Below are 285103 nucleotides of genomic sequence, written 5' to 3'. Positions count from 1 at the left end.
TACTTGATTAACTCAATGAATTTAGTGTTCATACATCATTTTGCATGTCAAATGTCATACACACACAAATGCAAAGAGAAAGTTCAAAGATTACAAATCAAAAAAAAGAAGACGACAACAACAACAACGAAATGGTACGTACCTATAACGGGGATCAAAAGGGGCAACAATGAAGCGGCTAAGGGCATTACCGCGATTGCTACGTGCACCAAGAGAAGGAAGAATGCCATTTGAATAATGGCTCGTACCATCAATTGAAGTTTGAGCAACATCATCACTTAGTTTATCTGCACATACTGAACTCTTCCAAAAATTGTTCATTTTCTATATATTTACTTAAAATTCTCTCCTTTTTCCTCTGTATTTTTTCCAAAATGTCTTTCTCCCATTGTTCATTTATATGTCTAGTGGTTTTCTATATTAATACAGCTAATTTTTTATTTAATTTGTAAGATAACTAACTCATCAGATCATCTTAGCTTTAACAATAAAAAAGGGGAGGTTTTTCTGATAAACTATTGTAAATGATTGAGTTGACTTCTCCCGGACAGATAGGTGTTAACTGCTGCTAAGTCAAGTGCATTGAAATTATTAGTTTCTCCGTCCTTTATTTGCCCCATTATGTTTTAGTGAGCCGAATTTTAAAAAAAAATTTAAACACAAATAGGATTAGATAATATAGTCATGTGAGATTTTGTTTGATTTAATTTGTTTCAGCGTCTACATATATGTTTTAAATCGTGTCCTGGAGACCATTAAAAGCCGAAAAGGGAAAACTTATAAGAACGTAATTGTACTAAAGGAGTATCTAAAATAAGTAACAAGTTGGGGTATGTTGATAGTTAGTAGAGCAAATCTTATTTTATCATTCTGTTAAACAAAGAATGTAAATTAAGTAATAAACTTGTAATTGAGTTATCAATTTTTCCTTATTATAATTTTTTTTTTTTTTTTTAAAAAAAAGGTTAGCAATTTTGACAATTAGCATGAGACCCACATATAATGATAAGTTGTAGACTTCGGAAAAATGTTTGCCACTTGATTTGTCTTTTTTTTTTTTTTTTTTTTTTTTATTATTGATAGTGTGATAAGCTTATTGGATTATTGGATCATGTGAGTTGATACTATTTGTCTCATATTGTATAAATAGCTTGTGATCAACTTAATTGAACTCGTCTTGAGTTGCTTTGACGAGTACTCCATAACTCTAATAATTCAATTTGATAAATTCTTTTTTTTTTTTTTTTGAAAAATAAATAACCTTGTGAAAGGTGACACTTAATAGAAATAAGAATTGATAAAAATTTGATAATTTTTAATTTATTGTGAAAAATAAATTATACGTATTATATTTCAAGTGAAAGTTAAGCTCAATATATAGGCCGAAATGTATTGACAACAAAAGTAGCGATGGAGGACAAGGCCATGGAAAAAGTTTTCATTGACAAATAAACACTCAACCCGCAACCAACTCGTTCAATTAGTAGTTTTTTAGTACCCATAAAACAATTTATTTGTAGTTTTTTAGTACCCATAAAACAATTTATTTATATATTTTTTCCACGCAATGTACAAACTTGTCTTAACTTCAACAAGAGGTTAAGAGCATTTGACTAATTAATACACTAATTAGTGTCCATGGGAGCAAATTATAAGTATTCTTGTCTTACGTTAATTTTCGGGTTTGGCATAGTACAATAATAAAACCTTAAAAATTAAAATTAGGATGATTAATTAGGAGCATAATTATTAGATTATGGAAGATATGTGTGCTAATAATAAAATTTCAAAGAGCATTAACTATGTCCAATAGTTTATAGCTACGTGCCAATCTAATGAAGATGGTAGCACTGATTCAAAGATTTTACGAATTCGTCAATGCTTCGAAATAGATCCTGTGTGCTATGTTGAAAAAGTGTAGTTTAGTGCTACCCACTTTTTCCCCTTAAAATTAAATAATTAATCTAATCTATTATTCACGATTTTGTACATATTCTTTTTTTTTTTTTTTTTTTTTTTAAAAAAAAAAAAAAAAACGTATTCTAAATTGTTTTAATAAAATAAGAAGTAAATTTGACTAAATAATTCACTATTATATTTGGAAATTGAAATCAATCTTCCAAGAAGTCCAAGATTGACTACCTGCTATAAATAATAATATCTTGATTTTCTTTCTATTATGTGAGATATATCAAATTTATTTGGTCCAAATAAAAAATAAAATAAAATAAAAAGTGGAGGTAATACTTTTTTTTTTTCCCCAAACATTTCTAATTTGATTTTTGCTAATGTATCATTTCATTCATTAATATCTTTGTTTACAATATATATTTTTAAAAAATTATGAGTATTATTATAAAAGTGTAAATAATTGTGATGAATCTAATAATTCCATTGTGTAAAATTAAGAATTTTATGGGAGCTGAAAAGAGAGATTTAAAGAGAATGGGAAAATATATAGCTAACGAAAGAGGAGCGGACTTGAGTTTATTCTAGTTAAAAATTAAAAGACACTGTTAAATTGCTACTTGTATATTGTAGGTGGAAAAATCTCTCTACTTTGTTTGTGCTAAAATTTAAGAATCGAGTCAAGGTTTCAATTTGTCTGCTGCAGTTGTAGCTTTGTCTTCTTACGGTTTGACCTTTGAATTGCAAATTGTCTCTTCTTTAAAGAGCTATTACTACGTTTGCGTGTAATTGATGAGACAATGCCTAGTTACTCTCACTTTGTATCTTTGGTGATGCATGGGTGGCATTTATCCATACACTCCCTCCATTAGACATTGCCTCACTTTTAGTCGTAGGTGAGAGTGAGGGATAGCTCAAGTGGTTAGAGCTTCCCTCCCGATTCTAGGAGATTCTGGAATCGATTCTCACCCTTGCCCTTGTGGCTCTCTAAACACCAAAAAAAAACTTTTAGTCGTAGGTCAAAATTAAAGCACACCCCTTATTCATATAATTACTTCTTCTACATATTATTATAATTATTTTCCTAACAAAATATTGAGTTAAAGTATAAAGATAATATATATATATATATATAAGTACGCATTTGAAAATTAAAAATTGAGAAAGTTTAATAAGATCATCTATGACTATATAGAATTTTCTAGCGAGTGTCTATGGCACACGTTAATAACAATCAAAATTATGTCTTGATATATAATTCAATATGCCGGTCAAATGGATGCATAAAGAAAAAGTGGAGGGAGCGAGTAATTTTAAATCAAGTAAGTTTATAATTTCCCTACAAAGTTCACCATTTCAACATTTACTCCCCTTTTCTGTACAGACACACCTTAGACAAACCATTATTTACTATTAAAATGTTAAAATACTATATTCCATAAGCATTGGAATGTCAACATATTCTTGAAGGCATGAAAATTATATCATTTGGGCTAAAAAGTCAAAAAAATTCGTGTTTACATTTTTATAAAACAGTCAAATAGAAACGAATTGAGTATAATTGTGATGAAAAAAATATAAGTAAAAAACCAAATGATGTGAAAATATTATTATTTGTTATCATCAAAGAATTGGAAAAACTATGTATTGTCTATATTACTATATAGCACACCAAATTATGATACACTCCATTTAATTTTTGAAAGGAACAGAGTTGAAGTTGTTGGCCTTTATTTATCAAATACCTTCATTATTGTCGACCTAATTGAGTGCAAGTTGCCAATTTATTGTACATGCATACGAGAACGACTGTGATTTTCGACATCATATTGGTTGACTTTTATTTTGATAAAATTGGATACATGCATCGATCATGCATGGCTTTATTCATTAGAGGGACTACTCTTTATGCCAAAAAAGTTTTAGATCAGATAATAATCCATGCACAATTATTTTAGAATGAAAGGAAATAAAAATAGCTAGGCTTCTTATTATGGGTAAAAATAATCATATAACTCCATATTAAAAATGTAACCATGAAAAGGATATGCCCAAAATTAAATTATTAACGACCGTTTTGTTCACCTTATTTCACTTATTTTTGATAGATAATTCATACAAATTCGGTTAAGTTAAGATAAGTTTAGATAATATAAGTTTATTTCAGGAAAAATAAGTTCTGATAAAATGAAGTTTTTTTTTTTTTATTATTTTTTTTTTTTTATTTTTTTTTTTTTTGAAACATGATAAAATAAAGGTTACCCATGTTCAAATTACAACTAAAATAAGGGCCTGTTCACATTTACTGAATTGAGCTGAACTGAGCCGAACTGAACTGAACTGAACTGATTGGAGCTGAACTGAACTGATTAGAGCTGAACTGAACTGAATTGAGCTGAAATAAATATTTTATGAGAGAGGGAAATTAAGAGCTGAACTGAACTGAACTAATTGGAGCTGAACTGAACTGAACTGAACTAATTGGAGCTTAACTGAACTGAAATTAAGTAAATGTGAACAGACCCTAAGTTCAGATAAGTTCAATTAATTTCAAATAAATTCAAATAAGTTCATATCGTTAAGTTTAGTTAATTAGTTCAGATAAAGGGCTTTCTCCTTTGTTTATTATCTATGATGAGATTAGGTACGATAGAGCTTGGTTTGATAGTTGTATTATTACTCATGTTAAGCGGTCTTGTAATACGGTTGCTCACCTAGTTGCTAGAGGAGATACCGGTGATTGTTTGGAGTATGTACGACTTGACTCTTTCCCCCAAAGTGTTTTGACTTTGGTGGGATTAGATTTCACTTAATAAAATTGCTCTATCGTTTTCCTTCAAAAAAAAATTAGTTCAGATAAATTCGTATAAGTAAAAATCAGGAAAATAAAACACACCCTTAGAATATAAATTTTAGAAAAATAATAGCAAAAGTACCACGTGTCCACATCAAAGAAGAAAAAGAGAAAGTTTACTTGAAAGGGAAAATTTTATGGAGTAATAATAATTTAAAATTCTATTTTAGAAATGTTTGTATTGCTTTGGAAAGGTAGAGTGAGATGCAAGGAATTGAATATTTCATATTCACCGCCCTAAATAGTAAATATAACGACCACATGCAACTTCATGGCACAATTTCCTTTGCTTATGTAACTTGCACCAAAATTCTTGCAAATACGTACCAACAATTCCAAGAAGGGCAATATGGCATCACCAACAATTCAACAAATCAACAATAATAATTGAACTTGTTCAAGTAATTAAATAAGGAGCTTCGTAGAGTATTATTTTTCGTTCAAAAAATAAAATAAAAGGGGAATCATTATTTTATTTTACCTTTGTAATTTTTTTAAAAAAAAAAATTAACAAACATCTGCTAATTGGATTTTCTTTCAAAAAAAAAAAAAAACTACTAATTGGATTTTTTTTTTATTTTTTATTTTATATATATATATATATATATATATATTTATTTATTTAAAAGGGATTAGATTTACAAATAGTATTTAGTATATTTTGCAAGAACGTATATAATCCAGCCATGCAATTGAATATGCATATAAAGCATCTAAACACTGCATGCTTTTTACAATTGTATATCCATATATGTATTTATCAAATATATTACATGATTGCTAATAACATTTTAAATAACTTTTATGTATTTATCAAATATATTACATGATTGCTAATAACATTTTAAATAACTTTTACTAATATAACATATACTTCGTATTATCATATGCTATTTTAAATTAAAATAAATTTAAAAAGTCGTAATTAACTACTTCGTATAAAATATATTTTAAAAATTATTAAAGAAACAATGTATTAGGACTAGTTAATGATGTACGGAGCTGATGGAGGTACATTGATAGATAATGACCATAAGAAGTATATGGACTACCGGTACAAATAAATTTGACATATAATACAAAAAAAAAAAAAAAAAATTTCCTTTTTCACGACAATTACTTAAAAAAAGAAAAGGATTTGATGACAATGCAATTTTTTTTTTTTTTTTTTTTTTTTGGGTTAATATATTTTAAATTAGTAATCTAGTTTGCATATGTTGGCCAGAAATTCTCCATTAAAGTTGACTAATAAGAGATTAACTGTCAACCTGATAATGATCTTATAATATAATAATAGTGATGATATATATTTAGGGCGGCAATTTATAAAATATAGAAGGATTATGATTTAGCCATTACTAGTAGGATTTGGACATGTGAATTTATATGACCTCTCATTTCGAGAAAGATCAATATCAACTATCAATTTTTATTTAATTTTTATGTTTTCTTTTCTTTCTTTTTAATTTATAATTTTCCCTTTATTTATAATAAATATAAGGACATTAATAAGCTTATTGATGTGAAGGAAGCCGTTGACATTTCCTTATAAACGTAGGGCAATAATAAGGCCATCCCATCCACATGACCAAACATACTATTCTCTAATTATGAGCTCATTTCTAGAGTGGATAATATATCCTATAATTTATATATTGTCATTTTCTTACCAAATTAAGTTGTTTTAGGCTATATCTAGTACAATGCATTATTTGTTTGCTTAAGACGTGGATCTGGCCGTACGTGTTATAATGTTATATTCAATTTTAAAGTTGAAATAACAAATCTGTGTTTTTTACTTAGTTTGACAAGCTACTTCTTATATTATTATTTGTTAATTGATTGTATGATGTAATAAATTTTTGTTAGGCTTACAAGTGATTCAATATTTTTGACATTCTTCTAGGGTAACTGAAATTCATCAATTTTAGTATTACGTAGAGATATAATGAATGATCTTAATCCGAATTTCTTTTGTTAATAAACCTATTGTTCCAAATCAAACGAGAGGATTTTGGGATGGTTAAGATGGATCGGATTGACTTTAATAAACAAGGTTTAATTTCTTGTTGATCTCAAGTATCAATAGTAATGGTTTTATGGAAATGTAGAGCAATACAACGTTGTGACAGACCAAAAGATCATTCTTAAAAATCTTGAAACCTAGATACAACTTATATAGTTATATGGATAAAGTTGTCTAGCTACATGCCTTCTTGATAGTAATCATCAAGTTGCCGAAAGTTCTAATGATGACTCGAATACCATCTTTCATTTTGGTAAAATCTTTGTATTCAAGATTTCTTTTTGGGTTAATGTAGTGTAACATTTTTGCATGAATTTGTTATTTTCTTGTACATGGTATATATAATAATTTCTTATAATAGTATTCATTAATTATCCAATTTAAGTGCTCTTCTTTTTCTGTATTTAATATGTATTGTTGTAATTTGCATTCTGTACTTGTATTTCTTTCTTGATGCAATATTTTTCTATACGGATTTATGGAATTCTATGATGATGTTGCTTAAATTAAATCTAATGTTCTAGTTTTACAAAATTTATTTCAGGAAATCACCTATTGGATTTGGAGTGAGTGAAGTGACTGAAAATGGAGTTGATTTTACAGCTCAGATCGTCGATACTGAACATATTGGTTATCTCTCTCTTGGTTTCATTAACACTGCTCCGGTTATATCATAATTACGAAGAATTTGAAGACTGAGGGCCTAGGATATGAAGTACGTATTTCAAGATTATTGATATTGAAGAGGATATGGAAGAAGAAAAAAATAAAGGAATGTTTTTGTGAAGATTAATGTTTTTGAAGAAGTATTAAAAAAGAAAATTTAAGTTGAAGGAAAATTTAATAGAAAAACCAAGATTGCAATACTTTTAGAGTTTGCTATTTACAAGAGCATTAGCGAAGATGGTTGGTGATAAGGGCACCAACAAAACAGAAAATCTTGCGTGGACCTGGTTCACAATAATATTATTGTGGACCTAAGGTTTATACACACGTAACTGGCATTATATTCAACATAGTGACCCCTAATTTTAGTATAGTAACCTTATTTTTAACATAATAACCTTTTTTGAAACTTGTGTGACCATTAATATTATCATGAACTTAAAGTACGAAATTATGTTGAATAGTGACCTAATTTTAACATAGTGATCTTTATTATTCATATTGACCATTATATTAAAAATTTCATTAAAAAAATAACCTCTTTTATCTTTTAATGTCACACTAACTTTTATTTCAACATAATAACCTTTATTTTAATATAGTGACCTTTTTTTATTAACAAAACGATCATATTGTCTCTAATGTTAGTGGTTCACAATAAATTAGTGTGAACCAGGTCTATTTAAGAATTTGTAAAACAAAAATTTGAAGACCCAAATATTTTTGGAGAAGATTGGTGACATGAGCACCAACATAGTAAAATGGTTGGTAACATGAGAACCAACTAGAAAGATGAGAAAGTTATAATTAGGGGGAGCAAGTTGGTAACACGGGTACCAACACAAACCAAAACATTGAAAATCAACTAAATGTGATGAAGAGACAAAATCAGGATCATTGGTAGCATGGGTACCAACAGAAAAATCGATGATTGGTGACATGAGCACCAACATGTATAACAAGAAAACCTTTTTTTTTTTTTTTTGACAAAAGAACTTACAAAAAAAAAACAAACAACAAACATACTAAAAACGGAAACAAAGTAAATCACGACGACGCGCCATCCCTGCCAAACAGTGAGCTTGAGCAACCGCAGATCTTGGAACTTTCTGAACATGACACACAGCCAAAGCCCCAATAATTTCCAGAAGCTCTTGTTGAATCCAACAGACAGAAATATCCTTGGGAACCAAAGACCGAAGCGAATCCACCACCAAAGAACAATCAGTAAGAATCTGTAAAGAGGAATACCAACGCTGCCTGGCATGGCGTAAAGCAAACAGACAGGCTATCATTTCAGACTGGAACGCAGAATTAGAGCTACAAGCCTGCGCCCCACCCCCGAGTTGAACATTAGAAGCCACATCCAAGAATACCCATCCAATACCCGCATTATGACTGCCAGAATTCCAGGCCCCATCAAAAGTAAGACTAACTGTACTAACATCCAAAGCATTCCCTTTAAGAACTGCAGAAGTCATAGCATAAGAAAATCCAGGAGGAAACGCAGGCGTAATATCATATCTGAACAATCTAGCTGCTGAACACCTGTCCACCCAACTAGAAGCTAGATCCATAATGGAATCAGGAGAATAAACCGCAGAACGAAACCTCAAAGAGTTTCGAGTAAGAATCTGTAAAGAGGAATACCAACGCTGCCTGGCATGGCGTAAAGCAAACAGACAGGCTATCATTTCAGACTGGAACGCAGAATTAGAGCTACAAGCCAGAAGCTAGATCCATAATGGAATCAGGAGAATAAACCGCAGAACGAAACCTCAAAGAGTTTCGAGTAAGCCAGAGGGCCCATAACAGACTTAGAAAACGGTCTAGCATCAACCAGTCCTTATCATAAAGAACCTCAGGAAACCACTGTTCAAAAGACTGATCCTGGGACATATTCAAGGCTGAACCACAAGGTCGGTCTTCCCATAAACTCCAAGTAAACGGGCAGTCTCGGAAAAGGTGAGAAAGAGTCTCCACATCCTGATGACAGAACCCACATCTAGAATCCACAGGCAAAACCTTCCTAGCAAGTAACGAAGCAGAAGGCAACGCATTATGGATAATTTTCCAAGCAAACATTTTCCACTTCAGAAGTAAAGGCGAAGCCCAGAAATGCCTCCACCAACTTGAGTCAAGAACCAAAGGTGACCGCTGGTCACCATTCTCATAACACAAGGAGCACACATACGCAGTCTTTGTGGAGAACCTCCCATCCCTGGTAAATTTCCAGTAAACAAAATCATCGATTCTTTCCTTGGGCCGTTCAAGGCCCAAAATAAGGCCAGCCGTACTAGGAGGAAATAACTGATGAATCATACTCGTATTCCATGCGTTTGAACGCACATTAATTAGATCAGAAACAAAGGATGGGGCACCCACCCTGCTCACAGAATCCTTAAACTGAACCTGAACCCGAACCCCAGGTACCCAATTATCATCAAGAATCCGAATGTTGGTACCAGCCCCCACTTTCCACATCAAACCATGACGAAGGGTCTGAAAACCCTGTAACACACTACGGCAACCCCAAGACGGCTTGACCGTCTTAGCAGTACCATGGGAAGCCAGCAAAGACGGATACTTTACTCGGTACACCCTAGAAACAAGAAGCTGAGAGTTATGCATAAGCCGCCAAGACTGCTTAGCTAGGAGAGCAGCATTAAAGCAACTAAATTTCCGAATACCCAACCCTCCCAGCCCTCGAGGCAAATAAAGAGCAGATGAAGGAGATAACGCTACTCCTTTAGAGGAAAGAGAAGAGCGCCACCAAAAACGAGCTAGGAGATTATCAAGCCGATTACAAACCGTAGTAGGCACTTTAAACACCGAGAGAATATGATTGAAGGAAGCGATACATGTAGAATTGATAATAACCAACTTGGCAGCTGCTGAAAGTCGCAAAGAAGCAAAGGATGAAAGACGTTGAACAAGTTTATCAACCATAGGCTGGAAAACCTGACACTTCCTCCTGCCCATATCAACAGGCATACCCAAATAAGAACCTAATGAACTCCGAGAATCCATACGCAATGCAGAAGCCAAATAATCCCTATAATCCGATGGAGTATTAGAACTAAACTTCACAAACGATTTTTGGAGATTAACCATTTGGCCCGAGATAGAGCAAAACTTATTAATGACAACCATCAAGTTGTCGCAAGCAGAAGGCGAAACTCGGAAGAAAAGCAAGGCATCATCAGCAAAGAAGAGATGGGAAACAGGCGGGGCCTTATGAGAAACCTGAAGACCTCGAACTAACCCAGAAGCCTCAGCACGACGAATCATTAAAGAAAAAACCTCCATGCAAAGGACAAAAAGATACGGGGAAAGAGGGTCCCCTTGTCTAAGCCCGCAACGAGGAAATAAAGTCTTGGACGGACAACCATTAACCAAGACCTGGTAGGAAACTGTTGTAACACACTGCTGAATTATATGAACCTAGTATGGAGGAAAACTAAAAGCTCTTAAAACTTGCCACAAGAAATCCCAATTAACCCTATCATAAGCCTTATTCATGTCCAATTTAAGGGCCGCTGAGCAAAGTTTAGAAGTCGAAGAATTCATATAGGAAAGAAGCTCATGAGCTAGCAGACTGTTGTCCGACATTAACCTACCAGGAACAAACGCACTCTGACATCCTGAAATCAAAGATGACAAAAATCTCCGCAGTCGATTCGTTAAACATTTAGCAATACATTTATAAAGGACATTGCAGAGACCAATAGGACGAAACTGAGAAGGCTCCTCTGGGTGGTCCACCTTAGGCAGTAAAATTAAAAAGGTACGCGCGGTTCCATTCCTTAAGAAGATAACCATGGGCAAAGAAGAACTGAATGGCCTCCGTCACCGAGGCACCAACCACTGACCAATTGGTCTTAAAGAAAGCTGTCGTATACCCATCCGGACCTGGAGACTTGTCATCACCAATATTGAACATAGCATCTTTGATATCTTTGTCTGAAAATGGTAACATAAGCTCTTGGCAAGCAGAGGAAGAAAGTGTGGGAAGCTGTAAATCTTCCCAGTCCAGGACCGGAATTCCAGTGGAAGGGGCATGACACTGGTAAAGGTTCGAGAAATGCTCAGTAAACATTTGCGAAATCCTAGCCGGATCTAAAACCCAATTGCCTAAAACATCTTTCAAGCTAATTATCTTATTGCGCTGTTTACGAGCCTGCACCGAAGCAAACAAAAACCGAGTTGGAGCCTCACCTAATGCATCCCATTTAACCTTAGCCCGTTGTTTCCAATAAAGAAATTCAACTTGGGCTTGATCTAGAACCTCCTTCCTACTTGAAATAAATCTCATACGATCTGACTCAGTAGCCAAATTACTGGATAAAGAGCAAATGGATGTCTCTATCTTTTTCCAGTCTATACCCCAAAATTTCTTATGAGCAACACACCAAGACAATAACAAACGACGAATATAATCCAATTGACGACAAACCGAAAACATCTTAGACCCCTGGGCATTAGCTTGCCAATTGGTACCAATAAGTAAGGAAACTTCTCGAAATAACAAACACCAATTCTCAATCCTATAAGGACGTTTCCTATTTGAAGAAACCAGACTGTCACGTAAAATAATCGCCCCATGATCAGAAAATAATATAGGTTGATGGATAAGCTCAGTCTCAGGAAAGGACTCTAACCATTTCCTAGAAGCATAAGCCTTGTCAAGACGCTCGAAAATCGGGTTGTCTAATTGGCCATTAGTCCAAGTATAAAGAGGTCCCGAAAAAGGAACATCCATTAATTCTTCATTTAATTTCCAATTCACAAAGTCCTGACGACCAGAAATATTAAAAGCCCCACCAACTTTGTCTGTCAAGTATTCAACTTGGTTAAAGTCTCCTATTAGAACGACATTGTCAACTGTCCTAAGAATAGTAGAAACCTCATCCCAAACAGTACTACGAGCAGAAATGTGAGGTGATCCGTACACAAAAACTACATTCTTTAATACATGACCAGGAACATGGATTTCACAAAAGATGACATTAGGTGAAACTGAAATAGGAACTACCTTAAGGGGTACAAACCAAAAAACAACTAAACCCCCACTAAGCCCATTATCATCCATACCACAAAACCCAGTAAAAGCTAAAGAGGACAACTTTTGTACAGCAACAGTAACAGTAGATATGGTTTCAACTAAAAACATAATATCAATATCATAAGAGCGGACTAAAGATGCAATATACGGAACCTTAGGGGAGTCCGCTGCTTCAAGACCCCTACAGTTCCAGGATGCCACATTCATGGAAACCTTGGTGGCCCAGACTGGGGAGCCACCGAACCCTCAGAAAGTAAATCTAGACCACTACCCAAATGATGGTGACAAAAAGACCCTCTACATTTTTTAAAAGGGTTAAGACACTGCAAATAAGGAGATATATTACCTTCATCACCTAAACGTGATTGAGAAAACTTCTCCGCTGAAGCAGACCTTTTACAAGGACAAATGATCTTAACCCCAGACCTTAACTTATCATAAATCTTTATTACATTAAGATTCAGTGATCTTTTACCCTTACCACCACCATGACTAGAATGCCCCGACTGCAAAGAGCTCTCTAATTTATGAGAATTACTATTCCCCTTACTGCTAACATTATCTGAAGCCGGTGACGAAACCGAATAAACTGGCGACCAGTCCATCGACACTACATCAGAAAAAGTGGTTGACTCGGCTAAGGAATTCTCTAGGCATAAAGCTGAACTATGATCCAATTGAGAGGGTTGACAAGAAAAAGGCCCAATATTACCCAAGTTGTTAGAAAAATAATCTGAATACTCCATGTCACCCAGTCTAAGGTCCAATTGTGAAGAGTTCAATGAACTAGTGGCCTCCAAATGAAATGATGAGCTAATAGAAGGACTTGGGCCCATAGCCTCATTCCTCGAGCTCCCTATCTTTTTACAAACATCAAATGGATCGCCAAGCAAAGAGCCACGAAAGGTGTCACCTTCCTGATCTTGGGTCAAAATGCTCTCATTATTGGGTCGGCCCATCCCATGTTGATTAAAAGAAATATGATTGGATGGGTTGATATGTGAAGAGATAAAACTAGAGTTTAAAGCTCTAAGTTGAGAAGTTGGGCCTAACTGATCTTGGTTATCATGAATCAACAAATGTGAGTTATCCAAATTCACTTCATGATAAGGTTGGCCCACTTTATTTGCAGAAGAGGACAACGAATGCCGCCAAGGTTCACCTCCTGTTTTGTGATTTCCTTTAGCAAGTTGAACATCACATGTCCAAGGTGGGTCCCACCCATCCATATCCCACCATTCATTCTTATCTCTAGCTTCATGAAGGATACGTGGATTTTGCCTAGCTTCAAGATTAGGAACCTCTAGTATTGCCTTAATGGAGTAATTAATGCCTAAATCATATTCTAAAACTGCATCTGCAGAACTGTCATACTCCGAAGGATGAGAAATAGCCGAAAAATCGGAAGTTACATCCAACCAAAGCTCCATAGTCCAAAAGTCATGAGGGGGAGAAAGACCACGTAAAGCATTTGAATATAAAATTGGGTCGGTAGGACCATAACGCACGCAGCCACCGTTTTCGTGTATCCTACGAAACCGATCATCCAAGCAGGCATTTATGGATGTTTGAGATTTAGTACACGTTGTTCGGCCATGTCCAATAAAACCACAATTTTTACATAATCTAAAAATACCCTCATAAGTAAAACGTACCCAAGTTACTCTATTATCAGTAGTTGGAAAATAACAACCCGGAATCAAAGGCAAAGACAAATCAACTTGAATTTTAACTCGAGGACTAGGAATAGGGAACTGACCATTAGCATTTTCCACCATCGTAATAGCACCGACCCTAGAAAGCACTGCAGAAGCGGTTTTTGGGGTCGAGTAACCGATAGGTAGCCCTTCCACACGGACCCATAAGTCAGCTAGATGCATATTTATATTCTCAGGAACCGAATAACTTCTTAAACGATGAAGGACAACAATACTTCCCTTCATATAAATCCACCTCTTCGATTCTAGCTCCTCCGCATCGTCTTCTGAACCACAGCAAAAAACCATATCCCTACCATAAGGGAAAATTTGAACTGGTGTGCGGAGATGCCAGAACCTCTGCACTAAACGTTGAACTAAGGTCAGAGAAAAAACGCGAACATCCCAAAAGCGACCAATAACGACACAGTTCCAGTCTATTAAAGGGTTATCCTCAAGTGGAGGTGGGTTAGGAAACGGCTCACCCATCCCGTGAGGATTGGAAAAGGTATTGGTATCTAAATGAAAAGACATGGAAGAAGGATAGAGATTCACTGTAGCTTAATTGAGTAAAGAAGCTATGAACTAAACGTAAATTACGAAGGATTTGAGACTTTCTCTCACTAAAAACTTTCTCTCACTAGAGATTTATTTTAGATATTTTAATTAACAAGAAAACTTTAAAAAATCAAGTTTGGAGATCATTGATGAAATAGGCATCAACGGATTTTTTACAACAAAAATTTTTCAAAATTAAAGGGGAGTGTTAAAAGTTAATCTAGAAAAATCTAGATGTGTAGGAAAAATTTAGAGATTAGTTTAGAAAAATCTAGAATAAGGTAGAAAAATCAAGAGAAGTTTTCTATCTTGAAAAATATCAAAGATATTTAATGTAGAAAAGTCATAAACATGTAATATGAGATAAATGTAGAAAAATCTAGAAACTGGAAAAACACTAATATAAATATGTTACCAATTCTTTGCTGGAGCAATATAATACTATAAAGGAGATAATGTAGAGTACTTATCTTTGATTTTAGTTTCCTGACATCTTATAAATATGTTACTATAAATTAAAGTGAGATAATGTAGAATATTTATCTCTAATTTTAGTTTCCTGACATCTTATAAATATGTTACTATAAAGTGAGATAAGGTAGAGCACTTATCTCTGATTTTAGTACTTATCTTTTGCTGGAGTTTCCGATAGTACAATAATAGAAGTTAACAAATCATAGTTGAAGAACTTGTATATAATGAATGTAAATGTAGATAATATAATTTCAAACAAGTTTATGTAGTACTAGAAAAGGACTTGATTTTACGGCTTGGATCGTCAATACTCAGCATACTGGTTATCTCTCTCTTGGTTCTATCAAAACTGCTCCAATTATATCAGCTTCATATTTTCGGCAGCATGTATATGCATTAACGGAGAAATATGATTATTGGCAATGGGGCCAGATTTTCCTAAACTGTTTTGAAAATTCATAAAAATAGAGAAAAAGACAAGAATCATATTGAGAAAACCCGTGGTTTGGTTTGATAAACCTAAGGACATTTCTTCTAATTTAATACCAGTCTTTCCCTTTAATTTTTTCTCAATTAGGCACCCTTTACTGCATTTTGGGATGAAAAACATTGTTTTGAAATAAGGGAACCCAGAAGACTTAAGCTGTCCCTTGAAATGATGTTGTTCTAAATGATGCTGTTTTAGAGGTCAACCAAAATTGGTTGAAGATTTCGATTTTAAATCTGAATGGAGAGAAAGTATGATTTTCGTCTTTCAGTGGAAAAGGATTGAAGTTTATTCACTATAACTAGAACATAAATATTGAAATGCAGGTGAAATTCTATGATTTGTGTAGTGTGTTTAAACACCCACATTATAGAAATAAAGATGTTGTAATCGTTTAAGTAGGCAGTTATCAAATAGTGTTTGATTTTGGAGGTGAATACACTTTCTTTGTAAACCATGTCCCATGGTTTTTTGGCAACATACTAGCAGGACCTTCATCCTATGGAAACCCAAGGATATTATTCTATTTCACAATATCTCAAATAACGACCTTTAAACAAGCTCTTGAGGCTTTGTATGAGCCAGAATTCAACCATACAGAAAAGGGGATGTTTCAAGTAACAAATGATGGAATGAAGTTTCTGGTTCGCAATGCAGTTAATAAACTGGTGGGATGCTTCTACCTCAACTCTACTGCATTGAACGAATTCAGATTCAACAGTGACAGTGAGCAAAAACTCTTGTGGGTCGATTTAAAAAGCATTTCCCATATAATTACTATTGTAGAAAGGTCCAATGAAAAGTTGATTAGCATCTTTCACATTGATGGATCTAAGAAACTCACATCACTTTTGGTAAGATCGATCATTATACAGCATTCAAAGATTGTATTTTAGTTTATCTAGTGAAACTTCTAAGCATGAATTTGTAGATTGTAGGATAATTTCTTATGGTAAATATCGTCTTTAGTGTTCCACTTTCCCTCAGTTTAGCCATGTATGTTGTAATTTACATTCTATACTGGTATCTGCTTCTTGGTGCAAAATTTTTTGATACAAGTTTTGCTTAATATAGCTTTGTTTTATTACAGGAAATGAACCAGTTAATGACTTTCAAGTAGATATGAAGGTGTTTACTACTAAAAAAAGAGATTTCCTGACATCATAAGTTTATCCGAGACTGTTATTTCTTTCTGAGAAGGATACTATATCTACTTGAATCAGAACCAAGTAGCTTAGGGCTTGTTTGGCATCATTTTTGGTTTTCAGTTTTCTGTTTTTTTTTTAAAACCAAAAACCAAAAACAGGAAACAAGAAAAAGGTGTTTCCACTTTTCTTTTGCCAGTTTTCAAAATTATCATGATTTTAATAAGTCTATATATTTTTTGATTCATTATGTGACATATATAATACACTTTTAAAAAACAAAAAACTAAAAAACAGAAAGCCACAGCGATGCCAAACGAACCCTTAGGTTCTTGTTCATCTCTTATCCTTCTTAAGACGCAGTGGCGGATCCAGAAATGTGGTAATGGGGGTACGAAGTCCGGTTCGTTAAAAAATACGAAGCTTGACAAACAAAAGTTTAATTTATTTATAATGGTTTCCACCATCTTATTAGTCATTGGATATATCCCTTACTCCTTAAATATTGTCCATAATTGAACCAAACAATTAAAAGTGAGTACAAAGTAGTATAATTAAAGGCCATACAATTACACTTTTATAAAACTCTTAAATTTTAATTTTAAGTCAACGATCGTATAAATAAACTAAAAAAATATTTGTAGTAACTTAAAGTATAACTAATTAAATTATAATTACTGTAATTCCTTGTCACAATAATGTACGAGTACTCAAATTGAGGCGTACTACTTATTAATCAATAGCAACAAAAATATGGAAGTTTTATTCGAAGGAAAAAAAAAAAAAAGTATATTCCATTTAGCGCTTATAATGCACAAATTTTTATTTAATATAATGAGAAATTATTTGACCATCATAGAATATTAATTATATATTTGAACATAGTAAGATAATAGGAGTATTAAAAATAATTGATGTATTCATAGTGTTATATGTTAAAGTATGAAACATCATACTTTATAATAGTTTGAACTATTAAAATGAAGGCAAGAGGTTTTCGAAAAAAAAATTTTAAAAAAAAATGAAGGGTAAGAAAAAATTACTACGGTCATAGTTCAAACTATTTTCAATTAGATAACAAAAAATAAAAAAGGAAAGGAATAAAAAAAAAAAAAAAAGTACCGCAAAGCAGCTTATTCGAATTGCTGTTTTTGGTAAAGTAACAAACAAAAGAGAACTGTTTTCTAAAGTAGAAAACTAGGCGGTCTCTTCTCATAAACAACGCGCCAGCTTCTTTGTTTGTTTGACAGTACCTAAGAGACCTGTTTTTACAGAAAACGGGTCTCTTTGATATACATTTTTTTTTTTTTTTTTTTTGAGAATGGGGGTACAGGTTGTAACTCTATGTAACCCCCTGGATCCGCCACTGTTAAGACGAATATCTAAATGACTAATATATGCTATTATAACTTAATTAACTTGCTCTTCCTTGTATGTTTCATGTAACCAGTTTCAGTCTACGTATCAGCGAAACTTATGACAGTGTCTATAGGAAACCTACAGCCATGGGTATTCAGGCTAGATCATGAGGTAAAATTATACTACCTCCGTTTCGCATTATCTGCAACAAAGGGGTATTATTTGTGAGATATAAAATATTCCTTTGTTGCAGATAATGCGAAACGGAGGTAGTATGTAAATTTCAAATGAACTTAATTAGTTCATTACACAGGTGGTACAGTCCAATAATAAAATTGTTTTACATGTTTTCTTGCCAGATTCTGGGAGGTCATCACCTTTTTTTCCACTTGCCAGAGTTACAGATGGTTAAGAAAGTTATAGAAATAACACCTCTGCTTCTGATAAGTTTTCTGACTGAGCCGGTTGATATGGTGATGATACGATTTCCGTTGCAAGAACTTGGAGAGTTGAGGCTCATAAGCACAGCAACCATCCTATCCATCGACTCAAATAGGATCTTATGGCATTGACTCATAAAAAAAGTTGGTGTTTATATATATGAACCAGTTTTTTTATTCAGAATCATGGTTAGCATGGTTAAGTACATATTAAGTTGTATTGTTGTTAGCAAATTCAGTAACATAGTGTTCTGATATGAGATTTTTAGTGAGCTATCTGAAACTGTGTAAATTACGTGTAATTGCTTTATTGTTTACAAAACTACTTGTGTTCTGTAGAAACTTTGCTTAAACATCTTATAACAGTCTAAATCTGAAAACCAAATTATCAGCTTCGACTCAGTGACTCAGTTATGCACTTATATGAGTGATGATTAGCATGCTGAGGTTCAAAAAATATGCATGTTGCCATGAATAAATTCTGAAACCAATAATACTCTGATGCACAGATCAGTGACCACATTGATCTTTCACCTTATATTACTTGAAGCACAAAAGAAATAGGCAATTGAATTTTCTAATCGTTTCATCATATAGCTGCTATAAGTTGTGAGGATTTACATTGATAACAAATACAATCTCACTGTTTCTGTCACTCTAGAAATTTTGAGGATAAACTTAGAAATGGAAGTGACAGACTACGTTCACCCTGCTATACACAAATACATACACACTGACACACAAATTCTAATAACAATAGTACAATACAATCTAGTTGTTTCCATCACTTCATCCATCCACATAGTAGGCATCAGTCATTCCACTTAAATCGGCCAAAAGATATGTTTCTCAGTTTCAAAACACAGTGAAGTGGTAACTAACCAAAGAGCTTTCCACTGCTTTCCTGAAACAAGTATGCCGAATCCAGTGGACAAAAGAGCGATGATAGAGAGGGCATTTTCCCATGCTTCAAATACTTTTACAACACCACTACACTCCTTGCAATGGATCACATGTCAGAAATACCTGTTACCCCAATTCGGAACATACATTGTCCCAAGCCCACCTTTAGCAGGAGACTGAGCTGAGAGCCCGGCAACTAGGCCTGCTGGGGCATGCTCAACAACTGCTGGAGCTTCAGGGGTGACATAGAACTGTGGCCAGTAATGGTAAGGCATACCATGTCCGGCTTTATCCATCCTCCATCCACTTCTTGTATTCTGCAACCCAAGTGTCAGACGACTTCAGATTCAAGTAGAATTTCTCTGTGGGGACTTTCTCTGTGATCAAAACCTCATTTTGAGACGAAAGGAAGCTCATGTCTTGCTTCATATACCTTGCTAGCATTTTGGTGGAAATACCATGTGGGAAAATTATACTTATATTGTTAATTGATTGTATGATATAATTAATTTTTTTAAGGCTTACAAGTGAGTCAATTTTTTCGACATAAGGTAAACCCAAATTCAATTTTACTTTATATGTAATTTTAATGGGTGATCTTAATGCAAATTCCAGAATTCCTAATGTTAATAAACTATTGATCCAACTCAAAAGCGAGGATTTGGGATGGTTAAGATGGATTGACTTTAAAAAACAAGGTTTAATTTCTTAATGATCTTAAGTATCAATAGTAATGGTTTTATGGAAAAGTAAAGCTATACAACATACTTATAGACCAAAAGATCGATCTTAAATCTAGAATCCTAGAAACAACTTATATGCATGAAGTTGTCTAGCTACATGCCTTCTTGATAGAGCTAGCTTGAGTTGAGAAACTTGAGATATCAAGCATGAATTTCTAAGATTAGGAAAATAATAGTATATAAAGGGTTCGAATTTACTCACCCAAAGAGCTTAATTATAGCTAATAGTTAGTGATCAAACTTTTCGAGTACGAAATGGCTAATGCCCAAAGCAAGACAAGTATGAAGTGGCTAAAGCCCGAATCAAGACCTATAAATTCTAGTTATGAATCTTATAATCCTAGCTAGACTCATTTTCTCTAGCCAATTAGCCATAAAGCCAAGAGCTTTTCTGAGGAGCAAGTTGGCCACTAAGGTTCATGTCAGGAACTAATTAACATGTCAAATGGTTCAAATCAAGAGAAGTTGTTGGTCTCAATATTACTCACCAAAACAAACCTCCCCTATTTGGTGATGCTTAAATTTAACCATTCATATCTTTCATTCTCCGTAGCTATTTTGATAGTAGACATTAATGAGACTTTAACAAACCCCCACATGAATATGCTTTTTTTTAATTTATATACAATGCAAGATGGTCAGAGGACAGTACGTAAATAGTGCAAAAGTCAAACAAGAAAAAAAAAAAAAAAAAGTAGAAGTCCGGTATTGTACGCCTGTGTTTGGACCAAACAATAGAATGCATACTTGAGGAGTATTATTGTCTTTGAATCACATTGCTCTTGTTATCACATACAAGAGAAACCTGATCGCCGGCTCTAATAAGTTCAATCTTATCAATTTCGGCTCCTTGTATTGATAATAGTTTAGTGCAATAGCATCCAAATTTTTGGCTACCAATTTCGAGTAGTTCCTCAATTGTGTCGGGCAACATGACGAGCTTCACAACCTCACTTTTTTCTGGGCATCTAAGTGTTATTCTAGCAGGTTGCTTTCCAGTCCTAACGGATTTGTCAACAAGAGCAGATGTTTCACCTGAAAAACAAGAGTTTTGTAATTTGGAACTCATATAAAACCAAGTATACATGCTACTTTTTGAAAAGGGTTAGGTTCATTATTATTGTAAGACACATTTGTATTGGTACCAAATGTACTACAATACCCGGCTGGGGGCTTTAAGGCCTACAATACCATGTTGGTATGGTTCAGGCCGACATAAGGCCTACACCTTTCTGTAATAACAATCAAAGGAGAGTAACTAACAAGCATCCATGATAGCGGTCTAATATACAGTCTAACTCTTATTGGTGGTGATTGAAAATATACTTACAAAAACACTCATTATATTCTGCATATATTCTCTACCATGCGGCCTCAGGATTGGTTCTTTCCCGTACCATTCTAAATTATCAATAAGTAGATAGGAATATGAACCTTCAACCTAGCTCATCTACATACAATCTACGCTATCATAAAGGCTATGTCCAAAAAGTCCATGCAATTCATGTTTGAGAAATGGAGTAGAGATAAATATAGCAAGAAAAGATTATGCACCAATAATACTCACCTCTAGCAGAAGTAGATACAACTCCGAGCAGTTCGTTATGAAGTACATTACCACGATCTCTAGGGTGCTTGTGAACGTTAGACATCTCATGCGCACTAGGAATTGGAGTAGCATCAAATAATGCTTTAATTTCTTTGTTCCCAAAAAGATCTACCATTATTCTTGATGTCAGCCCATTTCCATCATCTTTGTCAATGTCAGCCCCTCGCTCCAACAAGAACCTAACAATAGCAGGGTTTCCTCTGGAAACTGCAGCATGAAGTGGTGTAGTTCCGTTTACAGGCAGCGTTACATTTCCACCATACCGCACAATATCTTGTAGTAGCATTAGATTGTTTTGTTTGATAGCATCGAAAGCATATCGAGGTGCATCACAAGAAGCTAGAGTAGCGCCATGGTCTAAGAGTAACTTGATCAAGGACTCTGGATGCTTCTCCATTATTGCATACCATAATGGAACGTTCCCTTTCGAGTCTATGCAAATACAATACAAACAACAACAATCAGAGCCATAATCTCAAAGATGAGGCTGGCTACATATGTAAATACAATCATAAATTACAAATAATCTACAATTGAAAGATCTCTAAATGAAGACAACTAAAATTTGTCTTCATATAATGTAACACTCTTTCATTGGTGTCAAGTTTGACTCATCAATACCTTGATAACATTTTTTTTTTATAAAAGAAGCGTGTACTTGGAAAATTTCTGGATCTGTTACTGCACGTAAGTTTAGTGCATAATATAACATGAATGTTGTAATAGCACCTAAAACAGCTTTGTAATTAATAACAAAATACCTTTAATGTTTGGATCTGCTCCGAAAGCCAATAGGATAGCAACACAATTTTCATTTCCATTTGCAACTGCAATGTGCTGGAGAAGGAACAACAGAAAAGGAATGCAGAAAAGATTGAATGTCAACATTCTACTTTCACAACCAATTCAATATCCAAAGATATATATAGGAAATAATTTCAAAGAGTATAAAAGAGGTCAAGTTCTTGATAACGGGTAGCATTATGTACATACTAGAGCAATGCGGTCTTCTGTGCCTCTTTCATTTGGATTGAAGCCTCGTTCTAACAGAAGTTGCAACAACCGCTTGTTTCCTGTTGCAGTTGCAAACAATAAACCAAGAGGCCAATCGACTTGACTTTGAGCTAACATTCTTTCAATGTCAATATGTAGAGATTGCATCACTGGATGATCCTGTATATTCAAATGCTGTGCCAACAAGAAAATTGGAGTTAGTACTCTTACGCATGCATGCTAAAGTACCAGTAATATGTTATGAAACATGCAAGAGAAAGATTAATGAAAAACTAAGCAAGAATACAAATTTTACTTGGTTCACCAAAGATGAGTTAAAACGTCTACATGACTGTGAGATAAGAGTTTTATCGATCATATTACATATTACAAAGCAATGTAAAACCTACCTACCTACCTATTGGAGTTTATGTAGTACTACCTTACAAAAAAAAAAAAGAGAAGCAAACCCATGGGAGTCTTCAAACTTTTTGATGGGGACTAATTAATTCAAGGCATATTCTAACACAGTATTTGCTAATTACACAGTGTAATATACGAATAATATAAAACCCATGTCATGATGATTATCTTGTTTTGTAATGTAATCAACATATAAAACCCATAACCCCATAATTCTGTACAAACCTCTAGGAAATTATTCATGATAATTTGTCCATCTCCGGCATTTTCTTGAACAAGATTCATAAGGACAGTACGATTTAAACGCAGCAGTTGGCACAGTCTCTTGGTGCGAACAGTAAAGGGTTGTGATCTGAAACAAATAACACCTAGCTCTCCACATACATCTCCTGATTTAAGCTCTTTAACAACCTGTCGATTATATAAAATGAGGGCTTAAAAATATATTGAATTCGCAAATCAAACCCATTTATATGTACAAAAAAATCTTGCCTCGTAGACTCCTTGACTGCAAACAATTAAATTCTGCAAGGAATACAAGCAAGTTAAAAGCCAAAAATAATGTACGTGTTTAAATGTTATATGTTCTTTGAGGTAAAAATATGCAAGAATAACAATAACAATAATATGGGTAGTTCTCACCATTGCACCAGCGACTACCACATAAAGATCTGTAGGTGATTCATCCTGCAAAATTACATCTTCATTGGGAGGGAAGTACTCCACTTTCACCTCCGAAACCTTGTATTATGAGATGGCATTATTATAATACAATTCTAATCTATGTCAGTAAAGAGGCAACAACAAAACAAGAAGACAAGGTGCATGTTGGAGGAATGGCTGATCAATCTTGTTCTTGATGCGCAGATGATTAAAGCTTGTCATTTGTCCATCTAGCTAACTCCTTATAACCCTTCTGGAAGATGGCCTCTTAGGCTCTATTTTATTCAGCTAATTTTGTGTGATTTTATCTTCAGTACTCAAACTATTCTGAACTTATACAATTTGAACTTATTGGAGCAGAAGTAAATAGTAAGTGTGTCTGAATTTGTTTTTGTTGCATCATATGGAGTAAATTTTTATGTCCAAACTCATCTGAATTTACTTTTTTTTTCTCCTTAACCTCAATATTGACTTATTTAGACTTATTTGTATGATAAAACAAGAAAAAATATTAACTACATGGTGGTTTAGGTAACAACGTTACATGCAATTTGTCTTATAACTTCTCATCACCACTCTATATTTCCTCTTGATAAATGGTAACACATGACATTAGATGATTATAAATGATTAAAATGTTTCAAGATAAATCTGCATTAGCATAGACATCAGCATGAAGTTTCTTAATAAAATTACTTATAATCTCATTAGCATTGCCTACCAAACAAGCCATGAGAGATTAAAAGTGATGATCCAGGAAACATACCAGTTGGCAAAATACGTCATTTGATATCCCGCGAAACAAGTATACCTTATCAAGTAGTGAGTAGAAGAGAAACTGTGAAATACTTGATCTAATTGCCTTAGGAAAGCATTCAAGAACCTCTTGTTTTTGTAGCCCTTCTGAATCAACTCTGTATTTCAAGCACAAGTGACTAACTATTTGAGCTTGGAGGCAAACGGGAAGCCTATTCCTTTTAGCAAATTTCGAAGCAGCTTGAAGTTTGTTCCTCTGGCATTCAAGAACCCCATACATATGTAAGTCATGAATATCATTTTAACTCTAGCTATTTTGTTTAAATATAAGAATTCAATTGTTTGAACAAACTAGGATATAATAAATCAGTTAAGACCAGGAAACTTTTGCTAAAAAAAAGTGACCTCGATGTAAGCTAGATAAAATAGAAGAGGCAGTGGCCAAAGGTGTAAACATTGCAGGGTAAAAAGATTTTGAAGACAGGGATAGTTTGTCAAACATAGAACAATAAAGCAAAGTGAGTAGAACAAAAAATTAAAATGTATACTTACGAAGTTCATGTTTGCGCTGATCTGTTGACTGACTAAGCTTGTCATAATTGCTACCCAATATATAAACAATCCAACACTAAATATCATGTAGAAGATGACAAAGATCTTCTCCCTTGTATTCACAGGATGAATATCACCATAGCCAACTTTTGTTACTGTACTCATTGACCAGTATATGGATACCACATACATATGCCACACATTCTCAGTCTCGAAATTCTTCATTGAAAGAGCAATCCAAGTCTTTGTCGGGTCATGGTAGGTGGTAGCCAGGACGTAATAAAAACATGCAGCACAATGTACCACAAAAATTGTCACCTACAAAAATGATAACATAAAATCTTGTTTAGGTTGGGTCGCTATTTGTTATAACAGATGGTGGAGAGGCAAGGGGGAGAAATCCATCAACAAAGCCACCTAAAGTAAGGTTTTATACTACTATAAACTATCTATCTATTGGAGGACTAGAGGAGTAGCCTACTTGAGTTATAAAGTGAAAGGTTTTTACTTATCTTTCAGCATGGGACACCTAATACTGACTTCAATTAACCGTGTTTATATTAAATGATTTAGAGAATATTGGCAATGAAAACTTCCAATACCACTTACGAAGATCGCTTTGCAGATTCGAATGAAACTGTAATTAAACATTCGGTCTTTCTCCAACCTGTAAATGAACAAACTAAGTTAAATGCTACCTCTGTTTTTCTTTTGTGTGCAACATAAACTTTTGCACACTTCAAGGAGGAGTGAGCACAAGTGTTTATTGTCCACACTTCAGTCAATAATTAGCCTTAGTTGAAAAAAAGGTTACCTGGAAAATATTTTACTAACTTTACTAAGACGCCAAAGACGAAGCATATTGTTAAGTCCATAGGCATGGACATTGTCCGGAAGTATCGTTACCACAAGTTCTGAAGGGATTATCGATATAAAATCGAAAATAAACCAGGTTCTTATGTATCGCCAAGCAATCTTCTTTCGCTCATTCACTGTAATATAAGAGTTTTTATCGATGTAGGCGACAGAGTTCAAAAAGATATCAATGGCAAAAAATCCATTTACAATGTTATCGGTGATAGCAAGGCCTCTAATTGATGGTTTTTCTAAGAAACCAAACTCGAACAGAGATGCCCATGCTGTGTACAAAACCAATATTGCCAAAAACATTTCCCATTCTCTACATGCATAAGAAAATGGGTGTTAGATCATGCAGTTTCCAATATATGTAGTTGCCAAACTAATTTAAAGAAGAAATGTACACAATTGCTAATGGTCTCTTGTCTCAGGAAAGACCAAAAGCAACTACCTATTCCCAATTTCATGGGAAGAACCACAAGCCAGAACCATAAGATAATACATAAAATATAATAATAATAATCAAGGCTTATAAAAGAAGCCATTGGACACGAAGCCTTGAAGAAGCAAGGATCAGCAAGTGTACACCTTTGATCAACGAATACACCAAAGATAAACCGCGAACCAAAGGAGACAAGGATAATGAACTTTGAAGAGTGACAATTGTTAGATTTCGGGAAAACTCCTTAGATTGGAGTGTGTACTATTGATCAATATATATAGTGTTACAATGCTAGTCCTAATCTTGTTAGTAAACTTAGTATGATAAAAATACAAACAATATTAAAAATATATACAATATATCCTAGCTCTGCGACAAATATTATCGTAATCCTATAATATCTATCAACAACAACAAGAAATAAAAGGTGGAGCAACCCGGAACACACTTCAAACAGCATGAAACCTACTTAAGTTGCTCTCTATTTTCAGTAAATTGCTAAAGAATAAAAAATTAAAAAAAAAAAAAACCCAACCCTTACCCCCAATCTACTATTAAGCTACAATTAAGCTTAATTGAGACTAACATCACAAAACAGTCAAACAAAACTTCAATAAGAACAATTACTTCAACAACTTGAACAAAAAGGGGATAAAACTTAAGAGATAAAATATGAATTAATGAACAAATTAAAAAATAGCTCAAAAACAACAGTAAACAAGAAGACAGGACACAAAAAAAAAAATAATAAATAAATAAATAAATAAATAAAATAAAATAAAAAAAATCCTGACAAGTGACATGTAAACAAGAAAATTTGCATAATTACTCAATCACACTTAAAAGGCAAATTCAAGCATACAAAGTAGATAAATCCAAAAATCCAACAAATTAACAGTAGGTAAATCAATAACTCAAAGTAAACCCATTAATGTAAGCCCGTTAATTACACCTAATTTCAAGAAGAAAAGGGAAATTTACAAATTTAATTAATTAATTTCTATAAGAATGAAATATTGACAAAGAAAGACAATAATCAACAACACTCTTGCTTAAATTGCAAGAACAGATTTTTTGAATTTGAGAAGATTGAATATCTTAAATACCCAAAAAAAATGAGTAAAGAAATATACCTTAGAAACGCCATTGAAGAATTGAAGGAAATAAGAAGAAGTAGGCATGGTGAAGTGGCGGAGAAAGGAGTGTAGGAGGAAAACCCCCTCAATTGAGATCATTTTTTTTCTTTTTTTATCTATTTTTTCTCTACTAAAGAGCGGGTCTTTCTCTCTCTAGAGTAACGACTATACTATGGACTTGTGGACTCTGGAGTAGATCGGGGTAAATACAAGTTAATCTCTCATATACACAAAATTTGTTTATAAATCAACAACTTTTTTTAATAAAAGCGAGTCTCATAGTGATTATGACTGGATAAAATTTTTGATTTATTTACTAAAATGTCACGTGATAAACAAATTATGGATTACTCCCTCCTATATATAGAGAAAGACTCTCGTGAGAACTCCTCTTATATGTGAGAATTTTTCTTATGTGAGAACACTCTATATGTTCTAAATTTTAAAGTTGTTGTTCTAAACTTTTCCTTATGTTCTAAATTAAATCAAATGTTCTAATTTAGTACTCACATGTTCTAAAACATAAATAGTTAAGATTGATGTCATAAATTTTAAATAACTTGTTCTAAAATTTTAACTTATGTGTTTAAAATTTTCAAACGTGTGTTCCAAGATTTTTAATTATATGTTCTAGAATTCAAAGCGTATATTCTATTTTTTTTTTTACTTGTATGTTCTAAATTTTTTACTCACACTTTCGATATTCTATATTAGTTTGTTCTAAATTTTTATTTACATGTTCATAATCTTAAATCAGATGTTCTAAATTTTACTCATATGTTTAAAATTTCATAAAACAGATTTTATAAATTTTTAATCACTTGTTCTAATTATTAAACCAGATGTTCCAAACATATTACTCACACAGATGTTCTAAATTATTACTCATATGTTTAAAATTTTAATTTGAATCACATGTCCTAAATTTTAACTCGTAAGTTCTAAATTTTTACACACATGTTCTAAATTTTAGATCAGTTCTCATATAAGTATGAATTCTCACATATGGACCAATTCTTACCGGATCCCTCCTCTATATATATGGAGAGGCTCATGTGAGAACACCTCTCTTATGTGAGAAAACTTTATATGTGAGAACACAAAACACCTCTCTTATGTGAGAAAACTTTATATATGAAAACATATCTATGTTCTAATATGTTAAGGTAGATGTTCTGAAAATAAATTAAACCCATCATCTTCAACCTCAACATTCTCTCTCCTCCCCTCATAAACACTATCCAATCTCTAGTTCCTCTATCACCATCACCGCTTGTTTCATAGTCTTTATGCCGTCACCTTCACCAACATCACTCTTTCTCTTCTCCCTGGCATCATGGCCAACACTCTCTCTCCTCTCCACGACGACCACCATCACCACATGCTCAAGAATTTTATGTGTTTTGTATTAACTTTTGAACAGTTGTAGTCAATAATTCAAGTTGTGAAGCTTAATCAAAGGTAAATTAAGCTTAATAACAGTTTAATATGTGAAATCAAAATGTTTTCATCCAAATCAATCAAATTGGGCAAATTATAGTGTTTGAAATTTCAAGGAATTTTAATTGAATATAAGAAACTAAACAACAATTCATATGTTTTTGTTACCTTGGAAATCAAGAATAAACTGATTTCAAATCAATTCATTGCAAAAATCAAATATGTTCTAAAAAATTTAAGTATGTTCTTAAAATTGTTACATATGTTCTTAAATATGTTGCATATATATATATTCTAAAACATATTGCATATATGTTCAGATTTGTTTTTGAGTTCAAGGTCTTAAAATTTGAGTATCATGTTCCAATTAAAACTATATTTTGAAAAGCTAAGTTTATTCTTCTAAGAACTATTATATATGATAAGAATCATTGAGTCTAAGTTCTAAATTTCTAGGCATTTTGTTCTAAACGCTATGCTATAAAAGTTAAGTATGATGTTCTAAAAGATGTTGCATATGTTCTAAAAAGTTCTTCTAATGTTCTAAATTTTAAAGTGTTCTCATATAAGTAGAGCATTTTCTAAATTTTTACTCACATGTTCTAATTCTTAAATCAGATGTTCTAAATTATATCTCACATAGATGTTCAAAATTATTACTCATATATTCTAAATTTTAATTTGAGACACATGTTCTAAATTTTTACTCGTATGTTCTAAATTTAAAATCAGTTCTCATATAAGTATGAATTCTCACATATGGGCCTATTCTCACCGGATCCCTCCCATATATATATATATATATATATATATATATATATATATATATATATATATTATATAGATTTAGGGTCAAATGAGAAGTTTCTTAAAATGAGAAGGATAAGAAGGATTTTTTGTGCATAATTTTTATACTGAATGTGCATATTTTTTGAACTAAATGTGCAAAAAAAAAAAATTTGAACCAAATTGATGTGCATAAATTTTTAACATAATGTGCACATTTTCTAATTTTCTGGAAAATTCAAAATTTTATTATTTCAAAAATCTATTTTGCACATTTAGTGAAAAAAATATGCACATTTAGTGAAAAACTTATGCACATTTCATCCTTTTCATTCTTCTCATTTTAAGAATCTTCTCATTGGATCGCAACCCATATTATATACTTCTTCCGTTCTTTTTTACTTGACCCGCTTTGACTTTTACACTATTCACCACCCTTCCTTTGACCGTCTTTTGTGAATAATATATAAGAAAAAACATATTCATGTGGGATCTTTTTGAATTCGTCTTACTAAATACTATCATAATATATAAATTTTATAATTTTTATTTATGGGGAATTCAAGTTATTGATCGTTAAAGTTTTGCATTGGCAAGCGTGATAAAAGAAACAGGTCAAGTACAAAAAACAGAGGAAGTATAAAAAAGAAAAAGGAAACTTGTCATCCTTTGCAAAACTTTACACTTCTTAATTATGTCGCACACTAATCCAATTTTGTACAAGATAGGTTCACAAACTATCAGTCTTTCACACCAAGACATACAAAGAGAATACAAGCCATCTAAGCTTGAAGAAATTCTGAGAATGTACAAGAGTAATTTCTCCTTCAAAAAGATGTACATAACATGCATGTACGTATGATATATGTGAGCAGTTTCTTAACTACTAATTTAAGCTCATTTTGAACTCAATCAACAAAGACGAATAGAAGACTTAATTGAGCCTGGACTGATGGCTTGTGCTAGCTTACATTAGTCATGTCGTCGCATATTAGATTAAGATGATCACCATCTCTAATGAGTTCGATTTCATCAATCTCAGCTCCGAGTGCAGAGACTATTTTAGTGCAGTGGCATCCGAATTTTGTGCTACCAATTTCAAGTAGTTCTTGAATTGTTTCGGGCAGCCTAACGAGCTTTGTAGTCTCACTCTTACCCGGGCATTTGAGTATCACTCTGGCAGACGGATTTCTCAACGTCGTAGTGCTTGTAAAATTGTTTATACTAGTAGATGTTTCACCTGCAACATATAGGAAATTTGTGACTAAAGTGTGGCAAAAATCAATATGAATTCGTTTCGTGTCATATTCTAGTGTTGAGTCACTTAGGTAGGGAAAGTTTGTTTAATTGAAATCCAATTAGGTCACTTTTGAGTCTACTGGATTAATATACTCGTATATTAACTAGTCATTACTCTCTTCTTCTCATAATAATTGACACGTTGTTGTTACGGAGTAAAGGCTAGGAAAACATGTGATATGAAATGTTTGTGCATACTCATGCTCACCTCTAGTAGCAGCTGAGACAACTCCGAATAGCGAATTTTGAAAGACATTAGGCCGACCTCTCGGGTGAGTGTGAGTTTCCGGCATCTCATCATGAACACTAGGAACCAAATTAACCTTCTCCAATAATGTGCCAGTACTTGGAAACTTCACTAGGGAAGTAGTAGAACCGACGTTTTTATCAATGATCACTTCATGATCTGATTTAAGGCTGACCCTCTTTTTAGTAGTAGTACCAAATAATGCTTTAATCTCTGCATTTCCATGAAGATCAGCCAAAATCCTTGGTGTCACCCCATCTTTATCATGCTTGTCAATGTCCGCGCCATGCTCCAAAAGGAACCTTACAATAGCCACGTTTCCATTAGTAACTGCGGCATGAAGTGGTGTAGTCCCATCGCTCTTAGGCAACGTTACATCTCCATCATGTCGCACAATGTTTTTTAGTAGCTCTAGGTCGTCTTGCTCTACAGCATAGCAAGCATAATGAGGCACATCACCGGATGCTAGAGTTGCGCCGTGGTCAACTAGTAACTTGATCAAGGATTCAGGGTGCTTCCCCATTATTGCATCCCATAATGGAACATATCCTTCTGAGTCTGTATATATGAAACAATAAGTTAATCAACAATCACTCATCAAGTCATCAGAAAAACCCGTGACCTTTTTGTCATGCTGGCTCTTGATACCATGCTAAATAAGTAATTCAACTAAAAGTTTAAGTTGATGCGTGATTGATGCCTAGAAATAAGTTTTTATACTGTTATCATATAGCACATTGATTTCAAAATATACCTCGGATATTTGGATCAGCCCCATATGCTAGGAGGTGAGTCACACAATTTTCGTTTCCATTGGCAGCTGCAATATGCTGGAGAGGCAATTCATAGAATCACAACTAATGTATAAAAATACTAATGGAATGTGTTTGGTAACTCGTCGTAGACTCAGAGTAATATCTACATACCAGAGCAGTGCGGTCTTTAAGGCCTCGTTCATTTGGATTGGAGCCTTGTTTTAACAAACGTTGCAGCAATGGTTCTTCTCCTCTTCCAGCAGCAAAACATAAATCAAGAGGCAGATCTGTTTGACCTTGAGCTACCATTTTCTCGACGTCATTGACAACAGATTGCATTAATTCATCATCCTGTGCAGTTGTTTTCAAACGCTGTGACAGTAACAAAAACAATGTTAGCAGTTAAAGAATGCAGGGATAAGTATCTGCAAGATCGACGATAAATAAGATTAACATCAGCACTAGACCAATTTGAGCATAAATCTTGTACTCGTAGTATTGCACAACAAATCATGGCAACTACAGAGTTACAGCTTTAGTACTTAGTTCAAAAGTCACAACTTTTAACGTGTGTGAATAAATTAGTGTGAGATGATCTCGCCTAAAACTGGCTCCAACAATGTTAGTCTAATCATTGATTTATCAGCACAAACCTCTAGGAGATTACTCATAATAATTGCTCCATCTCCAACATTTGCCTGGATAAGATTCAGAAGCGATGTACGATTCAAACGCAGCAGCTGACACAGTCTCTTGGTACGGACAGTAAAGAGCTGCGGTCTGTAACAAAGAACACCAATCTCGCCACACACCTCTCCAGATCTAACCTCTCTAACAACCTGTTAAAAGAAAACTTCCAACTATGAACTTTGAAAAATGATTTTCAAGTAATATATTTGCAATTATATCTTCAGCAAAGTCTTACCTCTTCATATCCATTTTTGTTGATAATCAACTCCTGCAAGGAATAAGCGCGTAAATCAGATGCCAAACTTAATCTTGTTTCGGTAAGCTATCAATATGTTATAATGATTGAACAAGGAAAAAAATAAATAAGGGCTTCGTCTCACCATTGAACCAGTGACTAGCACATATAGATCTGTAGGTGCTTCATTTTGTAAAATCACATCCTCCTTGGGTGGGAAGTACTCTGCTTTCATCTCCGAAACCTAACAACACCGAAAATAATGTCATAAGGAATTAAAAAGAATACAAGGACTTAGTACACAATGTGTCAAATGTCGTCAACAAGATAACAACAACAACATCGAAGCCTTAATAAGTTATGATTCAAGAGACTTACCAGCTGAAAAAGCAAGTCATTGGACACTTCGCGAAATAGGTACACCTTATCAAGCAGTGAGTAGAAGAGGTAATGTGAAATACTTGATTTGATTGCCTTAGGAAGAGATTCAAGAACCTCTTGTTGTTGTAACCCTTCTGAATCCGCTCTGTACTTCAAACACAAGTGACTAACCATTTGATCTTGGAGACGAACCGGAATCTTATTTCTTTGTCCAAAACTAGAAGCTGCTTGAAGTTTATCCCTCTGTTGTTGGACAAAAATTATACACATTTAGTCCTACTGATTGAATACACAGTAAAATATTACTCGGACTCTTCATTTTACTTCATCTGCCCAACTCATATCTGTGACACGGGTATGAGCAATTGACAGTTGACACTATACCAAATCAAATTAATAAATAAATTAGCCGAGTCTGACACTAGAATACGTGCCTAAAAAATAAATTAGCAGACTTACAAAGTTCCTGGTACGGCTAGTTCGATGAACGACTAAGTTAGTCATATTTCCTATCAAATATGCAGTAAGTCCAAGATTGAAGAGCATGTAGAATATGACAAAGATCATCTCCCTTAAATTCACAGGATGTAAATCACCATAGCCGACTGTTGTGACAGTGGTTATCGAAAAGTAAATCGATGTTACATACAATAACCATAGATTCTCAGTCTCAAAGTTCTCTACTGTAAGACCAATCCAAGTCTTTTTCGGGTCAGGGTAACTGGCAGCTAGGAGATAGTAAAAGCAGGCCGCCGAATGAACCGTGAAAAGAGTTGTCTACAATGAAGCAAGTATCATCATACAAATTTAGATACACAATTTCAATCCGAACAAAAAATAATAAGGCATTTTTTAGTTCTTATACTCACACAAATTAGCTTGCAGCTTCGAATGAAAAAATAGTTGATTTTTGGATCTTTCTCTAATCTGTGAATGAATGATCAAAAGAATTTTCAATTAGATTACTATCTTGCAGCATGTATACTTGTTTCACGACGTCTTTGGTAGGCAGTAATAAATAGCAGTAACGAAAATGAATTTGTGTGAATTACATAGATATAAATTCTCTAATACCACGTTAAAAAATCAACTCATCCAAATATTAAAATTTGTGGTTGAAGTCCGTGATTGATAAGTCCGTGATTGATTTATTTACTGTATAACATCTACTAAATGAGTCGTAAGTGTAATACACAAAAGTTACCTGGAGATCATTTTACTGACTCTACGAAGACGCCAAAGACGTAGCATACTAAACAATCCATAGACTCGAACGTTGTGAGGGAGAACTTTTAGAACAAGTTCAGAAGGAATCGTCGATATAGTATCGAAAACAAACCATGTTCTAAGGTACCTCCAAGCAATCTTCTTTTTGTCATCGACTAGAAGGTATGTTTTCTTATCGAGGTACGCGACGAAGAAGGACAAAAATATATCCACAGCAAAAAATGCATTGACAATGTTATCAGCTATAGCAATGGCCTTAATTGATGGCTTTTGTAGAAAGCCGAATTCGAATGGAGATGCCCATGCCGTATAGAAAACCAACAATACCAGAAACATTTCCCATGATCTGTGTACATAAAATTGTTGAGATTAATATAAATAATTGATGTTAAGAGTATTTGATTTCCCCCAATATAACATAATAATGCTTATTTTGTTGTGTGCATACATGTTGAGCTTCGAGTTTGTTGACTACTCTTGTTCGAACCTGACTCGAATTGACCTGACCCTTAGCTCGCTTAAATGGTTAACTTTTAAGGATTTTAGCTAGCAACTTAAGTTACATTATACTACTCCTTCCACTTCATAATGATTGATTGATTGTCTAGTTGACTTTTCTTTAAATTTTATTGAAAACAAAGTCAATTAAATCTTCTTCTGAAAAATGGATTTGCATCATACCAGGTAGAAATAATACAATCTCAATAATCTACCTCTAAAAATCCTCATCATTAATGTGTTAACTAACAAATACCACGTATAATATAAACATACTTGTATAACTTTTAAATACTCGTATATTTCTCCTAGGAAAATACGTATAACAACCAAGACGATGAAGCCAATTAAAGTCAAAGTCAAAGTCTACAAACATAGGAAAAAGGCTCAATTCGAAAATTCCATAAAATGCATTTTAGTCATTTGTAATTTGTAATATCCTTGTGACTCATTCGAACCAAAAAATTCAAAATAAAACATACATGGAAGAAATGTCACCTGTAACGGGGATCCCTGGGGGCGATGATGAAGCGACGGAGGGCGATGCCTCGGTTGCTTTGAGCACCCAAAGAGGGCAAGATGCCATTGGTGAGACTAAACTGAGTGGTTGTACCACCTGTAGAAGATCGGTCTGCCTCGTTCAAATTTTTCCCACACACTGAACTCTTTACCCAACTATTCATTATTCTTAAAACAAAAATAAAAATACAATTATTTCCCTCCTTTTTTCTGCCACATCTTTTATCACAAACTATAATTTTATTTTCTTTATATTCGTATCTTTTTATGTGAACTTGAAAGGGACTAAAATGATTATTGAAAGAGTCAACTTGTATAGTTGTACACTTGTACTTCGTTTTATTTAGAAAGATTAAAAAGATGCCTTTAACATTTTTTTTTTTTCTAAAAAAAAAAAAAAAATCTCTATGTAATGTTGATTTTGATGGGTTATAGTTGACTTAATTTGATCTGTTAATTATTTACTAAACTCTTTTGGGGACGGCTTATTTCGCGTCAATTACGTGTGTGTAATTAGGATGAATGATCTAAGGGTTAGTAAGTTCCATACAAAATGTAGAAGTTTAATTTATATTCTTATACTTAACTAAGTTTAATCGAAAATTTTATAGTGGTTGTTTGAAATATGACTATCATAATGTTTTAATGATTAGGTAGTCTATAATTGACTTTTTTTTTTTCTCAAAGTATAAAGAATATATTCTTTTATTTTTGGTATAAAATAGTATCATCAACATTTTTTTTATTTTTTTTATTTTTCCCGTCAAAAAAAAAAAAAACTTTTTTTTTATTTATCCAATAATTTTAAGTTTCATTTATTTAATTTTTAATTAAATTTTAAAATTTTTCGACAAATAATTTATTTTATGTTGGATTAAAATTTTCAAAAATTACAATTGCATTTTAGATATAAAAATGACTAATTGTGTTCATATTATAATGTAAAAAAAAATCGATCAAATTATTTTATCATTAAAATATTATGATAGTCATATTTCAAACACACAAGACATTGATTCTGTTAAAACCAGCACTAAATTAAAAAGTATTGGGTCCTTAGCTCTAACCGATTACGTGACCGATACTTGAATACTTAACTAAGGACCCCTACGGCCCTACCCTCTTTCACGTTACTCCATAAATGGTTTTCCCATTCTTATAACCACCATTTATACTCACTCACCAAACATAATTGAGTAAAGATTACCATGTACATTGTACAATGTGTTGACAGACGTCACAGACATAAATCACAAATGGTGGAGATGTAAAGGAAATCATAAGTTGCCTTTCCAAAAAAAAAAAAAAAAAAAAAAAAAAAAAAAAAAAAAAAAAAAAAAAAAGAAAGAAAGAAATTAAAGAAAAAAAAGGAAATCATAAGTTTGTGTCTCCCCATCTAAAAATGCTTGAAAATAGGGGATTTCGTTACCTATTTTCTCTACTTTTAAGCTTTGACCTATATAACTGAGCTGACTAGTAAAAATTGTTACGAGTACTAATTTTGGAATATAAATTTAACAATGTAAATTTCTTAGGATGAATTAGGACGGTCAACATTTTACCAAAAATAGGGGTCGACAAAGTATTTTCTCGGTCATTGTCTTTGCTTGTGTTTATGGGGCAGCGACCCCAACCTAAGTATGAGTTGATGGCTATATTAGTACTGTACTATTTAGTAGGATTAAGTCGTAAATATGGCCTCCCAGATTGAGGAGGGCCAAATTAGACTGTTATTGAGTATTTTTGAAATATTTTAACTTAGAATTATATGATAAACATTTGGTCAATGTTAGCACTTTAGCATAAGAAATCCAAACAATTTTTTGGTGCAATGCTGTGATCTATACCTGCGAGTTATACCAGTACACTACGTCGTGTTTCAACTTTAAGGTGGTGTTAAATTCGTTTTAATGTGTGATATCAAATTAAAATACAATATTACAAAACTTGCATTAAATCACGTTAGATCTGCTTCTACAAGTACTAATCATATATTACATAAAGAGAATTAAATTTATTAATTGTTAAAATTCTACATTGACAACTGTGATAAATAAAATAGGTCAAATTAAAAAAGAAACGGAGAAAGTAAATTATTAAGTCTCTAACGCTGCTTCATAATCAGTACATGTTTCATTTACAATACACCTGTAAATGATACTTTAATATCTAACTACTTTCCTAAAGCTAAGTCCACAACTTTATCTAACACTACGTAGTAAAATCTTGACTATACAAAATGCCAACTTACATGAAAAGCTCTTCCTAAACTTGCCAATAAAACACTTTATACAACATACTTATACATCATAAACAATCACAAATTGTTTATGTGATCTTATAACCTCATAATTAATTTTACATTCCCTCATAAAATTCTTCACTATACATGTAAGTATGGATCATTTAGAGATTGAATCGTATTAACGAGCCAAAAACGCACAATTAAAATTGGATCACCAATCCCTATTTTGGTGATAATATACATGAATCCTACAAAACTTGTACCAAATTTTGGTGATTAATTAACATACATTATCATTGCTAGCTTTCAGGCACATTGATTTCTTCACATACGAGGCAAAGTTGATCACCATCTCTAATTAGCTCAATCTCGTCGATTTCAGCTCCGTCTAAAGTTGTTACTTTAGTACAATGCCGTCCAAATTTTTTGATGCCAAAATCAAGAAGTTCTTGGATGGTCTCAGGCAAAATAACAAGCTTGGTTGCGTCGCCTGTTCCAGGGCACCGGAGTATCACTCTAGCCGGTTGGCTTCCAGAGAACGGGGTGTTTACGTAATTACCCCCATCATTTTGTGATTCAACTGAAAATACAAAGCATTTCATAAAAATTTAAATATCATGTATAATTCACGTCTTATATAAAAATGAGCTTATTCCTGGACTTTAACTAAAAGCTTACTCGGGTTGGATTTTATATTACCTCTAGAGGCAGCAGACATGAACCCAAACAAGGAATTTCGAAACGAGTTAACCCTACGACGAGGCTGCTTGTCAGCCCAAGTCACTTCTCGTGTACGTGGAGTGACATCCATTGACAAATCAGTACTATTAATCTTCTTCAAAGTAGGACTTGCTTCCTTCTCAGACCCCTTAACATTAGATTGTACACTACTCTCTTCTTTGGAACAAACTACCGCCTTTATATCATCATTCTTAGCATGATTAGCCAAATCCCTTGGTGTCGTACCCTGAAGGTCCTGCTTGTCCATATCCGCCCCGTGTTTTAAAAGAAACTTGACCATTGTAGAGTTTCCATGATGAACCGCGGCATGAAGTGCAGTGCAACCATTGCTCAAAGGCAAGGTTACGTCTCCACCATATCGAACAACATCCTTTAGTAGCTCAAAATTGTCTTGCTCTACTGCATAGTAGGCATATTGAGCCGCATCCCCTGATGCTAGTGTAGCACCCTGGTCTACTAGAAGCTTGATCAAGGCCTCTTGTCTCCCTACTATTGCATCCCATAGTGGAACATTCCCTTCTCTATCTGTATAGCGAAAACTATGTAAATGGCGTGGCTTTTATAATTAAGCATAATAAACACAAATAAAGTATACTGGTATTAAACCCACAAATGCTGATTTATTTACGAAAATATCATACTGACTGAGATTTTTTGTTGATTTATTTACAATAATGCCACTAGATAAACGATTTTTGTTTATCATGATAGTAAACTGGGGCTAGCAAGTTGTTAACCTACCTTGAAGGTTTGGATTGGCTCCATATGCAAGAAGGACAAGGGCACAATTTTCGCTTCCATTAGCAGCTGCAGTGTGCTGGTTATATGCATTATTAACAGAAGAGAGGCAACAACCAGAGTTAAGTAACAACATGATATGTATTTCTTAAAATGCAGTCTTGGAGACGAGTAAATTCTACATACCAGAGCAGTACGCCCATTCGGATCTGCCTCATTTGGATCAGACCCTCGTCTTAGCAAATGTTGCAACAATGGTTCATCGTCTCTTGCAGCTGCAAAAGATAAACTGAGTGGCAAATCCATTCGGCCTTGAGCTAGCATGTTCTCTATATCTTTGAGAACAGATTGCATCAGGGGATCTTCCTGCGCTTTTAAATGCTGCACCAGCCATCGAATAGGAATGTCAAGATCAGTAACTATAATATGTTTTCATTTATACTATTAATCAACCATTGAATTGAAAGCAGCTAAATATAAGTACAAGCATACAAACCGCTAGTAGATTGTTCATGATAATTGCCCCATCCCCAACATTTGCCTGAACAAGATTCAGAAGAGCAGTACGATTCAGACGCAACAGCTGACACAATCTCTTGGTACGAACAGTAAAGAGCTGTGGCCTATAACAAAGAACACCTATCTCCCCGCATACACCTCCTGAGAGAACCTCGTGACCAACAGACTGCACGATATATCTTTTATCAGAAAAGTAGCCCTATCAGCTCGAAAAAAAAATGTTACAGAAAGAAAGGTCTACACATGCCTGGTGAATTCCATTTTTTTCGACGATAGATTCCTGCAAGGGTTGCTTAAATCAGAGGCCAGAGATATATGTAAAACTAGTAATATGAACGACAGTGTGTGTCCCTTACTGTGTTCGAAAGTATTGGGATGATGAATGCGTCTGTTTAATTCTATGTATAGGTTCGGAGAGAAACTTTACTCACCATGGCACCAGAGACAAGTACATATAGATCAGTAGGTGCTTCATTCTGCAAGATCACGTCTTCTTTGGGAGGGTAGTACTCGGCTTTCATCTCTGAAACCTTAAATAGATGAAATAAAATCATCATTCAACCAAATGTATTTAAGAAATAAGCAGAAGATTGAGATTTATACGCTTTACTCGAATAAAAAGCACATAGTTTACAGTCCAAACATTCCAGTAAACTTTCATTTTATAGTTTTCATGAAATTGGAGACATACCAGCTGGAAAACCAAGTCATCTGATACTCCGCGAAACAGATAAACTTGATAAAGCAGCGAATAGAAGAGATGATGTGAAATACTTGACTTGATTGCCTTTGGAAGGGAATCAAGAATCTCTTGCTGTTGCAAACCTTCTGAATCAGTTCTGTGTTTCAAACACAAATGAGCAACCATTTGGTCTTGTAAGCGAACAGGAAGCCTATTCCTCAGTGCAAAACTCGAAGCAGCTTGAATTGTGTCCCTCTAACTCAAACAAAAACCCGAAAAACATATGACAAGTTAGCATCAGAACAAACTACAGATAAAAATTGACAGTCCTTGAATATTCTGTTTTTTAATTCAATGAGTTTTTGCAGCATTTGTGTCCCTCTAACTCATACAAAAACCGGAAAACAAATGACAAGTTAGCATCAGAACAAACTACAAATTGACAGTCCTTGAATATTCTGTTTCTGCAATCAATGATTTTTTGCTGCATTCTTTAGTTGAATTTAAGCATTTGATAGGGCAGTTAAGATAATTGCATTCAATTTTGCAACAATTTGTTTTTTAATTCATACAAAGTAGTGTCATATTTGAACAACAAACAAAGGGAATGTTTTAAGGAAAAATATTGAAAACAGCAAAAAGGAAACAAAAACAGAAGTAATGCAAGGACTACCATACAATACATAGTATGTGTACTGTAATAAAGAGGAAGAGCAACGAGCATACTCACGAATTTTCTAGTTCGACTAGTCCCATGAACAACTAAGTTTGTCATATTTCCTATCAAATACGCGGTCAGTCCAAGATTGAAGAGCATATAAAAAATATCAAACACCATCTCCCATGTATTCACAGGATGCAAGTCACCATAACCAGTTGTTGTGAGTGTTGTGATTGACCAGTAGATTGATGTCACGTAACGCAACCACAGATCTGCGTTGTGGAAGTTGTCCATTTCAAGGCCAATCCATGTTTTTTTGGGGTCAGGATAATGAGCTGCTATGTAATAATAGAAGCAGGCAGCACAATGAACCGCGAAAAGAGTCACCTATAGACACATACAGCAGTAAGCTAAATGAGAAAAATTCCCCGGTACTAGAGAATTCTTCTCCTAACAAAAATCAATGTAGAGTTTCTGAAATGTACTCACAGAAACTAGCTTCAAACATCGAATCCAAAAATAGTTATAATTTTTATCCTTCTCTAATCTGTCAAAAAATGAAGCAAAAATGTTTCAAATTTTCTAACACATTCAAATGTTCACCATCATATATATTGTCAAATAAAGCATTAGTTTCCGCTTTATAACAAGGCTAAGAAGATTACTTGGAGAACATCTTACTAACTCTGCGAAGCCTCCAAAGGCGTAGCATGTTGAATAGTCCATAGGCCTGGACACTGTCAGGGAGAATCTTCTCCACAACTTCGGAAGGGACTGTTGACACGAAATCAAACACGAACCAGGATTTCACATATCTCCAAGCAATCATCTTATGATCATCAATAATGTTGAAAGTTTGTGGATCTTGATATGCAACAAAGAAGGTCAAAATAATATCAATAGCAAAAAAACCATTCACAATATTATCTGCAATAGCAAGGCCTTCTATTGGTCTTTGTAGGAATCCGAATTCGTATGGAGACACCCATGATGTATACACCACCAAACATACCAGAAATGACTCCCAAACTCTGCATAAAAACACAATTCAATAATAAATAAATTAGAGTCCAATAATATGCAAACTCAACAAACTAATACATAAAAATTGTAAGAGTCTAATTAGAATCAACATCATTCTAGTATTAATCCTGAACACAACATTACAACCCTGTAATAAAAATGATCAAATTAGATCAACCAAAATATTTACCTTCAAAATAACAAGAAGCCCATTATGAATTTTCAATTAATCAAACAAATGCTCAATCATTTTAACATTCTCGATTTTCTTGCAACATATCCAATTAATCAAACAAAAACCCAATCATTCATACATCATTACAAAAAATGATTATATCACCAATAGAACGAGGTCAGCTACATGAACCAACAATTTATGTCGTGTCAAGTCGTTAACAAACATTCTCTTATACCATAAGGGTTAATCATTCAAACATGCCAATCTCCATGCAATCAAAACAAAAACAAAAACAACAAAAATTTCCAAGAACAAAAAGAACACCACCATACCTATATTGGTAAAGAAAAGGGGAGATAATGTAGGCTCGAAGCGCAATACGACGATGGCTACGAGCACCAAGCGAAGGAAGAACACCATTAGAGAGACTATATGTGCTACTTCCATCAATGGAGGTTAACTCAACACTTTCATCTATGCCTTTCTTTTCTCTTTCTCCTCCTCCACCCCCACATATAAATGTTGAACTTAACCAATTTTTCATCATTTTTTTTTCTTGTAATATTTTTCTTCTCACAATATTTATGATTTTATTTCTCTAATTCTCTTTCTTTTTCTTTTTTTTTTTTTTTTTTTTTTCTGTCAAACCTTAGATCCCCTGTTTCTGTTTTCCCTCCATCTTACACGCTTAGTCTCTCTTTAAGAGAAACTATTTTGTGGCAAGATTACGGGAAATAAAATCTTGGTTTATGTTACCGACTTATCAATTCTAATTTTAAATTTACGATTTAAGTTTAATTTGTATATTGTTGTTACAATAATCCTCGAATTTTTCTTGGTTTATATAGCTAATTAAAACCGACCCTTTATTCTTTGATTAATGTTTTGAAAATGTTGATGCTATTCTCGATATTTCACGACATGATGAAAATTGGACCAAAAAATAAAAGGAGAAATAATGTGTAGTTGGAATCTTTGATTTTTTTTTAAAGGGTGGACGATGATTTCCGTGAGTCTATTCTAATTCTATGTATGTGATGATTCTTGCTTGTTTGATTTTGATGGTTGTGATATTTTTGGTTATTTGTTAATTTAATGTTATCACCTGATTTTAGTGATTTGTTAGCTACTACGTACGAATTTTGTAAAGTTGGCCAATGATTATGGCAAAAAGTAAGGGCACACGGGTGATCAATGGTCAAAACTCAAAAGCAATGGGAAAGTTACCAATTTAGTTTTTGATGCTTTGGAAAGAAATTAGCTATGCCATTCTAACGTAAAGACACTATTTTGGTGAACCGTGAGGTCCACTTTGCCGAGCCAACTCTATATTTCGTGGTTGTATTTTGGCTCACCTTGTTATTATGAAAATAATTCACATACAATGATACAAATTTGAATCAATTATCTTCTTATATAAAAGAAATATATATATAAAAAAAAAATTAAGAGTATAATTGTTCAAATACTAATCATAACAGTTATTTCAAACTTTTTAAAAGGCGAAAATTAATTTTTATGCTTCAATCAGTCAATTCACATATCGGGTGCATTATATTGAACGTTTGTAACCAATAATAAGTAAGAAGGAATAATATAGCTTTGAGACAAAGTTGGAAAACTTTTTATTTGGCTTGTTGGACAAAAAAAGTTGATCTTTTTTACTAGTAGATAAAGTTTGGACAACTTTTGAAACATTGGGGTATGGCCAACTCACAAAAACTATCACTAAACTGAGCATATAACATAAGACTAGAGGTGGTATGCACAATGCAAGGCAACAAATTTCAATCGTCAACTTCAACATCTGCCACTTGTTAGTTGTCCGTTGTCTAAACGAACAATTGTTTGAATCGACCTTACTCAGTTATATGGATGTTGAATAGCCGGTCATTTAATAGAATATAAAAGAGCAAAATGAGTGATCCTATGATGATAAAATAGTTTAATTTAAAAATTTACTCTGTATTCATTGGTAAGATATCGGATAAATTTATAATTCGGCTATGGGCATGTAGTGATAAAGGCGATATAGATTATTTTTAAAAGTAAGGTATATAAATCATTAGGAAAAATAGGCATTTACTACCGGCGAAAGTACCTTGCGTTACATTTGCTACCCGTTTAATTTTTTTTTTTATTTTGCTACCACCTAAAATCAAATAGTTAAAATTTCACTACCACTTAACGAAAACCGTTAAGGTTCTGTTAAGTTTATCCAAAAAAAAAAAAATTAACCCAGCCATCCCTGCCACCCCCTCCCCTCCCTGCCACCCCTTCCCCCTCCCCCCTGCCGGCGGTTGGTGCTCAGATCTTCGGCCGGCGCCGACGGAATCCACCCCCTCCCTTTCCCCCACCTTACGCAGCCCCCCTTCACTTTCCCCCACCCTTACGCAGCCCCGACCCCCACCCCGAACCAACCACCCCCCCTTCCCCTTCCCCCCCACCGGAATCCGCCCCCAGCCAGTTCCCCCACCGAAATCGACCCCCCTCCCCTTCCTCCCTACCCTTTTCGACCTTCCCCTAACCCTAAATCACCACCCCAGAACCACCATAATCGAAACCCTAAATTCGTTTGGGTAGTTTTGGGGTGGTGGTTTAGTGTTAGGGGAGTCCGAAAAGGGTAGGGGGAAGGGGAGGAGGGTCTATTTCGGTGGGGGAATAGGCTGGGGGGCGGATTCTGCTGGGGGGAGGGGTGGTTTTGGTTCCGGCAGGGGTCGGAGCTGCGTAGGAGGTGGGGGGCTGCGTAGGGTGGAAAGGGAGAGGGGTGGGTTCGCCGCGCCGGCGTCGGCATGCAGGGGGGAGGGGTGGCAGTGAGGGGGAGGGGTGGTTGAAACGGTGGCTAAACCCAACTAACGGAAATGGTAACGGTGTAAGCAATTGGTAGTGAAATAAATAATTTAAAGATTTGGGTGGTAGCAAAATAAAAAAAAAAAATATTAAACGGGTATCAAATGTAACGCAAGGTACTTTCGCCGGTAGCAAATGTCAATTTTTCCAAATCATTACTAACTTAAACAAATGTTAAGAAAACATCTCATCTTTGTGCATTTTGAAAAGAAATTATTTTGCCTTAGCAAACTAAAGTTGGAAACTTTAAATGCATGTGACTTTAGTGAGTTTGTAATAGTGGTTTAAGACTTAAGTAAAGTTGGGATGCTCTTAAAATCTTAAATATTATTCTCTCTTTGACTAGAAGAAGGAACATGTTAGGGCATTCTAAAAGTAGAAGAAATATGTTGGGCCAGAAATTACCCTAAAGTCACAAAATAGTAGATGCAAACCATGAGCCCATGAGGCAATCATATTTGATAACAACATGGAACATTATTAACAATGGATTCTTTTTTTTTTAAAATATTTTTTTACTCTATAAAGTATTTTATATTTAACTGTTTTGTAAGAAAATAATTGTTCAAACATAAATACTCTAGGCCTTGTTCTCTTTAAATTATTTTCAGTTCAGTTCAGTTCAATTCAGCTCTAATAAGTTCAATTCAGTTCAGTTCTTAATTTCCTTCTCTCATAGAATATTCCGTTCAGTTCAGTTCAGCTTCAATAAGTTCAATTCAGTTCAGTTTAGTTCAGTCAATCAGAACAGACCCTTATAAAGCTAAAAGAGAATACACATTCGTGCCTACATTTTAAAGACTTGTTATGGTAGTCATTACGGAATACTTCATTATCTGAACTTATTTTTCCTGAAATAAATACAAATAAAAAAATAAGGTGAACAAATTTAAACCGATTTAAAAATTGATTAATTTCCGTATTATTCTAAGACCGTCTCATACGAGATTTTTGCTTCATTGTCTTCATCCTTTTTTCCTAGGGCTTAACCTTGTACCATCATATGGACCAAGCCCAACCACTGCAACAACAACAACAAAAACAAAAAGGGCCGTATTTAACTTAGCCAGAAAAATCTGATAATTTCCAGAAACTCCTGTCAAATTAGGGAAGAACATCGAACCAGAAGAACAAGAAAAATCCCTCATTTTTAGAGAGAGAAAGAGAGGTAATTAGCTTAGCAAACCTACAAAAATGGCGATTGCTACTGGTTCATCTTCATTGTTGAAGGCTCTTCTCAATCCTAAGAAGAATGTCTTGGCTGCTATGCACAAGAGTTCCGTCGACCACCGTCTTCGCAAATATGGTTTGATTTTTCTTTCTCTCTCCTCTTTTTTTGGCTGATTTTGACCTAATTTTGTGATTGATTTTGTGTTTTTTGATTTGATTGATTATAGGCTTGAGATTTGATGATTGTTATGATCCAATGGAAGATCATGACATTAAAGAAGCCCTAGATCGGCTTCCTCGTGAGATTGTTGATGCTCGTAATCAGCGTCTTTTGCGTGCTATGGACCTTTCTATGAAGCACGAGTACCTTCCTGAAGATCTTCAGGTTTTTTCTCTTGCTTTTTTGATGATCTGATTTGTATTTTGTGATTTTTGGCTTCAAATGCGTTTTGATTTAGGGTTATTGCTTTGATTAATGCGGAAACAAGTATATTTTGGATTAGTAATTACTTCTATTGACGGTTTTATGGATTGGTGAATTGCATTGTTAGCTAATTCTGCAGATTGTGAAGTTGATTTCGCAAATGAAATGATTTTGTTGTTATAGAATGAGAAATTCGAATCAATATTTGCGTGGAAGTATATAGCGATAATTACATTGCAATTTAGTTATTGTTATAATTTACTTGCTAGTTGCTACTTGTGTTTCATTTGGAAGATATATTACTGAAAAGTTGTGAATACTTGTTAATTGTAAATGTGGAAATAGATAAAGCAACATTTTTTTGGGGGGTTCTAGACTTCACCGATTGGTTCATACTGAATAATCATTCTTCTTGTATGTAAGCTGATTATACTTTGTCTGTTAAAGTGTCCTACAAACAACTAAAAAGTTAGTATTGCCAATGGCTTCAATTGGTTGTTGATAGGAACAGGAACTATAGTTTGTATTTTGGACATAAAATAGCAGGTCCCTGTTAGTTCATAATTATTACTGCCTATTGATAATTAAAGGATATATTCTGGCTGTTGTATCAAGAATTTATTTTGCAAGTTGGAATGCGGTATTTAGGATATGCTAACCATCTAAGACCCCTTGGTGACTGCATGTTAGGATTAGAAGTTGAGAGCTTTGGTGCAATTGGGAGAGATGGGGATAGAACTCATAGGAGGTTAAAGCTCAAGTATGCTAATAATTCATGTATGCTTGTCGTGGGATTTGGAAAGTCTGATATAATTATGGCCTTGTGGCGTTCTTTATGGAATGAAGGGAGTAGTTGATAATGAACTTGATTGACCAATGAGCTGATAAAAAAAATGTAGGCTGTCATTTTATTCCTTCTTTAACTTAATATCTTGAGATAAATGAGGAATTGTTTTTCTCCTTAATCAGTAGTATATCTATGTTGGATGAATAAGATTCATGAGTCACGTCTTAGGCGTTGACACCTAGGCTGAATGTTACTTACTGAGATTAAGTTATTTCGTTGTTGGTTATTTTTGGAGTCTTTCAGCAATTTGGTAAGTAAGACAGTTAGACAACTATTTTTAGTTAAATAGATGGTTTCCAAGCTGGAAAATTCCTCACTCAGATCATTTATTGTTTCTGACATGCTCATTTTGGGTTGGTGCTTTTATCGTCTCCAAGCCAATGAGAATAATAAGGGCTTCTTTCTGTGTTCTAACTTACCTAATGATGAGTGGTTTGAGGATTAATTTTGGATAGTGTGTATATTTGAGTTGGCGATGTCAAATTGGCAGACTAGCTGTGGAACTTTTTTTTAACCGAGATTACCTCTCCATACTTTGTACTTGGGATCTTCCATGCAATTTTCCTGATACGACAAAGCTTTTGGGGTACCTGTAGTTTGTAATTTTTGGCGAAGGCTGGCAAGATTTTTAAAGAGATGGGTGACTTTGTTGAAGTGCATTGTATTATTTGTATACAACCTCCTGTGTTATCTATGTCTAGAATACATCCCTATTAGTCTTTTAAATAAGATGGAAAAGAGTGAGGGAGTTTATCTTGGGAAACAATGGGCTTGATGAGGGGGTTTCATTTGGTGATTTTACTTACACTTGACATAAGGGCTATATCTCTTATAATGAAGCTCTCAAACGAAAATTTGTTTCGAAGATTTGCTGATGATGAATGTGCTCTTTGACAAAAAGTCATTGAGGCCAAACTTGATTACATAGGAGGTGGAATTGAAGGAGCACTCACACTCTCATGATGGTGTTGTCTGGAGTATTATAAATCTTTGGGGAAGTTGGGTTATTATAGTGGTTTATTGGTGCGCTTTTGGCATAGTGCTTGTGGTGAATGACACTTAATATTCCTATCCCTAACCTTCTGAAATCTGAAGGGTGCCCTTGCTTAAATCAAGTTTCAATGGGTGAGGGTTGTATCGTGTTGTGGCTCCCACTGAAAATTCACATTTGCCTATATCTTGGTTTTAAAAAGCGCGCCTCGGGCCCAGGCTCTGGGAAATGGGCTTTAGCTAGTCGAGGCTCAGACACCTACGGAAGGCGCGCACCTCGTGCGCCTCAAAGCGCCATGGGTAAGGTGCGCTTTTGCGCCTCAAGGAAAATAACTAAGGTTTAAGTTATAATTTGAAGAATGGTGGACATTTTTTTCAAATTCAGACTACCTTAGATTTGCATGTATCATTATTTATTTTATTATGAATCTTTTTAATTGGTATCAAGTTCAATCAAAGTAAAATCTAATTTGAAATAAATATATAAATACATGCGCCTTGCATACAAAAGGCGCGCGCCTTCGCCTTGCGCCAGGCTGCAAGGACCATTTGCGCCTTTTAAAACTAAGCCCTATATGGTGGTCTATGTGGAAGAAATTGAATCGGAATTTTTTTTTTTATAAGAGCATAGGTTAGGGAGAGGAAATTTAAGTTTAAAAAATTTTTTTAAAAAAAAAAAAAAAAAAAAAGATGCTGCAAACATGTAAGCTGATATCTTTAGCTGTATGGTGGTGTATTTGGAAGAAATTGATCAGTGAGTTTTTTGAGAGAATAGGTTTGAGTTCATTACATGAGAATCTTTCAAGTTAAGGTGAAGTGGTTCAATATTAATATAATTTGTCACTCAATGATTCAATTGATGAATTTGTGTTATTATGTAGATTGAGGCTTGAATTTTTGTGTATAGGTTTGGTCTGTGAGGTTATTTAGAGTGATTCTTTAATCCTATTCCTCCATCAAGAATATATATATATATATATATATATATATATATATATATATATATATATACATATACGTATACATATATATATACATATATATATATATATGTATATATATATATATAGCATACCAATGAAATTGAGAGATGGTGATTGTTGAATTAATTTGTATGCAGCTATCTTCATTCAGACATTATGATATGTATATGTATATACATATATATACATATACATATTTTTTAAAATACTTTTTTCTTCAGTCTATAGTCCTAGAGATTATTAGTCAAATACTTGTCTTCTTTAATAGATTTGTGTGATGTGCTTCATTTTAGTATCTTCAAAAAATTGCATTATGAATATGATGAGTGGAAACATAGCTGGTGTTATGAAGGTAACCATCAGGATGTAAGATCATTCTACAAGGTAGTCTTTTGAGATAATTGCCCTTTAATTTTGATTGCTGTTTAAATAGAGTTAGCCAGTTAGGTTCATTTTCATAATGTAGTTTTTTTTTTGCTCTCGTTTAAAACTTGCAGAAACTTAACATATATAGATGCATATATATTAGCAGGTTGTCATACATGTTCCAAACATTGTCATATACTCTTTAAATAGAGGACCTCCAATAATGGGAAAAATTATAGTGGGGGTGGGGGGTGTTGGACATGATGGTTTTGGCCATGAGAAGAAAAGCCATAGGGGATAGAGTTGTGATCAATGTTTAGTTTGAAAGATAAACTGCTCCTCTTAAGACTTTGAATTGCTGTGGAAGGCATTTGATAATTATTTATTTGGAGGGGAGGGGTAATTTGTAGAGAATATTGGTTCCGTGCTTTATCACTGCTTCTTGTGACTTGGACCTAGGAAGTCCATGCAATATTTCTTGTTCCTTCCAAATTCTATCAAGGCAATATCTTTCAGGTATTAGGACTCTACTCAGTATTATATGTGAATGAGTGAAGACAGAATATTTATGCTGGTTCATGAGCAAGCTAAAGTTAATTTTTGGTTATCAAAATGTTCTTTTTCACGCAGTATCTGTTATAAACTGACATAACTTGACAGATTTCGTGAGTTGATATGGTGTGGTACAATGGTGATCATGATTGTTAAACTGGAAATGTGTATAAGAAAACAATAAACACAAGCATTTGAGAGGCTTGAACTTTCCTAGCAAAAAAAAAAACTTATAGAGAACTCTCATCAACTTTTATCTAGTGATCTCTCTCTTAATCTTCTGTTATTTATAGAGCAAGCTCACTGCTTGTTTTCTCTCCAATCCAATCCTAACAAACTCAATATGCACTACCTTTAAAACCCCTCCCCTTTGATCGGTTCATTGCAGTATTTGAGTTTTTAGCTGGGCTTTGTGATAGAAGTTTGCTAATGTTTTCAACATTTTAATTTATTGATGTGTTTGGAAATTTTTAATCCTAGTAATCCTGAATTGGGTGTTTGAAAGTGCTAGCTGGGCATAGTAATAATTTTCTGTATAAGCGTGCATCTCTTTCTTTGTGTCAGATTCCCGAGTAAAATATATTTTTGGGCTTCATTTGATCTTATTACATTACATGTGTGTGCTTTGTAGGCAATGCAAACACCCTTCAGGAGTTACCTTCAAGATATGTTGGCTCTTGTAAGTATTTTTTTTTTTTTTATTTAAAAAAAAAAAAAAAAAAAATTCACATTATTGCCATGTTATCTGGGTTAATATATTACTAGTTGTTTGCTTTCCCTTTGTTATGATGTAATGTTATGTATTAAACCTGCCAGTGGGGATCCCAATCTCTCAAGTTCATGATGATGTTGAGTGAACATAGGTTGACAGGATTATTTACCTCTACTGTTGAAGAAAGCTACAGAAGCTTGTTTTACCTAATGTTGATGATAAGTTTCACAAATAAATGTTAAAATGTGATTTTGCCACCACTTGAATTTGTTTAATGGCAAGAAGGTTTTACAAGGATGTGCATATGTGATTAGTTTGAGTAATACATGCAATATAAAGCTCAAATGATGGAGGTATACTAGTACCTAGCAAGTTTGTAGGTTGAATGGACTTAAGTCAGGTGCTCTGATAGCCAAATGGCATTATATGTGTTCGATCTTTGTGATTGGGAACTTGTATCCTGAATCTTAGTGTCATTGATGGTACAATATATACAAGTACCTGGATTGCATTCCCTCAAAAAAAAAAAGTACCTGGATTGCATCTACCTTTCTTTCTCTTCATCTTCATCTCTAGTTAAATGCTTTCTGAATTTTCTGTATCTTCAATTGTGGTAATTGCTCATCTGTTTGCAAGAATGAAATTGTCCATTTATAATCATTAGATCAGAATTTTTGCTGTCAAACTTACTACTCTAGTTGACTTTTGGCAATCGACGGAGTGCTACAATAGGGAGATTAGATCATTGTCTTTCCCTTTGCTGTATATACTTTATGGCATAAAGAGTTGTTTGACAATGTTGTTGGTGGTGGTTGCAGGTGAAGCGTGAGAGAGAAGAACGTGAAGCTTTGGGAGCTTTGCCTCTGTACCAGCGATCAATTCCATAAGCATGTCACTGCCTGTTGCAGCTGTGGCTGACTTTTGAACTGTACTTCATATGGGGTTTTTGAGGGTAATATTTTTAATTTTATTTTTTAAAAAAGGGCATTCAGTGTTTCAGTGAGAGACTTTTGCCTGTTTCTCTCCTTGTGAACAATTCATCTTGCTTAAAACTTGCTCATTTAGAAGGTATTATTTTGGATTAAATGATACTTCAAATGCTAAATAATATACGGAGTACTCAAATCATGCTTCAAAACTTGGGAGTTCAGTCTATGAGTTTATTTTGATGTCCTCATTTATGAACTTCATCATCAAAGCTAGTATGTTGCTTTTTTGTAGTATGATGTTCTGATGTTTTCATGATTGTGTTGCTTTGTTTTACCGTTTCTTATATGGCCTTCAAAATAAACGTAGAAATGCGGTTGGTTGTAATCACAATTCTAAAATTTCTAATCCATTCTGAATTGAAAAGTTGTACCCAGAACTTCATTTAAAACCTGTTTTAAAATGGATCTGGAATACATAGTTTACATCAAGTGCGAATAGCAAATGTGAGGTGGAGATGCATACCTAAGGATCTCGTTTGATTAACTACGTGAAAAAAAAAGACCTAACATTACAACAAATCATAGTGAATTGGGCGAAATGGTGCTAAATCCTATATAGAGTGCATAATTCCTCCTAAAAAGCAAATGCCGATGAAGAGAAACTAGTCTCTTATTGTTGGAAGCAGAATTGGGCGACGCCATTGTCAAAAGCGATCCAAACTTGTCATTGACGGATTGTGTCGTGAGTCTCGTGGCCTTGTTGGTGTCATATGTTCATAATCTCTTGTCAAACATCTCCCTAATGGCAGCTCTTGCTATATTGTGTTTCATTAATTTGTGACTGTTTTATATAGTAAATTGTGTCACTTTGAGAGTCATTGTGAGACCGACTTATCCAATAATGTTATTGTTCTCCGTATCTTAAATAATAGTCTTTACTCCTTAAACATAATCAACAACGCCAACATGAATTGGTGTATCTATCTATGTAATGACAAATCTAAGATATTTCAACTCTAGGGAGAGATTACTAAAAATTTGACACAAAATAAAATTTAAAAAAAATACACTTGAATTAGATGAGTTCTTAACATTATCAAATAATGTAATCAATTTCAACAAACTTAACAACTTGGGGAATGGGGTTTTGAGTTTTTAACGCTTTGTTTTCTTCCCCAATCTTCTCACGTATTAGTCCAATTCTTTCTTTCTTTTTTTATTTCTACTGTATATGTCCTAATCTGGTTCCGCCATTGTATCTATGAAATCCGCGTTTTAATTGGTAAAATTTGCAACCTAACCTTAAAAAACGAATGCCGTAATATCGTGTGAATATCCACTAAACAAATGACAACCCCCCCCCCCCCCCCCCCAAAAAAAAAAAAAAAAAAAGACTAAAACGAAAGTAAGAAGCATATAAAAAAGTCACAACTCTGATTAAAAAATATATGACCGTTAACAAAATCTATCTGTTAACCACCTTCACCAATTCGCAATTCAAAAATCAGGTAATCTCCCCTGAACAAGATATCAATCCCTTAAGCATGACACTGCCTGTTGACTGCTGTAGAACAACATAATTAGTGATGACATTTTAAATCTAATAGTAAGTCGAACCCCCATCGAACAACATCATAATCAACCCCATGTTCATTATTAGAAGCTTTGTCCCTAACTATGAGGTATTGATAGGGCGGGTCACTCTTTAATGTAAATTCATCGGGAACCTGTATGCATCCTCGGCTCAACAAAGGACAGTCCTTGATCTCAACAGAAAAAAGGTTTGGGAGGTTATGGCATGATATGGATTTCAAATTTGGAAAACCGTGGATGATTAACATCATCAAGGAAGAGGGGAGAAGAAGATTCAAACTTGGGATTGACTCTACTGAATCAATGGCGCGTCCCACGTTTTTGAGTCGAAGACTATTAAGAGAGGTAAGGAGGTGAAGTCCCCACTCTTCAGGCGGTTGCTCTATATTGACATCTTTTATCACTAGCTTGACAAGAGTTAGGGGTAAACCACTAATTGTGCTTAGAGATGAACACCTTTCAATGTGAAGAACTTGAAGACAAGTGATTCGGTGGGTTAACCTGGATAGCTGCTGCAAAGAGTTGTCGTCATAAATTGTAATATGCCTCACACTTGATGGACAACCATATTCCAAGAACATAGTCAATTCTTCGCAGTTTCCTAACACGACTTTAGTAAGCTTGTCCAAGTCACCATAGACATCATGGCTCCAGGTCTGAATCCTTGGACAGTTCACCAATTCTAAGCATTTCTCTGAAAGATATTGCACCCTGTCATCTGAAGAATTGGAGTTTATAACCTGAAGAACTCTGACTCCTGGTACACAAAAGCCCTGAATCCCTGTAAATTGTGAAACATTTGTGAGCATTATGCTATCAGAACAGCATATGACATTCGCGCTACTAGACAACACTTCACATCCATTTATCTTCAATTCCTGGAGCAAAGGCAAGCTTGGAAGTGAGATTCTCAGCTTATGGCAGTGATCAACCTTCACTGTTTTTAGGGATGGAAGACAGGAAGGAAAATCACCCTGCAACAACGGACACTGTGATATTTCAAGCATTTCAAGGTGGGAAAATGCCATGCTATTGTCAACTGATGGAGGCGACCACTCCTCCCAAGACTCCATATGATCAAAATGTAATGTTTTTAATGCAGGAAACGGATTTGAACAACCAATACCATAAAATTCAGGACCTACAGTTTTAATGCCATCCATCCGTTTTACCCAAAGCTCCTTCAATGAGGGAAGACTCCCTAGTGGTGGTAAGCAATCACATATTTTACAGCCCTTCAGTCGTATGACAACCATCTGAGTGAAAGAGGGATTTCCCAACCAAGCAGGGAACGCCAAGGCCTTGTACCCTTTCAACTGTAATTCTTTGATGGATTTGTGAGGTTGCAATTGGTCAATTACATCTCTTTCAATGTTCTGATCAACCTCATTAGTAGAAGTTCCCCAAAACATTCTCAACACTTCAAGGCTCGATTTCTCATACAGCTTGGCTTCTTCTGCATCTTTACTCCGGACCACATTTTGGAGGCCAAAGATATCCAGTGAGCCACAGAGACTTTTCAGGTTCTTCAACTCACTGATCCTGAACCCTGATGTTGGTGTCAAGCAGAATCTTTTCAACGTCCGCAGGTGTGTTAATCTCCCAATTCCCAGGGGCATTTCCATCAAAGCACTATCTTGATCTATGTCCAGGTGACGAAGATCAGTTAGGTTTGCCATGTCAGTGACTAACTTCCTGAGAGATTTACAGCCTCTCAATAGCAGTGTTTGGAGATTGCAAAGTTTGCTGGTTGATTCCGGCAACTGCTTCAGTTCTGTATTGAATGAGAGGTCAAGAAACCGTAAGAGCTTCAGATCACCAATACAATTTGGCAACTCTGTGATTCCCATGTGAGCCATAGACAGCAAGCGTAAGTAATGAAATCGTTGGAAGCTGGAATCTGACATTTGTACTGTAGGAACATTAAACTGACTGCCAAAATAAGCAAATGTTCGCAATTGGCCAATTTTCTCTTGAGTCCAGGGTTGTTCTTTCATGGCTTCTTTAGTGCAGGAGAAATAACGAGTCCTCGAAGAAATATTTTTTATATCCATTGCAGAACCAACATCACCTACAGCCCATTGAGCCAAGTCATGGATGAGGTCATGCATAATGAAATACTCATTATACAAATATGGACCTGGTTCCAATAGTGATCTTGATACCAAATCAAGGAAATAATTATGACCTTTGTCCTCCATGCTTTCCTCCTCGTCCTCTTGCAGAAAACCTTCAGCCATCCACATCAAAACAACATCCTTCTCTCTGTATTCATGACCTTTAGGAAATATCGAGCAGTAAGCAAATATGCGTTTCAAATGCTGCGGGAGATGATGATAACTCAGCCTTAGAGATGGCAAAACACCACTTTCTTCACTCCATATGTTGCTCTTTAATATCTTTGACCACTTACTCTCATCTTCTTTTTTCAGAAGACCTCCTAGAGCTTTAGCAGCCAAAGGCAACCCTTTGAACAACTTCACAACTTCATCCCGCATCTCAATCAGATTTTTATCTACAAGTGCATGCTGCTGAAACAGAAGCCAACAATCATTGTCTGACAGACCCTTTAAGTAAAGGATTTGGCCTTGAGTTGGTCTTTTAAGCATGTTCTTTGCTACCCTCTCTAATCTTGTTGTGACTAAGACTCTGCTTCCCTTTGCCGCTGTTTGAAATGGGGTCTGAAATTGGTCCCAAGGATCATATTCATCACTCCATACATCATCAAGAACAATCAAGAATCTTTGATCTGCTAGCAGATTCTTCAACTTTTCATGTGCTTCATTAAGATCACTGAAATTATGTGTAGCAGAACTAGTTGAATTGATAACTGTCGTCGTTATCTGTTTGACATCAAACACATCTGATACGCATACCCATGCTCTAAAATCGAAATGATCCCTAACCTGCTCATTGTTATAAACACATTGAGCAAGGGTGGTCTTTCCTATGCCTCCTTTTCCTACAACAGGAACTACAATGTAGTTCTCCCAACATGGGTTATCCTCTAATAACCGGTGGATTATCTCATTTTTCTCATCATTTCTTCCATACACAACTGGCTCGCGTACTAAAGATGATGAGCCTGTTGGTCTCTGCTCTCGCTGCTCTTCTCTTGACTGTGTCTGGGGTGACAGACCTAAAGTCCCCGCCTGGGTCAGAATATCTTGCAAGCGACTGCTGATCTGTTCAATGGTATCTGAATAATTTGCACTCTTTGATTTTGATGCTTCGGAAGAACACGAAAGAAAGCTCGGTACCTAACATAGGAAATTAGTTTCGCCTCAACTTAATACAATATGATTATTGTGTAAATCAAACATGTTTTGCCTCATTAATACAGACATGTTTCTACATTAGTCATCTTTAAAATAAGACACGGAAGTATTAAAATCTGCATTTTGGTTCAAGATCTGTTAGATGCGATTCTGAACTCTATATTATTACAGTATAGACTAGACGATTTGATAAAATTGATGTGTATAGATAGTAGTACTAGTACCTTACGGAATGGTGAACAACCAAACCTGGAGTCATGTTCCTGTAACGCATAATTCCCTAACTCGTGAATTCGAGCTTCAGTGACAAACTCATCTAAGACGTCTTCCAAGTCGTAAGCCAAGTCTTGTAGTTCCTGAAGCCAAAGTTTGACAGCATTGCTGCGGAATTGCTTTTGCTCAGCATCAGTTAGCACTGCTTCTATCAATCTCAGATTTTTCTGCCACCTTTCAACGCTTTTGCGTTGTCTTCGCTTCTTTTTCTTCAGGTAAAGGCTTATTCCAGCAGAAGCCAGCTTCTCAAAGAGTACCTGTAGAAACGCTGAGAGAAATACCTCTGCGATTGCCATTTTCACTCAATAATCTCTGATAGACTTACTAATAAATTAGGAGATATATCAGCACAATAATAAGACTATAACTTGTAGGGTGAGTGGATGGATTGGGAAAATAAAAAAATTAATCCATTGATCAGAAGTAAACAGTCAGTCAAACTAAAGTTAATAAAATATTGTGGCACATTCAAATACGACGGAATAGTATTAATAATTAATAATAATAGGATAATTTAAATAATTTGGTCTCTAAAACAAGCCCAAGTTTTAGTCTTACCTACCCAAATACCCAATATCTTTCTCCCCTTTAATTCCGTTGTTAGCAACTAGTCTGTTTCACAAATAGCTTTGGACATAACTCTAATTAGGCCCCGTTCTCTTCACCTTAATTTAGCTGAACTGAAATTATTATTACTGAAATTAAATTATTTTTGATGAAATTAAATTATTTTTACTGAATTTAAATTAATTATAATTCTTCTTTAAGAAAACTGAATTTAATTGAACTGAAATTATTTTTACTTAATATTATCTTTGTAAGGGGAAGAAACAGGGCCTTAGTCTAATATGAAATTATATCACTAATTAGTTTTGTGCATCGTGCGATGCCCGGGTTGTTTATTAAATTTTGAGATAAATTTTTAATCAATATGTCAAATTTCAAAATATATAATTGATGTGCTTTTGTAACGATTTAAACTATGTAGTAGACATGTAAATGACTAATAATAAAATTGGAATTTTTGTAGAGTTATAATCTTATTTTTTTTAATATAATTATAATTCATTATATATTTATATACATACATATCAAATATAGATATTTTATCGAAAATAAAACTCTCAACTAACAATTTTATTCTATAAATATATCCAAATTTGATTGAAAATAGAATTCTAAACTAGAGTTTTTTTTTTTTTTTTTTTTAGGGTAATATGTTTTTTTTTAAGGGCATTCGGTGTTTCAGTGAGAGATTTTGCCTGTTTCTCTCCTTGTGAACAATCCATCTTGCTTTAAAATTTGCTCATTTAGAAGGCATTCTTTTGGATTAAATGATACTTCAAATGCCAAATAATATACGGAGTACTCAAATTATGCTTCAAAACTCAGTTCAGTCTATGTTGAGTTTCTTTTGATATCCTTGTTTGTGAACCTCATCATTAAAGGCAAAGCTTGTATGTTGTCCTTTATAGTATGATGTTTTGATGTAGTGATATTTATATAATTAATTAAGTTCATGCTATGTTTTACAGTTACTTATGTGCCCTTCACAATAAAAACATAGAAATACAGGTGATTGTGGTTACAACTCCAATCTATTCTGAATTGTATAAAAGTTATAAAAACTTTATAACTTCAATTAGATGAATTATTTAACATTTTCTAATTTAAGTCAATGATCATATTATAAAATTAAAATCATCAAATAATGTGTCAATTTCAATTAACTTAACAATCGTTATACAACAGATTAACAATCCTAACAATTTGGAAAATGAAGTTTTGAGTATTTGATGTTTTGTTTTCCTCACTGATTCTCTAATGCATGGGTGCAATTCTTATTTATTTATTTTTTTTTTTATAAGTGGGTGATTATTGTTCAATTGTTCATGTTTCCCTCTACTTCATAGTTCATAGTAAGATTTGCCACTCTAACTTTGACAACAAATGCCACTATACCATTTGAATATTTCTCTATTAAACAAATTTCATGTTACTAACCAAAAAAAAAAAAAGAATTTTTCTAAACTATGTTTTTAAAAAATTGTTGAGTTTCTGAGTTATGTCTATGTTTCTTTTTTTAAAAGAAATAGTTGGATCGCCGCGTGCTACGCACACGTCAATCAACTTTAAATGTAAATATCAAATCAATTTAAAATTAATAGAATGACTAATTATTAGAATATAATACTACATACCTCCGTTAATTATTATGTGCAACTTTGGGGTAATAGTTGTAAGATATAAAATATTTCAAATTTGCACATAATAATTAACGGAGGGAGTAACATTTTACAAAGACAAATTAGAGTTTTGTTAATGACGGTAAAACTAATAATTTTTTAATTGGAAGGGATGCAAACACAAGCTTGTAAGTGAATTTTCCATAAAATAAATGTAGTCCTTACTATTAACATCTTACTTGCAAGCAATTACGTAGTACATAAGAATATTACACTCACGTTTATTTTGTAAATCACAACATTTACAAAACATACTTTTGCACTCATTCTTTTAACCGTCTTTTGTAATCTATACACTAAAAGTAAAACATTGAAATCATGTGGGATCTTGTTCGATTTTCCCGGAACATATATTCATAATATCAAATTTTTTAATTTAGATTTTATTGAAAATATTTTAGGCAATTCAATTAACTTAAATTAAATAAGAGGTTCTTTCTTTCAAAAAAAAATTAAATAAGAGGTAAGTGGGGGTGGTTAGAGTATTAAAAAATCAATCAATAACTACATACTGTCTAGCCAACACAGATTTGACGCAAAGATAAAAGCTGGTATATACATTGGTTTACTTGATAATAATTATGGAGAAAGAGTATTTTTTGCAATGTATACCAAAGTAATAATTACAAATGAAATATAATACCCTCTCCAATGGTGAGACTCAAGTGAGTATTTTTAGGAAAGAGAGAGTATATTTTGCAATGTATACCAATAAGTTGGTATCTAAACTTAGCAACTTCAAAGTTGCTAAGTTTAGATGGAGTTGCTAAGTTTAGATACTCAACTTTGAGTCTCATTTGACAAAAAGTATGGGCCCTTGTCAATATTCTAATATATTTTGTAATTTATGTAAGTTTTATCTTTTTTTTTTAATTATTTTTTAATCTTACAATAACTGATAGACCATAAATTAAAAGTGACATTTGTATATTTTGAGAGAGTATCACCATTGGAAAATTAGACTTAACATGAGTTGCTAAATTAAGTAGTGGGTATGATCTCACCATTGGAGGTAAAAAACAACTCATTTTGTATTTCAGTACACAAAGTTGAGTCTCACCATTGGAGATGGTCTAACAGATGAAATCTTTTTGTTGATGGAGTTGCTAAGTATAGATACTCAACTTTGAGTCTCATTTGACAAAAAGTGTGGGCCCCTTGTCAATATTCTTTTTTATATATATATATATATAAATTTATTTAAGTTTTACCTTTTTTTTTTTTTTTTTTTAATTTTTCAATATTTGATATTAAAAAAGAAATGGATTTGGTGAGCCATAAACTAAAAGTGACATTTGTATATTTTAGAGAGTCTCACGATTGGAAAATTAAGGTTCACATGAGTTGCTAAATTGAGAAGTGAGTATGGTATCACCATTGTAGGTAAAAACCAACTCATTTTGTATTTCACTACACCATTGGAGATGGTCTTATTAAAAAAGAATGGAGAAAGTGGTATATACTCCCTCCGTTTTTTTTATATGCATCACTTTGACAATTGCACTATTCACATATCATGGTTGACTTGATTTTTTCACCTCATAAAAATGAATAAATGCTACGGAGTATTATATTACATATCATTAGATTCGTCATAATGTCTAGTATCATAATATAATTTTGTTACAACTTCTACTAATACACAATTAAAGATATTTATGGTCAAAGTAGCGTCTCGGCAAATGTGCCGATCAAACTGATGCATATAAAAAAAAAAACATAGGGAGTATCCTTTATAAAAAAAAATACAATAAAAAATAAATAGTATAAAAAAAAAAAAAAAAAAAAAAAAAAAAAAAGTAAACCGAGACATGCAGCAAGCTAGCAATACTAAAAAACAAAAAATAGTTGCTTTTCCCACCCAGCATTATCTAATTATCTTATTTGCAATTAGAAAGATAAGTCTCAAAAAAAAAAAAAAAAAGAGGACATGAAGGGTATTATTGAATTTGTTACTACTGTACAATTGCCCTTTTTGCCGAAACCAACAATTCTCTTTTTAGAACCTTTCAAAAAAAAAAAAAAAAACAATTCTCTTTTTAGAATGTTATAGAAATATAAGTTGCGTGCTCCAACTTAAGGCATGTAATGAATCGCGCCATCTGACTTTTTATTAAACTACAAGCTGCGCCCTTTAGGTCCAGCCCGTCCAGCTCTAAGTAAAATATCATGGCCGTTTGATCGAATCTGATCTAACTGTATATAAGAAGGCTTTAGTAATGGCAATTCGTAATTTCTGTAAATGATACATCATTAGTTCATTACATCCCTTCTTCCTCTTTTCAGCCTTTCCTACACCACTTCTTCTCTCTCTGAAATTCCCAGATTAATTTTGACAGAATTCATCATAAAATATATGTAAGTTTATCGATTTATCGTCAAATTCTCGTGCTATTCGATTTTTTCATTGTATGATGTTCAATTTTGCGTTATTCTCGATTTCTTGTTTGTTTATTTATGAATTTTGTGTTTTTGTTCGCTTATTTGGATGAAATTTTGCTGAATGTCTGTATTTTTTACTGATACAATCCGTTTGATCTTGTATATTTTTTGTAGAATTTGGTTGTATTTCACCAATTTTCGTTTGGATTTCACTTGAATCAGTTATTGCAAAATCTAGGGCTTTTTTTTGCCAAAATTTGTAATTAAATTGTTGTATGGCTTCTGTTTTAGGAGAGAGAAAATTAATTAGAACATAAGCAGAAGTATGGTGGCTTTAACATAAATAAGTACAACATAAGCAGAATTAATTGGAACATAAGCATAAATAGTTTGAATATAAAGCGAAAATAATTAGAACATAAGGAGATATGATTATTAGAAGATTATTAGAACATACGAAGTATGTTGTGGGAACCAATTTGTTTTGGAATTAAAATGTGGTTATTCAGGCATATGCTCAATGATTGCTGTTGTATCTGCACATCTTGTAGTTACCATTGATGCAGATGCTAGTACACTAGACTTATTGACGCGAAATGTCTTAATCCTAATGTACGTATATTATGTCCCAGTCCTAATGTGTATACTAAAGCTATTTAAACACAATGCATTCATCCAAGATTATTAAATGAATAAATGATTTGATGATTGACATTGTAACTTAGGCCAACTTATTACGAGTACTTGTTTGAGCCTAAATATTCTTTCATTACTTGTTTTATTGTTTGTGCTTATTAGTGAATGAGGAAGTGGCTCACTAAGTTGTAAAACAAACCATTTTTGATTTCTGACAGTTGAACAATGTCCTCCCTGCAAGCAGCAAGCTCATCCTCTATAGACCCAGGTCTTTCTTTCTGAGCAACTTTGAATATTCCTGCATGAGATCAATACAATAGGTAAGCTAGGTAAGCTACAATCGATTCCTTTCACGCGTCTTCCTCTATATGTACTCAGTACTCCTCAGTAAATAAAGAGTATTACTAGTAATTGTTTTAAAGTTGCCGGCCATACTTCAGAAAGTGCAGAGAGTTATCAAAGGTATATTTGGATGATATCCAACTGAGTTCTTTTTCTTTGTTACTCATTCAGATTATTTTAATTGTTTTTTTTTTTTTTTTGCTTTTATTCTAGTTTATCCGGTATGATCTAAAGTTTTCTTACTATGTATTAAAGTTTACCTTATACAGAGTAGTCCGTATGTTCGAAGGTTTACTCTACACGTTCTATTATGGTTTCTCATTTTGTTATAAAGTTTGTTCTAAATTTTATTATTTATGCTATATAGTAATTCACCGTGTACTAAAGCAACTATGTTATAAGCAAATTTAGAAATTAAAGTAATTTACTATGTTCTAAAGTTAATCTTTAATGTAAGTTTACTTTATCCATTTCATATTTTGATTCTTATAAGCATCAATGAAATACTATTAGATCTTTTGTTAATAACCTTCTTGTATTTTATCGTAGCTTTGTTTGACTTATATGACATATTGGCATACTCTATTTTTATTTATTTTAATATTAGCCCTCAATAAAGTGATAGTAAAATGATGTATTATAAGTTTTAGTATGTGTTAGGGTCTATGGTTTCAGTAGCAAATTAAATAATGTTTCATACTCTATATATTATAGCCTAACTAGCTCAATCGAGAGAGCATTGTGTAAATGCACAAAACATGTGGGTTCAAATCCCATGTAGACTCATTTGTGTAATGTCTGTGGAAACAAGAATTTGTATAAGATTTAAATTGTAACAAAGTATCCATATCATTAATCATTTCAAGCCAATTTTTGCTTGTATAATTTAGTGCTAAGTTGCTTCACTTTTTTTATTTACTTATTTTTTATAATATAAGAAAAAAAAAATTGAACATAGGTTGGGAAAAAAATCAGAACATAAGGAAAAAAAAAAAATTAGTGAGCATAGGGAAAAAATTTAGAAAATTAGAACATTGGAAAAAAATAAGAATAAAAAACAAATTAAAATTTAGGCAATAAAAATTTAGAATATAGGTTGAAAAAATTTAGAACATAGGGAAAAAAAATTTTAACATTAGAAAAGAAATTTAGAACATAAGAAAAAAAAAATGAGAACATAGATAGAAAATATTTTTTTTGAGGGAAGGTAGAAAATATTTAGAACATAGGAAAAAAGATTTAGAGCATATGTAGAAATTTAGAACAAAAGGGGAAAAGGAAAAACCTTAGTACATAGGGAAAAAAATTCATAACATAAAAAAAAAAAATAATAATAAAAATAAAAAAATAAAAATAGAGCATAAGCATATAAAATTTAGAACTTACACACAAAATTTAGAACATAGGAAAATTATTTTGAACATAAAGTGTTGTGGCAGAAGAAATTGTTCTGAATAATAGTCCAATACACCATTGGGGGAGAAAATGGTAGTAGTACTACACAATACAATTAAAAAAGTCTCACATTACAAATTACAACATTAGTCAAAAGTCTCATTCAAAAAAAAAAAAAAATCAATATAATAACATCTTTAGTATGAAAACATTAGCCAAATACATGTCTATGCCTTCAAGCCTTCACAAATCATCGATCAGTAGCTTTTGGATTTGGTAAATATATACTATATATATTTTCATATTTTTTTAAAATAGGGCAATAATGTATAATAGTAGTTGGATGGGAAGATTGGGTAACGGGTTAGATGAAGCTCCACCCGAATTCCACCCGATCCACCCGTCATCCATTTACAATCTGCATTTGATCAGGTTTATTTCGAGTAAAATTGCCAGCTCTATTTAGGGGAGAGAAGAGAGGGAGAGGCAGGGTTATTTTGGTTTTACCAAAAATTATTATTATTTTTTATTACTCCATTGTATTTAAAGTGTCTTATTATTATATTATTATTACTCCATCCTATTTAAATGTGCCATTATATTTTATTAACCTTAGTTTGACTGATTGTTTAATTCTTGTCCTTAAGCCTCTGATAATTTTATTAAGCCTGTGATTATTAATGTTACTTTATTAGCTTTTGATCAATAGATTATTATTTATCTTTAAAAAAATATTCCCCATCATTGAGCCATCCACTAGCCCAAAAATATTGTTTATTGTCAAGTAAAGTTATAGACTATAGTGTCATTACTGTTCTGCTACATCTCCTACTCCTAATTTATCAGTAAATCTATCAGAGAACTTGAGTGAAAATGGCCATCGGTGAGATATTTCTATCAGCATTTCTTCAGGTACTCTTTGAGAAGCTGGTGTCTACTGGGATAGCCCTTTATCTGAATAAAAAGAAGCGAAGACAACGCAAAAGCATCGAAAGGTGGCAGAAAAATCTGAGATTGATAGAAGCATTACTAAGTGATGCTGAGGAAAAGCAATTCCACAGCAATGCTGTGAAGCTTTGGCTTCAGGATCTCCAAGACTTGGCTTATGACTTGGAAGACGTCTTAGATGAGTTTGTCACTGAAGCTCGAATTCACGAGTTGGGGAATGATGCGTTACAGGAACATGACTCGAGATTTGGTTGTTCACCATTCCGTAAGGTACCTTGTACTAGCATCATTTTTATCTCAGTATGCTTTACACAATTACTAAATCGTCTAGTTTATATACTGAAAAACATTCAGAGTTAACTAAAAGATCTTGAACCAAATTGATTTTAATACTCCGTGTCTTATGGTACTAAATACTCCTGTATAGATGCAAAACATATTTGATTTACAGAATAGATGTAATTAACTGCACAATAATCATATATTCTATTACCTTAATTGTTACGTAATAAACTAAATTTACCAAATACCAACTAGATTTGTTTTGGGAAAAGATATATTTATTTCTATCTTTTATGCTTTCTTAATTAGATGAGGTTTGTAATTAGGAAATTGATAGATTTTAGGTATATAATCAATTTTGGATCATTTAACCTTGTGCAGCAACTAAAATATTCTAATTGATATGGGTTTCCAGCGGTTAGCCTATATGACTTAGGGCCTGTTCACATTTACTTAATTTCATTTCAGTACAGGTCCAATCAGTTCAGTTTAGTTCTGTTCAGCTCCAATCAGTTCATTTCAGCTCCTAATTTCCCTCTCTCATAAAATATTCATTTCAGCTCAGCTCAGTTGAGTTCAGCTCCAATCAGTTCACTTCAGTTCAATTTAGCTCTAATTAGTTCAGTTCAGTAAATGTGAACAGACCCTTACTAGAAAGTAATGATGGTTTTATTGAAGTGGGAAAATCATTAATAAGGTGAAATTTATAATGGTTTGTTATTAACAGGGTTATTGTTTATTGGAAAATTTAACCTAGCACCACAAATTTCACTTAATTAACCTCTAATCTCTTCTAATTACTCTCTAATTTTTAATTTGGGTTTTTTATACTATAAATGTTTTTTTTTTCGCAAAATAGTGCATTTAAAAGGTTTTTTATACAAATTTTCCCTGTTAATTTTGTAGTAACTTAATAAAACAATACTTTTGTTGAGGGGAGAAATCTAGATTTTGTCTTGTTTCTTTTATTATCGTGTTTTACTATTTTTTTTATTTTGTGTTTAAGGGTTAATTCTCAAATCGTTCCATAACTAACCTCCGTTTCAACATTAATTAACTTTTTCGTCCATGTCAGGTTCAGGTACTAAGCTTTCTGGCCTGTTCTTCTGAAGCTTCAAAATCAAACAGTGCAAATTATTCAGATACCATTGAACAGATTAGCAGTCGCTTGCAAGATATTCTGACCCAAGCGGGGGCTTTAGGTCTGTCACCCCAGACACAGTCAAGAGAAGAGCAGCGAGAGCAGAGATCAACAGGCTCATCATCTTTAGTACGCGAGCCACAAGTGTATGGAAGAGGTGGTGAGAAAGATGAGATAATCCGACGGTTATTAGAGGATGACCCAAGTTGGGAGAACTATCTTGTAGTTCCTGTTGTAGGAAAAGGAGGCATAGGAAAGACCACCCTTGCTCAATGTGTTTACAACGATGAGCAGGTTAAAGGTCACTTCAATTTTAGAGCATGGGTGTCCGTATCTGATGTGTTTGACGTCAAACAAATAACGACAACAATCATCAATTCAGCTACTCATGCTACACATAATTTCAGTGATCTTAATGAGGCACATGAAAAGTTGAAGAAACTGCTAGCAGATGAAAGATTCTTGATTGTTCTTGATGATGTTTGGAGTGATAAATATGATCCTTGGGACCAACTTCAGACCCCATTTCAAACAGCGACAAAGGGAAGCAGAGTCTTAGTCACAACAAGATTAGAGAGGGTAGCAAAAAACATGCTTAAAAGACCAACTCAAAGCCCAATCATTTACTTAAAGGGTCTGTCAGACCATGATTGTTGGCTTCTGTTTCAGCAGCATGCACTTGTAGATGACAACCTGATTGATATGCGGGATGAAATTGTGAAGTTGTTCAAAGGATTGCCTTTGGCTGCTAAAGCTCTAGGAGGTCTTCTAAGAAAAGAAGATAAGAGCAAGTGGTCAAAGATATTAAAGAGCAACATATGGAGTGAGGAAAGTGGTGTTTTGCCATCTCTAAGGTTGAGTTATCATCATCTCCCGCAGCATTTAAAACGTATATTTGCTTATTGCTCGATTTTCCCTAAAGATCATAGATACGTAGAGGAGGATGTTGTTTTGATGTGGATGGCTGAAGGTTTGCTGCAAGGGGATGAGGAGGAAAGCATGGAAGACAAAGGTCATAGTTATTTCCTTGATTTGGTATCAAGATCATTAATGGAACCAGGTCCATATTTTCTCAAAAAGTATTTCATTATGCATGACCTCATCCATGACTTGGCTCAATGGGCTGTAGGTGATGTTGGTTCTACAATGGATATCAAAAATATTTCTTCAAGAACTCGTTATTTTTCCTGCACTAAAGAAGTCATAGAAGACCAACCCTGGACTCAAGAGAAAATTGGCCAATTGCGAACATTTGCTTATTTTGGCAGTCAGGTTCCTACAATACATATGTCAGATTCCAGCTTACAAAGATTTCATCACTTACGCTTGCTGTCTATGGCTCACATGGGGATCAAAGAGTTGCCAAATTGTATTGGTAATCTGAAGCTCTTACGATTTCTTGACCTCTCATTCAATACTGAACTGGAGGAGTTACCAGAAACAATCAGCAAACTGTGCAATCTCCAGACACTGCTATTGAGAGGCTGTGAATCTCTCAGGAAGTTAGTCACTAACATGGCACACCTAGCTGATCTTCGTCACCTGGACATTGATGAAGATAGTGCTTTGATGGAAATGCCCCTGGGGATTGGGAGATTAACAAACCTGCGGACATTGAAAAGATTCCTCTTGACACCAACGTATGGGTTCAGGATCAGCGAGTTGAAGAACTTGAAAAGTCTCAGGGGCTCACTGGATATCTTTGGCCTCCAAAATGTGGTCAGGAGTAAAGATGCAGAAGAAGCCAAGCTGTATGAAAAATCAAACCTTGAGGTGTTGAGATTGTTTTGGGGAACTTCTACTTATGAAGTTGGTCAGAACATTGAAAGAGACGTACTTGACCAATTGCAACCTCAGAAATCCATCAAAGAATTACAGTTGAAAGGATACAAGGCCTTGGTGTTCCCTGCTTGGTTGGGGAGTCCCTCTTTCCCTCAGATGGTTGTCATACGACTGGAGGATTGTAAAATATGTGATGACTTACCACCACTAGGGAGTCTTCCCTCACTGAAGGAGCTTTGGGTAAAAGGGATGGATGGCGTTAAAACTGTAGGTCCTGAATTTTATGGTATTGGTTGTTCAAATCCGTTTCCTGCATTAAAAACTTTACATTTTGATCATATGGAGTCTTGGGAGGAGTGGTCGCATCCATCAGTTGACAATAGCAAGGCATTTTCCCATCTTGAAAAGCTTGAAATATTATGGTGTCCATTGTTGCGGGGTGATTTTCCTTCCACTCTTCCATCCCTAAAAAAACTGAAGGTTGATAACTGCCGTAAGCTGAGAATCTCACTTCCAAGCTTGCCTTTGCTCCAGGAATTGGAGATAAATGGATGTGAAGAGTTATCTAGTAGTGGAAATGTCGTATGCTGTTCAAACAGAATACTGCTCACAAATGTTTTTCAATTTACAGGGATTCAGGGCTTTTGTGTACCAGGAGTCAAATCTCTAGAGGTTATAGGCTCCAAATCTCCAGGTGGCAGGTGGCGATTTTTATCACGGAAACACTTAGGATTGGTTAAGTATCCAGCCTTGAGCCATTATGTCTATGGGGATTTAGACAACTTTTCTTTTGTCGAGTTAAGAAACTGCAAAGAACTGGATATGTTCTTGGAACATAATCCATCGAGTGTAAGACGTCTTAAAATTTACGATGACAACTCTTTGAAGCAGCTATCCAGATTAACCAACCGAAGCACTTGTCTTCAAGAGCTTCATATTGAAAGATGTTCATCTCTGAGCACTATTGGTTTTTTGCCCCTAACTCTTGTCGAGCTAGTGATCAAAGATGTCAATATAAAGCAGCCGGCTGAAGAGTGGGGACTTCACCTCCTTGCTTCTCTTAGAGATCTTCAACTCGTGAACATGGGAAGCTGCATAGATTCAGTAGAGTCGGTCCCAGGTTTGAATTTTCTTCTCCCCTCTTCCTTGGAGGACTTAATCATCCACGGCTTTCCAAATTTGAAATCTTTGTCATGCCATTGCCTCCCCAAAATTAAATTCTTGAAGATTGAGGATTGTCCTCTGTTGAGCAAGGGATGCATACAGGTTCCTGATGAATTTAAAGTACAGAATTACCCACGTCATCAATACCTCATGGTCAACGTCAACAGTCCGTTCGATTTGGGTTGATTTCATAGCGTTTAACTTCCAGTTAATGTTGTAGTTGTGAAAAGAAATTTGGTAGGTTTTATTGGCACAGGGTAATGAATCTTGTCCTTGATAAACCTTAAAACGTATCAAGATTTTGCAAATGTATATTCACTAGCTTCAACAGAGTATGCATTTAACCTGAAATGTTTCTCAGAGAAACTCTACACCTATAATAACTTGGAAAATAACATTTGCCATTAATGGCTATAATAAAATTAGCTTATACTCTGCATTAAGCTGTGACTTTATATAGTATCATTTTATTACTTGAGTATATTGATACCAACAAACTAAAAAGTCTGGTTGATACTAATGAAAAAGTATTTTGGTAAAGAATGGTGCTATCTAAACATAATTTAGTACCAACAGATATTGTTATAGTCAATTAATCCTTGGTATTGTGCTTCATTGCTCTTAATATTTCTAGACTTTACTTCACTATTATATACTTCTTACTATGATTAATATATATATTTGGAAACCTTTCATAATATTCATAATATTCATTTTTCATTTTTCATTATAAGCATGTCCTTATTTGCCCCATTTCCTTATTTGGAAACCTTTCATAATATTCATTTTTCTCAACTAGTGGAAAATTTTTCACAAAATCATGCCAAGTGTCCCTTCGGTGATTACTTTAGTATATAGTATAGAAGATAGATAGAGATAGATATTTGACCATGGTTAATTATACAAGAGTATTATGTACACCTAGGGTTATTTGCTCATTCAATCAACAAATAATTAAAAAAAATTACTCGTATTTGCTCATTTGTTGATTACAAACCCCAAGGGGGTGTTTGGAAAGTGGGATTATGAGGTGGGATTATGATTATTTAATCCCAACCTCCATGATCCCAGGTTTGTTTCTGGATTTAATCGTCAACCATAGTTATAGAAATTCGAGGTCGCCATAACCTAATTGAAGAGCTTCAATTGATGATATTCCAACCCTTCAAAATGCAGAAATTAAGGTTTTCCGGCATGAAACTTGGATCAATTCAACTCCTTAACAAGATTTCTACAGGAATTGCTCAAACATTATCAATTTCTTCGCGTTCAACTTCCGGCCGATTCAATTACTTCAAGAGGTTTCGCGAGCTTCAAGATCACCGCTAGTCTGTCATCTAATGTACTCTGTTCCAGTAAACTTCGCTTTTCTCCCGGAAATTCAAACAGGAAAACTGGAATTTGAACCCCTACGGCCGGTAAATCTCTTAAATTTCCCCTTTTTTTTTCTTCTAATTTTTAATATAAGTTTCATTTTATTATTTTATCAATTTGCTAAAAAATTTTAGATGTTAATTGTTGTTTCCAATTTCAATTTGATTTTTGATTTGAGTTCAATTTGATTTTTTCCTGGAATTTAGGTGTTTGTAGTTCCTTTAATTTAACAGTTTTATGACCTTTTTCTGGGATTTTCGTTTTATGAATTCAATTCTATTTTCCATGCTCATTACTCATTAAAAGCTCCGATGAAGGAGATTGTTCCCAAATTTGAATACTGCTCGATTTTGTTGCTGAAAATTCCCTAGTCTATCATATTCTCTTCAAAATTTAATCTTTTTTCTCCTTTAATATTTTTCAAGTGCTCAATTCACCTATTTCCTTTTTGGACATTTTTTGAAAGGGGCTTTTTTTTTTTTTTTTTTTTTTTTTTTTCCTTCTGTTTTGGGGTGTTAGTTATATTAGTATGAAGTATATTAGTGCTCTCTTTAATATAGCAAATTGGGTATCTGGATTTGATTATCTGATTGTGAGTCCACTGAAAACTTTAAAACAACTGAATTAGGCTAATACTGAGACACTTAAAAAGCTGCAAACAAGGTATGCAAGAAACTGATAGAATTAGGTGGTTGAATTAGTAGCATTAGTGAAATTTGGAAATCTCATTGGCTTTCTTGAGAAATTGAAGATAGACAGATGTAAGGATAATTCCTTACATCTCTCTTATCTCCTTAAGTGCTGAAAACACAATAAAAGATTAGATTAGTAAACAAACACATAGATTAGAAAGAAAATATTTGGAGCTCACTCGAACTCCTATGATCACAATTCGAATCTGATTGCCCCATGAGCAATGCAAAGTGATCAATATATGAATCAATATAATATAACATGAGGCCATGGAGATCTCATAACACAATAAAAAGGAAAAAAATGAGTCAAACCATGCCCCTGTATTCTTTGTAAGGCAGATGTGGGCTATCTTGAACCTTTTAGCTTTATCAAACCCTTTATAGTCAATTATCTTCTCTACTTGCCTCTTCCCCTCAACTAAGTCTTCTGGTCTTCAAGGCCAGTAAAATCATTAAGCTTGATACGACTATCAATCGCTTTTAGAGTGCTTTGATTTAACCTCTTCGTCATTGGAAGATTCATCATCAATATTCATTCCTTTTTTTAGTTATTAGTTAAGAGAGAGCTTAAACCTAGCCTTGGTCTGTCATTTACTTGTTCTGTTCTCTAATCAAGTAAACATTGCATCCATAAGTTTTTTTTTTTACCAATTCCTCTTCCATAGTGATCACGTACAAGTGATAGAATAAACGCACAAGGTAACAATAGCAGCAAGAAAGACGAGGGAAATGAAGAGTGCAGTTATATTTTTAAAGCACCCTCAATGTACCTAAATCAAACCCGGAATTCACAGTGAAAATTGTGGCATAGCCCTATTAAAAGCGCACCCAAACAGCCAAAATACACAAATTCGAACCCAGTCTGAACTAAACAGCCTAGTTTGATAGCAGATAACTCCAAAAATTTTGAAATTATACAGGCAGATAGTAGACATAAAAACACCAAAAATTAATTAACTTAATTTAACATTAAGAACCAAAGTTAATCAAACCAATCGATCCAAATTAACCAATTCAACACTTGGAAACCACATAAAAATAATCCCCAAATTACCGCTCATAATGCTAAAATTCATCAAGTTCATTACTAAGTTCATTACACTAATTCCATTAATTTAACACTAATAAACCAACAGCAATCCTAATTCATTACTCTACCACTCAAATTTGACATAATCTTCACCCATTATTAAAATATCTCCAATTGACTGACACTCATAAACCGAAACTATGTCAAACCCATTAATCCAAATTCAAAGCCATTATGCAAAAAAAGCGGTTAACACAACAAATGGGCCCTCAATTGTTGATTTTTTCACCTTTTGAGTACTCAATTTTTTTTCACCATTTGGGTATCGTGGCCTAATTTCCGGCCAAAAAGATTAAATTAGCCCAAATAATTGAGTACCCTTGGTGAAACATTGAGTGCCTTGGGTTAACTTGTGGGGCCCACCAAAAATATTGGCAGCAGACTTGGGAACTATGGATGGTTTTGGATACACCATAATGTCTGACTAGCAAAAGAGCCTATTAAAAGCTGTATCATTACTCTAACCTAGGCTGAAACCAGATGTTGTGCAAGACATGTTTACTGCAACTTCTGTATTTGTGGGTGGATTACTATATAGAAGAGGGTTTTGGAAGATTGCAAAGAGCACAATAGAAAATGAGTTTGAGGCAAACATGGAGCTATTCTCTGAGATCAATGTGAAGGCTGTCGAAGACTTGAGGAAAAGGAATTATGTGAAGTGGATGAGAGCATTCTACACCCCACAATCACAGTGTCACAGCATAGACAATAATATGAATGAGGTGTTTAATGCATATATTTTGTCATAAAGACATAAATCAGTGATTACTATGCTTGAAGATATAAGACAGGGTTTGATGGAGAGGATGCACAAAAAGAGGGAATTCATACATAACAAAGACATAACAATCTGCCCTAGAATTCAAATTAAGCTTGAGAAGGTCAAAATTGATGTAAGGGGTTGGCATATTGGGATATACCTTACTCCTATAGGGTTATGGAAGGGGGAACTCAAACAAGGTATGTGGTGAGCTTCTAGAAAGGACATGTAGTTGCAACGTTTGGTACCTAAGTGGTATTCCTTGTCACAATGTTGTCACATCTATTTGGAAAGCTATGGAGCAATATGAGCGTTATGTTTCCCACTGGTTCACCCATGATACTTACCTAAAGGCTTACTAATGCCTATTAGAGCCCCTGAATGCACCACATGAATGGCCTCAAAACCACTAAGAGAAGGCCTTCTATGGGAGAAATTGAGGGCATCAGGCTGGGGTTCACAAATGCAGCAAAGCTGGGCATAAAAAAAGGTTAAGTCTTGGCGCATAGCGCCTATTGATTTCAGCGCATATAGGATGACAAATTTGCAATTAAAAGTATTATTTAGATAACTTATACTTTAGTGGTACATTATATATACATAAAGGTACATTATAATGTACCAGTACCATTAAAGAATCAACTTTTTCCAGAAGTTGAAACTTATAGGATGGTAAAAAGTACCACTACACTCGTAATAGTCTACAAAACGTACTATTAAGACAAATTATACTTTAGTGGTACATTATACATGCATAATGGTACATTATAATGTACCACTAGAGAGTTGGCTTTTTCTAGAAGCAAAAATTGAATCAGCGGAAATTTCTTCCTTACCCTCCTATTTACATAACTCGCTCATAGGTGCTATGCGCCCAGACTCACTCATAAAAAAAAAAGCATGTATTAGGCCACTAAAGCAGCCTAACCACATGAGGCACATTGTCCCGACACAAACTCAACAAAGTGTACAGGGGAGTTCCTCAATACCAAGGCAGCATGTCCTAACCAAAGAATCACAAGCTTATGTGCCTATGCATAGCATGGGTATAGGTGTATATTTGCTTTTTTATTCGGTCAAATTAATTAATTTATTACATATTCAATGCAGCACCAAACACAAGCTAAAAGGAACCCTAATTTTGCAACAACCACTACAAGTGAATCAATTACAAGACTATGAAGATACACCCCACACACTCGAGCTAATAACAATATTAATTAGTAAAATGATTACAAAGCTTTGATATTGAATCTTTTTCTTCAACTTCAGCATGTCCCGTTTCATTTTCAATTTGTTGCTAATCATCACCACCATTTCACTCCTCAATTCTATTGGATGAGGCATGTCAACCCATTCAAAATAATTGCTTCCATTGAAGCATATGTAATTCTCACATATTTTGAACCTCGTGAATGGGTGCTTGATAGTTCTTGAAACTCTTATGCAGCTGTCTTTTGTTACGGTGGCAAAATCCATAATTCCAATTTTACTTTGCAATTTGCAAGTCTGAAGAAGTTGGCTGAGTTTTCTGAATTTGCATATATTCAACAAAGAAGGGATGAAGTTAGATGAAGCCAAAGAAGGGATGAAGTTAGACTGAGCCAAAGAAGGGATGAAGCAGCTCTGCAGTGTTTTTTTTTTTTTTTTGGCAAATTGTGGACTAAATTTGCCTCACAGTCTTGGTTTTGGTTTCTGGTTTGCAAGGATAAGTTAATGGCTTTTTTGGCTGCTGTACAATCGTTTTAAAAGCCTTTAACTGCTAGTTTTTGTCTTGAAAACAATTTTATTTAATCAATGTATTTTTTATAATTAAATTTAGTTAGTATTTAATTACTACCTCCGTCCCCTTTTGATAGTCCCTTATGGGCATTTTTCACGGGAATTAATAAACACAAATAAGAATAATTAAGGTACATTAAAAAAGTAAATTGACATTGGGTATGTAAAAAAGTAGAGAGAGAAAATAATAAAAGTACATGAGGAAACAAAATTACATGGGAAATATAAATTTGCACAAGTATTTTTGCAAATTTGAGGGAAGTTTGGTACTCCCTCCGTCCCAAAAAGAACGACCCATTTGGCCAAAACTTTGTCCCAAAAAGAATGATCCATTTGCATTGAAACATCCACCAATTTGCTACAATATTTGTGCAAAATTAGCTTCCCCATATAAAAATTTGATTTTCATGTTATTTTATTACTTTCTCTCTCTTTTTTTTTACAAACCCCATATAAATTTATCTTTCCAATATACTTTTACTTCTTTTTACTTAACTTTCTTAATACCCGCGTAATCAACTCAAATGGATCGTTCTTTTTGGGACGGAGGGAGTAAAAAATTAATATTTATGATTGTTGGAAAAAGCAAATGGGGTGAACATTTTGGGACTAAAATTTTCCCATAAGGGACTATCAAAAGTGGAAAGAGGGAGGATATGTGCTTAAAGGTGAGTTAGTTGGCCGGATTTTGGGTTAGAGTACCCAAATAGTGAAAAAAATAAATTGAGTACTCAAAAGGTGAAAAATGTGAGAATTGAGATAACTCACAAGTTATCTTTTGATTGTGATGTTAACTCAGAAGAAGCCGTGTTGATATATTCACTCTGCTCTTGAATTCCAACTCGTCCCCTTTCTGTCTTTTGCTTGTCCTCACTCTCCACCTTAAAATCAAAAAAAAAAAAAAAAAAGTAATTGGGAGTGAAATACTGAAATAGTACCCATTAACCCATAATTAATGAGCTTTTCAAAACCCTCAGCAATTGGACGTATTTCTCTATTCTAGTAATCAAAATCAAAAACCAAATTTAAACAGTAGATAAATTTTAAACTAAACAAAACCCAAAAGATCAAATTAAAAACAAAAATACCTCAAAAGCTGTTTCAAAGGAGGAGAGAGTAAAATCAGGAAAAAGAGACAAAAAGAAAGGGGCAGAAGAGTCTTCACACTGTACGTTACAGTAAAACTCAACTTTAGATTTAGGAAAGTAAAAGCTAGTGTCATTATTTTGCTGAACTGCTGATATAATATACATCTCCTACTCCTAATTTATCAGTAATTCGATCAGTGAGATTTGAGTGAAAATGGCAATTGGTGAGATATTTCTCTCAGCGTTTATTCAGGTACTCTTTGAGAAGCTGGCTTCTGCTGGGATAAGCCTTTATCTGAAGAAAAAGAAACGAAAACAAAGCAAAAGCATCGAAAGGTGGCAGAAAAATCTGAGATTGATAGAAGCTGTTTTAAGTGATGCTGAACAAAAGCAACTCAACAGCAATGCTGTTAAAGTTTGGCTTCAGGATCTCCAAGACTTGGCTTTCGACTTGGAAGATGTCTTAGATGAGCTTGTCACTGAAGCCCGAATTCACGAGTTGGCCGATGATGCGTTACAGGAACATGACTCGAGTTTGTCACTGAAGTTCTGTAAGGTACCTTGTACAATCCACATCTTTTTCTATCTTGTCTAGTTAATATTGGAAAAAATTCAGAGTTCAGAGTCACAACTAACAGATCTTGAACAAAAATGCAAATTTTAATACTTCCGTGTCTTGTTTTCGTTGGTACTAAATCCTCTTGTATAGATGCAAAACACATTTGATTTACAGAATATATGTAACTAGATAATGACCAAGCCATGCTTTTTTTTTTTTTTTTTTTAATTTTAAATGGCAGCCATGCTTGGGTTTTGAAACTAATACAGTACAAAGTAGTAATTGTTTCTTTTAAAATCATTATCATTCAATAAATTAATAAATGAATATGTAGATTAATTTATATCAAATGTGTAGAAAAATGTGCATAACAATAGATAGTTAGATAGTAATGCTCATAGGAAAATTGATAATTATGTAAATTTCTTTAAAAAAAAATAGTAATGAGTAAAATTCTGCTTTAGTATAAAGTAATAGATTAACTACACAATAATAATCATATACTTTATTACCTTAATTAACTTTTTCGCGGAACTAATTTCCTATGTCAGGTTCAGGTACCAAGCTTTCTAGCCAGTTCTTCTAAAGCTTCAAAATTAAAGAGTACAAATTATTCAGATACCATTGAACAGATTAGCAGTCGCTTGCAAGATATTCTGACCCAGTCAGGGACTTTAGGTCTCTCACCCCAGACACAGTCGAGAGAAGAGCAGCAAGGGCAGAGATCAACAGACTCATCATCTTTAGTACACAAGCCACAAGTGTATGGAAGAGATGATGAGAAAGATGAGATAATCCGGCGGTTATTAGAGGATGACCCATGTTGGGAGAACTACGTTGTAGTTCCTGTTGTAGGAAAAGGAGGCATTGGAAAGACAACCCTTGCTCAATTTGTTTACGACGATGAGCAGGTTAAGAATCACTTCAATTGTAAAGCATGGGTGTGCGTATCAGATGTGTTTGACGTCAAAAAAATAACGACAACAATTATCAAATCAGCTAGTCCTGCTACACATGATATCAGTGATCTTAATATGGCACATGAAAAGTTGAAGAAACTGCTGGCAGATAAAAGATTCTTGATTGTTCTTGATGATGTTTGGAGTGATGAATATGATCCTTGGGACAAACTTCAGACCCCATTTCTAACAGCGGCAAAGGGAAGCAGAGTCTTAGTCACAACAAGATTAGAGAGGGTAGCAAAGAACATGCTTAAAAGACCAACTCAAAGCCCAATCATTTACTTAAAGGGTCTGTCAGACAATGATTGTTGGCTTCTGTTTCAGCAGCATGCACTTGTAGATGACAACCTAATTGAGATGCGGGATGAAATTGTGAAGTTGTTCAAAGGATTGCCTTTGGCTGCTAAAGCTCTAGGAGGTCTTCTAAGAAAAGAAGATAAGAGCAAGTGGTCAAAGATATTAAAGGGCAACATATGGAGCGAGGAAAGTGGTGTTTTGCCATCTCTAAGGTTGAGTTATCATCATCTCCCGCAGCATTTAAAACGCATATTTGCTTATTGCTCGATATTTCCTAAAGATCATAGATACGTAGTAGAGGATGTTGTTTTGATGTGGATGGCTGAAGGTTTGCTGCAAGAGGATGAGGAGGAAAGCATGGAAGACAAAGGTCATAGTTATTTCCTTGATTTGGTATCAAGATCATTAATGGAACCAGGTCCATATATTCTCAAAAAGTATTTCATTATGCATGACCTCATCCATGACTTGGCTCAATGGGCTGTAGGTGATGTTGGTTCTAAAATGGTTGTCAAAAATATTTCTTCAAGAACTCGTTATTTCTCCTGCACTAAAGAAGTCATTAAAGAAGTCATGGAAGACCAACCCTGGACTCAAGAGAAAATGGGCCAGTTGCGAACATTTGCTTATTTTGGCAGTCGATTTGATATTCCTACAATACAAATGCCAGATTCCAACTTCCAACGATTTCATTACTTACGCTTGCTGTCTATGGCTGGCATGGGAATCACAGAGTTGCCAAATTGTATTGGTGATCTGAAGCTCTTACGATTTCTTGACCTCTCATTCAATGCAGAACTGATGGAGTTGCCGGAATCAACCAGCAAACTTTGCAATCTCCAGACATTGCTATTGAGAGGCTGTAGATCTCTCAGGAAGTTGGTCACTAACATGGCACAACTAACTGATCTTCGTCACCTGGACATTGATGAATATAGTGATTTGATGGAAACGCCCCTTGGGATTGGGAGATTAACAAAGCTGCGGACGTTCAATAGATTCTGCTTGACACCAACGTCTGGGTTCAGGATACGTGAGTTGAAGAACTTGAAAAGTCTCAGTGGCTCACTGGATATCTTTGGCCTCGAAAATGTGGTCAGGAGTAAAGATGCACAAGAAGCCAAGCTGGATGAAAAATCGAGCCTTGAAGTGTTAAGATTGTTTTGGGGAACTTCTACTTATGAAGTTGGTCAGAACATTGAAAGAGACGTACTTGACCAATTGCAACCTCAGAAATCCATCAAAGAATTACAGTTAAAAGGGTACAAGGCCTTGGTGTTCCCTGCTTGGTTGGGGAATCCCTCTTTCACTCAGATGGTTGTCATACGACTGGAGGACTGTAAAATATGTGATGACTTACCACCACTAGGGAGTCTTCCCTCACTGAAGGAGCTTTGGGTAAAAGGGTTGGATGGCATTAAAACTGTAGGTCCTGAATTTTATGGTATTGGTTGTTCAAATCCGTTTCCTGCATTAAAAACTTTACATTTTGATCTTATGGAGTCTTGGGAGGAGTGGTTGCATCCTTTAGTTGACAATAGCAAGGCATTTTCCCATCTTGAAAAGCTTGAAATATTATGGTGTCCATTGTTGCGGGGTGATTTTCCTTCCACTCTTCCATCCCTAAAAAAACTGGAGGTTCATAACTGCCGTATGCTGAGAATCTCACTTCCAAGCTTGCCTTTGCTCCAGGAATTGGAGATAAATGGATGTGAAGAGTTATCTAGTAATGGAAATGTCGTATGCTGTGCAAACGGGATAGCGCTCACAAGTGTTTCACGATTTACAGGGATTCAGGGCTTTTGGGTACCAGGAGTTAACCGTCTTGAGGTTATAAACACCAGTGACGAATGGCACTGTTATTCAGATAAACGCTTAAGATTGGTGGACTGTCCAACCTTGAGTCACTATGTCTATGGGGATTTAGACAAGCTCACTTCTGTGGAGTTAGGAAACTGCAAAGAACTGGCTATGTTCTTGGAACATAGTTGTCCATCGTGTGTAAGGCATCTTAAAATTTACGATGACAACTCTTTGAAGCAGCTATCCAGGTTAACCAACCGAATCACTTGTCTTCAAGTGCTTCATGTTGTAAGGTGTTCATCTCTGAGCACTGTAGGTTGTTTGCCCCTAACTCTTGTCAAGCTAGTGATCAAAGATGTCAATATAGAGCAGCCGGCTGAAGAGTTGGGACTTCACCTTCTTACTTCTCTTAGACATCTTCAACTTGTGAACATGGGAAGCGGCATAGATTCAGTAGAGTCGGTCCCAGGTTTGAATTTTCTTCTCCCCTCGTCCTTGAAAATCCTAATCATCCATGGCTTTCCAAATTTGAAATCTTTGTCATGCCATAGCCTCCCCAACTTTTCTTCTATTGAGATTAAGAATTGTCCTCTGTTGAGCCAAGGAAGCATACAGGTTCCTGATGGATTTTCAATAATAAAGAGTTACCAAGGAAGTATACTTTATCAATACCTCATACTCAAGTACAACAGGTCTGTTGTGAATTATGAATTAGTTCGATTTTTATCTACAGATTCGGTATGGTTATATTAGCAGTTGCTATAGGTATTTGGGTAGAATTTATGGAGTTAAACTTTGGTTGGTTTTATTGGAACAAGGTTATGAATCTTGTCTCCTTGATAAACCTTAAAACGTATCAAGATTTTGCAAATGTGTATTCACTAGTCTCACTAGCTTCAACAGTGTATGCAATTAACCTGAAATGTTTCTCAGAGAAACTATATACCTATAATAACTTGGAAAATAACATTTGCCTTTAATGCCAATGGCTATAATAAAATTAGCTTATACTCTGCATTAAGCTGTGTTTATATAGTATCATTTTATTACTATTGATACCAACAAACCAAAAATTCTTATTGATACTAATGAAGAAGTATTTTGATAACTATCTTAACACAATTTAGTATTAACAGAGATTGTTAGTCATTAATTCCTTGGTATTTCTAGACTTTGACTTTAACACTATTATATACTCCTTGCTAGTTCTTACTAAATTATTTCTATATAAAATTATAGGAAGTAAATTACCCCCTTCAATCCAAATAAGTCTTGTTTTGGTCGTAATTGTTTCTTTCTACTTGTACCTTTTCTCCAAAGGTGGTGCACATTCATTTCCTCCACCTATATTATCTTGAAATTTGCAACAATATGGTTTGTGGCCATTAATATGGGGTAATAGGATTAGAGCATCCACAATAGATAGTAAGCTATTGTAGTTTTGGCTATAACCACATTATTATTTTTAATTTCGGCTATAAACTTCATCATCCCTCAATTATAACTTCGAATAATACGAGGTGGCGAGGTGCAACATACTTTACCTAAGGCTCGTGATTTTTTGTTGAATCAAAACTTTAACTATAAATCTCAGGTTAAATGGATTAGAGATGGTGATAGAAATACCACTTACTGCCTTCGTTACATATTTGTGCAACTTTTGGGTATTATTTGTGAGATGTAAAATATACAAAGTTGTACATAATATGTAACAAAAGTAGTACTTTGTTTTAAGTACAAATAGCAAAGCATTGGAGAAACAAATTTTCAGCAATTAAGTGTCAGGTTAATGGAGAATGGTTGCATAGCAAGGATGAGGTCCAAGCAAACACTGTTAATAACTTGTTCAACAGTGAAGAGGTGCAAGATTATGATGAGCTCCCAAGTGATATTTTTCTGGAATTCACTTAATTGGATTTGGCATAATTTATCTTGTCGACCTTTCACGGTTTCACAAGATATGAAATTGAGTTGGTGGTTAAGAATATAAATAATACAAAATATTCTTGTCAAAAAAAAATAATAATAATACAAAATATTGAATAGGTGAATCTATTTAACATTTTCTCGTAAAAACAATGATAAAATCATACGATTAAAATATGTAAAAGTGGCAATTTCAATTTCTACAAACTTAACAATCATTGTACAATTAACAATCCTAACAATTTGGGAAATGGGGTTTCGAGTTTATTCTCTCACGCATTCGTGCAATTCTTTATTTCTTTTAAAAATGGGAAATTGATGTTCATGTTTCCCTATTTTCGCCAATGTACCTTTCATGTCCTGTATTTTAGTTGATAAGATTTGCAACCCTATCTTTAAAACCAAATGCCTCGTTATCATGTGAATTCAACAAATTTCATGTTACACACAAAAAAAAAAAAAAAAAAAAAAAAAAAAAAGGAAACATATAAGAAAGGAAAAGCTTATATTCTTTATTTCTTTTATAAGTGAATATATGTGCACATGTCCCTATCTGGCTCCGCCACTGGATATTCTAAATCTATGTTTTATTTGGTAAGTTTTCAATCTTAAACTTAAAAAACAAATGCCACAAATATCATGTGAATATCCATTATACAATTTTCATGTTACAAAAAAAAAAAAAAAAAATTGATTAAAATGAAACATATTAGAAAGTAAAAGACTATGTGCTCCATATCATATCATTCAGCATTCACATAGCGGGAAAAAATATGACCGTTGTCGCAACTCTCATAAAAATATGACCGTTAACAAATTCTATCCGTTAAACCACCTTACCTCATTTCAAATATCTGGTAATCTCCCCTGTTCATCTTACTTTCCATTCTCTTCTCTCTTCTACTTTCTCTTTCTCAATCTAAATTATTTCCCATTTTGTAATTAACTTCCTTTTTTCTTCTAAATTTATCTGAAATTCATCAACAATTTGTTCCAATTTTCACTTCCATTTTCGGCAACATTTACGGTATAGTATAATACTCCCTCCGATCCTTTTTGTTCTTCGAACCCGAGTAATAAAATGGGAGAATCAAATGACACCCACATAGTAGAAATCCCAGTAAACCAAGATCAAAACCTGAAAACAGCAATAATGATTCAACAACACCCAATGATGGAAATCTCAAAAAGTCCAGGCCATTTACTCCTCCTTAAACTCTGGCAAAGAGAAGAACACCTCTTCGCTCGTCGAATCGATGTTAACGAATCCAAATTAGACAATCTCCGCCGTGAGATCTTCCACCTTTGTCTCTCCTTTCTTGTTTTCCATGCCTTTGTGACAACCCTCCTCTTCATCTCCTCCTGCTCATCATCGTCTATCCAAGGGGCTCATTCGGGTTTAACCCGGTGTCAGAAATGGTGGGTGCCGTCCTTTCTCGGGGCGGCAACCTCGGTGGCAATAGCGGTGTTGGTTCAGGTGAAATTGTGGAGGTATTGGAAGGTGACTGAGAGGCTGAGGAGGGAAAAAACCGATAGCCGGGCGCTCGGCCGGGCGGTTCAAGAGCTGAGGATGAAAGGGGCTAGCTTTGATTTGGCTAAGGAGATGAGTTTTTGTAACATCAACTATAAGATTAAGAAAAGCTCAAGTGTTGAGATTAAATGGAAGCCTAAGATTTGGTGTTCTAATAATTTGGTTACTTTTTGCTTAATTGTATTTGCAGGTCTTGCATTTCCTGCTCCTAAATTGTTTCTTTGCATAATTTGATGGGGTTTTTTAAGAGCTAATTACAACAATTGGTATGTAATTAATTAATTAATTAACAAAATATTTATAATCTTGATTTTTTTTTTTTCTTCGTTTTTTTTTTTTTTTAGATTTTGATTTTTGTTTCTGAATTCTTGATTTTGATATTTTTCTTTCAGGGAAATGTTGGACTAACTTGGAAAAAAATTGAGATTGAGGGATGAAGCAATGTGGTCCGGTTGAATTTTTTTATTTTTTTATTTTTTTTTAGTGAAAAAGATTGAATTTGATGATTTTGTACAAACAAAGCAAGTGACCACTGCTTGTGTGCTTGAGAGATTAATTTATCAATTTTTTGATTCATATAATTTGATACTGTAGAAAATAATGAGGAACATACATCAATGAACATTTGATTCTTAATTTCATGGTGAATTTGTCTTTATTTGTATTGTTACTCTTATTTTTTGGTGGTAAAGTCCAAAGTGTTAAGTCACTCAATTTTTATATAAGTAGTAACTGTTATACACTTATACATATAAAATGAGTCGTCATTTTATTAAACGACATAAAAAATACTTCGTATTAAAACAATTTGAATTCTTCCATTACCGTTTATACAAGTACATTTTCCATAACATGGAAAAAGTAAGCCACTATTACATTTCATTGTTCAATCAATTTTACCAAATAAGAACTATCCTTATTTTTTTTATTCAAGATTAATCAAAAACTTGTATACTACCTATGAAAACCATTTCATAAACTTGAAATGGTTTGACATCAAGGGGGAAATTAAAGATGTGCATAATATGCTAAAACAAAACATTCTTTATTAGATGAAACTCATATAAAACTTCTTTCATCTAAAAGTGTCAAAATCTTACTAAAAACCCAACTCAAATGATTTAATTAATAGATTTTTACATGATGGAACAAGAAGCATTAGGGTTATCATCACTAAATATTTGAGTGTATTTCTCATGAGGACCATCATTATTATTACCAGCATATGCTTGAGGTGCATTCTTAACATAGCCAGAAGGTGCTTTCTTGTCATAAGCTTGAGCTGCATAAGGGTATGCTACCATAGTGTAAGGAACATATGGCCAAAACTCGGCTCGCTTTCCTGTTCTCTTCACTTTGTTTAACACCCTATTCGGCTCTACGTTTCCCGTTACTGTTACTTTACTTAGCTTCCGGTTCACATCCACGGATTTCACTCCTATGTATATAATATAAGCATACGCGGACATATTAGTAAATTTGATATTTTGGCAATGTAAAGTATAACAAAGCTCTCTAAAAGCACTTTAAATATTCGATGTCATAGCTTAGAATGCACAAAGGAAATGATACAATCAATTAAGCCAACTACACTCTTCAACACGCATATTTATTATTAATAGTAAATTGGTCAAAAGTGTACAACTGTAGTCCTTAACACGTTCATTACATGTTTTAGGATTTATACATACTACATGCTTAAAATCAAGATATTTATAACTTTCTAATAAAAAGTCTCAAAAATTACTTTTTAATTTAGCAACTCTTAAGACAAATTATGACAAATTTTCTGATATATTTTGATACATGAGAGAATTAATGCATGCAAGTGACCAAATAAGTGAAATTAGGGAATGCTTAAGTGTATGTACATTTGTAGTTTTATAAAAAAAAAAATATATAAATTCACAAACCAAATAAAAAATAAAATTAGGACATATCAAATGTATTTACCTTTGATATGAATGACAGAGTTTCTGACTCTTCTTTCACAACCATCACAGTCCATTTTCACCTTGATCTCAACAGTCTGTTGTCACATAAATGGAGACTACACTTAGTTTGTACAATTTTCGCGGTTCTTAAACACCAAAATAATTACTTCAAACCAAGTAAAGAAATAAAAGAATAGAGCAGGGACTAAAAGAAAAACATGAACAAGAGATCATAAAATTATGAACATTGTACAAAAAAAAATGAGAAAGGTCACCTGCATTGGCTTACGTTTCTTATGCCTAGGGATCGAAGCATCGAAAAAGTCCAAGATATGATTTAAGAAACCCATGTCTTTCCTTCAATCTGTCGCGCTTCTCTTACTGATGTCAATGCAGATACAGAGAAAAATATTCAGAGAACTAGCTAGTAGTTTGCAAGTTGATGTAATTCTGTTTATTTGACTTGTTTTTTTGGATGTGAACTAAGTAGCAGCCTAGCATAATAAGCCCTTAAAAAAGCTAATTTATGGGTGGGCTAAAGATGGTAGAAAAAAGCAAGTTGTGGTCTCAAAAGAATTATTCTTCTTTTTAGAAAGTAAAGCTAAGCAACCATGTATGGAGGGTTTGGAATAAGTTGATATCCATGGTCCCATTATAAAATCTTATGGTAAGTTGCATAATTCGACGACTATTATTATAGAACACAAGTATAATTGTAGTATTTTTGACAGCTAAAATCTATCATATACATGTGTATGATTCAACTAACTAATATGCCAATGAAAATGTCAAAAAGTATTGAGAATGTTACAAAAGTTAAGGGATGTAGTCATAACAGATCAGAACAGAATCTGATGAAGAGACTGGAAAACGCTTACTTATTTTGTTCTTAGTCAGAACACATACTCATAAGAGATCAGAATCTATGAAGAGATGGTTGTCGCGATCAGCTCAAGTTACTTGCTTCTGTCATTCTGATCTCAAGCTGACTAATAATGATACTAGTATGTAACTATGTAGTCTATATCCCCTGCTAGATTTTTGTTATGTATGCCTCCAATTTATTGGGTTTCGTCGAAGCTTCAAAGAATAAGGCATCCTTATGATCATTGGCAGCTTTGATCATCTACCCTTAGCTATGTTTGAGGCAGTGCTTGAAGGCGTTGAAGCTAAGGATTCAATAATGAGCATAAATCAATAACTATATGCTAAAAGACACACCAGCAATGACACGTGTCATCTCCTAGTGTGTCCTTAGATAATTTTTTAAAAAAAAAATAAAAAAAAACTATTAACTTAGGAAACAAATCACTTACAAAATTATTATTATTTTTTATACATATTCCATATTAATACATAGTAATCATTAAATTTAAAATAAATAGATTTCATAAATCTTTCTTATAAAAAATGGACAACTATAAATCAAAAAATCAAATTCTTAAAATAATTTGTCACCTAAAAAAATTATTGCTCAGATTTTTTGCCTACTTTTAATTTGTTTTAAAATTGTATATTAGAAGCTATCAAGAAATAATATCAATATCAATTAACCTATACTAAAAGCGAACCTAAAATGACACGTGTCACAATGTCATTAACGATTTTCCCGCCCATTTTACTTTTCGTTTTTACGAAGATTCTTTAAGGAAATCATTTTATAATAATGAAAAATATCTTTCTTCCAGTTGAAATTCTTAACAATAATAACTCTCCATATAAACCCAACTAATATATTTTTATATATGTACTTTTGAATTAATATTATGAGTTTAATTTTTTTTAAAAATTCAATACAATAATAACTCTTTAAATAATTAATAACAACCGTGCATTGCACGGGATTTAAACTAGTTACCTATACTAAAGGCGAAACCAGAAATGACACTTGTCATAACCTGGTTAAAAAATTTCCCTCCAAAAGGTTTTTTTTTTTTTAAGCTTCTTAGAGAAGTATTTAATTTAATACTTACTTTACAATAATATTTCTTTTCTATTTGGCAAGTATATTCATTTTTACACATTCAACAAAGATTTATATATTTATTTATTTTATGACGGGAACAAAGTCATATAATACAATAATGTAATATTATCTATAACTTTGTAATGTAATCCATGGTTATTTTTATTAGTCGTGCATGCATTTCTTCCTCTGTTTTCTTTAAAGATTCAAAAAAATTGTAATTATAGAACTTTCATCCTATTTTGCAATTTGATATTATTTTTTATAGTAAAATAACTGTATTAAACTAATGATAAATATTGAAATTACCGTGCATGGCACGGGATCTAACCTAGTGAGCCTATATATTACAGCTAATAATCAATAGCATATGTAACCAAATTGCTAAAGGATTCATGGAAATTTTGTTAGTAGTAAACTTGAAACCTCGAGAAAAATTAGAGGAACTAAACGGAGCTGAACTGAAGTGATGAAATTCTGTAAATAAGTCCAAACGAACAGGGCTTAAGTTAACCAACTACACACACGCACGAATGTAGTTACGTACATGTAACCAAATTTATGGGCAAGATAAGGTTTTGAACTTTTTTTTCTCATACCAATTCATCACTTTTATTTATACCAATACATGTTCAACTTTAAAAAAGGTTTTTTCATGTGGAAAAACGTAACATTTTGATGGTCTTACCATAATAGGAAGCATCGTGGATAAAAGAGTTTCCTCCAAAACTCCAAAAGGCTACATTATTTGATTGGACAAAAGACATATTCAACTTTAATTAAAGGATTTCCATTTGGAAAATCGCAATTGAATACGTAGTACTTCGTATTAATTTCTCTTTGTTCTACTCTCTTAATTACCTTAATTTCTTTGACTAATATTAAGATCCGATAAGTTAAATAATTTAGTGTTTTAAGTAAAGTTTGAGATTGGCCCAATACGTTATAATAATAAGTAAAATCATTTGGTAATTGGTATTAATGAGTTCAAAAGAGTTGAAGAGAAAACAGTATAAGTTAACAAGAAAATTGGAAACAAGGGAAGGGAATGAAGAGAGAAAGTGGTGAAATATAGAATTTAGTTATCGACTTATCGTTATCATGTGGGGTCTAATTATATAAATTACTCGTATAATGTTATGTAGGAAATTCTATTTTCTTTTTAAGAATCTTTTTATCTCTACTTTTTTTTATTGAGTTAGGTTCCACGCTCATCCACCTATTTTTCCACTCTATTTTTCACTTACATAAAACAATGTGCGTATAAATGGATATGGGCAAGTAAATCGCAAAGTACTAATGCATTGAAGAACTTATCGCATACTATACAATTTGATGAGAACTACTGTACTATTGTACTAGTTGATCACATGCATTAATGGTTTACTTAGCTAAGAAGCCTAAGATTTGATAGATGGAGGTACTTTGGAACATTATCATGTGTTCGGCGTTAAATTGCCACAAAAACTTTTCATGATCTTTTAATGTGGATAATACTATTATTAGTATGATCTCTTAATATAATACTTGTAATCATAAATGTGAGCATGTGAGTATGTCCATATCCATCAACTAATGAATGCTCATGGAAAATTATATGCACACTTTTTCTAATCTTCAACTGCCAAAGTTTTACATACATAGTTGTACATAGATACGTATAGACGTACTTGTACTCATACACGTAACAAGCTCATATGACATGCTGTGCACATTGGTTGTTCCATGTAAAGACTCTAGTTAATTCTTCTTCATCGTTGTTATGGGACATTTTGTACAACTGTTGACCGACATTGACATTCAAGACCAAGATATACAAGACCATGTCAAGATAGTTAGTAGTGGTCCCTAAAGTCAAGGAGAAATAATAGGTCAACAAGAATAATTCTTCAATGTTGTTATTACGTATCTACAATCTAAGCAAGTCCAAGTTCATTGGAGACCAAGTAAAAGGGATAACCGCTACTCCCACTATTTGAGGATGTGGTTGAGGAAATCATGCAACAACCACCCAAAGTATCTCACAACCACGGTGCTGCTACATTGAAGCTCTATAAATAGGAAAGCCCTCTTCCCATGAAGAAGACACATCCTACGTACATAACCTCCTGCTAAACATACTACTCCTTTATTCCCATGCAATTTCTCCAACCTCCATCCACATGGACCTTCCACTAAAAGTGTCATTGCTCAACTACTATATTTTAATCCCAATACCACTCTCCTAAAAGACCACTACTGCAATGCATTTCCACAATACTACTTAGCCTATTACGCCATATACACCCTGCCGTACTACATACAAAGTCCATACTCCCTGTTTACTTGTAATTAGCTCCGTATATTTCTATAATTATCGTATACATTGTAATTGTAATGTTTGGCTTCATGCCATATTATAGTGGATTGGTGGCCTCATTGCCACCCGCGGTTTTTACCCACCTTCATTGGGGTTTTCCGCGTCACCATATCGTGCCTCCCCTCTCTTTCTTTATTTCTTCCGTCATTTATTTTCCGCATCCAACATTTCTTATTTTAATTTAGTTGATCCGTAGCCCGTATCCCACATCAAATCCTACTTGACGAAATTTTGCATAAACAATCGTGCGTATTTTAAGGTAAGAAGTCTTATTAAGTGGATCAAGTCTTATCAAATGGGTCAAGTCTTACTCATATTGGAACGTACAATATATTCGATAGATTCAAATCACAATCATTAGTCTTATTGAGTCATTGCCGATATCTTCAATTATTAAAAAGAATAATCTTGTAATCAATTTACAATATGTACTCTGTATGCTGAATAGGTGCCAATTCTAAAAAAAAATAAAAAAAAAAAAAGGTGTCAATTCAGGATAATGGTTGGCTTCAAATAAGGTCTAGTTGGATCTGCTCATCTCAAATATGAATCTTGCTACATTATTATAAGGATTTTTTGACTTTTACCACCAAAAAAAATCAAAAAAAATGTTTTTTACCACCAAAATTTCTAAAACTTTTATTTTACCACCAAATAAAAAATTAAAAGTTGTTTTTTACCACCTGTCGTCAAAAACCTAACGGAATTTTTTAAATTCTTCGATTTTCGTGTCAAACACACGCTCTTTAGGGGTTTTGGGGGGCACTTTGGCCCTTTCTCCCTAATTTGAGGTCAGAATTGACAAAAAATGATCGGAAATGCCTCGTTTTGCGTGTTTTAAAAAACCTCGATTTGCGTAAACACGTAAAACGAGGCATTTCCGATCATTTTTTGTCAATTTTGACCTCAAATTGGATCCATAAGACCAAAGTGCCCCCCTAAACCTATGAAAAACATATTTTGCGCACGAAATTCGAAGGAAATTTTTTTAAGCCGTTAGATTTAACGGTTTTCTTGACGTTTGGTGGTAAAAAACAATTTTTAGAAATTTTTTTGGTGGTAAAATAAAAGTTTTAAAAGTTTTGATGGTAAAAAACAATTTTTTGATTTTTTTGTGGTAAAAGTCAAAATTTCCTTATTATAATCTCCATGCATATCAAATTTTGAATCAGGTCACTTCAAATTAGATCTGAATATTTCGAATTGGGTTAGTGCTTGACACCTCTAGGATTATAACCTATTCCATATGAGCTTGAACAATTTGGAAGAATCTAAGGTACTACCACAAGAGGTAGTGGTTCATCACATTGTTGAGGTACTAATTATCACATGAAAGTGCTCCCCTAACCCCCAAATAAATGGTATGTGCTAGTTAAAGCTCGACCACCATCTACTTGATTGCTTGAATATAATAATTTATGACACTAGACATATCAAATCAATGGTGAAACTATCTATTAATTATCTGAAAGTAGGGTTAACCTAAATATTGGAACATCTTCTAATTCACTTTTCTAACAAAATGTATTGTACCAAAACAGTTCAATGAGAAATTTGGGACATTATCATCTAACAAAATGTATTCCCTCCCATCACAAGACAAAAAATAGAACACGATTTACCTAATCCTATTATTACCAATTGATTTTAGTATGGAACCTCATTAGGTCTTATTTGTGGACCGAGCCTCTTTACTTGTATTGCTCAGGTCCGTTACATATTATCTTAAAATCTAACATGACTTCATCACAAACAAAAAAAATAGAGCATGGTTACCATGGTCTAGACTTAATCATCACTAGTTTAATCATTTTAAAACAAAATTAGACTTAGAAGAAGAAAACGAAGAAGAACAATTACTAGGATTGGGTTTATGGCGTTTACGGTTTACCATTGGGCCTTAATGCTCGGTAACTCACAGAGAGATTGGTGGGCCTTGGCTACATTTTTACAATAGAAACTACTGAGTATTTTCATTTTTAAGTTGGTTCACTCCTTAATACAGTACTTCGGTACTTCCTTTGAATTTTATTCACTTCATTTTAACCATTTTTTTAGCTATACGTGATAAAAATAAATGCACATAGTAGATGTGGTGTATCTTGTCAGATTGATCTCGATATATAAAAAAAATAAAAAATAAAAAAGAGTATAATTTTTACAATTACATAATTAAAGATATTAATAAACACAAGTTGACAAAAACTTGAAGCCTGAACACTAAATGAAATGAGTTAAAAAAAAAAAAAAAAAATCAACAATTTACTTTGCTAAAATCATTTGAAAAAATAAAGATTAATCAATGTCAATATTTTCATCAGGCATTCTATATAATCAAGTAGCTATTAACTACTAGTGCAAAATAATTACCAAAACTGTTATACAAATAACTAATACAAACAACAAGTCTAATCAGCTCGCTATTGTATTAGATAAATGAATTAACGTTCGTATTAATATCTAATCTCTAATTATCAAATATGGTCATAATCTTACAAGCCACTAGGTGGTTTGCTACCATATCATGAGACATCTTTATTCGACCAAGGCCTCACCCAAAAATGATATAGGAAGATAAAACAAAAGCCATTCAATAATATGCAAAAAGAAATCCCTAAAGTTTTTTTTAAAAAAAATTGGAAAGTAATTAATAATTTTTACACGTGTATGGCCATCATAGGTACAACACCTAGGTTAAATATAATTGGACCCACTAATTTTGTAATGCTATGTGGATTGAAAACCAGAAGGCCCAAGTTAAAGACAATTAATAACTGACGTCATGATTAATTTGGCTTGATTAGCGAAAAGCCGACTCTCAGTAGTTTGTGCATAATCTCTCGGCCCAATGTCTATTTGCTAAGTGCAAACTTAGCATGTGGTTGCTTCTTTATCCTATAATCCTATGTCATCTATTTGAACTACCTTCCTATAATCCATTATCTATGCAAGAATTAGATTAGTTAACGTTAATGGTACGCTCTATTCATCTGATTATAATTTATTCTTTAATGGTATGCTCTATTCATCTGATTATAATTTATTCTTGGTGGTAATTGAGTTATTTGGATTATGTTCATTTCAACTTGCTTCATACATTATTGTGATTAGCCATTTCGTTTGATTTCAAATTGATTCAAATTTGTAAGACGCAATTTCAAATTGACTTGAATATTAGGTTATGTATGAAGCTTTTCTAGTAAATGATACATATTATACATTAGTAGTTCAGAATCTAGTCTACATAGTGTGAAGAATAAAGAAAAAAAAAAATTATTACATGCACTTTAGTGTACTTATAATAAAGAAGATCTGTTGTCAATTAATCTATCTTACATATTTCAAACCTTTAAATAGTAAAAATATTAGGGTCTATTCTCTTTAACCTATTTTCAGTTCAGTTTTGTTCTGTAAATCAAAACAGTCTCTTAATAGAGGTTCCGAGAAAGAAACAAAGGGAGCCATGATATACGGCCTTAAGATGAGAGCATGCATCCACAATTCCACATGCACTTCCTTAGAAATGGATGAGGCTGAAGTTTAAAATTGGCCCACCCTCAGATTTTACTCATTTATCATACATACCCTCAATTAGTATCATACACAAGTTAACAAGTTTCTAAAGGAGTTAATATTTATATTTTCTGATTAATGAAAGCCCAACCAAAAGTTATTAAAAAAATGGACTCAATTCTCAGTATCACTTGTGATATATTATTTTCTGTCGGTCTATTTCTTTGGCCCACAAATCTTCATGACACGTTCGATGTTCCCCCTCTCTTTAAGATTGTTTGATGAATTTTTTTCCTAAGATTTTCATCTCATAGTAATAGCTTTTGTCACTTCTATTTATGTCCATTTCTATTTCATTCTAGGTTAGAAATTAAGAAGTTTAACACATTACATTGGCATAAATTTACTATTACATACATATAGTCTCACAAGTTTGATAAAATAATAATAATAATTATTATAATAACATTTGTCAAAGTACTCCATTTGGCTTTAAAAAATTAGCAAAAATCATTTATTCAATTACTATCTAAGATATTTAATTAAAATAGGAGAGTGTGTTTATCTTAACTTGTTACCCTGAATTGAATATTATAAAATGAGTTTATCTTGACAATAAGAGTCTGTTCTCTTCAACTTATTTTCAATTCAATTCAGTTTAGTTCTAATAAGTTCATTTCAATTCTTATCTTAATTTCCTTCTCTCATTAAATATTTAATTCATTTCAGTTCAATTCAGTTCAGCTCCAATAAATTTAGTTCAATCGATCAGTATAGGCCCTTAGTATCTTAAAATAAATTTAACATAAATCAAACAAGTTAAAAAGCGAGAACACGATTATATAGTTCTAAACATGAAACATAACACATGTGTATTATATGTGTGAATGTGTCTACCATGTGCTATGCACTTCTTAACATAAAATTTTCTCAAAAACTTTTGCCTCTTGAGAGATTTTTATAATTGTTTGGCAGTCGATGCAAAACCAAAAATACAAGTTTTTATTTTACTTTAAGGTACTCCTTCGAATGTATTGATTCGTACGATTGTCTTTTGTTTTGCAATGGCCAATGGACCAATCTCCTTCCTGCGATTCCTATTTCTGCAATGTTTATAATTTTCTCTTTTCTTTTTTAATTTCTATTTTCCTTATGCCAAGTAGTAAACGCATTAAAAAAATTCAAACTAGTACTGGTAATTGTGAGCTTTATGTAACGTTATAAATTAATAGCATAACAGTAATTTAAACAAGCAAAAGAATTACTGACACAGTGACACTGTATAAAGTGTAAAAAAGTGTAGTGACAAGGACAAGACAGTAATTGACAACTTAAGTAGCGACACCCAATTAATTTCTTACATTATTATAGGATTCATAAAATCAACTAAAGTAGATTTGATTAGTGACTAATCCTATATGATCAAGTTTTAGTCAATGACATCGACTCGCATATTGGACTTATACTTTGCAGTTTTTTTTTTTTTTTTTTTTAAAAAATTTTTTAAGGTATGAAAAATAAACATTATAAAACCCTCCTCACACGACTACACGAGGGGAAAACTTGATGTATCGGAAGAAAGAATAGAAAATAAACTAGAGTTATTATTACAAACATCAATATCCACATTAGGTATCCAATTTGCTGCACGATTTGTCTCTCGATACACGTGTTGGATACTTGAATTACGAAACTGAGAAAGGAGAGAATGAGTGTCTTAGATAATATGCGCGATATGCCAATGTAGGGCCTGTTCTCATTGACAAAATTCAGCTGAACAGAATTGAACTTATTAGAGCTGAACTAAACTGAACTGAACTGAATTTATTAGAGATGAATTGAACTGAACTGAACTATGAATATTTTACAAGAGAAGAAAATTAGAAGCTGAACTGAACTGAAAATAAACGTATGAGAATAGGCCCGTAATGCCCAAATGTCTTTTATTGAGTTGATAACTAAGGGCTTGTTCACTTCAGCTTAATTTCAGTTCAATTCAGTTCAGCTCCAATCAGTTCAGTTTAGTTCAGCTCCTAATTTCCTTCTCTCATAAAATATTCATTTGAGTTCAATTCGGTTCTGCTCCAATCAGTTCAGTTCAGCTCAATCCAGTAAATGTAAACAGGTCCTAATAGGCTATCACCTTCAATATCAATGTTCTGAATGCCACATTGAAGAGCTCGTTGGACTATTTTGTGAATAGATGTAGCTTTCGCTATAAATGGCGTTGCCGAGATTGAACATATATGCTTTAATAAGATTATTGAATTTTAATAATATTATAAACTCAAACAAATTTTTATACTTGTAAATAGAATGAAATAAGTTCGAATAAATTCAATCGAAAATCAAACGATTAAAACCGCAACCTCAAACCATATACTTGTACTATAGCTCTTATTTTAAATGATGCAAAAAGACAAGAAAGCCCTCCTTAGAAAAGCACACTATCCCTAACCAAAACCCGAGAATTGTAAGTAAAGCTTAGCCTTTTGCATAAACTTTCAAAAAAAAAGGTTGATGTTATGATGCAAGAAAGCATGTGAGCTTTGGGAACATCTGTTTCTTTACATACGGAGTACTCGTAACATACGAAAGAATAAAAGATGCCCATATATTGCCCAAAAACAAGGCTATTTATCAAAAGTCTTAAATTAAATGAAATTCGAAGTGGACAATATCTTCATTCTTCATTTTCATCAACTTCGGTAGAAAACAACAACATTAATCAATGTTTTAATATTATATTAAGGATCTTGCTAACGAGCGCCCCGTGGTGTTAGATAAGGAATAATTATATTGGTTGAAATAGTATTAAGTTAGGAATGCATGACAAAATCAAACGTCGTTCGATGTAATTAATATTAGTTTTACTCTAATATTTCCACTTTTAACTTTCTTATCTAACGCCCCGGGGCGCTTATTAGCTTTTGCGTTATATTAATTTGTTTTTAATATACGAATTTGTGACACTTCAAAGCACCTCAACATTGCTTAATTTTACACCAACATAATAACATTGTCATTTTCTATTTTCAACAACATGAATACAAGACTATCATCATGGATTTCCACCTCCTTCTCTTAAAAATTGTCTCATCCATTAACTATACGCGATTAATTAATAGCGGTATAAAATGAGTAAGTAGATTTGTAATTAACATGTTATGCGAGATTGAATATATAGAGTGTAGAGATCATGTTGATTGACTACATAATAAATGAGAAAAACCCTAAGTCGTCAAAATAGAGGAAAAAAATCATGGAAGCAAATTGAAGAGATTATCTTCGCAGGTGGCTAATTGTCACGAGATAAGCGCGGTCTGTGACATCTGAATCCCCAATGCTTAAGCCAACCTTTCTCATATGCATAACAAGTATTACACACAGTTGAGTGAGGAAACCAACACGCGATGACAATACTAATCTACCAAGATACAAGTATCAATTGAAATAACATATATGGAGAGTTGCTGTTGTGTCAAAACATTGAGGAAAATGTTAGCACTTGATATGAATATATATAATACTCATTACATTTATTCTGTTCACCTTATTTTTCATTATTTTTAATCTAATAAATAACTAAAATATATTTAAATAAGTAACAACCATGTAAATAAAACACATTTTCATTAGAACTAGCGAAAAATACTTTTGTGTGCTTAAAACCAAAACAATTAAATTTATGTTATTAGTACCATAATGTCAAATAATTGAATAATTTGATCGACAATGTTATGAACATCATCTTACCCTTCAAATCACTACTGATAAAATCTCATAATAATAATAACAAAATAATTTTTATCAAAAAAAAAAAAAAAAAAAACATAATAGTAATAATAATAATAATAATAATAATAATAATAATTTAAATTTTAAAAAAATTTAATAAATAGTAAGTCCAAAAAAGCACCATGGAAACCCCACATCCCCTGCCTCCACATTCCACGTGAAGATCGTCAGACATAAACATAATGGCAATTTCTGTTAATTTGGACCATTTCTAAGGGCCTCTTTGGGCATATCCATGCATATAAGCACACCTCTTCTCACTTCTTCTTTGCCACTCTCTCTCCATTTTCATTCCCTGTTTTCTCTCTCTAAAACTACCTTCACATTTCATTTTCTCTCTCCTAATTTGGAGATTATTAAGTGGCAATTTCAGTATGGTTAATCTTATTTTCCTGTCGGTGCTTTTAGCTCTTGCCACGTGCCCCTTTGTCTCTGCCTTTACTGATGGTAAAATCTCTCATTTTATCTTATCCATTTAAATTATTGTATGTTGTTTGCAATTGGTAGCTTCTATAAATTTCATTGGAGTTTTGTTGTTACATAATTCACCACACTAATATGGAGAACAATTCATTTATAAGGTCGTGTTTTCTTCACCTGATAAGTTTAACAGTGTGCTCATACTATTACAAGGAAGCATAATTAAGAATATACGAGTACATGTTTTAAGTTTTTAAGGTTTTGTTTTCTTCAACTTATATTATTGCGGTAAAGTATAATTAAGTGAATTACACTATCCAAAGGTTGTTATCAAACTAATGTCAGAATTATGAAGGTTAGTTAGGTACTCATTTATTTCTCTATGTAACAGAGATTCTAATAATATCTAAGGGCCTGTTTATATTTACTTAATTTCAGTTCAGTTCAGCTCTAATCAGTTCAGTTCAGTTCCAATCAGTTCAGTTCAGTTCAGATCTTAATTTCCTTCTCTCATAAAATATTCATTTCAGCTCAATTCAGTTCAGTTCAGCTCAGCTCCAATCAGTTCAGTTCAATTCAGCTCAGTTCAGTAAACGTGAACAGGCCCTAAGGCTTGCCTTCTAAATATAATGGCTATGTTATAATAATGGTGTTAGTGAATCCTCGCCAATTTGAACTACAAGTCATTTTCAATATTTAAAAGTACTACTATGTGCTTTTATTATTGAGTACTCAATTTTACCAAATTTGTTCCAACACTTCAATGCTCAATTACCTTGTACTAATGAGTATCTTACTCCTTACAACAATTCTTGACCCGTGAAATAAACACCCTTATAATCTTACGTACTCATCTTATTCGAATATATATTGTCACGAAACTAATTCTAATCATGTTGCTATGAAACCGATTCAAATCATACCTATCATTACGATAGCATGACTATTAATTTCGAATCGAGGAAATAATTATTTTTAATTTTTATTTTTTCTGTTACTATAAGGTTTCATTTATTCTTGCACATACTAGTATGAAACACACACATAAAAGGCAAAATGGGACTACATTGATGTTGAGTGTGGACAATCATTAGAGTTGGGTATTAATACCACTAGCCATGTCGCAAATGTAACGTGGTGGCCCTAGTAAGGTAATTCTAAGATAGATTAATCAAAATATAACGATGTTGATGTATAGCAATTAGCAAATATACTCCTCGATCGTGTATATATTATCTGTCTACATAACTAATTTATCTTATTTATATAATCCGTTACTCAATGTTAAAGAGGTGTAGTTTAGTTAGTTACTTAAATTTCGTGACCTTATCCTCGAGTTTGGGGTGTACTCTCTTGAAATAGCTAAAGTTATGTGTATGTTAAGGTTTGGATTTTGTTTAGAATAATTTAAAATTTGAATTTTAACGTCTATATAAACACAATGAATACATGCTTAACATTGAGGTCATATATACTATTCATTACCCCACAATAAAAATCATGTACATAAGCCAAAGACTAGAATATAATGAGATCGACAAAAGAGAAATTACAAAATAAAACTAAAATTTTGTAGAAGAAGAACATAAAGGCCGACAAATATTTGTCATTATTCTCAAAGTAAAAAACAAAATCTAAAGTATATCTTGATCTTCTAACAGCCGAAATCTAGCATATTAAAATTATTAAAATATCTTGTACAAAAAAAAAGAAAAAAAATAATATCTTCATATTCTAACTGCAAAATACAGTATGGAGTATGTATACTTATCCTATACTCATACTGTCATACATATCCTTTTGTTTTTATGTGTCCAAATTGTAAACATTGAACATCATTTTTGCATAATTGTTGTATTAAATTATTATGATGTTAGATCTTATTATATTTGGCTAATTTAAATTGAAAGCCATAATTATATAATGCATCACTACTTTGGTTTGCAATGTTCTTTCATTTTATACCACAACATAGACCTACACATTGTTGTGCTCCCTTGTCACTCTAGTCGGGAACTCATAATTAATTGTCACATTGTCCGTTCATAAGGATATACAATTATTACTTTACTATAAAAAAATTCATTTTACTGCCATATTTTTGTTAACTACATCAGATACGTGACAATTATTTCCGAACATTCTAAGAATAGTATGTATACGAGCAGAGTATAACATAGTCACTCTAATATGATTTCAGGATTACTACCAAATGGTGACTTTGAAAAAGGCCCTAAGCGATCGGACATGAAGGGCACGGTGGTAGTCAACAGGCATTCCATACCAAACTGGGAAATCTCCGGTTTCGTCGAGTACATAAAATCCGGCCAAAAACAAGGGGACATGTTGCTAGTAGTCCCGGAGGGAGCCTACGCCGTGAGGCTCGGAAACGAGGCCTCGATTAAGCAAAGGGTGAGTGTAACAAAGGGTATGAACTATGCCATAACATTTTGTGCAGCAAGAACTTGTGCACAAGAAGAGCAACTCAACATATCAGTGTCCCCTGAATTTGGGGTACTTCCTATGCAAACTTTGTATAGTAGTAGTGGTTGGGATTGCTATGCTTGGGGTTTTGTAGCACTTTCGAACCTTGCTGAGCTTGTTATCCATAACCCTGGTGTTGAGGAAGATCCTGCTTGTGGTCCTCTTATCGACTCCGTTGCTATGCGAGTTCTTTACCCTCCTAAGAGGACTAGCTGTAAGTTTTCTTGTCGTTACTACTTTGCTCGAAAGATTTCCTATACAACGGTTGCATCATATAATTTGCATTAGTGACACAATTTACTCACGATTCTTGACCTATGTTACTCTGATATGGGTTAGACACCTGGACACTTTAGTTTGGGCTGAGCTGATAACTATTTTTCATAAATTGACCAATTTGGAAGCTTAGGCATGAGTGCATGACTCTTGTCGAACATGAGTACTTGAGTCCACAAGTAAAATAGTTTATGACAAATTTATTTACTACCTCCGTTTCGCATTATCTGCAACAATTTCCAAAAACGGATGCTACACATTATGTGCAACAAACTATAACTTTCCTTTTAAAGTAAATTTTTTTGTATGAAATTACTATATTACCCTTACTAAAAATTTCCTAATCAAAATTAAAGACTAAAATCAGACTTGTTAAGTTACTAACACAAATTAATTAGCCTTAAACTAAATCAAATTAAATCAACCTTAGCTTCCAAATCCCAACCACTACCACCAATCAATTACCAATTCAACCCAACTTTTTCCAGAATTAAAACTTCCACCGTGACTCCTTGTTCATATTTCTCACTCCTCCCTCAAACTTTACCAACCACCACCACCACCAACACTCACCTCTAACCTCCGACCATCACTACCGAATTCCCCCGACTATCACCACCAAACTCCTCTCTTTCTCTTCTTTCACAATCGAGTGATAATATGACGACCCGCAACTCCGCAAGTATGACCACCATTAAAGGTTGAGGATTTAATGGTCAAATTTGACCATGAAAACTCTAGATCTAGAGTGTTCATGGTCAAATTTGGCCAAATAAAGCCTTAGATGGTGTATAAAAGGTTATATACAGTCGTTTTTAGTTTTTTGCTTATATTTTTGGGGTTGTTGGTTGTTTGTTTGTCGGATTAGGGGTGTGATTCATGGTGGTGGATTTTTCTGATTTGATGGGAGATGGTTTTGGGCTGGGCATGTACAGTAGTTTTGAGAGTGTGGGTGAGGTTTTCGGGGAGGGTTGATATGATTTTAGATGGTTGAATGTTGTTTCACGGTGGTTCACATTGTTGAGGCGGGGGTCAGTAAGGGTGGAGGTGGTGTCGAGGGTAGCGTCGTTAAGTTCAGGGCGCCGGCAGAGGGTGGATATTGGTGGTGGTTGCATGCGGTGGATGTTGGTGGTATTAGGGTGGTGTCGTGAAAAGGGTGGATGTTGGTGGTGAACTGGTGGTTACTTCGGTGGAGCTCCGTTTTTATTAGCTGTCTTCACTTTCTCTCTCCTGACCTTAATTACATGTATTTCTTTTCTTAAACAAGCATTAGCAAATTTTGTCTTGAGAATTGTGCAACCCAAGTTTGTTGCAGATAATGCGAAACGGAGGTAGTATTTGTTTTGGTAGATAACTACTTTGATAAAAAAAAATGTGATTTAGTAAGCAAATTATGTGTAGTACATTATCTCAAGTAAGTTAAAAAAATTGAAATTAAGCGGTGCTTCTTCTGACAATGAGAAGGAATTATCATTTGTTGGTGATTGAAATGAGAGCTAGTTGGATGATATAAGACAAACTTTCCTTGTTATTTCTCATGACATTGATTATTTCTGCTATTCAATCATATGGAATATTTATTAGGTCTAGATATTATTCATTTGTGTAATTGTGTATGGAAAGGCCACGTACAATATATGATACCATTCTACTACCACGTCCTTGTTAGTTAAGATTACACTATTTACGTGATTATTAATTTTAGACAGAGGTACCAAGTATTTTATTCGCTTGAAAGGTTAAATGAATAATTTTTTCATTTTATTGCACACAATTGTTGAAGAATAATGCTATAGAAAACCTACACTATATATTGTCATGGGATGAAAATCATAAAATTAATATGACTATATGAGGCTTTGATTAGAGTAGACACCTATGTTGATATACCACATGGTTGTGCCTAGTATTGTACCTAACTAATTTGTAAAAAGCCGATATATTAATGAGCTTCATTATTCTTCATAAGATTCAATGTTCACACATGGTGATTGGGACATATATATATATTTGTAACATGTCATGGTTTTTAATTTGTCATTGATTAATCAATACACCACATGACCCTCCATTTAGCTATGTTGGTTGTTACATATATAGTGTAAAATGTCTACATCATTATGAAAAATTACAAAGTTAGAGTAGATTTGTCGATGCTAAATTACAATTGTATATCACATCTCAATTAATTGACTACTCCGTGTATGGAATTTCCTTGTTTAGTTTGTACTCTTTGAAATTATTCCGTATATTATGTTATGTCGAAATCTAGTCTAATTACGACTTGACTAGTCGAACCATTTTTGGTATAGCATGGCTTGATATACCATGTCCACATATTTGGCTTTATTGCGAATTTTTTTTAAGGAAAGTCGAATGTGTTGGACCAAAGCGGTTTCATTTTAGATTTTTAGACCCAACCTGGTCCATGATTAGTTCTATGTTTACATATGTATCACCGATGTGAATTTTTAGCCATGTTGATCTCTTTTTTTAAAATTTCTAACTTTATCAATAACAAATGCAGTGAACCTAATGAAGAATGGTAACTTTGAAGAAGGTCCATACATCTTCCGCAACACAACATGGGGAACCCTAATCCCACCAAACATCGAAGATGCACATTCACCACTCCCTGGTTGGATGGTCGAGTCCTTGAAGGCGGTCAAGTACGTAGACTCGAATCACTTCTTCGTTCCCTCTGGTCGACGAGCAATAGAGCTAGTCGCAGGGAAAGAAAGTGCCATTGCACAAGTTGTACGTACCATCCCTGGTAAACGTTACACTCTAAGTTTCTCCGTAGGTGATGCCAATGATGCTTGCGCCGGCCCCATGGTCGTCGAGGCCTTTGCAGGCAAAGACACCATAAAAGTCCCTTACCAATCTAAGGGAAAAGGAGGGTTTAAACGAGCCGTGCTTCGCTTTGTTGCTACTCAAGCTAGGACTCGAATCATGTTCTATAGTACCTTCTACTCGATGAGAAGCGACGATTTCTCTTCACTTTGCGGCCCTGTGATTGATGATGTTCGACTCCTTAGCATTCGCGGTAGGCCATGAAGGTTGAAGAGTTAACAAGAAAATTACTACTAAAGAAAATATGAAGAATTGTTAATTTGATTGGAAAAAAGAGTGGTAAAACTTAGGTTTTTTCTCTTGTATGCGGAGGTAATTATATGTATAATGCAAAGCAATGTATTTTTGTGTTGCGGAGAAGCATTTAGCAGAGATAATATTATCTTATGCATGTTTTAAGTTTATATAGGGAAGTATTTTCGAAATAAGGAGATAATCTAAGTATACTAATGTAAAATACTTGTATGTTGGTGATGAAATTTGGGGTTTCTTGTATGTTTATTTGGATCTTGTAATGCCAATTTTAATTATTAATGAAAAGCATATGTATTTAGCTTGAATTATCTAAATATTTTTTTATCATAAATTCATAATTGATTGATCTCACATTTCTAGTAATGTTTTTAGTTTTTTACTTCAGTTTATTTTTCTTTTTTTCATGCAAACACTTTGTTAGAACTTTGAGACTAATAAAACAATTAGACGTTTAAACTTTAAACAGTTAGACTTTTAGAGCCTTAGAAGTGATAAAAAAAATTGGGCCATACCTGAAAACAAAATCTTGTGCCCAAACTTGCTAAATAGTGTCTGCTAATTGGGCCAAAGATTTCGAGCTAAGCTCATGTTTTGAGCTAAAAATACATTTTTAAGGTTGCCCAAACTTATAAAATTTTTGGACCAACCTGATTAGACCATCAGGCCAGACTATTGTTATTTGTTAATCATCTCTATTCTATTAGAGCACTCACATCAATGAGCAAAAAATGAGTTGTTCATTCTCTCTCTAGCCACTTTCTCTCTCTTCCAAGTCATGAGCATTTTTGTGATCATATTTTTATCCAGTAATGATCAAAAAAAATTTCTTCCTCATTCTCTCTCTACTACATCTTCTCTCTTACTTTTACTAATATCCTCTTATATTTCTCTCTACTATATTATTTTTAATTCTTTTTTGTTTACTTGCCTTGTGGACCCCACATGGTTACTATTCATCTTTAAAAATGCTCATCCTATGAGCAATTTTCATTTTGCTCATGAGCATTTTTGCTTTTGCTCATTGATGGAAGTCATTTTTGTTTTTATTTCACCAAAAGTTTTGCTCATTAGCATTTTTTTGCTCATTGTTGGGAATGCTCTTAACTATTACTAAAACAAGACATGCTGACATCATTAGAGGACACATGTCAATTTCTTATTAAAAATTTTCCCGTCTAAACTAGTTTTGACATTATCCTTTTTCAAATACAAAATTGACAACTATTTAAACAAATAATAGCTACCTAATCCGTACAACGCACGGGACTAAACTAGTAACAATATAAATCAAATAATTGTGTGATACAGCTAGTGTTTTTTAAACTACTACGTATATTTGGAGGTTTCACACCTACTCGCAATATATTTTAAGAGCTCGGTAGCATGGTGTGTACTGTGTAGTATGATCTCAAATTCTCAATTCATAAAGTTTGAGCATACATATATATTTTTAATATGTATGTAAACATTTGTGAAAAAGCTGAAAACAAACCTTTATTAAGGGTATTGGTATTACTTTGAGATTATGCTCGGGGGAGCTTGTATGTAGATTGATGTTAAGCCTTGTTATTTTAAGCTGAAATGATTTGAAATAAATAACGAGTTGAGTTGAACTAAAGTATTAAACTGAGATGAGTTAAAGTTGGATGAATGGATAATGAATTGAACTAAGTTGAAATGTTGTGAGGATTATCCAATTTGACACAAGTCCATCAAAGAAAGGAATAAAGCAAGTCGTGACAAGGTTGCTTAAATTTTATTCAACATCTTTTCTCCTTTTGGCTAAAAATCTACTCCGTAGTTTCCTACTAGGCACACCTTCGATAACAATGGGAATATCAATTTAATTTATTGCATAATTGTAATGATCAAATTTCCATATAAAATAGTTTAATTGATAAAGAAGTTAGTGTTTAATATTCAAAGGTTATTGAAGTAAAGCCTTGTAATTTTTTTTATTATTTTTTTAATATTATTATTATTTTTTTTTTAGAAAAGTCTAATAATTTTAAATTGAAACAAATCTAATAAAAGATCATAGATTACTTGTTTCCTTCATTATAAATCAAGATAGTTTGTCAAATGACAACATATTAACTATTAAAAAGTCAACATGGTATAACATTTGTAGAACGATAAATTAAGGGCATGTAGTTCAGTTTAGTTCAATTCAGCTCATAATTTCCTTCTCTTATAAAATATTCATTTCAGTTCAGTTCAGTTCAGCTGAGTTCAGTCAATGAGAACATGCCCTAATATCAATAAGAAGGTTACAAGACTTGCAACTTGTTATCACACTTCGATCTATTCCAAATTTGCGAAAACTAGAATTCATGGCTCACAAGCATGTCTCTCATGCCATACCAAGCTCGCAAACAGTCTTGTGTCGAATCAAGCCCAACTCAACACTAGATACCAAAATCTTCTACTTCGTATAACCTCAAATACAAGCCCCAAAATTAAACGCTCAATTGTGCATATTAAAGAAGTGGGCTGGACCAAATACTACGAGTAGTTCATGTGATAATCCATATCCACTATCCAGCCAGGCTGCATGTTATTCTGGAGAATTCTAGAACCAAAACCAATCACCAATTTCTTTTTTTTTTTTTTTTTGTGAAACCCCAATCACCAAATTCCTCAAACAAAACTCACGTATCACACACACGTGTCACACCGATTCAAAATAAATTTTTTAAAAAAAAAGAAAAGAAAAAAAAAAGAAAGATCTAAACGGAACAAAATTCCCCTAAATCCAACGGTGGAGAATATCGCGTTGGGCAAACGCCACCCCCTTCTTTTCCTCTTCAAAAATTCAAATTCTAATTTTACAATTCCATAAACCCTTCATATATAACCCCCCTTCTCTAACCCTAGTAGTCTTCCATCCCCCCTTATTTCTCCTTCCTCTCTTTCTTTCTCTCTCTACTTTCTCTCTCCTCTCATTTTCCAGCTCAATTCGTATAAATGGTCAGTCTTTTTTATTTTAATTTATTTTTGAATTTTTGATTTCATGTTATTGTAATTTCATTATAATCGTACCAATTTAAATTTTTTGATTTTGATTTTTGGTTTTGATTTTGATTTTGATTTTGATTTGGGTTTAGGCTTTGCCGAATCAGCAAACTGTTGATTACCCAAGCTTCAAGCTTGTTCTCGTTGGTGACGGTGGTACAGGTAATTTTATTTAGATTTTAACAAAATATATTAATTACTGGGAATTTAGGGATTGATTGATGCAGAAATTGATGATTTTTTTTTTATTTAGTTTTGAATTTTTTGGGTGTGATTTGGGTTAGATCTATGTGGGTATTTTTTCCGGGTTAAATTTTCGAATTGGGTATTTTTGGGTTGGTTTTTTTTTATTTGTTGCTAGTGTGAAAACGAAATTTGGAGAATTTGTTGATTTGGGATGTGATTGGATGTGCAGGAAAGACTACATTTGTTAAAAGGCATCTTTCTGGTGAATTTGAGAAGAAATATGAACGTAAGTTTTGTTAATTGTTGAATATTATTGCTAATTATATGATTAGAGAGGTGAATAATTTGATGATTGAAGGTATTTTGATTGTACAGCTACTATTGGTGTCGAAGTTCATCCATTGGATTTCCACACTAACTGTGGCCAAATCAGATTTTACTGCTGGGATACCGCTGGTCAAGAGAAGTTTGGTGGTCTCAGAGATGGATACTAGTGAGTGATCTTTATGATTAATATTGAATTGTTGAATTATCGGTGTTTCATTATGTATGATTTCTCGTGATTTCGATGAAATCGTATTCAAATTGTGATGGATACTTTATGACTAATCGTTATAATTGCCTTTGAAATGATCAATTACTTGTGTTTCCAATTGTATTTCCATCTCATGTTTCGTTGCAATGTCTTCAAATTGCAGTCCGAAGATTGAAAATTTGATGTGAATTATAGGAAGTCTCTTATTAGTCGCTTAATGTTCGAGTTATATGTGTGAATACTGGTTGTGTGTTTGATAACCATTAGCTTGAATGTTGTTTACTTTGCGTGATAATGATAGCATGATGGAATTTTGATTGAATTTTAAGTCATTTGCTAGGTTTATAATCGGTAGATAGTACCTAAATGTTTTTGCTTTCTTTGTGTCATTGAGATTGTTAATTAGTTGCAGCTGTTGTTGAGTTGGTCATTAGGAATGTTGTCTTGTTTGTAGAATGTTAATGCTCATTTTTTTTTGCAACTAATTCCAATTTGGGTTCATGAAAAAGACTATTGCTTTTGATATTTTTTTATGATTACTTGTTCATAGGTTTGTAATTATCATTGTTTTTGTTTTACAGCATTCATGGTCAATGTGCCATTATCATGTTTGATGTGACTGCTCGATTGACTTACAAGAATGTTCCAACCTGGCATCGGGACCTTTGCAGGTGATTTACATTAATTTGGTTGTTTTGTGTGAGTGTCTAATCTTCTTATGTGATCATGTATCTAATTTCAAATTGTCTGCTTCTCATCAGGGTGTGTGAGAACATCCCAATCGTGCTATGTGGAAACAAGGTTGATGTCAAGAACAGGCAAGTGAAGGCTAAGCAGGTTACTTTCCACAGGAAGAAGAACTTGCAGTACTACGAGATTTCAGCCAAGAGCAATTACAACTTCGAGAAGCCCTTCCTCTACCTTGCCAGGAAGCTTGCTGGGTAAGGTTTACGTTTGCAAATTTAAGTGAACAATAGGTATGTCATGTAAAACTATGATGGATTGTTATTGATAATGTTTTTGATGCAGGGATGCCAACTTGCATTTCGTCGAGGCAGTAGCTTTGGCTCCTCCTGAGGTGGAGATTGATTTGGCCGAACAGCAGAGGTATTAATCAGTTCTATGAATTTGTTGGGCTTGGTTGCGAATTTCTGCATGATATTCTTCAATTAGTGAATGTCAAGAGATTCTTGTGGCTGTCAGATTAGCTTTTATCTAGACTATTAACATATTGTCATATCTGTGTTCTTATAGGCATGAGCAAGAGCTTGCTGTTGCAGCTGCACAACCCCTCCCAGATGATGATGATGACGCATTCGAGTAAATTGGAAGATCATCTTTTTTTCGGTCTCCTTGTGTGTTGAATTTTCTGCCGTCCCTAAATTGTATCACTAAAGATGAATTTTCTTCTTTAAGGGTTTTGGATAGGTAGTAGTAGAAGAGAGTTTGGGACAGTTGATAATGTTTTGTTACCTTATATTGGCTGGCGAGATCTACATTGTATTAGAAAGGTCAGATGCTCGATGTAGAGCGTGACTTCGATGAGACTTGCTTTGTATGAATGTTGGAAGTATTGGATCCCAATTTTATCATTTGCGTTGTGATTCTCTTTAGTTCTATGCACCATGTTAAGTTGATCTTGATCTAATTTTTATGATGATCTTGCAAAAGTTGAGTGCCTATTGTTCAAATATATGCATGAAAAATAGATTGTTATAATAGGGTATTGTTGTGCTTTAACTCTTGCTTATAGAAAGATGTACTTAACTACTTATGCTGCATTACAGTTTATACTAAGTACATAGATTTGCATCATACTCGTCTATACATATATTCGTACTGGATTTTGTGATTGGCATCAGTTAAACATAAGAATGGTTTTTGATATAATCTATCCATTTAACAGTTATTGTTTGTGAATTTGTAAAATTGTAAACTAAAGAACACAAATGATGTGTTAACTGGATTACTTGCACACCATTTTTCATGGACACAATGACCATTTTGTTGATGATTGGCAAGACTTACAAATTGCAACTAGCACACCTTTTTTCATGGACCATGGTATTGAGACAAAGGAGTGTAAATTTTGACAAGATGGTTAACAATAAAAGGAATTTGAGTAAAAATTGGACATACTACTAAAAATTGGGACAAATTAAGGCACCGTTCAATTCACTTTATTTTTGCTGAACTGAAATTATTTTTACTAAATTGAAATTATTTTTACTAATTTGCTTTTATATTTCTTCTTTAAAGTTACTGATTTTACTAAACTGAATTTATTTTTATTAAAATTTTTTTTCTAGTGTGAAATGAACGAGGTTTAATGGTACATGCCGTACATCTTAATGTGTAACAATTATTCATTTAATTCCATACTACTCGTAATTAATATGATAAAAGTTAATCTATCAAAGTCTATTAAATATTTCCACCAATAATAAGCTACCAATATTTAAATTATAATAAGTAATTCCAATAGTTATAAGCTACATTAACTTTATGATTAATGATTTGAAGTTAGTCTTACTGATTAAACAAAGAAAATTATGGATTACGTATTTATCCATCTTAAAATATCTTTATACTTTGTAGATAAACGAAGTATTAAATAAGGAGTACGAGTATATTTTTTTTTATACTCGAAATCTTTAATAATGTTGTACTTTGTATATATATTAAGGTAAAACTCAATTTTGATTTTCGAAAAAATTACTACTCAAATAGGTAACTAACGCGGAATAAAAGTTACTTTTATTTTCCCATCTGTAAAAAAAAAAATAATAAAGTAAATTTTAAGCTCGAGGAGGGAGTTAGTAACATCAAATATGAGATATAGTTACTATTCTGAACTAATTAAAAATAAAAATTACTCCAAAATTACTAAATTAGCTAGAAAAATTAAGAAGATAGATTTTTAACCTTGAATACAATCCTACTCTGTTCATGACTCATTAGAGTTTCCAATTGCGTGTTCAGTTGAAGAACAACCTTGCTAAAGATTTTGCCTCAAGCTAACCAGATTTTTCGATTTTCTCAAATTAATTACGTTTTTCTCAAGTTATTTCTCCTATTAATCCCCAAAAATTAATTTTAAAAAAAAAAAAAACCCTAATATTTGTGCTAGTAATTAATCAATCGATCAATTATTTTTGCAATCAATCAGCTTGTTGCGCACAGAAATTCGGCGTTCTTCCGATTGACGAAGTAAGATATTGTGTTCATTTGCTTCTCAATTTTTGATTCTGTTGCTATTTTTTTTAGGTTTTAGTGATTGATTTTCTTCCGATTGTATTAAATAATTAATTTCTGGAATTGTTTTTTCTGTTTTTTGTTAATTGATCGCTACTTGAGTAGTAACCCTAAGGTTTAAAGAATCAATTCGTTGATTTTTTTTAAAAAGCTATATTTTTACTTGCATTTTACTTTAGTTTTGATGATAAATGTTATTGTATGGAATAATGTGTGATCATGATCTTGTATTGATTTTTAGTTTAAATTCTTTTGAGGTTGTTGAAATTTTGTTAAAGAAGGAAATTATTGATGTATTTATTTTCAAAAAAGGATATTATTAGGTAACTTCAATGAATAAAATGCTTTTTATATGAAATTTTATGTAGTGTTGTGATTCTGTTTAGTATTCTTTGATTTGATGAGTAATTATTATTCATATTTTCTGATCTTAATTTGTGTTGTTGGTTCAGAATTCAGATGTTAATCAGTGATAAGTCGAATATGAGGTTTGATAGAGGAAGTATGGTGGAGGTCTTTTCTAAGAAGAAGGATCTTTCAGGAGGTTGGCGGTGTGCACAGATTGTGGAGGATAATGGAGATGGTTATACGGTGAGATATTATCGCGGTGCTGGAATAGCTAAAGATGGTGTAGACAAAGTATCCTCGGAAGCAGTCAGGCCTCGTCCACCACCTGCGACGGGGTCTAGAGTTTGGGCTGTTGGTGATGTTGTGGAAGTGTTGGATGATGGTTACTGGAGAGTCAGTATCATTGAAGAGGTTTTGGAAAGTGATGATTCGTATGGTATCCAGGTGATCGGATCTGTGGATGAGTTTAGAGTGAGGAAATCTGGTGTTAGAGCACGGCAACAATGGAAAAATAACCAGTGGTTTCCTCTAGAGAAGGTAAATATCTGTTATTAATTGCTGTACTGAGTATCTTTCTTGCGTGCAAAACAATGTCGAATTTCTCTGACCATTATTAAAATTACTTGCTTATGATTGTTCCTATGGTTTCCTTTTGCTTGCATGGTTGTTTGTACTTAACATATTGGGTTGTACTGATGATGTCTGTTCTGTAATTGCAGGATTCTGGAATTGATAAGAAACTGTTATATAGGGTGCAGAAGCTGGCTCAAATGCAAACACAAGGTGACTTTGACGTTGTGAAAGATCAGGAATGTGTCTTGCTGTCCAAGACGCAGAAAAGGTCATTCGTGGATGATTCTTCTCCGGAGTATGCTCACAAACGAAGGGCAGCAGAGAAGGAGTTTAAGCTTCATGCTGTACCAGACTCGTATTCTTTCAATGGGAAGGTACAGACACCTGATAAATTTAGGAAAAATCATGGTAAGGATAAGGAGCAAATATTTAAAAGAACAACCAGTAACACTAGCCGTAGAAACCATGATGATACCAATCCTCTTGGTAGAACCTCTGAAACTGATTCTGTTCAATGTGAATCATCTGTTGCTAGTTGTAGCATTGGTGATGCAATTTTTGATAGGCTGATCAGCCATTCCTCAGCCAGCTGTAGTCAGGAAAGGGATTATTTTTGTAGTGACGCTGAATCATTTTATCATAAAGGGGGAGATGAAGCAGTGTCTATTGGTCAGTCTAAACAGGAAGATACTTTAAGATCGCATGAGCTAGAGTTAAATAGATACCGTAGCACCCTAGAAGCATTATATGCATGTGGTCCTTTGAGTTGGGAGCTGGAATTTTATCTAACAAACCTCCGTCAAAAGTATTCTGTTTCAACAGATGAACATTTAATGGAACTAAGGAGGTTAAAGTCTAGTACAGGGCTTGGTTTGCCTTGTTGCTAGCTAAGGAGGTTAATGTCAATTTGAGTGCTTGGGTTGAGTTTATTACTAGCTCTTCGAGCTCTTCTTACCTTTATAGCTTATAGATACATGACACACTTTTCTGTGCCCTCTAAGTTCTGTTAACTACTATCCTGTGTAAGAAAGTTGGGAGGATGTTCAAATTGTACATTCTGAGAATTGTTAATGCGGTTACATATTGTGGAGTAGAACATTGATTTAGTTTCTAATAAAAGTTGTACAAATCTGTTAAGCACGTGAGACGGTTTAATAGATCTTCCTAGAAGGGATGTTAAACTTCATTACTGATGCCTTAGGTCTTCCTCGTTCTTTGAGTGGACATTGCACTAGCTCTTGTATGCTTTACACCTTTTCTGAAGCAGACAATAGTTTTCAAATTGTACATGTTGACAGCCATTGTTAATGCAGTGAATAAATGTTTGTTTTACTGGGAATTTTCTTGCGTCTATTCTTTTGTAGAAGCTAGTAATTCAGAATTTGACGTAAATCTTTGTTCCTTCTAATTTCTAGCTCTGCAATTACAGTGTGCAGACATCTAGGAAACAAACACTGTACATGCCTGTGTTTATTTCTTTTTAATACTGTCGAACAGCTATTGCTAATTGTATTTGTATGCTTTCTATATTTAAGTGTTTGTGACTTTGCGGTATAGGTCATGCGTTTGGTAACACAGTTGGATGCAGAAAACTGCAGTCCATTGACAGAGCCAAGCTCTAAAGAGATCATGTTTCTTTTTACCACTGAACTTCGTTGTGATTTTACAGAAGCATTTGCTTCAAGAATTTGCTGAAGTTTGAGGGTGAGAACATCAAACATCAGTATATCATGCACGCTTGTAATTTTAAAGCAGATTAAAGTTCTAAACATGTCATATTGCAAACTTGCAACGATTGAAGCTGCTGGTTTCAAATCCTGAACTTCACAGTTTCTATCAGCCTCTATGGTGTTGGTAAGTTGGTGACTGCAAAGCAAGAGCTCTGATTAAGCTCACTTTGGCTCTCAAGATTTAGACTTTCTTTAGAAGAGTTGCTTGAATCTTGAATTGTAATACTTGCGTGTATCTAGTATATACTAGTATAAATGTAGATTTTACTTTTCTAACAGAAATATTTACTAGTACAATTTTACCATGTGTTTCTCTTTTATAAATTTGTTTCATCTAACAATTTGTGTCTTGTTTTATTTATCAAACATGATTTGTAAAAAGAACACACTAAATTGCCTTTTCTTCTCTATTCTCTACAATCAAATACACTTTGATGATCAAAATACATCACATTTTGAAACTAAAAAATTCATCAATAAATAAAAAATTTCAAGTGCCAATACTCAAACTATTACTATCACTATTACTACTGCTACTACTAATTTCGGATTCCTCAAACTCCTTGATCAAATCAGGATCCACATTCTCCTCAGGTTCCCATGTCGGATCCTCATAATCAACCCACTTCACCAAAAACTCACTTTTACCATCATCCCCGACCCGCTTCCCAATAACCCCTTGGGCCTCAGCATACTCAAGCCCATCTTCAAAATCTCTCACCAAATCCTCCCCAATAAACCCAACCTTAACCCACTCATTCTCTCCCCCATCTTTCCACTTAACCAAATACTCCAAATTCTCCCCTTTCCCTCTTTTCTCCAAAACCCCCTCAACTTCCCCATATTCATAGATTGCCCCCTCCAAAACCTTCACCACATTTTCCAACCCCAATCTCCTCCCAAATTGCATCAAATTCCCCGTGGGAGTCACCCCCAGGATCTCCTTAGCTAAATCCAACGGCGTCCGTCCTTTATCGTCTTCCGCCTCGGGATCCGCCCCTGCTTCTACCAACGCCCGGGCCGCTTCGGGCCGGGCATACCCCGCCGCCATGTGTAACGGCGTCAGCCCGCCACCCGTCACATCCCTCTTATCCACGTCAGCACCATACGTGGCAAGCAGCCTCACACACGCGTCAGACCCGAGCCCGGCCACAAAGTGCAACGCCGTCCTCCCATCAGAGTCCACCGCATCAACATCCCGGGCCGAGTCGGGCCGGGCCAGGATTTCCTCAAGCCCGGTTACGTCGGCCTTCTTGGCGGCGTTCCACCAGGGGGACTCGAACTCCGAAACGACGTCGGACGCGATGAAGTTGGCGGGGACCCAGGTGGGGGCAATATCGTCTTTCCACTCAATGAGGTACTCCATGGTGGTTGGGGAAGAGGGGGAGACACGGCTTCCGATGATGCGGTTGACTTCGCCGTACGTTTCGTCTTCGTTGAATGAGTCGTAATCAGAGGTTGTTGTGGTTGCGGTGGTTGGTTGTTGTTGGTGGTGGTGGTGGGGGAGGAGAGAGAAAGTGAGGGGGTGGTGGTTGTGGTGGCGGAGAGGGCGAGGAGAGAGAAAGTTGGATGGTGGTTGTTGTGATTGTGGTGGGGAGGAGAGAGAGAGTTTGAGGAGGCGAGAGAGGTTTGGAGTGAGAGAGAGTGTGTCCATTGTTAATGGGGTTTGAAGTGTGATTGATTTTGTGACTGAATGAAGGTGTTAAGAATCCATGAAAATGGAGGATGTGTTAGTTTAGAGTGGAAATGTGAGAGAAGGAGTGTAGGGGGAGTTTTAGCGGGGAAGATAAGAAATTTTATCCGTTTAGTGGTTGGGATTGGATTTCCCTCTTTATCAAATCTTTCTTGGACTTATTTGGGTGATACGGAGTAACAAAAAACAAAGCGAGTTACGCTCAGTCAAAGCTTGGTTTAAACTCGTTGATTAGCTAAATAAATTAAATTGTACAATTATCATATTTAGCTTGATAATGTTTGTGAACAACTTTTTAAATAAAATTTATATGGATTATGGAGTAATAATGTTCATATTCAACTGTAACTCACTTAAAGCTTGTAAAAACTCTCTAATCTCTAAAAACTACTTCAATTTGGAGTACTGAATGCAAAATTTGAGTGATTTGATTATCATGGAATTTTAAGCATTTGATTTAAATTTGTTTATTATGCATTGTATATATTGGAAATAAATCAATTAGACTTGATTAATTAACAAATTTGATTACCATGGAACAATAGTTTATATTTAAAAGCTAATACAATAATTTAGGGTTCGTTTCAATTTTCTCCTTTTTTAGGCAAGGGAAATAACATTAGGAGGCATCTTCAATTGTCATCTTTGATAATAAGCTATAACAATAATTAAAGGCGTCAAAACTAACCCGACTAACACGATCCAATTTGATTTAAAAAAACTCAACTCCAATTTCGACTCATACGAGCACAATAAGTTAGCATGACTTATCTTTGACATAGATTGACCCGCCTTTACATATCCAAGTAATCCAACTACTTAAAAGGCGGGAAAACATTATTCGAAGGCGCCAAAAAAAATAAAACTTATAAAAAAACAGAAGAGGACGGCAAAAGCAAACCCTTCTAAGTTCTAACTCCTCTCTTTTTCTCTCTCATCCTCCATTGAAGCGTACTCCAAATTCTTCATTGAAGCGGCTTCACAGCTTTCTCACCGCCATTGAAACAGATTCTTAGGTAAGATTTACTTAATATTTGATATCAGTTTTACAATCTAGGGTTTAATTTCACTCCATTGTCAATTTAGGGTTTACTTTCACACTTGTCAATTTAGGGTTCTTCTACGGTAGATTAATTGAACTATTGGTTAGAATTACTAATTTATAACTGCCGATTTTGTTACTAGTGTGAAATTTACATTGATATGAGAAGATTTAACGAGCCTAATTTGATGATTGAGTCAAATTTTGTTACTAATCTGTTGCAGAAACCTTTAATGTTAGGATGGAATTATGAAATAGTGATCATTTTTGCAAGTTCGATCATAATTGATTAACCAAATTCTATTAGTGTATTAGAATACTAGAGAATTTGGTTTGAGCGACTTAATTTAGCAGTATCATTGGGTATTTCTATCATCTAATTAGGTTCTGAATCTAAGGTGTCATACTATATGCTTGCAGAATATGGATACTTCAAATCCTGCAGCTTTCGTCAATGGAGAATTACTTCGCTTGTATGTTGGGAGGAAGGTTCGGGTAGTTGTACAGGTTATACAATCCGATGGCGGTTCTTTGATTGGGAAATCAACTGATGATCATCAACTCGTCATAAAGGGTTCGCCTCCAACTCAACCACTTACCAAATATGTTGAGGCTATTGGTATTGCTGATAGCAATCAATCGGTTCTTGCTGACATAATGACCAACTTTGGTGATAATTTTGGTAAGTATAGTAAGCTCCTCTCCTTAATGTATTATTGTGTTTGGTTGTTTATCATGTTATAATAGATTGAAATTGCTTTGCTTGATTCGCTAGAAATGAAATATCTTTATTTGTTGCACTGTATGGGATTATTTGTAGGTGCAATGATTCACCTATCCTGTCCACAGAGATATAACTCCGATACGTTGGAAATTAAGTTGTCTTCTTGTGTGTGTTGTGTGGCGGCGTGCTCTTTTCTAAAGTCTGTCAATATGGCTTGAATCACGCGTTGTGTTCTTGTTATGTTCCTGTATCATATCCCATCTCTTACTGGGTGCTTCGTCTGAGGGGAGGTTGTGAATTTGTGATGCACTGATGTGCACTAGCATTGTATAGGTTATGATTCACTGATGCAATTTACCTCGTTAGGTGTTGACTAACTACTTATACCTAAGGGGAAGTATAATGGTGTGTGGAGTGGTGACTCTGTGTACATATATTAGATCTCTGATCAGAGACCACAAAAAGTGTGTACCTCAGGCACTGTATTGACGGATATTAAATCGCTGTGTATTGGTTTAATATGTTGGTAACTGTATTTGAATCATCAAATATAGGTTTTGCTTTTTGTATCTGAGTATCAGCCTTCCTAGACATTGTATCGTGCTGTGCTGAAGACATTTAGTTGCTAGCCTTGCGCGCTGATTCGTGTTGAAAATGCGCATTAACATATGCAATTCTTATATGGTAGTGAGTGATGTAGACTTGAACAAGACTTCTAATGTTTCAGTGATTTTCATATAATTTAATTTCTTCATTGTCTTCGTTGCAGATCCACAGAACTATAATCAGCTGTGCCAGCTTGCTAATGGTGAATACAAGCACTTGTTCATATGAGCCAATGATTGCTATTGCCCTATCCATTCTCTCGTAGTAATGTGATTTATATTTGTAAGAGATGTGGGATTTCATCTAGAAAAAACCACCTGTTTTTTGTAAGCCTATGGAGCTTGAAAGTACTATATGGTTTATCATTAGTGAAAAATGGCATGGTGATATTTTAGTACTCATATTAGAAATCAATTTACTGGCATTTTCTTTCTTTTCAAGCAAACTTACAACATAAAACTTTTACTCTGCTAGTCTGCTGCTATCTGATTCGGTATCTATGACATGTTAATCGCCTTAATCTTCAAGTTTATACTAAGAGGGCAGCCAGACTATTCGACTCCATCACTTTATATATGATAATAATTCAAAAATTGAACTGATTTCACAATAGTGCCTACATTTATGCAAATTTTAGGGTTGCTCTATTTATTTTTACCCTGGTACTTTCTCTGGAAGTTGCCAGATCCTTCTTATTGGCTGTTAAAAATGATTCAGTATTATAGAATTTATAGGCAGCATTAAACTGTTTAATCCTTTGTAAATAAACATACATTTAATATTTTAATACTGTAATTTAAAAACATCAATTGAGTTAAAAGATCTGATTTTTGTTGAGGCAAATTTCTTATAGGTGAAGTACAAAAGATGAGTAAAAAAGGCTGACAAAGCAAACCCAAAACAAGAAGATAATAATAATACTTGGCTTGTTTGCAGAATGGAAAACAAATTATATAACTCAAAACAAATCAAGTTGAATACATTTGAGTTATAACTACAATTCTCTGGCAAGCTACCATCAAAGATTTAAAGCTATAAGCCTATACTACAAAAATCTTGCTGCAATTAGCACCCTGAGTCATCTTCAGACCAACACAGTAATAGCCTAAAGGAGATCGCAGGAGAATGAAACAACCGCGTGCACAGAGCCTTGCAACATTTTCTGCAGATGTCTTAAAAAATTCTTCAAGCGAAGGATGAACCAACATAACTGGGTAGTTATAAGATATAACAACTAGGTTCTGATAGAGATCTTCAAGTTGGAGAACTGCCAAACAAGTACTTCAGGCTGCTAACTGTTGTGTGTAAAACCTTACACGTGATTATCCTCATTCAACTGGAGTTCATTGCTGTCAATTATCTACATGATACTTCATTTTTTTTAATACAAAACACTTCTTGTTTCATGCTTGCTAATGCTCAACAAATTCCGTTTAATTATAATTAAGCAACAAATATTTAAAAATTGATACCTGAAAAGTATGAACTAAGATGAATTTAACAAGACTCCACAAGTCCACACGACTGTTTTTCCATTTGAAAAAATCACAAAAATTTGAGATTGTATAGTGTGCGTAAATAAATGTAAATCTAAATAAGTTTCATCTTAAAAAACGGAGGAAATAGGTACTGCAACATCATAGGAGTACAAGGCACTAAAGCAACATAAGAGGATCATAAAGACTCCACGTTATCAAACACTATAACCATCTGACTAGCATCATAAATTCTGATGCCTGGCTTTAAGAAGAGGGAGAGGATACATTTTTTTACCTTATTTTTCCTATGCATAAAAATCATAACACAAAGCTCAAGTTACTAAAAAAATTCATTATACCCGTATAAGAAATACTTGAACCATAATGCACAAACCTGTGATTCAGTGGCGTGCATAATAATGAGCTTCTCAGCACCCAGCGAATTAAGAACACATAATCTCATGGCCAAAAGAACCCATAAGTGGAGGCACCTGATTGGGAATTAGAATAACCTTCAGATTATTTCGCAGCAGAAAATTGCATGGTCACTGAGTAGCTTAGCTCAGAGCCTCAGACATGGACCGAGATCCTATTTTCTGTGCCACTGCCCAACAGATGCTATTAGCAAATCTCACACATATGGATATAACAATATGGAAACCACGAAATTTTGGGAAAAAAGTATACAACCAATATCTCTAACAGCAGTTCAGCACACATAGTAAAGAAGGCTAAAAATAGAATTCACAAAAAATCTAGAGGTCCATGCAACAGCTGGTGTTGCTTATGTAGAAACTAGGAAGATGCTCTAGAATGAGATGGCACAGACCACACCGCCAAGTTTAAAACAGAAAATGACCTACCACATCCCAAACCAACACCTACCACCACCCACCCCCCCCCCCCCCCCCCCAAAAAAAAGGGTAGTCTACATATCTTCTCTTCTTCTTCTTCGCCTTAATCCCATTAGTGGGGTCGGCCACATGAACCAACATGATGACTTCCCAAGAGGTCACTCATCCTAGTACTACTCTCAATCATTGTAGTCTACATATATAACATATTAATATCCAAGATGACAGCTTATTCTAATCCCAGGCCTTTCTGCATATGCACACACATGAAAAATATATAATCTGAGCACCTAATTACGATCTTTGGTTATTCATAGATGCAATAACTTTGCCATTACTTACATCCAACTCAGCAAACAAAGACCTTCTAAGTTAACTAGTAGAGATGCCCAGCAATTACACTTCTTATCTCTAGCTATGTTTATTACGTTCAGATCATACTAATACTCAATTTCAAATTCTTCAATCACTTGTAACAATGTTTGTCGGAATCTTCAAACTTTTGAGGCAATAAATTATTCTATAATTTAAAAGAAAAATTAATGCCATGCCTAAAAGATGACCACCAACTAACAAGGCCCAGCAAGGGATCTTTAAAAAGCAAATCGCTCACCGGCCCAAAAGGAGCTGTTCAGCTTCAAGTAGTTTAACTTTAAAAATCATTTTTTACCTGGAATGAAGCACAGAAAACAACATAAAAGGGATTAATCACAGCCTCCGACATGAATTGCCTCATTTACAAAGGAGCCATTGCAGATGATGCCCCTTTCTCAAAACTACAGAGGAGGTGGCTAACCAAAACATCATCTTTAAGATTGTGGCAGTAAGGCTTACATGTCTGGACAGCTCCTGAAATATGTATGAGAAGCATCAATAATAATTATAGAAGTATCAAGACAGCTAAAGAGAGGCTAGAACATTACTTCCAAAATAGATAATTGATATAAGATTTTCAAATGTATATGAATATTGTAAGTATGCAAATTTCATGACTGCATCAACAATTGAGCATATGTACAGTTTCAAATGTCACCCACTTCTTACAAGGCACAAGGTATCACTGAACTTTACAAGACCTAGTGCAATTAAATAATAAGAAAGAACATCTAAAGCTATTGACAACTCACACCAATAGACCTTAACCTCCTCAACTCACTCAAATGTTCATCATTTGAAACATAAAGCTTCATACGAAGGTTTGTTAAAGCAGTTTCTTGTTGCCAACTTAAAGGACCAGACGCATATAAAGTTTCTAAAACACATCGATAACCATATAAATCTAACTCATGTGTTCTTAAAACATCTCCCCTTTCTAACTGATCAACACACATTTCTTCCTCTGATCCCAAATGACTATGTGAATCTGCGTCACTACAAAGAGAAGCGCTATCCTGTCTACTTCCTGCAGAAGAATGGCTGAGCAACCTATCAGAAATGGCATTAGTGATGCTACAACTAGCAACAGATGACATAGTACTGACACAATCATTTAGCCCCAGGAAATCATCATGATTTCTACTGTAAGCATTATTAGATCGGATTGTTTTCTTAGTAAAATTTTGCATAGTATCTTTACCAAGATTTCCCCTTTGGTTTGTAGAGTTTTCTACCTTTCCAGTGAAGGAATATGCGTCACCATCGATAGCATCAAGCTCAACCGCATCATCTACTAATCTTCTTTTCTGGGAACACTTGGAATAAACTTTGGCAGTAGATGAATGATCAGAAAAAGACCTCTTCAATGATTTAGGTGGCAAATTGGATTCTGGAACTTCCTGCACATGGGATTTCTTCTGCATCTTGGATGCCAAATCTTCATGATATTCAGAATCCTGCATTCATAGAACAAGACTTATAAATACTTCGTACAATTTTACATACATGGATTAAAAATCGAAATACTCATAGTATACAATTACATAAACAAAAAAAAAAAAAAAAAAAAAAAAAAAAAAAAAAAAAAAAAAAAAACCCATAAAAATATGTTAGTAGAGTGTAAACAACCTGAAAAACAATTGCAGTTCTACACAAAAGCAAACTAGTGTAAATGTCTATAAGCAACCAAGATGCATAAAGTCCACTTTACAATTACGCATTAAACAAAACTGAGAAATTGAAATCAGAATAGTACCTCATCAATCAGAACCCACTTGTTCTGCTTCCATTCTTGTCGTGCTCTGATACTAGACCTATTAACTTTAAACTCATCCAAAGATCCAATAACCCGGATGTAAAAACAATCATCTTCCAGAACCTCATCGATCACAGAAACCCTCCAATAACCATCATCTAATACTTCCACAACATCACCAACAAGCAAAATATTAGTACTCTTTGATGGTCGGGGACAAGGCCTGACTGCATCAGCTGAAACCTCGTCAACTCCATCCTTGGCTATGCCTGGGCCTCGATAATATCTGACAGTGTAACCATCTCCATCATCTTCTACGATTTTTGCACACCTCCAAACACGTGAATGGTCTTTTTTGGACAAGACCTCCACCATGGTTCCTACCTTAAACCTCATGGTTGATTTAATCACCAAGTAAAACCTGCAAAACCAGAAGAATAATAAAGTTTAGCAAACGACATTCGAATTCCTACATAACAAGTAACATATCAACTCAAACATTAGAAAAAACAATTAACAGTAACTAATATATTTGAAGATACAAACAATCTGATGGAGAATGAAAACTCAGAATTATTTCAAAAGAATTCACGCACAAAATCTGGACAAAAATTCAAATTAATCCATAATAACCTTTCGTGTAATCAAATACAATGCACAAGAAAGTAGTTCCTTATTCATGAGTTTAACCAAATACAATGATAGAGTTTCAGATTATCAAAACAATCAATACACTCAACAAATACACAAACTACATACAGCATCTAAAATTCGCTGAGATTGGAAAATAGTTCCTTTCTTTACAAGTTTAATCGCTAATTAGGGTTAACTCAGGATTCATCAATCACATACAACGACACTAAAGTAATACATAATGCATCATGCTTATACTGAAATCCAAATAAAATCAAAGAAAAATCAAAGTAACAATCTCAATTCATACTTTTTCCAGGGTTTCAATCGGACAAAAAAAGACGAGCACAAGAATGAGAAGAAAACTACCAAAAATCAAAGAAACAAACTCATACAAATTCAAAAAATCAAAACGATGATAAATTACAAGAATTTCATAAGACGAACAGCGATGAATCGGAGCAAAAAACCAGCAAAAACTAAATCTGAAATTAGAAATTGCGACGATGAATAGTAAAAGAAACGTACCTTGAAAGAGAATTGAAAAAGGAGATCGTAAATTCGTAGAACTTCCGATTGATTGATTGAATGAATACGCAATTAGTTACTTGAAGAAAGAAATTTAGGGTTTGATTAAATTTGAGATTTGGGATTGAAAGAAAGAAAGAATGAATGAAAGAGTAAGAAGAGGATGGTTGAATGAAGAAAGAAAAGCCAGGTAGTTACAGGTAGGTCGGTAATTGCCTGCTTGGAGTTCAAGCATAGGGTAACCTATTTTCGTTAAACTTCTACTATTGGACCCTAAAAGCCCAAAATGCTCTTACTACCCTATTTTTAGGTATAATATAAATTTAGGTCTTGTTCACTTCACATTAAAAAAATTAGTCGATATTTTATAATCGTATTTAAAAATATGTAAAAAGTAAAATTTTAAAAGAAAAAACCATTCAAAAAAAATATTTACAAACAAAAAAGTCCTTTATCATTAACAATACTTTATTTATTGCACCAAAAAAAAAACAATACTTCATTTATACGTAGTAACTCTTTTTTTTTTTTTTTTTGAAAACATCTATACGTAGTTACCTACTATTAAATCTTGTTCAATTCACTTTATTTATGTCAACATAAAATAATTTTACAAATTAAAATCATTTTTACTAATATCAAATTATTTTTACTGATTCTCTATTATTTTTTAAAAGTTACTGATTAAAATTTATTTTTGCTGAACTGAACTTATTTTTAATGAAATGAAATTATATTTACTGGATATTGTTATTTAATTGAAGATAATCGGACCTTCAAACATATCGAATTGGAATAAATTAAACATTAACAATGGCAAATTTGTAAGTTTAATTTTAATTATTAAATATGAGTGTATGACAACGGCCTATTCGCTCGGGAAAAAAAAAAAAAAAAAAAAAAAAAAGTGCACTAGGGCAATAGTTTGGAATTTTGAAAACAAAAACTAAACAAGTTTTCAAATTCTAGGAAAAAAAATAAAGTGAAAAGTGAAAATTAAAAAAAAACCACTATCAATCCCTAAATATATTACTTATAATTAAGGGAATACAAAACTAGTTGCAAGTTAGGTCACTAGTTTCATACTAATTGTATGTTTGTAATGTGGATAATATACTTAAAATAACTTATTCATTCTTCAATTGTACCTTAAAAATAATGACTAATTGCAACCATAACATATTGAAGTAACCAATAAATAGCCATGTTGCAACAATAAAAGGATTGAGAAAGTACCAAATTGAGAAATTCATAAAACAAGCTAACAAGTTTTGACAAATTCATGATTTGCTTCCCAATATCTTATATTCATAAATCAAGCTAACAAGTTTTGTGCAAAAACAATGTAGGCTCGACTTGGCTAAGCAAAAGCCATGTCATCGTTATTTCAAATAGGGAGCTCATGCACAACTTGATTCACTTGTTGTGCCTAAAGATGATTGTGGTTCACGCCTAGGTCCCAACTCCCAACTAGGCACGACCCACAACTGAGTCTAGGCACGAGTGCACGACCTATGTGCTAATCCGAAATTTGTAAAAGCTTAGTCTAGGCATGGCCAAATTGAATGTGTCACTATAACATGTTGTATCGTGTCATGTCATGCTTACGTACCTAAGTCAAATTTGTCGTGTCGAGGTGTGACATGCCTTATCATGCTTATCCAAATAAGTTCATATACAAAATAGTGTGTCATGGTATGTCATGTCATAGACCATCTCAGTTTGGTGTTATATTTTGTCGTGGCAAGACAATAACTCCATTTAATTTATAGTTTTTTTTTTCTTTATTGGTAAAAATTTAGGTCACTGTCTCATCCACCATACACAACCCATCGACATGGCTAATGCCCTCCTCTCCTCGCTCTATATTATTTACTCCCCTCATTCCTTTTAATTGGCCCTTTGGGTAAATTTAACGTTTGTATAGCAACAAGACAAACATTATGCATAAATCACATCTTGTTTGGGGCACATTTAAAAAAAAGTGAACCAACGGAGTTCAAATGGAAAAATTTAGCAAATCGGAGTAGGAAAAAATCGGTAGTAATTAAGGGCTTGTTTGGTTCACTTTATTTTTGCTTATCTGGTCTAGTCTGATCTGATCTGATTTGAATGTCAAATTTGATCAAACTTTGACCTTAAATATACGATAATCTATACAGAAAAAATGTATCAAGTGGGGTTTTGTTAGATTCGTAATCATGTGTATTTTATGAATATGTGATTTTCATACTTCGTGTTTTAATAAGTGTTACAATACTATTTTTTTTATTTTTTTTATTATTATTTAGTTTCCTCTCACATTCATTACCTTTTAATAAACTACCCCACTTACTGACTTACCTCTTATTTTATTTTAGTCAATTAAAGTGCTTAAAACTATGTATCGGCCAAACTATAGCACATTAAAACACAGAGGGGAGTATTTTTTTTCCATTAAGAAATTAAAGATATTTTGCGATAAAAAACTGCACATAAAACGATAATCTGATAGGAACTTATTTTTTCTAGTACCTCCCTTACATATTATTTGCTACTATTAGACATTTTTACTCTCTACTTTATTTCAAATCGTTGCAAATAATATGTAATGAAGGTAGTAAAATAAGTAAAAATAAGGTGAACTAAACCAGATGAGACACTCTAAAAAGAAATACTCGTACGGGACATGTAAAACGGGGCGGATACCGGAGAGAGTATCTACTTGTATTTATTCATACTCCGTACTTGACAAAAAAAACAGGCGTTGCTCTGTGTAACTCGTAAGCTTGTTGGTCCATCAATGGAGAAAGAGGGTTTTAGCAGGCAAATCAATGGAGATGAGTCTCTCAAAGTCCTTGAATTCTACAGTGGCATCGGCGGCATGGTTTCTTTCTTTCTCTCTTCTCTTATATTCTCTGTATAACCTGCTCTCTCTTCCCTTTTACTGACAGATTTTGCTTTGAAATATAGAGATATTCGCTCATGAAATCTGGGGTTAACGCAGAAGTTGTTCAAGCTTTTGAAATTAATGATATTGCAAATGATGTTTACCAGCATAATTTTGGGCATCGCCCTTTTCAGGTATTGCCTTAGTTAATACATATTTTGTTCTGTCTTTAAATTGAGTTAATTGGCTGGTTTCTGATCTAACTTTTATTTAAATTGCACACACTTTGTATGAAGTACTGATTCGGTCCGGATTTAGTTGTCACATTACGAGTTCAAATTATGGCGGTTAATTTTGGATGGTGGGAGTAGTAGTTAGTGTTTTGGTTAGGACATGTTGAAACTTTTAAAGGTTTTGATTGAAATATCATAGGAAGGAAGTAAGACTATGTATAAAATTATTGTACTTAGGTGATATTGTGGAACTTGGTTGAATAATGATTTCTAATTGGATCAATTTCGTTGTATAAATTATATAGAGTTAATCCTAATGGCTTGCAAGAGAATATGAGATACTATAGAGAAGTGATGAAAAGCATCTTTGTTCGGAGGGTTGGGATGATACTTGGTAGGGACATGGGAGGGCTGATGTAATCATTTTTAAGAGAGGATTTTAAGTCTACTCTTAGGGCATGCTTAGATTGGGGATTTGGGGCTTATGTATTTAGCGAGTAATTTAAGGAAAAATTTAGGAGAATGAAGGGTGGGCGAATATGGTTGTAGATGATATAAGGCAGTGATTGTTTATAAACGAAGAAGGGGAAAATATACCCTCATTTGGGGGTAGTACATTACCTTCCTCTCCTCCCCCTATTCCTGCATTGTATATATCATCTCTTATACCACAACCTAAACTCATTACGGAGTATTATTCTCTTTAATTTGACTCCATTACCCTCTTATTGCATTACCCCTAATCCAAACACGTCCTTAAGGTATATAGTATGCAGTCAATGTAGGAACATATTTTGAATGCCAGAGATTTATATTAATCCTTTGCCACACCCTTTTAAATTGGGTCCACTCTCAATGATAGATTAATCCTTCCCAAAAACCTGGGTTGAGCTCACATCTCAGTGATCTCACCTATACATAAAGAAAGAGCAGTTCTTGTTTTGAGACATTTAGGAATTCCCTAGGTCTCATTTTTCTTCAAGCTTGAATTTGCCAGTGTTCAATTGCATATATCTTTATAAAATTAGCTATTCAAAAGATGTTTCTTCTGGCCATATATAGTCTTTATTATTAATTGTAAAATTGGACATTATGTAAAAGTATTTGTTATACAATGGTGAAGCCGTGAAGGCGCTTCATTTATGCCACTAAGGCTTCTTATCATGTTGGGTAGACTTCTTGATTTTCCTTTGAAGCACTCTTGCTGTAATTACACAATTATCCAGCAGTGGTTACTGGCACCTTGCCCACTTGATTTAGGCTGAATTTGCTTGCTTGTTTGAGAGCTGAGTTTGATCTTCCCTGTCCTTTGAAGGTTAGCCGTATTAGGTGGATTTGGGTTTTTTTTAATCAATGTTAACACAAATTACATGGCTTATTCATTTTAATTTTATGCGATCATGACACCAGGTCATCTACAACAAAGAGTTTATAATCAGAATTATCAACTGATAAATTGATTGCCTTATTTTTTTCAACCAGAAGAAACATAAGTAGATAGTATTGGATTGATAAAGTTTATAAGAACCAACATTGACCATTTGTCTTACTCATGATAAACTAATAAACAATAGAATAGGTTAGCTGAAAGTCTAGAAATTAATGAATTTAAAGAACTGAATTTGTCAGAAATATCAGTTATAACCCGATGGTATATTGTTAACTGCTTTTTAAGAGATGGGGTACTCAGAAAATAAGATCCAACAACATAGGAACCATCGTTTGTTTTACTGTGTCTCCTAATAAATCAGGTGTTACAAGATTCTGACTCCTTACTACATGCTGCAATGCTCTTCTCAACATTATCTTTCTAACCAACTGTCTTTTCTGTGCTTCAGAAACTCTTCCATATATTATTTTATAGTTTTAATTATTAAGTTCTCCGAGCTTCAAAAATATGAACTTTTGGATACAATTGCTGGTTGGTATTGAAGTGCTTCTTTTTGCTTACAGGGTAACATTCAAAGCTTGACTGCAGCTGATCTTGATAAATATCAAGCACATGCTTGGCTCCTTTCCCCGCCATGTCAACCTTATACGAGACAAGGTGGATGGTCTAATATTTGAATAATAGCATATTTTGCCTGGCTTTTGACTAAATAATCTATGTGTAGGCCTCCAAAAGGACTCAAGTGATGCTCGGGCATTTTCCTTCCTAAACATTCTTGAGCTTATACCTCAGCTGTCCAGTGCTCCACTCATGCTCTTCGTAGAAAATGTCGTGGGGTTTGAGGTATGCTTCATAGGATTGAATATAGGCATTTACTCATTTAGTGGTTTGTTATAACAATTTTTTTATTCAATTCTTAAACCTTTTTTGTTGCAGAAATCTGATACTCATAACAAGATGATTGAAGTATTGGCAAAAACAGGTTATCTTACTCAGGAGTTCATTTTAAGCCCGTTGCAATTTGGAGTGCCATATTCCAGGCCACGCTACTTTTGTCTGGTAATTTCTACTGTCTTTCCTCTCCTTGCTCCTTTTCATCCTAAAATCTGCGTGAACACACACACACACACACATTTTCATGTGTGCATCCACACTCTTTTTTTTCTGTTGAATATGGCTTGGTTAATTTCAGAATGGCTTGGCTTCTGCATGATCTTGGGTCCTAAGGTGTGAATGTTGTGGAGTGTGTATTTATATATGCAATTAATTAAAAGTTTTAACTACTTGGTTAGTTGGCCATATGATCCTGTCCTTCACAGCTGAAATTTTGTGGTGACCCTGCTGTCTGATTGTCGTCAGTAATGCTGCAAATTTGTATAATCAATGAGAATAAAGAGTCAACTTAACGTTTTTAATTTAAGTAATGCGCGTGGGTGTAGTGGCACACAGGATCTTCAGTGATAAACTGCCCGCTAGTAACTTTTTTCTGGTAACACATTTAGTAAGGAGATTTTATAGATACATTTGGGCTTTATAGTTGGTCTGAATTATTCAAAGCAATTTGCCAAGTTTGAAAATTGAATTATATGTAGACTGGTGCAATTCTTTCTGAATATGTTCCTCATAGTCTTATCCCCTGTATCTTCTTTGCATGTTCCAAATAGTGTTCAAGCGTTGTTGATAATGAACCATGAAAGCTTGGATGGACAAATGTTATAGGGACTGAGGAGCAGCGAATATTGTCAATTTATGCTTAAAGATGGAATTTTTGTGGTTTCTGTTTGTTTGTGGGCTGGGGGGTTTGATGATATTTTTATTTTTATTTTTTTTTTTTTTTAATTTTGGAATTAATTCATGATCGTCATGGTTTGTCAATTGTAGGCGAAAAGGAATCCTTCATGTTTTCAATATCCAAGTTTTAATAATAAACTGCTTTACACACCAAGCGCATTGTTTGGAACTGATGATGAGTTGACAACCAATGCACCTGAGCAAATACCCGAGATTCAGGATTGTATGCTCATGTCTTGTGAGCCTGTACATATGTTTCTTGAATTTGACAATTACAGTAAACAAGATACAACAGAATCAGGATGTTCAGATGATGTAAATTGTTCTCCCAATTTATGTAAATCTGCTCAAAGGCTGGACATAAAGGTTGGGGCTGATGGCAACTCAATGGATCAGTATTCTGTTCCTCTGAGCTTGATAGAAAGGTGGGGAAGTGCTATGGGTATCCTGAATTCCTGATCTTTTAATGACTGCAATAGCTTTTATCTGTGTTCCAGATACATTCTGCATATTTACCACCTTGGTGCATTCCTTACAAAATAATAGATATTGTATATCCGGATTCAAAGCGATGCTGTTGTTTTACGAAGAGCTATTATCGTTATGTCAAGGGTACTGGCTCCCTTTTGGCAACAATCCAAGTATGTCTTCTGCTGTTTTACACTTTCAGACTTGCTATTTTCATGCCCTGTTTATTTGGAATTTATTTTGCTATACATCATATACATATGGTGCATTGGTGTATAAAAAATTTTAACTTGAAACAAGCAAAATAACATCTGTTGTGCTATTAGTAGCTATGGCCGCTTTGTTATGGCTATCTAAAGTTTATCAGGGTTATGGTTCAAAGGATGACGGGGTCAAGTCAATCTAGATTTAATTTGATTTGCAGGTTGATGATGTGAAGCTTCCCTTTAAAATTTCAGAACGTAGTCATGCATTTGTATTATGTAAAAATAAATATTTATTCAGTTGAATAAATTATATACTATAATTAAATGAGACTAAGTCTTTAGCTCTTGTGTAATTTTGAACTACATAATTTGAGGCTCCTGTAATAGATGATGGGTCTCGCATCGTGTTTTTACTCTTGTACACCGTATTTAATTGTTGCTAAGCGTTATCTGATTACTTTTTTATAAGTGCATCTATCTTTTTTCGATCAGAACTGATTTCACCTGCAACACCAAGCAACTGTATTTATTTTTGGTACCTAAGAAGTACTTCTCACTTGATAAGTGATTCTTATGAAGGAAAATGTGTCCATGTGCTTCCTCAATCAAACCTTATAAGTCTAGAACACAATTGTATTTTTTTTTTAAAAAGGAAAAATAAATGATGAACCCTCTATGGTTTGGTTACAGTCTTAGCATTTTGCTTGGATCAAACTATTTTGGATGTAATGACAGTTCCAAAGTGGCTATTGGCAAATGAATTTGTTTAGATGGTTTGGCTTTGCAAAATATGCTATTGAGTATGTTATATTTGCACTTTATGCAGCCAAAGGTGAAGGGTAAAGAATCTTCATTAGAGAGCCAGGGCCTTAGATATTTCACCCCGAGAGAGGTTTGTTTCCCATCACATCTCTTGTTTATTTTTCTTGTTGTTATGGAGTAAAAGGTGGTATCTTGTGGTGTCATTAGGTTGCCAACCTGCATTCTTTTCCGAAGGAGTTTTCCTTTCCCGAGCATGTAAGCCTCAGGCAACGGTATGTTACACTACGTATATATCTTTATTCATTTATTTGTTAACGTATGCTTTTGAAGTGAGCATAGGATACTGGGATGGACCTTGTTCTATATCTTGCTCCTCTGTCTTTTAGAAAAGAATCTCATTGCCCTAATAATAACACTTTGCACTTTGACATTACTTGTTAGTAATTTTTCTTAAAAATTTTCATTGTGGAAGTACCCATATATGAAAGAAAATGCATTATTGTGTAAATTTTTGTGATTTTTGATGTGTATGGAATATAATGTGGACAATTTTCTCATGTTGTAACATAAATAACCTGACTATTGAGTATCAAGTTGGATAGGCTTGGTTCACTGCTCTATTAGTGGTTAACAATTTACTAGCTGTTAATGGATAGCTACTACTTTGCTGTCTGTCTGATTGAATAAGGTGTGGCAAATTGTACAGTACTAGTTATGGAAGTTGTATGCAATTATCATAGGTAAAGAGCAATTTATCGAAGGTAAGCAGTAGAAAATACAATTAAGGTTATTGAGATATTATTATGAAACGGATTAGTGGTTTTGCCTTGCTAAGCCACTCCCTACATCCTTAAAGTATGCTCCATCAGCAGCATATTGCAACTTTGTAAGAGGTACTTGGAGTATTCGTACAACGGTGGAGGGAATACTCTACTAGTAGTGTCATATACACAATACACCTTTAATGTATGTCAATTTCTATACCTATGTATCTTTCATTTTGTAACCTACTGTTTTCTTCAACTTTTTAATACTTGTGTGCTATGACTCTCTACAGTTATGCGATGCTTGGTAACAGTTTGAGCATAGCAGTAGTTGCTCCCCTGATCAAATACTTGTTTGCTGATTCATCTTGATGATCAACTATGGTAGCACCATATCAGTAATCTGAACTACCTGCATTACTCAGCCTCGGTGGGAGATGCATATAATTCTACTGGCACTCAATCTGAGATCGAATTGCATGTATGGTATCATCCCATGATACCGAAGGAAGCAAGCTAGAAGAATGAGATTACCTTAGAATTACCTGTTGGGGTTTATAATTTTGATGGGTACCTGAAATACTATAGGATCAGTCTGCCTCCACGGCAATGTAACCCTTTGTATAAGTGAATCATGTAATCCAATTTTGTAGCTGTAGATAATTTTCATGATCTTTTATTTACACTTGCATAGTTTCATGATTATTGAATTAATTAAACACTAAGTATGTTTTAAGTATATTTGAAGATATACTCTGCAGACAATATTTATGTTCTTTTGTTAATTCTTGTGTGTTCATTTAGAAATACTTATATCCGATGCCCTTCAAATTTATTTTGTACAGATTATATTTGTTTGTTTATACTCTACTTAGTATATTATGCATTCAATGGTTAATGTAACTAATGAATGATTACGAATTAGCAACAATACAATACAAATTTATGTTTTAAACAAATTAGAAGATTTTTGTAATTCCTATTTTTTTTTTAAAAAAAATAAAAATAAATAAATAAATTTGTAACCCTACTATTTTTATAAATGGTCTATTTTAGGACGTCAAGTGGAGGTGATAGAGAATTCATATGAGAAAAAAGATAAGTTTGGTTGGTGTATAAGGTGACAATTTCTATAGGGTGGTGCCGTGGTGGCTAGTGGTAGTGATTATAGTGGAGTGGAGTTGTGTGTAGGGGCGAACCAACGGTGGTCAAGTGGTAAAAATTAAAAAATAGGCACAAAATTCTCATTACCTATTGCAACATGTGTATTATTTTTCACTTAAATCGAGATTATTGAATCATTAATATAGAGATTACTAGATTAGGCTCGTGCGATGCACGATTTTAACAATAATATACGATTTTAACAATATTTTTTTTCTTATTTGTGTGTAAATAATTTAAGAAAAATCTAATAAATTGATAAATTAATAAAAAATGGACACCCCAATTCATATAATTTGTATAAAAAATACGGAGCAGGAGAAAAAAAATAATGTTTATAAGAACCCGACCTTCCTTTATTTCTCTAATGGAATTTGCATAATTAGTCAATTCAAATATAAAATCTATTAGAAAAATATATAATAAATTTAGCATTTTCAAATTTTGATTTATATTGAAAAAAAACTAATGATGTCATTATTAGTTTTGGAGGGAAATTTTTTTAATAAGAAGTTGACATGTGAAAAGTAATGACATCAGCGGTAATTACTTTAGTTATATTTATAGACTTTTATTATTTAACAAACGACCCCATAATATCGCCAGTCGCACACACAATTTTTTTGAGAGGGAGTACCATCAAGTCCATAACGAAGTCTTACAAACCGACTCACAGGGTCACAGCTGACGAAATTATCATCAACTACTCGTAAATTTTTTCACAAACTCCTTTTTTTTTTTTTTTTTTTTTTACGAAAAAATACTCTTTCAAAATCACCAAATCACTCAATTGAAATTACCACCATTCTCCCTCTCTTTTCTTCTCCATTGTCGATTTTCTCTCTCCTCCAAGCTAGTTTAAGCAGCGTAAGAAACAGATTGTGAACGCCAGAAAAAGGTACCCTCTTCTACCCTTTTTCCCAATTAGCAAATTAAAGGTTTAATTTTTAGGGTTTTTAGTTTTATTGTAATCGTTCTTTGAGATTGTTAAATTTGAATTAAAATGGATGATTATCAAGAGATGGAGAAATTTGGGATGGATAATGATTTTGAGGGGGGACAGTATATTGGGGGTGAATTTTTTTATAAAAAACGCAAAGAAAAATCAGTTCAATCCAAGGATCAATCACTATATGGTATATTTGAGGGTAGTTCTTCTGAAGAAGATGATGATTCGTTTTCTGGGAAGAAAAAGAGGAAGAAAGGGGGAATTATTAAGAAAGCCGATTATTCGAAACCCGTAAATTTTATTTCTACTGGGGTTGTTGCCCCTAGTGAGGAGGTAGAGCTTAATGAGAAGGAGGGTGTTGAGAATCCTGATGAAGAGGAGGAGGGTGTAGATGGGTTTAAACCCGGGCTCGGGTTGGGTGCTGGGGGGAATGTGGGAGTTGGGTTGGGGTTTGGGGCCGGTTCGAGTAATCGAGGGGAGAAAGGGTTGGGAGGTAGGAAAGTTGATGATGAGAGAGTAGAGGACGATGAGGAGTCTTTCTTGCCAACTGGTTTTGGGAAGAAGATTAAGGAAGGGGCAGAAAAGCGGCGTGAGAAGTCGAAATTGGTTGGGGTTAGTAAGGGGAGTAAGGCTAAGGCGGGGGCAAAGAGAGGTTCGGATGGGTTGGAGGGGAATGTGGGGGTGTTTGAGAAGCACACGAAAGGAATTGGACTGAAGTTGCTAGAAAAGATGGGGTATAAAGGTGGTGGGTTGGGGAAGAATGCGCAAGGTATTGTTGCTCCTATTGAGGCAAAGTTGAGGCCGAAGGGTATGGGGATGGGGTATGATGACTACAAGGAGAGCAAGAACTTGCCGAATTTGGATAATGTACCTCCACCTCCTGAATTAGAGGAAAAGCAAGTGTCTTTGAAGAGGGAGGACAAACTCTGGAAGAAACAAGCTCGAGCTCGTGTTAAGAAGAAAGAGAATATTCTCACTGCGGATGAGTTGTTGGCTATGAAGGAGGAGGCACAAGGACCAGAGTTGGTACTTCAGAAGGTGGTGGATATGAGGGGACCCCAGGTTCGGGTTTTAACAAATTTGGAAAATCTGAATGCTGAGGAGAAAGATAGGGAAAGTGATATTCCCATGCCAGAGCTGCAGCACAATATCAGATTGATAGTAGACTTGGCAGAGCTTAATATCCAGAAGATGGACAGGGATTTGAGGAATGAGAGAGAAACTGCTGTTGCATTGCAGAAGGAGAAGGAACTGCACCAGATAGATGCTGCACGGCAGAAGAAGCAGATTGACTCAATGACGGAGGTATTGCAGGTCCTAGATAGTATTGAGGAGGAGAACACATTGGGGAGGTTGACTTTAGAGTCCCTTGCAAAATCCTTTGGAGACCTCCAGAGGAGGTTTCCAGAAGAATATAAACTCGGTAATTTGTCTTGCATTGCTTGCTCACTTGCTCTTCCTCTGTTAATTAGAGTATTTCAAGGATGGGATCCACTTCAGAACCCATCCCACGGCATGGATGTTGTAGCTCTGTGGAAAGGTTTGTTGCAGGGAGATGAGGATTATGATATTTTTGAGGATGCATCAACCCCATATGCACAGTTGGTGGCTGAAGTAGTGTTTCCGGCAGTTCGAATAGCGGGAATAAACACTTGGCAGGCTAGAGATCCAGAGCCTATGCTCCGATTTCTGGAATTATGGGAGAAATTGCTTCCGCGTTCTGTGCTACAGTCTCTGCTTGATATGGTTGTGATGCCTAAGTTATCTGAAGCTGTGAATTCTTGGGAACCTTGTAGGGAAACAATACCGATCCATGTGTGGGTGCACCCCTGGCTTCCATTACTTGGACAGAAGTTGGAGTCTCTCTATCAAGCTATTCGTATAAAATTAGGAACAGTACTTCATAAATGGCATCCTAGTGATATGTCAGCCTATACTATTTTATCACCTTGGAAGACGGTATTTGATGCTTCAAGTTGGGAACAACTAATTTCCCGGTCCATCCTTCCCAAGTTGATAGATGTGATGAAGGAATTTCAAGTCAATCCTGCTAATCAGAAACTTGATCAGTTTTACTGGGTCATGACTTGGGCTTCTGCAGTTCCCATTCATCATATGGTTTGCTTACTAGAGATGCACTTCTTCAACAAATGGAAGCAAGTTCTGTACCACTGGCTTTGTACAAGCCCAAACTTTGAAGAGGTTTTGAAATGGTACAGTGGATGGAAAGATCTTTTTCCTAATGAACTTTTGGCCAATGAACGGATCCGGAAGCAGCTAAACCAAGGCCTGGAGTTAATGAACCAGGCTGCTGAAGGTTTGGAGATGGTTCAACCTGGTGTGAAGGAGAACATTAGCTATATGAGGGTGCAAGAACAAAGACAATTTGAGGCTCAGATGAAAGCCGCTCAGCAAACAGATGATGTGCCTAAGACCTTGAAAGAAGTTATTGAGGCCTATGCTCAGCAGCTAGGCTTGCTCTTCAAGCCTAAACCTGGGAGATTACACAACCATCACCAAGTATATAGCTTTGGTAGTGTAAGCATTACTGTGGATTCCTTGCATCAGAAAATCTACGCTCAAGTCCAGGGTGAATGGTCTTTGGTTACTCTTGATCAACTTCGACAGATGCAGAATGTTTCTGGTTCAGGACGGCGCTGAGTTTTGCTGGTAGGCTGTTGCGCCACCTACCCTTTTTTGTTAGGTGTATAAGATACTGGTGCTTGACAAATACTTTGTGATTCCCCAGTTGGAGCATATTCTTACAGTAGAAATATCACAGCTTTTACCACTCCTTTCGAGCCTTTATTATTGACTTCATTTGTTTTGTGCAGAGGATGGTTGATGTTCACATTCAAATATTAGATTAGATTTTTTTGCCATAGTATTAGCTCAGTAGAAACAAACTGATGTTTCATCCTGGGTTCCAGCTCCATAACTGTATGACAGTTAGGGGCAATTTTAGAAGTTTAAATCATCACATGCTGGTCAATTTGATTATTTAAAAATACTATTTAACAGCTTTCATAAGGTCATACTCAGCTGTGTGACCATTTCATGCGTAGCTTGTTCCATATTGTCTTTTTCAAGAAACAACCCGAACAATATCTGAGACTGCCTTTGATTTCTGTATGCTCCATATGCGCAATGGAGTTCTTCTTTCTGCCTATGTTCCTTGTGTATGATTATGTATCCCAGATTTATGTAGCACATTACTGTTAATGGTTGCGCGTTATGTACATATTACTCTGTATTGTAGGTCTTTGGTATTGGTCAGCCAGGAAGCAAAGCTCTCAATTTAAAAGAAGTGGATGAATTGGTTTCGAAATTGAGTTTTTAATAGCAAACTGACTCAGCTTATGAACAATATAAGAGTTTTAGTCTTTTACGAGTATATAAGATGTAGCGAAGGATTGCAGCAAAAATCACAATAGTTCATAAATTGGTTTGGTCATCTGGGGGAATAGAACTTAGCAATCACTAAGTTTGGTTGTCTTGTTTGATGCAGTCGTATCATCTGCAATTGAATGCTCTAAATTTCCCCATTTTATTTGCTTTTACATTTCCGAATCTGATGAAAGAGGTGATAAGGTTTCAGAATTCAGAAGCTATTTTGATATATTGTGTTAGGTGTCCAAACAGATAGAGAAAATTTGGATATTTTAACTATGCATTTAATGCAAGCTGACCTAGCATCAAATTTAGTTACAAATTCATCTGCAGACAGGGTAAAGTACAGGGAGGCGCATCGAATTATTTAATGGGAGAAGATATTAATATATTATACCAACATTTGTGTTCAAAAAAAAAAAAAAAAAAAAAAAAAAAAAATTGCGACAAGAAACTAGTATCAAATTGTCTTGAGCAAAGCTTGAGGACCTGAGGATGGGTTCAACTGTCTTTGACAAACACATCTACAGCTTGAGTACATTTGCTTCTATGTCCATACAATGAAGATTTGACTGGCAGCAGCTTCCAAAGCAAGACAGTCTTGTCAACTCAAGCAATGCAGCGCCTTCTGGATTTAGCACTCTATGATAAAAGCTGTTGTTTGTAGGTGAATGATTGCCAATCAAAACAAGGCTCTGATCACACCTTTATGATGAAGATGATGAGATCTTAGTCCAGGATGTGATGTGGTGTTCCTGATATTGAGGATTTTTACTGCCTTCTTATCTGCTCTGCACAGAAAACGCCACTAGGAAAGTAGTAAGGAAGCTGGGGATAGTTTTAATAAGATTGGGGAAAATATCTAGTGCCAAAGACAAAGCTGATTAGCACAAAATACTGACAGCAAAGTGCCACAAGTACTCTAGAGTCTAGTCCTAGAGCTTGATTTTTCATAACAAGCATCTAGGCATAAGCAATCTCGAGTACCAAAATTATTCAAGTTATATGCAAGCAGTGTATAGTTGAAAAGGCCTATACCAGAATAGCAATGTTACCGCCAGATTACAGAAGTTGGATTTGAGATGGATAGATATATGTAGTCCAATTAGCACAATAAACGAGGGCTTAATGAAAATTATCCAAACAAAATTCAAATGCGAACCTAACTCTTATCTTATTTGTTAATATATGATGTTGATACTTGATAGCATTGGTTTTATCTTACATGCCACTCTTGTTTTTTTCAACATGTAATTAAGTTTTAAACAATATTTAGGATTTTTTGACATTTGCTACCACCTAAAACGCCTCACTTTAGAGAAAAAAAAAAAAAAAAAAAAAAAAAAAACGCCTCGCTTCAGATTTGCTACCGTATTAATTTTTATTTTTTTTTACTTTGCTACCACCTAAATTAGAGTTTGTTAGAAATCACTACCACTTGACGGAATCCGTTAAGTTATTAAAAATTAAAAAAAAATAAAAGAAAAAAACCCAACCTCGCTGCCAGTCTGCCACCCCTCCCCCCTGCCGGCGGCCGACGACCGGCGACCTCACCCCCCTCCCTTTTCCCCACCCACGAAGCCAACCCCCCCTCCCTTTCCCTCACCCACGAAGCCGACCCCACCACCCACGAAGCCAACCCCCACCGAAATCAGCCCCCGTCGGCCCCTCCCCCACCCAAAAACCGACACTCCTAACCCTAAACCACCAGCCCGAAACCACTCTTAACGGGTTTTAGGGTTTCGCTCATGGTGGTTTTTGGGTGGTGGTTTAGGGTTAGGGGTGGCCGAAAAGTGTAGGAGAAGGGGAGGGGGTCGATTCCGGTGGAGGGAACGGGGAGGGGGGCTGAATTCGGTGGGGGTTGGCTTCGGTGGGTGGGGGGGAAAGGGAGGTGGGGTTGGGTTTGTGGTGGGGGAAAGGGAGGGGGGTTAGCTTCGTGGGTGGGGGAAAGGGAGTGGGGTGGGGTGGCTGGACGGTGGTTCGACCCCTCTGACGGAAATTGTAACGGTGTAAGGTATGGGGCAGTAATTTCTAACAAACTCTGTTTAGGGTGGTAGCAAAGTAAAAATAAAAAAAAAAATTTAATGGGTAGCAAATCTGAAGCGAGGCATTTTAGGTGGTGGCAAATGTCAAAAAATCCCAATTTTTATTGCAATTTTAGCCCAAGCTTATTCATTTGCACCACACCAAAATTTAAAAAGTTCCCTTTCTATCAGACATTACAGGGGAGTGGAAGGCTGGAAGCAGTAAATCTCTTTACCTCTGCATAATTATTACCCTTGTCGCTGTAGACTCTGGAAAACTAAATCCACTTCATATTTTAAAGTACTTGTAGCCAAACTCTGAATTAGTCATCCCCTCTTCCCAATCACCCATTTTACGACCACCAAAAACTACCTGCTGGATACCAAGATACCTGCACCAGATGAAACATTGCTCAATACGGAAATAATGAAATAATGATGTCAAAACTTTATATGACAAAATCATTAGAATCTATGATGGTTTAAGACTTTAAGTCACAAATTTGCTAAAAGCTTAGGTAGAAATCTTACTCTGAACTTAACACCGTTAAGCAATTCAGCAGAACATCGATGGCAAAAGCATCAGCTGTTCCAAGGTCTACCCTGTTAAAATCACAAATTGAAGATAATTAGCATTATAAGCTATTTCAGATATTTAGGTAGAAGTACGCCAAGAGAGCCTACAACTCGTACCAAAATCGGCCCCAGTTATCCTGAAATTCAACATCACTAATATCATGGAATGAAGAAGGCATCACTTTAAGAGCTTTGTCAGCATCATACAGGGGGTCATACTCCATTGAGGTACCCGCCAACTAGAAGAGCACAAAAGATTTTCAATTAATACAACCTCATCAGTGAATCTTAATACAGCAAATTTAATGCTTTGAGATCATTGAAAAGATAATAATTCACTATAAACGTGATAGCTGATGAATGAGAAGCTTTCATGCTTTGATTGGTTCCTTCCCCTCGAGTCTAGATAGTCAAACAGGAGGGGAGGATAATGATGAAAGTAAAAGGGACAAAAAATTAACCTTTTCTACATCCTTTCATACTAAGACAAGCATGAATGTTTTTCAAGAAGTAAAAGATTAATTACCAGTTTACCACTCTTCATATTCCAAGAGTAATCTTACATCCAGAGAAAACAAACTACCTCCCTTAACAAGTTTGTCATATACTTGTATCACTCTTAAACAATGGTTTTGTCAACCAGGGTTAGCTTCACCTTTCTACTTCTGGGTCAATACTTAAGTTCACTCAAACAGATGTATGATAAGACGTAGGATTGATGTGTCATAGAAGAAGAAGAAAAAAAAAAAAAAAACTGTGCTTAGAGCATCTTGGCTTCAAAGTAGCAATGAACAACATGCTCAGCAGCAAAACCAGGATTTTAGGAGGAAGCTTGCAGCTTCAGCACACACAATTTAAATTTTGTACAGTTGAAAGTGTATCATAAATTAAGAGATTGAAAACAGATGGTGAAAACTAAACCATCACAATTCACAATCTCTCAGGTTTTTAGTCAGTGCCAAACTTAACAAATCATTCTATAATCTCTTCTCCCATGGTTAACTATACAATGCAGGTCGGATGAGTAAAGCCCAAGCAATTAGCATACTTGTTTTCAATATACGTGCTTGTGAAGTCAGTATGCATGCTTGAGAAATTACTAAAATGCCCAAAACAAAAAAACAAAAAAAAAAGAAAAAAAAAGGGAGTGTCAAGACAGAGTGATAGACCACTTATAAAGTACATATCCAGCCAACTATTTCAGATATCCTAAAATGCATGTTTAATCAATTCAAGTAGCTGTCTTTTTGTGAAGAAAGCTCCAACAATGAGCATTTCTTTTACCTTCTCATCTTCATTTTGCATGCACAAATTGGAGGAAAGATCCTTGAAGTTAACTACTGCAAATAGTAACCAATCTAACCACAATTACCAACTCATCATTGTGGAAAAACATCAAAATTTGCTGCTTCTCTGATTTTTTGTAGAAAAAGTAATAGAACAATTTTAAGAAAAACACATCCACTTTCAAAGGCCAGATTAACCAATATTGCCTTATCTTTCAAGTCACAATTAATTTGTACATGTAATCCTAAAGTCTGATAACGTAAATTCTATCTCGAAGTAATACACAAGGAATGAAGGTCGCATAATTAAAAAATCTGATTATAACTATCAACACCAAACCAGATGAATATACACACAATATGAGATTTCAGAAACCTCACACTCACACCTCTCCAAAAGAAGGAAAAATTGAAAGGGAATTACCTGTAAATTCGAGGAATTAAAAGCCCCTAAGCGTCCCATTACATACCAAGCTTGAATAACCTAAGATATTGACAACATTAATGAGTTTTAGATAGCAAAAATAGTGCATGTGAGAAGCATCTGGGAGAAGATGGATTCACACAGCCAAATGCTAAGGTCCAGTAATTTAGTGACAAAAAATATCACTTACACTTCCAAACAGATCGACATCTCGATCGGAAGGTGATCCAAATAGTTCCACCCAGATGTACGAGTCTAGAGGATTGAAGCTGCCAAGGTTCAGGGACAGTAAGAAAAGTGATAAAGGAAAACAACAACAGACATACAAAGCCAAAATTATTATCATAGAAATAAACATGAGATGAGCTAAAATTACATTAATATTAACATCTAAATCCCTTAACTGTACTCAGTATATAAAAGAAATAGTCGTAATACAGATATCAGGTATACAATGCCTACTATTCAAATGCTTGCAAATGAAAGTATAACATACTTTATAACACTATACATGTGTAAAAAACTAAAAAAAGCTACAAGTTCCCATTGACTACAGAGTATCTTCAATAAGACAATAGATCATATCAAAGGTTCAAAAGTCAAAACTGTGTGACAGCTAATGAGCTAAAAGCCTTGTACAAAAGCCAATCAAAGTAAGTTACAGATGCTAGTTGGTTCTTCTTCAATAGAATCTATAAACAAGGATGATTCTTTAGTTAGGGTGTAACGAAGTCCTTTTACCCTCTATAGGAATGTGGAAGCATCTTGGTAGTTACTTGATATAAGTTTCAAGCCGTATCTCTTTTACTTTACTTGATATAAGTTGGGTAGAGCTGCCCTCTACCCCATGTTGCTTATTTAGAAGGACAGCACTATTTTATGAGGGTCTCCTACACGTAGTTGTATGAAGGTGTCAAGCAGTATCTCTTTTATTTTTAAAGAAAAAATCATCTATATTTGTGTCACAAGTTCAAGCTTGAGTCAAAGAAAACCTTTTCAAATTACTTCCCCATCTAATATTTTTACTGGTTTTTACCCCCAGTAAAAAAAACTATCTTCTTAAGAAAGACATCAATATGAGCACAATTAGCAAGTGTTATAATAACTAATCATAAGTTTCCAAAATTGCCCTCATTAACACGAGTTCCAATCAAAGTTAACTACTTCCTCCGTTATCTATTAATTGTTACATTTCCCTAACTTAGAAGTTTTATATTATTCTCTCTATCTCCCTCCTACTTAAAATGTATGTCTCCCCTACATGTAGCAATTATACATTCTTTTCGGGAGGAAAAAAGTTTTGGGACATCTCAAAAAAGAAAAAAGTGTAAAGCAAAGGATGAACAAAGTATTATTTATCTACGAAGTATAAATTAAGTACAGCAAAAGACACAAGCATGGAGATAATTCTGGAACAAAGCTTTTAACTTACTCTCTAAAGCTAACTTTGAAGGCAAGGACAGAGCCTGTCTTGGATTTTTTGATATCTCGCCCCTTCTTCCTTACTCTTTCCTCAACCTTTTTAACAATTTACAATACATTAGACTTTCCTTGACCAAAACAAGATATTAGCAAAGACTAACCTAATAATACCAAAATAAAGTTGTCCAAGACATCCCAAATATCCATACTTATTTAAAAATTTGAAAGACAACCAAGTAACATGTTTTGGTTCTACAAGTCTTTGTGATGTACATTACTAAAGTGTTCCATTTAAATTGGAAAACAAGCAGACCAGCAGTTAGCAGCTTTAACTAATGCCAAGGGACTTACTCCTTGATCATCAACAATTGAGACATAGGTCCAATTCTGTAAGTTAAGGAAGCATTCCACAAGTTTCTTATTGAAGGGAACTGATATTTGTTCTACAATTTAGGGTTATTTCCTTACACAAAAGGCAACAAACTTATGGACAAAAAATCCAATAACATAAACACATTAAACTTCATTTGTCGAGGATAAAGCATTAAAGATCAAAACATGTATCCTCACATTAATACAAACTGTTTAAAGCAACAATTTCATATTAATACTCTTCCCATATATTTAATTATCATTTATATTTACTCCAACCCAACATAGATGTGATAAACATCAACTCCCTCCACCCAAAATTAGTTTATCACATTGTCCTAAACTCTCATAATACAGAATTTGACATGTCCCTATACAAAAGTAGTGTTACTTTCACCCTATACAGAATTTTAACCGTCAATTATCAAATTAGAAAAAAATGAAACACCAAAATCAATTTAAAACATTACAATTAAATTGTTCATCACACGAGCTCGAATGCTAGTAGCAAGCACGGAGTAATACAAAAGGGCTAGAATCAGAGAAAAAGAAGAGTACCCTTTTGCGCATGAGTTCAGGATTACCAATACTATCCCCAAGAACTGCTCTAAGCTCTACATCATTCTTACACGCATCTTCCAAAACCCTGCTCATCATCAAATAACCCCATTACAATTTCAACCAGTATGTGGCCCGGGCAATGCCCCGAGTTGTTTCAATGTCACATTATACTATTCAATTTATAACATATAAACTTCGTAACGAAAATTAGCAAACAAAAGAACATAGGAGTTTAGAGAAAAGTAGAAAATTACTTAGCCCAAGAAGGGTAATTATGGAGTCGGTCATGTTCTCTTCTGTGCTTCTCTTCACGCAATTTGACGAGCCTTCTTCTTCTAGCGCTTGTTCCAGACGCTTTTGCAGAAGCTTCAGCCTTTCTCTCTCCTCTTTCACCGTCATCTTCATCTAAGCTGTCGACTGAAGCTGAAGAAGAAGCTTTAATGGCGGTGAAATTGGTAATTGGATTACAGAGGATAAGAGAGGAGGTCTTCTTCCATGGAAGATTGGGAGTGCCGCCATTTTTAGAGCAAGATGAAGGTGGGAAAGTATGGGGGAGATAACAAGAACAGCCTAATGTTTGCATATTTTGCTCAAGTTTTGTTGCGAGTTTGCGACATGGTGTATTGAACAAGGTGTTGTTTAAGTTTGTATGACAATTGGTTTGATGTAATTGGTTTGATGTGCGGCGCCGGCTATATTTGGCCGAAATATCTAATGCAATCGTTGTATTCCACAAGTATAATAAACGAAGTACATAGTAACTAATTACTCGATCAACAAGAAAATTATATATGTGTTAATGTTTTGAATAGTGGTAAATGAAAAATGATTGAAATATGTAGACCAACTTTCTAAAATATTGCATAAAGTATGTTCGCTAGTTTTATTTAGCATTGTACAAAGATTGCATTATTGGTAGTTTGTCTTAGCACTATAGCAAAATTCTTAGAAGATCACATATTTAGTTCATCTTCCACCATGCACCCCAAAGGTCTATTTTACCAATTCTGTATTGTCATTGGATAATTTGTAGATGGTATACATCCTTTGTAGTTTGTACACGAAGTACACCTCTACCATCTCCTCTATTTTTAAAGTTCAAATGTTCAATTTGAAAAAGACCTCTGCATATCCTGGTGCTTTCTAAATCCTTGCTATGATGTTACAATCCACCCTTGACTTCATAAAATTGGAACATTTCCTTAATATCAAAATCAATCCACAGAAAAATAGCATACAGACACTGTACATGATTATAAAACTGTAACAGAAACTTCTCTTCAACGTGCCATATCAGAAGCAACAGAATTCTATCACATTAATGAAAGCCATAAGTCATTACGGATAGCACACGTAACTTTACAACTGAGTAATTAAAAAAAATGAGGGCAGTGTGAGGAGACGAAAAAATTAAACAGGCTTAAGATGCCAGAGGTAGTCGCCACTCATAACATTGTAATTTTCATCACCTCTATTTAAGATCCATGCCTTGATTGAGAATTGTCTCCAGAACTATGTGAAGAGAACAGGTTAGGATATGTGAATTCTGGATCGTCATCCATTGATGGTATTCTCTGAGGCTGATGAGGGTATGGGGCCTCTTGTTTGAAAGCATGCTCTCCAGGTGGATAGGAATCAGACTCCAGACTAGCTTCATCACTAGTAGCATGTTTTAAACCATTTGCATTCTGGTCATTTCCAAAGTGTTCACCAGAGACCCAAGGATTGGAAACATCATCACCTGAAGCATTTCTGTCATCCAGTTGTAGTTTTTCAGTTGCAGCTGACAGATTATCGTTACTAGCATGAAATGGATTCTCAACATCACTATCAGAGGACTGGATGCCACTCTTACTCTTGGAAAATTCAGAAATTCTGGCCTCTGCAAGACTAGCAGCTGAGCGAGCGGCTGCTGCAGCACGTTCAGCAGAATCAGCAGCAGCATTGGCTGCTGCTAATACATCATGAAAATTTAAGTAATCATCAATTTTGGCTTTTGAAGCCATTGAAGGTGGTGGGGGTGGACTGCTTTCTTTAACAGGAAGTGATGCTGATGGCAAAGAGGATGGGGGTGAAATGAAGGGCAAAAACTGTTTAGTCTCCCCAGGAGTGGCTGAAGACTTGGGGGGTTCATGCTTGGCAGACCATAAAGTGTCTTCGGGATCAATGTTAGACTGTTGCAACGGGAAAGAATGTATCTCACTTTGCGGAGGAGGAGCAAGTACTTCTGCATCGGCATTTGGCCTCAGTGATCCCTTGGGAACTTCAGGAAACTCTAATTCGTCAAAACTTTCTTCAGATCCAGAAGGCTCAGCAGCACTTTCTTGAACTGAAGTAGATTGCGAAACTTCATCCTGTTTTTCTTTTGGAAGTGGAACTTTGGAGCCACTGACAAACTGTCTCGGTCCATTCTGCAGAGAACAAAAGCATCTATCATAATCAAATAGCACAAAAGAATATGAGTATTTCAAAAGTCTGCAGAGTATAATACTCACCAGTAAATCTTCATGGGACTTGAAAAGTTCAGACTCTGAAGGAGATGGATCCCATTCTAATTCATGCTCTTCGGCAATTTCTTTCAGCAACTTCAATTTCTTTTCCGCAGATGGAGCACGGACAGACAATAGCTCTACCAACTGCACCGTGATTAAAAAAGCTGTTAAGATTCTTGTACATGTGTAGCAACTAGAAAGTCCTCATTCATATAAACCACAACAACAACAAAAAAAATAAGACCTGCCGATTAACACCACAATCCGGCATAAGCTCTGTAGCAGCTGCAACGAATTCTTTCCCATATTTGGCTGCAAATGACATCTGAACTTGCAGCAACTCCGGCAAGTCTGCACATCTCGGTGCAGCAAAACAAATACTAGATATGGCCTCTTTCAAGTCTAGTGGACATTCCCTGAAAAAAAATATTAATAGGTATCAACAACCAAAACCAGATGGCTTATAAAATTTAAGAATGCTAACAAAACAAAAGCACAAGAATACAAGTATTATACTCAAGAAACATAATCTCATGTTATGATTCTAATGGAACATACAGGATAATAACGGAGATGAATGCATCAACAGCTATGCTTGCAAAGTCTAGAATGAAGGATGTCAGCCTGTCAGGGCCATAGGGACAGATACTGACGGCTGCATGGCGCCACGGAAAAAAAAAAAAAACCTTAACAAATTCAGAATCCAGAGAACCACTTTAACATCTACCACAACAGTAATGAGAGCCTAGCATGGGACACGTCATTGGAGTGGGTAAATGGAAGTCTGGTGTACCAAGCCTTACCCCAAATCATGCTAGACTAGAAACAAGGCTATTTATGAAAGCCCATGGAGTATCTAGAAAATATTAAGCAAAAACAATAAGCAATTTCTAAGTAATTTACGCCATTATCACCCACCCGCCTATTAAAAATGATTTTAAGAGATTCCTACTTGTTTGTTTAGCAAGGAACATCAAGGTTGGGCTGGTGCCTGGTTAAATATAAGGATTAGTTACAGCACTGATATTGATTATTGGCAGATGGAGTATCTAGAAAATATTAAGCAGAAACAATAAGCAATTTCTAAGTAATTTACGCCACTATCACCCACCCGCCTATTAAAAATGATTTTAAGAGAGCCTACTTGTTTGTTTAGCAAGGAACATCAAGGTTGGGCTGGTGCCTGGTTAAAAATAAGGATTAGTTACAGCACTGATATTTAGTATTGGCAGATGGATCAGACAAGTCAAGAAAAGGAAGCATTTTCAGAAGTTAAGTTGCTCAGATACCCGATTAGATTGTGCCATTGGAGTTTTCACCAATTTATGAATAGGAACACTAGAGCATGAGTTTGAAGTCCTTAAAAAAATATAACAACTACTCCTATGGCACAAAATCAGTGTTGAGGCACAAAAACAGCACAGCAGAAATTGCTCTTCCATCCACATGCAAAAGAAACTACTCCTATAGCACACAGAGCTATATGTACAATGAAACAATATCCACAAGGGCACAACAGAATAGTAACAACGTCAAGGCCACAAAAACAATAGAGCAGAAATTGCTCTGCCATTCACGTGCAGATGAAAGAAGATCTTGGCATGTAAATTAGAATGGAGGAATCTAAAAGATCATTTGAGTTAAAAAATTTAGTTGGTAGGCTTCCCTGAAAAATTAAATTACAGAAAGGAAATTATGTTTGCCAGAAAGATACTAAAGTCTGGTCTAGATATTTAGACAAAGACAACTATCAAGATTTTCCACAACCCAGTTATCATGCATGCACCTGATGCAATTGGCTCAAGGCCTGCAAAGACGTGGATCTGTCAAGCAGATTAGTTTAATACTAAAGGGACATTGCTTTCAACTGTCATAAGCATTATGAACACAATTATTCATATCTGTATTGACTGTATATAACCCTGTTCATTCTAGCATAAAGAAGATGTGAATACACCATTTAATTTTTTTTTTAAAGGAAAGTGTGAAGAGCCTCATAAGCACACCAAAAGGCTAAAAGTTGTAACTAGAAGAGTAGATCCCCGCCCCAAAAAAGCTCCTCATACCTTTATACCTCCAACCCTAAGCTGAAGGCAGATATCAAGCCTCAACCAACTAATTTTTTAATAAACATCTATACATAATGATCCACAATGAACAAAAAGGTGTGATGATAGCCACAATTGTGAGGAAGTCACTCCTAGGTCATAAAGTTAAGCAAAAAAAAAAGAGCAATACAGAAAAAACAGTGTAAAAATATATAGGCGTATATGTTACAAATGTCCTTCCAATAGGTTATTCATTCACCATTTTATTTGAGTAATGTCCTCCCTCAAGATCATGTGAAAACTCTTCAGCAATCCAAGGGCAATACACTTATACTTATTTCCTTGGAAATTCTCTTTGAATACAAGTCATTTAAATGCTTTTAAAAGATGAGTGCAGAGAGGTGATACACCAAGAGGCAACTTATTTCAGATTGATTACATCCTCCATTCCCCTCCCCCAACCCCCCTACTGATATGAATTTAGATATATGTTAAATAACTATGATCTTCTAAAGAAAATTAAACTTGGAAGTTGGAACCTCTCTTCGATTTAACCTGAAAAGGCCCTATAAAACCATCCAACTGCAGCAAAGATTCTCCATTGAAGTCAAAAATGGCAATGAAGATATGATGACTCTTAGTAAATTGACTATTTAAATTTCCCAAATTCAATGAAGAGAGAATCAAATCTAGGAGGAAGCCTTGGAGCAGAGAGGCTTGAAAACTAATACTTGGAATCAACTACGAGGTTTGTGGCCTGTAAAACAGCATCCTGAACAGGACTTGGTCTGCTTTTTGGTGTTCATTTGTTCTGTTGCAGATTTCTTATCTTCTAGTATATCTCTTATTTGTTCTAGTAAAAATTATTTACTAAACCAAGTAGTAATCATAAACTGAATACAATTATATTCCCATGGTTCCTCTCAACATATAATTTATTAAAATATTTTTCACTACATCTAATGCACTAAATCATAGAATATTTCTAGGACAATTTGCAGACAAGGGGCTTGGTTATAGCCAAATAGCTTAGTGCCCTTGTTTTATCAACATGGTTCAGAGTCAAATGACAACCCAACTTCTACTTGAATAGAGAGAAGGAGGGGCAGGGAAGTGCCCACAGATGATTGGTATCAAGAAGTTCATAGTTAATGATGATGGAATGCCTAAAAGTTAACACGTATGATGAGCATTCAAGGCTAAGGATTTGGTCAGGCGCACCTTTCAGCAAGGACTACATATCTTAAAGTTCAATTACTTCACTGAATTTGATCACATCAATCATAACTACACAGTAATAGTGAACAATAACAATTTTCTTTTTCTTTTACAGTCAGATCTAAGGTGAGTAAGAATAAACCTTTGAGACTCAATAATGGGAAGGCGGACTGCAATTAGCTCACAGAACAATTCGATGATCTCTTGAGCTGCCATCATATTCTCTTCTCTTACTATATGCTCTACCTGAAATACACAATCAAACAATAAGAATGTTCTATCAGTTTATAATTGACATAAAGAGAAGCTAAACAATGTTCTTTTAAGCAACATATAAATCACAAATGCAGCCCAACAACACTAACCCGAATGCGAGCAGTAGCTTCTTGACCAGTCTCAAGAAGCTTCGCAATATCCTTGCGCATTTGCTTAATATGAAGCTCCCTCCGATTCCTCAGCAACTTAATTCTCGGAATCGAAAGTTTCAGTAACGTTTTACTGCCACAAAATTAGACCAAATTTGTAAGAAACCCATCACAGCAAGAAAATTTCTCCAAATTAATGGCATTAAGAAACCCACAAATCATAAGCTCTTATAGAATTCCTAAAACCCACATAAACACCCCACAATTCAGCAAAAAGTCGTCCAAATTCATGAAACAAAATCAATCTTCCCAACTTCACTAACTAAAAATTGGCTTAATCAATACAATAATTAAGCAAAAACAGCAGTTCCTTCATCTGGGTATTTAAGATCAAGAACCAAGAAATGAACACAAGAGAAAATTAGAAGAAATGTTACCATTTAGAGCCTTTAAACCCCTTAGCGAAGAAAGAATCAAGCATCGACATGATCAGATGAACAAATCAAGCTCAACCCAATAATCCAATCACAATGAAAATTAACCTATAAATCAAAAAATTGATGCCCAATTCAATATAATTCAAGTATGAACAGAACAAACAAAAGAACCCCAGAATCCAAAAAGATGTAAGAAATGAAAAGAGGAGAGAGAAAGTGACCAACTATGTTGTTTTGTGCGCTGAAACTTAGGGAATAATAGCGAGACACCGTGTGAAATCCGAAGTTGGATGAGATTTTTAATTGGGATTGTGGAGTAGTTTAAATTGCTTACGAATGAAGGATCCTATCTGAGAGTAAGAAAGCTTAGATGATGACAAGATCACATATAAGCTTGGAATGGTGGGACTATAATCTATAGACTGTACTCGTAAGTCGTAACAAAGACTACAAACAAGGTATCCCCCCGCGAAGCTGCCCGCATAATGCTGCCAACCCTACTGTCTCGAGGTCAATCGACTCTAGGTTCTATTCGTTTACGGTCCGATCACCCTATAAATAAAATGGTTAATGATGATGATTTCTTGTGTAGAACATGTTTTAGTCCAAAATGATAAAATAAAATGTTTTGTAGTGAACCACATAGTCATTGAAATGTTTTGTCCAAATTTTAATTATTTTAAGCAAGTCCAAGGTACTGAAGAGATCAAATAGATGCACTTCATAGCCTGTTACAGTTTTAATCAATTAAACAAAATCTACTAAATATAAGTACACAAAAAAAAAAAAAAAAAAAAAAAAACCCAAGTTGGGTATTTAAGCAAAACCAGAATAACTTTAATGGAGAAATCAATCATGACAATCGACTTTAATGGAGGAGGTCGGGAGGATATTAGTATAACACTCATATTCTTTGGGGTTAATCAGAACTAACATGTCTTTTAGTATATAGTTACTGATTGATGATTATTGATTTGAGGTGGTTTGCGATTTGGTGGCAGTCCAATAATGTCCATACAACAATGGGTAATATATGTGGTGATTTGTTGGTGTAGAAATAGGTTAGAGGCTAGCAAATGTGATTAATTTTTTTCCCTCTTTTTATCATACTTAGTTAGTTAATTTAGATAGAAGACGCTTTATCATTTTAAAAAATTAAGGGTTTTTCTACGTAGTACCCCTAAGGTATTGCGTTTTTTATATTGTGCCCTCCTAAATCCAACTTTATACACCGTGCCCATAAGCCTCGTTTAATATATACCCCTTTTTTTTAACGGATTTACTATATATCCTTTATAAGCTGTCTTGTTAACCGTAATTAACGTGTGGTTAATTAATGTTAACAAATTTTACAAGCAGCCCCACCTGAGTACTTGACAGTCTGGCAATGATCCACTAACCATTCACAAACTTTTAATTAAAACGGATGTTTAGTAAATTACTGAACATCCGTTATAAAGTGACAATAAAATGCGCAAAAGTTACAATAAAACGCACAAAAGTTACTCAACATATATAAGAGTTATTTATGTTTCATTGATAAATTTGACGAAAGTGACGCTAAATTCGATAAAAGTGCACCCGATGTACATTAAATTACTGAAAACCGGGCGTATAGAAAAGTTTTTCAAAAACATTAGCTCAGCCCGCCCATGACCCCGGTCAACAGGTCTAGTTAGCCCAGCCCGGCACTGATCCAAAACGCATTTACAGTACTACGGTTTTAATTTTCGTTTAAAGCTGCGCCGCTTCAAACTCCTTCTCCTCCATTGAAGCGTCCTCTGAATTCTCCATTGAAGCGGCTGTTAAGCTTTCTCTACTCCTCTACTCTACTGAAGCAGGTCAAGCAGCTTCTGAGGTAAGCCGTTTCTTTTTTTTTTTTAAAATTTTTTTTTTATTCTTTTTAATCGATTTCAAAATCTAGTATGAATCGTTAATTTATCAATTTAATCTATCTAAGGTTCTTCTAAGGTGGATTATTGAACTATTGGTTGTAATTACTGAACTTATTAAGGAGTATAATGAGTAAATTCGTTGCTTGAACTTTGCAGTTCATATTTTTAAGCCAGAACAAATTAACATGATTTTTGTAGCAATTTTTTTAATTAATAATTGAGTCAAATTTGGTTGATTATGTGTTGCAGAATTTTGTTTATATAACCCTTTAAATTGAACTTTTCGTAGGAGATAAAATGTAATGTATGTAATGTTAATAGAATGAAAGGTTCACTTAGGGCCTGTTCACATTTACTGACTGAGCTGAACTGAATTGAATTGGAGCTGAATTGAACTGAACTGATTGGAGCTGATCTGAATATTCTATGAGAGAAGGAAATTAAGAGCTAAACTGAATTGAACTGATTAGAGCTAAACCGAACTAAACTAAACTGATTGGAGCTGAACTAAACTGAAATTAAGTAAATGCGAACAGACCCTTAGGCTTGTAATTTGTTCGTTTTCGTAGAAGATAAAATTTAATGTATATAAGGTTTGATGGTAAATTTCAAATGTCACCATTACTTTAAAATGGAAGAGTTTTCATATTTGTTAGTTACTTTGTATGTCTTTTTTTTTTTTTTCATTTGTATGTCCTAAGTTTGGTTCTTTTATCTTTTCTAGGCTTGCAATCAGTAATCAATGGCCAAACGATTTAACAGGAGTCAAGGTACTCATCGTCACACAATACGTTCTGTGTATTCTTGTTGTATAATGTTTATTGGAAATCTGGTTTGTAATTTCAGGAGTTCGAATTTATTGACACTTCTTGTGTAGTGTATACACTATGAAAGGCTAAAGAGAAGTGCAGGTGGGTTCTGATTTATTTTGAGTGGTTTTCTCAGGTCTTAGACCATTTACCAAGCTCAAGAGTACTGGAATTATTAGTAAGAAGAGTCGTCGAGCCGAACCCATTGATGCTAGAAACAAATATCCTGGTTCCTTAGGTTAGAACTTCTTACTTTGTTTCTGTTATAATGAATTGTATTTTTCTTGAAATGTTACCAATGGTGTGTTTAAACCATTGCTTAAACTGCCTCCATTGTGTGATGAATTTTCCAGCTTTTTATCCCCATCATACTTCAGCTTCGTTTGGTTTGACGAAAAACATTTTAAACGGAAATTGGAAAATTATTTTTCATTGAAACATTTATTTAGAGAAAAAAAAATTGTAAATTAGTTTTCTACTTTTCTTTGTTTGGTTTATTACGAGAAAAAGGAAAATGCTTTTCAAGAGAATTTTTCCCTCCAAACAAACACTTTCTCATGTTGCTTACAACTTTCTGTGCTTGTTAATCAATTTGGAATCAGATGATAGATACAAGAAGCATGTGAAGACTACAACTTTTGAAGATGATGTAGAAGAGGATGTAGAGGAAGAAAATGAATACAATGAAGAAGAGGAGGAAGATGAAGATGAAGATGAAGATGAAGATGGAGATGAAGATGAAGATGGAGATGAAGATGAAGATGAAGATGAAGATGAAGAGGATGATGATGAGGAGGAAATAGAGCCTCCAAGTGAGCCTTCTGTTTTTGATAATCTACTAAAGAAACTAGAAACGACTAGCAATTCACGTGCTGAGGTGCATCAGAAAAGGTAATTGATTATATTTTTTCTATGGCCAGCAGTCCCCATTTTGTATGTATTATGGAAAGCTGTTTGTCTATGCTTTTATTTTCAACAGTACAATGCTGGTTGACTGTTGTTTGCAGTTTCTACTTTTTAGAGCTGGTTTATTTCTACCCTGCATTAGTGATTTAGTGGTACATTGGGCTGACAGTTTGGACAACTACCTTTACATGTTAATATTTTGGAGTAGTATTTCATTACATGAGTTGTATGTTTGATATTTCATAATGCGGACAATTCTGAATATCATCCCCTTTTCATGCCATTCTACGAAACTACTTGTTGGCCAAGGTGAGAGGGGGGTGGGGGTGGGGGAGGAAGAATTGTGTTATCATGATAATTATATAAAAATATTTGGATGTTCTATTGATATGACGTAGACAAAGACAATATATAAAAGGAGGTTATTCTAAAGAAGAGAAAGGGGGGGGGGGGGTTGTATGAAGAATTTTGTTATCTTGATATTTATAAGAAAATAATTTGAATTTATTATATTGACGTGTTAGCGCTTCAATATCATGTAGAGAAAGAAAAAGTATAAAGGGAGGTGATTCTGAAGAAGAGAGTGATGATGAGTACGATGAAGAGGATGATTTCAACGGTAACTTGTTCTCAATTTGTTTTGTATACTTCTTTTAGTAATCATTAATGCATAATTTTTGAAGTTGTTTACTAGTACATGTTCTTGATCAAAAGAGTGGTGTCGTTTAAAGGCAGGGCCTTTTGGAAAATTTGAAAACAATGTTTCAACCTGTCTTAACTGGTTAGGAATTGAGCCATGTGCGTTTGAACATTATCAGACGTAATTAGATTTTGCTCATAATTAGATTTCCTTAGGTTATTGGTTTTATTAGAGTGCAACAAGGAGTTAAGAATAGCTAAGATAAATTTTGTGGTCAATGCTGGATTAGAAGTCCTGTTAACTATACAGGAGTTGCTTGGATTGACATACTAAATACCAAATGGAGGCTTATGCCTTTTTGTCATTCTACTTTGATTTTGTAGAATTTTTCCTTCTTGTCACTCATAATGCCATAAAAGTTCATGTTGCCATAGGTGGGGTTTGGATAAGGATCTTTATGAAAGAAGTTTTGAACTCATGACTTAACTAACATTAAGTCTCCAATGTATTATCTCTGCCTGTTGATAAGTTATTTGGAAGGGCTAAAGTTTCTCTTAGAGTGGGATCTTTTGTGTGGACTTTGATGCTAGGTATAATTAAGACTAATGAAATGCACCCAAGAAGACCAAGCTTGGCTATATTGCTGGATGTGTGCATGCTAAGCTGTGCACAAAGTGAGCCTTGCAGCCCTTGCTCATGTAAGATGTCAATAAATATGGGGGAGGCTTTTTTGTTGTGGGATAGAATTACTTAAGTAGCATTTTTGTGGGCTAAGGCAATAGATGCCTTAAAGAAACTGTGCAACTTTGTATTTTGTTCTTGCTGCTTCGAGGAAAGATTCCTCTGTTTTTATTTATTTATTTATTTTTAATAATCTGCTGTTCATATGTAAATGTTCTGTCCTTATAAAAGAATTTCCAACTGTTTTTAATAGGGTCAACCTTTTGAATTATTATTCAGTTTAGAATGTAAGGCAAGTATTATAAGGCAAAGAGCAGTCTTTAGAACTCTGGACAATGGATACGTTTCAAATGGGATTTTCTTGTGAGGGAAGGAATGTTAATGAACTCAAAGTAGAGTCAGAAGAAAAATCAAGCTAAACTTAATACCATTAATGGTACATAACTCATTTAACAAAGACATTTTTGGGTCAAAATCATCTTCTGTAAATATTTATATTTGCATAAACATCTTTGTAGAGGTTATCGCAGCTTTACCCTTTAACTGGGTAAAGATGTTTAACGAGGGGGTTTACGGAAAGTAATGCCTAAAAATTTAAAGTGCAAGCAATTTTATGAAAGAGGCTGTGGGAAATTGTAATATAATCTGCTAACTAAAAATCCTGAAGATAAATATATAATCACAACATTAACAATAAAATTGGAAATAAGACTTTTGTAGCCTTCTGATTAAAGGGGGGGGGGGGGTACTTGTACCATTCAGTTATTTATTTTTTCTGGTTTTAGCCTTTAGATAATTTAAATGGTAATTTTAACAATTACATGGGCTTTATAACAGCAGTAATTCACAGGTTACAATTGAACCAAGTTTTGAGAAGGCCAAAACTAGTAAAGGTTAAGCTAAACATTCTTATAAGATTTGTGCTACAAATTTTGTAGCTCTGTGAACGTATGCTACAACAGATGAAAGAATTATGGAAAGGAGCCTATTTTTTGTGGTAGTCGAATTTTCATTGGTTATATATGGGTAAGAGAGTAAAGATTATCTTGTGAATCTGGGGCAGTGTTTGTTTTTCCAAAGGACAAGTTGGGTCCCAGTAATTTGGTGTTCAAGAACAACTCTTAGCATTGAACATGACTCTTATTGTTTCCTGCTAGAGTTTGACCCCCTTTTGGCTAATTACGATTTAAGTAGGTAAAATCTCCAAAGGAATGCATGGGATGCACTAGCTTGGAACGACAGTCCTTGGAAGCCCAGGTCTTTGTCTCTTTTATACCCCCTGGTCAATGGTTGATAAACAACTAACAAGTGCCTGATTGGCTTTTTGGAGGAATCCTAGACAGTTAGACTCTAGAGCATCCTTTGCTAGATTCTGATATCACACTAGTGTCTTATTGTCTCTTGGAAGGCATTGTGTTTGTGAAATTTCTATAACAAGATGTGGATTGGCTGTTTTGAATATTGGTTTTGTACTTTGCTTCTGTTGTTGTCTTGGAGTACAGTTCGTTGCACTTATCAGTTGTTTTTTCCCATGCTTTTTTTTTCTCTTGCTTTTAGGCTTTGATGATAACATTGACATACATAGTGGGAAGGGTGATGCCATTACGTCGAGTGATGATGAGCCTACTGACCTAATAGTAGATGATGATTTCTCAGATGCAGAGAATGGATTAGGAGAAGACATTGCCGAGGGTCTTTCTAGTTCATCTCAAAGCCAAAGGTGATATATATACTTTAAAAATCATTACAAATTAACAGTGTATTTAAAAAACTTGATCATGCATTATTTTTTTTTTCACTTTTGCTCCCCCCCCCCCCCCCCCCCTCCTATTATTTTTTAATTTCTTTTATATAAATAATAAAATAGTACCCTGGTTTCCTAACTCCTAAGAGAAAACTAATAGTAATTCATTAATATTTTAAGAGGCAAATAAGATAAAAAAAGTTGGTTAATTAGTCAGATTATATTGTGGAGGAATATTTCAAAGTTGTTTCTCTTTGGTTGTAGATAAGTGTGGAAAAGTCTATCCTTTTTCTTAACATGTAATACTTGGTGAATGCAATTCTGGAATATTCGTATATGAAGCTTGTTGTGCTTTGTTGTCAACTGAGAATTTCATTATTGACATCATGCGCTCGACTTCCTGGTCTACATGAGCTTATATTTGCTCTGTTTGTTTTTTTTTTTTTTTTTTTTTTTTTTTTTTTTTTTTTTTTGGGTGATCTACAAAGTAGATGGGAGGAACTTGAAAGTCACATCTTCTCTTTCTTTCGTTTTAATATTTTCTAGCCCTATTGTGCTAAAAAAGAATTTTTGTTTTTATTGTCTAGAGCCTTTTGATGTTGAAGTGGAAGATAAATCTAAATCAAAATGACATTCTCTTCTTTGTACAATAGAATTTTCAGGCTGTTTTCTATTTTATTTATTTTGATCTTGGCATTATGTCTACTCCTATTCAAAATTGTTTGAAGTGGAAAGGCTTGAATAGAAATGTGTGATAATTGCCATTGAGTGTTGCAGGTCAAATAGCTATGAAATTGGAGTGAGTTTATGTTGTTTTGTGATGCTTTAGTGTTGATATATTTCTCTGGGGGTTATTCATGCAGTAATTTTGGTATTCATATAACCTACAAATTGTCAGCGGAAGACATTGAAAAATTGTTAACGAGGAAATGGAAGTATAGATGGAATATGCCTGCTTTAGAATCAAGCAATTGTATCTGGATGGGCACTGGAGATAGTTTTCAGAAGGTACTTGGTTATTCTCTCAATATCTTTTGTGCTCCAACTTTGATTCGGAAATGTTGCTATTTGATCTGAATAACCTACTAAAATTCACGTCTTTACCCTTTTACATTGTCTCATGTTTTATGGCTGAATAACCAGAGTGGTAAAAGCAATTAGGGGTCAATTTCATTTTTGTAAAATAAAAATGAAAAAGACGACATATAAGTAAAACAAAATGGCTTGGGAGTTAAAAGTGGAGTGTGACGTTTACAGAGCCATTTTGTTTTACTTATAATCTGTGATAGTCAATGTGACGCACTTAATAAAACCGCAGGGATAACATCTTTTATTCATGGAAGACACTGCTTTACTGATCATTCTGTAATCTGGTTTTATGCTCTTCCCTCTTGTTTTCTTGAAAAAGCGGAAAGCCAAGATCTCTATAAAATGAGATTCTTGCCGAATCCGAGTTTGCTGCTCCAACCATTATTAGTCGCTGTTATCACATATCTACAGTTAAAAGAGCATAAGATGGTAACTCTGTCAAAAGAATATGTGGGTTAAGCTTTGGACCTTAACATTGATTTGCAAAATGTTTTAGGATACCATTGCCACTGCCCCTTATGGCGTCAAATTAAAGCTGTACAAGCACTGGTTAGAGGTCTACAACAAATCTGGGGGCATTGATTTTCAGTCTTCAAAGCAAAGAATGTTTTTCTCTCTTTGTAAGTGAATCCTATATGATGCACAAATTTAATATTGTATAAATATGTTAATGTTTTTTTTTTTCCGTGGTGGGGGGGGGGGGGGGGGGGGGAGGGGTTGTAGTTGTGCTGAGATGACTCTACTGTAAATGTTATTACTGTGGTGTATACAATATAAATCAGGCCCTCCCACCTCCCAAAAAAAAAAAAGTGTAAAGATTAGATTCAAAAGATGTCATCGGGTACTTTTAGTTTGTTAAATGCATGATTTAGGCATGAGATGCAAATCCAGAGGATGATTTTCTCTAGGGAGCTTCAATGTACTTCTGTGTAAGAGGCATTTCCAGGTGCCTATTAAAGTAGTAGTTGTGGTGTGTTTTCATCCCCCTAAACAATTCCGGTGTTAATTTACATGTGGTATGGTTTTATGGATATTATTGAACTTTTTCAAATAAGGTTTTCCAAAATGACATACTACCTTCATATTATTGGCAACTTTTGCTAAAAATAGATGTTACACATTGTTTGGAACAAATGTTTTCTTTCCTTTTTTGGTTGTCATTTCTCTTTATCTCTCTTCTCATCACATACATTCATATTTTTCTCTCTCCATTTTACACCCAAAACAAATTTTGCCTAGGAGTCCGTGCGGTCCTCCAAAGTTGCAAATAATGAAATGGAGGTAGTATGTTATTGCAAATAGTAGCTTTTTGATTAGCCAAGGCACACTACTTCACCTCTCATTTATTCCTTGGATTAAGGGACCCGTATTGACTCTGTACACCTCATGCCTTTTAAAACAATCATAAAAAATTATAACACCAGAGAGAAAAATGTCTTCAATGTATTTAAATGGTACATAGAAGTTATGAACCTCTAGAAGTGCCCAACTAGTATCAACTCAAAGCAGGGCTGACTGAATATTTGAATCAAAGAAAAAATGTTCGTATTTACTTTACGATTGGATGAAAGTTATAAGTCATACCATTTGAGACCACTGGTTTTAATTGTTGACTTTGATATTTTGCATTCCTGAGAAAGCTGCATTTCTGTTGAAAAGGATTGTCCATCTTTGTGTAGCAATCACTGTCCCTTAATTTTATGTGTGAACATTATTGGGTTTGCAACCCATAGCCCTTTGGACTAACGTCTATGCATTTCTTAAATATCTCAAAATGATATTTAGTTGGGATTTGTGACTAAAACATGTGTCATTCGGTGTTTGAATGGTATCTTATTTTCTTTATAAGAATAATTTACTCCATTATTTTTGTTGGTTGTACTGTTTTCTTGTTAATCGCATTTTTTTTCCTTCTAATTTTTCTTTTTTTTTTTTATTTTTTTATTTTTATCCTCACCTTATCACCCCACCCAACGTCTCTTTCCTCTTTTTTGTTATACCACCCCCACCTCTTTCACTCTCGTTCTTTTTTTTTTTTTTTTTTTTTTTTTTTTTTACTTTCACAAACCCCACACTTGCCTTTTGTCTTTCCTACCCTCCTTGGATTTCGTTGCTAGTTTGCTACAATAATTTTTATTGTTAGTAACGATAAAAACCGATTTATTTTTTCGTCTTCTATGCATGGGCACATGTTAGAAGCAGGGAAGCACCTGTGGACCTTAGTGATAATTATGTCAACTCTTTCCATGAAAGTTATCCCTTGAAGATATATTTTGTGTCATTTATCTCCAATTTTCCATTGTCGCTTTGGAATATTCTCCACTCTCTCTATTAATTATTTCTGTAAATAATAAAAAAAAGTTTGGAATGCTTATAGTTTAAGTTTCTCCCTACTAGTGTATTAGTTTGGTATTATGTTACCTTAGATTGTTATTTACTTGCTGCATAATGTGCTTGCTTTCTAGGCAATAGCTATAGAGATATACTCCACCATCACAAGAAACCCTTCTATCAGAAGGGATCAGATGAAGACTCAAGTACTATGGATGCATATATCATGCATTCGGTTAGTGATCCTCTGAAGTCTCCATTTATTGACTATGAACATCATTTTTGTCTTTATATGAATATTTTTAACTCAAAATTCTGTGGCATTGTGTTTCTGCTTGTGCCCTTCTCTGTACAGCTTAATCATGTTTTCAAAACAAAGGATATTATTTCTAAAAATGATGCGAAATTATCCAAGAATCAGGAAACTGCTAGAGAGGAGATCATTACTAGTGATAGTTTCCTTGATCAAGGCTTTACTCGGCCAAAAGTAAGTATTTGCATTCTTAACTTTTACTTAATTCTATTTTTAGCCAAATTATCAATTATTCACTAGAAAATGAAGAACTACTGAATGTGATGTTGAGCAAAGTTTACTGTAGGTTTAAATCTGAGTTTACTGACCTAGATCAGTTTCCTATTTGCATGGGAATTATTGTTTTTGCTTTTTTTATTAGTTGCCTGTGTTGGAGTTTTTTTGTTCGGCAGAGCCAGGATTTTAACAATGGTAGGGCACCATACACTAAGGCCTTAAAAATTTTTATTTAAAAAATCAAGACATATCTACGTACCACAAAAATAAAAATAAAAAATAAAAAAAATAAAAAAAAAGTTGGGTAAGGGATTAGAACCATGACCTTTAGTAGACAAGGTAATATTCCAACCACTAGGCTACTAGGAAGTTTAAACACTATAATACAATTTGTATTCTATTTAAATCCAGTAAATTTTTAAACCTTTTTTTAAAAAATTAATAATTAAACAAAATAATCTGGTAGGGCACATGCCCTACCAAGACACATAGTGGCTCCGCCACTGCCTACCTTATGTCTGAAGTGACAATTATAATTTTTCATAATGTGTATATGTTTCTTTGAATTTATGCAGAATAAATGTTAAGAAAAAGAACAAGATTGACCACAGCTCTATTTCTCGAAGATTATATCTGGAACTGTTAAACTTCTAAGTTTCATTTGTAGCAGATGGAAAATTGACTATGTACTTGCAATCTATGATTTATATTTATCTGTGTGTTAGGTGTGTTCTGTAGCCGAAATAGGCAAGAAGCAGCTTCTTGCTACATCAACATAATTTAGCAGCTTTCAGTATTAAGACTACTAACAGCCTAGCTGAACCCTTGACAACTGAAATTTCTCTTATGAAATCTTTGCTTTAAAATTTATTCTTGATCCTTAAATGTGGGGTCATCATGTTTCTTTCTCAAATTTTCTTTATTCTTTATTAGTATTTATATATTATGGTTTTTTTTTTTTTTTTTTTTTTGACATCTGCTATTCTTAATCTGCTTATTCTAGGTGCTGATACTGCTGCCTCTAGCAAGCATTGCTCTTCGTTTCGTGAGGAGACTTATACAATTGACGCCTTCAGCACATAAGGTTTCTGATTATACTTTAGTAAACTCGTATGTTACATTGGGCTCAGGTTTTGCTGATCTTATGTTACTATAATATGGGCACAAAAAGAGGTGCACTGATATATGTTCATGCACATATAATGCAGTTCTTTGAGGTATTGTCTATTATCTGCTGGGGTGGGGGTGGAGGGAGGATATCTGCAGAATAGGCACTGCTCAAGATGTGACAAAACCTAGCAATAGCAGATGCTTACTGATTTTGAGTTTCTCCGAGATGTTATTTCAAGAGTTTGTACCCTAAAAAATAATTGGATTTCCTGACCAAGCAGTTGATCAAATTTCCTACTAACAAGTAGTTTTTCAACTTCGCCATCTTCTTCTTGGAAGCTTCATTATTAAATCAGCACATGTTTCTTTTGCAACTAATAGAATAGAATGGTCACAAGATTTCACACAAATTTTTACAGTAGCAAGTGGGCTAGTTATGAGAAGTTGTCTCGTTAACTTTGTATAAATTTTTATTAATTTAGCATCATCATCATCATCATCATCAGCTTTTCAAAGACCTTTAAATTTCGAAGTACTTTAGGGAAAAATCAAAGAGACTTGTCTGATCTTCAAGAGATTTGATACAAAATCATGTTTGTATCCTTTGATATTTTATATGATGATTAAATGAATAACATGGAACAAGTAACGTTTGTTAGGTAGTGATGACACGGGAGGTACGCTAGTGGGCCATGAGCTATGCATGTAAATTATTTTCAAAATTTAGTGCCGGCCTGCTTTTCTTCTAACTACTTTTTCAAAAATATAACATTTATTAAGGGAGCCCATTGGCATGACCCGACACGTGGGTTAGGTCGATATGACATGAGCACGATATGGAAGACTGGCATGAGCACGATATGACATAACTATATCTTGGCTTGTTCTAGGCGCGAACCACTTGAGCACAAGGCACGATGACATGGCACGGCCTGTGGCCACCTATTGACCTGCTTTCCTTTTACTCACTATCTTAATTTCTATGCCTCCCCTTATGGTCAGTATAGAAAGTATTTAAAATTCTTTTAGTAAAAATTATAAAAGTTGATATTCTGTAAATATGCATTGAGACCAACCTAACAATATTTACATAATAACATTTATAGTATTTTGTATCTTAGTAAGAAAATATCATGAATAGTGCAAAATAAAAATTGTTTTGTTTAATTGATTGTTTAAGAATGGAGGAAGTATTAGTTGGCTATGCTAAATTGCTAACCTAGTCTAGGACTCTAGGGTCTAGAATTTGATTTTTCTACTTGGCTATGCTACGTGTTTGTAAAAAACAGAGAAAAAAACAGAGAAGTTAACTATAATGAGCTCTGAGAGATTTTCTTCTCATTGTTAGGTCAATGTGGAGCATATGGATCGGTTCAACAAGGACTTTGGAATTGATGAAGAAGATGAGGATGATATCGAGGATAAGGATTCAAAGCTCAAGAAGCCTTCAAAACCTTCTGACTATCAGGCACTTTTTGGTGCTAATAATAATGACCATTTTATGGTTGGGATAAAGTTTACTAGGTATATTGATCTTTTTATTATCTCTTTGATTGCCTTAGTTTTTGCTGTAACTAAAACCATGAATATGTTAAGATGAAAAGTTGGTTTAAATTGTTTATACTTCGGTTGATTGAACCGATTAATTTCAGATTGCTGTTGATTTATGGATGAACAATAGCCATCATTTTACTGTGATAAATTTGTGGTCTTCATTTAGAGATTGTTAAGCAGAATATATTACATATCTTCATATTTTTGCTCGTGTCCCAAGGTTGCTTTAAGTTTTCTAAGCTTAGCAAATTTTCTTTTCTTTGCCAGAAAGAGTATAAGGTTGTACAGTGACTTCTATTCTTCGGACGTGATTGTTGCCTCACCTCTTGGATTAATTACTGTAAGCATACTTATCTCATGCAATTTTAGTTGTGAGCACTTGGAGGCTGTTCAAGTTTATATTTGGATTGTCTAACACTCCAGCATGAAGGGTTTATATTATATTGTATGAGTGAAGGACTGCAATTTTTGTTTGTCAGAAAATTGGGGAAGCTGAGGCAAACAAAGAAAAAGATGTTGACTATCTTTCTTCAATAGAGGTAGTTTTTCAAATGATTTCTCAGTACTTTGATTCATTCTACTAATAGTTATCCGGTGGGTGCCAAAAATAATATTTGGTGTTTGTCTTCATGGCAGATTCTAGTGGTAGATCATGCTGATGTAATATCTATGCAGGTATATGCCTTTGTTTGGTAATATGACATCAATTTCATCTCTTCGCCTCTCTCTCTCTCTCTCTCTCTCTCTCTCACTCACTCATTTTGTCATACATTTATGCAGAACTGGTCCCATGTAAATACAGTTGTTGAACATCTGAATCTCCTGCCTTCTAAACAACATGGTGGTGATATCATGCGTATCAGACAATGGTAACCTAGCAATTATTGTTTTATACTTTTATTAATTTATCATCATATCTTTCTTATAGCTTAATAGGTGGCAATTTTATTAGCTCATAGTCAGAGTAGTTTAGTAGATGTCAAGTTTTATAGTATTATACTATTATATCTGCACTTGAGGACCTCTAATGAGCAAGAGTCTTTTACCTATTGTGCAAGTATTTAAGTTTGCAATTGGGTTTCCTCCCATGTTTAGGTACCTGGATGCACATGCACAGTTTTATCGACAAACAATTATATTAAGTTCTTATTTGAATCCAGGTAATGGTGTTTCTTCAGCTCTCTAATTCTACTCCGGTATTTTATGTGCTATGTTAATCAGATATTTAGGAAGACCTTTTGAGCACTTATTAGATCTTGTTGGTAGCTTGTAGGAGTGAGGTGAGGGCCACAGTTGTATGATAGGTTGAGGTGGAGAGGACCTTGGGTTAGGCGGTTTGGGACTTGAAGTTGTAGGGCTTGGGAAGGTGGCAGTTTTCAGGCCAAGGGGTCAGTTGTTATAACTCTTAGGTGAAAGGGTTTTTGGTTCCAGATGGGGATGATGATAAACATCTATAGAATGGCCCTTACATAACGTAGCCTTTATCCAATTTCATGGGTACAAATTGCCTCATTTTTCCTCTCATTAGGATCTTAACTTATCCATCGTAGATTATATGAAGGAAGTCACCATATGAAAAGCTGATAATTGAGCTCAGCCTTTCAAGGGTCATCACTATACCAAGTTGTTTTGAGTGTGGCCTATTGTTGTGTTGGCTTAGTAATCTTCTAGGTTGTAGGATTTAAATATTTTATATATTTGTTTTGTATTCATTAATACTTTTTCTTATTAAGCATATACACATTTGATTGTCTTTTATGTATGTGATATTGTGATGTCTGAATACAGATCAATTTCTGTGATGGTAATTTCGATTTATATGATATATTGCAGACATAAATGCTTTGTTCAATCGTCATTGCCTTAACTTTGAGGGGAAGGTAGAATCTTTTTTCTTGTAACCTTAGCTTAACATCTTAATTTCCATCATGTTTTATAAATCTTTGTCTAAATCTAATCCAAAGGGTGCATATTTTTCATAGACACCTGACCTAATGTGATGCTTCCTTCTGCAGCTAAGGTTGTCCTGTGAACACAAAGGTGTGTTGCCGAAAGTTATACTGCAAGTGAGACAGGTGTGTTTCTCTAACTTAAAGGCTCCGGGCTCTGTCCTGGCTCTGTTCAATATGGATTCAAAACTTTGTGTAAAGCCACTTCTTGGACGTGCCAATATAACATCCAAGAATGCTTATTATTGGATGATGGGATAGATTTTTTGAATTTCTTATACGCTGATAGCAATATTAATACAGTCAAGCAAAATTTGTCAATCATGCATCCATGCCCTCTGTATCAAATTATAAGACATTGTACTCACTTTTTCACTTGTTAAGAATATGGTAATATTCAATATAAGACAGATTAGTTTTGTATTTATAAAAATTGCATTGACTGTATAAAATAATCTATAACCTGATGCTTTTAAAATAATCGGTTCATGTAGCCAGCCCCATCCCACTTATGGGATTAAGGCTTTGATTGATTGATTTGTTTTGAAACAGAAAATTCTAGATAACATTTCGTATTGAAGGACCAAGTGATATTAGAGGATTGTGTAAAGACGCTTACCAAAGACCTTATGACTATATCATATGCACCATTTGCACTCTTATATGAGGACTTTAAAGGGTTTAGCTTGTGTTTTTGTCAAAGTTTGAGGCTTTAAAAAGTGAAAAGGGGATACATTAAGATAGGGTTTATTGACTTATCTGTATTAAGCTATTTTAGATACATCAAATAATTGTCTTTGGTTTGGTTTTCTTTGGTATCTTGTATGTGTATACATTTTGGATTTGAATTGAACCTATGGCTCTTCATTGACATGTGGTGCTTTATGGATTGGCTTTTGGGGTTAAAGGGGGTGGGGGAAGCTTTGGCTATGCTCTGCTTCTTGAGTTGTCCTTATCCAGGTGAAATGGGTTGGTTTCGAGATGACCGAACAGAATTAATCTTCAGAATTGATTGGAGGACTGTATGATCCATTTTATGTGGTAGATGTTGTTTGGAATCTCATGATGTTTGTGGTCTCTTAATGGTCTGCATCATCCAGTATTCCAGTGCTTACCGACATCCTTTCTATGGGATGTTTATTTGTGATTGGAATGCTTTTCTTGTAATTCTCTTATTTGTAACTACGATTGGCCACTTCATAATTTATTTTTTTATATTTTTTGTAGGTTTATGAGCGCTTTGATACTGATTCAATAGTGGAAGCTGACGATGCTCGTCTAAATTACTTTATCAATAAGGTTTGAACCTTTGTGATTTAATATTGTTAGCTGTACCTAGGTGAGGAAAAAATTATCATCTGAAAAATAAATGATGATTTACTTGGGAGAGGTTGTCTATACTATATTAAAGTGGAAGCCACTACAGCAGGTTTCCCTCCTACATATCAAGGCTTTTTATGAATGATTGCATCACAGATGTAAATAAGGATCTTATTGGTTATTAATCAATTAAAGTTTGCATTGAATTCAGATCTTAGTTTAACTATGTAAACCGAGCATGGCTCAGTTATTAACTAACACCTTTGTGAAATGGGTGTTATTGTACTGTTATATAAATCGTAAACAAAGATCTTATTGGTTATTAATCAATTAAAGTTTGCATTGAATTCAGATCTTAGTTTAACTATGTAAACCGAGCATGGCTCAGTTATTAACTAACACCTTTGTGAAATGGGTGTTATTGTACTGTTATATAAATCAGGAAAGGGGGTTTATTGGTGAGTTTAGCTTATGGGATACTGCTTATTTGTTGGAAATAGAAGCAGCTACTATGCTTAACAAGATGCGAGGATATTCTTCTTGTTGCAAGCTTGCACCAGGTATTGTGAATTGTGATACCGAGTGAATAGTACACCACAGTTGATGTGAAAATAGTTCACAAAAATGAGGGCATAGATAGTGAGGGTAGAGTCTTGGCCTTTGGTGGAGGTGGTCCAGAGTACTATGAGCTAAGAGGCGCTGAGATGGATACAGGGACGGAAAAATTAAAAATGTAAAAAACGGGTACAGCAAAAAAAAAAAAAAACTTAAAATTCAGAAAATTTAATCCACATAAGTCATTACTACATATTCAAAGGCAATTTAAATTTTTGACAAAACATGTAAATAAACAAAGAACATCAATCTTCAGCAAGCAACTCGTTTTCCAACTCAGGCTCGTCAAGACTTCACCCCTTTTTATTGCAAAATATTAAGTCTGAATTATTTTTTTATTATTTTTTTCGCAGCAGCTGTTTGGGTAGTTGCCCCTGATAAAAATTTTAAGTATCAATATCGATTTTCATGGCAGGAAGTAGTTCTGCTTATTTTTTATTTCTTTCATTTTCTTGCTGTACTATTCAAGTTAATTCGAGTTTCATCTTATTCTTGCAGATATTTCCAAAGATAAAAGATTCCATTCAGGTATATGGACTCTTGTGATGTATCTAACTTCTTCTTCTTCTTCTTTTTTTTTTTAAAATTTTTGCGTGTGTGTGTTTCTACACGGAATAATCACTTTTGGTTCATGTAGCTGACCCCACTTATGGGATTAAGGCTTTAATTGATTGGATTGTGTGTGTGTGTTGATCAAGTGAATAATTTGTTAACTTCTGTACATGTCATTGCACAAGTGACGAGTTAACTTACCTACATTCTTTTGTCAAAAATATTTTACAGGGTGGAATTATGCTATTTATAAGCTCTTACTTTGAATTTGTTCGCATCCGGAATTTCTTGAAGTCACAAAATGCATCTTTCTGCCTGTTGGGCGAGTAAGTTCTTAATAAATGTATAGTTGCCTGTAACAGATGACTGTCTTTGGATATTGAGTCTTTGCAACATAAATCATGATCTAGAGATGCATTTAGAGTTCTTTTAACAATATTTTATGGTGGTGGTTAGGTATACAAAACAAAGTGATATATCTCGTGCAAGAAATTGGTTCATTAAGGGACAACGAAAGATCATGCTCTACACTGAGAGAGCCCACTTTTACCATCGTTACAAGGTAAATTCTGTTTGTTTAGGGATCGAGTGTGCAATACCAGATATATTAGAAAACACTCTTAGGAAGATCACTATCACCTGCTGAACTTGACATAATAAAACACTATACGGATTACAGAGAGGGATGAAGTATCTTAGGATACTCATACTTTTCTTTGTGGGATCAATATGTTCTTCATACAATAGTTTCCTTACTTTTCCTATACTGATATCTCTGTCGAACCTTTGATTTGTAGATCCGTGGCATCCAGAATCTAATTATCTATTCTCTTCCAGAGAGGAAAGAGTTTTACCCTGAGGTCAGTGTATCTTCCATAGATTGGAAGTTTCCTTTTGATTTTAGGGGTTAATTTTTTGATAAACAATTTTGTATGTCCTACTCTACCCTGGCCCTGAATTCAAAAAAAGAAACCTCGCTGAGTCCATGGTATTTATCCGGTATTATTTTCAGGTTCTCAATATGCTTGAAGAAGGATCCCATAATATGACTTGTACAGTACTCTTTTCACGTTTTGATCAGCTACGGGTAAGCATCTTGCATTCTTGCCACCTCTTTGTATCCAAATTATGCAGAGGATTTTACTCATACCAATTTGTTGAATACCATATTGCTGGTCATTCAGAAAACAAGTAATATTACTTGTTGGATTTGACATATGAGTACCCAAACAAGTATACAATAAATATCATTTTATGAAGTGTCCAAGATCTTAACCAATAATATTTGAGTACCAGTACTTATTTTTTTCTTTATAACCTGAAGCAATATTAAGTTTCTCTTCACAGGAAAATGAGAAAATCTTAATCAGCTATATTTTCACAATCTTAATCAACAATATTGTCACGAGGTCTGAAGGCTGAACTCAGTAGAGCAAATCTGACTCTATGTACTGTATAAAACTAATTTTCCAGTAATATCAAACTAGTCGAACCCTGTATATTTTCGGCAAAGCTGGGTCACTGGGGTCGCTGGGGCTAATCAATAGTTATGAGCTATGCTTTTGCAGGGCTGTTCTCTGTCATTCTCACTCTGCTGCCTATTCATAATCTGATTGACTTTATGTGATTTCTTGTTTAGCTGGAGAGAATTGTTGGAAGTGCTGCTGCAAAGAAGATGACATCATCCGAGAAGGGCCTATTTATCTTCAAATGATAGCGCTTTGCTGCTTGTCTTATGAATTATAGCTTTTGAGCTGAGATTTGCACCTTAAGTATCAATATATGTGGTGCACTAAATTTTGTAGACATAGAAATGATTTTCCTTTAAACCATAGAATATGTTTGGTGAAATAGGAAGGTTTCTTTTTCGCAGCATTGTATCTGTCTGTATGTTAGAGCTACTAGCACATTATCTGGTTGTTATCGGTATGTAGGCAAGATTGCCAGAAAGATCTTCATGAAAGGAAAATTTGGTACCAATATTTTGCTATCAGAAAATGAAATTTGGGGTGCATTTTATCATCGGGCCCCATTTCTTGCTTAATGAAGGAACATCTTTGCGTCTTTTTTCCTGCACAAAAAGCATAGAGAATTCTTTTCCTGGGGAATAAATTCGTCCTCTTTTATTTTAAAGGGATTTTGTGGCTTCTGAGTTCTGCTCGACTTTAATTTTATTCTAACCCCATTGTGTTAGGGACTAAGGGTCTCATGATGCCAAAAGTTTCTAAGGGTAACATGTCTTGGGGTTATGCAAAATATCAATGGATTCGAGTATTCAATGCGCTTTCAATATCCGCAGAGTATATTGATCCCTCTTCTCGCCCAATTGTTGCTAGCGTTGCAGTTTAACATCTTGAGAACTTAATGCTGAAGGAATTAGATTGTCGTAATAATAAATATGACAACCACAATAAAGTTTAACCCACGCATTTTAAGTTCGTTGTTGAAGTGGCAAATTAAACCATCTATGTAAGCTTCCAAAGGAGGGAGGAAGGTGTTGCACATTCAATTGTATAACAACCAGCATTTGTTAGCAAACAACATTGCTCATGTGTGCTTGGTCCTCATCAATCAGTGATATTAAGTGGACATCCTGAACAATATATAGGATCAAAGCTAGAAAAATGATTGCAAATCAACAAAGATACCTTGGAGCCCTATTTTGACAAAGTCCATGTTAATATTTGAGAATGATCAATTCATGTATTTGAATACTAAAACCGCAAACAATAAACAACGATTAATCAATCTCATACACAAGTTTTAAGCATGCCTTATTGCTTCTTGGTCCTCTTGGATGACACTTCAAGGCCACAATTGAGGAGAAATAATTAATAAAATGTCCATAGTTCATTTAATTTATTTGACCTTAGAAGTGCTCAATAATCTGATTTTTCAATTAAGTACTTAATTTGTTTATTTAAAATCTATTCATGCTACAATTGGATGACTTAGAGCTTGTTTACAAGGCAAACTCTAATTAATAAGTTATACGATGATTACAACCATTACCATAATTTCAACCAAACAATATTTTATTTTATTTTACAAATATTAAGTAACATTCCAAATACTATTAACATGCTTTCGTGGATCTTTTACAGGTAGTTTATATACTTAATAACACTGAGCTATACTCGCATTATAACTTTCTTTAGGTTTAATTTTATCTTTATGTTCTATGTATGTACTCTATAAATACATATTCAATTACTCACATATAAATGGAAGATTTCAAGCCGCTATAAATCTAATTTTAGATGATATGGACTCGATTTGTTCTTTTCGAACTATTGTTTTCATAGCAATTATGTTCTTTAGCATATTTTAAATAATCGGAAAATTTCACACCTCTTTATACATGGTATTCTAGACTTTTAGTTTGGATTCTATGGTAAAAATACTTGTTTTTTGGTTTCTCTATGATTTAACTAATTAAGAATCAAGGTTGGCCTACTGGTTAGAGTCCCCCATTCTACCGGGGTTTGATTTTCAACCTATTCAATCGGAATTTCTAATTTCTCCCCTCCTTGTATTTGTAAAGAAATTACCCAATTATGATTTGACGTAACTCGAATCCGAATTAGTCGGAGTCCAGTACACACCCAAATAGAGTAGTAATTTAGGTGGACACTAGGTTATTCTTCTTGCACACATACACACACTCTCTCTCCATCACTCACGCTCTCTCTCTCTCTCATTACGGTAGAACAGCAGCTGCCATTGTTGCTCCTGCACCTTCTCCAGGTTAAACCCTAATATTTTCTCTCTCTGTAATATCTTCTTCTACCTTTCTTCCTTTGATCGATTTGTTCTTTAATTCGCTAATATTCGTTTTCTCATTCGTTTAATCGGTTTATGTTATGCTATATTCTATCTTCAAATTGCTCCGATTTCTGTCACCATTTTATAGGTCTGCTGGAATTTTTGATGCTAATTAATTCCTAATTTAGCTGGTGTTTATGCGATTGTGGAATTGTATTGGGGGTTTAAGGTTTAGGGTTCTAATTTTGATGAATTATTATGCGTATGTTTTTGCTTGTCTGGTTATATTAATTTTTTTGTAGCATAGGTGTAAATTTTTTTGATTTATAGGGGTTTTTGTATGATGTTGGGTTCAAATTGTAGATTTCTTCGTTGGTTTCTGTTGTGTTCATGCGCTGGAATTGTAAATTTCTGATATTTTTGGTTCAATTTGGTGTGTTTGCGGTCTAACGGATCAACTCGTAATTGTTTGGACTGGACGGCGAAATTCTGAGTCTCATTCTTTTTGACTGTGTCATTAGAGCAAAATTTTCCATTCACAAATGAGGAAAATGCGAATGTATGGGCACACATTGTGTAGTATTGAAGGTGGAGGAAGACAATTTGACATTTTTAGTTTGGTAGTTGGTGCTCGGTGTTGCTTTCTCATTGTAAAATCACATCACTTTTAGCATGCATGCATGTATCTCAAATTATGCTATTGTTGTCAAATGGTTTCCCTAAGTGCTGTTAATTAGAGAATTGTTGTGTTGTTTTCCATTAAGCATTTGTCTTGCCGAGTGTAACTTGTTTGTAACTTGCTTTCTCATTGTAGAATTACATTACTTTGTAGTTTGTAGCATGCAAGTAAGTATCTCAAGTAATGCTGTAATATTGTTTTCAAACGGTTTCCCCAAGTGTCGTTAGGTAGAAAATCGTTTTTTTTTTTTTTTTTTTTTTCCATTAAGAATTTGTCTTGCTTAGTGTAACATTGAGAGTCCAAGGGACATCTAAGTTGTGTCAATATTCGTACATTTTGCCTTTCTGCTTCATTTGTCAATAGCTTATAATTTTGTGGCTTTTGTTATATTCTCAGTTTGCCTTTTTTTTTTTTTTTTTTTTTTGCTCTATAAAGCTTTCCTATGATTTTTGGGAATGAAACTTCTTGTGTATCAGATACTTAAGAGTATTAAACCTAATATCCAATTGGTGAAAGCTGGCATTATATTTGCCATTTTTTTGTTTTGCTGCGTTGAATATTCTTGTGTATATGCTACAATATTGTTATTGTTTAATTAGTCTAGGAGATTCTTTAATCTGCCAGGTTGCTCAAATTTTCTGTCTTTGGTTTTGTAATTCTTGAGTTTTTATCTCTTTTGCAGTTTTGCAACAGAATATAGGAAAACTGGCTTGACTTTTAGGCACTGAGAGGAAAATATGGCCAAGAAGAAAAACCCATTTGTTTTTTTGGATGTGTCTATTGATGGAGATCCATATGAAAGGATGATTTTTGAGGTATTATTTTGCATGTAAACATAATTGAATGCTGACAGGGGGTGGTGTTATGGCTGTTATCTATTGATGTCTGACTATGTCCCTGTTGTCTATTTACTTCATGTTTCCTTTGATGCTCTTGAGATACATTTTGAGCTTATGGCTTCCCGCAATATTTTTTTCTCTTTATACCTTTTATAAATGTTAATGGTTATTGCTTTGTTTCTACAGCTCTTTATTGATGCAGCTCCAAAGACTGCAGAAAATTTTCGTGCGTTATGTACAGGTAATAATGTGTTTTATTTCCCCCTCATTGTTTCCTTGTTTATGTTGATTCTTAAATTGCAACTTTGGTATTGGTTTTTCCAGAACTATTCTTTTTATATATTCCATGAATGTGAACACAAAATGGTACGACTGCAACCTCTTTTTAGTTTTGTTTTTCATTTTGTTTTTTAAATTCAAAATTTGGTGCATTGTGGCTGGTTGTTTCACTGGTCTTGGATATTTTTTGTACTTATGCATCCATATAAAGCAGTGAGCTTTTCCATTATGCCATTTATTTGATAGTTATTGCTGGAAAATGGGAGGTCATTCAACTAGCGGTTGTTGGTCTGTTCCGTGTTTTTACAACTTAATAAAGCGGTGAGCCTCCCCACTGTTATGCCATTTAATTTCCGAGCTCTTACTAGTGATTGGGAGGTCGGTTGTTATGATAGTAGAATGAGTGCTTTTGTATTATTTTGAATATCTGCATGATTTTCTTTGATAGCGTATCCTCTATGAAGATTGAAATTTGTGATGCATGATTTTCTTTGATAGCGTAACCTCTATGAAGATTGAAATTTGTGATGTTATAAATCCACCTCTCAGGCCTATAATCCGAAGTGAACAAATTTGTATCTACAATTTACTTTCAAGAAATACAGATAATGCATTCTCATTGTTGTTCATGGGTTGACTTTTAGTGGTGATGGTACACTCATTCTCATTTAGTGTTGTTTATTTGGATCTTTTAATTGCTGTTTTATTATATTCTAATTTTTTTGGGTGTTATGTCATTCAATCTTTTTAATATGAAAGAATTTTCTGAATTTCCAGGAGAGAAGGGAGTTGGCCCCAAGTTAAGGAAGCCCTTGCACTACAAAGGGACCTTTTTCCATCGGGTAGTGAAGGGTTCTATGGCTCAGGTATCTTGGGTTTGATCTGTGCTCTTTAGTCTTAATTGTATTCTTATATTTCTCTCTATTATGATTTTCTGCCTGAACATGAGCTAGAAGTGGTCTTCCTGTTTCATTGGTGAGTTATCGTTGTTTATGCTGTAGGATACAGGGCTGATGGTCACACCTGCTTTTCTAATGATGTAGTTTTAAGGTTGTATTTGCTATGTTTTATCCTGCATGATTTAGTAAAGGTTATTTGCTTTGCGCCTGATTATATACTAGAATATTCTTTCTGATGATTAATTGATGTTTTGTTCCTATTCTGTAGGGTGGAGATCTCCTCAGGAAAGAGGGTATGTACTGTTTCCATACTTTATCTTTCTGTATCATGACTTAACTCTGAACTTAAATGCTTTTTTATGACTGACCGAGGCTGAAATATTTTGATAAATGTAGTTCATTTCATGGCAGGATGGGGAATACCTTGAGAAATTTTCATGTGTGCCTTTTGGCTTTATGATTGCAAATTTTCTCTCATATGCATCATAGTAGCTCTGATTGTCCGTACAATACTATTATCTTTCTAGATGCTCTCTTCCACCTAGTTATAATATAAGTTGATCCTTTCCTGTTTCTTATTTTTTTAAAAAAAGGGAATACATAGAGAAACTTCCACGTGTATTATTTTATACTTCTTCCGATTTCTTATAATTTACTCACTTTCCTATTTTGAATGTTTCCTTATAAATTACTCGGCTATATTTTACTAATTTTGGAGTAGGGACCCACAATTTTTTTTATTTTTTATTTTTTTCACAAATAATACCTTTTATGTCACTTTCACTTTTTTTTTTCCTCTCCAAAATTTAAATGCATTTTTGGTCACCGTGAAAAGGTAAGAGTGTAATTGAAATGAAATGGAGAGAGTAGATTGAATACCTATAAATTTTTAGACCTGTTGTGACCCCTGAACGTCATTGCCCCCAGTTTGACAGTAATTTAGGCATGTGGTATTATTGACTGAGTATTACATGAGTTGATAAAAGTTGGGATAAACAAATTCTTGGCTCTTGATTTCTTGTTTGTGAATGAAAGAAATATTTCTTATTTGGCTGTATTTAATGGTATGCCTTTTCTTGTTCTCAGGCTTGACATTCCTTTTTTCATCTGTATATTGCAGGTTCAGCTGGGGAAAGTATATATGGGGACAGATTTCCAGGTAAAATTTTGACACTTACCGTGGCAACAACCTTAGCTTGAAGTGATTTGCTTTGATACCTACACTTTACACCTATCCCTTAAAGATATGCAACATTTGATCTATGTGTTCAATCATTATCATTATTGTAACTTAATGTATCTTCAAATAGATATACAATCAACGATGTTGTGCTTTGAATTCTGAATTTTAATGTTTCTTAATTTGGGACAGCTGAAGTACTTGCTTGTATTCTTTGAGTTTGCTGAACTTGAGGTAGAAATACGTAAACCGTAAGTGGTGGTGTAATATAAATGGGCTAAGATGGAGAATTTTAGCTCACTCAATTAGCAGCTTCACAAGTTTAACCAAATTAATTAGTTATTTAAGTTAGGGTTTGTAATGCAAGATTTGACCTATAAATCAGATGTTCAAATGTGTGAGTAATTCTCCAAACTCATTCTTGCAAGTCATCAAATCATGAAGAATGAAATCATACACTCACCCTTAAATTATTGGGTTATACTTTTAGGTCCGAATGCAGTTATTTAGTTTCCCCTTTACAGATCTATAGTGCAAGCTGTGCAACACCGTGACTTTATGGCTTTCCTTCTAAAGTAATCATATCAAGAAGATTTAAAGCATAAGCTTGTGCACCCTTAAAGTTTTTGGCTATAGGTCCGAATGCAATCATTTAATTTTCCCGTTTGACTTTGTGGCTCTCAATCCTGTTGCAGTGTAAGGTCTGTAACCCACTTGACGACATATGCATATGTATCTTAGTTTGACAAAGTAAATGTTGAGGAATGAATAAAGAACAGTTGTAGTTGATGTATCCCGAGTCTTAACTTGTTGGCTTACTGAGCAGAGTTTGGAGTATGGCTGTGTGTATATGCATGCATTGGACACATGAACGTGTATATATCTATGTACACCATTTTTATCTTATATGGGCTTTTAAGTACCAGAACTTTTCCAGTGTAATTGCTCCATTATTTATTTATTTTTTATTAAGTTTTGAATACATCTTCTGCATTATTTCAGATGAGTCACCAAAGCTAAAGCATGATGAAGCTGGTCTCTTATCAATGTCCGTTGCTGACAGAGATGTCCGTGGTTCTATATTTAGTCTTTTGTTCAAGGCTAATCACAATCTAGACAGGTTAGTTTACACCTTCACATGTAAGATAATGTATGATGGAATGTTGATGTTTGGGACTTGTGATTTGACAAGGGAGCACATTTTTCTGGTTCTGTTATCCTTAATCCTTATATAGATAGATGTCTATGATCCGTGGAAATTGCCTAAAGATTGCATGCCTTAATGCGCCCTTTTGTTCTGGCAGAAAGAATATAGTGTTTGGGAAGCTTGTACATGGTCATGAAGTTTTGAAAAAAATTGAGGATGCAGGTGATGAAGATGGCAGTCCAGCTGTCACAGTAAAAGTTTGCAACTCTGGTGAATTGAGTGAGAGCGGTAAGCACTACTTGATTTCTATCATGTATATGTGGCGTGAAAAGTTTGGTGAATTTTTGTGTCTTAATATTCCAATTTGGATATCTCGAGCTGACTTATTGGTTGCGATTATTATTTTGTCCTTCTGTTATCTTCTTGATTTACTCCATGCCGAATTCTATCCTGTGACATGCAGAAAAGAAGAAACTTGGTAAGAAGTTGGGAAAGGAGGCTGGTTCGGATGCTTATAGTCATGAAACACGGCGAAAGGGGAAGAATAAGAAATCCTTGCGAGATAGAAGAAAGAAAAGAAGAAAATACTATACATCCGAATCAGATGGTTCTTCTGATAGTGATTTGGACAGTACGGAATCTGATACTGATTCTGAAACTGATGCATCCTCATCAGATGTTAGTTCCTCTAGTGATGACAGACGAAAGAAGAGGAAGAAATCTTCTAAGCGTGATAAATATAAACGTGGAAAGCGTAGAGATAGACGACGTGATAAAAAGCGCAAAAGGCATGACAAGCGTTCAAAACGCAAGTCAAGAAGGTGATAAATGATTTATTCTAGATGGTTAAAATCTATCTCTTGTTGCTAATAGAAACTAAGGTCAATGTTGCGTGAGGTCATACCGTCACATCCTACATCCTCTTTTGATTTACTTGAATATTTTGCTAGATACTAATTAGATAAATTTCTGGTGAGAATACCTGTGTTCAGTGTATGCACTCTTGAATAATTTTCCTTGCAGGGAACATTGAAAATTCCTTTTTTATAATTATAGTTGTGCGAAGATGTGATTTATTTGTGGCTATTGTTTGTTGCTTTTTATTTTTTTTTTGTTTTTTGTGCCACATGTTTTCCATGATTCAAGTGACTACCTGGCACCCCAACCTTGGAGTTATTTTAAGTAGGGTGCACTTATTGTGAAAAAAATTCTGTTGACTTGATTTGAGATGTGTGATCTTTATTCAAAAAAACATACTTGAATGTATTGACAAATATGCTTCTGATATAGTTTTTAAGTCTTGTTGACTCTCTCTACTGTTGTGTTGAAGGGCGTCTGATAGTCTAAGTGACACTGACAGTGAGAGCACCGAGGAAAGCTCTGAGGATGAGGGTAATGCAAAGGACTTTAATCAGAAACACAAGGATGATATACAGAAAAATGGTATCATAATTTTCTCTTAGGATATAATTCAGTATTTCTGAATCTTAATTTGTTACTTTCTTTACTCACTCTTACTTTAAGTCAAGCTATAATTGTTCCTATTGATCTCTCTGCTTGTGTTTAACTTAAATTAAGATTCCATCTTGTATGATTTTTAGTTCAATTTACATTTTTGGATATGGTTTATTTTATAGAAAGTGCTGGCTGTTGATTGGTTGTTACATTCCGCAAGTTTGTACTGTGTGACTGTGTGCTCTTTTATACTTGTAACTTCCATCATCAACAATTGTTATATTTAGGCTTCATTATTTTTTCTTGTCAAGTCTACTTTGTTGTGTCTGACACTGGTATTTCCATATTTGCAGCTGAGGACCATCTTCCTGTGGTTGAGAATGCTGCCACAGTCAATAATCACAAAAGAAGTGAAGAATCTGATAAGTTTGATGAACTTAGATCAAAAACAGAAAATGGAGAGCAGCGAAGCAATGGCTATGATAGAGATGCAAGATCTGGCAGAAATGAAGATAGACAGCCTGATGTGGTGGAGGACCACCCAGGAAAATCTAGGTCTACAATCAATTCTTCTTACATCTCTAGTCTTTATGCTTACCGATTCTTGCTGGTATTTTATTAAAAGTTGATGAGCAGGAGCCGGAGTGCAAGTCCTAAAAAGGCTATGAGTAAAAGTATGAGTATCAGCCCCAGGAGTATGAGCAGGAGCCGGAGTGTGAGCAGAAGTCCAAGTGTTAGCAAGAGTCCCCCTCCAGCTGTACAGAAAAGTCGTAGTGTTAGCCGAAGTCCAGTGAGGAGTACCAGCAGGAGTCCAGCTAGGAGCCTTAGTAGAAGCCCGGCTAGAAGCCTCAGCAAAACCCCAGCTAGAAGTTTGAGCAGAAGCCCGCCACGAATCCGTCCTCGACGAAATGCCAACGTAAGCCCTGTCATGTCCCCACCTCGAAGAAGTCCCAGTGGGAGCTACCGAGGTGGCTCATCCCAGAAATCAATTGGCAGAAGCCCAGGACGAGTCGGCAGGAGAAACAGTCCAAGCCCTGTTCGTTCTCGTAGAAGTGTGAGTCCTGTAAGATCTTCTCATAGAAGCTTAAGTAGAAGCTCAGGCCGAGCTCCATCAAGAAGAGTTGCTAGCCGTAGCCCTGTTAGGTCTCCGAGGCGGAGTTATCGTCGTAGCTACTCAAGAAGTCCTGGCCGACGAAGCCCACCTATTCGCCATAGGAGTATGTCAAGAAGTGCTTCCCCTGATGGATCACCAAAACGTATTAGAAGAGGTAGAGGTTTCAGTGACAGATTCTCTTATGCTCGAAAATACAGGACCCCGTCTCCTGATCGTTATCGGTTTGGTGGCCGTGACAGGTAATGCTTCCTATACCTATATAAATTACTGAGGCCTTTGCATAACTGTAATTCGAAAGTGTTAATTATTCCATACGTCTTTACATTATAGGTATCCCAGTTACAGAAGATATTCTGACCGTTCTCCAAGGCGTTTCCGGAGCCCTAGGAGATCACCCATAAGGTATGTAGTGATTATTACTGTTACCTTGAAATATTAACCAACTTGAAGTGGAAATTTTCTAATATGATGCTCTGAAGTTAAAGTTCTTAGTGCTGGTTAGCCTCCATTGGTTAGATTGAGTATTATGATCATGAATGCTTGGGTTTACATAAATCTTTTAGTACTCTGAAGAAAACCTCTAAACGTTTTTGGTAAACTTGCATGGTTGGGCTTATGCAGCTATGTATCAGTGCAACCTGCCAATGTGGATTTGTCAAATGTCAGATTGAAGTCATCTTTGTTTTGTGCTGTCTAGCTGGATTATGTATAGTAAGGGATCTTAACAAAATCAAACTAGCATCATAATAATGCCTGCTCTAATTAAAATAAGTTCATATCTGATGTGTAAAAAGAACTTGGCAAGGAGCTACCTATCCATTCCTGAATCCTGATTGCCTGATCTGGCACTTGATTAGTTGATTCAACCCAAAAAGTAGCTACCTAAAGAGGAACAACACCGACTCAAACTTAGCCAGACCCATGGGAAATGTTCCCAAAGTAGTCTAACCTGATTTTGACTTGACCTAAAGTAGAAAGGATCGTATAATCTAACAAGAATGCCTTGAATCCAAGCTGAATTAAATACTAATCATTTATTTTAACTTGAATAATCAAGTACCTTCACAAGTAAAAATTAAGGTATACAAAATGTACAAAAACTTAAGGTTTAAGTAATACTCCCTCTTTTTTCTTTCTCTCCATATTTGATGTTTTAGGATATATCATACGAAGTAATTGTTAAGGAGAATAGGTATTGTCAGTTTTCCTATGTTATTTACTAGTTACTACCACCTTCTCTAAAGTTCTTATGGTTTAGTATCTTGCCAACTATTCACAATTTGTGGAAATCTTAAAATTATTTCCAATGTATATGAAATGTCATGTGTGATCTTGTTTTATTTGTGTCAATGAGTGCTTTAAGAATATTAGTATTTTTGTATTTTATTAATTTGTTATCTTAAGTGGTCAAAGATGTGCATTGGAAAACATACATATAGCCACAAAGCCTACAATCCCTCTTTTAGAGACAGAGGGAGTACATTAATTGTGACTTGTTCCATTTCAAATATCTTGCTTGTTTCTCATTCGGTGGAATGTTATATCTCTTATGAAATTTTTGGGGAGTGGGGACTCTAGCATTAGATAGTTATTAAGCTATATTCTAATTTAGTAGTCCTTAAGCGTCATATATGAGCAATAAAATCAAATTTGTGGGGATTGGGACTATAGTTCGAAGTATTGAATAGAATATATAATTTTATTCTTGTTTAGTAGTCCTAACTCCTAAATCATCATATATGAGCAAGAAATTCAATGTCCGGAACATCTAAGAAGAAAGAAGAGTGTATAATATATTTACTATCTCCGTTTCAAATTATTTGCAACGATTAGAAATTTTCTACTCATACTTTATGTCAAATCGTTGCAAGAAATGGAGGTAGTATTTATTTATTTATTTTTTTAAATTTTTTTTATCACAGCTAAAGAATGATTATATAAACAATTGATCAAACTTACATCTTTATGAATACAACAAAAGCTGATGTAAGTACACAAGTTCGAAGCATCTTAGCACTACCATTAACACCAATACACCATTACTATTAAGTCCATTATAACTAGGATACAAACCATAATTAAGCATTAAAATAAAACTATAACCGAAAGGCTTAACCCAAAGTGACATTCAACATAGGAGAAATAAAATTCAAGCAGACGAGCCAGCACCCAACTTCTTTTCATACAGTTTCTTGACACACTAAGGAACTTCAAAGTAATTCTTGTTACCAACAGCCATTTTGTTTCCCACTTCCGCAAATACATGAGCTTATGATAAATATTAAATCATGGATATATACTCCCACATATGGGAAATATATTACTTATAACAATTGAAAATGATAAACTACAAAGTACTGTTTTCATTATACAGTTACTGTAGCTCTTGTAACCTAGAAAAACTAGGGAAAAAAAAAAGGATCACTCCTTTGGCTACTTTATTTGCGGAGTGCAGAATTAGTTCTCTTGTTGTAGAGGTATTGGAGGGTAAAACTGACAAAGAAATGTTCTTTGATAATAATTATAATTGTGACATGATTTTGGCCCTAATGAAAAAGACAAACATCTTCAGTGTGCATGTTTTGTGTTAAACATACTCTGGGTTCTCTCTGAAAGTAACAAAGAGATAGGATAAAACAATGAAGTTAGTAGGATGTGATAAATGCTTTTATTGTCTTTTTATATCTGTTTTTTGAGGGGGGTGGTAAAAAATTTGTAGCTGGAAATCTCCTTTCTAAACCTCATGCACCATAGACCCATCCCATAGTGACCAATTAAGCTCTGTTTATGTTTAGTGTGAAAAACTGTACTCACCCTTTTTTGTGGATCCATTGCTTGCAATGTAAGGTGTTCGTAAGAGTGAAAGTCTTTTGTTGATGGTTAAATATGTTAAGAGCTGTTTCATTCACAAATCTCGTGATACAAGTAGTGACTACCCACTTAGTCATTTCAGTAACCAAGTTCTTTTAATCATGATATGTGATGATTCTGAATGTTGCATTATGTTGGCCTGGTTGCTGGCCTTTAGGCACTTTCTTAACATTAGGATAGGGTTTTACGTTTTAAGCTGTTTTCTGCACACACCCTAGGAAGGGATACCCCGTGGGCAGTGTTATAGTTTGGGTAGTAACCTTCTGCATTTGAAATTTTATCTTTCTCAATTTCCGATTCTTGACGTCATGGTTGTATGCGTTTGTCATAGATATAGAAGAAGAAGAAGCAGGACAAGAAGTCCAAGTGTGTCACGCAGTCCACCTTACCGTCGTCGTTATACCCGAAGCCCCATTCGAAGTCGCTCTCCAAGTGACCCTCCCAGATACCGTGCATCTCCTCGTGCTGAGAAGCGGTTGTCATCTAGTCGAAGTCGAAGCAGGAGTGCATCAGTTTCAGGGTCCTCTAAGGGCTCCCCACCTCCAAAACGAGCTAGCAAGGATAGGTCTCAGTCCAGGTCATCATCTGGCAGTCCACCAGGGAAAAAGGGCCTGGTCTCTTATGGAGATGGCTCTGCTGAGGCCAGCCCTAGGTAAAAAAGTAGCTTTTCAGATTCTGTGCATTCCTGCACTATGATAGTTGTCCGGTGGAGGGTGTGGCCAATTTCACATTGTTTTGGTTACTCTTCAGTTGAGTATATTTGAGGCAAATTTATCTATCGACTTTGTGATTAGTAGTGCTTGTTTGTTGAGTTTATGTCGAATAATTAGATTTTACCGGATTTTGGTCTTAGTTACGATATTAGATTCTGTTAGACGGTGTCCTGTCTTGGTGAAGTATAATCATGTGAAACAATGTATGAAGTTAAGTGCTTTGACTCACATTGAATCCCGTACCATTTCATTTTATTTAGCCACTCGTACATTGGATGTTACAATTGGTCTTTTTCTATATGAATTATGCTTCCAATGAGATTATTGTTATTTTTTTTTTTTTTTAAATAATTGATAGGGTGTAATACGGAGTATAGTATTATAGGTTAGTGTGAATGTGTGATTGACAAACTATGAAATCCTTTTTCTTCTTGTAACAAAAAAAAAATGGTAATTATTATTTTGTAATGCATTCCCGGTGAGAGGGAGGATTATCACGATATTTAATAAATTTATAAGTAAATATCTTTCAGCAGAATAGTACTTTGGCATCATACACACTTAATATGTACTACTTCGTATCTCTAAATTCGTAATAATACAAGAAGAGAATTTTTGAAGGCGTACAAATTGTGCATTTGTGCCATGTACATTAAAAAGGCTCAAATAACACTACACATTATTTAACATTTCTAGTATCCATTATCGATTCCCGAAGGGTCATTACTGTACGTCTGTACAAGTCTTCATAAAGGGAGACATAAAATAATAAAATAGAGATGAGGAGATGGTGGGTCTATGGTGGTGGTGTAAATGAAAATCGATCTCGTGGTGTAGATGAGAATCGATCTCGTGTTTAGAGAGTTTCGAACAAGAGTTGAAAATATGTTTTAGCACCATATAATGGTTTATGTTATTCCGAATCTCATTAGCTATAGAACAATTGCTTCCATATTGATTTCATGATTTGAAGTCTACATGTAAAAGGAAAATAAATATGTAATCTTATTACTTATGAAGATTAACTAAACAAGACCCCGAGTAATAATAATATGATATTTAAATGAATATCAATATTCGAGCAAATTTTTCATACCTTAACCTCAAAAAAATGAATACAGCCATTTTAATGGAACAATTTGAGTATTCAAAAACATAATCGACCTCTATATACGGTAGTCAAGCATGGACACACCATATTCCATTTCTTAGTTTGATTAATATTATTAATATATGACTTTTACACCTCCCATGACCTCCCCACTAAACTACTAATTAAAATCAAAGTTAAGCAAATTAAGGATTAACAATTATATTGCATGAGACCAGAACAAGAACAACCCACCATCCACTGAAAATTAAAGTAAATCCCTCGAAATTAGCTTCACAAAACATGTTAGATTCTTGTCTTTTCGAATATAAGCAAAAACATGCAATCCTCTTAAACACGTTTTCTCTTAAGAATCTGTCCATTCATAAACTAATTAACTTAAAAAAACTCTATCATTTATCAAATTTTAAGCCATGTAATTATGGTCCCCTCGGTCCTTTAATGATCATATTAGTCGAAATTTCGAGACAATTAGTGAAATGTATGGCTCTACAAATAGTTGTACCTATCATATATGCAAAGGGACATATTCATAACTTTCAAGTGTTACACTAATTAAGGTTAACCGTGGCATTCGATGAACACGTGGAGTAATTATGGGTTGATTATATATTTTTTAGCTAAAATTATGCCAAGATCATATAATATTCCATGGATCTAAACACATTTTTGACCCATGCTTAATTTAATTAATTTGTAGTAGCTAGGCATAGTGTTCTGGCAGCAACATATACAGGCCAATTTTAGACAGTGGAGAACATGGAATCTAATGAGATTTGACTTTATTTTATGCACTTTATCTTACTTAGAAGCATATTATAAAAAAAAATAAAATATAAATATATATTATATCAAACCATCTCATTAAGGAAAAATAAGAAGCACTTTAAGGTATGACTTTTTAGTTCCAATTTCTAATTTGAAGAAGAGGTATAAAAGGGTTGACATGTTTAGATTGATAATCTAAATTACTAATACAAATTAAAAGGAGTTGACATATAATTTGTAAGGATAAATTTTGTGCACGTAGACTTGATTAATATTGGTTGCTTTATGATGTATATAAAAGTGAGCATCTTCTTCATATTGCGAGTATATTTTATTTGTAAGGATAAAATTTTGTCATGAATGGACTATGAAAATGTTGGTCGTGGTCATCATTTTTAATTTCTTATCAAAACCCAACTTTTTGATTGTTAAATATTATGAATTCAGCTTATGATAGATACTTTTTTGTTTTGTTTATATTTAGTAAAAGATGAGTACCCATTAAGGGTAGTGATCCTCGATCGTTTTTTAAAGTTGTAATATTCACTGATCGTTAAATGAGTCGATCTGAATGCACCCATCGCTAAAGAATTGAGAAGATATTTTGAGTTATTATACATGTACAAGTATATTGGAGGTTTCATCATCCTAAAACAATTTATAGAAAATGAACTCCTTATAAGTAGCGTTTTTCTCTTAATATGGAAAAATTGACATGTGAGTTTAACATGAACCCTATTAATATGAACTTATCATATCAATCAAGATAACTTACTAAAGATACTTTTGTATACATCCGGTGTACAGTAATTTATTGTACATCGGGGGTCACTTTTTATCAAATTTAGGGTCACTTTTACAATTTTTTGGGTAACTTTTATCAATAAAGTATAAATACTTTGTAACATTTATTTATGTTAGGGTAACATTTATCCATATTAGGGTAACTTTTGCTTATTTTAGGGGTAACTTTATAACGGATGTACAATATTTATTGTACATCCGATTTATTTAAAAGTTTGTGAACTTACTATTACAAATCTCTGTTTCTTATTAATTGATGTAATAAAAGGACATTATTTGTGAGACATAAAAATATCATTTGTTGCAACTAATAAGAAATTGAGGTATTATATAACGATTAATTACTTTAATAGGTCAACAGAAGTAAAGGACAGCCCAAATTAAAGAGATTGAGGCAAGAATTTAGTGTAAGAGTAATTTATATTATTGTGAAAATAGACACCATATCGCTTGACTAGTATGAATGTATGATTTAGAAGTACAAAAATTGTTGGCCTTTTAGGGAATACTTTTACAACTAGACCATATATTTTTATAACTTGAACATGTAATAACAAAGTATTTTCAAAGCAAAAAAGTAATTTAAACATTACATTTATAGTATTCTATATTGATATTCGAAGTGTGTTTTAAGATGATATTATTGTTTGGGACTTGGGATTGTATACAATCTCAAAATTGGATTCCATTTTTATCATTTACTTTTTGTGGCTCCCTATACACCAAGGATACATACGTAATTGTTGAAATAGCTTTATGCATGTAATGTTTATAACGGTCATAGTCTAAAAACTATCTAAGAAATTTTACCACAAAATGTTTATAATGACCATTTAAAATGAGCAATACAAATATTAGAATTAAGGCAGAGAATTTGTATTGGTTTTTTGGATTATGGATGACTGGATGAGACTGATTCAAACTTTGCTAGCTAAAGTCTAATAAAACTCTTTTTTGAAAACATGTATTTCGTGCATTATCTTGATATTCAAGCAATTTATTTATATTTAACCTTACTATGAAAGTATGAAGTATCTATATAATGTTTAGATAACCAAAATTGCTCTAAAACTAGAAAATAAAATCAAATTGATTGGTTATTTAGGGCTTGTTCTGATTTACTGAACTGATTTGATTGAAGCTGAACTGAACTGAACTGACTGAGCTAGCTGAAATGATTTGTTTATAAGAAAAGGAAATTAAGAATTAAACTGATCGGAGCTGAAATGAATTGAAATAAAGCTGAAGAGAACATGCCCTAGTACACCATATATGTGCTAGCTAGGTTTATCACTACTCCATATAGGGACATATTACATGGGTTAGGTAGGGCAATTTTACTAGATAAGGCAGAACAAATTCTGATGTACAGTGCATCACTGTTAACAAATCAAATCATTAGCTGATTCTATGAGGCATATAAGTAAGATTAATGACAATGCATATGAGGTTACTGATCATGCATAATATATAGATTAATAAATATTAGTAAAGTTAATACAGTACTTGATTAGTTACCAAGCTGCCACAATATGCAACAAGTCAAGCAATAAAACAATGGGCAGTTATTCTACCTTAACATTATCCATGAATCCTATTTTAGCATTACAATAATGATTAATAACACAAGCATTATAATAAGCAATACAAATTATAAATGTACCTACAATGTGATAAGTACACCGTAACATAAACAATACTAATATCTCCGTTTCAAATCATATTAGACATTATTTATTCACAATTTATGTATGATCATTGCAAATAATTTAAAACACAATATTACACAAATCGTACATATTCCTAGACGTTAAATTGACCGTATCACATTTGTACACGAACCATGCACCGTGCTGGGTTGAGCCTAAGTTAAGGGTATAATTCTAAGGATGTAGCAGAGTGCAATAGTGCACACGTGTGGTAGGGTATTCTGCTGCTCTCGCCTAGTCTCTCCCGGTGGACGAAACTATGAACAGTAGAAGCATTAAGCCTGGAGGAGAGAGAATCAACAATCTTATTTTTATATTATTTTTTGAGAAATCAAATTCTCAAATACTGTAAATTTTTAATTTTTGATTGTAAACAGAAAACAAAAGTACCTATGCTTTGAAATTTCGCTTTAGTCATACACCCAAATTCCAGGTTAGTACCCAGAAACTTATAATCAAAGATAATTCCATTTACATTGTTTTAACATTTAAATGTTCATTATATGAAAATCCCAGTTCAATTTTAGCTATGTTTATTGCATTTTTAGTTGCAACATTTGAATTTCTGGAATTTAATTAATGGGTATTCATTTATTCAGCCATTATGATGAATATGTACAATAGATTATGGTGGGAAAAACCCAGAATTGAAGAGCTTTTTATTGTTTAACAAAAATTATAAGTGATTAATTGTTAAAAGTTTATGAACATTTGTAATTTTTATTGAAAAGTTGTTGTTTGATTTTTAATGGGTTGGTAATGCTTTACCAGCTATAATACAAGCATGGATTCTATATATAATGTGCAAAAACTAAGACCATGTTTGGTTGGGTGGCTAGGTCAAATTTTTGATTTGATTGTGGATTCTCTTTTCAAAAAAGGAGTTCTACTTTTTTGGGTTTTTTTTTAAAAAAAAAACTTTTCATCATCTCTTCTTTTGGCCTCCAGAGAATTCATCTCTCTTGTAATTAATACTTAGACCTTAATTAGTGCTTTTTATCTTTCTAATTAGTTTATTAATTTAGGATATTTTCTGAGTTCAAGGTCGGTGAGTGTGAGTATTATCATGGTCTATGATGTTGAAAGTTTGCTAGAGGTGATTTAGATTCTTGGGTTTATTTCCATTTTGCCCCCATTTGTTTGTATAAATAGGAATAGCCAGGCTTGAACTTTGTCATTGTGGTGTGTGGTTAAGCAAAGATGAATCCATGTGGTGATGAATTTCGCGGTTCAGGTTAGTTAATAGAATAGACGAATCCATCCTTTTAGGATTGTGGCTTTGGCGATGTAGTTTTTGTAGTAGGGTGGTCAATAGAAAGTTCTTTAGCCCTTGAATTAGTTATATATGTCCTAGGAATAATTGGAAAGTGTAAGAAAGTTAACATTTAAGGAAAGACTAAAGAGGATGTTGATTACCTGGTTTGGGAAGGAGAAGAGTTGAACCTTTATAAAGTAATTTACTATAAGGGCCTGTACATGTAATTGTTGCTTAGTTATTGTCCTAAAGATAGCTTATCTTGGTCATTTATATTGGAAGTGTGATATTAGGATTGAAACTAGGATTATTGAAATGAAGTCAATGAGGAAAAATTACTTTTCGTTGTTGAAATTCCCTGTTTACATTGTTTCAGGTAGTGAGGACATTGAAGAGGCTACTCCTATGACAACGAATTTGGAATTTGGAGGAACTCATGTTGTCAGGCCTAAAGGGAAACACCAAGCTACTATAGTTTGGTTGCATGGAATGGGTGACAAAGGCTTGAGGTAGTAACTTCAGTAAACCATTCAATGAAAGGCATGCTAGCATTTTGCTTTTTGCATCAATATTCTTGCCCATTCTTGAGTTGAAGTCCTTGATAGGCTGGCTGTAATGATAAGTTATCATTCTGTAATTGTTACTAATCAAATTTGTCCTGGAAAACCTGATTTGCATGGACTAGGTTGTTTTGAGAGTATAATTTTCTGATTGATCATACACGCATATGCTTTTGAGCATATAGTGTAAATATCGTAAATCCACTAGGATTAGTATGTGTTATGCTGACCTATACCCAATAAGAAAAAGGCAGGAATATGTTTGGTAACAAAAAATACGGTGTGTGAATCATGCACTCTAGCTGCTAATTTGTTCCGTGCTTTGTAAGAAACCTTCTCAAAAATTCCCTTCTCGTTTTGAACTCCTTTGAGAATAATTCCCTCCTGAAGTCAAACTCAAAAGTGTTGTTGAGTCATATTGTTAAAACCTGGCATATAGGGGACCGCAGAAACACTATCTTGCAAGGTCCTCTGAACATGTATGTTTGTCTAATTTAACATTATTCACTCACAGCATGAGCAAAACAGAGAAGGCTATATTCTATTTCATTTTTAGTTGTCTTTATATGTAAACAAAATATTCTACTGCTCTTGGAAAGGCATATACCGTGCTTAAGAGAGTATTATTAGATGGGCATTCTGTAGTTTAAAAGTGGTCCAAAGTTTCAATGTTTTTCTTGGTTATTTTATGTTTTTTTTTCAATATTTTCATACTAAACTAACACTGATATTCTACGCTGCAGCTGGTCTCAGCTCTTAGAGACCCTTCCCCTTCCAAATGTAAGTTTTGGCAGATTTTCCCAGAAAATTTTGTGTATTCAGATAGCAAAGACTTCCATTTGCATTTTGCTTATACTATTTGTGAGCTCAGATTTCATAGTATGATAACCATGCAGATTAAGTGGATTTGTCCAACTGCTCCTACTCGTCCAGTTGCCCTTCTTGGGGGATTTCCATGCACTTCTTGTAAGTTTTATGGCTATCATTTCTTAGTCACTACTGGCTCTTACACTTCTATTCCAGTATCTACAGATTTCTAGTGTGTATATATTTACTTTATATGTCTTGGTATGGAAATGGTAGGGTTTGATGTGGAAGATATGTCGCAAAGTGCTCCAGATGATTTGGAAGGTTTAGATGCTTCAGCAGCACACATCGCCAACCTTCTGTCCAGTGAACCCTCTGACAGTATGTGTTTGGACTTCAGTGTTACATGATAGCTTAAAGGCAATTTAATTTTGGCTCTAGCTCGTTTTATACATGAGCGACATCCCTCTCTTGTCCTTTAAACGTATATCTTTATTACTTGTTGAAAAAGTTTTGACAGATTCCCTACTTTCTGTTTACATTGATTATTTCTCATCATTTTTATCTGTGGTTTCTTTTTCCCCCTCATATTTTGTATATTTTCTGAATATAAACGCTTCCTGACTATACGTTGTCAAATCAAATTCCATCTATTACTTCATGTTACAAAATCCTTGTTCTTCATATTCCATTTCTCAAACTGTCAACATGTCTCACCTGTATTATCACAATCTAGCTTTCGCTTAACTGTTTTTCTGGACCTGCTATTAGTGCATTTTACCTGTATATACCTAGGTGATCATACAAGATTAGCATGAAACTTGCTACTAATTGCCAATAATTTTCAATAGCCTAATCATTATTTTTTTATTAGTGCAAAACTTATCTGGAGGTGATAAATGAGATCTTACGCTCCACCTTTTTATATTTCACTACTTAAGAAAATATAAATACTTGCAATCAAGCTTACGAACTTCAGCAACTTGTCAAAGCATCTCTCTTCTATGAATTGGGATTAATCTTTGAACTACTACTTGCAGTTAAGCTTGGTATTGGAGGTTTCAACGTAGGTGCTGCAATCTCTCTGTATTCTATGATATGCCAAGTCTTAGGGCGATACAGGAATGGAAATCCCTATCCTATCAATCTCAGTGTAGTTGTTGGACTAAGTGGATGGCTGCCATGTTCAAGGTTTATGTACTTTATTAATATGGGCCTCAATACATTTGGTTTATCAAGTTGCATTTTTACAAAGTGGAATCTTTTACATTAGAATCTTATGCTTAATCATGGTCTTAATTTCTCAGTTCATTGAAAGCATGGATGGAAGAGTCCCAAGAAGCTCAGCAACGTGCAGCGGCATTGCCCATTTTACTCTGCCATGGATCAGGTATTCCTATTTCTTTCTTATTGTGTTATGTTTGTCATGATTCATAACTCGTGATGTTATCTTCTCTTGTATCTAATTCTTCTAGTCTTTGAGCTTTAAAGACTCCTTTTTGTTTCATTTTCTTATTCACTTTTTTGGATGATGTGCCAGTTGAACTTTGAATCTATGTAAACATGAAGCTACTTTAAGAATTTATTCCCATACATAAAATTGCTAATCACTCGGTTTACTTTTGGTTCAATTGTTGTGCTATTTTTTCGTAAGATACCATTCATAGCTCATGACTTTTCCATAGTTCATACTCAAATGACTTTTCTGATGTCTTATTTTGCATCTATATCTTCTACACTTAAACTTTAAAGATGACTTTTTGTTTCAACTTCTTCCCGTTTTTTGGATGATGCCAATTGAAAATTGAAGAAGGGTAACACAAAGCTAAATCTAAGATCTATTTCCATAAATAATGATTGCAATTTGCAAATAACTTGATTACCCTTTATATCTGATTGTTGTAAAATACAAACCAATACTTTGTAAACACTTCATAGTCTATATCACTTATTTACCAAGTACAATGAGTGCCACTTCCCTTCATGAAATATTCACGTCTCTTTATCTCAATTTGTCATGGAATTACTCTAATTACCTAACACTATGAATTTACAAAACACCTTTTAAACAATTAAAGATTGAAGTGGCATACATGACACATCTAGGACATTTAGCTTTACTTTTCATCAAGGAGCCACAGTAACTCTTCATCTAATTTTTGTGGTTCAGCTGATGAAGTGGTTGCGCACGATCATGGAGAGAAAGCTGTGGAAACCCTTACTTCACTTGGATTCCAGAATATTACTTTCAGGAGCTATGATGGGTACATGATCCTTGTATTAGCTACAACACTTGCTAAAAGATGAACTTTCATGAGACTTAACTTGGTCTTACCATGCTGTTTTTTTTAAACAGGCTAGGTCATTACACCATCCCCGAAGAAACTGAAGAAGTCTGCAAATGGCTAACCACCGTGTTGGAGCTTGAAGGGACCCCTTCAGATTCCTAGAACCGTTATACGCAGTGACATGAAAGTAAACTAGCAGGCAAAGTACCTTATCAAGAGCATAGCTAGCAATATGTTGAGATGCTACTAATAGATGGCAATAAGGAAATCTATTTATAGTATATAATGAAAAACATGGTATAATCCTTGTATCTTGAAAAAATATTATTCGCATATGAAATATATTACATGATGTTCTCTCTTCATAATCCTTGGGCTATTGATATTTTCTACCATATGATGAGAAAATTTACTACTTACTGTACTGCGTTGATCAATCAATCCGATGTTGAACTTGTGTCTTGAATATGTATGATGAGAAATCGAGCAGAGAAAAATGTCAATCAATCTAGTACTTGAGGACTTACAAATTTAATACGTCTATTTACCAAATTATTTATGAAACTAAGGGGCAAAATATCCTAAGTACCCTTAGTAAACCAACCTTTAGTTAGCCACAAAGGTGGTACTTATATTTCGGCCCCTCTTAGTTGCCTAACTATTACGCAATTAGCTAAACTCTAAGAAGTTCTATAATCTATACCCAAATCTTTATGCCTTCTTATAGAACTCAGTTTTTTCTGAGATGGATAGATGGCCAAGCTCATTTTGGGTCACCAAAATTGAGATAGGAAAAAGGATTCCACAAATTATAGATAGATGTTCCATTTTACAATGGTTGAAATAATTCAAAAATTCTGAATTACAACTGTAGAACATCTTGTGACAGTTTATCAATTTGTGTACTTGTCAAATTTATTTACTCGCTTTCTTAAGCCCCCTATAAATATTCAATTAGAGGGAAAAAGAATAATACCCCTAGGAGCAAAGAGAAGGAAAACTGAAAGGATGTTTAATCTTGATATCTCAGCAAATACAAGCAGATTATGATTCAGATTATGGTGTATGCGACCAGTTGGAGTTCATAATATCATGATGCAGCTTGTCAGCAGAAGACCAGATAGTTGATCTCAGACAACAATTTTTTTTCCACATCTAGATCGAGAGTTCAGGAGACCAACCTTTGCACTCATTGGTGCAAGCTGTGATACACGAAACCATATGATGCCTGGAGAATCACATAAAAATCATTAGAGAATGACACAGCTCACCTGAATCTATTGACAATGAACTCCAAATATGCTCAATGGAAGAAAAAAATTATTCACTCACCTCAAACTGCATACGTGAATAAGTATAAATCTGGTATCTAAATAAAAGGTTTAACCTCTGTTGTCAAGATTGCTGTTTTTGGAATACGGAGTGAGCGGAGGAAATGAAGGCACAGCACGCAGTACAAATTTGCGGCTAATTTTTAGGGCTTCTGAGGAGTTTATATGATTGTGAGGGGGAGAGATCCGCTTCTTATTAGGGGAGCTCAGTTTTACAGATTTAATGGGGGTAGGTGACTGCTTCAGGATCTCGGGGGTGTCATCTTCAAACATGTCAGAGTGTGTGCTACCTGTACCAAATTCTTTGAGTTCAGAAGTAGCCAACTGTGTAATTGGAGTAAGTGGTGAGCTTCGCCATCGAAGAGAACTACTTGGTGCCAGAGGACCACTTTCAGCAAAAGATTCAGGCTGTGATATATTTCTCAAGATGCTATTTTTAACATCAGGTTTTGATGATTGGGACGAACAGTGTGCATTTACGGACTCATCATCACCTGCAAGTACTAATCTGTCTTCTGTGTTCTCCGGGCCTTTCTCTGCATCATGGACACCTACATCCGTACATTTATTTTTTTCTAACAGCTCACCATGGTTCTGTGAATTTGATGGAGAAGCTGGGTTTTCTTCAGATGTCAACGTATCAGTATGAGATTCTGGAGGGTTCAAAAATTTCCTGAAGGGTAGCCGAGATTTGAGAGCATTCTTTTTCTGGCTGCATCAAATAAAGACCATGCAGTTAGTGAAATGAAACTTCGAAAGATACAAGGACCAAAGACTTAAGGAAGATATAATCTTACTCTGAGCACTGCAATGCTGGTGTAATTGGTGTCAGGTTAGGAGAATTGTGCGCCCTACTGCTGACAAAACTATTATTGACAGTCATTGTTCCTTCTGACATTTCAGCAGATGCTCTCTTAAGCATAATTTCTCTGGCAATATTATAATCTGCAAAAATAAAGCTTCATTATTAATATTGAGCAGATAAGCTCAATGACAAGGCAACATAACTTCAACACAATCCATGCAATCAGTAACTTTCTTTTAATGCCCTCAATAACTGCAAGTTGTGTACATTAAGCAGGATGCAACTAAGCTAATGATAAATTCTATGTTGCACGCAAGAAGCTATTAAAAGAAGGCATAGATGAGACAATTTGATGTAAAATGTATACAATTTGGCCACACTAACATAGGTAATAAGTCCAGGTTAAGGTCTTGCTAAGAGATTGCAGCGTAGCAAAAGCACATTAAATAGCTACGATAAAAAAGCAAATTAAGAGGGAGATTGTCGTACAAATTCTACAAAGTATACCATCGATATCAAGTTATCAACCAACACTAACATCATGAGCAGATTATGGTTATGGTATCATTTGGCAACCAGCAATAAGTCCCAAATTGTTTTAGCATGTTTGACCTATTAAATAGCAGATCTTCTAACAAGCATTTGATAAATTACTTTTAGGAGTTTTCTGTGAGCTTTTTGGATAAATATAATGACAACAACAACAAAAAAATAGATAAATAAAACAATTTAATCTAAAAAAGGTAAATAATTGGTAATCAAAGGGTTTGTTGTTCATTTCCATATGTTCCTTCCATAGCATATCGAAAAACAGCATACTGACCCCATCCTACTCTTCAATCTAATTCATAACAAACACCTCTAAAAGTAGATTAGCTAGTCAAATCTATTATTTAGCTTATGAACAACTCTGTTTGCTCCAATATACTATTAACAAAAATCCTCCAAGTGGGAAATATTAAAAGCTATAGGAAAACAAACAAGCTCCTGTCAACAAAATTTAACATAGCAGCTTACTGTACAAAATAGTATAATTCAAATTAGGAATAAACCAGGTCTATGCAATATTTTAGCAGTTTGTCACCAACTGAAACAGTAGGTATCCCCAAGAACCTCAACCTTAGCTGATGAGAACAAAAGACAATATTGACTTTTCATTATTCTAACATTGCACATATGCAGGATGACAATTTTTATCAAGGGATGAACACTATTCCTTAAATTTTTTACTTCAGTACTGGTAAACCAGCTTTTGCAGGTCAGACCAGATCAAATACAAGTATACCATATTCCTTAAATTTATGGTTCAGATGCATTCCTTAATGATTTATGGTTCTTCTCTGTTACTGATTCCTTTTGTGTTCACAATTTAGTCAAATTCTTGCTCCCATTGAACCATGTAATATAATACTCCGTAGTATCCCATTCCAATAAATAGCCTCTTCATTTGGTTAAACTTTTATTGTAAATCAGCAGCTCTCCATGGTAATTATCAGAAGAAAATTTCCACTGTCATTATTATTGGTTTTATGCTAACATAGCATCTACACAAGAGTACAAGACTATTGCACTGCACCCCTAGAAGATTTTCCATATAACTGAGCCTAATTTACACTCTTAGCTTCATCGTCCTTACCATAAATACACAACCTATATTAGATCGTTAGATGTGGCAAATAAGAAATATATATAAATGCTCCACTCAGCTTTAAGATAGTAATTAGTAAGCATAATAAAAAACCAATCCTCTTTAGATTCAATACTAAAGAGCAAAGTAGCTCTTTATAGCAACCAGGCGCTACTCAATTTTAGCTACCACTTGGCCAGGCTATTTTATAATGAAGCATGACATGATTGTCTCAGCTCAAGGACTAAGCAGTGAGCAATCCAATCTTCAATCTACTTGAATTATTTACTCAGCCCTTGCAATGGGTCAAGGATGTGATGAGTTGATTTTCAAGTTTCAACATAATGAATATGCATAAAACTCTATGGAAATATCATCTTGCTATGTTTGGCATAGACCGCATACTAAGGAGAATGTTTAATATTCTTTTGCTTGGATTTGTTTGGTATGTTATGAGGGATATAGAGCCATCCCTAGGATAATTATAATAAAAAAATAAATAAAAATAAATAAAAAAAAAAACTTGAGACCCAAGCAAAAAATGAGAAAGAGAAAGGAAGATCTTGAATATTGTGGAGTAGACCAGAGTGACAATTTATCATAGTACGAACTACAACAACAACAACAACAATAGCAGCAACAACAACAACAATCACAGCAACAGAGTAAAAAATCAATTGCTTGGTAAAAGAAAGTGAAGGAAAGGTACATGAATACAAAGTCTATACACCAGCACTAGCACAAGAGCCATTAGACAATTAGATCAAGCACCACAAGTTGCTCAAGACAGTATTATTTCAAAAGGGATCGGAGTTACATAAAAGTTGCTAGTATAGTTGTCCAAGACTAAAGAAAGTCAATCCAGATCAGACAGTTGTGTATGAAGAGATATAGTAGTGTGGATAAATCTCACCAAAATTAAGTGCAATAGTTAAGTCGCAGAAAAGTGGAATTGACTTGTTGGCCTAGTAGCTTGCTCAAATATTAGCTAACTACAGTCTACAGATACTCATGAAAAATGACTCCTAGTACTGTTCAAAAGCAGTTAACAAATTGAAAAGAGTTTGGCATAAACTAGGGATATAGCTGATCACCATTTCTACATCCTTTTCAGCTCTTCATTTAGCACGTGTGTTTGTCATTTCTACATAAATATGATGGTTTAGAGCTGAATGGCAAAATGACTCCTAGTAGAAATAAAGAGCTGAATGAAGAATACAGGGAATCATTTAGCACGTGTGTTTGTCATTTCTACATAACAAATATTTATGTTTGTCAAACCTCAGTAGACAACAGACTAAGGTTTGACAAACATAAATATTAGTAGGCTAGTAGCAATAAAACTATCTACTGTGCTCTAAACCATCATACTACAATGGAACCAATAACGGGGAAAAAAAGGTAAAATCAGTTTGCCATTCTATCTGCCTCAAACACACACCCACACCCACATCCACGCCCACGCCCATAGATATACCCACACCCATGCCCATACACACACCCACACACACAAAGGGCAATAAAATCTTCTCAAATATAATTTACCTTCTCTTATTCCATATATATTTTTACATCCTTCACAACGGCATCCTTCAGAGCATCCAACATTAGCCTGTTAGTGTTAAAAGGTCAGCAAAAGACATAGGTATGTAGCACAAAGCCATATACTATATTTAAAAAATACAACAAAGTAAAGGAACCATCACAATGCAAAAATGTTTGGTGGTAAAAGACCTGATAGCACTCGCAATATTTCTTAAGACACATAGATTTTTTGCAATTGCATCCTCTTTTATGCCTTGCCGAGGATGGAGTTGACAGATTGCTGACAACCTGACAATATTGAAAACAGATAAGTAACAACTCTTCCAAAATACATTCATGATATAGGGCATATATAAGCAATGGTACCTTGCTGCTGGTAGGAGAAGCTGTGGCAGTCTGCAAGACTTTTGGGGCAAAAGCGAGTGGATTTCTGGATTCAATTTGTTGCCTTGTCTCTAGCACTGTATCTTCATATTCAGGTCGATTAAAGCACCCTACGCAAGCACATGATTCACCACAGTAAAATCCCGCAGCAAAACAATCACAATAGCTGCAACCAAACCATGAAAATCATACAGGCAACAGTGAGTACAATGCATCATCAACTGAATTGAGTATAGCAAAGGGACAAAAACACCTACAGTTTTAAACATTTGGTCTTTCTGCAATTACATCGCTTGGTTGTGTCATCATCCGTAGAGCTTGAGGTCTTTTTCCTGGAGGAACAATGTCAGAGTCCAAGCAAAAAGATTTATTTACAATTGACTTGTAAGACAGAGATTTGATGCTTGCCTCTTCGTATTTGGGCTTCCAAGACTAGACTCAAAATTTTCCACAAGATCTGAACTTAATGTAATCTTTTCATTTATAATTGTAGAAGCAGCATGTAGCTTTGTCTCAATGGCATTGTTAGATAGTTCAACAGCTTCTGAAGCTATGGTGTTGTCAGACGACGGTACTGAGCAGGCCTGATGTCGATCTACCTCCTCAGAGTTAATTATAACTTTCCCAGTTACATTAGAGGCATCGACCTTTCTATCTGATTGATTGTTTGTGAGAAATAGCAATTTTTTTCTTTCCACTCTCATCACAGATGACTGCTGATTAGTAATTGCACTATCCGTTGATCTGGGGTAAACTACACTGTTCAGATGCAACCCTATACCTAGTGGCTTGGAGACTGCAACAGCATGGCTATCAGTAACTGAAGAAACACAAGCATCAACAGCAGGTTTAGAGAAGTTGTTCAATTGCTCACTCCCTAATTTCCCAGTGGACATATTAACTGATTCTCGAATCTGGGCACTAGAAATGGGGTTCCAAAAACCAGGTCCATCAACAGAATTAATCCTTTGGCTCTCATCAAAAAGACAACGTCTGAGAGTGCCACGTTCGAAATGATTGGCCTGCATTAGGGTTAAGCAAGTTGTAGAAAGGTATAGTTATTTTCACTAAGGAAATAGAATATGAACATCAACCGACTAAATGACGTGAGAGAACACTCCACAACTCTCACATGCATAGATCTCAAAAAACTTTTGCCTTTAAACTGTGCAAATAAGGAGAAAGACCTAAGAAAAACTTAAATAATGTATTCTGAGACGTAAACTTTGAAAAGCAAATCGGGGTGAGAATAGACATATTGAGAGTTTGAGAACGAAACAAATAGACCTTCAAAAATAAGCAGGGATACTGGGGGAGGGTGTGTATCTATGATCACCTCATTGAAAGAATCTCCAGTTTGACATTTTTCGGATGTATGATCTGTCAACAAACTGGACGAGGCACCCGAACATTCAGAAGCTGAAATTACATGCCGTGGTTCATTTTTCACCAATCTAACACTGATTCTGGACTTTGCTTGTGAAATTCTTTTACCCTTTTGCAATGCAGAACCATTCGGGCCCAGAGCCTTGCCATTACCAACATCTATTTTCTCCAAACAGCCACCTTCTAGAGAGGGTTGGGCATTGTCAGATTGTAATTTTTGTGAAGAATTTGCACAATTGCCAGGATCGGTTAAGAATTCATCAAGGCAACCAGATGGACTACAATGAGCATCTGGAGCTAACTTTTCAGTGTTGCAAGTCTTTTGATCACCATAAGCCAAACGATTATGAAATTCAGGTTCTGTTTTAATAGAACCACCCAGACCCCTTTCATTTTTGTGACAGTTGTCATGATCATGATCTTGAGAACATTCTGAATTAGGCCCAGAAGATAGTAGCTTCCTGAAGGCAATAAAAATCTCACTTACTTTCTGAAGCAATAAATAGTCACTAAAAAGAAATTTAAGGAAGTTTATTAGCAAAAAAACATGGTTACATGCCTGTTGAATAAATTTGTTAGTGAATTAAAGCGCGGTGATGTAAATACAAGTGGAGGTGAAGCTAGCCCAGGGAATCCTTGGGCAACAGGTCCACCTTTGACAGGCTGTATGGGAGATAGGTTGCTTAAGTAATTGAATACAGGTGAATCCTGCAGAATAGAAATTATTGCAAATTAGACATTATAGTCAGATGACATTTGAAAGTTAAAGTTAATGTCGGCCACAAGCTATTCCCAACTTAATTTCCTTAAGCCCACAAGTCCAAACAATAAGCATGGAGTTAATAAGTATTCTGGTGCTTTCTTTTTACAGGAGTTTAAGAAGAACAGGCTAGACTTGGAAGCATGTATAAATAAACCAAAAATTCCACAAGAGACTATCCATCCATATGAAAGAAAACATTTTCTTTGAAACCCTCACGTGCACCCTTAGTCACAGATAAGTCCCAATCGATCTTTGTGTTTATTGTAAACCCAAATTGAAACCAAATGCTTTAAATTTGGTGATCTAGCTCTTCTATCTTCAAAGTGCTTAGAAGGATTTAACAACAGTAGTTTAGCATAAATGCTTAGGGTGTGCAAAGGCAGAAAGAACTAAGTAGTCCTTCATCATCAGTCAATACTAAGGTGCATGAAAGAAAATGCCAACCATAACCCCTCGGAAAAATACATATATCTTCACAAACACACAAGTCCATGGATGCCTCACAAAGTCACAAATTTCCTAACTCCCAAGTATCAACTAACTCCAAATGACCATGGTTTAGTGAACCAGATTAGAATGAACCCGAATTACATGTCAAAATGATACTTCAATGTGAGCCACATGGCTCGTGATTCCTACATGACTAAGTTGATTTTATAAAGGTATAAGAAATGAGTATAACGACATAAGGAAAATAGTGCAACCGTCACTAATCATTGGTTTCCTAATACCAACCATATTCCTAACCTTCTGTATGTTAAGGAGCATCCTCATAACCTGATTGAACAAGTTTGCAGTATTGCACACCAAAAATGAGAGCAATGGACCCTGAATCTACTATATGATCAACAAACACATCTGACATTTGAAAGACAACTACCCCCCGGTCTTTTCCTCATGAAGGTTGGACTTATGGGTTATGAACAAGTTTGCACACCTAAATTAGAGCAAAGGACCCTTGATTCTAAAATGTGATCAACAAACACATCTGGCATTTTGAAAGACCACTACCCCCAACCTTTTCCTTGTGAAGGATGGACTATTGGGTGAATGAAACCTTCCATCCGAGAGAACTCAAACAGACATCACATCAATCCCAACAAGCTACACACTAAAACTGAGCACAATCCCTCTAATTACAACATGAAGAATCAATAGACCATACACTTTAACAAATTCCATCCTAAGTCCCAATTGTGTAAAACATTTTTTTGTGTGTGAATAGGTGTAAAACATAATCATGGTATCGTATGGATATCAATCTGCAACATTTTCAGCTAATGCCCAATGGTCTATAAGAAAACACCTACAAATTTGATGCTACATCATATAACCCTCGGAGACGGGAACGGGGACATTGGATTTGTGACTGCAGGAAACTTGGAGAAGGGGATGCAATTGAAGGGTCAAGGACTAGAACACTCATTATCATTGAGACATCTGCCAAACCCACTTCAAACCCTACCCACATTTGCACCAAAATCATCAAATTCAACCTCAAATTGTTGAATACAAGTAGATGATTACCCCAAGTAACAACAAAATTGAAGTAGATTAACCGATGAAAGCAAAAACTACATAAAATGGGCAGTGGATTTTTGTGCAAAACCTACAAGATCTAGCATTTGATTACTTCAAATGAACTTAAAAATCAACAAAGTACACTGATTTTGTTCAAATTTAAACTGAAATTACCAAAACCAAAACATTAAATTAGATAGAAAATTAGTAGGAGAAAGAGATTGATACTTGAAAAGCAGAAGAATCTGATGGAGAAGGATTGATTAATTTGATTTTGCGGGTGTTAGCAGGAGTAGATTTAGATTCTGGAGTGTCCATTTTTGCGAAAAACCCTAACCCTAATTGAGAAATGTTGCAGCTGTAGTAGAAAGTTGAACCCTCATCACCTGAAACTGACTGCTATTAGTGAGGAGATATGTAGAGGAAGAAATAGAGAAGGAAAATTACACTTGTATTTTTTACTACTTTGAATAATAAAAATGGAGGGAGAAAAATATTTTTTACTCATTTTGAATTAGGAAAAAATGGAGAAAAGAGTATTAATTATATAATGAATGGAATTGCCAATAAAACATTTTTTTATCAGAACAAATACACAAATTTGATAATAACTAGATGTAAGCCCGTGCAATGCACGGTTTTTAAATATTTCATTTTTGTATATTTTTTTTTTTTTTTGTAATTTCTTAATATTTTTTGTTTTTATTTTATATTCTATTATTTTAACAATAATTTAAGATAAAATATTTTGTTAAGTTTTAAATTATTCTTATTCAAATTTCACGTATATAGAGCTTGAATTTATAAATTGAAATAAATATTATCTCATTCATCGGATAGTTAGATAAAATCATTAAATCAAAATATATTTTTTAATTTCTAATTATTTGTTAAAATAATATAAATCCTAATGTAAAAGATAATATAATAGATAATCTTTGTTTTTTTCATTATTTAAATCTTAAATTACTATTTTTTGTTTTCAATTCTCAAATTTTATTTGTTAACTTTTTTCTTAAATGGCGACTAAAAATATAAATTCTAAATTAATATATAAATCTTATTTTTCATTGGTCGAAATATTACTTTTGCTTATGTGGCGTGCGATGCACGAATTTTCATATACATTTTGTATATAAATATTTTTTTGGTGATATCTTAATTGTTTTCTTGCATTATAAGTTTTAAAATTTTTGTATGAAAATATCATATCATCAGATATTTACATAAAACCATTAACATCAAATGATAATTTCTATTTTTTAAATATCAAAAATATAATTTTTAGTTTTTTAAATAATATAAATCATGATACCTAAAGATAATTTTTAGTTTTGTAACAAACAAAAATGATAAAATCTATTGTTTTTAAATAATTAAAATCCTAATAAATTACTAGTCGTCGTTTTTACCTACGTGGCAAAAATTTAAAATTTCATTCGTCACTTTTGTTTAGGTGGCGAGCGATTTTTTTAATTCTAAAATAAAATAGAAATCTAAAATTTCATTGGTCAAAATAATACCTTTTCTTACGTGGCGCTCCCAATGCTCTCCAAAAATGCCTACTTTATTTATATATATTAGATTTACATACGTAATAAAAAGTTTTTTTGTTTTTTTTTTCCGTTGCAAAATTAGAAAGCGATTTATCTACAATATGTTTCAAAAGCTCTAAATTCCTTAATTATACGACATATTAACAAAATTCTCAACATATTGTCCATGTTTTTCCTGTATTAATAAAGGATACCAAACTGCGACATTGAATATTGTCATTAATTTGTTGCTCTAAAACTAATAATTGAATATGAAATAGTTCATTAAACAGGAATACTGCTAATAAACAAATATGAGTAAAAAATAGATTGTTTATATATGGTATGAACAAAAAATAAGATTAAGAGAGGGCGTGTTCAAGGAGTTAGGGTATCTTTATGTATTATCATGGGAATCATTCGTATTTAAGGACTTATTAGAAATTCTACTTCCTTTGTTCTATTAATATATGAAGAAATTACGCATTCTCAAACACATTTTATTGGTTAAATATATGTAATTATATGAGAGTACAAAATGATACAAAGTTGATACTATGTAAGCCTATTATTACAAACGAATCTAACAAAACGTTACATGATTATATTTTTCTTAACGTATAAATCATAATGTGTGGTTAAACTAGAGTTATTAATAGTACAAAAGTTCAATATCGTTGTATCATAATTGAGTTCATATATGTTTAGATTAATGATAAGGGTTAATTAGTAAGAGTTAATCAACAAACAATTAAGTTTAATTTACAACTAAAAACAAGTTCGAAAAAGGTCTAATATAACTTTGGATAAGTTTATATAAAGATCATACAATTTCAGATAATAAGAAAAACTAAAAATCAAGTGAATAAAATGTATCCTATAAAATCATTTATTTTTGAGCAAATTTTGACATTTGCTACCAAGGAAAACACCTCGCTTCACATATGCTACCGGTTTAATTATATTTTTTTACTTAGCTACCACTTAAATTAGGGTTTGTTAAAAATAACTACCTGATGATTACATTGTTACTATTTCCGTTAGTGGGGCCCAACCACCGTCAGCCACCACTCTTTCCCTAGCCACCTCACTGCCACCTTCAGCCACCTCCCTTTTCCCCCCATTAACGCTGCCCCGAAGGCTGAAACACATCATTGCCACCCCCTCCCCTTGTCGGCCAACCCATTCCCCTTGCTCGCGACCGGCTCCTTCGCCCCTACCCGAAGCCCTTTTCCATTCCACGAAACCCTAGAAAAATCTGTCATCTACCCGTAATACCCCCAAATCGTTCGTCTTCCATCCTCAAAACCCTAGCAAAACCATGGCCGCTAGGCTTTTGGGGCTGGGCGAGGAGCGATTGGGAGATTTCATAGGTAGGGGAGAGGTTTTTCTAGGGTTTTGTGGGAGGAAAAGTCGAACAAAATAATTCCATCGGTGTTGTTTGTTATGGGATAAACTTATCCTAAAATACCCCCAAGTATTTTCATACTCTTTATATGTTGGCTCCAACCTTTTTTTTTTTTTTATTTTTTTTACACAACATCAAAAGACAGATAAAACTAAGTAATAAAGTTAGTAACATTGTTTTTGCACTCATTTGCCACGATTATTAAGAATGAATGAGATGGTTCCAGGCACTATTTATGACTCCCAAGGACTTTTGGGAACCCATGAAAGTACCTGGATGCCTAATCTCACCGGGCGAAAAAATGATGTACAGAAGCCAAATTTGAAGGCTATAATACATGAAATCAGAGCAATTTAGGAGGTGTTGGGACTCGGTGTCAAAAGTTCACTGAATACTACGAGATGTATTCCGCAGCCATATAATATTGTTTCGACTCATATATGACCATTATTCGGCTACAGAAAGGCCCTGTGAAAGCTTATAGACAATACAAGCTAATAGGCGTGCACGAAAATGGGTGAATGGATGCTTATAGGCAAATTGGATGGTTTCATCCACCCAACTGGACTCTCGGAGCGTATTAGGGTCAATGGTAATCATCTTGACAATTTTTATTGCCGTGCCAAAAAAATAAAAAAGAAAACTCCAAAATTGAAGGCTATAATCCACGCTTTTTGTGAAATTTTGGAGGTTTTGGAGCCTAGTGTCGGAAAGTCTTAAGATAGTAGGGTATACATCTCGGGTCATATAATGTTGTTTGTAACCACATGATCATGAATGTCCGTGGTAGGCTTGAGTTTATGAAACCGGTGCAAGTTGTGAACGAGTAAATCAACCGTTTAAAGGCACATTATTGGATTGTTTTACCAACTCAAATAGACTCCCGAGGTGTATTAGGGTCCATGGTAAGTATCTCGACAATTTTTGTTTCCGAGTCAAAAAAATTGAAAAATTGAAGGCTATTACACGATTTCAAGTCAATTTTTGACATTGTTCAAAAATTGAACTAAATGTATGGGGTAACTCCTAGGGTCATATAAGTTGGTTTGAAACCATTTATTCCCTATAAAGATATCTGTTAAGTACTAAGAATGAGTTTTGACTCTAATATGAGACCTTCAAGTAAGGATGGCAATTTAATCCGAGTTCGATTTGAATCTGATCCAATCCAAAGGAAAAAAATCCGATTTGAATTCGTATAAAATAAGTCCGAATCCGAATCCGAATCCGAATCCGGTAATATAAATCCAAATCCAAATAGGAGGTGGATCGGACTTGGACCCTAAGCAAAGTCCGATGGAGTCCAATCCGAGTCCGAATACGAGAGTATGAGCATATGATTTATAACTTGAGACAATTGTTTGCTTGTTTTGTAGCAAAATTTTGTTTTGTAACTTAGTTCATAATTTGAATATGTTATGTTTATTACTTGGTATGACAATACAAACAATTATAGGTGTATGACATTAAAAAAAAAAAAAAATCGGATCATTTCGGAGGTCCATATAAACGGACCGGATTCGGATTCGAAAATTACGAGCCGAATCGGATTCGGACTCGGATTTTTCAGATTCGGACTCAATCCAAGGTCCGTTTACTAAACAAATCGGATTCAAATTTAGCCACATCCGACCCCGAATCCGATCCGTTGTCATTCCTACCTTCAAGAAACCTTTGTCCCTAGCCAACTTTATAGCCATCACACAAGCCATAGCTTTTGCGTGAAGACTCGACACAGCCCTACAGTAGTGTCCACCCCCTTCATTTATCCCTTCCTCCTCCATCATAAGCTAATTTGTGGTTGGTGCATCCAAAAGAACATTTAGTATATTTAAAAGAACATGGGTAAAAATTTCTCCTGCAAATCCATCACTCTCTTCTCCTACAATTTCTCACTCCTCTTTCATTGGAAAAAAAAAAAAAAAAAGAACATGAGTACTTTGGAAATGATTTTTACCCATACATTGAAATTCTTAAATGAAAACAATGGTGTAAAGGAGGGTAAATATTGGCAGCAAGAAAGAGAGTGATAGGAAAGGAAAGAGGAGTAAGAAATTGAACTTATTTCAACAATTCAATCTTCAAACTTAAACAAATGGTGGATTCAAGTAAAATGTAAGTATAAATTTTGTACATGCAAATTGTTTTTCGTCAATAACTTTAAAGTCAAAGTGTTTAATTTTGTGAATTTGGGGTTTTTTTTAAAAAAAAAAATACTAATTAAAGCTATAAAGTACAAATTGTTCAAAAAAGAACAATTAGAGAAGAAAGAAGAATAGTAATGAATTGAAGCCAACTGGAAGATAACCAAGCAAGGTTAATTTTTCAAACACTAGCTTGTTCTTTTTCAAACACTAACATGTTCTTTTTATTCCATGCTCTTTAAAATATGCCTAATGTTCTTTTCGGAGGTCATGCTCTTTGTCAAACACAAACATGTTATTTTGTTGAACACTATTATGCATGTTCTTTTTCAAGTACTAGCATGTTCTTTTTCAAACACTGGCTTGTTCTTTTTCAAACATTAACATGTTCTTTTTATTCCATGTTCTTTAAAATATGCCTAATGTTCTTTTCGGAGGCCATGTTCTTTGTCAAACACAAACATATTCTTGGGTTGAACACTATTATGCATGTTCTTTTTCAAATACTAGCATGTTCTTTTTCAAACACTCGTATTTTCTTTTTTTTTTTTCTCATGTTCTTTAAAATAAGCCTAATGTTCTTTTCGGGTACTGTAGACACCTAAAAATGTCTCCCCAAAACCAAACCCGATGATGAACAACCTTTCACCGCCATTATTGGTCGGGTTGAGTATGTAATCTTTAGAGTGTTTAAATCCATGTTCATTCTCAATACATTTTATAAACCAATCCAATTCATGGCCCATTTCACCAATCCATAACTTATTTTCCTTTTTTTCGTGCCTTTAAACCCAAAATAATTCATTTCGTGTCCATTAAAATCATTCTTTTCGTGTCCTTTTTATAAAACGTTTAATCCAGTTTATTTTGGTCCATAATCTTTGTCCAATTATTTAAATTTTGGATGGGGCTTTAAAAGAGCTTTCCAACGATATATTATAAGCCCAAATCCGAGTTATGACGAATAAGTTATGGCCAAAATACTAAACTGGGTCTAAACCGAACCTAAGCCCACCTTACCTACGACCCAATGATCATGTGGAGGGTCCAAAAGATTTAATCTCATTCCTAAACCAATTAGGATTAATTGGAAGCTTCTATAAGCTTCTAAAAGATCTAATTATCCTTTTTGAAAAGATAAGATTAAAGCCTTTGAAATAGAATAAAACTTTTCTTTTTGAAAGTCCTAATTTAATTGGAATTGAAAGACGTTCAAAGATTGACAGATATTATTTTTGTTTTTCACTGTTTTTATCTGATTCTTAGATGGTTGGATAGCTCTTGAAATTATCTTTCCAATGATATATTATAATATTAATTCCGAGCTATAACGAAAAAGATATGAAAGAAATACGAAACTCTATCCAAAACTGACACCGTCCCACTATTTCGGCAATATCTTTTATTCTACAAAATATTTTAATCTGATTCTAATTGGGTTAGAAAGTAGACTTCAAGAGCTTTCCAACGACATCTTATTCGTCTTATTCCGATTTCTGGATCAAAAGATATGATAAAAACAAAAACCGCAAAAATTGTTGTCTATCGCAAAAGTTTTATCCGATTCGAATTCTTATCTTTTCTTGATTCGACCCCCTCTTTTTTCCCTATAAATAGAGGTCATATCTCTCCTTTTTTCAATCATCAACAAGCTTGATCACCTAATCCTTCTCTCTTTCTTTCTTCTACACCAAAAATTATCCTCTCTCCCTACACCAAAAATCATTCTCTTGCTCTAGCCTAAACTCTAGCCACCCCACTCTCTCATTTTATATCCCTTAAGCACTCTAAGGAGTCCATACAATACCCGAAGTTTTATACTTAAACCAAGGCGTGAAAGGTAGAATTAACTGAGGGTTTGGACCAAATTAACTCTACATTTATTTAATTTAATTTAATTTCCATTTGATTTATATTTTTTATTGAAGTTACTAACAATTTATTCATGATGTAGCAATTTAAAGGAACGCCGAAATGTGAGTAATTAATTAATTACTCTTATTTTTATTTCTTATTGCTAGTATCATGATTAGGTTTATTTTTATTTGATTTGGACTAACGCTATTATTGTTGAATTGCTTCCAATATTAATGTTTATTCTATTATTTATTATGATCAACATATTGCATGTTTAAAGGGAATATGTAATTGAATATCACGACTAATAAGGTAATTTGGACAACCGGTTTAGGTTCCTTTTTAATCTTGTTATTAAATCGAAGTGATCACCAATATTATAGAATTATGTGTGCATTAATATTCAACCAATTTAGCATAATAATAGTTTGGAGCAAATTGAATATTTTATTTGCATGCCTTTGAGATCACAGGAATACTTTTCAATATAAGAATCGAGTAGAGGCCAACACGGGCGAATGTGACTCCATGACTCACTTCGTACCATCATCCCCGATCCTCCTTTCGTGGTTCCGAACCATATGGAATTAGTAATCTCATGGATTATGAATGGGGTGTAACCTTCACGGGTCAATCGTTGTTGCCTATCGTTGTCCCTTAATCGTGGTTGCCTTTTATGATCCGTGAACGGTTTACAAGTTCCTTAAAAACTTGTTGGCGGCTCCCTACTTTCCTTGTCCCTAATCGTGTCCCTAATCGTATATGTCAATTCCCACTTCCTATGAGTGCCAAGCATATTCACAACATGCTTACGTAGGCGCGCTTCGAACGACGCCTACAGGTACACTATACTATTTTCATTTATGTTGGTAACCAAAATGGCATAGAGGATTTTTTTATTTATTTGAATATGTGTTTAAAGACTTTAAAACTCAAATGTTGTTTGAAAATGTTAATTATTCAAGGCCATACTTTATGCAAGACCCCATGGGCGCCAATCCAGGCCAGCTCTTTCGTCAAGTCCCAGCCGTACGGGAGTCTGAGCCGTCTAGCTCCCACGTTGCACCTCACAAAGTTGCGAATTGAAGCCCACTGATCTTAGCCAAACAAATTAAAGAAACACAAATTAAAAGGCCTTTCATAACCAATTCATCAATTAAAGTCTTTGAAACAATGGCCATGGGCACCATTTGGGCCTTGCTGATTTTGGGCTTGACGAGCCTTCATCGAGCCAAATTCTTTTTAAGTATAATTATTATGTATTAGATATAATTATGCCAAATTCTAACATAACCGATTTTTAATTAGTTGAACAATGTGTGTATAAATTTCGAATGGCGGTAACATATTCTTTACCTATTTTGTTGAAGTGAATCATGCATATATGCACATTCTTCGTTCTCATGAAGTATTTGAGATAGTATTGTTGATTTCTTGATAGGTATAGCCCAGACCCATATCTAACTATGTCTTATTATGAGTGTAAGAAAAATTATAAACTGAGAATTTGAGAAACCTATCTAAGTATTTAAGGAAAAGCAATGGAGTGCTTCCTTTTTCTAATCTTAATTTGTTGGGTTAACAATGATAATTTGTTTAGTACTTGTCTATAAGTTGGTGAAACAATAAAGTAATTAAGCATATACAGAATACTTCATATATGATTATCGATCACTTTGGATATCATGAGCTATTTTATATTTAATCTATTATGTCATTAATAATTAGATATACTACGGGCCTCTTTACTTCAGCTTTATTACAGTTCAGTTCAGCTCTAATCAGTTTAGTTCAGTTCAGTTCAATTCTTAATTTCCTTCTCTCATAAAACATTCATTTCAGTAAATGTGAACAGACCCTTCGTACGAGTGATAGATGTGAAAATGTGAACTATGTATGATGCAATATACAAGTATTCATTCTAGCAACGGAAAATATCTTTTGAAAATAGTGGTATATTAATAAAGTACATGTTTCATTCATTCCCTACAAGATTGACTAGCTTAGTCACTATAGTAGCCAAGTAATGAAGTAAATTGGCACGTTTGGTGAATTGCTTGGTGCACTCCATCAAAGTATGTATCTTTGCCCCCATTTATGACTTTGGTATGAAATAACTGCAAGCCTGGGGATTCCATAATTTAGGTCAATCACTCTCATTTATCTTTTTGGTCGTAGTTGGAACTTAAAATTCAATTTTCAAGTATTCTCATATATAGCTCTATTACTCAATGCTAGTAGGCTACACCGCATAGACGGATTTAAGATTTTGATTTGGAGAGACACTTATCACGCACTATCATATTAATACAGTATATTCTATATTAAATTTTCAAATTATAAAATTGACCTAAAAATGAAATTAAAAAGTTAATAATTTAGTGCAAAATCAAAATCAAACCGCAAACCACACCAATTATGGGCCATGGAAATCCTATAATACTAAGAATAATCAGTAAAGCCATATCTTTTGTTACTCATAAAGTAAACTACAATAGCATTGCATCAGATTTATGTTTTTTTTTTGGTTTTTGGTAGGACGCGTGTCATTCAGGCCCCAACTTATGTTTACTTTGACATAATTGACAACATCCCACATTATGCATATCCTTAAAAATCTAGCAATTTTATTTGTAAGTATAGTTTTTTAATTTTCCTTTTGTAATCCATAGTTTCATTGGTTATGGTTTCAAAAACATAATCTCCTTGCCTTTTACAAGTGTATAGTTTTATGGGTTCATGTTCATCTCCTAGAGAATGGTGTTGTATGATTCTTCCTTTTTTAAGATAATAAGAAAGTTAGAGAGTTAAAGAAAAATGGGAAAAAAAAAGAAAAAATGACAGTAAGAAAAAGAAAGAAAAAGAGAAAAAAAATAAGGGAAGTGGGGGTATAATATGGTCAAATAAAACCTCGAAGACTTCTCAATTCCCATCATAAGGCATTAAACCCTCAACTATCTTTATCGAAACTCTTACCAATAGTATTTTTTTTTACCACCTTTTTCCTTTGATTTTGAACTAATAATAAAATTTACGAGGGAATAATAATCATGGGTAGTAATAATTTCTTGTGTACGTTCCTAGAAATTGTTGCCATGCAACTTTCACGTTGTTTTGAGCCTCGTCTTGTTCACCGAATCTAACCTGCACGAGCGACTCTAAAAGATCATATGCAAATTTACTCTTACATTATAAGCTAGTATGGGGTGGAATGTGTTCTTATATACACTACAACGTAACATTTTCAAATTATTCTATAAACAAGTTAATTATACAAATTCTACTAAAATTCAACTAATACAGATTTGTTAGAGATAATATCGGAAAATAAATATATGTGTGATATATTTTCCGTATTGATCTTATTAGGAGAATAATATATTTAGGATATTTATGTTAAGATATTATTTAGAGAATATATCTTTAGGGTTTATGATTATGGTAGTATATCTTTTAGGAATATTGTTTCCTATCTTATATTCGTAGGTATTGTATAAATACTCTACCTATTGATGAATAATAAGGAAGCTAAGATATTATCTCTAACAAGATTCGAGCTGGGTTAGATCTCAGATGGAGGTAAACCTCACTCAACGAACTTGTAAAACTGCGTTTCCAAAGTTTTGAACCCGAGATCTTGGTTAACTTGAAACAATCCCTTACTAATACTTATTTGTCCATCTAACCACTTGTTACCTTCCTAATATATTACTCGGTATGCATAGTACCCAAGATCTTGGTTAACCTGAAACAATCCCTTATTAATACTTATCCAACTAACCACTTGTTGCCTTCCTAATAAATTATCTCGGTATGTATGTATAGTACTTGATATGCACGCATAGAATACATGTTTGTTCTTATGATACTTGAAAACATAATATTTGAATTGATGTATTTTAGGTTTTCAAACATCATATATTATATGCATGTGTTATACCTTATGGTTTTATTTAATTGGCATACATGGGTTGGTAATTAGAATGAGATGCATGCATAGAAGAGTTAATTACTAAAAGAAATCCTTACTAATTCTTTCTTCGATCTGTTCCCCTCCATTACTTCCTTTTCTTTTAGAGTGAGATTGTGATTTTTTTTTCATCTCTCTTATTCCTCCCCCTTATATTACCCCTCTCTAGGTATGAAATTAAATTTGGGGAGATCAATGGGGATGATTGTATCCCAATCTATCCATATATATTTCCCTTCTTATCCCAATCTCCCTCCCCCCAAACAAACATTAGACTTATTCTATTCACATCATCATACATTTTTTTTTATCCCTCTAGACAATCACCTCTATATAATGTATATTGTATATATGATGAATTACCTTCAAACTAAAGTATGCAAAACGAACATTGGAAGATGAGAAAAGAAAATCATATTGTTATATATATATATATATATATATATATATATATATATATATATATATATATATATATATATATATATATATATATTTTGAAAACATATTGTTATATATATAACCCTATAAAGAAATGTTAGTGCAGAATTTAATCTTCCCTATTTACCTTCCCGCCCGTTCTCTTTTCTTATTATATTATATATGATTTAATTATGTAATATATAATTTTTTTTTTTTTTTTTTTTTTTTTTTTTTTTTTTTTTTTTTCTCTAGAATCGAATTCTATTTGCGTCATTAACCAATTCAGACTTGGCCCATTTAATATATAATTATGACCAAATGACTTTAAAATTCCATAAACTGAAGTATCATGTATCTTATTAGACAATGAAATAATTCTTTGTCTTCATACTATTAGTGTTTACTTGTTAGATATATAGAACAAGGCTATGAAGCAAAGTGACAAAGTAGGCCCCACAAGACACTAAGGTTTTGTTTGCTCTTTTAAATTTCGGCTAATGAGTGAAATTAGGGGTTGTCTAGGAACCCTTTTGACTTGTATGGGACATATATAAGCTTGAAGTACAAAAGAGGAATATTCAAATTGGGGAGCACCACATTATCAAAGGATATATGACCCATCTTTATCATTAATTTAATTACCTATTAATTTATATATTGAGATAAGAATAAAGAGTAGGGTCTAAGGGAAAAAAAAAATTACATTTAATTTTATGAATATTCATCTTGTCTAGACAAATTGCATAAGTATAGTATGGATCTTTTTTATTTATTCTTTCTTATCCAATTCTTTCTATGAGAATAAGCAAACTAGATAGCTCAATCTTTAGCCACTTAGCTTGCAAGTGTATCTTTTCTTTTAGGTCTTCGAATCTACTAAGGATGGTCAGTGATGGAGGTCCTTTATATTGTGGATGAAGGAATTAAAAGATAACATGGAAATGGTTAAAGATCTAAATTTAGTTTGACTAGGTTTGAATTGAATCATGACTTTAGAATACAAGGATTATTGTTAAAGATAGATCATTAAATTAGTCTCTTAATTTTAAGTTACACATTCGATTTTTCATAAAAAAAGTTTTTTAACAATTTTTATTTACGACGTACAATATCACAATAATGAAGCATACATGTGTGTAGAAGGCTTTAATCTTGTAAACACTCATATATTTTTCCGTAACATTTAAATTCCTAATGACATTATGCTAGAATTAATGAATATATATATATATATATATATATATGTATATATATATATATATATGTATATATATATATATTTTCTAAAGTTCAATATATGCATACTAGGAAGGTCGAAAACTTAGCATATAAATTAAACCCAAGTGTATTTGTCATTCTCAAGTATAATATCTCATTAATATTGATACTGGCCTGGTGAACAATATCTTATTGGTTCATATAAGTTCATCATTACAAAATTCAATCTTTGCAAGTACAATTTCTTGAACTACTTAAAAATTTAGGTAATCAATGATAATATTTGATAAAGAGCCTAGGTTAATCATAATTAAAACTATGAATTTTGATGCCAATTGATATTATAGATTTAGTTTCATGAGTAGCTCAACTAATAGTACACTATGATCAAGGGGACTATACATTTGGTAACTTGTGAGCATCATACTTGGTCACGTGCCATCACGGGACACAAAACACTGGCTTGTTAAAAGCCATGCAAAAATTGCATGGGTAGAGGCAAAACTTTTGTATAATAGAGGACATACATACATACAAGCATATATGAAGAAACTAACTAATTAAAGGGCAAATATGTAATTTCACTTTAGTCTGCAATAGTGCCCTTTTGTTTTTCCCTTTCTTTTTCCCTATAATAAGCTTTATCAGAATTCAAAAATCATTCATTTCCCTTCTTTGGAATCTAATCTTTAGTGTACAATATGGTAATAATTCCTATACTTCTTTAATTACTAATTATATCCAATAAATTGAAAAAAAAGGGATTATTACCTTTGAGTTTATTTATACTATATAGTTTTGTAATTATAATTTTTATAAAATAATGTATAGTTTGGAACTTTTGATGTAAAATGTGATGATTCATTCAATTGTTCAAGGAAGCCAGCTCAAAGATTTGAAAAAGAACATTCTTTTTCTTCTCTCTCTAATTTCCTCTGCTGCCTCAAAATCTTCTCAAGAATCGAGGCTCTTCTGTATTCCTTTTTCCCTATCAATAAGCTTTTTCAGAATTCAAAATTCATTTATCTCATCTTTGGAATCTAATCTCATATACTCTAACTTACGTATTTAGCCATATTACTACGTACGTGCTCCTTCAATTGCATACAAAGTACAATTGTACTCGACAAATCAATTTATAGAATTGAAACTATTTGGTACTCGTAATTGTTATACTTTGAGTCTGTTCTCATTGACTGAACTCAGCTGAGCTGAACTGAGTTGAACTGAATATTTTATAAGAGAAGGAAATTAGGAGTTGAGCTGAACTGAACTTAACTGAATTTCAACGTAAGAGAACAGGACCTTTGTACCACTTAAAATGAATGATACGGAGTAAATACGAAATATTACTCTTAATGTCGTTGAATAATAATAAAACTCAATTAATTTGTTCCATTACAAAATGCTTTTATATATGAAGTATGCCATTATCTAGAATAAGCAACTAAGCAAGATAAAGTTAGACCTTTAAGTTCCCTTGAAAATATTCTTTGAATTAATTAATAAAAAATTCTAAATTATATTCAGAAACTAACAATACACGATATGGATGTATCATATTGACTTAATTTCTAAATATGTACCCTAATTATATAAGGGCTAGCTTAGTTAGGAACGAAGAAACTAGTTATCATTTATATTTGGTTGTAATAATCAGACTCAACATATTAGGTCGAATTGAATATTCATCTATTCAATATCAAATATTTGTACTCAAGGATACAAAGGTACGAGCCTATAGAACAGATCCCGTCTAGTAAGGTCGTTCAATATCAAATTATAGTTAAGTACTTTACTTGTATAAGTCCTATATGACTTTATTGTATGTTAATCTTGAAATAGTTTATTATGATATGGTTTTCAATATCTAGCATATTGAGTCGATTAAATTTCGATCCTCATATTCCAGTGTTTTAATCTTAAGTACATATAAGAGTTACTTCAGATAGCACCGTTTGAGTAAATTGCGTTCATGTGAGTCCGTCGATAGTGTACACAATCTATCTAATTATACTCTTCAAATTAAAAAAAAAAAAAAGAAAAAACTATCTAATTATGTTTATTATTTTAATAGTTAGGAACTTTTAATGTGATGATTCCCATTATTCAAGAAGCCAGCTCAAGCATTTGAAAAGGAACATTCTTTCTCATTCTCTCTCTCTTCCTTCAGCTGCCTCAAATCTTCTCAAAAATCGAGGCATTTCTGCATGTTATATAAACCATGCTTAACCCTTCACAAACCAAACTCATTCTTTCATACCCTAATTTCTTTCACCTTTCTCTAAACCCCTAACTACAAATTTCATCTCTAATCATTTCCTAGCTCTCTAAGGTAATTAATTAAGCTCTCTCTTTAATTTTATTTTTCATTTCATATAATTTTCTTCTTCTTTCATAAAAATTATTTTTTATTTCCTTTACATTTCATAAGGAGAAAAAAAGAGTGCAAGTTAGGGGTTTTTGTAGTTTTTTGTTTCTAAATTTGTCATTTTCTGAAATTAAGGATGTTAAATTGTTAATTCTAGTTTTTGTGCCTTAAAACAAGGGAAAATGGTCTCTTTAGGAGCTTCTATGACAAAATCAGTGGAATAATTACATAGTTTTCCACTTATATTTTTTTCTTAAAAAATTGTAACACTACAAAAATTAGGCAATAGAAAACCATGGGCTAATAGCTTTTGTACGATTACCATTTTGGTTTGGTTGCATTGTCTAAGCATCTCCTAACATTTTCCACTTTCATATATAAAAAAACTTGTATAGACGTATCTTTTTTATTCCCTTAAAATAAGGATGATGAGTACCTAATTTTGGAGGCAATAAAGAAAAATTAGCTTGTTTAAACATATCGGGTCCTAACTAGTGAGTTAGTTTTTGAAAAGAAGTTTTAATATTATTTAAATCAAAATTCGTTTATATCATAGTTTGTGCTTATGACACGTACTTAGAAGTATTGTTGACCGAATATATATATTTTTGTTTTGAATAGGTAAAAAAAACATGAGTAGGCCAGGTGATTGGAATTGTAGGTCATGCAGCCACTTGAACTTCCAGAGGAGGGATTCATGCCAACGTTGTGGGGACCAACGTCCTGATGGCCGAGGCGGCGGCGATTTTGGAAGCTTTGGAGGGAGGTCAGGTGGGCCCTCCTTTGGTGGGGGTTTTGCCGGGCCCGATGTTAGGCCCGGCGATTGGTACTGTAGCATTGGCAATTGTGGGGCCCATAACTTTGCTAGTAGGTCTAGCTGCTTCAAGTGTGGGGCTTACAAGGAGGAATCTAGCTCTGGTGACATGGGCCGCTCACGTGGATTCTCTTTTGGTAGCGGTCTTGGTGGTGGCGGACCGGGTGGTAGCGGCCGCTCCGGATGGAAATCCGGTGACTGGATTTGCACTAGGTATGTAAATAATGTAATAATGTTCCTTATGTCTTAAAATTTGTACGACTTCTTATAATTTTATACTTACGTATTGACTAAATTATATCGAGTAATTATACATACAATTTTATATTTTAATCATAAGAATTATGGTAGTACTACGTATACACTATTGTTTTTACCGTACATATATTATTATGTTATTATTTACAATCGCATGATAGTATTTACTTTATGGACAAGAAAATGTCATGTCATGTTACTTATACTATACGTACCATGTAACGCATTATAGGTCGGGTTGCAACGAGCACAACTTTGCTAGCAGGACCGAGTGCTTCAGATGCAGGGAACCAAGGGACTCGGGCAGTAACTCTGCATATTAAATGCATCAGTTCTTAAGTTTCGGAAAGTTTCATGGTATGTATGTCCTCAATAATTAACTTTATTTTACTTTAGATATAATACGTATTTCCTCTGTCTGAAAATAATATCATTAACTATGTGCACTTGTATATGCATATCGTTGGCTGAATGGCTAATCGTTTGTTTTGTTTTGGTCTTAGGTAATGCATGCTACGGAAGTACGAAGATAAACGAAGAATATCAAGTTACTACATGAGAGGGCTGAATTGAATGAAATTAATCTACTTCGAAAATTTTAATTTCCCTCTAGATTTTCCTTTCTTTTTTGAATATCATTGTTAGGTCATATTCGAGATAATTCATGCTAAAAAAAACTAGAAGTTTTAGACTTCATGAGCTTATTATTAATTTTGTTACTTTTTGATGAGTTTAGTATGATAATCTATTTAACTAGCTAGTTATTTTGGTGGTCTAAGCTCATGTCACTTTAATTTGTCCCTTTTTTCCCCTATTTTTCTTTTTTTCAAATTTTTGTTTTTAAATTGGTGAGAGAATCTCTCAGCCATGATCTCTTTATGTAGTTGTTGATGTTCTACGATGCAATGAGAGTTTGAATATTATTAGTAATATTTGCAAATCCTTTTTATTACATTTATTTCTTATGTTTAATATAATCATGGTAATAATAGTTTAGCATCAATTTCAAAAATTTATGTAACAATCCTCAATTCTCAAGAATTATTCTTTTGCTTTTGCTTTATGGGAATAAGCTTTGAATCATGACTTTAACAATTAACCCTGAACATCTCTGCAAAGTTGTTTAAAGCAAGTCACATTTAAATTATGGACCACAATTTCTTCTTTCGCTTCATGCAATGCAATTTACACATTATTATCATTATCTTTCAATCAATAAATATGAACAATGCAACATTATACGTAATTAGTTAGTTATCTAGGGCAAACAATTGTATCAATACAATATAATGTGCGATACGAAGATCACAAATTACTTTCGAAGGAATTTGTTGGTGTTTATAATATAACTTTCAATGCTACTCCGACTTAATCAACATCAACTATATGTGATACAGGATGAATTGATTCAATAGTAAATGCGTATATAGTATAAATAGTCAAAATGTTACATGAATTGAGTAAAGAATTGATAATTAATCATTCATCTCATAGTCCATTTTTGAGGATTATGGTGGGACTTAGCTAGGTCGGGTTTTAGTAAACTAAAGTATTAGGATAATACAAATAAATCATAAACACTGTATATAGACCTGACTGCAGACTAAGGAAATGAATAATTATAAAGTAACGTAAGGCGGTACTTGTTATACCTTTTTGAGAAGAGAAATAGATTGAGTGATAAAAGAAAACCAACTCATAATATATAGTGGGCCAAATTAGAGTAAGATAACACAAGCAGTTTTGAAAAAACATACGTAGTAATAGAGTAAAAGTGGAAAACATACGTAGTAATAGAGTAAAACATACGTAGTAATAGAGTAATAGAGTAAAACATATGTACACCCGGGTGTATATAAAAGGTTCTAAAATCTAAAAGCCATTTACCTCCCACCATGTGACCCCTTTAATTCCATCTCAAAAATTAAAGTGGAGAAAAAAATAGAATCTGTTACTAAAGCAAATAATTAAAATTATTATTAGTCAGAGGCAATAAAACAATACTTTTTATATTTTATTTGGTATATAATGAAGCTTTATATTCCGTAATAATTAATAATACGGAGTATAAATATGGTAGCTAGGTACCTTTGATATATTCTGTCCAAAAAATAAATCTCACTTGGAATAGTATTTATATTTGCATGAACAATGATTGACAAACAAACGTTAAGATCGATTACGTAACATCAATTGTATGTGTCACTACTATTACAACAAAACAACTTCTTTTTCCTTCTTTAAGATAACATCACGTTCAATAGTAGCATGGGAGCCTTTTTCTTGAGGATTTATCAAATTAAATATTGAAATGTCAGCCTTAAAAATCTTGTTAACAACAATCATTGAGAGGAATATATCAGAAGATTTTATGAGGCTTATTATTTTGATTTATTAGGTAGGTGCTTCTTCCTGGGGGAACTCACATGTCAATGGAGGATTCGACTTGAATCCCATGTTATTTAACTTTTTTTTTTGGCTTGTTTTAGAAAAAATAAGTTCAAAATTAATAAATATAAGTTTTAAAAAAATATTTTTCTCTATTGTGAAAACAAGTTTATTTATACTAGGGCAGCTAACGCGCACAATGCGCGCGCATAGCTAGTCATATCTAGTTACTCTTTTAGCTCGGTCTTAAAATCACAAAATTAGTTATTGGCAAAATTAATGACAAAAAAATATGCACACAACTATGTTCATGAGTATAAATATCCAAGACAACTAACATTAATGCATGAAAGCAAATAAGTACGTAATTAAATATTTTAGAGGGTATAATTGTCCAAACATTATTCATTAAAAAAACTTGTACATATTAATGAGGGTATATATATAAATGTACATTTTAAAGGGTATAATTGGCATTACACTATTAATAAGAGTAATTTTCTACTTTTTATAAGGTAGGGATTTATAAGGTAGGGATAGATAGTTTCAAATATATTAGATATAAATACATGAGGATAAGTTATAATGAAATAAATCTCAACAAAATAAGCCAAAAAACCCTTATTGATCGATGCGAATCATGTAGGAATAAGATACCTTCTAATAGATGTGAGCAGTCATGTTATTCTCCATTGATATATGTTATATTTGAGTTACTAATCGATTTAGATAGGATTCCATTACTATTTTAATTTGGTATAACGAGTATACATATACGAAGTATTTTTTATTTGTTTTGAACATAAAAATTATTTATTTTACTTCCTTATATAGGTCAATTGCCTTGAGTATTATCTACTCTATATTTTTAATTAATTTAGTTAATAAGGTTTCATTGTTTTTTTTTTTAATTTTTTTTTTTTTTTTGTTTTTTTGGTGAAATAATTAGGTTTCATTGTGTATGTCATTAATCTCCCCCTTATAGTGTAAAGAAGGTCTAAAACCCTTTTTTCACATTTAATTTTTCTAATTTACATAGTCAAAAATTTGGAACCATTTCATGAAGTGTATATTTTAAACAAAATTGATAGAGTTATGAACAACCATGGGGCTCTAAGCAGGGCCGTCTTATGCAAATAAGGGGCCCTGTGCTATTTTTATTACTTAAGAGTTTACAATATTGTCAATAATGAACATAAAAAATGATATAAATATTCAAGTTTTTTTATAGTGAATTTATGCGTTAATGATATATAATCATATACTCTGTAAGTGATACACATGTAACACATAGATAAGTTATATTATTGTAATGAGAAAATTCATTCAGTTAATTAAAAAAAAAAGCAGATAAATTGTGTGCAAATAGCAAAGTACATGATAATATTTTTTAAATAACAAAAAAAAAAAGGAGTGAAAATTATTATATTGCACAAAACCAAAGTTAAAAAAAAATAAAAAAATGTGAAGAACACTTTAGCAAAAAAGGAAAAAAAAAAAAATCTTCCTAAAGGTTCGAACTTCACACCAAATTAAACATTGCCTATTAATTCTTCCACCAAGCCATCAAAGTAGTATATGAAAAAGTATGTACACATTTGATAATTATACCATACTTTGATTTGGGGCCCTTAAAATTTATTGGGCCATGGGGTCCTCTGCTGAGGACCAGCTTGCACAGGGCCTTAGCCGGCCTTGGCTCTAAGCATCATATGACCTTAAGATTTTCACCATGTTGATCCTTTGACATAATACCAAGAAGTCAAGAACAAGTCTGACAAGAAGGTAACAAGTTCAGATTTCATCTACCCCGGCCTTCGTTCAAAGTGAAATTTTTGTAGTTGAGTATGAGTAGCAAGACACATGCATGCTACATCAATATTTCGATTCTAAAAACATCTCTCACAGTAATAGAGTATATCAAACTATTATGATTTCAGCTTAACTTTTTGATTGAGTTGGTCCTTTATTTGACAAAAATTATGAGAAAACTTCCTCCTTAAGGACCCTTATTATGGCAAGACTATGTATTTAATCACTAAGTTAATTACTCCAATAAGAAAGTGATCAATTGAATAAATTAATTACTTCACTTTAAAAATAAAACAATAGTTACAACTTACAATCATTAAGATTTTGCATGGCATATTAAACATATAGAAATCACATAGGATTCCAAAACTTTTAGGGCAGTTGCTTTTATCTGGTTTCATTCTCTGACCTCTTAGGAGATAAAAAATCTTTAAACTAGTTAAGTTAGTAGTGGTCAAAAAGTGGACCAAAACCATTGATTAGTTGTTGTTACTACCCTCCATTACATGACTTTTAGTAAGATTCTTTGTCTACCTTTGAGCATTGCTTGCTTTATGTTGCTTCATGTGCTCAATTGACGTTTGTAGTTTTAAGACTATCTTACCATATCATTTCATTTCATGTCAACTGGGGTCCAATTTTTAGGGGGGCTACCCTTTGCTCTTATAAGGTAGCTTCGTTAAAGTGGCTTTGCATAACTTGAAGACTCTTTATATGCATAAATTAGTGTAGCAAATTTATCGATTTCGTGTTTGAATTTAATTTAGTGGTTTTTGTTTTATGCTACTAAATAAAGTGTTCAGTTTGTAGGAGACAAATCGATTCAAGACATATTCTAATATTCTTTTAAGGAGTAGATCAATCAACTTATCATATCGACCATGTATTTCATTCCGTCTTTTAACAATGACCCTATTTTCACATCATTTAAGGTGTCATTACTGTCATATAAGCGATTAAGAGGTATACATGTTCAAGCCACAAAACTTGATATAAGCCTATAAGGTAAATATTTTGAGAATGAAATCCATAATGGGCTAGCTATATGTAAAGAACATCATTAAAATAGGCCCAACATGTGGCCCCAATAAACTAAGGTGATAAACTTAGTATTAGAGCCCTACATGTATGATTGAACATGTGCCATGCAAATATTATCCGGACATTTCTACATAACAAAACTTTCATAAAAACATATATAGATTTTATGCAATAATCATTTCATATCCTAAATTACAAAAGGTTAGACAATGTTATAGCTGATGCTAGATACACAATTATTATTCATCTTGCTTTAATTGTAGAATACAAGTCATGGAATGAGCCAAAAAATTTCCAATCTCGAAACTTATTGCCTCGATAGCATTGATATACACTCTCATATAGCTCTCATGTTTAGTTGTCTACTCTCTGTCTTTCTTATATACCTTCTATTTGAAATTAATCGTCACGTTAATTGTATTATTTGAACTGATAATCTAACAATTAATTTAAATGTAGATAGTAATTGAGAAGACGTAGCTAAACTAAAATGAAGATCTTCCATCATTTTAAAATGATTAAAATCATAAGAGGACGAATTTGTGCACAAATTCGTTGGAACAAAGTGATTACAAACAATCAAATATAAATGATATACAAGTTTATATTGTGGACACGTCTAAAACATAAAATTGCATTGATGAGATAAGAAAGCGATAGACTAAACACAACTTTAATCATTAGACTAAGAAATGCAAATTTAGGCCCACAAAAGCAACAAGCCAAGTTTTGTTTGAATTCAGTGGATTTTATTATATTTAAATTATTTATGACTTTTGATTTAATTAATTTTAATTAAATTAAAATTAACACTGTGATGGTCAAAATGGGTAACAAAAACTAGGTAGCTTTTACTCTCATCTTTATATGTAAAGGAAAAAAGAAAATGGCTAATCCTTTTTGAGAATTTTTATTGCCCTCTTCTTTTTCTTTACAAATCCAAAAATTAAAAATAAAAGTTCTAATTTTGGTTGGTGGGCCGTATTTGACCCAATTTTATGATAATATTATGCATTGTTTGTTGTTGCTAGCAATGCCATATGCTTAATGCTTTGCCTACTTGAGGGCCTTTGCTTTTGAGCTTTCTCGAAAGCCAATTACTTCTTTCTAAGGTCACTTTAGGTTTTGCATATACTAGAACTATCAAATATGTCATATCGTTCAATTCTTGTTGGTATTAAACCGCGACCAAAAAAAAAAAAAAGAAACCTTTGTTTCTAATTTGATGTGTTTATTCATATTTTTAAGGGAATTTACCGTGTTTAATTAAACATATTAGAACAATCTTTTTTTTTTTTTTAGAAGGAAGCTTATATTAGAACACTTTATAAATTATAATGCAGAGTGGTTAAATAATGTATGTATTTTAATATATTTCAAAAAAAAAAAATGTATGTATTTCAATAGGCTTACATTGGAGAAAAAAAAAATAGAGGTAATTATTGGGCTAACCAGGCCAAGACCGAAAATTCAGCCCATGTCTCAAGCCCGACCAATATTCAGGCCATAAATTTTGTGCCCAAACAAGCCCAAATTAGCTGTGTTAGGCGAGCTTTTTGAGCCAGACAAAAAAATCAACTAAAATTCGCATTTCAAGCCCGTCCAATTAGAAATTTTAAAATGGGCCGGGCCTAGTTATGGTCTAGGAAAATCTACAAATTTTTACCTAGACTCTACTGCAGGGAAAACTGCCTGCACCCCCCACCCATCCGCGCGTGCCCCGTCCCCGCCCCTTTTCATTTATGAATTTTCTGTAAATTTTTATAATATGATCATTTCTATATTGGTAAATGTTCATTTATAAATCATTAGATGTTCATTTTTATAATAAGGAGTTTTTGTTCAAACTAATACGAAGTACACTTTATGAATTGCATTTTAAGAATTTTTTTATCAATAAAAATAAGAGCAAATTTATTTATTTATATGGATTGCTGCATTCAAATCATTAATATTATTAGAAGTATTGCATCATCCAATGTACATTTTTGTTCATTCGTGTTTCAACATATGTTCATTTTTGTATCATTAAATGTTTATTTCATTTCAAGAGCTATGTGTAAGTTTTATAGTAAGATGTATAAAAATACATACGTCTTAGAATTGTAGTTATATAAATAAAGAGTTGTTAAAAATAATTTCCAATATAAAATAAATTCAATTTAATTACAATAATAATGCATTTTCATACAGCTATACTATTACATGTAATTGTGTGTGTGTGTGTGTGTGTGTGTGTGTGTGTGGGATTATAAGTTGTACAACATGTGACTTTTATTGATTATCAATGTTTTGTAGTTTCATAAATAATGTTAAGTTATGTAACTATAGATGATCATATATATTTTACATATAGTAATTTAACTGTAATTGATCAAATGCATTATTGTGATTGACCATTATTGCCATTATATGTGTTCATTTGTTACATGTTTAATTATTTATTAACATGTGAATGATTGTATACTAATATACAAATTAACATCTATCAAAATGGAAAGAAAATTTATTAAATAAAAAACCCACTACGAACTAGTTTAATTAATGCTTACTTTTCTCAAGATTTTTTATGTTCTTCTCTAAAACTATTTCCTTCGTACTGCAATAAAAATGAACATTCATCAAACACCTTTGATGTTCTAATAATCGTATGTTAATATGTGAAATTTTGAATGACGATGTATTATTATGTGATTGAACATTTACCAAAATAAAAACGAACATTCATCAAAATAATTCTCCACTTCAAACTATGAAAAAATGAACATTATTACACGAATGACTATAAATTATTAAATACATATGAATTGAATGAGCATTTATATTAATTAAATGAGAGTTTTTCAAAAAAAAAAAAACATGTGAATGATAGTATACTAATGTATAAATGAGCATTTATCAAAATGGAAATGAACATTCATCAAAAGAAAAATTTCACTACGAATTAATTTTATTAATACTTACATTCTTCCAGAATCTTTGTTTTCCTTTTCTGGAACTGTTTTATTTGTTGTACAAAAAAAAATGAAGAATGTAATGATTTGATTTACTAGTTTTTGAACAAAAATTACTAAAACTATAGTAAATACTTACATGATGCATTTTCTGCAGTTGATGTTTCAATAGTTGTTTTGAAATACAATCACAACAAAAAAAATTTTAGTAAAACCTAGGTTTCATACTCTTTTTTGAACCAAATATGAACAAAGCCACTTATTCTTTCGAATTTCAATCTTGTTTTGTTGAATTTTGTAGTGATTGAACAATTTTTATTGATAATTTGTCTCAAATTCGTAGAAATTTTGGGTTTGAAAAAGTAGATCAATGGGTTTAGAGAGAGAAAATGGGTGTAAAGAGAGAAAATGGGTAAGGAGAGATAAAATGAAATGAAATGATGATTTGAATTTTTTTTTTTTAATCTATAGGTGGGTAAAAAGTGTGTACAGAAAATGAGGTTGTTGGATTTGTTTATGTATTGTTTAGGGATGGGGGTGTAGGGATAGATAGCTACACTAGAGTCTAGGAGTATATAATTAAGGAAAATCTACCCGAAATCAGGCCGGTCTCGGCTAGAGGTTCGGGCTCACTTTAATTAGCTCTAGAAAAGCTTAAGTTGATACATACAATCAAGCAATCTGGTTGACATTTAAAATTCTATGTGTTGGCGAGTTTTTTGAGCTAGGCAAAAAAATCAACTAAAATTGCATTTGAAGCCCGTCCAAGAAATTTAAAAACGAGCCGGGCCTAGTTTTGGTCTAGGAAAATCTACCCGAAATCAGGCCGGTCTGGGCTAGCGTTCTGAGCTCACTTTAATTAGCTCTAGAAAAGCTTAAGTTGATACATACAATTAAGCAATCTGGTTGACATTTAAAATTCTATGTGTTTCTTAATTAATATCTATTGCTTGTAATGGTATGTTAATCAGATTGACCAAAATTGAATACGAACTATAAGTACGGATGGGGTATTCGATCGTAACAATAGTATACTATGATAAATTTTCAAAGTCTATGTATAAACCCTTAGTGAAGAAGAGGTTGACACATATAAGCCAAACAAATGTCATTATCTTAAACCTAAAATGGTAAATATTCTGGCCAAGCTTATATACGTAGTCGTTCATCTTTTAGGAAAACGTGCTTTTTTTTTTTCCATACATTAACATGTTGGCTCAATCTTATAAACCAAAGATCTAAGCATTTATTAGATCAAAATTGACCCTTCTAAAAAATAAATCCTATAAAAGAAATGCCCCAACCTAAAATTTGATCCAATATGAAACTAATCAAACTAAAATCTCCATTTGAACCCGAATCCGACTTAACCAAACCTGAATAATTCAAACTTACACAAAAGTATGACATGTATCCAAATTAACCCAATTCGATCAAAATGACTCATTTGCTAGACCTTGTTTAATACGTAATATAGTGGAAGGTGACAATCGTGATAAACTAATAAATGAATGTGAAGAATTGAAGATCACATTGAGTATGATTTTGTCGCGAAGCATATTAGAGATTTTTGGAGGAAAACTTGAGCTATATACAAGTACTATGTAGTTTCTGAAAACTCTTATAAGCACCTGCATTGCTGCTTGTGCTCACTGCTTACTACAAATTGGGCTTGCTATGCTTTGGTGATGTGGGCCTTTTGGGTTTCAAAAGTTGAAGTAGCCCAATCCCAATCAAATTGGCATGGCCGCATGTTTGGGTTAATTTTTATGAGATCTATAAAAGTTTTATGTCATATTTGGATATTCCCAACATTTTTGTCAAATATATAATTTTTGACGTTGAAAAATTCTAACAGAAACATTACTTTGAAACGAAGAGAGTATATAACAAATATACAAAATACTAAAGACAGGGGATACACGTATAAGAGTACAAGTATGTAAAGTTGAATGAGTTAAAAAAATGAAATACATTTTTGTTATGGTCTATGGGATGGGTGAATCATATCACTTGTAAATAATGTTTAAAATCTTTTAGTTATGTACTACTTATCAATTAATTAACTCTAATAATTTAATAAAAATTTATGCAGTACGTGCATCCTGTAGTCCTACACCCACTGTAATAAATTTTATAATTAAAGTTTAATTTTAATAAATTAGTCGTTTACAGCACAAGTACAAAACCTTAAACTCTTTGTTTTGATAATGTGAAAATGTGATGATATACTACATGTGCATGACACATGAACAAACTTCTGGATACAAATCGTTATAGGGTCCATAATGATGTCATATAGGAGGGGCATGGACAATTTGGTGGAAAAATTTAATGTTTTTGAAACTATAGATAATAATAAATACAAGTATAAACAAAACATTGTAGGTGATAAGTTGTAAAACGACAACAATAGTATATTGTTATTGCTAAAAAAATCCCAATAATGTATTAATGATCAAACTTGGCATGTCTAAACATGTTAGCATAATAAAATTACGTAAATGATATCTTATGTCACTAATCTCAGAATTGAAGGCATATGACATTGCATTAATGTATTATTATATTACCAACAAAAAAATACAACATTAAGTTATTACAATTATAATATAATATCAAACTTACATAAAGTAGCTAGCTAGGTTGCATCTTGAAAAGAAATAAAACACACACACACACAAAAAGAAAAGAAAAAAAAAAAAAAAAAAAAAAACCATGAATATGATTCAAGTCTCTGATTTCATTGCAGTAGCTGACATGGCCGCCACATCGGCAAGAATCTTCAAAATGTTGAGCATTGATTGGCAATGGTAGTTGGACTACTTGTAGATGAAAGCTGCAATAGTCTGTAAAAGAGTAAGCACAAAAAGTATGATTGCAGCGATCACTGACAAAATTGTCCATGGATGATTAAAGTATTTGCTCCTCAAAATACCCATCCATTGATTCCGACGTTTTGAAGCGTAGCAATTCAGAGCATTGCTGACATTGGAGTAATAATTCTTGCATGATACCATTACATTTTTGCCAATATTGTTGAAAAGATTGACAACATCTTCATCACTTCCAAGATGATTATAAAAAATTTTATTTTTAACCAACACTTGCACGTCTTCCACGGTGTCTATCAATTGATCAAGTAAGTCAATATAATCAATGAAGTAAGAATCTGCGTAATAATGGCACTGTTCAAAATAAACCAAGTTCCGTAGGTGAGATTCTGTGGAATCTTGTATTGCTAATTTCGAAATCGTGAGTATCCCGTTATCAAATGTTATATCAAGTGGATTATCAGTTTCACCTGCCACAAATGTGACTCCTGCGTCTTTTAGTTGCTTGGCAGTGTAACAAAGATGACGAATAGAATGATAACCAGTTTTTGCCTTGAGATGACGCTTAAGCAGTGTATTACGTAATGATGACGGGCAGATCAAAGACACCACCTTGTGCATATATGAATCCGATGAATCAGTTGTTTGATTTGTATTTGGTTGGTTGCGCAACGGTGTGCTCAAAGAAAGGCAACAAGACATCCTTTGGAGATCCAACAAATGTTGAATGCTTGATTTATCTGTAATTTTATTATCATCTATAATACTCTTGATAGTCTTATTTCCAGGAATATGAAAACCCCTGCTGCCTATAAATCTAAGAATAGCTCTAATAAGAGTAAAAGGTTCGTAGCTGTGATAGAATGCTATATCAAAGATTTCCTTGAGGACAAAATATGGAATTTGGTTCTCCAACCGAAATAAATCCTTACTCACATACATCATTTGTGCTCTTAAATTATTCCCAACTAAAGGTTCATCAAACCGGCGGCGCTTAGTTATGCTCAAGAAAAAGTAGATCAGGAATGCAGCATCAAGCACTATCATTTTAACAAACTCATCGCTACAGAGCTTACACTCTTGCTCATAACATTTGCGGATTTTCTCTTCCTTATTCCTTACATATTCAATGTAAGTATTCAAGCTTTGACAAGCATTATCGGGATGTCGAAGGAAGCTATTCAAGTAAATCCATTTAACCTTTTGCATGGGTTCTAGTTTTGGATTTTTATAGAATACGGGACCAATTGACATCCTTAAAGGCTGATAAAAGTATTCATGCCCCTTTAACAAATATTCAGGAACTTTATAAATGCACCAATTCTCGTTAAAGGAAATATTCAAGGAGTCAAGCTCCTTATGCATTGAAGTTAGCACTAGGGGTGAGCAAACCGGGTACCCGGTCAAAATTTTAGGACCCGGACTTGGAATTGGTTGGAACCGGGTCCTAAAATTCAGAACCGGAATTGGAATTGGTTTAACCGGGTCCTAAATTTTAGGAATTGGAATTGGAACCACCGGGTACCGGTTCCGGTTCCGGGTACCCACTTATGTATGTAATTGTTAAAATATAATACAAATTATAATTCTTATTTTAGTTAGTATCATTATTAGTGTTTAATACTTATATTTATATATGCATTAAGCTATTTGTATTCATGTTAGGTATTAATAATACTTTTTTTATTGTACAAATTAGATACATTTAACATATTTTTATTATTTAAAATTTATTTAGTTTAGGATATATTGGGTAACCGGGTACCCAACCGGTTCCGGGTCCAAAAAGTTGAGAATTGGAATTGGAATTGGTTATAACCGGATCCTTAATTTATTACCCGGAATTGGAACCACCGGGTCCAATCTCGGTTCCGGACCCGCCGGTTCCTAACCGGTTCCGGTTCCAATTCTGGGTACCCGGAAATTTTGCTCACCCCTAGTTAGCACCCCGTTGTTTTCATCTTGCTCTGTTATTTCAATTTGTATTGTTGTTTTCCATCTGTATTAATTATAGAATGTAAGTATATGTCTCATTTTTTTCAAATTATATTCTCAATATGTTAATGAGACAGTAAGTATTAGAAACTAATCAATAGATTCTCGTCAAAACAAAAAAAAGAAAAGAAACTAATCAATAGACGGAATCGACTTTTCAAATTCCCAACAAATGATAGCAATTTTTTTTTTTTCTTCTTTGAGAACAAACAAATGATAGCATATGCTTCAGTGCTTCACCTTATTATAATATCTTCTTTCATCAAACTCAATTCAACATCAACTATTCAACTGGAACTCCCTTTCAAAAAAAAAAAAAAAAAAAAAAAAAAAAAAAAAACTATTCAATTGGAACTTTGATTTTAATTTTAGTTTGGGGGGTTGATGTAAGAAAATTTTGGTACGGTAAGACCAAGGCCATTTAAAAAAAGAATATTTTGTCGGAAACTACCTATTCATTTTTTTGCGAGAAACTACCTAATAAAAAAAATGTTGTAAGAAACTACCTATTAAAATGAAAATGTTGTAACAGACAACTCTTTACCGGATTTTCTCCCGTTAACTAATTTCTTCGGCGTTTACCACCCACAGCCGGTCACGTAACATTTTAAAACCTTTTTTCATGCCCCACCAGCAGTGGTACCTTCCTCACCACCTCCCGACCACCAAAACACCCCAAACCCACCTCAAAACACCCCCAAATCCACCCTCTCGCATCCCCAAAAGCAACACAAGCCCTAACTCTTTCGCAATTCCTCACCGCACCACGACACTTCCCTCTATTCCTCCTAACGCCACCTAATAGCACTGGCACACAACTCATCCTCACCATACCACGCTCGCTGCTCATATGTATCGCATCACCTTAAGACCCATAGCCACCGACAAATTAAACAACAGCCACACGTATCAAGTCGCCATTCCAATGACGCTAAACCCAACAACAATAAAGCAACAATGAAGCAACCCACGACATTAATTCAACCAATTTTTAACTCACAAAATTAGCCCAAATAATTAAGAAACCCAAAATGCATATTGTCAACGGGAAGTAGGGGAAGGGAAAATGACGCAAGCTAGGGAAGCAAATGATGGATATAAGGATTAAATGTTGATGTTAGGCACCAAATTGGGGAAAAAAGGTGAGAATTTGGTTAATTCATAATCATGTGACCCGCCAAGGGTGGTCAACGCCGAAGAAATTAGTCAATGATAGGAATCCGGCGAAAGAATTTTTATTACAACATTTATTATATTAATAGGTAGTTTTTTACAACATTTTTATTTTAATAGGTAGTTTCTTACAACATTTTTTTATTAGGTAGTTTCTCGCAAAAAAATGCTTTTAATAGGTAGTTTATGACAAAATGTCCTTTAAATAATAATACTCCGTACTCCTTTCATTTTCTTTTTCTTTTTATTTAAAATCTTATCATTATTTATAAGATGAGAAATCTTCTATATTACTCTCAATACATAAAACACGTAAAGTAGCCATATTTGATTAACTTGATTGTGTTCAATCAATATATTATTAATGTTTAACTAGTTTTTCTATAAATATTTAACTAATTTTAGTTATTTATGGTCAAAATAATGTATTGGCAAATGAACATAGTTAAAATTGAAATTAAATAACATTATAAAACAGGAGAGTATTTGCTAAAAAAAAATTAAATTTGTAAAAATGGTTACTTCAACATGAATAAATTATACAAGTATTAAGCAAAATTCTAATTAGGTTTTGTAAAATCAATAACTTTAAAGAGCAATAACTTCAAAAAAGCTCATAAAAATTTCAACTAAAATTTTTGAATCAATAAAAATCAATAACTTTTAGATAAAAACTCATATAATAAAGATGTTGTAAAAATAATTAAAGCTCAATGAAAATATTTTAAGTAATTAAAGGTTTATTTGTTTTTTTTTTTAAAGTTGAATAACCCAGATTAAAAAAAAGGACCAATGTAAGGCCCTGTTTGATTCACCTTAATTTGCTGAACTGAAATTATTTTTACTAAACTGAACTTATTTTTACTGAACTGAACCTAATTTTACTGAACTGAAATTATTTTTACTGAACTGAAATTATTTTTACTGATTTTCTATTATAATTTTTCTTTAAGAAAACTGAATTTTACTGAACTGAACTTACTTTTACCGAACTGAAATTATTTTTACTGAACTGAAATTAATTTTACTGAACTGAAATTATTTTTACTTAATATTATTTTTTTAAGGTGAATCAAACAGGGCCTAACTATGTAAGGGATATAAGAGCGATTTTCCATCAATTATAGGAAGTATAATATTATATGGGGAAAACTAAATTAGGCAATATAAAAAAAGTAAAACAAAGCATACTAAATTGAAAGCTTGTTTTACATTTATAATAATTTCTTACTAAAAAGTAGGACAACTTATTAAAATACTCAATATTTAAATTATATAAAAACAATTGCGAGGACTTACGGCAAATTGCAAAGCTGTAGCGGTAGCACCAATTTATTCAACACGTGCACTGCGCCTCGCAAGGTACCCCGAAGAGAGTGAGATTTTTTTTTTTAAAAAAAAAAAACACTTTGAATGAAAAATATTTCGTACGTTTTTAAACTATTACTAGTAAAATGTATGTGTTTTCTTTGCCTCGACTGGTTTACTTTTTATACAGCGAGCTTTTCAGCTTCTGCTTGGCATTATTGTTTCACACCTAAATCCAAAGTACTCCTATCGGTATATAATTTTTGAAAAATCAATGAACTTCAATTTAAGATAATGTAAGGAGTATTTTAAAAAATTATTATTAAAGATAATGAGAACAATATTTTATTAAACATAAATACTTATATGTGATATGTGGCTAGTGTGGCTACTTTACAAATAACATAATTAATTACATTTTAAGGGTTATAATGATGAGGAAATGGGGTTACCTTGATGTATAAGGGATTATTTCAATGGGAAAATAGGGTTACTAAAAAAAAAAGTCCGTTACTCTTTCATTAGTCATAATAAAAATAAAAATAAAAATAAAAATGAAAGAATAGGGGTTACTCGAAAGAACAAACATGGTTACTTAATTTTAATTACTTGATATTACTCATACAATATATTTAGGATATTATATAATTATATAGACAAATAGGGTTACTTTATGAAAAATGAGGTTACTAATCCAAATAAATAATAACTTAATAACTACTCTTATAAATCAATGTCACTAACCACACAAAGACTTAATATTTATTAAAATGTAAGAAATATGAGAGGGAAGTAAATAATAATAATAAAAAAAAAATAGTACTCCGTAGTGTGTTTAAGTAGGGACCATGAGAGAGGAGAAACAATTAATATTTAAATGAGTAAGTTGCTAAAAAAGATGTGTAATACTAAAAAAAAACCATAAAAGGAAAGTGTAACACTTTATATAAACAACAACAAAATGAAAGTGCATTCCCACTATTCCTAATTAATTAATACATTTAACTTTGTCATTTTACTATTAAATATTTACTCTGACTATCATTTTTAGTAATATAAAAACAAATTGTAACATAAAATATATTGTTAAACTGATATTAATATAAGTTTTAATATTGTTTACTAATATTTGATCATGTAGTCAAATTAGTGCATTCACATTTGCTAGCTTGGCCGTGTCAGTTCTAGAAACAGAAGGAGTAACACAAAATAACATACGAAGGGAGTAATAATTTTATTTGTGATAAATTTTCCTTCCAAAATGTTATTTTTTTTTTTATTTATTAAATTCAATTATACATATGAAATTATATGCACATAATTAAGGATTTTAAGTGTAGATATTAAACACATTTAAATTTCAAGTGTTGCCTAAGCTAAGTCATTTAATTTCAATCAATTCCATTTCAATTGATATCATTATTAATAAATCTTGCTATCATAATTAGCAATAATAATAATAATGTAGATTTGTAATTTTGTAAGTTGTGAGTGAAGGGATCGGATAAGGCTTGAGTGATGTTTGTTTAGGAGTTGAGAGTGAAGAAGGGATAAGCTTTGAGTGATGGTTGTAAGTTGAGAGTGAAGAAGGGATAAGGTTTGAGGGATAAGGCTAACAAAAACCTTCGAATCGGAGGAATTTTTATCAAATTAATTTGAAATGTCAAATTTAATTGGAGGCCTAAGCTAGCAAGGTCCGAAAAGTCTTCCAGTACGGAGAATGAAGAAGAAAGGCACTCGTGGTTTATAGCAATTGTTCAATTATGGGAAGATATTTTGGGTAGACTGCTAGCTGGGAAGATATTTTATGTACGTAGACTGAAATTTAGGCTGTTCATGGTCCGATTTGGTTTGATTTGGATCTGATCAAATCACAAAATTAAGGTTCTTAGTAATATTGGGATGGATTATAACTAGTTGAGTCAATCAAATATAGGGTTGATATAAACAAAACCTTTTTCTAACTTTTATTACTTATTTCATAAAGAGAAAGAGACTTTTAATTTAGGAATGGAGGGATTAGTGGATTTTAATTTTTGGGTGAAAAAAAACTTTTATGTAGAGACATACGTAGCATATCAAAATATTGTACGCATCCGTTTTCCAGAATATTTTTATATGCATTCTAGAAAGTTTCTTATGCATTAGTATATTTAATAAAATTCTACATAAATTAGTGTAATTAGTAAATAGTTAAGCATATAGTTGCATACAGTTTTTAATCATCATAGTAGTCAACCTTTACTCGGTATAAGTAAAATCTAGATCTAGCAGAAATCCACTTGTTCACAATGCTAGCCTAGTAGTGAAAGACTTAAATCAATTAAAATCGCAGTTTTCTTTCAGCTTGAATAGCGGATAAAAACCGCATTTCCTTGCATTCAACAAGTTTAAAAGTCTAAACAATGATATACCAAGTCTTGTTTATGATTAGTAAACCTCCAAAAGTCTAAACAATTATATAAGGACGACTTTATTAATTCTAGTCTTTTTTGTAACTTTTTGCCTTGGGAAATAAAGCTTTATGCCTAACAGTGTTAGGTTTATAAACTTATATTATTACAGTATCAAACAAGTAATTTTTTTTATCAAAATCAAATAATACTTTACCAACATATTTGGTGCCGAAGTTTGCGATTTTCATACAAATTTTAGTACAAAAATGTGCTTATTTGGTACTCTACTATAAATGACCTATCACAATTATTCGCCTCACCTTACTATTTTCTCTATGATTATTAGGCTACTGTTTTGTCCTTAGTTCATACATGAACTCACCTTTTATCGCTTTTTGTGAATTATATGTAAGAGAAAACATGTTCATGTGGAATCTTTATACTACCTCCGTTACATATTATTTGCAACGATTAGACACTTTTCCTCTCTAGCTACTTTATGTCAAATCGTTGCAAATAATATGTAACGGAGGTAGTAGAATCGTCCAAATAAGGCCCCGTTCTCTTCACCTTATTTTTGCAGAATTGAAATTATTTTTACTGAAACAAAATTATATTTGTTGAACTTAAATTATTTTTACTGAACTTAAATTAATTTTACTGAACTTAAATTATTTTTGCTGAACTGAAATTATTTTTTACTAATTTCCTATTATAATTCTTCTTTAAGAAAACTGAATTTTATTGAACTGAACAGAAATTATTTTTACTGAACTGAACTTATTTTTACTTAATATTATTTTTTTAAGGTGAAGAGAACAGGGCCTAAGTACTATCACAATATATAACTATTATAATTTTACTTAGAAAGAATTAAAGTTATTGATGGTTAAAGCTATACATCGATAAGCGTGATAAAAGAAACAACATGTCAAGTAAAAAAGAACGGATCGGAGGAAATATTATACTTATAAAAATAATTATGATAAAAAAAATCACAAATTTTTGTATGCGGCTGGCCACATGGTGCGGCAGGGGTTACTTGTATGGTGTTACTATAGGTGTTACTTGTTTATGGGATTACTTGTATGGGTGTTACTGGTTTAGTCAGGGATTATTTGTAGGTGTTACCTGTATTCTAGGGTTACTTGTATGGGTGTTACTAGTTTTGGTCAGGAGTTACTTGTAGGTATTACTTGTATTATGGGGTTCCTTGTATTGGTGTTACTAGTTTTGGTTAGGGGTTACTTGTAGGGTGTTATTGGTTTGGTACGAGATTTTGGTCTGGGGTTACTCAACCCATTCAAGTGTTCCATACAAGTAACCCCAGAATACAAGTAACTCCAGAAACAAGTAACCCAGAATACAATTTTTTTTTTTTTTTTCAAGAGTTACTTGTACGATGTCACTGGTTTTGGTCATGGGTTACTTGTAGGGTGTTACTAATTTTGGTCGGGGTTATTTGTAGGGTGTTACTGGTTTGGTATAGGGCATACATACAAGCAACCCTTGAACAAGTAACCTTGAATAAGTAACTCATACAAGTAATCCATGCATACAAGTAACCCTTAAATAAGCTAGTAACTCATATAAGATTATAAGTAACCCTTGAATAATTAATCATACAAGTAACTCTTGAATTAACTCATACAAGTAACCCCAGAATAAGTAATCCATACAAGTAACCCCTTAAAAAAAAACAAGTAACCCCTAAAAAATACAAGTAATCAGTAACTCATGAAAAAAATAAAACAAGTAACCCCTAAATGATACAAGTAACCCCTGAATAAGTAATCCATTCAAGTAATTCTTGAAAAAAAAAATATAAGTAACCCCTAAATAAGTAATCATACAAGTAACTCCTGAAAAAAAAAAAAAACAAGTAACACCTGAAAAATACAAGTAACCCTGACAATACCAGTAACTCCCATTATTTTTGCTGACTTGGCAGTAGGCCTAATGAGATTATAATCATAATCATCTCATAATTAGTAGCCTCGTCAGAGTATCAAGAAGGAATAAAATCTGTTTTGTATTTTGTCCTTTCCCTTAACAGTTTGTTAGGTTCAGTGCATGATTGATGAGCTGTAATAAGTTGTTAGAATATTCCTTAGCTGAGGTTATAAGGATCAGGGCTGTAATCATTAGCACACAATCTAATATATCATAATCAATCTCTCTCTCTCTAAATTCTCTCTGAATTTCCTCTGAATCCTCTGCATTGATATGATTATGCAATCAATCTGATTTATTCATCATGGTATCAGAGCAATCCAATGCAGTGCTGGATTCCTGATATTTTCCTCTGAAATATTTCTCTCCTCTTCTGATTCTCTTCTTCCTCTCTTCTCTTCTTCCTGTTCTGATTCTGTTCTTCTTTCTGATCTTACTTTCTTATTCTCTTCTCTTCTTCTATCTTCTATCTTCTGCTATGGCTGGAGGTCGTATTTCCTTCCAGGATATGTTAAATCCTCTCTTCCTTCACCCTTCTGATAGTGCAACATCTGTGCTGGTGGACAAACTCCAAGGATCCACTGATTACAGATCATGGCGCAGATCCATGGAGATCAATCTCTCATCAAAACGCAAACTGGGATTTGTTTTGGGCACAGTCCTCAAATCAACTGATGATGAAATCAAATCTGAGCTCTGGGACACCTGCAATGACATGGTAATAGCCTGGATCACTAACAATCTATCTCCTACTGTTAAAAAATTTGTTATGTTTATGACATCTGCTAGGGAAATCTGGTTGAATCTGGAGAAAAGATTTTCATTAACTAATGGCTCTAGAAAATATAAGCTTAGCAAAGAATTGTTTGAAACAAAACAAGATTCTATGCCTGTTAATGAATACTATACATGCATGAATGCTATTTGGGAAGAACTAGACTCGATGAATATTCTTCCTATAGTTACTGATCCTACCCCTGAAGTTAAAAATCTGCTAAGTGTCATTGAATCTCAGAGAGAGGAAGCTAAACTTTTCCACTTCTTGAATGGTCTTGATGAAATTTATAACGCTCAGAGAAGTCAATTATTACTTCAGACACCTCTTCCTTCTGTAGAAACAGCAGCTGCTGCTCTACAGCAGGAAGAAGCTCAAAGAGAAGTATTACTTACCACCAAACCAGGCAATGACACTATGGCTCTTTACAGTAAATCTCAATCTCAAAATTCTGATAGAGTCCCTGTGTGCTCTGCTTGTGGTTTAAAAGGGCACAAGAATAATGTGTGCTGGACTGTTGTTGGCTACCCTTCTTGGCATTCTAAACACAACAGCACACATCCTGCTACTAGAGTTAATGCTGGTGCACAGCAAAAATGGAAACCAGGAGTAAGACCTGGTAGATCTGGTGTTCCTAAGTTAGCTGCTACAGCTCAGTCAAGTGCAGATGGTGCTGGTCTCCTGTTCACACCTCAGCAAATTGAACAATTGGCTAAGCTAATGCCCAAACTCATGCCTCAATCAAAAGGGTCTGAGACAGATGAAGAACTAGATCATTTTTCAGGAATGATCTCATGCAATGTGTCTGTAAGCTCAGAGGAGTGGATCATTGACTCTGGGGCCTCAGATCATATGACACCTCACTTACACTTGCTGGATAAATCTAGCAGGGTGCTTACAAATGACAAAATCAATCTTCCCACAGGTGAGACAGCAGCTATTTCTCATACATGAACAGTTTCTCTTGCTCTTGATCTCAAATTAAAAAATGTATTGTGTGTTCCTACTTTCAAGCACAACTTGCTGTCTGTTCAAAAGCTGATTTCAAACAATCAGTGTCAAGTACAGTTCTATCCTACACACTGTGTGATCATTGACACCAACACTCAGTGTGTTAAGGGTAGGGGTGAGATGAGAAATGGTTTATACTATCTAGTCAATACTTTGGAAAATTCTGGAAAACAAACTGCTATTGCTGCTGTCAAGTGTGAAATGACTGCCCTGAAATCTGTAAAGCAAGCTGAAAATTCTCTTTCTCTATGGCATAACAGGCTGGGTCATGTATCTATTGCCAGACTGAAAAATATTCCTTGTGTTCAGCCTTATACATCTCAAAATCTTCAAGTGTGCATCTCATGTCCCATGGCAAAATTTACCAAGCTTCCTTACAACTTGAGTGATTCTCATGCTGAATCACCCTTTGATATGATACATATGGATATATGGGGTCCATATAAGGTTAGCACCAAGGGTAAATACAGACATTTCTTAACTCTTGTTGATGATCATAGCAGGAATACATGGGTTTATTTACTTCAATTCAAGTCTGAGTCTCTGAGTACACTTGAATCATTCTGTAATTATGCTCATAATCAGTTTGGGAAGTCTATCAAGGTCATAAGATCTGACAATGCTTTAGAATTTCATGATGGCCCTTGTCAGAAATTCTTTAACAAAATGGGGATCATTCACCAGACTTCATGTGTGAAGAGACCTCAACAGAATGCCAGAGTTGAGAGAAAACATAGGAATGTGCTGGAAATGTCAAGAGCACTGAGGTTTCATGCTGGTCTGCCTTTATCATACTGGGGTGAGTGTGTGTTAACAGCTGTTCATCTCCTCAACAGAATTCCAACACCTATTCTTGGTAACAAAACACCATATGAGTGTTTGAATCTCAAAACACCTGACTACAGTCATCTAAAGGTATTTGGTTGTCTGGCATTTGCTTATAATCCAGACCATATCAATGACAAATTTGATCCCAGGGGTGTCCCATGTGTGTTCCTAGGGTATCCTGCTACCCAAAAAGGATATAGGCTGCAAAACTTGATTACCAAACAGTATTTTGTATCTAGAGATGTCCTGTTCCATGAACATATTTTTCCATTTCACAAAAATTCCCAAAATTCATACATGAAACCCATACCCACACCTTCCTTAACTAATATCCTTGATGATTTTCCTGCCCCTGAAGACAACTCATATGATGAATTTTTGCAACCATCATTTCCATTGACAGCTCACTCACCCAGTTCCAGTGATACTCACCAAAACACTCCCATTTCACCTCCCAATACTCCTCAACACTCACCCAGCTCGAATTCCAATAACCCTATTTCCTCTCCAACCCCACCACCTGTAAGGAAAACCTCTAGACCTCACTCTATTCCTGTCTGGCACAAGGATTATATAATGCCTGTCAGAACCACTCACATCTCTAATTTTTCAGACACTATAGTGAAGTCAGAATTTCACTGCTTTGTGTCTGCTCTGACTAAAGTGAGTGATCCCATTCACTTTAATGATGCTGTGAAACACCCTCACTGGGTCGCAGCAATGAACAAAGAGCTAGAAGCTCTAGAACAGAATGGCACTTGGGTTATCACTCAGCTTCCCCCTGGTAAAGTTGCAATTGGCTGTAAATGGTTATACAAAACCAAATATAATCCAGATGGCTCTATTGAGAGACACAAATCCAGGTTGGTCATACTTGGTTGCAGACAGCAACTTGGTGTAGATTACTCTGAAACCTTTGCTCCAGTTGCCAAAATGACAACTGTGAGAACCTTACTTGCCATGGCTGCAAAGGAACAATGGCACGCAATCCAAATGGATGTGACGAATGCTTTTCTTCATGGTGATCTAATGGAAAACGTGTACATGAAACTTCCTAAGGGCTACACTGGTCTGGGTTGCAGAATTTATCAAACTGATGATCCCAAGTCAGTTCCAGTTGCTGATTCTACTCTAGTCTGCAAGCTTAACAAAGCCTTATATGGCCTCAAACAGGCACCAAGACAGTGGTTTCACAAGCTGTCTCAAACTCTTCTGCAGCTGAGCTTCACTCAATCCAAATCAGACTACAGCCTGTTCTATAAAGTCAGCAATTCATCTATTACCCTGATTCTTGTCTATGTGGACGACTTGTTGATTTGTGGCAACAATCTTGCTGATATTGATGATCTTAAGTCCATGTTGTCTTCTACCTTTCATATGAAAGACTTGGGACCAGTAAGATATTTTCTGGGCATAGAAATAGACAGAACCAATGCTGGGTTCTTCTTATCTCAGAAGAAATATGCAGGTGATATACTGAAAGAATTTGGCATGTCCAATTCAAAACCATTGCAGCTACCTATGGATGGTCACACAAAACTGACTCCAGACAAGGGTGATCCTCTCCCAGACCATAGTTCTTATTAGAAATTAGTTGGGAAATTGATTTATCTCACTATTACAAGGCCTGACATAGCCTTTTCTGTGCATATTCTGACTCAATTTATGCAACACCCTACAACAGTTCATATGCAAGCTGCAAAAAGGCTATTGAGGTATCTTGTGGGAACTATTTCTCGAGGCATTCTTCTTGCTACAGATTCTGCTGCTACTCTCACTGCCTACTGTGACAGTGACTGGGCTGGATGTCCCTTTTCTAGAAAATCCACCACTGGTTACTGCATTTTCTTTGGTAATTCACCTATTTCTTGGAAAGTCAAGAAGCAAGCTGTTACTGCAAGGTCTTCTGCTGAAGCTGAATATAGGGTTATGGCCTTAACTACCTGTGAAGTTACTTGGCTGACTGCCTTGCTCAAGGACTTGGGTCTCAAGAAGCTTCCTCCCACTCTTCTGAAATGTGATAATCAAGCTGCCCTGGCCATTGCTGCAAACCCTGTTCTCCATGAGCGGACCAAGCATGTTGAAATAGATTGTCACTTTGTGCGTGATCATGTTAAAAATGGTGCAATCTTGCCTGTCAAGGTGTCTTCCTCTGATCAGATTGCTGATATTCTCACAAAAGTCTTGTCTGTCAAACTTCATAACTCTCATGTGTCCAAGCTGGGAGCTTCTCTCAGTCACTCACCATCTTGAGGGGGAGTAATGAGATTATAATCATAATCATCTCATAATTAGTAGCCTCGTCAGAGTATCAAGAAGGAATAAAATCTGTTTTGTATTTTGTCCTTTCCCTTAACAGTTTGTTAGGTTCAGTGCATGATTGATGAGCTGTAATAAGTTGTTAGAATATTCCTTAGCTGAGGTTATAAGGATCAGGGCTGTAATCATTAGCACACAATCTAATATATCATAATCAATCTCTCTCTCTCTAAATTCTCTCTGAATTTCCTCTGAATCCTCTGCATTGATATGATTATGCAATCAATCTGATTTATTCATCAAGGCCACACCATGTGGCCTGCTGCACCAAAAAGGCATTGAAAAAAAATACATTGTGGCATGATCGTATGAAGTATAACCTTAATTATTTGTTTAAATTTAATACTAGTAATTTTGTACTCTTACTTTTTTTAATAGATAATTCGTATCCAATTTATCATTATAGTTTATAAAATACTAGTATAAGCAATAAGTTTAGGGGGAAATCGCTTTGGAACAGAGAGTAAGGGTCGGTGAAACCGTGAAAGTGCTTAGAATGGAAAAAGGATAATGAAAAAAGTACAGAAGTTGGGTTTTTTTTTTTTTTTTTTTTTTTTTTGAGGGAAAGATGCAAAGATTAATTAGAAATAGTAGAGTTATTTACATGACCAGAGGTAAAGGGTGGGACATCACCAACATAATCAAAGTTACAATTACTAAAGTTTGAGCGTCGCTCACTTTCAAAAGCTACACTACAGCTTAGAGGGTGATGATACAAAATAGTGATCAAATTCATAGCCTTCATGTTACTTCTTGCATCTTTCGCCAAATAGTCTGTTACTGCATTGCCTCCACGCTCCTCAAAGCGCAATTCCAAATGGGGTAGCTCCCTTAGCAGGTCCCTACATTTCATAATCAAGTTAGAAATATTTTCCACAGTTGTAATCGTGGCTATTTCCTCAATTGCTCTCTTAGAATCAGAGCATAAGATCACATTCTGCCAGTCTTTTTCCTTAATCCAAATCATGCTTAACTCCAAAGCTTTGAGCTCAGCTTCATGATTGGAAGATGATTAACCTTTCCATAAGAGCCCCTCAATCCAAGCTCCTAGATGGTTTCTACAAACAGCACCCACACCCATTCTTTTGTTGCATGGCTAAAGGAAGCATCACAGTTTATTTTGACAAAGGTAAAGGAGGAAGGCAACCAAGCACAGGGGTAGGGCTTTAGACTTTTTGAGTGTGTACAGGAGAAGTGACACTCAAAAGCAGCCCAAATGCACTGGTAGACAGCTTGGTTTAAGGGAGCATTTTTTTTAACGATCCATGAATTTCTTCTAAGCCACATGTGCTAAAGAGTGAAAGAGAAAATGGTATTCCAAGGAATAGAATTTGAGAAAGTGTCTAATTGTTTGAGGTTTTCAAGGAGCCAATCTTTCCAGGAAGGATGGGTGGTGAAAGGGATTGGGGAGGGTATCAAATTCTAAAACTCCTAGTTCTGGAACAATGAAGGAAGAGGTGGTGCTCAATGGTTTCTGTTGAATTTGGACAAAAAGGGCAACAAGCAGGAATGTGAGAGATTCTGTGGTGGAGATTTTTGTTGGTGGGTAATCTTTCCCAAGCAACTTGCCACAGAAACACTCTGATTTATGGGTGGGATTTAAGCTTCCAAATGCATCCCCAATTAAAGTCAAAATTCACATCATTGCTTGGATCCAAGAGAGCTAATCTAGCTTTTGAAGAATCAAATTTATTCTTATATGTCCAGCTCAAAAAAGAATTGTCCAGGGAATCAGTAAGTGAAACTAATTTGATAATCTCAAATTGACCTGGAAAGTTAAAAAACTTTCTAAAAAGTCTTTGGACTGCATATGAGAGAAACATTAAGGCCGGGGGCGTTTGGTTCACGAAATATAGGTATGAGGTATGGGTTTAGAATGACTAAAAGCCATACCATATGTTTGGTTGACAAAAATATGAATTTCAAACCCATACCTCAAACCCATGAGGTATGGGGTTTAGAAACCTTGGGGGGGAGGTGGGTTTGGCTCATTCCATTCCCTTAGGTATCAAATAAAAGGAGAGAATAGTGAGATATTCCATTCCAGAATTACACCAAACACATGGTATTAAGTATCAAGTTCCAACCCGATACCACCTTAACCCCATTCCTGATTCCAACCCCATACCACTTTGTGAACCAAACGCCCCCTAAGAGATATCAAGAGATTGCTTGGCAACATGGATGGGGCCAGTTAGAAACACTCTAATTGATTTGTTTAGCAGCCATCTATCCTACCAAATGTTTATAGCTTTCCCATCCACCACATTCCACATTAAGCTTTTCTCAAAATGACTCCAAGCCTTTCCTATGCCCTTCGAAACAAGCGATTCTTTGTTAAAAGGGGTAGGATGCATTTTGCAATCAATGTATTTCTCTCTAAGAAGATTTGCAGCCCATCCCTTGTTGTTATACATGGACCAATTCAACAAAGCTTGGAAAGGGAGATCACATTTATGTGGTCATGCTTCGTAAAACCTAAACCCCCCTTCATCTTTAGGCTTACAAAGATTTTCCCAAGATATCCAAGTGAGATTTTTTTCTCCTCTCGAGTTCCCCCAAAAGAAGTTGAGCAAATAGAATCTAGTTTTTTACAAAGAAATTGGGGAAAAGGGAGCATCTGCATTTATAGTACCTAGGGATCGATTTGAGGGTTGATTTAATTAGGGTAGCTTTCCCTGCTTTGGTTAACACTTTTGTTTTCCAAGAAGCTAGTCTACTGCCAACTTTATCAATAAGAAATTGGAGGTTTTTTTTGGAGTGTTTTTTGGTACACAGGGGAAATCCCAGGTACTTTCCAAGGAGGAAATACAAGTTAATCTTTATGATTGACATAATTTGTTAATCATAGGGGTAAAATTAGCACTTCAATGAATTAATTGGGATATGTTTGTAAATTTGCTAGGATGTCTGTTAGTTTAGCTTCTTCCTTCCCTTTTCCTCTTTGTTAGTACTTTCTCTCTCCTCACTCCTATAACTCACATCAACAATGGTACTTCAACTCCAAAATTTTCAGCTCATTTCTTCACCGCAACAACCACCATCGCAACCACTGACATTTGCTATCTCATCTTCTTTCGCCACCGACATCACTTTTTTCTACATTTTCAAAAATCAAGCTCAGTTGATGGAGCTTCAATGGAGGACATAGTCACCCCTACCCTTTGGGTTGACCATGCCCTTAATTTCACCTTTCATTCATAGGGTTTTCGTTTGAAATCGGGGAAGGAAGGTGGGTGGAGATTGGGAAGCTTTAATGGTGGTCGAGGTCAGGGAAGCTTTAAATTAATGGTGGTTAAGGTCGGGAAGCTTCAACGGTGGTCGAGGTTGGGGAAGCTTTAATGGAGGAAGAAGCAGGAAGCTTTTCAATTGAGGGAGTTTTAGTGGTGCTGTTGGTGAAGTAACCACAAACGGTCGTTAAATCAGCGTTATCTTCAGTCATGAGGTGGCATGAAAACTTCCCTTCAATATTACAATTATGCCATTAGATTGACGAATTTTGTCAATCATAAAGATTAACTGGGGCTGGCTCCTTTCCAAGGTCAGGGGTAGCCGTAAGATTTAGTTCATGCTCAAATTCATAAATCATGGCTTGCATTGGGAAGTGTTTTTAGAAAACAGGATACCACTCTTTTGATCATTCATTTATTGGTCTGACATGTTCTGGTGTCTGTTTGGCCAAAAAGTAGAGCTGTTGATGGACGGGTCAACCCACTAAGCCCGTCCAAACGGGCCTGCAAAATAAGCGGGATTGGACAACCATTTTGAAAATAATTGAAAATTTGGGCGAGCTAGGGCCGGCCCGTTAATATAAATGGGCAGACATGGACATGACAATATGTACCATGGGCTAGCCCGCCCGACTCGTTCATTTCAAAAATTAATATTTTAATGAGTTTTTAGTTAGTTGATTATGTAGTATATTTTAGAAATAAATACAAAGAGACTACATTGGACTCCAAGCTATTACTAGCTACAACTATTTATTATTTTATCATTACACTTGTATTTAATAAGTTCATTCTTTCCTATTTTTCACTTACGTATGTCACAAGTTAAATACTTCCTCCATTTCTTTTTACTTGCAACACTACAACCTTGTGGCACGTGTTTTGAGGTCGGGTTTATGTAATGTAAACGGATAAATTATTCATTATAATTTTTATAAATGATACTTAACCCTATTCTAATCTTCGTGTAAAAATTATATTAATAAAATCGCTCGTTTACCCTCACTAATCATCTCCTAAAACCGCGTGCCTAAAAGGTGTGTTGCAAGTAAAAGAAAACGGAGGAAGTATGTTTTTTTTTTCTCCTAGTATCATTAGTGATCAAGAAATCTTTAAGATAACTAAATCAAAATAATATTAACATAAGTAAATGATAAAAAAAATAAAATTTAAGTAGTGTTAGATATATGTAAAACAAATATTTTAGGCCCGTGAGCCCGCGGGCAAGCCCGACCCGTTAATACAGCGTGCTTGGACAATTAATCAAGCCCGCATAAAAGGGCTCGGGTTAGCTACAATAAGCCTGTTGGACAAAAAATAAAGTATAGGCCCGACCCGTTACTCGTCCAAACCCGCAAACGATCACCTCTACCAAAAAGGATAACTTCATCTGCAAAAAGAAGATGGGAAATGGAGGGTTTTCCCCCTCTAAATCTAAAAGGACTCCAATTCTTACTCTTACATTCTTTATGACGAATCATTCTGAAAAGGAATTCCAAGCAGATTATGAACAAATAGGGCGACAAAGGATCTCCTTGTCTCAGCCCTCGAGAAGGAGTAAAAGAGTCAAAGAGCTTTCCATTAATGAGAATGGAAGAGGAGACAATTGAAACACAATTCATAATGAGATCAATAGACTCATGGTCAAAGTTGAAGAAGAGAAGGCAATGACGGATAAATGACCACTCCATTCTATCATATATGCTTTCTTAAAGTCAATTATTTTTAGGAAATTTTGTCAATAACTACCAATTAAAGCATGTGTTTTGAAAACAACTACCTATTAAATTTTTTTTTAAAAGAACTACCACAAAGATGTAAAAGGTTTAACTAGCACTACCACTTTAACAATTTAGGCTAAAATCTCCGGTATTTAGGTCTCACTTTTTATCATTTTTTACCTTAATGAAGAGTAATTTTGCCAATTTAGATGATGATTTTATGAGATAAAGGTAAAAAGTAGAACCTACATGCCGAATATTCTAGTTGGAATTATTAAAGTGGTAGTGCTACTTAAACTTTTTATAACTTTGTGGTAGTTCTTTTTAAAAAAAAATTTAATAGGTAGTTGTTTTCAAAACACGCACTTTAATTGGTAGTTTTTGACAAAATTTCCTTATTTTTAAAGCAAACAAATCTTTTCTTCCCTTTTTCCTTTTTTCATGGACTGAATTATTTCCGAAGCTATGATAAAATTAATATTAGTGCCTCCACATGGTAGGAAACTGTTTTGGTTGGGCGAAATGATATAATCAAGCTTGGGTCTTATCTTGTTAACAAGAATCTTAGACAGAAACTTATAACAAGAGTTAACTAGACTGTTGGGATGAAAGCTGGAGATTTTTGTGGAGTTATCAATCTTAGGGAAGTTGGGGTTCAAACCCCTGATGACCATAACACTAAAACTTTAGCATGTTCTCCTTTTACCACTGCAACAAGGATAGGCAATTAGTATATAACTTCAGAGTTAAATTTTTTTAGGAAAAATACACTTTAATAATCCCAACTATGGACGATTTACCTACAATAATCCCAACTAACGTTTATTCTACAATAATCCCAACTATTGGGTCAGTTTTCCTCCAGCAGTCCCAAAAACCGGTTACCTGCTGAAATGGTTAACTTTTTTTTTTTTTGGTTTTTTAAATGGCACATGTCAGCACATGATTGGCTAAATTTAAATAATTTAAAAAAAAAAAGAAAAAATAGCAAAAATAATCCCAGCCACCCCTCCTCCCTTCAACCACCTTACACCCACCACGAAACATGGCAGCTCCACCCCAATTCTTCTCCCAACACCGCAGCTCCGTCGCCGCCCACCGTCGCCTGCCCCTTCCAACCAATCGTAGCCTCACACTGCCGCTCCATGCCTCTACCGGACTACCGCTCCCCTTCCTTCTTCCTCCTCCAACCTCAAAAACCACCAGTCACCCAAAATCGCAAACCCGCCCCACCAACCACCCCTTCACTCCCAAATCCGAGTGGTTTCCGGTTAGGCGTCGCGGGTTCAAGCTCCAATCAGTTCACGGGTTAGGGTTTCGGGGCGATTCGGTGCGATTTGGGGCTGCTGGAGGTTTCACGGGCAAGGGCGGCTGATCGTGGGTGCTGCTGGTGCGATTTAGGTGGTGTTTCGGGGGTACGGTGCGGCTAGTCATGGTGTTTCGGGGGTAGAGCTGCCGAAATACCGACCCTAACCCGACCCGAAATACCGACCCTAACCCGACCCTAACCCGACCCTAACCCTAACCTGTTTGAACCCGAAAAAAATGGCGACCCGAACCCGACCTAACCCGACCTGAAACCAACCCTAGACCCGAGCATTTGAGACCCGAACTCGACCATGACCCGAGCTAGAGAGGACCCGACCCGAATATAACCCGTAAATTATTGACCTTAACCGAACCCGACTCGAACCCGATAATGACCCAAACCCGATTTAACCCGTCAAAACCCGAATTCAACCCGACCTGTTACTAACCCGACCCGAGGTCAACCCGACCCGTTTCTAACCTGACTCGAATTTAAACCCGACCCAAAATCAACCCGACTTGTTATTGACCCGACCCAAATTCAACCCGACTTGGAATACTCTGCAAGAATATATTATGTGGGTTACAAGTGTACAAATAACAAATCACAAGTATGGAAGATTCTCATCACAAGTGATGGAGGAAATATTGAAGGATTAGCAACCAAGTAAGATCAAATTCAATTTATAACAATTCTTGGCTATAATTTTTCATATTTTTTGGTAAAGTGCTGAAGAAAATTAAACTTATTTGGCCCTATTTTGCTTGCAGCATGACTGAACCCCAACCAAGTTACTCAGCTTACAGGGAGGCTAGTTTTGGGCATGGAAAATTCGATATAAAAAAACCGAACTCATGCTCACTTCAGCTGGCACCGTAACCAAGATGGTTACTCTGTCCAAGCCGATTCCATGTGGCTACACAACAAATACTGGATGCCTGAGGACAATTCCTCTGACCATTGATGTTGATCACAACAGAAAGAGTTTTTTCTTCTCACCGAATAATCTCATTAACTTGTGTATTCCATTTTGTATCATACAGTAACTTACAGTATTTTTTTTGGTCAAATGGAGATGCAGGAGACTCATTAGACTTATCTGATTCTTTATATTCTTGGCACTTATCAAGGTGTCTCTTTAGATTAGACGTACCATTCGAACCAGCAAGTTTCTGGATTAATCTTTTGCAAAACTTGCATGCAGCATGTTCACCATTAACCTCAAAATTCTGCCAAATAGGAGATCGCTTTCCTTCAATTGGAGATATTGATTGATGGGGTTCAGGCGTAGGTGTAGCATTTCCAACACTCATACATGTAATTGATGCTTGCTCAAGCTCAATGTCCCTTGCTACACCAAACAATCAGGCAAAGATTAGGAGTAAGATCATAAAAAATGCGTCATTTATAATTAATTAGAATGTACTATACCTCTTTCAGCTGCGTAGTCTAATTCAAACATTTCTCCTGTCATGATTTTTTGATTCCTTTAACACCAAAAAAAAAACAAAAAAAAAAACGCATATTAATATGATTTACATCAAAGGGTAATATATAATCATCTGCGAGAAACAACCACAAGCAACCAAATTGTAAAAATCAACTTCAAATTGTATCAAAAAATTGTATACAAACAACCCAATTAAATATCTAAAAATTATTCAACATTAATATATGAAGATTAAATTTAAAATGTTAAAATTTACTTCAATTTATAAACATTAAACCGGTTAATTAAGCAAAAAAATATGTAAAACCAATTAGCCAATTATAATGATTAGATCCGAAAATTTAAATAGCTAATATAATTGTATAAATTGATTACCAGGAATTTGGAGTGATTTCTCCTTGTTGAAGAGAAAAGGCGACAATGAGAGGTGGTAGAGTAGGCGACCCAGCAGAGGCGCAATTCGATCTGTGGTTTTCCACATTCTGGATCTTTGAAGAGTACGACTTATAGGCATAGGAAAATCACTGAATCTTAGTATATTAAGGAAGGTTGCACTCTAATGGCGAGATTGACGAAATTTTTCCCCATGAAATCTCTATTGTGATTGATTTTATTTTTCCTAATTATCTTCAACTTCCTATATGAGCAATAGGACATGAGGTGATAGAATATTAGAATAGAGCTGTGAGTCTGTAAGCTGTCAATGTATTTTAAACGTATTTGAGGCTGTATCAGCTAAATGTATTTTTTTTGTTTTTTTTCTTAATTTATCTTCAAAATAAACTTCCATATAACTACTTATAATCCTTTTATTGATCCTATTTTTCAAATTTTAGTATTCACTTGTTTATTTTAATATTTTTTTAAATTATGCAATTTGATTTGGAGCTATAAAAAAAATTTTAAAAAAAATTATTGACTTGAACCGAACCCGACTCGAACCCGAGAATGACCCGACTTGATTATAACCCGCAAATTATTGACTTGAACCGAACCCGACTCGAACCCGACAATGACCCGACCTGATTATAACCCGTAAATAATTAACTTGAACCGAACCCGACTCAAACTCGAACAAGACCCTAACTCGTTTAAACCCGTAAAAACCCGAATGTAACCCGACCTGTTATTGACCCGACCCGAATGTAACCCGACTTGTTATTGACCCGACCTAAACCCGACCCAAACCCGATAAGATGTATGACCCGACGTGACCCGACTCAAGCATGACCCAACCCGAACCCGACCCACATAGGTCCCGACATTAACCCGTATTGACCCGACCCGAGATGACCCGACCAACACAAACCCGACTCAAACCCGACCCATTTACCCGAATTGACAACTCTATTCGGGGGTGCGGCTGGTCGTGGTTAGGGCTGGAGGTGGTGGTTGGCAGCCAGAGGTGGAGGTGCTGGTTAGGGTAGGCTGGCAGTTTTTTTTTGGTTTTCTTTTTTTTTTTTTGTATTTTTTTTGGGAACCACTCACACGCTGACACGTGTCAAACAACCTACAATAATAGGTTGTGGACTTTTGTTGACCAGTTTGGGACTGCTAGAGGAAAACTGACCTAATAGTTGGGATTATTGTAGAATAAACGTTAGTTGGGATTATTGTAGATAAATCACCCATAGTTGGGAATTAAAGTGTATTTTTCCAAATTTTTATACCAAAATTCTGCATGCATGAAGGTTTTTAAATGAAGATGACATAGGTTAAAGATGAAGTTAAAATAATTGTTTTTTTTTTTTTTTTTTTTTTTTTTTTTTTTTTTTTTTTATGAAATATTTGTTCTTATATTCTAGTTGCACAAGGAATAGATTATTTAGAGCCTGTTCATATTTACTGTCTGAGCTGAACTGATTGGAGCTGAACTGAATATTTTATGAGAGAAAGAAATTAGGAGCTGAACTGAACTGATTGGAGCTTAACTGAGATGAGCTGAATATTTTATGAGAGAAGGAAATTAAGAGTTGAACTGAACTGAACTGAACTGAATTAAATTGAGCTGAACTGAACTGAACTAAAATTAAGCTAAAGTGAATAGGCCCTTAGTTAATTTAGTTTGTTTTTTACACAGTTGAGGTTTATTTATTTGCTTATTTATTCATTTATTTATTTGAAGGAATTTACTTATTTATTTATTTAGTATTATTAATTTTTAATAGACACTTAAGATTTAATAGCTTGGTAGGTTCATGTTGTGCTCAATATTTGAGTTATTTGGTTTGTTTCCTTATTTTTAGTTGGTTGTTATGAGGTGCTCTCTTATAAAGCCACTTGTAATCTACATTTGTTTGATGCAATATCATTTTTATTTGTCCCTTTTCTTTTTCCTCCTATTTGTTTAATTGTTTCTCTGCTCCAAAAAGACCTCCAACACTAGCTACCGTACTATAATGTGAAACACTACGTACGTCCAACACATAAAGTATACAATAAATTAAAGGAACCAATAATCAAAGTTACATCTTTATATATCTTCGCTTAAAAATATCATATCAAAACAATACACGATATAAAGTCTATATAATAATAAAAATGACAATGAAATACATTCTACAGCCAACAACAATAAACAATCAAATGAAAACAAAAGATTGACAGATAGAGAGCAATACAATTACTTTGTGAAAGCAGCAATAGTTTGCAAGAGAGTGAGAATAAAAAGTATGATTGCAGCGATCACAGATACAACTGCCCATGGATGGCCGAAGTATCTCCTCCTCAAAAGAGCCTTCCATTTATTCCAAGATTTATTAGCGAATGCATTTGCGTCTTCACTAACTTTTGAGTAATAAAATTTGCCTCCTACAATGATTTTGGGGACATTATTGAAAAACCTTATTGCATGTTTATCACTGCCAAGATTATTTATGAGAATTCCTGCTTCTTGTAGAACTTGCACGTCTTCAACCGTGTCAATTAGTTTATCGAAGAATAACATATAATCATTGATGTAAGCATCCTCCGTATAATAATGACATAGCTCAAAGTGTTGGAGGTTTCGCAAATTAGTTTCAGTGTCAGTATATAAAACTAATTCTGGAATCATAAACTTCCCTTTCTTAAATGTGATTTCAAATGGACTGTCACTCTCACTTACCTCAAATTTGACTCCATTGTCGCTTAGTTTCTTAGCTGTCCTTGGATAAGGAGATTTGGTGAGGCCTATTGGTTGGTCTCGTAGTGACAGTAGGCTTAAAAAATAGTTGATAAATTTATTGGCGTATGAAATTGATGATGATGAATCAGCTAATGTCAAGGAAAGGCAACCAGACATCCGTTGGAGATCCAACAAATGTTTAATGCTTGTTTCACCTGTAATTTTATTACCAACAATAATACTCTTAATTGCCTTACTTCCAGGGAAACCACCACTCATATCGTCTATGAATGCAAGAGTAGCATAAATAAGAGGAATAGGTGTAGCGTAGATGTGACCAAATGCTTTATTAAAGATTTCCTTGAGAACAAAATATGGAATTTGGTTCTCCAACCGTAATAAATCGCTTAATACCCCGTAAGAAAGTGGTGCTTTTAATTTATTCCCAACTGAAGGATCATCAAATGGGTGCAAAGTTTCGCTCAAGAAATAGTAGATCAGGAATGCAGCATCAAGCACTATCATTTCAACAAACTCGTCATTAGATAGCTTAAATTCTTGCTGATAACATTTGCGTATTTCCTCTTCCTTATTCCTTACATAATCAATGTAAGGATTCAAGCTTTGACAAGCATTCTTGGGATGTTGAAGGAAGCTATTCAAGTAAATCCATTTAACCTCTTGCATGGGTTCTAGTTTTGAATCTTTATAGAATACGGGACCAATTGACATCGCTACAGGCTGATAAAAATGCTCATGCCCCTTCAAGATAAATTCAGGAACTTTATAAATGCACCAATTCTTGTTTAAGGAAATATTCAAGGAGTCCAGCTTGTTACGCATTGAAGTAAGCACCCCGTTCTTTTCATCTTGCTCGGTTACTTCGATTTGTAGAGTGTTGTTTTCCATCTGTATTAAACTATTAATCGTAGAATGTAAGTATATGTTTGATTTATTCAAATAATTTTCAATATATTAATGAGACAGTAAGTATAGAATCTAATCAGATGGAGTAGATTTTTTAAATTCCTATATCATACGCAGTATAGCAATGACAGTAGACTTTTCAAATTCCTATCAGTGCTTCACCTTTATACCTTTCAGCAAGTTCAATTCACCACCAACTGGAACTATAATTTTAATTTTATGTTTGATGGTTGATGTAAGAAAATTTTGGTAGGACCAAGGCCATTTAATTCTCCCACTAATTTTTTTTTTTTTTTTTTTTTTTTTTTTTTTTTTTTTTTTTTTTTTTTTTGCTGTTGTCAAAAAAAAAAAATAATAAAAAAAAATAAAATATTTTTTTTTTGAATTATATTCCTTTCGTTTTTTGTTTTCATTTAATATGGAAATTTTGACAATTACCACCTTCTGTTATGTCCATTTTAGCAATTACCACCTTGTATTTTTTTTTTTTGAAAATTACCACCTTCTATTTTCAAAAACATCAAAAGTTACCACCTTCTTGCCCCCCAACTACCACGTGACGTCATTTTGGGTCCATTCTTTCCCAGAACTCCCTATTTCCCTCACAATTCATTCCTATTTGAATTCTCATCTCCCTTTTCACTTTTTTTCCCTCAAACCACCAATAAGTGTTCGTCAATTTTGATTTGGAGGACTGAATTGAAGTGTTTTTGATTGTTTGGGGGAAAAGAAGTGAAAGGGGGGATGAGAATCGAGTTAGGAATGAGAAATGTGAGGGAAATAGGGAGAAAAGGGAAAGAATGAGCCCAAAATGACATCACGTGATAGTTGAGGGGCAAGAAGGTGGTAATTTTTGATATTTTTGAAAATAGAAGGTGGTAATTTTCAAAAAAAAAAATACAAGGTGGTAATTGCTAAAATGGACTTAACAGAAGGTGGTAATTGTCAAATTTTCCTTATTTAAAGGAAAATGTTATACATAGCCCTAAGGGTTATGTATAAGCATTAAAAATATTCTAGAAAATTGTTTAAATTTCGGAAATCATGACAAAAACACACTGATTTGCGCGTGTTTTTGTCATGAATTCCTATATTATACAATTTTCAAGAGTATATTTATTGCTTATATGTAGCCCTAAGGGTGTATATATATATATATATATATGTATATATATATATATATATATATATATATATATATATATATATATATATATTTAAATTCTTATCATTATCTATAAGATGAGAAAATCTTCTATATTACTCTCAAAATGTAAAACATATAAGGAAGCCATTAACCTTCTTTTTTTCAATTAGTAGTTTATTAATGTCTAACTATTTTTTCTACTCCGTATATCTTTTCAAAAAAAAAAATAAAAAATAAAAAACAACTAATTTCTATATTAATATTCAACTAATTAAGTTATTTATGATATAAAAAAAGCATTGACAAATGTACATAATCAAAATGCAAATAACATTATGAAACAGGGGAGTAGCTGCTAAAAAAAAAAATCGTAAAAATGGTTACTTCAGCAAGAATAAATTATATTTAGCAAAACTTTAAAAAAAACTCATATACTTCGTAACAAAGTTCAATAATTATTTAAGCTTAATGAAAATATTTTAAGAAAGTTAAATAAATACCAGGTTTAGAAAATGGGACCAATGTAAGGGATATCAGAGCGATTCTCCTACAATTATAGGGAGTATATTATATGGAGGACTAAATGAGACAAACTAAAAAAGCAAAATAAAGAAATAAATTTGAAAGCTTGTTATTCATAATAATTTCTTAATAAATTGTAAGATAACATATTAAAATACGGAATTGCGGGAACTTACGGCTAGTTGCAAAGCTGTAGCAACAATTTGATTCAACACGTACCACTGCGCCTCGCAAGGTACCTCAAGAGAGTGAAATAAAAATAAACTGTGAATGAAAAATATTTTGTAAGTTTTAAAACTATTAGTAAAATGTATGTGTAATTCTTTGCCTTGGACTGGTTTACATTTTATACAGCTTTTCAACTTCTGCTTGACATTATTGGTTTACACCTATAATTAAAAGTACTCCCTTTATTATTTAAGTGCTACAATTTGCTCGGTATACTAGTATATTTTTTGGAAAATTAATGGACTTCAACCTAAAACAATGTAAAGAATGTGTAAAAAAAAAATGTAGCCCGTTTTGTGTGTGGCTGACCACACTGTGTGACCTTTTATAAAAGAACAAAATAACCCCTATTACACTTTTCAAGTAACCCCTATAATACTTAATCACCAAATAACCCGTATAACACTAACCAAGTAACCTATAACATTAGCAAAGTAATTCCTATAACACTGACTAGGTAACCCCTATTACACTAAAGAAGTAACCCTCTAAAGACTAGCCATACGGCGTGGCCAACCACATATAAGAATTTGACAAAAAAAAAAATATAATAAAAGACGACAATGAGGTTAATGTTTTATTGAACAAAAATTCTTATATCTTATATGTGGCTAATCACATGCATGATGTGGCCACTTCACATATACGGTAATTAAATACCTAGGGTTACATTTTAATGATGAGTAAGTGAGGTTACCTTAATGTATACGAGATTACTTCATTAGGAAAATAGGGTTACTTTCATTAAAAAAAAAAAAAAAAAAAACGTCGAGTCATTCTCTCATTAGTCATAATTAAAAAAAAAGTAAGAATATGGGTTACTTGGAAGAACAAATGGAATAACTTTTTATTTTTTTTATAATTTTTACAGGTAATTATTTTTCTATTTGATATTACTCGTATAATATATTTGAATTACTTTCATAAACAAATAGAGTTATTCTTATGAATAAATTAAATGTAGTTACTCATTCAAATATATAATAACTACTTTAATTATAAGCCAATGGGGTCACATCGTGTGTAGAGCTACACACAAGAATAACTAATCTAAGGTCAAACTACTACATTGAGGCTCTGTTCTTTTGAGCTTCTGGGCAGAGCAGCACAGATTTCAGCAAATTAAAGCAGAGTAATTGAAGAAGAGCAGATTTCATTACTACTACTACTACTACTACTACCACTACTACTACTACTACTAACAAAGCAGTTCAGCAAACATAAAGTGAAATGAACATGACCTTATTATTGTACAATTTGATTCCAATACGACTATTTTTGGCAACTGCTTTTATTTACTAATCTGAAAGCAAATATTTCCATTAGCAAAATATTTACCACTCTCTAGAAATAAATTCTTAGCTTCCAAAGAATTTTTCTCAACACTCGAGTAAAAAGTTATACGTATTAGATTGGAGTAATAAATAAAGGGGGTAAAAAAAGTCATGGTAGCAAAAACACATGCAAGTGAATATAGGTGATGTTGTAGATAAGGTGTTTATAAATAAAATTAGGTATTTGACTATTTGTGACATGAGGAAAAGAGAGAGGTGGGAGAATCATTATCTTTATAATGAAGACAATAGTTACCCGTCCTTTCCTAGTGTAACCATTACCCTCACTAATGAGGGTAATAGACCTAATAGTTCCCCTATCCTCGCCTATCACCACACCACCATTACATAAAACTCCTTACAATCACTCACATAAAACTCCTTACTAGATATTTACATAATCTCAAAGCAAATGAGGGTATTTGTTTAGTTTGACATTTATTACTCTAGATACACAAACACATTACTCTTCATCCGAGCATGCCATAAATGTAGAAAAGTGACTGAGGAGAGAGTAGTACCAAAACAGATGAAGCAATAATAATGTAGATTTGTAATTTTGTAAGTTGTGAGTGAAGAAGGGATAAGGTTTGAGTGATGGTTGTGAATTCAGAGTACTAATGCGGGCCAACAAAAACCTATATATGAATCTGAGGAATTGAATGTCACATTAAATTAATTTGAATCAAATAAATTGGAGGCCTTCCAAAGTTGCAAGGTCCAAAATGTCTTCAAGTACGGAGAATGAAGAAGAAAGTCACTCGTGGTTTATACAGAAGCATTGTAGCAAGTTCAATTATGGGAAAGATATTTTGCATGGACTGGGAAGATATTTTGCATATATAGACTGAAATTTGAACTGTTCATTGTCGGATTTGGTTTGATTTGGACCCCAAATCACGAAATCAAGGTTCGTAATTATTACAAACTGCACCGTCAAGTACGGATTACTGTGATGCGGTTTGTAAACTTTGTTTTTAGTTTGTAATTTCATTTTTTAAAAAAAAGACATTTTGTGAAAAACTACCTTATAAATCACTTCTTTTGTGAGAAATTACCTAATAAAAAGTATGTTGTATGAAACTACCTTATAGACGAGTAAATGTTGTAAGAGACTACCATTGGTCGGAAAGTCACCATTGACTTTCAATTTCCGGCGTTGACCACATCACGTGACTTTTAATTCACCCTTTCCCTCCTTTTTTCTTAATTGGCACGTCACGTGATCAAAGCCGGAAAATAAAAGTCAACGATGACTTTTTGACCATGGGTAGTCTCTTACAACATTTACCCTTTTATAAGGTAGTTTCTTACAACATTTTTTTTATTATGTAGTTTCTCGCAAAAAAAATGTTTTATAAGGTACTTTTTCACAAAATGTCCTTTTTAAAATACCCCTATTAATTTTCACAAAAAAAACGAACATACCCTCACCAATATTCCATGTTTTTCTTCTCTCTAACTCAATGAAACATTCTCTCGTCCTAACAAACCACCATCGACTGAGGGCGAGCTAAGGTCATCGCCAAAAACTTATGTCGTGTCTTATTTTTATTTATTTTTAAATTTTTTGGGTGTAGGCCAAACACCTAGTTTTTCCAACAATCATAGGAGAAAACGCCTAGAATTTTCGAAAGTCCTAGGAATAAAATAAAGTTCTACGCATTTCTTCCCGTGGAGTTTTGAAATTTAAGGCGATTCTTTTTCAATTTTTTTTTGGTTTTTGTTTTTATCATAACTTTTGATTCTGAACTCGTATTAAGGTAAATAAAATACCGTTGGAAAGCTCTACATGGCTACTTTTCAACCCATTTAAAATTATGTCAGTATCATTTTTATATCTTAATTTGACATGAAATCAAAAGTTATGCTAAAAAAAACTAGGAATAAACGCCTAAAATTTTCGAAATTCCATAGGGAGAAACACAGAGAATTTTAGTTTCTCCCTAGAAATTTCAAAACTTCTAGGCGTTTTCTCCTAGGATGTTTGAAAATACTAGGCGTTTGATCAATTCCATCCAATTTTATTTTTTTAATAAAAAAAAGCACGACTTAAACTCTGGCGATAACCTCGCCCTCGGTTAATGATGGTTAGTGGTGGTTTGTTAAATTAGGATCAGAGAATGTTACAATATTGAGTTAGAGAGAAGAAAAACATGGTCTATATGTGATGATATGTTTATCCATTCATGTTTAAATGTGGGAGTTACCTGGTAAAGTGAGGGCATCGCAAAAAAACTACCATATTTGTTTTTTTTTTTTAAAATTATATCTTTTTTTTTTTTAATTTTATTAGAGACAACAATAAAAATCTATAATATAATTACAGAGTCACTCTCACCACGTTGCTCCAAAAGCTAAATCCTAGACTCTCATTCACTCTCGCCTATTTACCTAATCCCTCCATTTCTCCAACAAAAAATCTATCTAATTTAAATTTAAATTTAAATTTTAAAAAATAAAATTAATTAATAAACAAATATACTTGGCAGTTCATTCTCCTCATACATTACTCCAATACTCCCACGTCTCCCTATGTTCCATAAGCATTTCAGCAACTAACCTTCAAAACTATCCCACACACATAATCCCAAAAAAAAAAAAAAAAAAAAGATTTTATGAAATATGCCTTACAGAGTTACAGGTATGGGTTTTGATAAATTTATAATATTGTACAAAGTATTGTATTTTTGTTAGGGTTTATACTACACGTAATAGTTTGAAGCAATTTTAAATTATCTATAATATAATTACAGAGTCACTCTCACCACGTTGCTCCAAAAGCTAAATCCTAGACTCTCATTCACTCTCGCCTATTTACCTAATCCCTCCATTTCTCCAACAAAAAATCTATCTAATTTAAATTTAAATTTAAATTTTAAAAAATAAAATTAATTAATAAACAAATATACTTGGCAGTTCATTCTCCTCATACATTACTCCAATACTCCCACGTCTCCCTATGTTCCATAAGCATTTCAGCAACTAACCTTCAAAACTATCCCACACACATAATCCCAAAAAAAAAAAAAAAAAAAAAGATTTTATGAAATATGCCTTACAGAGTTACAGGTATGGGTTTTGATAAATTTATAATATTGTACAAAGTATTGTATTTTTGTTAGGGTTTATACTACACGTAATAGTTTGAAGCAATTTTAAATTATCTGTCATACTACATAAAACATAGTTATGGGGTTTTCCCTAATTTTGTACTTCGTATATTAATAAATATATAGAAGTATAATTATGGTCATAATGGATATATACGCAAATCTTTGATTTCATTGATAATTGCCATGAAAATAATCAAAATATACTATCATATTTTTATCTTAAGGCTTAAGCAGTTTTAAGATATCATATCATAACGGGATTGCAACTTTAAATTTTTTTATTTTATTTTATTTATTTATTTATTTATTTATTGCAACTTTAGAATTGGTGCAACCATGATGTTCACATTCCTATCAATTTAGAAAAGTAAATTTAATTTGGTTTGCGATACTCATAGGGTTTTTGAAATTTATGAATGTTTCAAAAACCCCATGAGTATTATATTTTTTATATTATTTTCTTCCAATGCATACATCAATAAACTACTTTTGAGATACAATGCAATTGCAATCTCTTACATTCCTATTAATAATTTTAAAGAGCGGAATTGTGATTTTTTTTTGGCTTTTTGTTCAACTAAAGACTATTATACATACATACTTTTTTTTTTATTATAATTTTTTTAATGTAATCCAATCATGTACACACTAGTTTTGGAAACCTTAAAAGTGTTATTTGTAACTTGAGGTAAGTTTTGGCAAAATTAATTACGAGTATTATTATTGTGGGTAGTTATGAAAGGACAGTTATTGTGGGTAGTTTTGAATTGGAAGAATGTCATATCAAATTAATTTGAATCAAATAATTAAATTGGAGTCCTTACAAATTAAAGGTGGTTGTGAGTTGAGAATTCTAATGTGGGCTAACAAAAACTTACGGATTGGAGGAATGTCGCATCAAATTAATTTGAATCAAACAAATAGTAGGCCTTACAAGGTTCTAAAAACTCTCCAAGTACGGAGAATGAAAAGAAAGTCAAGCAATTTCAATTATGGGAAGACATATATTCTGTGTAGACTGAAATTTGGGCTGTTTGTGGTTCCATTTGGTTTGATATGGTTCTCAAATCACAAAATTAAGGTTCGTAAATTTTTCAAACAGCAACAAATTGCACCCTCAAATATGGTTTACATTGATGCGGTTTGACATTAGTTTTGGTTTTTAATTTTCTGTTTTTTTTTTAAAAAAAAAAACTAAAAACCAAAAATAAGAAACAAGAAAAAGGTGTTTCCACTTTTCTGTTGTCAGTTTTCAAAATTATCATGATTTTAATAAGTCTAATTTTTTTGATTCATTATGTGACATATATAATATACTTTTTAAAAACAAAAAAACGGAAAACCAGAGCGATGCCAAATGAACCCTTTGTTATTGGTTTTTTATTATAACTTTATAATTCAAATATTAAAACTCATATTCTTTTGACCTTAGTGAATTAATAGACAAGGATTACATTGAAGTTATTTTAATTTCTTTCAACAAAAATATACTATAAATACAGTTTAACGGTTTATGGTCTAAAGTCTCAAATTGCATTTTAATTTGTGGAGCGGCTTAGGGGTTGTTCTCATTGACTGAACTAAGTTGAAATGAACTAAATTGAACTTATTAGAGCTGAACTAAACTAAAATAAATATTTTATAACAGAAGGAAATTAGGAGCTGAACTGAACTGAACTGAACTTATTAGAGCTGAACTGAAATGAAAATTTTATAAGAGAAGAAAATTAGGAGCTAAACTGAACTGAACTGAACTGAAAATAATCGTATGAGAACAGGCCCTTAGTCTTAAAATTTTTGGAACTAATTGCACCAAGCCAAACCGTAAACTACTGATTTGGTGCAATCACAATGAACTTTGAACAACCCTACTAGGAAGTGTACTTTTTCCGTTTTTTTAAATACAACATTATGACTTTTTGCACTACTTACATAATCTACTTTCATTAATGTTTGATATTTGGTTGCATACCCAACAAAAATTATAAAACCTAACTACTCTTCCTAATATGTACTTCCTCTGTTTTTTTTATAGTTGCAACACTTCTTTTTTCACGCTTGCCCATACATGTTTTCAATCTTTTATATCTTTAAATTAATTACCAATAAGTAAAATTTATAAACAGTTGATATTAAAATTGTATAAATTGATAGGAATTTAACAAGATCCGACATGACTATATTTTTACTTAAGTATAAATCGTTAAAGCTAGTCAAAGTGAAATACGTGAATAGTGTAAAAGTCGAACTGTTGCAACTATAAAAAAAACATAGGAAGTAGTATAGTAAGTTAGGATTATCGATTCCACAGAAAAGGTAGTATTAGTATTGGGATATTATGAATTATAACTAGTTCAGTCAATCAAGTATATATAAAAGGTTGATATCAAAATAATAAAAACAAATCAAATAATTAAACATCTCAAATTAAGTATCACCGCTAGTATAATCAATATAAGATAAATTCCTACTGCAACTAATCAAATACATGTCCACAAGGAAAGATACGCCCTATAAATTACCAAAGGTACCTCGTTGTGATCAAGACATAGGAATAATAACAATACCCATAATCTCTAATCTAGTATTAACATAAGCATGCACTATCAATTAAGAATGAACACATAAACAATTTATTGAGAGTTTATTAGTTTAAATACATAAATCAAACATCAATCAAATGACTCAAGTTGTTCTATGGAAAGAGAAGGGGAAAATATGGTGGCTGACATCGTGGCAAAAGATGCATCAAGAGGGACCTTAAATGTTAATTATTATGCTAATCTCTTGCGGGATGGGAATCCACAGGATGTACTTTTGTGCCCTTCCATGGGAAAGGAAACAGTCTTTTGTAAACTCTTTTATCCCCTTAACTATTAATTAAGCACCTCTTTTCCCTCAAAAAAAAAAATAAAAAAAAAATAAAAAAAAATAAAAAAAAAATCAAATGACTCATGAAATAATAAAGCCGATGAGTTTTTATAATAAAGCTAGGAGGTTTGATAAATAAGGAAATCAACAAAACGGGATAAACCGTCCAAGCACAAGTGTGCCTCCATAAGGCATTGGACGTGCCAATTTCCTTCACTGATGTTCCCCCTCTACTGCGCGCATAACTTGTCAAGATCGACTATAATTTGAAATTTAGAATTTTGTTTGACGCGTATAATATATCGTTGGAAAACTTTTGAGTATTCTTTATTTTCATACAATTAAAATTGAATTACAACATAACAATATAATTTGTAAATCAAAGCTATATTAAAAAAGTGTACGAGACTAATATTCGTCAAGTCTTTTATATATTAACGTTTTTATTTGCTTCATTTTATCTCAATTTTAAGTTGAAGACATGAATTGAGGTCCTTGAGCGAGATAGCTAATTCATACTCTTTGGTTATTATTTCAAGATTAGCCAACCATAATCCATTTACATCTAACTTACCTATAATTCATCAAAAAAAAAAAAAACACACACACACACACACAACTTAAGCAAATAATTAATGTTAGAAGTGGGAATCGATATGCACTGACCTAAAATGTATACAAATTAAGACTTATTAATGTTAGTGAAGTAGTGAAGTGTAGTCGAAGTAAGTATATATATAAATTAATGTGCAAAAATTAAATTGTTGCAAAATTAATCAAATAGCCTGGGCATAGCCCGTATGTATGGGTAAACTTTTATGAGATTGAGTTTTATGTCATGTTCCGATTTCCCCAATATTTTTGTCCAATATATATTAATTTGACGAGTAATTATCTTAGTTTTCTTTTTTTTTTTTTTTTTTTTTTTGACAGAATTATCTTAGTTTTCGACAATGATGATAAGTTTTTATAAAACCGAAACATAATTTCGGTGTGGAGAAAGTATATTAGTAAACAAAATACAAAAGCTTTTTACATTATAAAAACTTGTCTTTGATGAAACCAGAAATAGTCTGTAACACAGTAAGAATAAACATTATGCCTGCGAAAATAACAGATATTATAGCCCATGGATGTTGGAAATAATCCCTCTTCAAAATCGCCTTCCATCGATTCTTGGGTATGTTAGCATATTCAACCAAATCTCTTTGTATTTCCCCGTAATTAAATTTCCAGGTGTAGTAAGTTGGGTCGATTTTGTTGAGGACATCAACCACACTTTTATTATTGAGTTCCCTATCAATGATAACACCACTTTGCGCTAATATTTCAGCGTCTTCTACGGTTTATATCAATGTTTTAAGGAAGTAGATATAATCATTGAAGTCATCATCACCAATATTGTGACATTGGTCATAATATAAGACGTTACGTAGGAAAGATTCTGTGTAATTATTGAACTGAATTTTGGGAAATAGTAACACCCCATTATTCTTGTTAAATTTGATTTCCAGTGGATTCTTACTCTCACCATCATCACTTGCCACAAATTTGACCCCTGCTGCGTGTAAGTCCTTGATTGTAATCATAGATTTTGGCAAATTAGAACGAAAATTTTCCTTCTTATTTTTGACAAGTTCATCTGAAGGTGAGTAACAGATCAGTACGAAGTCAATAAGATTGTTGATGTGCAAAAATCTGTTTTTTCTCATTCTGTCAATAACTTCCTTAGTATTGACAATGCCGTCCCCAAAGATCATATCAAAATTGGCCATGTATCTATGAGTAACATCCTTAAAGGAAACATCATTCGTTCCGAATGCTTCTAGATACAGATCTTCGAGTATGAAAAAAGGAAGCTGATTTTCCATGAGAAGTAAATCCCTGCTCGACAAAACACATAGAAACTTTTGCCAATCCTCCAGAGGTGCTATGTCATGACTATAATAACACTCCCTAAAAGTGTAAATAATGAATGCAACATCGAGCAGTATCATTTCAATGAAGTCATCACTAGAAAGACTTATTTTGTGTTGGTAACACTCACGAATTTCTTTTTCCCTTTTTCTTATAGTTTCTATGTAAAATTCGTAGCTGTTATTAGTGTTATATTCTAGGAAGTATTTCAAGTAAATCCATTTTACCTCTTGCATGTCTTCTAGTTTTGGATCTTTATAATGGACGGGACCAATTGAGACGGTTAAAGGCCAATAGCATTCTTCTTTTTCCTTCCGAACATATTTAGGCACCTTATAGATGTAACATTTATCAGTGGTAAAAGAAGGCACTGAACTGAGGTTGTTTCGTATTGATTTTTCCACACTACTAGTTTGATCCGACATTGTTATTTCTGATTGCTCTTCTCTGATTTCCATCTGCATTTACATAAGTAATTCAAGTGCAATATTAAATTTCTGGTTATTATAAGACACATGATAGTAAATCCCACATGATAGGGTACAGATAGGGTACGATGCTTATTTTTTTTTAAATCATTTTTTATTTTTTTTATTTTTTATTTTTTTTTATTTTATTTTGACAATTTGATGTACTACATCGTCCACATCTGGCATGACAATTGAAACTTTATTTTATTTTATTTTATTTATTTATTTACTTATTTTAATATAATGAAGTCAAATAAGAGGGTTTGGATAATTTGGTGGAATAATTTAATGTTTTACAAATAATAGATGGTAAAAAATATTTATATATAATAAATAAATAAATATTGTAGGTGGTAATTTCTATAGCAAGGATTAGCAACAACAATGAATTATTACAATTAATCTAAAATGGAGGAAGTAAATCAATTCTTCAAAAGTTTAGTATTCACTTATAATACTTCAAATGTACTTACTTTATGTCCTACATATTATTTAAAATGTTTATCATATACTCGTACATATTATCCGTACTTTATATTAAACACAAATCGTGTAAATATAAATATTAGTAGTAGACTAGTAGTTACTATTGCACCAAAAAAATTTAGGGAGCAAGTAATTTTTAATGTAAAAAAGTGAAAAGTAAGACAATATTTTATAATTAGCTCAATACAAGTATATGAAAAATTAAACAAGTGTAGGCACTTACAGCAAATTTTAAAGCAGTTGCAACAATTGGATTGAACACCGTGCCTCCCAAGGCAGCCCGAAGGGATTAAATTAAAAATAATATTTTAGAATGAAAACATTTAGTAAATTTTAATACTACTACTATATTGCATGTGCAGTTCTTTGCCTTGGACTGGATTTCTTTATATAGAGCTTTTCTATCTTCAGCTTCACATTATTATTGTTTCATACAATGAAAAGTAATGTTCTTTTCTTTTACAAAGCAAATACAAATAAATGTAGTAAATGTAACGATATTAAAGAATAAAATAGTATTCTTTACCACAATTGGAAGATTTAAATATACTTATGTAATCAATTCAAGTTAAATATATTCTCTCATGAAATGTTACTAGAAGTTGCTCTTTTTGTGGTTAAGATTGTGAGAAGGCACATGTAGAAGCTAATTAAGGTACTGTATAGTATTTGTTGACAGGATATGATATATTTGGGCCTCTTATCCTTTTATGTTGGTGTGTCTAGTAAAGAAGCGTTGTGGCCCAGCTCATGATGAGTCCAATCTTTACTTCAGCGGCATATATAACCCATATGTTCGTTGCATTAGTTGTCTGTATGAAAAAGGGAAGCTGATTAAGACTGCATGAAATAGTAAATAATGAATGCATTATCATTTCAATGAATTCGTCACTAGAAAGTCTTTCTTTATGTTGGTAACACTCCGAATTTCATTTTCCCTTTTTCTTACAGTGTCTATGTAAAGTGTTATTAGTGTTATATTCAAGTGAATCCATTTTATCTCTTGCATGTTGCATGTCTTCAAGTTTTGGATCCTTAAATTATTATAGTAGACATGACCAATTGAGATATGTAGAGGCTGATAGATAGCATTATTGTTTATCCTTCTGCACAAATTCAGGCACCATTAGATGCAAAATAGTGGTAAACTCGTAACAGAAGACAATGATCTGAGCTTGTTTTACATTGATATTTTTTCCATCTGCATTTACTTGAGTCATACAAGTGCACTTTTGAAGTTTTGTTAGAAGACATGATAGGGTGATTATTGTCATGGATCCACTTGAGGGTACGGGTACGGGTCAGCCCATCAAGGTCTACACCAGGAGCTCCAAAGCACAAAAGAAGAGCAACGGTCATCAAGGAGAAAGTCAGCAAAAGGAGATGCAAGAGGAGTCAATGACAGAGACAGCAAGAGTGGTCTCTACAACAAAGAAGATGAGGACAAGGCTAATTAAGAAGAGCTTAAGGAAAACAAGCAGCAAGTTTCTTCTTTGCTTTATTAATGTTTTGCTATTTTCGTGAATAATGTTCACATGTAGGAGTATTGTCTTGTTAAGTTAGCTTGAGTATAAGTAAGTAGAATTATCTTTAGGAAGGGTATCCAGAAATTGAGTAAGAAAACCCTTGAGTAGCCTAAAGCTACCATGAGATGATGAGATTGATGGTCTCAAGCCATTGACTATCCTTTGTAATCGTTTAAGTTTCAATTAATCAATCAAGTACTCAAGCTTTCCCTTAATTGTGTCATTAATTAGCTTAACCTTGCTGTGAGAAACCGTTCCTTGACAATTATTTTCTTAAGTCATCACTATTGTACCAAAAATATGTAAGTAATTTTAGGTTTTTTATTTTATTTTTTTCATTTTATTTCTTTTTAAAGAAACTAGCTAATAAAAAAAAAATGTTGTACGAAAGTACCATCAAAATTTAAAAATTGTTCTAAAAGACTATACGCCAGATTTTCACCATTAACTCACCTCTCTAGCATTGACCAAATGACTTTCCTTTTTTCCTAAATATCACCAGCAGACAGTAGTGCCACCTTCCTCACCATCGTCATGTCACCGCTATTTTGAACTAAACTCAATGTTTATAGCTAGAGTCTAGTGTAAAAAAGAAAAAAGAAAAAAATCATGTAAAACTCTAATTAGTCAGATATTGTGTCTCAAAAAAGAAAGGTTGCAACTTGGTATGTCTAAACATGTTAAACTAATAAAATGAAGTAAACAATATCATATGTCACTAAAATCCGAATTGAAGGCATATAACATTAATAGATTATTAGCAACAACAAATTAAAGTACAACATTAAGTTACAATCACGATCTAATATCATATTTACATATTATAGTAGCTAGGTTAGTTGCAAGCTTGCATCTTTTTTTGTTTAAAAAAAAAAAAAAACTCAACACCGTGAATAGAAATTGCAGTAGCATACATGGCAAGAATCTTCAAAACATTCAGCATTGGGAGTTGGACTACTTGTAGATGTAAGCTGCAATAGTCTGTAAAAGAGTAAGCACAAAAAGTATGATTGCAGCGATCACTGACAAAACTGTCCATGGATGATTGAAGTATTTGCTCCTCAAAATAGCCATCCATTGATGCCTACGGGTTGAAGCGTAGTAATTCAGAGCATTGCTGACATCAAAGTAATTATTCTCGGGGTTGCGTCTTTCAAGCACATTTTTGGTAATATTGTTGAAAAGCTTTACAACATCATCATCACTTCCTAGATCATTATACACAATTTTATATTTAACTAACACTTGCAAGTCTTCCACGGTGTTTATCAGTCGATCAAGGAAGATAATATAATCACTGAAGTAATTATCTATCAAATAATGGCACTGTTCAAAATAAACCAAGTTCCGCAGGTGAGATTCTGTGTCATCTTGTATAATTAATTTTGAAATGGTGAGTTTCCCGTTAGCAAATGTAGCATCAAGTGGATTGTCAGTATCACCTGCCACAAATGTGACTCCCGCGTCAAATAGTTGCTTGGCAGTGTAACAAAGACGGCCAGTAAAATGCACATCATCAGTTTTCGTCTTGAGATGACGCTTACACAGCCTGTTACATATTGATGACGGATAGATCAAAGACAGCAGCTTGTGTACGTATGAATTTGAATCGGTTGTTGGATTTGTATTTGGTTGGTTGCGCAATGGTGTGCTCATAGTAAGGCCACAACACATCCTTCGGAGATCTAGCAAATGTTGAATGTTTGTTTCATTTGTAATTTTATTACCTTCAATAATACTATTCATAGCCTTTAAACCAGGGATGTCAATACTAGCAAACTGTATTATGAATTTCATAGTAGCATGAATAAGAGTATTAGGTTCGTAGATGTTACCAAATGCTATGTCAAAGAATCCCTTGAGAACAAAATAAGGAATTTGGTTCTCCAACTGAAATAAATCATGATTCGCTTCATACATTTGTGCTATTAAATGGGTAATTCCAAGTTTCTCTTCTTGATAAACAAGAAGCGTTTCTCATAAGGGTAAATTTGGAATTATTAGTTGACGGAGTGAACCTAACGTTACCCCCTTTTCAACTCACCCCCTTTTGCAATTCAACCCCTTTTGCACTTCACCTCTGTCGTGACCAAGTACCCAGAATCTAGTTCCCACCTTCGGCAATAAATTGTCGAAAGCGGGAGCTAGACCAATTAGAGGTGTCGATCAATTGAAAGAACGGCCAACAGTAGGAGTAAGCTTCAATGGAGGAAATTGAGTTTAAAACGAGAAATTCGAACTCGATGACGGCTTCAATGGAGGAATTCAAGCTCAATGACAGCTTCAATGGAGGACGGTCACCCTTACCCTTTGGGGTTGACCATGCCATAAATTTTACCCTTTCTTATTGGGTTTTTCGTTTGATTTTGGCGGCGAAGCCGCCTATGTTTGCCACCGATAATGGTGGTTGTCCTCGGTGTAGACGAAAGAGGAAGATGATGGTGTCGGTGGGGACGAAAGAGGGAGGTGATGGTGTAGGTGGAGGTACTTGTTGTCGGCGGAGGTGCTTGTGAGGTGAAGACAAAGCTGTAATGGAACGCCGTTAACGTTACCGTCCATCGTCCTCTTCAGTAGTCCACGTGACTTGCTTCAGTGGAAGTCATAGTCAGCATTTATTTTGATTTAAAAACCATTTGTTTTCAATTCCCTAGGCGTTTTTATTACACATTTGCCACTAGAGAAACACTTCTTGTTTATCAAGAAGAGAAACTGGGGCGCCCCCCTATTAAATTATCCCCAACTAAAGGTTCATCAAACTCATTGGGAAAATTTTTGATCAAGAATAAGTAGACCAGGAATGCAGCATCAAGCACTATGATTTTAACAAACTCGTCGTTAGAGAGCTTAAATTCTTGCTGATAACATCTGCGGATTTCCTCATCCTTACCCCTTACATATTCAATGTAAGGATTTAAGTTTTGACAAGCATTCTTGGGATGTTGAAGGAAGCTATTCAAGTAAATCCATTTAACCTTTTGCATGGGTTCTAGTTTTGGATCTTTATAGAATACTGGACCAATTGATATCAATAAAGGCTGATAAAAATATTCATGCCCCTTCAACATATATTCAGGAACTTTATAAATGCACCAATATTTGTTAAAGCAAACATTCAAGGAGTCCAACTCCTTATGCATTGAAGTTAATAGCACCCCGTTGTTTTCATCTTGCTCTGTTATTTCAATTTGTAGAGTCTTGTTTTCCATCTGTATTAATTGTATAATGTAAGTATATGTCTACTTTATTCAAATAATTTTATTCCATAGCACTATATATATACTTATCAATAAGTATTGAACGTAATCAATACATGGAGTAGACTTTTCCAATCCCCAACTTATGAAGCATATCTAATTAGCTATGATAACATATGCTTCACCTTATAGTTCTAATACTTTTCAATCTTTCATCAAATTCAATTTAACTCAACTAAAAATTAATAACTTTAGGGTCTGTTTGCCATTATTGTGGTATTATGTTTTTTAGTTTTTTGTTTTTTTAAAATCATATTATATATGTCATCTAATAAATTAAAAATAAGTCAAACTTATTAAAATCATGATAATTTAAAAACTGAAAATAGAAAATTGAAAAAACCTCTTTCCTGTTTCCCATTTTTGTTTTTTTTTTTTTAAAAAAAAAAAAAAAAAAAAAAAAAAAAAAAACTTAAAACTGAAAACAAAAAAATGCCAAACAAGCCCTAATTTTAAGTTTGGGGGTTGATTTAAAAAAAAAAAAAAAATTGGTGGGACTAAGGCCATATTTTTTTTCCCCAATAATAAATTATAGTCTGCCCTTCGTTTTTGCTTTCCATTTAAAAGCTTATTTTTTTATAATAAGATGAGAAAGTCTTTTATATAGCTCTCATTCTCTCAATATAAGAGCATAATGTAACCATATTGGGTTTTACTTAATTCATTTAAATGAATAGCTTATCAATATTTAATTGTCGTATTTTTTACTAATATGCAGCTAATAAAGTAATGCTTTGATAATGTACAAAATCAAAACAAGAAAATTATGAAATAGGGAGAGTATTTAATAAAAATATAATTAAATTAGTAAAATAGTTATTTCAACAAAAGAAAGTTAGATTTATTTTTTTACAAAAATTTCAATTTAGTTAAATAAATACTTTAAAGAACAATAATAAATTAAATAACAATGAATTGATGACAATCAATTTTAGTCGATGAAAATAATTTAGCTTCAATGAGAGCATGCCTTAAACTATTAATTGTACGTACTGTGTGTTGGAATATTTGCTTTAATTTATTAGTGGTTAGTTAACTCTTAATATAAAGGAATATGTTATCCTAAGTTATAAGTTTGTATAAGTAGAGTCAAAAAGTAGTATTGGATTAATGATCATGGGATCATGGATGTTCTTAACTTTTTCTTAGTTTTGCTATATATATATAATGTATACATATGTTGCTATATGCCTTTATAGTACATTAGTACATATGTTTTTCAATGGATTTAATACAAATTAATGTAAACGTAGTACTCTGCTATTATAATCTCCCCTCTCATATATTTATTATTTGAACAGCTCAACTAAAATAATTTAAGTAATTAAGTTAAATTAATACCTTGTTAAGAAAAAGAACCAATCAATTACATAATACTAAAGGCGAATCTGACATGACACTTGTCATGTTCTAATTAAAAATTTTCCCGCCACTTTTTTCTTTCCCTTTTTATTTTTTCTTTTTGTACAAAATCTTCATTAATATCAATTTATATAACCTATAATATTTAACCTTCAATTTGGCAATTATATTCAAAATGTATTCTATATGCATATTTTTTATAATTTTTTATAATAGGTATTTTTCTATAATAAACAAACATATAAGGTAATATATTAAATTAGAATAATGTACTAATCCCGTACTTCGTATCATTCTACAATGTATTTTTTCCTTGAAAGTTTTTTTTGCTCCAACCAGGATTAGACACTTTAGCTTTTACTATAAATTTTTTGATTTATTTATAGTTATAACACTACAATTCAATAACTATAAACATAAATATAAAACAAAAATTAAAAAACCTTGATTATTAATTGTCGTAAAAGTTAAGTCAATTAATTTGTATAAAACATTTTTCCGGTTATAGTATGCTATAAAATATTGTGCCGGTCAAAACATGCCGGCAAAATAGGGAAATACGGGGTATATAATTACATTGCACGGGTTATAATTAACATAAATTTTATTCTCATATAAACAGTATAACCATTAAATTTGAGTGTTTTTTTTAATGTTTATTAATCAATAACTTTTGATAACAATATAATATTAATTCAAGTTTTTTTTTTTTTGAAAAGAAATTCAAGTATTTGTTTTAATTTTTTTTTTATACATAAATATATTCATGTTATATTAACATTGTAATTCATAATTTGATTAAGTAAAACCGTGCATTGCACGGGACCTTAAACTAGTATAACTATATAAGGGAGATATAAGAGCAATTCTCAGCTCCTTCAATTATAGGGAGTATATTATGGGGGGAAAACTAAATATGACAAACTATAAAGTAAATCAAAAATTGAAAGCTTATCTAATATTCATATTAATTTCTTAATAAAAAGGAAGACAATATATTAAAATACTCCATATTTAAGATATATGAAAAACAAATGTAGGGACTTACGGTTAACCGTGAAGAAGCGAGCTGCAACAATTGGATTGAGCACGTACACTGCGACTTGCAAGGTACCCCGAAGAGATTTGAAATAAAATAAACTTTGAATGAAAAATAATATGAAGTAAGTTTTAAAATTATTTTATGTTATAATGTGTAGTAAATATTTGCCTTGGACTGGATTTCTTTTTATATTGCTTGCAGCTTCATCTTGACTCTTGACAATGTGGTTTTACATTTACAATCAAAAGTAGTAATGTTCAAACAAAGCAAAAGAATATGATAAAGTAAATGCAACGATATGAATAAAGAATAAAATAGCAACGATATGAATTAAAGAATAAACTAGTATTCTTTTCCACAATTGGAAGATTTTAAAATACTTCTATAATCCATTCAAGTTATTAATATATTCCCTATATCTTAAAATCTTAAGAGATGATGTGAAAACTATAGGCCTTAGCCTCGTCCTACCGTCTTTCATCTAGAGAGATATCACTTTACAAGTCTAGGATTTCATCTTATAATCCTATGACATACAATAGGAGAAGTAGGCTCCTTAGCGTGCATTTTTTCACTAGCTTCCCCTTACAAATAATAGGATAAGTTGTCCGATGTACTCATTTAGTCAAGCCATTAAATTAAAGGTCCCTATTTGCGGACCTGATGACTCTAATATATATCATGTTAAATACAGGCTTGAGATGTGCTCATAATGAAGAGACAGAGAGTCCACTTATATGTCTAAGAGATATATTCCATCCATAAATCGTATGACAATAGGAAGAGTATTTTTTTTTTTTTTAGGATTTTTTGCGAAAAACTATCTTTTAAACTTCGGATTTTGCGAAAAACTACCCTAAAAACAAAATGTTGTAATTAACTACCTTATAAAGTATAAAATGTTATAATTGACTACCTCCCACCGGAAAACACATTTGACTTTTATTTTCCGACGTTGACCATGTCATGTGAGGGTCACATGAGCCTTTAATGACTTAGTTCCTCCCACTTTCCCCCAAATTTTCCCACTTTACACCAACTCTTTCCCTTAACAATACGATTAATAATATTTTATATTGCTTATTTGCAATCCCTTTGATAATTATATGGGCTGAATTGGTGTAAAGCGGAAAAATTTGGGGAAAAAAGGGGGAATTAAGTCATTTAAGGGTCACGTGACATTGTCAATGTCGGGAAATAAAAGTCAAATGTGTCATTCCGGTGAAAGGTAGTCAATTACAACATTTTATACTTTATAAGGTAGTTAATTACAACATTTAGTTTTTAGGGTAGTTTTTCGCAAAATCTAAAGTTTAAAAGGTAGTTTTTCACAAAAAGTCCTTTTTTTTAAACCAATAACAATAACTACTTATCCCACTAAATTCTTAATTTTTTTATTTTCTCAAGAGACTTCAATACCTAACAACATTTCACTTTATTTTGTTTTATGTAAATAACATATCCCGTATTTAGCACGAGTAAACTATAGTTACAATAATAATTATTCAACCTGGCTGGCCACCAACACAAGAGTATATCAAAGCAGTAAGAAACAAAAATGGGAAAAAAGAAAAAAAAAAAAACACACACAACAAATACATTTTTAATTAGGTATCATTAACTATCTATTCCACTAATAAACTCCTATATTTTGTCTCAAGAGACTTCAATAACTACCAACATTTCAATTTGTGTTGTTTTCTTTCATAAATAATATATTATGTGCATTAGCACGAGTACGCTATAATTGTAACAATCATTCATCCTAGCCACCAATACAAGACTATCAATGCATTAAGAACCAAAATTGGAAACAAAAAATACAACAAATCCTTTTTTAGGTATATGATGCTCCAATAGACATGGCAAGGCCTAGAATCACCCAACATAACCCCAGCCGTAACACCAATCTTAACATCATTACAAGTAGCATTCAACTCCGTTAGAAAGTGGTGATACCACCTATAGTCCGCCGTAACCTTGATGATTAGGCTCACTTGGCCATGTTTGACGTCCGTTGCCATCGATAAAGCAGTGAGGTTATTGTACACCGGGATAGAAGACGCCTTAATAACGACCGGTAGTTGGCTGTTGAGAATGGAGTCATTGCATGTACGGTGTTTAGGGCAAAATGAGCGGACCGAAGAAGCCGAGATGAAAAAATGTTTGTGGGGGTAATACACCGAGACATTGGCTTCTTTGTTGAGGGTGCCATGATTAGGGTTGCCAATTCGAAAGGTGATATTAAGGCCAATGCTAAGAGTGTTTAGTTTGGTTGTGTTGCTTATTTGTTTTAAGGTGAAGGGAGTTGTTAAATTCACTGATTTAACTTCAAATTTCGGGGCTTTAGGGATTTTAAAAAGGAGAATGACTGACCATATAAGTGCAATTTGTATCAAAATTTGTACAAAAGTTATGCACAATCGTCGTTTGAAGCTGATTCGTAAGGATATTGAAGGATAAACCATAGATATTATCACAAGGAAGAATGTTTTTTGCTTTAAGAAAAAAGATACATCGAGTGTAAATAAATGTTGTAAGAAAGTAAAGAATTGCAAAATGTCTTGGTAATTTAGTAAATTCTATGGCCTAGGGAGTATTTGTTTTCGATTTGATGGGAAATAATCAAAATCTTGATTTATTGTTGGACAAATTTTGTGTCTTAATTTTTGGGAAGTAAAAAATGGAGCAATATACGGTGGTTGTTTAACTTGTTTTACCATGTCAAATTCTTGGTTTTTTGCCACAATTTGAACCAAAACCAAGTCTACTCTAATAAACCTATATTGTTGGGTAAAGAAGTAGGAGATCTAAATTCCTTGGTTAATGGAGCTAGTCGTTACTATATGTGCGCGGAAAATAAGAAGAAACGAACATGTATTAATTATCATAGATTACAAACGTTTAATTTACTCCGTAATTATATTATTTATAGGTAACAAACATGTAATTTTAATTTCTATCGACGTATATTTACAGATTGCAAACATGTAATGTAATCTATTCACTCACTTTTTTTTTCTATAGTTTTAAATTTAAATTGCCCCACTAAACGTAACTAGAAAGATATCCTTGATATATTCACAAAATAAGAATGATATATATATTTTTAAATTATCTTGACAATGCTCAAATTATTACAGAGTAGGATATTACGTAAACATTAAACATAAATAAATATTACGGAGTAGGATATTACGTAATGGTACTTGAAAAATGCAAATAAGACTATCATTTAAGGAGTTAAAATTGGTCATAATGGACTATCAATAAGGGATAGTTCAAGTGGTTAGAGCTTCCCTCCCGATTTTAGGAGATCTTGAGATCGATTCTCACACCCGCCCTTGTGGCTCTCTAAACACCAAAAAAATAATGGACTATCAATAAGGGGCGAAGGGAGTAGTAATTAGCAGTTAATACTTCGTGATTATTACTAATAAAAATAATTATTAGTACTTAATAATTTAAATTTAGTAATTAACACTTAATAATTAGTACTTAATAACTAGTAGTTAGTAATTGATAATTAATAATTAATAATTAATACGTAGTTAGTATTTTGTATTTGTAATTCATAATACTGATAATAAATGAAAAGAGCATATATTTTTTTTTTGGTGTTCCACTAGGTTCATTCTTTGAGCTAATACGGATTCGGAAATCAGTTCAGAGTGGTAGGTTCTAGACCTCTCCTAATTGTTGTTATGGGGGATCGAACTCAGGTCCTCTCTACCAAATGCATTATCAATCACCATTACACCAACAACCAATTGGTATTAAGAATACATAATAATGTCCTTTAAGATCATTTTGCATAGTTACAATTAACATATAATTTTACCAAATATATTTACCGACAACAAATGGTCAAACAACCAGTACAAACAGTCAATACTAACAAACAATCAAATAAGCCTAGTTGAACAGTTAGCTATCAACAGGCAAGTGCCAAACAAGGTTGTGTAGGCTCCATTGATTGTCTAATTTCTATGGTTTACTAGCTAGTGTTGATCTCCAATCCCATGTTCATTCTTTTGTAGTAATTAAGACATCTATTGATCTATGGTTCACTAGGCTTGATCTTCAATTCCATATTAACATACAGACACCGCAATTTTAATCCTAACATCTCTTTAAAGCATGTAAGCATGTTATTGGTCGATGAAGCTAGATTATCCATGTATTATATTTTTGATAAATATATAAGAGATTGTGATATTTGTAGTTTCACTATTTGACTAGGATCCGAATAAAAAAACTCATGCAATAACTATAATGTCTTCATAAATTGATTATTCATATAAACAAGACTCCGATCCGTACACTTTTGCAGTTGTCTTTTTTTAATCAAATAAAATGCTATAGTGATCCGCAATTCAAGCTGAAAGAAGCGCCGATTGTGAATAATATAAGATACAAAAAATTTCGTCTTTTCGCCATTAGAAGATGGGGAGAAAATCATCTGTCCCATAATTTGTGTCCCACTGGTGTTCCACTAAATATGATTGGTTCTAAAAATATTTATTTGCTTTTTAAAACTTGAGAAGTGGGACCTTGTAATTATTACAACCAATGATATTAAGTGGAACTCAAATGGAACATGAAAAATGGGACAGAAGATTTAAACCCCATTAGATGTTAGGTACTCCCTCCGTGTTTTTTTAAGTGATATATATTGACCGACACATAGTTTTAGGCAATTTAATTGACTTAAATAAAATAAGAGGTAAGTGAGGTAGTGGAGTATTAAAAAATTGTTAAAGAAAGATAGTGGGGTTAATAATTTATTGAAAAGTAATATATGTGAGAGGAAAGATATAATAAAAAAGTAATAGTGGGTTAGGGTAGGGAGCATGAGAGGAAATGGATATAATATTTTAATGTATTGTTTTGCCAAAAAAGGAAATGTATCACTTAAAAAAACAAGGCCGAAAATGAAAAATGTATCACTTAAAAAAAACACGGAGGGAGTATATGAAAACATAATTCGAAAAAAGAAATTCTTTAATTTTAATTATACTAATACTTGGTTTCAAAAAAAAAAAAAAAAAAAAAAAAAAAAAAAAAAAAAAAAAAAAAAAACACTTAGTTCCAAAAAAAAAAAAAAAAAAAAAAAAAAAAAAAAAAAAACTCTTAGTTCCAAAAAAAAAAAAAGGTATACTAATACTTGAGTAAGCAATGACTAAGGCCCCGTTCTTTTCGCCTTAAAAAAATAATATTAAGTAAAAATAATTTTAGTTCAGTAAAAATAAGTTCAGTTCAGTAAAATTAATTTCAGTTCAGTAAAAATAATTTCAGTTCGGTAAAAATAAGTTCAGTTCAGTAAAATTCAGTTTTCATAAAGAAGAATTATAATAGAAAATCAGTAAAAATAATTTCAGTTCAGTAAAAATAATTTCAGTTCAGCAAAATTAAGGTGAATCAAACAGGGCCTAATTGACTACTACTTCGTATTATTATTTCGTTCATATTCGCTTCAAAGACAAAGAAAATTGTATATGCTGTTGTAAATATCTAAAAATAGGGAACATTTATGTATTATTCCCTCCGTTTTTGTTTATATGCATCACTTTCCTTTTATGAGTATTTTTTTTATATGCATCACTGCTATAATTGGTAAAGTTATACTATATTTTATTATTTCTCTCTCTTACTTTAAACTTCACTCAAATTATTTTATCATTTCTCTCTCTTTTATGTCCCCACTTAAATAATAAAATATCTACTCTCTCTCACATATTTTCTCTTTCATGGCCCCCACCATACTTTTATTATAATAATTTATTCACCCACTCACAATATTATATTTATATCTTAAAACTATGTGCATTCCCAAGTGATGCATATAAAAAAAACGGAGGGAGTATTTTATTACTCCGATGCAATTATTATTCTAAGTGTTACACTTCTTTTATTTGGCAAAACTACATTTTAATTTAAATTTAAATGTCTTTCCTCTTATGGTCTCTACCCAGGGCAACTCTATATATATAACTACTTGTATTATTTCTTTCTTCTTATATTCATTATTTTTCAATAAACAATAAAAACGCCTTACTAAGGCCCTGTTCTTTAGAGCTGCTTTGCTCTACTATGCTTTGCTCTGCTGAAATCTGCTCTGCTCTGCTTCAATCTGCTCTGCTTAAAAATAGTACTTAAAAATAGCTGTGTTAGTTTAGATGAACTACTACGAGAGGGGGTGTGAATAGTAGTAGGTTCCAATCGCGGAACTTAAGCGGAAATAAACAATTAAAACGTAAAGAAACTTAAAGCACACAACAAGTTTTACAAGGAAACCATCCAGTGCCTAACTGGAAGTAAAACCTCGGCCTTATTGGGACTTATAAACAAATTCCACTATAATAGGCAACTCTCCTAGTACAACGTATTACACATGCCTTTGCTTTGCAGGTTCCACCACGGACACTTGACTCTATGATAGGACACCTCCTACCAGACCTAAGACACCTCTCAGGACCCTTTTTCTCCCTTTACCCAGGACACTTCCTAGGTGACCCAAGACACCTCTCAGGTTCCTTTCACTCACTATGCACCCACAGCTACCACTCGAATTTTAGAGAATTCAAACTCATATACTTGCGTGAATTTAAGAGAATTCACAATCTCACCCCAAAACCAATTACAACTCAAAGACTCACTCTAACACATAAATGGAAAGCTACACATGAAACCCGAAATCAAAATGATAAAGCTTAAACCTTTGGCAAACTTGCTCTTAAGCGCTAAGTGGTTTTCACGCTTAAAACTCTCATTTTGCTAAGCTGAAGTACTTCTATATTTATAAGAGTTTCTTAGCTTCTCAAACTAGGGTTTTCGCAAACAAGATAGATCAAACAGAATTCTGATCTTATCTTCTTTAAAACCGAAACCAAACAGATTTAATTTCGCTTTTATGAAAACCAAATTTTATCAAATTCGTTTTTGTCAAAAGATAAAATTTTATGAAAAAGATAAAACCAAGTTAAATAAGATTTTATAAGATAAAATCAATTAAGTACTTTTTCATAAAACTTATAATTATCTTTTACGAATTAATTAGTTTGCCAAGCTCTATCTGATTTCTAATAAGTTCCATGCATAACTGTCATTTATATGTTTACATCATCCTACAAAAACAAACTTATCTTTTATACAACTATAAGTTATGAAGTCCATCTTCTTCGGTTGATATCTCGTTCTTTGCACTGATCCTTGGTTATTGAGGCTTGCCCCAGCATATATTACACCGGAACCAGGTCGTTACAACCCGTTTTGAAGTTCCTGTTGAGAAACTTCGGGAAGTTCCATTGCTGGAACTCTTCTTCTGTCTTATACTTGCCCTCATGGATCTTCTAAAGTTCCTTTGTCCCATTTCCTACTTCAGCCCTCTACGCTTACTGAACATGCCAACATCACAACACTAGGATATCCTTATTAAAAGAAAGTTTGCTCAATTCTTAACATCATCATCAAAATCTCATAAGGGTCAACAAGCTGCTTCAATCTACTCTGCTCTGCCCTGCTTCAATCTGCTTTGTTCTGCTGAAATCTGTTTTGATCTGCTCTACCCAGAAGCTCAAAAGAACAAGGCCTAACTTTACATTACAATTTTTTAATATTCTAAGTACCCCAGTTAAAAGAGTAACCTCTTTTATTATAACTATTTAATCTTATAATTATTGATCTATAAACTTAGATCTTAGGTTCGTTGACATGTGGATGGAACTAATAAAAAGTCCACACTCTGATTTATCCGACATTATGCAAACAAGTGGAACCAAAATACTTCCTTAGTTTGTCTGGAATCTTACAGCTTGATATGTCTCAATGATTATTTTCAGAATATCAAATATTTACATATTTTGTACTAAAACGTAATTACAGATATATGAATAGATACATGTGCATTGATGAACATGCATGTAACTCCAAATAAACGAGAAGTATAATAAAAGGAATTTTCTAGTTTCTAATTGTTAATAAGTGTGTTTCAAAAAAAAAAAAAAAAAAAAAAAAAAAACTTTTCAAAAAAAAAACAAAACTATTCAAAAAAAAAAATAAAAAAAAAAATAAATAAAATAAAATAAAATTGTTAATAAGTGAGATGTACTGTCCTTTTAAATAAGATAGAAGAATTCACCTTATTTAAAGTCATCAATAATTAGTAATCCTTCACACTTCATCTCCTTTTCTTATTAGATCGCTAACTTTGTGGTGCAATAACTCTTGAACTCAGATCCTCATATTATCTGGTACGTTTATTTCACTTTCAATTCAAATTACAAAATTTGGCTACTCTTAAACCTTTGCTCTCTCATAACTCAATGATTTACAATTAGTTGTCAAAAAAAAATATTATTTCTTTGTTTAGAGAAGCAGAAATAATTTCAAGGAAAGCAAATTAAAAAAAAATTTAGTTAATCAAGAAAATCAAACGCTCACATGATGTTATTACTTAGATTTTATGTAATCTGATTCCTTGATTTGCTATTCACCTTAAGCCAAGTACTTATACACAAATTTACTTAAAGAGTAAATGTTATAATTTTTTTTTTTTATTATTTTTTATAGTTTTTTTTGGTGTTTAGAGAGCCACAAGGGCGGAGGTGAGAATCGATCCTAGTCTCCTGGAACCGAGAGCTGAAGGAAGCTCAAACCGCTTGAGCTATCCCTCACTCTCAAAGATAAATGTTATAAATAGGTAGAAATTTTAGTTAGGGCGGCATAAAATGAGTTAAAAATATGGAGTAAAATACTTTGTGATATTTCTTTTCAAAAAAAAAAAATATTATTAGAGTTTGGTTTGATATATTTGTTAATATTGTATATTTGGAAAGTTTATCTTGTTTAGGAGTTTTAGGCAAGTTAGGTATTCTATTGTACATTGGTATATATTTGTGATTAATAGAATACAGAAGGCTAAGCCGTTTTCTCCAATATTTCTCTACTTTAACATGGTATCAGAGCCTCTCTACTTTCTATAAACGATTATATTCAACATGACAAGCTATAGGGAAAGGTTTACCTGAGGAATGTGATTGAGGAGGGTCGATATTTGGCGTAGAGGGGTCTATATTTTCAGTGATGATAATATGTGTGACGTAATTCCGATGCCAAGAAGGAGCCCGCTTTTCACGATGACCACGGCCCAAATTTTCCGACGAACTCCCCCTCAAAAATTCCGGGTTAATAAAAATATTAGAACCATCTAATTCTTGCTCATCAACCACACCGGAGCGAGAAACATCGTTAGAAGCACCACCGAAAATATTAGAGACACCACAAAAAAATTCGCCGGAGCCCGGACCACCACCGGTGGACTGACCGGGGCTCACCGGCGCCACCTGCTGCCTGGCAGCAGCCTGCACAGGCTGGGCAGCCCCCTGCTGATGCGTGCAGGGGTGCTGCTGCCCACCAGCACTGCCAGCAGGGGGCGTAGCCTGCTGGGCAGTGAGCTCCGCAGCCTGGCTGCGGCTGGGAGCTGTTCCCCGCGGCCTAGCTGCGGAGTTTTCTGCCTGGTGGGGTTGCGAACTCTGCTGGGCAGAGCTGTCCGCGGCCTGGTCGCGATGAGGGGGCTGCTGCCGCGGCTGGGTTGCGGACCTTGCTGTCCCGGGATTCGCACCCCCTTCGTTAACACAATTACCCCGTAAATCATCCTCTTCGTCATCCCATAAAAGTGGTTGTGCAAAATATTTTTCCCACAACATTCTCCTCTCATCCGGAAGAGACTCAAGAAACGGGAATTTATCTTCGAAAAATTGCACATCCCGAATCACAAAAAAATCATTCGTCTCCAAATCATAAAGACGCCAACCTTTTTTCCATGGGGATAACCAACAAAAATACATTTTCGAGAACGCGAATCAAACTTATCTTTGACACGAGGACGATTCGCAGCATAGGCAAGGCAACCAAAAACTCGTAAACTATCAAGAGAAGGCAACTGACCAAATAAAAGCTCATGAGGGGTTTTACCTTTCAAAACCGGAGTCGGAGTACGATTAATGAGATGCACCGCAGTCATAACGCACTCACCCCAAAAATACTTGGGCAGTTTAGCCTGAAATCGAAGAGCACGGGCCACATTTAAAATGTGACGGTGTTTACGCTCAACCCTACCATTTTGTTGAGCCGTGTCAACACACGATGTCTGATGCAGAATGCCCTTCTGTGCAAAGAACGACTCCAAACTCAAAAATTCTTGGCCATTATCACTACGGACCACCTTCACCTTCTTGCCAAACTGAGTCTTTGCCATAGCACAAAACTCACGAACTAACTGAGAAGCCTGATATTTACCAGCCATCAAAAACACCCAAGTAGCACGAGAAAAATCATCAACAATGGTTAGGAAATAGCGAGCATCACAACTAGAAACAATCTTGTACGGACCCCAAATATCACAATGAACTAAATCAAAAATTTCAGATGCTTTATTCATACTTAATGGAAAAGAGTTTCGGGGTTGCTTCCCCATAAAACAAATGTCACAATCAAAAGAACAAACTGAGTTACTACTATGAGTACTACGACTACTAGAAACTCCCGGAAGAGAGCTCACAACTTGCATTGACGGATGCCCGAGACGCCTATGCCATAACAAACTTGCATCTGAAATAACCACTTTGTTCGCCTGCAGATTCCGAGCACAAACTGGACGAAAAATATAGACCCCATCACATTGGACCCCCGCTCCAATCAGGTTCCTCAAACTGCGGTCCTGAATAATGCATAGCTTGTCAGTGAACATAATAAAATAGCATTGTTTTTCTAACAATTGAGACACAGATAACAAGTTGCATTTAAGAGCAGGAACATATAAAACATTGTCAAGAGTTAAATTATCAGACAAAATAACTCTTCCTTCCTTCGTTGCTGTCGTGCTCTTCCCATTGGGCAAACCAACGGGCGAAGAGATGTCATGTAAATCAGTGAAAAGATCAATATTACCAGACATATGATTCGAAGCTCCAGTGTCAATGAGCCAATCAATGGAATTATACGTACCAAGTTTGTTGCCATCTGACGAAGAACCAGACTTGGCACCCTTTACCGCAGACATGAGTTCCTTCCATTGAGCATCAGAAATCGTTGGAACACTCCCACGATCAGAATCAGAAACCGGCTCATTGTTACCACGAGAATTTCCAGCAGAACCAGCAAAATCACCCTTGCCCTTGCCTGACGACCGACCACCACTACCTCCTCGACCCCCACGACCTCCACGCCCCCCACCCGGGAAGCCATGAAGCTAATAACAATGGTCCTTATCATGACCAGACCTTTTACAATAAGTACACTCAATCCGTTCAGTAGTTCGACCGGAAGCCGTACCTGTTGCATTAAAACCAACAGTCGTAGAGGAAGAGGTCTCATGTGCCTCAGACACAGATTGCTTACGCTCATCAGCAACAACTTTAGCATAAGCAGCATTCATAGAAGGCAAAGGATCACTCATCAACAAAGTAGACACAACAGAACCAAACTTCTTAGGATCCAAACCAAGACAAAACTGATGCAACAACTCATTCTCATGCCACTTAGCAAATTCTTTCGCAGCGGAACAAGTACAAGTAGGCAATTTCACATAACTAGACAATAAATTCTGCAATTTATTCAATTCACCATAATAAACTGCAACAGAACGACCTCTTTGCTTACAATCAGCAATATCATGTTTCAATTCAAAAATACGAGGACCGTTACCAAGAGAATAACGATCACGCAAATCATCCCATAAAGGTTTAGCATCATCAGGAATAATAACAGTAGAACGAATTAAAACATCAAGAGTATTA

General features: G+C 33.8%; 28 protein-coding genes across 41 annotated transcripts; 13 read left to right on the top strand and 15 right to left on the bottom strand.

The window, feature by feature from the left end:
• Positions 1–20921: 20921 nt before the first annotated feature.
• Positions 20922–27899, bottom strand: LOC145595705 (potassium channel AKT1-like). Its single transcript, XM_081652123.1, has 12 exons — positions 27755–27899; positions 26136–26501; positions 25931–25988; positions 25322–25639; positions 24780–25025; positions 23993–24091; positions 23843–23875; positions 23576–23761; positions 22928–23122; positions 22696–22771; positions 21893–22366; positions 20922–21360 (listed from the first exon to the last, which is right to left on the bottom strand). Exons 1-12 carry the CDS (start codon positions 27766–27768, stop codon positions 21083–21085), a joined length of 2343 nt encoding a protein of 780 aa, XP_081508249.1. The 5' UTR covers positions 27769–27899; the 3' UTR covers positions 20922–21082.
• A 2777-nt stretch (positions 27900–30676) lies between these two features.
• On the bottom strand, positions 30677–35998 carry LOC145595704 (potassium channel AKT1-like). Its single transcript, XM_081652121.1, has 12 exons — positions 35814–35998; positions 34795–35163; positions 34460–34517; positions 34050–34367; positions 33588–33833; positions 33355–33453; positions 33210–33242; positions 32938–33123; positions 32456–32656; positions 32284–32359; positions 31491–32087; positions 30677–31223 (listed from the first exon to the last, which is right to left on the bottom strand). The coding sequence occupies exons 1-12, from the start codon at positions 35996–35998 to the stop codon at positions 30946–30948; spliced, it is 2646 nt and encodes an 881-aa protein (XP_081508247.1). The 3' UTR covers positions 30677–30945.
• Positions 35999–37902: 1904 nt separating this feature from the next.
• On the bottom strand, positions 37903–43596 carry LOC145593733 (potassium channel AKT1-like). Its single transcript, XM_081650065.1, has 12 exons — positions 42954–43596; positions 42086–42451; positions 41910–41967; positions 41490–41807; positions 40769–41014; positions 40509–40607; positions 40325–40357; positions 40055–40243; positions 39745–39939; positions 39562–39637; positions 38779–39345; positions 37903–38659 (listed from the first exon to the last, which is right to left on the bottom strand). Exons 1-12 carry the CDS (start codon positions 43166–43168, stop codon positions 38379–38381), a joined length of 2643 nt encoding a protein of 880 aa, XP_081506191.1. The 5' UTR covers positions 43169–43596; the 3' UTR covers positions 37903–38378.
• A 2956-nt stretch (positions 43597–46552) lies between these two features.
• LOC145595703 (cytochrome b-c1 complex subunit 7-2, mitochondrial-like) lies at positions 46553–52665 on the top strand. The gene is made up of 4 exons (XM_081652120.1): positions 46553–46777; positions 46869–47026; positions 51435–51482; positions 52334–52665. Exons 1-4 carry the CDS (start codon positions 46666–46668, stop codon positions 52400–52402), a joined length of 387 nt encoding a protein of 128 aa, XP_081508246.1. The 5' UTR covers positions 46553–46665; the 3' UTR covers positions 52403–52665.
• A 1359-nt stretch (positions 52666–54024) lies between these two features.
• On the bottom strand, positions 54025–57884 carry LOC145594421 (putative disease resistance RPP13-like protein 1). The gene is made up of 2 exons (XM_081650733.1): positions 57540–57884; positions 54025–57297 (listed from the first exon to the last, which is right to left on the bottom strand). The coding sequence occupies exons 1-2, from the start codon at positions 57882–57884 to the stop codon at positions 54025–54027; spliced, it is 3618 nt and encodes a 1205-aa protein (XP_081506859.1).
• A 7578-nt stretch (positions 57885–65462) lies between these two features.
• LOC145594420 (putative disease resistance RPP13-like protein 1) lies at positions 65463–70092 on the top strand. Its single transcript, XM_081650731.1, has 2 exons — positions 65463–65807; positions 66901–70092. The coding sequence occupies exons 1-2, from the start codon at positions 65463–65465 to the stop codon at positions 70090–70092; spliced, it is 3537 nt and encodes a 1178-aa protein (XP_081506857.1).
• A 6482-nt stretch (positions 70093–76574) lies between these two features.
• Positions 76575–81357, top strand: LOC145595700 (putative disease resistance RPP13-like protein 1). Its single transcript, XM_081652119.1, has 2 exons — positions 76575–77251; positions 77806–81357. Exons 1-2 carry the CDS (start codon positions 76910–76912, stop codon positions 81067–81069), a joined length of 3606 nt encoding a protein of 1201 aa, XP_081508245.1. The 5' UTR covers positions 76575–76909; the 3' UTR covers positions 81070–81357.
• Positions 81358–84799: 3442 nt separating this feature from the next.
• LOC145593731 (heavy metal-associated isoprenylated plant protein 20-like) lies at positions 84800–86216 on the bottom strand. 2 transcript variants are annotated; one of them, XM_081650063.1, is made up of 3 exons: positions 85983–86216; positions 85727–85802; positions 84800–85211 (listed from the first exon to the last, which is right to left on the bottom strand). In XM_081650063.1, exons 1-3 carry the CDS (start codon positions 86055–86057, stop codon positions 84910–84912), a joined length of 453 nt encoding a protein of 150 aa, XP_081506189.1. In that variant the 5' UTR covers positions 86058–86216; the 3' UTR covers positions 84800–84909. The 2 variants fall into 2 exon arrangements, with proteins under 2 accessions (XP_081506189.1, XP_081506190.1); XM_081650064.1 differs by having other exon boundaries at positions 85997–86198.
• Positions 86217–97612: 11396 nt separating this feature from the next.
• Positions 97613–103936, top strand: LOC145593730 (BIIDXI-like protein At5g11420). Its single transcript, XM_081650062.1, has 3 exons — positions 97613–97790; positions 99964–100461; positions 103051–103936. Exons 1-3 carry the CDS (start codon positions 97718–97720, stop codon positions 103578–103580), a joined length of 1101 nt encoding a protein of 366 aa, XP_081506188.1. The 5' UTR covers positions 97613–97717; the 3' UTR covers positions 103581–103936.
• A 2558-nt stretch (positions 103937–106494) lies between these two features.
• Positions 106495–108959, top strand: LOC145593729 (GTP-binding nuclear protein Ran-3-like). Its single transcript, XM_081650061.1, has 8 exons — positions 106495–106601; positions 106739–106808; positions 107062–107118; positions 107208–107325; positions 107949–108038; positions 108129–108308; positions 108397–108474; positions 108622–108959. Exons 1-8 carry the CDS (start codon positions 106599–106601, stop codon positions 108689–108691), a joined length of 666 nt encoding a protein of 221 aa, XP_081506187.1. The 5' UTR covers positions 106495–106598; the 3' UTR covers positions 108692–108959.
• A 1319-nt stretch (positions 108960–110278) lies between these two features.
• Positions 110279–113472, top strand: LOC145595699 (uncharacterized). 2 transcript variants are annotated; one of them, XM_081652118.1, is made up of 3 exons: positions 110279–110577; positions 111082–111507; positions 111690–113472. In XM_081652118.1, exons 2-3 carry the CDS (start codon positions 111082–111084, stop codon positions 112428–112430), a joined length of 1167 nt encoding a protein of 388 aa, XP_081508244.1. In that variant the 5' UTR covers positions 110279–110577; the 3' UTR covers positions 112431–113472. The 2 variants fall into 2 exon arrangements, with proteins under 2 accessions (XP_081508244.1, XP_081508243.1); XM_081652117.1 differs by having other exon boundaries at positions 111075–111507.
• A 172-nt stretch (positions 113473–113644) lies between these two features.
• Positions 113645–115148, bottom strand: LOC145595697 (putative signal recognition particle 43 kDa protein, chloroplastic). Its single transcript, XM_081652115.1, has one exon. The coding sequence runs from the start codon at positions 114925–114927 to the stop codon at positions 113764–113766; it is 1164 nt and encodes a 387-aa protein (XP_081508241.1). The 5' UTR covers positions 114928–115148; the 3' UTR covers positions 113645–113763.
• A 688-nt stretch (positions 115149–115836) lies between these two features.
• Positions 115837–117739, top strand: LOC145595696 (replication protein A 14 kDa subunit B-like). The gene is made up of 3 exons (XM_081652114.1): positions 115837–115982; positions 116429–116690; positions 117502–117739. The coding sequence occupies exons 2-3, from the start codon at positions 116432–116434 to the stop codon at positions 117564–117566; spliced, it is 324 nt and encodes a 107-aa protein (XP_081508240.1). The 5' UTR covers positions 115837–115982; positions 116429–116431; the 3' UTR covers positions 117567–117739.
• Positions 117740–118272: 533 nt separating this feature from the next.
• LOC145593728 (uncharacterized) lies at positions 118273–123165 on the bottom strand. 6 transcript variants are annotated; one of them, XR_014102797.1, is made up of 6 exons: positions 122963–123165; positions 121802–122222; positions 121281–121502; positions 120341–120519; positions 119211–119420; positions 118273–118698 (listed from the first exon to the last, which is right to left on the bottom strand). XR_014102797.1 is itself a non-coding variant. In XM_081650060.1 (5 exons), the coding sequence occupies exons 2-5, from the start codon at positions 122195–122197 to the stop codon at positions 120337–120339; spliced, it is 675 nt and encodes a 224-aa protein (XP_081506186.1). In that variant the 5' UTR covers positions 122198–122222; positions 122963–123165; the 3' UTR covers positions 119744–120336. The 6 variants fall into 6 exon arrangements, 3 of the variants coding, with proteins under 3 accessions (XP_081506186.1, XP_081506185.1, XP_081506184.1); XR_014102798.1 differs by having other exon boundaries at positions 118273–118633; XR_014102796.1 differs by having other exon boundaries at positions 118273–119420.
• A 2527-nt stretch (positions 123166–125692) lies between these two features.
• LOC145595695 (tRNA (cytosine(38)-C(5))-methyltransferase 2-like) lies at positions 125693–132230 on the top strand. Its single transcript, XM_081652113.1, has 10 exons — positions 125693–125828; positions 125915–126025; positions 128018–128111; positions 128179–128297; positions 128391–128513; positions 129336–129687; positions 129792–129886; positions 130746–130811; positions 130889–130953; positions 131739–132230. Exons 1-10 carry the CDS (start codon positions 125745–125747, stop codon positions 131815–131817), a joined length of 1188 nt encoding a protein of 395 aa, XP_081508239.1. The 5' UTR covers positions 125693–125744; the 3' UTR covers positions 131818–132230.
• Positions 132231–133351: 1121 nt separating this feature from the next.
• On the top strand, positions 133352–136665 carry LOC145595694 (septin and tuftelin-interacting protein 1 homolog 1-like). The gene has a single exon (XM_081652112.1). The coding sequence runs from the start codon at positions 133613–133615 to the stop codon at positions 136217–136219; it is 2607 nt and encodes an 868-aa protein (XP_081508238.1). The 5' UTR covers positions 133352–133612; the 3' UTR covers positions 136220–136665.
• A 620-nt stretch (positions 136666–137285) lies between these two features.
• LOC145595693 (uncharacterized) lies at positions 137286–144243 on the bottom strand. 2 transcript variants are annotated; one of them, XM_081652109.1, is made up of 9 exons: positions 143868–144243; positions 143611–143698; positions 142691–142776; positions 141449–141527; positions 141259–141318; positions 139666–139787; positions 139504–139575; positions 139209–139364; positions 137286–137739 (listed from the first exon to the last, which is right to left on the bottom strand). In XM_081652109.1, exons 1-8 carry the CDS (start codon positions 144194–144196, stop codon positions 139262–139264), a joined length of 939 nt encoding a protein of 312 aa, XP_081508235.1. In that variant the 5' UTR covers positions 144197–144243; the 3' UTR covers positions 137286–137739; positions 139209–139261. The 2 variants fall into 2 exon arrangements, with proteins under 2 accessions (XP_081508235.1, XP_081508236.1); XM_081652110.1 differs by having other exon boundaries at positions 137286–137734.
• Positions 144244–144793: 550 nt separating this feature from the next.
• Positions 144794–150577, bottom strand: LOC145595691 (uncharacterized). Of its 2 annotated transcripts, none has more exons than XM_081652108.1 (7): positions 150395–150577; positions 150174–150278; positions 149737–149869; positions 149514–149617; positions 146350–146521; positions 146109–146249; positions 144794–146024 (listed from the first exon to the last, which is right to left on the bottom strand). In XM_081652108.1, the coding sequence occupies exons 2-7, from the start codon at positions 150221–150223 to the stop codon at positions 145089–145091; spliced, it is 1536 nt and encodes a 511-aa protein (XP_081508234.1). In that variant the 5' UTR covers positions 150224–150278; positions 150395–150577; the 3' UTR covers positions 144794–145088. The 2 variants fall into 2 exon arrangements, with proteins under 2 accessions (XP_081508234.1, XP_081508233.1); XM_081652107.1 differs by having other exon boundaries at positions 150399–150577.
• Positions 150578–151893: 1316 nt separating this feature from the next.
• Positions 151894–169877, top strand: LOC145595690 (protein NUCLEOLAR FACTOR 1-like). 2 transcript variants are annotated; one of them, XM_081652106.1, is made up of 26 exons: positions 151894–152031; positions 152793–152838; positions 153014–153115; positions 153480–153768; positions 154326–154402; positions 156662–156824; positions 157712–157856; positions 158434–158557; positions 160403–160503; positions 160624–160755; positions 161801–161881; positions 163256–163431; positions 163729–163801; positions 163941–164000; positions 164098–164136; positions 164242–164330; positions 164557–164621; positions 165295–165341; positions 165477–165536; positions 166638–166709; positions 167844–167873; positions 168129–168223; positions 168354–168459; positions 168695–168757; positions 168910–168984; positions 169537–169877. In XM_081652106.1, exons 2-26 carry the CDS (start codon positions 152811–152813, stop codon positions 169609–169611), a joined length of 2367 nt encoding a protein of 788 aa, XP_081508232.1. In that variant the 5' UTR covers positions 151894–152031; positions 152793–152810; the 3' UTR covers positions 169612–169877. The 2 variants fall into 2 exon arrangements, with proteins under 2 accessions (XP_081508232.1, XP_081508231.1); XM_081652105.1 differs by having other exon boundaries at positions 154308–154402.
• A 1670-nt stretch (positions 169878–171547) lies between these two features.
• On the top strand, positions 171548–183142 carry LOC145593727 (uncharacterized). Of its 3 annotated transcripts, XM_081650054.1 has the most exons (14): positions 171548–171644; positions 173024–173156; positions 173367–173421; positions 174237–174325; positions 174627–174651; positions 175479–175517; positions 176541–176658; positions 176843–176973; positions 177149–177506; positions 178016–178128; positions 178494–178695; positions 178777–179493; positions 179585–179656; positions 182457–183142. In XM_081650054.1, exons 2-14 carry the CDS (start codon positions 173079–173081, stop codon positions 182779–182781), a joined length of 2322 nt encoding a protein of 773 aa, XP_081506180.1. In that variant the 5' UTR covers positions 171548–171644; positions 173024–173078; the 3' UTR covers positions 182782–183142. The 3 variants fall into 3 exon arrangements, with proteins under 3 accessions (XP_081506180.1, XP_081506181.1, XP_081506182.1); XM_081650055.1 differs by lacking the exons at positions 171548–171644; positions 173024–173156; positions 173367–173421 and adding an exon at positions 173753–173780; XM_081650056.1 differs by lacking the exons at positions 171548–171644; positions 173024–173156; positions 173367–173421; positions 174237–174325 and adding an exon at positions 174493–174509.
• Positions 183143–187549: 4407 nt separating this feature from the next.
• Positions 187550–192535, top strand: LOC145593724 (uncharacterized). 2 transcript variants are annotated; one of them, XM_081650052.1, is made up of 9 exons: positions 187550–187663; positions 188862–188994; positions 189789–189825; positions 189942–190011; positions 190129–190233; positions 190893–191043; positions 191160–191242; positions 192023–192116; positions 192209–192535. In XM_081650052.1, exons 2-9 carry the CDS (start codon positions 188891–188893, stop codon positions 192300–192302), a joined length of 738 nt encoding a protein of 245 aa, XP_081506178.1. In that variant the 5' UTR covers positions 187550–187663; positions 188862–188890; the 3' UTR covers positions 192303–192535. The 2 variants fall into 2 exon arrangements, with proteins under 2 accessions (XP_081506178.1, XP_081506177.1); XM_081650051.1 differs by lacking the exon at positions 187550–187663 and adding an exon at positions 188249–188464.
• A 421-nt stretch (positions 192536–192956) lies between these two features.
• On the bottom strand, positions 192957–201930 carry LOC145593726 (protein tesmin/TSO1-like CXC 2). The gene is made up of 11 exons (XM_081650053.1): positions 201731–201930; positions 199778–199926; positions 199169–199679; positions 198241–198854; positions 198090–198164; positions 197815–197998; positions 197638–197736; positions 197449–197515; positions 194269–194416; positions 193473–194183; positions 192957–193368 (listed from the first exon to the last, which is right to left on the bottom strand). The coding sequence occupies exons 1-10, from the start codon at positions 201818–201820 to the stop codon at positions 193523–193525; spliced, it is 2598 nt and encodes an 865-aa protein (XP_081506179.1). The 5' UTR covers positions 201821–201930; the 3' UTR covers positions 192957–193368; positions 193473–193522.
• Positions 201931–216243: 14313 nt separating this feature from the next.
• On the top strand, positions 216244–218440 carry LOC145595689 (RNA-binding protein involved in heterochromatin assembly dri1-like). Its single transcript, XM_081652104.1, has 4 exons — positions 216244–216392; positions 217050–217455; positions 217733–217857; positions 218004–218440. Exons 2-3 carry the CDS (start codon positions 217061–217063, stop codon positions 217821–217823), a joined length of 486 nt encoding a protein of 161 aa, XP_081508230.1. The 5' UTR covers positions 216244–216392; positions 217050–217060; the 3' UTR covers positions 217824–217857; positions 218004–218440.
• A 10077-nt stretch (positions 218441–228517) lies between these two features.
• LOC145594419 (UPF0481 protein At3g47200-like) lies at positions 228518–229894 on the bottom strand. The gene has a single exon (XM_081650730.1). It carries the CDS (start codon positions 229892–229894, stop codon positions 228518–228520), a length of 1377 nt encoding a protein of 458 aa, XP_081506856.1.
• A 19648-nt stretch (positions 229895–249542) lies between these two features.
• LOC145594417 (uncharacterized) lies at positions 249543–250641 on the bottom strand. Its single transcript, XM_081650729.1, has 3 exons — positions 250373–250641; positions 249979–250034; positions 249543–249898 (listed from the first exon to the last, which is right to left on the bottom strand). The coding sequence occupies exons 2-3, from the start codon at positions 250019–250021 to the stop codon at positions 249543–249545; spliced, it is 399 nt and encodes a 132-aa protein (XP_081506855.1). The 5' UTR covers positions 250022–250034; positions 250373–250641.
• Positions 250642–252620: 1979 nt separating this feature from the next.
• LOC145594416 (UPF0481 protein At3g47200-like) lies at positions 252621–254012 on the bottom strand. Its single transcript, XM_081650728.1, has one exon. The coding sequence runs from the start codon at positions 254010–254012 to the stop codon at positions 252621–252623; it is 1392 nt and encodes a 463-aa protein (XP_081506854.1).
• Positions 254013–264199: 10187 nt separating this feature from the next.
• On the bottom strand, positions 264200–266469 carry LOC145595852 (UPF0481 protein At3g47200-like). The gene is made up of 2 exons (XM_081652286.1): positions 266345–266469; positions 264200–265623 (listed from the first exon to the last, which is right to left on the bottom strand). The coding sequence occupies exon 2, from the start codon at positions 265621–265623 to the stop codon at positions 264595–264597; it is 1029 nt and encodes a 342-aa protein (XP_081508412.1). The 5' UTR covers positions 266345–266469; the 3' UTR covers positions 264200–264594.
• A 2132-nt stretch (positions 266470–268601) lies between these two features.
• LOC145594415 (UPF0481 protein At3g47200-like) lies at positions 268602–269567 on the bottom strand. Its single transcript, XM_081650727.1, has one exon. It carries the CDS (start codon positions 269565–269567, stop codon positions 268602–268604), a length of 966 nt encoding a protein of 321 aa, XP_081506853.1.
• Positions 269568–285103: the final 15536 nt, after the last annotated feature.

The sequence above is a fragment of the Chenopodium album genome, chromosome 19, assembly GCF_948465745.1.
Source record: "Chenopodium album chromosome 19, dcCheAlbu1.1, whole genome shotgun sequence".
In the NCBI taxonomy this organism is placed as follows: Eukaryota; Viridiplantae; Streptophyta; class Magnoliopsida; order Caryophyllales; family Amaranthaceae; genus Chenopodium; species Chenopodium album.
This window is presented reverse-complemented; position numbering and strand designations above follow the sequence as displayed.

Coding starts and splice junctions, on each gene's coding strand:
- LOC145593724 (XM_081650051.1), top strand. CDS start 188,431: ATGAATCCATGTGGTGATGAATTTCGCGGTTCAG. Junction 188,465..188,861: donor TGATGAATTTCGCGGTTCAG/GTTAGTTAATAG, acceptor ACATTGTTTCAG/GTAGTGAGGACATTGAAGAG. Junction 192,117..192,208: donor ACTTTCAGGAGCTATGATGG/GTACATGATCCT, acceptor TTTTTTAAACAG/GCTAGGTCATTACACCATCC.
- LOC145595694 (XM_081652112.1), top strand. CDS start 133,613: ATGGATGATTATCAAGAGATGGAGAAATTTGGGATGGATAATGATTTT.
- LOC145595700 (XM_081652119.1), top strand. CDS start 76,910: ATGGCAATTGGTGAGATATTTCTCTCAGCGTTTATTCAGGTACTCTTT. Junction 77,252..77,805: donor TGTCACTGAAGTTCTGTAAG/GTACCTTGTACA, acceptor TTCCTATGTCAG/GTTCAGGTACCAAGCTTTCT.
- LOC145594416 (XM_081650728.1), bottom strand. CDS start 254,012: ATGGAAAACAACACTCTACAAATCGAAGTAACCGAGCAAGATGAAAAG.
- LOC145593731 (XM_081650063.1), bottom strand. CDS start 86,057: ATGGGTTTCTTAAATCATATCTTGGACTTTTTCGATGCTTCGATCCCT. Junction 85,803..85,982: donor AGAAACGTAAGCCAATGCAG/GTGACCTTTCTC, acceptor ATGTGACAACAG/ACTGTTGAGATCAAGGTGAA. Junction 85,212..85,726: donor CTCTGTCATTCATATCAAAG/GTAAATACATTT, acceptor TTATATACATAG/GAGTGAAATCCGTGGATGTG.
- LOC145594420 (XM_081650731.1), top strand. CDS start 65,463: ATGGCCATCGGTGAGATATTTCTATCAGCATTTCTTCAGGTACTCTTT. Junction 65,808..66,900: donor GTTGTTCACCATTCCGTAAG/GTACCTTGTACT, acceptor TGTCAGGTTCAG/GTACTAAGCTTTCTGGCCTG.
- LOC145595697 (XM_081652115.1), bottom strand. CDS start 114,927: ATGGACACACTCTCTCTCACTCCAAACCTCTCTCGCCTCCTCAAACTC.
- LOC145593726 (XM_081650053.1), bottom strand. CDS start 201,820: ATGGACACTCCAGAATCTAAATCTACTCCTGCTAACACCCGCAAAATC. Junction 199,927..201,730: donor CAGATTCTTCTGCTTTTCAA/GTATCAATCTCT, acceptor TCTATTCTGCAG/GATTCACCTGTATTCAATTA. Junction 198,165..198,240: donor GGAAGCCCAAATACGAAGAG/GCAAGCATCAAA, acceptor TTGTTCCTCCAG/GAAAAAGACCTCAAGCTCTA.
- LOC145595705 (XM_081652123.1), bottom strand. Junction 25,640..25,930: donor GAATCTGCAAAGCGATCTTC/GTAAGTGGTATT, acceptor TCATTTTTGTAG/GTGACAATTTTTGTGGTACA. Junction 23,123..23,575: donor TCATGAATAATTTCCTAGAG/GTTTGTACAGAA, acceptor TTGTTGGCACAG/CATTTGAATATACAGGATCA.
- LOC145594417 (XM_081650729.1), bottom strand. CDS start 250,021: ATGACAGGAGAAATGTTTGAATTAGACTACGCAGCTGAAAGAG. Junction 249,899..249,978: donor AGACTACGCAGCTGAAAGAG/GTATAGTACATT, acceptor TGTTTGGTGTAG/CAAGGGACATTGAGCTTGAG.
- LOC145593728 (XM_081650058.1), bottom strand. CDS start 122,197: ATGAGGTTTAAGGTAGGAACCATGGTGGAGGTCTTGTCCAAAAAAGAC. Junction 121,503..121,801: donor AGTGGGTTCTGATTGATGAG/GTACTATTCTGA, acceptor CTATGAATGCAG/GATTCTGAATATCATGAAGA.
- LOC145595699 (XM_081652118.1), top strand. CDS start 111,082: ATGTTAATCAGTGATAAGTCGAATATGAGGTTTGATAGAGGAAGTATG. Junction 111,508..111,689: donor AGTGGTTTCCTCTAGAGAAG/GTAAATATCTGT, acceptor CTGTAATTGCAG/GATTCTGGAATTGATAAGAA.
- LOC145595691 (XM_081652108.1), bottom strand. CDS start 150,223: ATGTCGATGCTTGATTCTTTCTTCGCTAAGGGGTTTAAAGGCTCTAAA. Junction 146,250..146,349: donor ATTGTGGTGTTAATCGGCAG/GTCTTATTTTTT, acceptor ATCACGGTGCAG/TTGGTAGAGCTATTGTCTGT. Junction 146,025..146,108: donor AGTCCCATGAAGATTTACTG/GTGAGTATTATA, acceptor TGTTCTCTGCAG/AATGGACCGAGACAGTTTGT.
- LOC145594421 (XM_081650733.1), bottom strand. CDS start 57,884: ATGGCAATCGCAGAGGTATTTCTCTCAGCGTTTCTACAGGTACTCTTT. Junction 57,298..57,539: donor GTTGTTCACCATTCCGTAAG/GTACTAGTACTA, acceptor TTCCTATGTTAG/GTACCGAGCTTTCTTTCGTG.
- LOC145595852 (XM_081652286.1), bottom strand. CDS start 265,623: ATGGAAATCAGAGAAGAGCAATCAGAAATAACAATGTCGGATCAAACT.
- LOC145593729 (XM_081650061.1), top strand. Junction 106,809..107,061: donor CGTTGGTGACGGTGGTACAG/GTAATTTTATTT, acceptor TTGGATGTGCAG/GAAAGACTACATTTGTTAAA. Junction 108,309..108,396: donor CTTGCCAGGAAGCTTGCTGG/GTAAGGTTTACG, acceptor TTTTTGATGCAG/GGATGCCAACTTGCATTTCG.
- LOC145595703 (XM_081652120.1), top strand. CDS start 46,666: ATGGCGATTGCTACTGGTTCATCTTCATTGTTGAAGGCTCTTCTCAAT. Junction 47,027..51,434: donor ACCTTCCTGAAGATCTTCAG/GTTTTTTCTCTT, acceptor TGTGCTTTGTAG/GCAATGCAAACACCCTTCAG. Junction 51,483..52,333: donor TTCAAGATATGTTGGCTCTT/GTAAGTATTTTT, acceptor TGGTGGTTGCAG/GTGAAGCGTGAGAGAGAAGA.
- LOC145595704 (XM_081652121.1), bottom strand. CDS start 35,998: ATGAATAGTTGGGTAAAGAGTTCAGTGTGTGGGAAAAATTTGAACGAG. Junction 33,454..33,587: donor ATGACTTGCTTTTTCAGCTG/GTAAGTCTCTTG, acceptor CGGTGTTGTTAG/GTTTCGGAGATGAAAGCAGA. Junction 31,224..31,490: donor TGTCTCAGCTGCTACTAGAG/GTGAGCATGAGT, acceptor TATATGTTGCAG/GTGAAACATCTACTAGTATA.
- LOC145593730 (XM_081650062.1), top strand. CDS start 97,718: ATGGTTAATCTTATTTTCCTGTCGGTGCTTTTAGCTCTTGCCACGTGC. Junction 97,791..99,963: donor TGTCTCTGCCTTTACTGATG/GTAAAATCTCTC, acceptor ATATGATTTCAG/GATTACTACCAAATGGTGAC. Junction 100,462..103,050: donor CCCTCCTAAGAGGACTAGCT/GTAAGTTTTCTT, acceptor TAACAAATGCAG/TGAACCTAATGAAGAATGGT.
- LOC145595693 (XM_081652109.1), bottom strand. CDS start 144,196: ATGCAAACATTAGGCTGTTCTTGTTATCTCCCCCATACTTTCCCACCT. Junction 142,777..143,610: donor CTGAACTCATGCGCAAAAGG/GTACTCTTCTTT, acceptor ATTGTTAAAAAG/GTTGAGGAAAGAGTAAGGAA. Junction 139,365..139,503: donor TTAACGGTGTTAAGTTCAGA/GTAAGATTTCTA, acceptor CATCTGGTGCAG/GTATCTTGGTATCCAGCAGG.
- LOC145595696 (XM_081652114.1), top strand. CDS start 116,432: ATGGATACTTCAAATCCTGCAGCTTTCGTCAATGGAGAATTACTTCGC. Junction 116,691..117,501: donor CAACTTTGGTGATAATTTTG/GTAAGTATAGTA, acceptor TCTTCGTTGCAG/ATCCACAGAACTATAATCAG.
- LOC145594419 (XM_081650730.1), bottom strand. CDS start 229,894: ATGCATAAGGAGCTTGACTCCTTGAATATTTCCTTTAACGAGAATTGG.
- LOC145593727 (XM_081650054.1), top strand. CDS start 173,079: ATGGCCAAGAAGAAAAACCCATTTGTTTTTTTGGATGTGTCTATTGAT. Junction 173,157..173,366: donor ATGAAAGGATGATTTTTGAG/GTATTATTTTGC, acceptor TTGTTTCTACAG/CTCTTTATTGATGCAGCTCC. Junction 177,507..178,015: donor TCAAAACGCAAGTCAAGAAG/GTGATAAATGAT, acceptor GTTGTGTTGAAG/GGCGTCTGATAGTCTAAGTG.
- LOC145593733 (XM_081650065.1), bottom strand. CDS start 43,168: ATGATGAAAAATTGGTTAAGTTCAACATTTATATGTGGGGGTGGAGGA. Junction 42,452..42,953: donor CCTTTTCTTTACCAATATAG/GTATGGTGGTGT, acceptor GTTTTTATGCAG/AGTTTGGGAGTCATTTCTGG. Junction 40,608..40,768: donor ATGACTTGGTTTTCCAGCTG/GTATGTCTCCAA, acceptor CATCTATTTAAG/GTTTCAGAGATGAAAGCCGA.
- LOC145594415 (XM_081650727.1), bottom strand. CDS start 269,567: ATGTATGAAGCGAATCATGATTTATTTCAGTTGGAGAACCAAATTCCT.
- LOC145595695 (XM_081652113.1), top strand. CDS start 125,745: ATGGAGAAAGAGGGTTTTAGCAGGCAAATCAATGGAGATGAGTCTCTC. Junction 128,112..128,178: donor TCAACCTTATACGAGACAAG/GTGGATGGTCTA, acceptor ATCTATGTGTAG/GCCTCCAAAAGGACTCAAGT. Junction 128,514..129,335: donor GGCCACGCTACTTTTGTCTG/GTAATTTCTACT, acceptor TGTCAATTGTAG/GCGAAAAGGAATCCTTCATG.
- LOC145595689 (XM_081652104.1), top strand. CDS start 217,061: ATGAGTAGGCCAGGTGATTGGAATTGTAGGTCATGCAGCCACTTGAAC. Junction 217,456..217,732: donor GGTGACTGGATTTGCACTAG/GTATGTAAATAA, acceptor AACGCATTATAG/GTCGGGTTGCAACGAGCACA.
- LOC145595690 (XM_081652105.1), top strand. CDS start 152,811: ATGGCCAAACGATTTAACAGGAGTCAAG. Junction 164,137..164,241: donor CTGATGTAATATCTATGCAG/GTATATGCCTTT, acceptor ACATTTATGCAG/AACTGGTCCCATGTAAATAC. Junction 168,224..168,353: donor TCTTTCTGCCTGTTGGGCGA/GTAAGTTCTTAA, acceptor GGTGGTGGTTAG/GTATACAAAACAAAGTGATA.